Source organism: Lithobates pipiens, unplaced genomic scaffold (genome assembly GCF_037356315.1).
Source record: "Lithobates pipiens isolate NorthernLeopardFrog02 unplaced genomic scaffold, aLitPip1_a1.2 Scaffold_18, whole genome shotgun sequence".
NCBI lineage: Eukaryota > Metazoa > Chordata > Amphibia > Anura > Ranidae > Lithobates > Lithobates pipiens.
This window is the reverse complement of record NW_027507758.1, coordinates 483,203,992-483,480,593: the sequence shown is the minus strand read 5'-3', so window position 1 is coordinate 483,480,593 and position 276,602 is coordinate 483,203,992. Positions and strand designations below refer to the sequence as shown.

General features: G+C 43.0%; 2 protein-coding genes and 1 long non-coding RNA gene across 8 annotated transcripts; 1 reads left to right on the top strand and 2 right to left on the bottom strand.

The window, feature by feature from the left end:
* Positions 1–6,470: 6,470 nt before the first annotated feature.
* On the top strand, positions 6,471–13,584 carry LOC143988693 (uncharacterized). Its single transcript, XR_013276897.1, has 2 exons — positions 6,471–7,388; positions 11,243–13,584. It is a non-coding gene; the product is annotated as an uncharacterized LOC143988693 (long non-coding RNA).
* A 22,025-nt stretch (positions 13,585–35,609) lies between these two features.
* Positions 35,610–187,405, bottom strand: DGKD (diacylglycerol kinase delta). Of its 5 annotated transcripts, none has more exons than XM_077488441.1 (30): positions 187,207–187,405; positions 138,484–138,594; positions 124,195–124,275; positions 99,614–99,718; positions 98,989–99,121; positions 89,988–90,094; positions 89,741–89,866; positions 79,186–79,288; positions 78,928–79,090; positions 76,830–76,938; positions 74,295–74,434; positions 70,859–70,940; positions 70,608–70,702; positions 68,252–68,351; positions 66,285–66,540; positions 65,096–65,236; positions 58,796–58,894; positions 58,612–58,705; positions 55,571–55,681; positions 53,849–53,945; positions 52,822–52,929; positions 52,622–52,735; positions 51,413–51,547; positions 50,996–51,162; positions 49,656–49,761; positions 46,868–46,960; positions 46,501–46,620; positions 41,008–41,122; positions 39,726–39,856; positions 35,610–36,878 (listed from the first exon to the last, which is right to left on the bottom strand). In XM_077488441.1, exons 1-30 carry the CDS (start codon positions 187,330–187,332, stop codon positions 36,792–36,794), a joined length of 3,555 nt encoding a protein of 1,184 aa, XP_077344567.1. In that variant the 5' UTR covers positions 187,333–187,405; the 3' UTR covers positions 35,610–36,791. The 5 variants fall into 5 exon arrangements, with proteins under 5 accessions (XP_077344567.1, XP_077344568.1, XP_077344569.1 ...); XM_077488442.1 differs by having other exon boundaries at positions 53,849–53,942; XM_077488443.1 differs by lacking the exon at positions 39,726–39,856 and having other exon boundaries at positions 187,207–187,404.
* Positions 187,406–213,883: 26,478 nt separating this feature from the next.
* On the bottom strand, positions 213,884–260,216 carry D2HGDH (D-2-hydroxyglutarate dehydrogenase). 2 transcript variants are annotated; one of them, XM_077488440.1, is made up of 10 exons: positions 260,154–260,216; positions 245,707–246,005; positions 243,476–243,533; positions 240,578–240,717; positions 236,660–236,853; positions 236,404–236,572; positions 234,853–234,996; positions 234,628–234,770; positions 231,999–232,164; positions 213,884–214,529 (listed from the first exon to the last, which is right to left on the bottom strand). In XM_077488440.1, exons 2-10 carry the CDS (start codon positions 245,996–245,998, stop codon positions 214,267–214,269), a joined length of 1,569 nt encoding a protein of 522 aa, XP_077344566.1. In that variant the 5' UTR covers positions 245,999–246,005; positions 260,154–260,216; the 3' UTR covers positions 213,884–214,266. The 2 variants fall into 2 exon arrangements, with proteins under 2 accessions (XP_077344566.1, XP_077344565.1); XM_077488439.1 differs by having other exon boundaries at positions 260,176–260,215.
* Positions 260,217–276,602: the final 16,386 nt, after the last annotated feature.

Genomic DNA, 276,602 nt, shown 5'->3' with positions numbered 1-276,602 from the left:
AGCGGAATCCTGCCATATTCAGTTTCTGTCCTCCTGTGTTTTTGGGAAAGGTTATAAACTGATCTTGCAGCTTTAAGACTGCAGATATAACCTCCGAGAGAGCACGGCTGAAAGTGCTTTGGGTTATACCGCCAGCCTCGGCTACAGTGCTTTGTAAGGAACCACTGGTGAAATAATGGAGGGCACAAAGCAATTTCACCATACCGGGAACCGCATTACTTCTCTTTGTAGTAGAGATTAAGTCTTTCTTTATGAGTTCATAGAGGGACATTATAAAATCTGAACTAAGACGGTAGCGTTCTTGAATATCGCGCTCATCAATCTCAGAGAGATTTATTCTGGCTGGAAAGATTCTTCTTCTCCTCCGTCTTCTTAAAAACTGTCTTCTATTATTAATGTTATTTTTAACTGCTCTTTTCTGACGTGGTGGTGACTCATAATGATTATCATCTTCTTTTTCTTCTTCTTCTTCTTCTTCTTCTTCTAACTGTTCACGCTGTGCCCTCAGTCTTCTAAGTATCAAGTATGGCACCTCCCAGAACATGATCCACTACGTAGCAGATACTGCAGAAAAAAAAAAAAAACACAAACACATTTATAATGAAAAAAATATGCATAGTCTACTTCATAAAAAAATTTTTAAATCACTCTGGGGGAAATAAATGCAAACACTGCCACCTTTTGAAGCAGGGTCAGTCTTCTGTAAACATTTTAAAGAAAAAAAAAATATTACTATAACATGAAAATAGTTGTTGAACACCCCCCCCCCCCCCCCCCCCGGGCACCAAGTGCATGTAGCACTTGGTTTCGTTCTGATCCATGACCCTGTTGTGCAATAAAAGTACATCATCATTTCAATTTGTGTGGACTGTAAGCTCCAGCCGAGGCTGAAGTCAAATTTTTGGCCATTTCCATAGAGGAGTTACAGAACATAACTAACTATTACTCACTAGACCCTGTTCTAGGGTGTTGGTAATCGTCAGTACTGTCTTGTTAATAATTCCTGTGACTTACAGTTGTAAGCAATGTTTAGGTCCCCATCACTATATATATCACATACACACAGAACGGGGGGGGGGGGGGGGGGTAACAGGTCACACAGCAAAGAGGGGTACAACTTTAAGCAGAGCTCCACCCCTATCCGCCTCCACATTTGGCACGTTTGCGGGGGGAGAAGGTACCTGGTTTTGGAGTGGCTCCCACTCCCAGTTAAGTTAGCCATGGCAAACTCAGACGAAATTTCACCCCCCTTCCTTCCCCCCGCAGCCAGCCCATTCGCAGATTGCAGCGTGCATGTTCAGTAAGGGACCGGCTGTGAAGCCGCAAGGCTTCACTGACCGTTTCACTTAGGCCTAATGTACACAGAGGTTTAGGAGCAGTTGTGCATTTTTTTCAACTGCTCCTGAACTCTCTTCTGTCATGTTATCAGTACATGTACACAAGGTCGTTTATAGCCGTTTCTAGGCAGTTGAGTTTAGAGGCCTTTTTTGGAAAGCAAAGATGAGTTCAGAAGCTGAGTTTAGAGGCATTTCAAGTGACAAACGCTTCTAAATGGAGTAACATGCATTTAGCCACATTTAGTTTTTCATTTTTGCCCATTTAAAAAAAAAAATTAAAATTTCTAAAACGCTTCTAAACGTAAATGCAGCAAAACGGACGTTTTAAACGTGGGTTACTATCTGTCAAGTTAAATCGTTCAGGAGAGGTTGTAAAAACGTCCCGTGTACATTAGGCCATGGAGATGGTGGTGAAGCACCCAATACCCGACTGAAAAACCGTCTCGGGTGAGGACACCACTGGATTTCTGGACAGGTAAGTGTCCTAATATCAAAAGTCAGCAGCTACAGTATTTGTAGCTGCTGACTGAATTTTTCTGGAGGAGCCTGCAGCTCCTCTTTAAGCCTAGTGTACACTATAAGTTCAACCCAGCAGGGCTGAAGGGGAAAAAAACTGACAGCTCTGAAGGAGCCAATGTTCTAACAATCCGTTAGCACAATGGTCATCAACCCTGTCCTCAGGGCCCACTAACATGCCAGGTTTTGTGTATTACCTTGGGGAGATGCAGACTAGAATACTGCAATCACTGAGCAGCAAATGATATCACCTGTGATGTATTTCAGTTATCTTGCAAACCTGGCCTGTTAGTGGGTCCTGAGGACAGAGTTGATGACCACTGCTTTAGCACATCGATCTCCTCTGCTGTGCTATTGTGTTCTCACAGGAGGATGACCGGAGGATGAGAACACAAAACAATTGTAAAACATACAATATTACCAAAGTGGTGCAAAATACTGTAGTGAGGAGAGGTAGACAGTAGAGCTGCACAATTAATCATCAAGAATCATTATCGCAATCCTGACTAAAGTGTTTCACATTTCTTTCTATGCAAAGAATTCTCTCTGCTCTTCTGAAGCCACAGCTACCAAAAAAAAGGAAGAGAAAAATTGGGCAGTCTGCCAAGAATCAAAACATTCTTTATCAGTTGAACTTAAGTATAAACATTGTAACAATTTGTCAACAAATAGACTTTGTGTGTAAGTGAAAAAAGTTTAACCACTTAAGCACTAAACCTTTTTCTGACATTTGTTGGTTTCAAGTTAAAATATTTTTATATTTTTGCTAAAAAATTACTTAGAACCCCCAAACATATATCATTTTTTTTAATAGACACCCTAGAGAATAAAATGGTGGTTGTTGCAATATTTTATGTCACACTGTATTTGCGCAGCGATCTTTCAAATGCATTTTTTAAATTACTTTAATGAATTAAAAAAAACTAAAAAAACTAACCAGTAATGTTAGCTCATTTTTTTTTGTATAATGTGAAAGATTTTCTGTTGCGGGAATCGTGAAAGAATCGTGATCTTTTTATTCTAAGCAAAAAAATTGTGATTCTCATTTTGGCCAGAATCGTGCAGCTCTAGTAGACAGTGACAATCAGCACTGCATCAGAGAGATGATAGGGGGGGGGGGGGATGTGCATGGATGGCTAGCAAGGTGTGACAATGCAGGAGGGAGAGGATAAGAAAATTTAAGATGATCCCAGTGGGATTGTCTCAGATATTCATCATATACCAAAACACTTAAAGCAATATTAAACTGTTTTTTGTTTTTTTGTTTTTATTAACCTCCCTGGCGGTACCATTATTTCGGATTTTAGGTGCTAAAAGCGGTACCATTATTTTGCATGAAAATTTGGCGTTTTATATTGTAGTCCTGTAATTCTTAGGAATAACTCTCTTAAATCTGTCCAAACCAGAGTCTAGCAGACATCCCGGGTATGATAAAGTTTGAAAAATTAAATCATAAATTATAATATAAGAAATAATTATAAATAATTGTACCAAATAATAATATAACAATAATAAAAATTATTCAATAATGTAATCACATCAAAAACACTGAAATTTGCTCGGTTGCAGAATTGTCACTGTCATTACTTTTCAGTATTTGATGACGAATCTCCCCACAAATCGCTATCGCTCAATTCTGCGAGTGATTCTAATTTATTATCGCTGTTTTCTAGCTGCTCTAAAATCATTTTTGATGTACAGTGACAGTTTTGGTTGCTATGGACAATCTCCAGTTTCCAGGTATAAAGAACAGCTTTTATTATATAAAACTACATGCAGGACACTGGGCAGACCACTAGGGACAACGGGGATGTGAAATATTTACATACAGCAATGTAATCTGTAAGATTACATTATACTGTATGTATACTGTTTATTTCACTTTTTGAATTTGGCGCCGATCTCCGTGCCCGTGCGCCGCAACGCTCGCAGGGCACGGAGATCGCCGATGTGATAGATCGAGCGAGACACGGCTCGCTCGTACAGCGGGGAGACGACGCTGGATCCGAGGGAGAAGGTGAGTATTCCTCCTCCTGGATCCAGCGATGCAGTCCCGAGTCTGACTCGGGGATACCGCTTTTGGTATAAAAAATCCACCCCGAGTCAGACTCGGGAATACCGTCAGGGGGGTTAATAGAGCCTCTGGGCGATTTATGCCATAGTATGCTATTATGCACCACATATTAGCACATTATGGCCAACTTACCTGTCAAGCCCTCCAGAGCTGCGCTGTCTCCACTCCTGCTGGTCACAGGCGCTTCCATCTTTGCTCTGTCTCTTTTCTGGGTTCACTGTCCAGCTACTTGAATGGCTTGGCCATAATAATGTCACTCCTGCGCATGTGGACAGGAGTCACTTCATAACGGCACAGTGTGGATGTCATAAATGTGGTCTGAGCTGCGCATGCACAACTCAGATGACATTACAATTGACAGGTCAGAGACCCGCTTGGGTCTCTTTGATTATAAAAACACCACCTGTCAGCATTTTTTTCTCTTTTCAACTTTAATATCGCTTTAAAGTTATTGCAACAAAAGTGATTCTGCTAAATTTTAAAGGGTGGAGAATGTTCATTTTGTATTGTATTTTTACAACAGGAAAAAAACAAAAAAAAAAAACATCAGAATTTTTTATCTGGTAAAATGTAAATGACTTACCACCTATATATATATGCTGATAAGATTTTCTGTGTTAAAAAGTGTGTGTTGCACCACATCCGAGAAAGCGTCACTTAAGGAGGCGGGGATTCGCAGTGAATATTTTCATCCACAGATACAAATTCAGCGATGGTCAACGCTCTAAAGAAACAGAAACACTGCCAGGAGTAACATTCTGATGTACATGATCATTATTACACACACAAAAAAAAAAAAAAAAAAAACTCTCTCTCCTAAAAACAGCAGGCACAACAAAATAAATGTATACATAAATCCTTAAACTACACCTGTGCCCAGGCTATGGACAATAAAGAAGAACTTTCAGTGTTAAAAAAAATGTAATATGGGTCCATATATATTGAAAACAAAAAATGTGTAGCACCACTATAAATAGTATACAGTGCAAAAATCAATCTGCAAATAAATGGGTGTAAAAAAATAAAATAAAAAATCAATAAAAGGAAAAAAGAAGAAATACATTTCTGCCTGAAGCCTGATATGTGGGCATTACTAATGTTGAGCTTAGATGCCACCGCCCCCTGTTCAGTTAGCACACCTGTCGGGAGCACTGTCCGTTTCCCCCCTTTCAGTCTTGTCAAGCAGGCTCAGCTGGATCCACTACCCAGTGATCCAGCTTCACTGGTTGCTAAGACGCAGGTAGCTGTCCAGCACAGCATTACTGGTTGCTATGGTGCAGGTGGCCAGCAATATCAACCTTTACAACCAACATAAAAAAAACTTTCATACTCCAAATTATGGCCAGTGCAATCTTTGGACAAATCCAGGTTGCCATTGCTCATGATTTGGTATTTGAAAAGTAACATGAAAGTAGTTGGTAGTTTTTTTCAATCATTGTTTCAGACATTTTGCTGGTTAAAAAGCCCAAACTCCCCCCTTAAACAATACACAGTATTGCTCTACTGGAGGTTACACAGATCTGAAGACTCCCTTTCCATTCCCATGAGATAGCACCAGGTTACCTAGTGGTCACATGGTCCACAATACCTGAAGTTATTTTCTTCACTCTCGTTAGCCAAAGAAGAAATAGGTGGGGAAGTAAAAGAAAGGTGATTGAGTATATGCCAAAGTTCTATAGATTTTTAGGGAACTAAAAATGTCATATTAAAAAAAAGGAGCTAAACTCACTGATTTAACGGTTTCCCAAAACAGTAACATTCAAGGTATGCTGTGAATAATTGTCCCAGTTGCTTGTGCTCTCAACTGAACTGTCAAACTATTAAAAGAGAAGTATGAATTTAAGTATGAACTTAAACTCCAAACATTTCTACTCACCTAGGTGTTGCAGCATCAAACCAATGCTGCATCTATCCCCCGCCGACTCTGCAGTGAGAAATGAATGACCAAACACTGCTGATCGCTCAGTTCTCACTTCTAGGTCACAAGAATATAGTGCTGCGCTCCCAAGATAAAGTAAAGCAATGAGAGAGTGAAAAAACTAAAAACCTTATCCCACAAAATTAATATATGTGACCTTGTGACACGTTGTCTAATCAGATACACTAGGGACTAGCCCAAAAATAAAATGTTCATAATATATATATATATATATAAAAACAAGTCAGATATATATCAACATATTGGTGAAGTGCCCAAACAACAAATGTTATGCGTGACGTAACCCACTATAAAGGGCACTAACCCCAAACTAAAGTGCTCAAGTGTATATATCTAAAAATCACATAAATCAAATGTATATAAATGTATACATAAAACAGTTAATCCATGAACAGCAAAGTGTCATGTGTGATGAGATGTAAAAAGGTGGTCAAACACGTTTAAAGTGCTAAGTGCATATGATGAACAAAAACAAAAACAACAAAATAGTCGAGCCGCTCGAGTGTAGGCGTCACTTCCGGTCTCCATATCGGATATTGTATACGGAGGGCGGAAGTGACGCCTACACTCGAGCGGCTCGCTCGTAGTCTGCTGTACTGTATGACTCACCCTTGCTGTTTGTGAGTAGTTTTAACCGTTAAATAAATCTGTGGTTTTAAAATTTACTACACTATGGTTGCCTTCATATCGATCTCTTGAGCATCATTTGAATCCATCTATGGAGCAGTTATATGGACGGTGATAACAGTATGGGTATTTGAAGTCCCCCTCCTGATTCCCTGTGTGTCTCTGAAAGGGCTACATATACGCTGTATACCTTACAGCGGTGAGGTAATTACCTGGTGTGCCTAGCAAACACGTGGAATCACTGAAGTGGAGAAAGAGAGTTTTTTTGCACTTTGCAAGCACCAAGTCACTTTATTATTGCATCTGATATTTTCACTGCAATATTCACCTTGTTGGGACTATTTTGTTGTTTTTGTTCATTATAAGGGAATACTTATTAAGGTTGCCAAAAGATATACGGTACTAGGTTAAAGGTCTAAGATAATATGCTTAGGCGTGCATTTCACTAAGTTCAGAATTAAGATGCAAGATGTTGACATATTAGGATGCATCTGTCTGCGGTAAGAGGTACAAAGCTAAGATAGGACTGGTTACGCAAGAATATGGTCAGTCAGCAGATGTTGAAATGACGAAATAACTATCAGAAGACTGTATTTCACCTTTGACTTAGATAATGTCATGAGTTTAAGAAAAATGTCGATGTATGTATGAATTACCTGATTGGTTAAACCACAGGGCTGTCCTTCTGTTCAAACTAAATAAAATTGTTGTGTGTGCTTCAATAGGCACATTCATTATTCACGTACAATAGTGTGTATGTGTAATGTTTTGTCCACCGGTGAAAGGGACCTCCGCCCTTCAATCCTAGCCTAGGCTACCAGGGGTTACTTACAGAAGACGAGCAACCTAACAGTTTTGGTACCAGCAAAGTGGGGTTCGTCTCGTCTTGCGACAGGTAAGTCACTTTACTCTTTTTTACCTGATTGGTGAATGGTGTAAACACTTACTCTGTCCGGGCGGCCGCTACGAACTTAGTTTAAAATTAAAAGAAGTAACTGTGCCTTCGCGATGGACTAGGCTGGTCACTCGGGAGGTGAAAAGGGCTCGCAAGGAATTTATAGGTTTAGGGGAGTCCGACTAGGTTGGTCTGACTTAAAACTATTGGTGATAGTATTTTTAACACGGGAAGTAGTAGATTACGCCCGTGACAAAGGGATTGGTGGAGTGGACGCCCATTTGAAAAAATTTTTTTTTAAAAAAAAAAGTGCACTATAAATTGATAAATGTATTGCAATACGGTTATTTCATGTCTTAAAGTATATTAAGAATATGTCTGTTTCTCTCTAGGTACACGTGTAAGTATATAGAGTATAAGTTTTAATATAGAGTATAAGGAAAATAATTGTTGTTGTTTAAATGAGTGCAGAATATGAGGAGCCCTCTTGTAGTGACATAGCATCCGCCTGCCCCCATTGCACGTTAGGTCTACTCTTCCTAAGAATAGATGACAAGTGGATTTGACTGACCACCAGACCAGGGGGGTTCTCTTGCAGACTTGGTGTAAGAGGGGTATATCCCGCCACCAGGAAAAATTTACCCTTCATCGTATATTAAGGGTAAATCTTCATAGTTTTATATAAGTCCATCTGCCCCAAAAAAGATCAGGGATCCTACTCCCAGACCAGAGACCGGATTGTTGGACAAACCGGGTGTTATCACCTGTGTCCTGCCACTAGACACACACTGCCCAGACTACTAGATGGGGAATACTGCAGCAACCCAAGCTATGGCCACCCCATCACCCTATGAATTTGTCAGTAATATGATCCCTGGCCCCCAGGTAGAACCATTTTGGACACAAGTCCGAGAAAGGTGTCAGCAATTGGGGATACATGACCCAGGGCCATATGGTCCTTGTACTGAGGAAGACTGGCAAGAAGTCAGTAAAATTTGTCAGGTACATAAGCATTCTTATCCTCCCTGCAAAGGGGCTGACCCACAATACATGAAGGATTGTTTCTGTGCATGGAACAAATGCCTTGGAAAATATAGGCAATTGTGGACAGCAAGGACATTGGAAATCCCAGTGCCCTTATAGGACTGGACAGATTAGAGCAAGAGGCAGAGGCAGGGGATTTAACCCCCAGACCCGCCCACAGTATCCCCGTTATCTGCCATACCAGAACCCTCGTCAACCACTACCCCAATATCCTACACAGCCACAAATAATGCACCGAGGGAAACTCTGTTGGTATTAATGGGACACCTGTCACCCATCCCATCACTCCACCACTGACTGTAGCCACTCCAGAAGGACAGAAATTATGTACCCAAACTTTTGCCGTCTTGTCCTCATGCCCTGTGCCCCTTATGGGACGGGACCTCTTGGCACAACTGTGTATTACCATTAAGTTTAATAAAGAAGGTTCCCTTACCGCTAGTTCACCATTATGTGACTTACATGGCCCTAAGCGACATGCACACAGAGGGTTCCCAAAAAGACATGCACACAGGAGTTTCTTTCTAATGATACCTTCCTCCCTTGACCATCACACAATTTGGGCAGAAAACAAAGGTAGTGTGGGCTTTATTAATTGCACACCATATGCACCCCAAATGCGGTCAGATGCAGGGATACAATATCAAAAACAGTATCCCCTACCCCCAGAGAAAGTCCAAGGCATCTCCCCTCAAATTAATGATTACATATCAAAAGGTATCCTGAGACCAATCATCAGTCCCTGGAACACACCCATTTACCCTGTAAAGAAGGCCAGTGGCGAGTGGAGACTCGTCCAAGACCTCAGAGCAGTAAACAAACAAGTGATTCCCCTCCCACCCCTAGTCTCAGACATCACTTTTATTTTCTCATGCATACCGGCAGACTCTCTATGCTACACAGTAATTGATTTAGCGAATGCTTTCTTTAGCATTCCCATTGCAGAGGAAGCCCAACCTATGTTTGCTTTCTCCTGGGCCGGGGGCCAACTAACCTGGCAAGGGTATGTAGACAGTCCAGCCGCCTTCTCTATGGTACTCAACGAGACTGTCAAGTCTTGGACATCTGAGCGAGGGTCGGTACTGATACAGTATGTGGACGACTTGCTCCTGTGCAGTCGAACTGCTGAAGATTGTGCGGTCGATTCAACATCACTGTTACAACACCTAGCTCACGCCGGGCATCTAGCCTCAAGGAAGAAAATACAATGGTGCCAGCCACAGGTAGAATACCTAGGGTGCATTCTAAAGGAAGGGACAAGGCTAGTGTCCCCCAAACGTGCCGCAGCCCTTCGAGCTCTCAGTCCCCCAAAAGACAAAGCCGCCCTACTCTCGTTCTTGGGTGCAATGGTATATTGCCGCCAATGGATTCCTGACTGTTCTCATTATGATAGTATCCTAAGAGAGGCTACTGGCTCGACAGCCCCTAAATTAATAGATTGGACTGAAGACAGACTACAAGCTTTTCAAGCTCTATTAAACAGTCTGTCAAATGCTCCCGCCCTGGGATTGGTAGACTATGGTAAAGCTTTTCAACTATACTGTGTAGTCTCGGGGACCTCTTTTGCCGCGGTTTTGACACAACAGCATGGAACAGGCTACCGCCCTGTCTCCTACCTATCTAAAAAAAACTCCCCATCCAAGTACAGGGAATGCCATCCTGTCTCCAAAATCTTGCTGCCTGTGCAATGGCTGTACAAGATGCAAACAAATTAGTGCTAGGTCACCCATTGACTCTCTATACCACTCATTCAGTCACGCATCTTATTCAGAACATGAATACCCAACATATGACCTCGCAAAGACTTAGTGGTTATGAGATAACACTGATGAACACTGATAACCTCACACTCAAATATGTGCCTGCCAGCAACCCCGCTGTGCGCCTTTTGCATTCCATGTTGCGTTTACCACATGACCCAGACATTATACATGACTGTTCGGAAAAGGTTGCTGCTATTACCAGTCCCAGACCTGATCTCACTGACACCCCTATCTCAGGTGCAGAGGATGTTTTCGTTGACGGTAGCTGCTCACGTCCCTCTGACTCCACCTTTTTAACCGGTTATGCAGTTGTTCAACTACCAGACATCGTACTGGAGGCAAAATCATTACCTCCTTCTTCAGCCCAGGTAGCAGAGTTAGAAGCCCTCACTAGGGCCTGCATTCTATTCACCGGTAAAGAGGTGAACGTCTACACAGACAGTAGATATGCTTTTGGAGTGGTGCATGATTTTGGTGTGATATGGGCCAATAGAGGTTTTAAAACCGCAGACAACAAAATAATTGGCAACTCCACACAGATTAGTGCTCTCCTCCAAGCCATTCTTTTTCCAAAAAAGGTAGCCATAATTAAAGTAAAGGCACACTCCTCTGACAGCAGTCGTGTTTCAAAAGGGAATGCTTTTGCTGACAGAGAAGCTAAAAGAGCTGCTGCCTTTTCCCCTAACCCACCTGCCCCCACAACAATGTTTTTCAAGGAACACTTCGCAGCACCTAACTTTAAAACTGTTATAGCACAGATGCAATCAATGGCCACAGAAGATGATGTCCATTTTTGGACAAAGGAAGGATTGACCAAAGACCCTGAAGGTCTTTGGTCAAAAGAGGGGAAGATCCACATGCAAGAACAAAATTATCACCCTTTGAGGTCCTCATGGGAATCCCCGCAAACATAGAATTACCCTCATTAGACCAAGACACTGATATTGACATTTATTCCCAACAGGAAATGTACGTGAAAAACCTGGTAAGTATGCTCCACGAAATAAACGAACAAGTTTCTGTCACCTTTTTTCCCTCTTCCCACAGAACCAACGCATCCCTTCATCCCTGGGGATAAAGTGCTGATCAAACAATTAGCACAAAGAAAGAGTATCGGACCGGCTTTCTCAGGACCATGGAAGGTGGAAAAGGTATCCAGGACCGCAGTGTTAACAGACCTAGGAAACACCTGGATCCACGCCAGCCGTCTTAAAAAGTGTCCCCAGCTTCCCTCGACTCCAGAGCCCCTGGCAGTGACAGAGAGCAGCAACTCCCAAGAACAAGATCTACAAGAAGTTCAGAGAGGCATAGAACAAATTTCCCTGGAAGATCCCACACCCCCTCAAAAGGACAAAACAGAGCCAACAACTGCCGGGATGAGAAACGAAGAAGAAGAACAGAACTCTTAGATAACAAATAATCAGAACTTTAAAAAAAGATGCTTTCTCCATCAGTGTCAGGGAAGGCTGTATGCCTTTGGGGTAGTCTGGTACTATTTGTATTCCTGCCCACATGGTTGATAGCTAACTGTATATATCATCCAGAAGATTTAGGTCTATTAAAAGGGATATGTGGACCACCTAAGATGAATAATACCCCCGGCCAAAGACATAGTAGAAGTATTGTACCCGTTAATGAGTCACCTAAGGGACTGACTAACAAGATGTTACTACTAAAATTCAAATATAGCTATGCTCAAAAATCTGGTTTTGAGAAATGCTGGATTTGCAGCAAGCTACATCCCAGTACAGCTAGAATCCCTCTCATGGCAGTCCCCTTGAATTTTACCCCCCTCCTTAATGGAACACCCCCTATCGTCCTAACGAATGTTACTAGGACCCGTCCAAATAAAACCCTCACTTTCCAAATTATAGGTAGAAGCCACTTCCCAGACTGGTGTTTCCGACTGGGAAACACCACAGATGGAGCCGAGGTTTGCAAACAAGCAAAACTTAACATTTCAATGACATCATTTAACAGTCCTTCTTTCTTCCATACTTCAGATCCCACCCTAAATGCCACCTTTTTAGACTTTCTTAGCTCCAGTACCAAGACTACAATACACCAATTAATGTCAATTCTGGTGCTCTCTGGCCTTTCTGATACTCTTAGGAACGTGTTCCATAAACGACCCCTAGCTCTAGGAAATACCATATATATATGCTGCGGCAAACTCTGTCACCCCTGGATCCCAACCAAACCCCAGGGGTGGTGTTACCTTGCAGCCCTGGTTCCTATCATGGGGGTATTAGGGGATAACAAGGGAAGTCACCTCCTTGAAGCCAGCATGCATCCTAGATATCCCCTTAGACACCGTAATAAACGAGAATTGTTTTTAGAAAAAGATATGGCCTGGGCATGGTTCCCTTCCTGGACAGGGTGGGGAATTGACCTAATGAAAAGATTAAATAATTACACTGGCATAATTGATGAGATTCTGGAGGAAAATTCTGATGACATAACCAAACTAAATCTAGAAACTAGGGCAATTAGGAAGCAACTAGAACTACATGAGTTGGCTATAGAAAGTATGAGTGCAGCCCTTACTGGCCTCTGTGAGACTACTGAGGATTATGAGTGCTGTACCTGGATTCATAATACCAGCATCGAAGTCCCAGACTACTATGACGTTATTGCCCAACACAGGGAAGAGGTAAATAAACTACAGAAAGAGGCAAGGAACATAGGAAAAAACTGGGATCCCTTCTCGAGCAGTTTTAGTTTTGGGGGATTAATATCTTGGCTCCGAAATGCTGCCATGACAATTGTCACTGTGATTCTCTTCATTCTATTTTTATATGCCTGTTATAAGATAATCAAATGTTTATGTAAAAAGGGAAACACGGTCGCTCCGAAGGATCTGAAACTCACTTCCATTGTTAAGGATCCAACGGTATGGTATAGAAACCAAGAGCATAAGGGTTCGGAGTATGAAGCCTGTGCTATTAAATTAGAAAAGGAATGATCATTATGTAAATCACAGAATGATCAAAGGAAGGATTATAAGGGAATACTTATTAAGGTTGCCAAAAGATATATGGTACTAGGTTAAAGGTCTAAGATAATATGCTTAGGCGTGCATTTCACTAAGTTCAGAATTAAGATGCAAGATGTTGACATATTAGGATGCATCTGTCTGCGGTAAGAGGTACAAAGCTAAGATAGGACTGGTTACGCAAGAATATGGTCAGTCAGCAGATGTTGAAATGACGAAATAACTATCAGAAGACTGTATTTCACCTTTGACTTAGATAATGTCATGAGTTTAAGAAAAATGTCGATGTATGTATGAATTACCTGATTGGTTAAACCACAGGGCTGTCCTTCTGTTCAAACTAAATAAAATTGTTGTGTGTGCTTCAATAGGCACATTCATTATTCACGTACAATAGTGTGTATGTGTAATGTTTTGTCCACCGGTGAAAGGGACCTCCGCCCTTCAATCCTAGCCTAGGCTACCAGGGGTTACTTACAGAAGACGAGCAACCTAACATTCATCATATGCACTTAGCACTTTAACGTGTTTGACCACCTTTTTACATGTCATCACGCATGACACTTTGCTGTTCATGGATTAACTGTTTTATGTATACATTTATATACATTTGATTTATGTGATTTTAGATATATACACTTGAGCACTTTGGGGTTAGTGCCCTTTATAGTGGGTTACGTCACACATAACATTTGTTGTTTGGGCACTTCACCAATATGTTGATATATATCTGACTTGTTTTTAGATATACAGTGCCTTGCAAAAGTATTCGGCCCCCTTGAACTTTTCAACCTTTTGCCACATTTCAGGCTTCAAACATAAAGATATAAAATTTTTATTTTTTGTGAAGAATCACCAACAAGTGGGACACAATTGTGAAGTGGAACGAAATCTATTGGATTTTTGAGACTTTTTTAACTAATAAAAAAATGAAAAGTGGGGCGTGCAAAATTATTCGGCCCCCTTGCGTTAATACTTTGTAGAGCCACCTTTTGCTGCGATTACAGCTGCAAGTCGCTTGGGGTATGTCTCTATCAGTTTTGCACATCGAGAGACTGAAATTCTTGCCCATTCTTCCTTGCAAAACAGCCTGAGCTCAGTGAGGTTGGATGGAGAGCGTTTGTGAACAGCAGTTTTCAGCTCTTTCCACAGATTCTCGATTGGATTCAGGTCTGGACTTTGACTTGGCTATTCTAACACCTGGATACGTTTATTTGTGAACCATTCCTTTGTAGATTTTGCTGTATGTTTGGGATCATTGTCTTGTTGGAAGATAAATCTCCGTACCAGTTTCAGGTCTTTTGCAGACTCCAACAGGTTTTCATCCAGAATGTTCCTGTATTTGGCTGCATCCATCTTCCCCTCAATTTTAACCATCTTCCCTGTCCCTGCTGAAGAAAAGCAGGCCCAAACCATTGGATCCTGACAGAACAACCCTGCAACCTGAATGTCCTGGCCTTTAGGGCTAAGTACGCTACACAAATCTCTAGAATGTTGATGGGTAAGGTCCTCTCGGTTTTGGACCATCTCCCTTAGACAGTCGTCTCTTCCAGAACTGCTCCTCAACCCAAAAGGCGAATAGAAGGACCCTTCTTTGCCCTGACTACCTGAACCAGCTCCTTTATGGCACTGATTTTTACCTGGGGTAGAAACACACTGTTCTGGGTTGTATCTATGACCAGACCCAAGTACTCTAGTCTTCTTACTGGTTTTAAAGAAAACTTCTCTAAGTTGAGGACCCAACCTAGGTACTCCAGGTAGTTGACTGTGGTGACCAAGCTTTGGATTGATTCAATGCGAAAAGATCAAATTTTTAGGAACCAGTTTAGATCTTTAAGTTCTAGAATGGGTCTGAAATCTCAATTTGGCTTTGGCAATAAAAACCTAATCCCTGCTCTTGCATGGGAACTACCACAATTGCTTTTTGCGACAAAAGTCGCTCCAACACTTGAAAGAAAGACTTCTTTTTCTCTGGGTCTTTGGGAACATTTGATCTGAGGAAACGAGGAGATGGGAATTCTTGTAACTCTAGTTTGTAACCTAGAGTTATTGTGGAGACCACCCATCTGTCCTGAAAATCCTCCTGCCAGACCCTTGAGAACTGTAGCAGTCTTCCCCCCCACTTGAACGAGTGGGGGCGCCCCTTCATAAAGAGGCTTTAGTGTTCTGTCTTGTAGATTTCCTCCCCCAGGACTTCTTTTGTCCCTGGGGCTGACTCTAAGTTTTACCTCTTGAGCCTGACACTGGAGGCCGTCACAACTGCCTGGAGAAAGAACCCGTTTAAATGAGGGACATTTACTCCTTTTCTTAACTGGCAAAAGGGTACTTTTCCCACTTGAGATCTTTTGGATATAATTGTCCAAATCCTCCCCAAAAAGCCTTGCACCACGGAAGAGAAAACCAGCCAGAGCTTTTTACATGTCATTTTGGCTGACCAATTTTTCAACGATAAGATTCTACACATATGCACCAACCCAAGCGTAAGGCAAGAGCCTTAGGGATAAAATCTCTGATTTCATCAACTGAAAAACACAAAGCCACTGGTAGGTTGGCTAACTCCCAAGCCTGCTGTTCAGGGAGAACCTTGAGCACCTACTTCAAGTGGTCTCTCAAGGATTGACATACCCCAATTACCACCACTGCAGGTTGAGCTACTGAACCCACCAAGGAAAAACATTTTTTTTAATAGGAATTCCAATTTTTTATCGATTGGATACCTAAGCTTTTAAATGTTGTCAACAGAACAAGTCAGGCTTTTATTCTCAGAGGATATAGCAGCGTCAATTGCCGGTATACCCCACATCTTTGTGAATTTTTCCTCCATAGGATAAAGCAGGGATATGCAATTAGTTGCAGAACTACAAGTCCCATGAGCCATAGCAAGACTCTGACAGCCACAAGCATGACACCCAGAGGGAGAAGCATGATGGGACTTGTAGTTTTGTAACAGCTGGAGGTCCACCAATTGCATATCCCTGGGATAAAGTGTTGAAAACTTTTTATAAGGGAAAAAAATGTTTATCTGGGTGATCCCACTCATAATAAATAAGCTTTTCCAGCAAGACATTAACAGGAAAAGCATGTGCAGTTTGAGGAGGCTTCAGTGAACCCAAACAAGACGTGGGTTTTTCAACCGACTTAGTTTTATGTAACTTAAATGTGGAGTGGATTATTTCAGCAAGAGTTTGCACCAGCAATTTCTCATCCTGTGAAGCTGAAGAGGGTCCTTCCCCACTTGATTCCTCAGAAGAGGAGTCATTAGTCTCATCCCGGTCCTCTGAGGGGGATTTGTCTCTCCTTTCCCAGAGTTCCTCTGTTTGAGGGTCCTGGGTGGTAGAAGGAGACCTAAGTTTTCTTCCACTTTGTGAAGATGCGATTAAGGCCATTAATCTTTTCTCTAATCCACTTATGGTTAAAGGGAAAAACCTGAGTAATATATACAGGGGCTGAAATGTCAGAAGCAGTTGCAGCCCCTGACCCCGACGGCTCACTCTGACCAGCCTCCCCAGGTCCTTCAAGGGGGAGATGGTGCTGCAGAGGAGGGTCCCTTTGAGCCCATTTCCTGGGGTATTTGTACCTCCCCTTCTGCCCATAGTACCAAGCACAAAATGTAGAGGTACTACCAGAAATGCACCCACTGCTGAGCAATGTAGTCCAGCAACTGGCACCGCTATGAAGGCTCAGTCTGGTGCCAAGTAAATGTTGCCTGGGAATGCTTGTGTCACCCAAACTCACATGCCCCCATCTGCTTTGTGTCCCTCCTTGAGCTGTGTGCGCCTGCAAAAGAGTGCACTTTATAGCTTTGTATAGCCCGCGTTGTGGGCGTTAAACCACACCGATGTCACGCTAAAGCTCCGCCACCCTCCTCCGACCACCCCTTCTGCCCCCCCTTTAAAAAAAAGACTGCTTTTCTCGTGCAAGCCAAGTGCTCCAATCCTGATCGCACATGCAGGGGAGGCAGGGACGGAGGAGAAAGGAGGGCCAGTAGATGGAGAGCCGCCGTAATGGCGGAGGGAGGTGGTGTAGCATCCGCCGACTGCCCTATGGCTTTTAGCTTGAAGGAAGCTGTGGGCGGTTATTCCCGAAAACAAACCCCCCCCCCCCCCCCCCTTCCCGGAGCATGGGCTTGGAGGAGTGTGCAGCTTGTGACACAGACAAGACTGACAAGCATGGAAAGGTACGTGCTCTTGACAGCCCTCTGCGACTTTAGGCATAGCATACATCTACTTAAAGGAGAAAACCCACAAAAATTAGAAAAATTCCTTAGGAATCTCCCTTACCTTACCCAGCTGCAGGGTTCTGTGGTAACAGACCCAATCTTCACCTCTCACTGTGAGTTCAGTTTAGAAACCCTTCAAGGAATGGGGCCCCCTTTTTATCGGGTGATCCGCAGCTCTGGGCCTGTAAAGCACCCCGCCAGGAATATGGCTGAAAAAAAATAAATACTGGATCCCAGGGTCCAGCTCTCTAAAAAGAGAAGTGTTACAGGTAAAACCTTGTTTCTTCGGACACGAGGACCGGGTACCATTCAATTTGGTCTGGAAAAGACACTTTGAATGGATCCAGTTGCATGGCTTGCGAAAAAAACCGAGGTACTCCCAGTAAGGGGAGGGGTTATATAGGGGGCTAAACTTCCTCTCTAGGGTGTGCCGGTGTCCATCACCTAATGGTGCTATATAACCCATCGGTAAATACTGTGGCTCTGTGTACCGTGATGTATGAAAAAGAAAAAGGATTTCCTTGCAGCACTGAGGTGCAGGGATCTTAAGACAGAAAGGAGTACAGTCCAATCCAGCAAGTGTACATGGAAACAGATACCGGGATCAGTTGCAAAAAGACATACAGGGAAACTAGGTAAATGGCTTGTCTTGTAATCACCAGGTGAAAAATAAAAGAAAGCAAGCCTAAAAATGAAAACGAATGCAGCCATCACATCTAAAGACTGGTAAGCTGCATTATGTTTGCGATTGGGTTTGACTTTGGTCAAAGCTGTGCAGTTTACTTTTATCTACAGGCTCTCTTTATCTGTGTTGGCAGTTTTTTGGTAACGGTGAACTAACCCGTTTAGGTGGTTGGAGACGAATCAGAACTTTTGACCGGAATTCTCCCATAACATGAAATCTAAATTCTGAGGAGCCAGATGAAGGGGCTCCTGCAGGTTTATAAATGTTGCAGTTCTTGCGTGGCACCACTAACTAATACTAATAAAGACGTTCACAAAAATTGGGTGCATTGGCAATATGTTTCTTTCATCACTTGTGATTGCTACTGCACCCTATGGCGGTGTTGCATCAGAATTGGCAACCCGTCAGATTACAGTGAATGGGGGGGGGGGAAACCTCACCAGTGCTAATCCCTGCTTAGATGCGGGTGGGGTTAGCAGATCCAGTCTATATTGCTGTGGTACACCAGACTGGTAAAGGGTCACTGTTCCATCAGAATTGGCAAAGGAAGTAACATTCCGTCAGCTGTGCATGCATCCACCGCTACCAGGTTTGCTAATCTGACAGAACACCTGTAGTCAGGAGATGGCAACGGACATCTTACTACACCTAGCTACATCTTGAATTTCACGGTAATTTTATCAAAAAAGTGAGCGTATATAAATACAGTATGTAGAGATCTGTGATGCTGTTTGGATGTTAATTTTAAAAGCCTAGCTGCTTGCCACCCGCGCACTGTCAAATGACAGCAGGGCAGTGCAGCTCATATGACAGCGGCCCAGAACAGCCGATCTCGTGTACCTGCGGGGGCATGGATGTGCCATGTTGCTAGGACATGGCGCGACCCCAATCTGTGTAAAGAGCGGCTTCTGCAGCTCTTTAACCATGTGATTGGCTGTGTCCAATCACCGCCGGCCACATGTTAACATGGAGATGCCGGTAATCGCCTCTCCTCTCCTCACACTGACAGAGTGTGAGGAGAGGAGAGTCGATCAGCGGCATCTCCTCACAGGGGTACATCTAGGGATGTAATCAAGGCACTGATCATCAGTGCCTAGATTACAATACAGAAATAAAGTTTAAAATACAGTGCCCACCAGTGGCAGCGATCAGTGCCCACCACTGCCATAAATCAGTGGCCATTAGCCATGCCAGTCAGTGCTGGCAATCAGTGCCACCTATCAGTACTGCCCATCACTGCTGTCCATCAATGCCCATCAGTGCCACCCATCAGTGGCCATCTGTACTGCCTATCTATGCCCCCCAGTGCTGCCTATCAGTGCCCGCCACTGTCACCTATTAGTGCCACCTATCAGTGCCCATAAGTGCTGCATATTAGTGCCTCCTCATCAGTGCCACCTTATCAATACCCATCAGTGCTGCCTCATCAGTGCACATAAACGAAGGCGAAAAATTACTTAGTTACAAAATTTACTGACAGAAAAAAGTAAAAAAAAAGCTTTTTTTTTTCCAAAATTTTATTTTTTATTTTATTTTTTGTAAAAAATAAAAAACCCAGCAGTGATTAAATACCACCAAAAGAAAGCTCTATTTGTGCGAATAAAATTATAAAAAAAAAAAAAACTTGTTTGGGTACAGTGTAGCATGACCGCGCAAAGTGTGACAACGCTGAAAGCTGAAAAATGGCCTGTGTGGGAATGGGGTGTAAGTCCGTGGTAGGCAAGTGGCTAAAGGTTTAGCACGGAGCGGTGCGGGGTGTACCAACATGGCCTCCGGCAACTTCCTACTGCTGGCATCCAGCTTCTTTCAAAATGTAACATCAAAAAAGCATCACAGATGTCAATATACTATATTTATTTATACATGTTCACTTTATTGCCAAAATTACTGTGAAATTCAAGCCGGGTGTAGTAAGATGTCCGCTGCCATCTTCTGACCACACAGATTAGCAAACCTGGTAGCGGTGGAACGCATGCGCAGATGACTGCCTTTGCCAATTCTGATGGAACTGTAGCCCTTTACCAGTCTGGTGTACCACAGCAATATAGGCTGGATCCGATAACCCCACCGGCATGTAAACAGGGATTAGCACTGGGGAGGTTCCCCCCCCCCCCCCCCATTCACTGTAGAAGACCCCAATCTTGGAAGGAAATCAATAAACCAATGAAGAAGCTCATAATAAGCAGCAATTGTGTGCATGGTGAACGGGAACCTATGAGCAGCTTGGAGCTAGTAGCACACCTAGCAGTCCTAGTGCAGGATACACAATAATCCAGGCTGTATGGAAGAGCTTGTAGCCTGGACCCCTTCCATACACAGCAGGCTCAGTGAAGGAAAGCTCTGATCGCAGTGCATTCTGGGACTCGTAGTCCTCCAGTCAGGGGAAGCTCGTACAAATGCCCCCGGTGTATAGGGACAAATGGGGAGTCTTTGATAATGAGCGGTATATAGACTATCCAGTGTGTCTACACAGTACAATCAACTCACCATTATCACACTCCTGTCCGAACCTTTATTCTGTCCCACACAGCAAGTCTCACTTATCCCGTGCACCGATATATACAGCACTTCCGGGGAAACAGGAACCTCGCTAAAGAGTTCCGCCTCACTGGAAGCTGCACAATGTGTTCTGGAGGACCTGCAGTTATTGTAATTTGTGATTTTTATAAAGGAATGAGATTGACCAGTGCTGACTCTTTTTTCTTGTTGGCTGTATTTTTTAAGATTCTTTTTTAAAAGCCTTAAAATAGGGCTGTGTAGCATAAGTGCATACATACCAACAAATATATACCAAAACGACAATGGTTCCATTTATTTTTAACTGTCATAGATAAAACAGTGCTAGTCAGTCAATTAGGGGAATATTTAGTAAGTAGTTAATGTGACTTTCACTAAACATTCACCTGTGATGAATCAATCGCAGTCATTTAAAAACACATGCACCAAGAACAAAGATTCACCTGCAATGAATGTTTGCTAAATGTCAGCGTCACTGCTTTCTAGATTATCCTAGTTATTTTATCAACTGGAACACAAAGGAGAAGGATTTACTAAAACTGGTGCAGCTGTGCATAGTAACCAATCGTTTCCTCAATAAACATTTTTTACTTGTAAAGTATTAGAGAAAATACAGGGAAAATTTGTGCAGCCTGGACATATGCTTGTGACATTCATTCACCGAATGTTTTAGAAATAGGTAGTTTCACACGGGCCGTTTTATCAGGTCTGCCTGATGGGTTTTTCAGGCGAACCTGATCAGACCATCTTTGGAGCAGCAGATGTCAGTAGACATGTACCTGGCCCGCTGACACCCGCAGGCATCCGATCCTGTTCGCCAAACACAGTGGGTTGAATCAGATGACAGCCGGATGGAAACCTTGGCATCCCACCCTACACTGCAGCGTACATGAGCATCATGGGAAATGTAGTTCCAAAACATTTGGGATGCCAAGATTCGCCAACACTGATATAGGTGGTCCGTTTCTATATGAAAGTCCCATGTCCACTCTGCATAGTGGAGTGGACACAGACCTGTCATCCGGCTGCTCAGCGAGAAGATCCCCTCCTGTGCAAGCAGATGCAGGCTACAGACAGTGCCCATGTGAAACTAGCCTATAGGAATATTTACTGAAACTGGTGCAGACAGAATCTGATGCAGCTGTGCATAGTAACCAATCAGCTTCCAAACGTTAGCTTGTTCAACAAGCTTTGACAATATACTGTTTGGTTACTATGCACCAGATTCTGTGTGCACCAATTTCAGTAAATCTCCCCCATGGGGTATTTATAAAACATTCGGTGGGTGAATATCACAAAAATATGTCCAGGTTGCACACATTTTCCATGTATTTTTTCTAATACTTTACAAGTAAAAAATGTTTATTGGAGGAAAAGATTAGTCAGCTACAAGTGATGCACCATATTATTGTCTGATTCATCAGATAGACCATCTTAACCACCTCAATACAGGGCACTTACACCCACTTCCTGCCCAGGCCATTTTTCAGCACTAATATTTTGAATAACAATTGCAGTTATGCTACACTGTAACCATGTGAATTCTTTATCATTTTCTTCACACAAATAAAGCTTTATTTTGGTGGTATTTAATCACGCCTGGGTTTATTTTTTTCCAAAAAACAAAACAAAAACATGCATTTTGAAAAATTTAATAAATAAAAAAGACCATACATTTTGAAAAAAAAGGTTTTCTTATTTACAAAATTCACTGACAGAAACTAAGTAATTTTTCTCCTTCACTGATGGGCACAGATGAGGCAGCACTGATGGACACTGATTAGATGGCACGATTATGCCACACTTGTGGGCACTGATAGGTGGCACTGGTGGCCATTGATGGGCAGCAGTGATAACCAGCACTGACTGGCATCACTAATGGCCACTGATTGCTGGCAGTGGTGGGCACACAGTTCTGGCACTGGTGGCACCTAATTGTAATCAGGGCACTGATGATCAGTGCCCTGATTACATCCCTAGCTGTCCTCTGTGAGGAGATGACGCTGATCGGCTCTCCTCTCACACTCTGTCAGTGTGAGGCCAGGAGCGCCGATTACCGGCATCTCTGTATTTACATGTGACCGCTGCGATTGGACACAGCCAATCACATGGTTAAAGAGCCGCCGCCCTTTACACAGATCGGGGGTCACGCCGTGTCCTAGCAAACCAGCGCAGCCGCGATCAGCGCGCAAGAGCGGTCGTTCTGGAGGCCATCTTATGAAGTCCACCCAGAAAGAGTCGCGCTGCCCAGCCTTCAAGGTTAAAGTGGATGTAAACCCACTCTCATCCTTTCTAAACTACTGCCATAGTGGTTATCTAGAAGGATATGCATGCCTCCTGCATGTAGCCTTACCTGTCAAATGTCTCCCCTCTGTCTGTTATGAGACCCAAAAAACTGCAGATTCTGGGCAGGTCTGTTGTCTGGCGCTCGCTGGATGGAGTCGTGATGTCAGAAGACTCTACACTCCCCTTGTCAACATGCATTTTCTCCTGTTTATTTCTTACACTGAACTTCTGCTGGTATTGTGGATGATGCCCCATGATCACTAACATCAGTGGCATAGTGTGGGTTGTCGGCACCTAACTTGCGGACATTTAGCACTCCCCGAGTCCCTTCAAATACTATAGTACTGACCTACCTGATTCCTATACTGACCCCTACCTTAACCTACTTGATTTCAACACCATACTACACTACACTGACCTCCCCCCCCCGGCCAGTAACACGACTTTCATGAGAGAGTCTCACTCACCTTCTTGTCTGGCTGGCCTGCATCAGTCCGGAGGATAGGAGAAGATAGTGGCGGCTCACATTGCTTCTCTCCCCCGTGCTCTGGTTGCCATGTTCAGTGTCCGGCGCAGTGCACTGTGATTTGGCGTATGTGGGGGGGGGGGGGGGGGTCTTGTGCAGAGGTGGGACTTCAGGAGCGATCGCAGACAGGTCAGCCCTACGCCTCACATGACCCCCATACATCCAATCACAGGGCGCTGGACACTGAACCCCCCCCCCCCCCACGCTACGCCACTAACACCCAGAAGAAAGGAGTAGGGATGAGAAGTACACAGAATGTCTATCTCACACTCATGCATGAGATATGTAAATCATCTGTCACTCACAGCAAGGGGGAAGAACTTGTCCCCTATTTCTCTGTCTGTCCATTTTTATCTTACTGAAAAAGATAAGAGTATTGCTCAGAGCTGGATTAACTCTTTGTGGCAAGACTGGGTACAGATGACATGAAATCCTATACTGTACAAGATACAAGCCTTAATTGAAAAAAATATTACATCCACTTTAGCTCTTATACAAAGCCTTTGTGGAAAGAGCAATACCCAAAAGTTCAAAGTAAAATCGAAACATATGATAAGGTAAAAAACTAGAGGAAGGCAGGCATGTTAAATGCTGAAGCAGCAGTCCACATGGGAGAACATATGCCGATATCAGGACATTCCCAGGTTTGTGAGAAGAAGGCCCCTTTCACAGGGGGCAGACTACAGCTGTGATCCGCTTGCTCAGCAGGGGATCGGCCTGCTGATCCCTGCTGAGCAGGTGGATGACAGGTCTGTGTCCGCTCCACTTATGCAGAGCAGACACTGACAAAGCCTGCCCTCTTCTATGAGCAGCCAGATGTAAACGGACTGCCTGAATAAAGGGTGGAAAAGAGCCACCTACAAAGTGAAGGAGGAAAGAGTGCAGAAGGTAGTCGCCGAAAAAAGAACGTTGAAATATTTGTTAAAGTGGTTGTAAATATCAACCAAAAATCCAGAAAAAACCCCCCCACAAAACAAATGTTATTTTACTCACTGTACTGCAACTCAATTTATAAGTATTTGATCACTAAGCAAAATGTCTTAGTACTTGGTGGAGAAAACCTTGTCGGCAAACACAGAGGTAAGACGTTTTCTTGTAGTTGGCGAGCAGGTTTGCACACATCTCAGGAGGGATTTTGGTCCACTTTTCTTTACAGATCTTCTCTAAATCCTTAAGGTTTCTTGGCTGCTGCTTGGCAACTTAAAGTTTCAGCTCCCTTCATAAATTTTCTATAGGATTAAGGTCTAGAGACTGGTAGGCCACTCCATGACCTTAATGTGCTTCTTCTTGAGCCACTCAATTGTTGCCCTGGCGGTATGTTTTGGGTAATTATCATGCTGGAAGACCCATCCATGACCCATCTTCAGTTTTCTGGCTGAGGGAAGAAGGCTCTCATCCAATATTTTACAATACATGGCCCCATCCATTGGATCCTCAATGCGGCATTGACCTGTACCTTTAGCAGAGAAACAGCCCCAAAGCATAATATTTCCACCTCATGCTTGACTGTAGGGATGGCGTTCTTAGGGTCATAGTCAGCATTTTTCTTCCTCCAAACACAGCAAGTCCCCCTCCTCAAGAAGGCACAGCTACAGTCATGCCCATTAACATCTAAATGATTCAGAGAAGGATTAGGAGAAAGTGCTGTGGTCAGATGAGACCAAAATTGAGCTCTTTGGCATTAACTCGAGTCGCCGTGTTTGGAGGAAGAAAAATGCTGACTATGACCCCAAGAAGACCCTCCTTACAGTCAAGAATGGAGGTGGAAACATTATTCTTTTGGCCTGTTTCTTTGCTAAAGGTACAGGCCAACTTTGCTAGGTGACATCTCAAAATTTGTTTGAAAAAAACAAAAAAAACAGTGCGATCTTCTGAGCTGATCACTGTGCTGATCTCAGCCCCAATGCAGCACACACCAGCCGCTGCATTATAATGCAGGGTCTGGTGTGAGCGAGCCCTAATGCACACCGACTATCGTTGTGTAATAAAATTCAACACCTCCCTCCCACCCTGTCTAAACCAACCTGATGGTCTTTTTTCTCCTTACCTTTAATCAAGTGCTCTCATGACACCCTAGGACAGTGATGGCTAACCTTGAGGCCAGATGCTTTGGAACTACATTTCCCATGATGCTCCTGCACTCTGCAGTGTAGTTGAGCATCACAGGAGATGTAGTTCCAAAACATCTGGGATGCCAAGGTTCGCCATCGCTGCCCTAGGATCACAGATCCCCTAAGAATATGTAAATATCTAAACTTTCATTCTCAATCCAGCCAGCAGGTGGAGCTCTAGTCTTTTCACAGGTGACACTTTATGTCAGGGATGTCAAACTCAATTTCATTGCGGGCCACATCAGCATTAAGGTTGCCCTCAAAGCATTAGATGTCCAGAGTACCCCAATCCCCTTTGCATCAGATGTCAAGTGTCCACCATCCCTTACATGTGCACCCCCCCCCCCCCCTCCTTACCTTTTGCTGCAGTTGGGAAGAAGCTGGCAGCAAAGCTGGGAAGCAGAAAGTGAAGGGTCTGAAGGAGGACCAGAGGAGGCCTGAGGTCAGCTGCCTGAGTTTGTTGAACGCTGAGGCCAGGGCAAGTGGACAAGAGGGGTGCCAACACTGCACAGAGAAGCACAGGGTCTGGTAGAGTGTTCTGTCCTCCTCCCTGCTGCTGAGACAAGGTGGAGGCGGAGTTGAGATTCAGCCTGTGGGCCTTGTGTTTGATCACATGTGCTTTATGTTATACCTGTGCTGAATGACACCTGTTAACACAACTTAAGTCACCAAAACAGCAACACATCCCTTATAAGATTGCTTAGGTTCCATTTACACAGGAGTTCATGTGCAGATAATTTGCAGTGTTCAGTAGCAGCTAAACGCAGCCTCTGGGTACAGCAACAGTTTCTGCTATGGCTGCATACAAACCAGCTTTTTATTTGTGAACAGCCAAAACTCTGCAACGCTGACCCTGGGCGCAGAGTGTCCAGAATCAGGAATCAGGATTTGCATGTAACAGAGTTCAAATCGGACAGCTGACACCTGCAGGTGTGTGCAACAGTGTTTACAACCACTGGTAAAAATATACCAATTCCTCCTGGCGGCCAAACACAAACTCTCGTGTGAATGTTGCCTATGGCTCAAGTTTCACTCAGACTAAAGAAGCCTTAAGCCCCATACACCCTATCAGTTTCTCTGCTGAGTTTTTCCTTCAGATTTACCAAAACCATATAATATGAGGTCAAACTTTAGGATTTTCAATTTGTATGCAATCAGGCAGGTCCTTGCACTACATGATTTTGGTAAACGTGAAGGAAAAAATCAGCAGAAAATCTGATAGTGTGTATGGGGCATTAAGGTTAGGAAAGCGGTTTTAGCTCTAATATACAAATTAACTGCCACCAATTAACTTGTGTGTGTATGAACTGCCACCTGTTTTTCCACACAATCTGCTTCAATATAATTAAAATATAATGACTTTTCAATTGCATAATAATGTCACTTGTTTGGAAGGTATACAAATAGCATGTATATATGCGGCTGCAGGATGGGGAATGACTCCACTGCCTACGACTGGCTGTTGGCTTTGACAGCTTCTCCGTGGGATAGCCTCTGCTGTGGCCCACGACCTTCTGCTCTGGGATGGCGGGACGGCAAGCCCAGATTGCAGGTTCCTGACCTGCCATCCTAGAGCATCGGCGTTCTGAATGGAGATAGAGCCACATAAGCCGATGCTTCCTGTATAGTGCCAGCTCCTATCACATGCGGAGTGATACCGACTGGAAAAGCAACAGCCGACAGTACCTGTACCAAGGGAGATTCCTGAATAGAAGATTATTATTAACCACTTCAGCCCTGGAAGGGTTTACCTCCTTCTTGACCAGGCCGTTTTTTTGCAATGCACCGTTACTCCGCTTTAACGGACAATTGCACAGTCGTGCAACGATGTACGCTAGCAAAATTTAAGTTCTTTTTTTCCCACAAATAGAGCTTTCTTTTGGTGGTATTTGATCACCTCTGCGTTTATTTTTTGCGCTATAAACAAAAAAAAAAGTATTTTGAAAAAAAAAAGCAATATTTTTTACTTTTTGCTATAGTAAATATCCCAAAAGATATATAAAAAAAAAAACGAATTTCTTCCTCAGTTTAGGCCGATATGTATTCTTCTACATATTTTTGGTAAAAAATAAAACTAAAAAGAAGAAAAATTGCAATAAGTATTGGTGTCGATCTACGAATTTTATCAGGATTGCAACGGGCAGACACTATTTTGGTACCATTGACATTTATACAGTGATCAGTGCTATAAAAATGCACTGATTACTGTGTAAATGTCACTGGCAGAAAAGGGGTTAAAACTAGAGGCTGATCAAGGGGTTCATTTTGTTACTTAGGGAGTGATTCTAACTGTGGGGGGATGGGACTGCCTGGGGGAGGAGACTGATTGATGTTCTTAAGCAATAGGAACAATAGATCACTCTCCTCACCCCTGACAGAACTGAGATCTGTTTACATTGACAGATCTCCGTTATCTCCTTCTCAGGCCGGCCACACATACAAGCTCCTACGTCTTGTCGCAGGCATGCTCCCTATACTCTTTAAAGCGCCCGCCGTACAGCTAGGGCATTTTGCGCAGGAGTGCCATTATGCCCGCCAATCGACGACAAGCAGTTAAAGGTCAGTTTATATTATAAAAACACAGTGTATATATGGGCATATCTGCTCTGCAGTGGTTGCTTACTGGGCTGCTTTCAAACTGAGCCGGAGGTGCACCACAGTTTACAGTTATCTGCCATAGAAGTCGGTTATTACTTGCAGGATATAATAGAATATAAAATGCAGAAAACCCACAAGAAAGCCACAGGTGCACTACGCTGCACCCGCAGTGTGGGTAAACAGTAGCGTATCAGTGTGAAAGCAGCCATAGGCCCCTCTTACATGATCGGTCCGATAGGGTCCACCTGTCCGGTCTCAATCGGACTCTCCATTCACCTCTATGGTGCGGCAGATGTAAACAAACTTGTGTCCATTTACACTTGTCTACTTGCAATCCAACCTCCTAAAAAAAAACATCTGTCTGGGCGGATCAGATCGGAGGGCCCTTAGAGTAGAGGGGGCAGTGTCCGTGTCCGCATTGCATATGCAGAGTCACTTGTGGCCTGTGACCGGTTAACAATTCTTGTTTAAAAAAATTAAAATAAATAACAAACATGTCATATTTACCTCCTCTGTTGCAGTGGTTTTACTCAGAGCAGCCTGGCTCCTGCTCTTCTTGGGTCCCTCTTTGCTGATCCTGGCCCCTCCCTCCTGTCGAGTGCCCCACATCAAGCAGCTTGCAATGGGGGCACACACGCCGAGTCACAGCGCCGTATGTCCATTCAGACACGGAGCCCCTCTCTTCTCTGATTGGCTAACCGACTTTTGATTGACAGCAGCGGGGGCCAATAGCACGTTGCTGTGTCTCAGCCAATCAGGAGGAGAGTTCCGAGGGACTCGTGGACATCACTGGACTGGCATGGGGCTCAGGTAAGTATTAGGGGGCTGCTGCACACAGAAAGCATTTCTTTCTTATTGCAGTGGAGTCATTTTACAATGTAATGTTCTTGTTTTTTACTGCATCACTGCTATCTTTATTGATTTTATTACTCTTTTACAATTCTCTTTTTTTTGTAAAATGATCTAATGAAAAAAATAAAATAAAAAATTATATATAAAATACATGTAAACCCTAAACGATTGACTTTTAATTTTCTCAAGCCCTGTGTATTAAAGTGTAATTTTTTAAAAATACTTTTCATCTTTTATTATCCTTTGTTGCATTTCAGTGCTACTGATCTCCCAAAGCTTCTTCACAGCCACTTTGTATCTACAAGCATATAATCCCATTGATGGCTGCAAGGCAGTGGTCAAGGTGGGTTTTTTCGTGGTCACAGTAGGAGATGATGCCTGCGTAATGTGTGTTGAACTGATTACATCTGGTCTCCAAGGGAACCCCTGTGAGAGGGTTACAGTGCATGATCACCACTGGGAGACAGAGCATTGTTACCCTATATCCAGCAGAGCTTGAACAAGAACCTTTATGGCAGAATTATCAGGTATTTTTTAAAGAAAGCTGCACATATAAAAGTATTGCAAATAACTGTAAAATACATTAACACGACACAACAAATTTTAGTGATTGATTTTTTTTTTAATACACATTTTTAAACAACTGCACATATTATAAAAGTGCTATAAATTCTGGTTTGTCAGGCGATGAGGCAGGCTACGAAGCTACACTTACCTGAGCAGCTCCATTGTAAGGATCAAGCCCAACAAAGTTCCTCTGATGACCTTCACGGTTTGGGTTCCTGCTGCCTGAACATGTTCTATTTTACAGTGACATTACTGACTTATCTGTATATTTAATATCTTAGACTAGAGTACAGGACACAGGCATTCATACATCATGGGTTATAGGTGTGTACCTTCAGGTGACTGGACTGGCAAAGCTTTAGAGAACATGCCCCCTCAGCACCTCCTCCATAACCCTACCCCACTTCTTGATTTCTCAGTTTTGTAGCAAGCAATGTAGAGGAATCCACGGAATGGAAGGGAGGGTGGTCTAAGTCTTGTAATGTAATCCAAGATATAGGATTGACAGGCAAGTCAAAATTCCTCATATTTTAATCGTACAGCACAGGACAGAACAGGCAGCGTATTACACAATGGCACGTCCCCAAGCAATGAATAGAAAGGATGCACATCAATGAGACAAACTGAACAGTGCCAACAGGCCCAACAACAAGGGTCCCAACCTCAGAGAGCCATTGTAAGAACCTTACAGCCAAAAGCAGAATCAGCAGAAGGGTGGACATCCACCTGGTAAAACCAAGTATGAACAGAAGACCAGGTGGAAGCTACAGAGGCTCGGTGCTTAAATGCTCAGGAAAGCCCACTGATCTGGTGAGAATGGGCGCACATAAAAGTGTAGGCTAAGATTTCTCTTTGATAACGTAAGCTCTCCCAAATAGATTTTGCATCCATCGTGCAATGATTTACGTTGAAGCAGGGTGTCTCTTGCAAGGTCCCAAGCAGTAGCCTCAAGGTATATCCTATTGGCTCCGACTACATCAAGGCAATGTAGAAATATTTCCTTCAGGATGCTTAGGAGTAGGATATAAGGATGAGAGGACAATGTCCTCATTAACCGCTTCAGCCCCGGAAGATTTTACCCCCTTCCTGACCAGAGCACTTTTTGCAATTCGGCACTGTGTAGCTTTAACTGACAATTGCGCAGTCGTGTGACATTGCACCCAAACAAAAACGAATTTTTGCGCTATAAAACGAAAAGAGCGACAATTTTGAAAAAAGCTATATTTTTAACTTTTTGCTATAATAAATACTCCCCAAAAAAAAAAATTATATTATATATATATATATATATATATATATATATATAACTATTTTTTTCCTTAGTTTAGGCCGATATGTAAAAATGGTAAAAATATCAATTAAAAAAAAAAATCGCAATAAGCCCATATTGATTGGTCTGCGCAAAAGTTATAGCGTCTACAAAATAGGGGATAGTTTTATGGCATTTTTATTATTAGTTTTTTTTCTACTAGTGCCGGCAGCAATCTGTGATTTTTATCAGGACTGCGACATTATGGCGGACATGTTGGCCAATTTTGACACATTTTTGGGACCACTGGCATTTTTACAGCAATCAGTGCTATGAATACATTGATTACTGTAAAAATGTCACTGGCAGGGAACAGGTTAACATTAGGGGGGGATCAAAGGGTTAATTGTGCTCCCTTGTGTGTGTTCTAACTGAAGGGGGGAGTAGACTGTGTAGGGGAAGAAATAGATCGCTGTTCATACTCTGTATGAACAGACGATCTGTCAACTTCTCCCCTTAGAGAACTGGAAACGGTTTGTTTACACACACAGATCCCGGGTTCTCCGTGTGCCCCAAGGGATCTCAAGAGACCGGCGGTGATCGCGACCGCCGGCCACTCTCATCGGCTCCGTGGGCGCGCCCCTAGTGACCACAGGGCAAAGCGGCGTTACATAATGTCGTTTTGCCCAGCCGTGCCATTCTGCCGCAGTGCAACTGCGGCGGCTGGTCGGCAAGTGGTTAAGGTGAAGCTCTAAGATCACATTCAGGAGAAAGGATGGTCTTATGCATAAGACAACTTTGCCATTGTTTAGTATGAGTTGAGATCCCAAGGAATGCTACAAGGGGGCACAATATGAGATACACCTTGAAAAAAAGGTTCTAAGAAGAATGAAGCTAAGGTCCTTTTATAAAAAAAAAAAAAATGAATAAAGCCAAAATATGACCTTTAAGAAAACGCAAAGTAGTTCTAAAGGCTCAACTTTTTTTTACCTTAATGCAATCTCTGCATTAAGGTAAAAAATGTCCCATTATTTGTATTGGTTCTGGCAACAAACAGAGGTAGTTTGTTGCTGAATCTGGAATTAAGGATGTCCACATCCAAAATCTCCCATTTATGGCATATCAAATAAATGGCATTTGGATGAAAAGCCCATTCCTCCTGATTAAGTCGATGGCAGCTAAGATAATCAGTTTTCCAATTAACTTCTGTGTGTAAATGAGGTCAGTTTAACCACTTAAAGACCAAACCTTTTTCTGACACCTGTTGTTTAGAAGCTAAATTCAGTAATTTTTGCTAGAAAATTACTTAGAATCCCCAAACACACACACACACACACACACACACACATATATATATATATATATATATTTAGCAGAGACCCTAGAGAACAAAATGGCTGAAAAATGGCTGCAGTTGCAATAGTTTATGTCACACTGTATTTGCAAAGTGCTCTTTCAAATGCATTTTTTTGGGAAAAAATACTCTACAATGAGAATTGTAATCTTTATTCTAAGCAAAAAAAAAATTGCGATTCTCATTTTAGCAGAATCATGCAGCACTAATCACCTTCATGGCATTGTTCAACTGCACCCTAATATGTCGTCTTTCAGGAAGAGGGTCCAGTAGCAGGGCCAACCTGATTGGCCTGAGCTCCAAGTTGTTGGTGGGTAGCTTGGCTTCCCTCAATTACTATGATCCTTAGACTGTTAGGGATTGGAACACTCCTCCTCAGTGTGAGAGACTTGTGTCAGTTGTGCTAACATTTTAGTGCAGTGATAGGGAAGGGAGGACTTCCCCGCTATTAAGCAGCCCAAACATTACATTTTTTTTGGCTGTTTAACTAGCAGGTTGAATGAAGAAGGAAAAAAATGGCATATCCCCATGCTGTGCTATTGTGTTCTGATGGTAGGGAGCCCTCTCCACTGTTAAGATACAATGATCAGTTCTGCAGGCTATAGCTAGTGGCACTGATCAGGAAAAACCTGATAGGCTGATTGTACAGAATTTGACAGAATTTGATCGGTAGACTTCTGTACAACCAGGGTGCCCATACATGGATCGAAATATGTCCGGTCCCTGCTGAACCAGACAAATTTAGATCCATGCTTTAGGGCTGGGGTGGTGATCCACCAAGATAGGGAATTCCTTGTTCAGCTGGATAGAAGCATGGGTAGAGAGAGAGAGAAGGAGCTGGCTTTTTTCCTGTTAACCAGATTTTTTCTGGGAGTTCTTGAATGGAATTGGGTGAATGGTACTGCTTTAAAGGAGGATGATATAGGAGTCCTTCAGAAGAAGATTGTCTAGATTACCTGTGACATTGATGCCCTGAGTTCTGAGCAGGGCAAGCAGAGATGCTAAGCCCATTGTGAAAACTCTGGGAGCATAGGATAGGTCAAAGGGCAGTGCAATAAACTAAAAGTGGTTGTCTGCCAAAATGAAGCTTGGATAGAGCTGATGACATAGGTAAATGGGAACATGTAGCTAGGCATCTTGAATGTCCATAGAGCAATGTATTCCCCTGGTCTCAGAGGGGTAATTACTAATTACCTTGCAGATTCCATGAGAAATTTTGGCATGTGAAGAAATTTGTTTAAGGATTTAAATCCAGAATAGGACGAATTCTCTCATTCAGCTTTAGTACCATGAACAGATTTGAGTAGAATCCTTTGAACCTGTCTTGTGGCAGTACTGGCATAAGACTCCCGGGAACAAAATGTGGACCAGGGCATTCTGCAGATCTAACTAGGCAAATTTTGGTTGATTTGAAAGAGGTGGTAGAGTTTCTGGATGGAGGTGGCTCTATTAAACTCATGTAAAAGCAATAAACCCTTGTGCAGCTATAAACACCAATTAACAATCTCTGTATACAAAAGCCAACACCTTCTAACAGTCTTCCATGTGTCACGGACATTAAAAACATATAAAAGGTGCATTGCTGTATTTCAGTAAATGTTTAAACCCTCTTGAGTATAGATATGGCAAACAAAAAAATTCAACCAATCATATGAGTTCCAGTGCAACAGTCCTTTGTACTTCCTCCTTCGTGTTTCTTGCCCAGTGATATGTATCCACTAAAATGTATCTGTGATCCTTTGCTCAATGTGCTCACTCCTTCACTTCATCCACCACCTGTTTTAACAGTAATGGTCCAAGATGCAGGGCGGCCCTGTCTTACCTGTCCTACAAGCTAGACTGTAAATAAAGTCCAAGCTTCACCCATTAATGTGGACATACCCTCGAAAGGGTCTTGAGACTGGACCACAGCCTTGGACCTGTATAGCACCCTGTCGCACACTCATTGCATTGCACTAAGTGCCATGGTGAGCCTCCATCCAGTGCCCACAGCAACAATACAGGCCATCCCCACAGCATGAGCTCAAGATATGGCTCTCAAGCTTTTACCAAGGTTGCTCCTATCCAGATACACTAGTTTTATGCTGGCATAGAAGACAGTGAAAGCTTAATCAAAGAAACAAAAGAAAACGTAATAAGCTAGTTAAGCAAAGTGTGATTTTCTTTGTGAAGGAGAAAAGTCTTCATCTTCAGACTCTACCACAAAATAAAGGACTCACAGAGTGGGGTAGGCTTATAGGAGAGATTCCCAAGGGGCATGTCCACTAAAGCTTTGCCAGTGTCCAATCACCTGAAAGTACATGCCTATAACCCATGGTGGAAGAATATTCTGCCTGTGTCATGTACTGTATGATTAAGAAGCTCTTTTTTTTTTATAAATCTGTTTTATTGATTTTTATGCATAAATAACATACATACTTCAAGTGGGCTACCCACGCAAATGAGGGGTTAACCATAACAAAAAAACAATTGGATCACATAGCAGTCCACATCATATCAACACATACTCTTATTTCTTTCCTCATGATGAAAAGTAGGAGTGGTAGAACAAAGGGGAACTATAGCGGGCGTGTCAGTGTAGCGGGAGTGAGTGTCAGGGGCTCATATCCACTACCGTGGGCGGAACTTTCAGCCAGCCCCCCACCGCCCGAATATTTCTTTCGATGGCTGTTTTTATATGTATCTTGATCTAGGAGAAGGTTGGAATTGACAAGGCTTTTCTAAAAAGTGATGGAGGGAGGGGTCACTTTCTTCCCATGCATCGTAATTGATTTCCTGCCATAGTAAAGAAAGAGGCCCAAGAGTGTTCTTTCAGCAACAGCAGGGGCCGTGGGTTCCACTAGTCCCAGCAGACACAGCTTTGGATCCAGAGTAAGGTGGGATAAGGCCACTTTGCTGATAAAATCCACCTCCTCCACCCATAACTGATCCAGAAGACATGGAAGAAGTCTCCATCCGACAGATGACAGTGCCAACACGTGGGGGATTATGGCTATGTTCAACTTGCAAAGCCTGTAGGGGGTAAAGTATGCCCTATGGTGGATTTTGAATTGAACCAGCTTGTCCCTGGCAAAGGCCAACTACTTAAATGGCAGGTCCTCTTGATGTCAGACCAGTCTTCATCGTCAATGTCTGGTATATCCCTCTGCCATTTACTCCAAAGGACAGGGAGACCAACAGAGTGTTAAAAGATAAAGATACTCATTTACTAGGATTTTAAATTCCATCAAATGGCCATAATACAGTATTTTCCCGATTCCTCTACTCTGTTTGAAGAATTGCACCCACAGAGAAAATAGCCTAATAACATTAGTTTTTGCCCACTTTTGCATAAAATGGATGTACACAGCACAAATACCTTTGCAGTTTTTCTTCTTAGATATACATCCTTTTTGTTTTGTTTTTTGCTTTTTTATTAGCTTAATACAAAAAAAAATCAATACGCCAGACAGCCATCATTATTAAGACATATTTTACTGTTAGAATAGAAGCCATATTTTACAACACTGCTATTTACAGGCATTAACATCACTTTGAAAAAGGCACGGGGACTGCAGTAAGGCACGGGACAATAAATACACCAGGGGAGGGATGGTCAGCCTTTACCTGAGGATTTCAGAGTTGTTTCATCTGTCCCTCATGGATAAAGGTAAGTAAAAGGAAGGGACCTGCCCGGGATTAACAAGTTAACCGTGGCTGAAGAAAAAGAGCAATGGATGTAGACTCCTCCAACCACAATCCAAACACAGTTTCAGGAAACAGTCCTTCATTATATTTTTTCTGGACAAAGCCGACACTGCCACTGCCATCTACGGGCAGCAAACAACAGAGCAGAGGTTGTTTCCTGCTATATAAATGTACCTATAGAAATGTAAACAATCTTTTGATCATAGACCAGCTGTTGCAATATTCTCACCTCACAGCTGGAATTTACAAAAGTCCAAAGCAACCACTGATAACATTATTTGTACACCACATCCGGAATGCCATTTGCACACCATACAATTTACACACAGAGCCTGAGAAAACAGCATTCATATTAACACAAGCTACAAAAACTCCACAGTCATCTTACAAGTTCAATAAAATGGTGAGGATACAGTTACAGGCCAAAATCACTTACCTACATCTTAAAGTGTATAGGCAAAGGACAGAGTGTGAGCATTTGCTTGGAGAAATGTTGATGGTTTTTACTCTGCTAAAGTCCCACCAGCAGCACAGTGTCTGTCCCAAGCCACACGAGGTAGCATATACATGAGAAAAACATTACTTCAGTCACCGTTGGCTTTTTGTGGTATTTATAAAAAAAAAAACCTGTCTTCTATAGCATTCAGCACATGTCTTATGTAGGCAAAAGCTCACTAAAGCCCTTGAACCATTTATACCCTGGATACAACCTTACGGTGGTTAGCTACAGTATCCCCAGGGCATAACTGTGATTGCCTGCTGTCTAAGGGCACATTTGATAGGATGCCAACTATAACAAAGGCCTCTATATTACTGCTTGCCATGATGCACTGCTGAGATTAGCTGATCTTACAAAGCGCTATGCTGCAGTAAAACCTAGAAATGGCATGTGCTGTAATGAAGCACCACTGGTCACCCAGACTGGGCCACACATGATGTGAAGACAGATCCTAATCCGCACTGACAGGAGGGGGGCTCAGCTCCCGGATGCCGTGGAGGATTCTCTTCATGTGGCCCACTTTTGTCACACCCAACTCCTGCAGATCAAAAAAAAAAAAAAGCCATTGCCTATACTTTGTAATCAGAATCTTTGATAAGAGGCCATACTGCAGACAGTCATGTTATGAGAATCAACACATAAGCAAGCCAGTTGTTTCAACTGTTGTAAGTAATCGCCAATACTTAAACATTAATGCTTTTTAAATATTCAAAATATTTCATGTTCTAATCAAGTATGTGGCTTGATATGTTTTAAAATGTGTTTAAATGAAAGAGCATCTAAATCCAAAACCTTAGGTGTGGTGGCTACATTACTTTTGCTTTGAGGGCGTTTTAAAACTACATTGTATCTATGGAATGAGTGAGGGTTGTCTGGACTTCAAACATTGTTTATTCCGAATACACTTCCCCAGTGCAAAGTGAATTTTCCCTTTTTGCCTAACCTAACCACATCCTCCTAACTCTACAGATGCAGTTGTGCTTCTTCCTTTTACATCCAGAGCCACAAGTCTCCACTGTCCTAGCCACACCTGCACATTACAGCCCATAGACTTCTATGGGACTAGCTCGAAAAATCTCCAGCCTAGGAACACAGCCCCCCAAAAAAAAAAAAAAATCTATGGGCTGCTAAAGAACAGTGAAGAAAAGGCAAAAAGACTTGTACCTCAGATGTAAAAAAAAATAAACAGCAGAATCACAGCTGTCAGATCAGGGTAAGTATGCATGTGGAGTGGAGAGGGAGTTAATCTAGGGAAAAGAGGCAAAAAAGATAAATTCACTTTGCTTTATCAGGATATGTCTTCCCTTCCTAGCGGATACCCATGTTAGGAGGGAAGGGGCCCTCTAGACTACGCGGAATTAAAAATTGTGCACTGCTGAAGTGGACTGGTAGAAGACTCAAGCTGTTACAGAAATTCAAATGCATTTTGACCTGCCTAAGACATCTTTAAAACAAAATGTAAAATAGGCTGGCTTTATGACCCTGGGCTGAATAGGGGAGGCAATTATGTGTTAAGATTAAAGGGTAACTCCACTTTCACGGGGAAGAAAAATAGCAAAAAGATAAATGAAATAATAATAATATAGCAGATACAATTGCGACACAAATCATTTTGTAATTGAATGTTATTAAAAATGACCTTTCCTTTTCAATCTGCAGGTCTCTGTAAAATGCAATGCAATGTGGCTACCTGGAGGTGTTCTGTACACAGATGGTGTACAGAATGTCCCCCAGATATGTCATTTCCTGCTTGTTTGATTGGTTCACCGATTTTCCCAGCAGTCTGCACTAAGATACAATTTTACACTAAGATTTTTGGCATCATCTGCATTGAAAATGTAATTTTTGGTGAGATACTCTCAAAGGGAAATCACATCTATAAAGGGATGCAGACCCAGCAGCTTTTCTCATTAGAGCCCACAGGTGCAGCAGCTGATTGATAATTATAGATACTCCCATTAGATTTACTCTAAACATGGACACAGACAAATAAACAGCTATATCCTCCGGATAACAAAAGGTAGGAATCCCCAGAGGGGGATGTTTTTTTTTTCTCAACAAAAGTGGTGTTACTCTTTAATGTTTTCAAATTTTATAAAGAGGGACAACATGAAAAGAACCACAGCTTATGTGCACTACCTTCATACCGAATATGTGTATTTAGGGTACCTTTACCTATTACCGTATATACATTTAAAGGTTATGTGTATATTTTGTATATAAAAACACAATATGTAAAAGGATTTCTTAAATAGTCAAATACAATATATTGCCCATGAAATGTTTCATATTTACTATTTGCACTTAATCGGTGCAGTTCATGCTCCTTTTCCATGCCTACTATTCTAGCCTTAGCTGTAGTCATGAAAAAAATGCAGTTTGTATACAGCTGACTGAGTCAAATAACTCATTCACTACTATTTCCCAAACCCTGCCTGCTCTACTCAGAGATTCAATAAGGCAGTGACAGTCATACAGAAAGCAGCTATTGCCATGTCCTGGGTGCACCTTCTATTTATTGTTTATTGGTAAAAAAAAAATGATGCTTTTAATAAAAACATAAAATCCGTTTTAAAAAAAATGTAAACATTGCACAAACACACAGCATAAGCAAACAAGCTAAAGCTGACAACAAGCCATTACAGTTTCTGATTAAGCAAGGTAAGCATTGTTTGGTATGAAACAAATGCAATAATTGAGGAGAAATTTCAAGCTGAACACATGCAGCACGTGTTTGGTAGTATGGGGTGTATCAAAGGAGGATGCACTATATGCAGAGAATTGGAGAAAGAGATGTTGGAAGCACAGAATATATTATGGCAGGATGCAGTACAAATATTTGGGGAAAGAAGTGTTGGAAGTACAAGGTATGTTATGTTATGGCGGAATACAGTATATACAGAGATTTTGGAAAGGAGGCGTTGGAAGTACAGGGTATGCTATGACTTGATCCAGTATTTGCAGATAATTGGTATGCATGGAGGGGTTGTGATACTAGTAGTTCAGGGTACTTCCTTTCACCAAGTTCCTGTTGCTAAACCTAAATTTGAACAATGTTTAGTTAATAGAACATGTGTAACTAGTAATGGATTCTTTTTTTTACTTAATCCAGAACTGGGTTAAACAATTATATTTTTATATCTGCCTGGAGTATAACCGTAGGTCACATTATGACTGGCTATAGAGTAAAAAAATCATGTGAAAATGTTGGTAATATTGGCCAGGACTCTAGACAGATTTGACATGCAATGATTGGTCAAAGAGAAGAGAAAGTGCACTAGCAAGACATAACAATAAATTATTGGATACAAAACAAAGGGTGATCAGTGAGCAAAAATACAGAGTGTATAAGATAAGTAGGAGCAGACACATCTGTGAGAGATACCTTGAGGTCTCGGCGCTCTAGGTGGAGAAGCTCACAGCCTCGGATGTCATGGCGAGTAAAGACCTCCTTGTACTCAGACAGACTAAGACGCTCCAACCAAAGAGAAACCTCTTCCGTCCCCCAAAGATGAGCTGTCAGAGAAAGACCCTCATAAGAAACCACACCCCAAAGCACAGAGGCACCACTTCCCAAGGTAAAGATCACCAGCAGTACAAAGCAAAGACACCAATTAGGTAAGAGGAAGGACAGACAGCATATACCAATTTATTACTATAGGCATAAAGTTGTTTTTTTCTGTAAGTATCAGAACAGTAACACCCTATGAATATCTGCATAGTTTTCAGCTACAGGCAATTAAAATTAAAGGCCCCGGGTGATGTGTAAACTGTTCTACTCTATAGGGAGGACAAACAGATAAATAATAATACTGAGTAATATTCAGATGGAACAACATAGGCAGCAGATCTGGATTCCTACAACAAATACAATAAACTAGTAAAAAAAAAAAACTAAAAAGACTGTCAAATTTGACTGTTTATGAGCCCCTAATATAGGAGTCTTACCTGTCAGTCTTTACGAGATTTGTAAAAATTATTGATCCGTTACGTTTTTCTTGAACCTTGTTCTCCAAAGACAGCAGGAAAGTTTACAATTCTAATTATAGCTCCTCTCCTTTGATGAGATTCAAATCCCAAATTTGCAACACTGCTGAGGATCTATGAAGAAGAGGTCTAAGGCTGCCCATATTGGAACAGACGTCTCTTACCAAAGGGTCAATCAGGGGATGCCCGACGGCTTGGGAAATGCCCACGAACATATAATTTGCTCCTAATTCAATTCTAAATGATCTAATTGAGCACCAATCTTCTGTTTAAAGGCAATTTAAAGATAACCCATACCTCCCCCTAATTGTTTACTGTTAAATGTGTAACAACGGCAACTGAAATCTTGTTGTTTGCATGCAACGCTACATCTTACCTTAGTTATCTAGCTAGTAACTCATTTATGCTTTTATTTTTTGTGTCCGCCTTATGATATTAAATTCAATTTGACTGTGTAGGTGTACAATGTGGATGTGATGTCATGTACCAGCCTTTTATACAAGTACAATGCTAGTTTAAAACGCTTGAACATGTACACATATATTTCTTCAATACAGACAGCATGAATGCCGTAGACACACAAAGTGCAGACTCTTGATTTAAGGCACATGGCACAGTCTGTCTGCCTATGCCTGCTTGTAAACCCTCCTCTACCTGCATAGCAAAATGGCATCATTTACCAGGCGGCCCTGTGCTGCTCCGGGTCTCTTTGTTCTTGGTATTCTTCTCCTTCTTGAACTTGTTGACCAGTTTAAACCGACTGCTACGTCTAAACTTGGAGAAATCCAGGCCACCCTGTGCACAAACAACAGCACTTCTGTAAAGACAAGGATCACTGTTGTACCCACATAAAAAGCTAAGCAGATACAGCATGCTAGGAGCCAAGATATATATTTTTTGTGCTCACGTACTGAAAGTAATATCTAATGATGTCAAAGGATACATTCCTAACTGTATATAAAAAAACTCTATACATGCCGCTATAAGGCCACAAAACACATCATAAAAGTAAAAAAGTTCTATATTAAAGCCATGCATACAACTTTAACCACTTGCCGCCTGCCCACAGTACTTTTACTGGGAGTGTACAGCACCTACAAGCTCAGCGACATACAGGTATGTTGCTGAGCACAGGTGCACTAGCGTGCCCCCTGGGCCATACAAAAACGCAATCTCGTTACCACAGTGACCATGATCATGGAGTTCGGCAGGGGTATCTTGTGATCACTATGCCCAATCCTAGCGATCACAATGTAAACAAAATGGTCATAAATGGCTTCCATTCATGACTGCTTGCTTACTGTTGTGATGCTATGATTGGCCCACAGCCATCACATGGTACTTGGCACCCTGTACCTTGTGATTAGCTGTAGCTAATCACAGATCTCAATAGGAAGCAAGCTGTCACGTATGAAAGCTATTCATGACAGCTAAACTATTGCTTATAACAGTGATTATTACTGTTAAAAGCAATAACAGGGTAAAAACAAAAATCCCTGATCACGGTCACACAAAATCATATGATAGCGCTGTATTGCAATGGTGACAGTATGTGTAGAAAAAAAAAAAGTGTGACAACTATTTTTTTTATTTCTTCATTTTCCAAAAACTGTGACAAAAATTACAACTTCAAAAAACTTGCCATGCCTCTTAGACCCAATACATACTATTAGATTTTCTGCAGACTTTTGTCTTCAGATTTGCTAAAAACCAAGTAGTGCAAGGACCTGCCTGACTGCATACAATTTGAAGCTCTTAGAGTGATTATAAAGAATCTTTTTTATTTTTTTTAAAATAACAAACATTCATACTTCCATCCACTGTGCAGCTCGTTTTGCACAGAGTGGGCCCGAACATCCTCTTCTAGGGTCCCCCGGCGGCTCTCGCGGCTCCTCTCCTCTTATCAGGTAACCCCCTAGGAGAAGCGATATCCAATCAAGAGCCAGAACCTCGTGGAGAAGGGACAGCGGCGTCCCTGCCGAGGAGATGAAGGGGCTCAGGTAAGTAAAACAGGGGGCTGGGGGGCCGGTGATTGCCAGGTGTTTTTTCACCTTAATGCATAGGATGCATTAAGGTGAAAAAACATGAGGGTTTAAAACCCCTTTAAGGTTTGGCCTTATATGGTTTTAGTAAATCTGAAGACAAAAATCTTCAGAAAATCTAACAGTGTGTACGGGGCCTTAGTAAATACCTTGGTCTGTCTACTTTCCAAAATGTGTAGTGCCCTGGCATTTTAGGGCCTCAAGAAATGAGATGGGCCATCAGTACATCAGGATTGGTCAATTTTTAAATACCAGTATATATACACCATAGTTTGTATACTCCGTGTATAACACAGACCAAATTATATACACCGATTTGGGTTATAGTTGCCAAATAAATGTAGCAGATTACATTCTGGAATGAATTTATTAACAAAGATTATAATTTTTTTTTTAAATTTTCATCATTTTTTAATTTATATAGAAAAAAAAAACAAAAAAAAAACGACTGATTATTAAAGTGGTTGTAAAGGCAGAAGGTCTCTTATCTTTATACATTCTATGCATTAAGATAAAAAACCTTCTGTGTGCCTCAGCCTCCCTAATACTTACCTGAGCCCATCTCAATCTAGTGATATTGCACGAAAGACTCAGCTGTACGGGATTCTCCCTCCTGATTGGCTGAGACAGCGGTGAAACACTATTGGCTCCTGCTGTTGTCAAACTCCGTGAGCCAATGAGGAGAGAGAGGGGGCAGAGTCGGGCCATGGCTCTGTGTCTGAATGGACACAAGGAGCTGTGACTTGGGTGCCTCCATAGCAAGCTGCTTGCTGTGGGGGACCCGGGGGGGGGGGGGGGGGGGGGGGGTCAGGAGCGCTGAAGAGGGACCATAGAAGAGGAGGACCTGCTCTGTGCAAAACCACTGCACAGAGCAGGTAAGTATAACCCCCCCCTAGACTGAGCAGGTGAAGGCGGGGGACGCTTCCTCCTGGGTCTTTGCCCACACGCTACTTCCACCCGGGATACTAATGACTTAAGGACCGCCATCAACACAACCATGGGAAGCTGGGGTTTCCGAGGTACCTGCCACCTCCAAGAGGGGATCAGTGGGTGAGATGTGATCCTGAGGCTCCATAAGGAAGAAGACTGTAGTACAAAGGAACTTTGGCACCACTAAGGGACAGCCCAATGGTCAGGGTACCTATCAGCAGAGAGGGAAATACACAAGGACCTCCAAAGCCTCATCCTACCAAAAACGGAGGAGCGCCACAATTCGGACCCAGCAACACCAATGTCGGTGTCCATGTCATATACCCCGGGACAGGAAGAGAAGAGTAGGGGAGGAAGAGGAGGAGGAAGGAGGAGGAGGAAGGAGGAGGAGGAAGGAGGAGGAGGAGGAAGGAGGAGGAGCTCCGGCATCTCCACGAGATTCTGGCCGTCACTAGTGTCTCACTAGACTAAGAATGAATAATGGCCACCATGACATCATCAAAAACATGGCCGCCAGCTGGAGACCAGCGGAAAATGGCCGCGGTGACTTAATCTGCTATACAAAAATGGCCGTCGGCCGTTTGACATCCTGAAGCATGCTGTCGGGATCCTCTATGTGCCTTGCACATTGCTGCCTCCTCTGCAAGAGGACCCCCTTCCAAAAAGGTATTGTACCACCAGGCAGGGTGAACATTTAAGGGGACACCGCTGTGCCCTCTGCACTGGGTCCCCCAAACTGCACACTACCGCGCACAGCAGGGCATGCACCTAGGGGTCTCCCGATGCACCCTCTGCACTGGAACCCCCCCCCCCCCCCATACTGCCAGGGCAGGACACACACCACCCAGAAGGGAAATGGCAGGGGAAACACAAAGGGGTCTCTATCCTGGGACTCCCACCAATCTGTGGGGGGAGGGGGAAGCCCAGTTTAACTAAGGGACTTTTGGATGGGAGGAGGAATCCTGCAGGCAGGTCTGACCATCTCTGGAGGATACCCACATTCACCCAAACCGCACAAAGGGGGAAAGGGGGAACTGTACTTACAGATCCATGGTGCAGGTGAACCTCCAAAGTGGGGGGTTGTCGGCCAAGGGACCGCTGAGACTTGGACCAGAGCCTGTTCATTCGCCACCCTACAAGACATTTAACTTGCGGGCCAGCCTCTTTCCGACCTAGCTCGTAGCTGCGGTCTGCACACGCTCGCTGGCTAGACTGGGGAGACCACTGGATCTAGATTATCCAGCCCGTCGCCCAGCCCGGCAATTAACTGCAGATCTCCCAGGACAAAATGCACGGAGAAAAAAAAAAAAAAAGACACAAAAAGTAAAATTTGCTAGGACCAAAAGATCCCAGCAAGGAGCTAGGTCCTTACTACTGACTAGACAGAAAAAACTGAATACCTAGAGCACGGAGGGGTTATATACTGACTGAAGACAGCCCATGGGTGTAGCCAGGTGTTTTTTGTTCTGCCTAGTCCTGCTCCTGTAGAGGCGATATAACCCAATGTTCAAGCTTAAGGAGGCACTGTGTCCGTCAATGAACGAAAGAGAAATAAGACTTACCGTGATTTTCGGGGAGGGCTGCAATATAAGCCCTGCCCCGAAAATAAGCCCTAGTGTCAAGTGGTTGTAGAATTCACTCTATTACAGTATTATATATCACTATATAATCATAATATATCAGTATTATATCAGTATTGTGCTGTCCCCCCTCTACATTGTAAAGTTCTGCAAAAACTGTTGGCGCTATATAAATCGTGTATAATAATAATATCATGTAGGCTGTGTATGTTTCTGTAACCTAATTGAGTCAAATAACTTCGGTACAGCGCCGCTTGGTGCTAGGCTGATCTCCTTCTGCTCTCCTCCTCTTCTCCCAGCTGTCAGCTGGGGATCTTGCCCCCACCCCCTGCAGTGCTCAGGGTGGGGATTAGAGCTCCATCAGGTCACGGAAGCAGAAGGTACTTGGCACTACATTTTACATTATATAATACTGTAATAGAGTGGATTCTACAACCACTTTCACGCGGTTCCACTGGGGATTCCCGAAAGGCAGGGAGAGAGAGAGGGGGCGAGAATACAGCACATTACATGGCAAGATCTACCTCAAAAATAAGCCCTACTGTGTCTTTTGTTGCCAAAATATAAGACCTGGGCTTATTTTCAGGGAAACAGAGTTTTTTCCCCTTCTACTCCTGGGCTCCTATTATCTATTCCTAGAACTGCACACTGCCCTCATCTTGAAAACTTTTATCTACTGTCTGCCAGGCTCTGTGCTGCCCCAGTGGTCACTCTTCTTTAATTGATATCCAGTTTGAAACTGCTTGTTGCAAATCTTTATCCATTCTGATTGCAATGTGAATTCATGTGATGAGTCATTGTGCAAAAAGTCTACTACAAGGACTCAAGCCGCAATTTTTTATTTATTTTTTTAAAGTCAACAGCTACAAACACTGTAACACTGTCCTTTTAATAAGGACACTTACTTGTCCAGCGAGCCCGCAAAATCCGTCCATCAGATCAGGTGTTGGCGACGCCATCTTAACGAAAGAAAACAGGCAGTGGAGCCTTGTGGCTTCACTGCCCGTCTCCTATTGCGCATGGGTAAGTAGCGCGGCGTCTTGTGAATGGCCCCGTGTTTTTTTTATGGGACACATACATGTCCCACAAGACAACGGGGCAGCTTGCCGAAGAGGAGGAAGAGCCGCGGAATAGGAAGAAGTAGATTAGGAAGACCGCCTAGCAACAGGGGTTTTTGGTAAGTTAAAAAAAAAAAAATTTCAAATTTTTTGGTGATTGTTAATGTACATTTTTTTTTAGGGTGGCCCTCGACTTTAACGTTACATTAAAAATGAGAATTGAAAATACGTAGAGAACTGGAGTTTTAACTAATAGGAACCAATCCAATTTCACCATCGCTATCGACCATGCTGGGGCACGGAACGGTTTGGAAGAGGTTTTAGAACCCCTGTCAGTTTATTTTTAATTTTTTGCTATCTGTGGCCCATTCAGGGCATTCCTGCACTTCCTATCCTTGCAAAAACATTTTCACCTGAAGAGGAAGTGAAATCTTTCTAACAGGTACATAATGACAATAAAAAATACTTTGGTTAGAGGTACACTTACTCTCTCTCCTCAGCATTGACCTTCATAGGGAAATGGGGCTGTAATATGGGATAGAACAGATATCATCAAATCTCACCTCATCTTCTGTTGGCTCAGAACTCTGAGATAGCCATGGGATATCTGTGAGTTTTCGCAGCTCTTGCTCTGTGTTACTGAGCGATGTAGTCAGCTGTTCCTTCTGAGGGGGATCCAAGAGCTAAAGAGCAAGATCATGAGATCAAGTCAAGATTTTTTTTTTAACTTCTTCTTTACATGTAAATTTCTACCCATCCATAATTATGTCTATGTTCACGAAAAACATTGCATTAAAATTTTTTTTGCATAAAATTTGAATCTAGTAGAAACATTTGTGAAGCAACTAAAACTGAAAAAATGTAAATAGAATAAACATACCATCACTTTAAAAACAAACTTCAGTATGGTGAGACAAAATCATTACTCACCAATGCCATTTTTCCCTTAAGTAGCAGTTCTGTCTCATTCAATAAAGCTCGGACATTTGTTACCATTTCCATAACATGATTGCAGCTTAGGCCCTGTGACAACACAATTATTGTTAAACATTGCTACATAATTACCTACAATAGAACATACAGTATGCAGTTCTGGATTAGCTAACAGGAGACAATGTGATTTATAATGCTTGTAACAGACATGAAGCGTGTACCTGGCATCTGCTAATACTGGGTGCCAATAGTGCAGACCAACAAGTAAGGTTCTATACCATGATAGATTCAAGGGTGGCAGCCAGGATTGGAAGTCACAAAACTGTATGTATACATATATCAAAAAAAGATAGAAATACACACCTGACCACCTTTACATAAAAAATATAAGGTTGTTAACCAATTAAGCTTCACACTTTTATATATCCACCCCTCCCTGTGGACCAAGGCAATTGTTAGATTTCTGCTATGGGCCTGTTGAATCATTGATAACTTTGTCATTACTTAAAATAACAAAGGAAAAAACTTTTATTTTATTTTTTTAATTATTTTTTTAGAACTAACAAAGCCTTTAATGCGGTCTTGCAAAAAATACTTAAAAAGAGGAGCTCCAGGCTCCTGCAGAAAATAAAAACAGTCAGCAGCTACAGATACTGTAGCTGCTGACTTTAATATTGGGACACGTACACACAATTAGACTATCTGGCGGACTTAGTCCAGCGGACTTTCCGAACGAGTGGACTTGCCCACACACTAACTGACTTTTCCAGCGGACTAGGTCCACCGGACAATCCGTCAGACTCTCCGCGGAGGTCCGCCGGACTTTCCAAATGAACAGACTTGCCCACACACGTAAAGTCCGTTCATTTTGAACGTGACTTCAGGTACGATGGGACTAGCGAAGTCAGTCAATGTCGCCACCTCCATCTGCAAGATTGACACCTTGCAAGCCCTGTATGGGTTTTAAGAGTAACCCCTACACCGAAAAAACGGCATGGGGGCCCCCCCAAAGTCCATACCAGATCCTTATCCGAGCATGCAGCCCCGGCCGATCAGGAAAGGGGGTGGGGACGAGCGAGCGCCCCCCCTCCTGAACCGTACCAGGCCGCGTGCCCTCAACATGGAGGGATGGGTGCCTGGCGGAAGGGGGGGCCCCCCCACCCCAAAGCACCTTGTCTCCATGTTGATGAGGACAAGGGCCTCTTCCCGACAACCCTGGCCGTTGGTTATCAGGGTCTGTGGCGGGGGCTTATCGGAATCCGGGAGCCCCCTTTAATAAGGGGGCCCCCAGATCCCGGCCCCTCACCCCATGTGAATAAGTATGGGGTACATCGTACCCCTACCCATTCACCTGGGGGAAAAAAGTGTAAATAAAAAAACAAACATACAACACAGGTTTTTTTCAAGTAGTTTATTAAGCAGCTTCTGACTTCAGGGGTCTTTTCGCCGTGCTCCTCCGCTATCTTCTGCTCTTTTGCTAGCGGAGGAGCCCGGCTTTCTCCTTCGTCGTTGTCGCCGTCCGGGGGTCTCCTTCCGACTTCGGGGGTCTTTCCGGCTTCTTCTCCCGCTCTTCGGTTCTTCTGCCGGGCTCCTCTGCTATCTTCTTCCAGCTCTTTTACTAGCGTTGGCCCAGTCTTCTCTTTTGTCGCCGCCGCCTTCTTCTTCCAATGTTGACATGACACTCTCTCCCGCTGTAATGCCCGGGACACGTTGCGCGGCGACTTATATATGCATAAGGGACGGGGTCACCAGGTGATGTCACATGGTGACCCCGCTTCTTATGATGTCACAGTCCCAGCATCCCAGCTCGCTCGCCCTTTCCTGATTGGCTGGGCTGCGTGCTCAGATAAGGGTCTGGTATGGACTTCGGGGGGACCCCCACACAGTTTTTTCGGGATAGGGGTTACCCTTAAAATCCATACCAGGCGACGGGGCTCGCAAGGTGTCAATCTCGCCAATGGAGGCGACGACATTGACTTCCTTCGCCAGTCACGTCGTACCTGAAGTCACATTCAAAATGAACGGACTTTACTCCGTGTGTGGGCAAGTGCGTTCATTTGGAAAGTCCGGCAGGCTAGCACACAGACGAGCGGATTGTCCGCCAGACAGCCAAGTCCGGCAGACAATTTTGAGTGAAGTCTTCTTTCAAAGTCCACCGGACTTTTAGGAAGAAAAAGTCAGCCGAAGGCCACACGCGGTCGAAGTGTCCGGCAGACTCTGGTCCGCTGGACTAAGTCTGCCGGATAGTCCGATCGTGTGTACGCGGCATTACCTGTCCCGGAATCCAGAGGTGACTTCATCCAAGCCGTTTTTTTTCAATCGGCTATCGGGTGCTAGTGCCACTATATCCACTAAGGGAAACCACCAGTGAAGCCTTGAAGCTTCACAGCCAGTTCCCTACTGCGCATGCGTGAAGCTCACTGCTCTCTTTGATTGAGCCGGCTGCAGGGGAAGGAGGAGGGGGGCTGAACTTCCAGCTGAGTTTACCATGGCAAACTCATCCAGAAGTGGGAGTGGGTACCTATCGAAACCAGGTACCTACTCCCCCCCAAAGGGTGCCAAATGTGGAAGTGGGGGGGGGGGACACATGCAGAGCTTCCCCTTTTGGGTGGAGCGCTGCTTTAAACGCATAACACAGACATCAATGTAATAAAAAAAAAATATAGTTTTACCCTCCATAGTAATGGGCTTAGGGGGACCTCCCCTGCATGATCATTATAAAGCATATTCAATATAACAGACATTACATCTGAGGACTATGTAAGACTAAGATAACAGACATTACCTCTGAGTTCTTGTTGTAGACATTCTCCATTGACTTTGAGCTTGCATTGACAGCATGAGCCAGCTCCTGCTCTATACTCTGATGAGAGACTGCTATTTCTTTAATGCTGCAAACACAATTTACAATTTTGTTTATTCCATTGCCTCTAGTTGCTCTAAGGCTGTATATATGTAATAAAAGAAAAAGCATCAGTTCTTTTAAAATTTTTAACAATAAACACATTAATATTAAAGTCCAACTCCAGGTGAAAAAGTTTTCCCATGAAGTGGGGCTGTGCCTGCACTGAACGGGTCAACTGCTTGTTTTGTCTGGGGGTGAGCAGAAAGCTTATATTTATCCGATCCTTCATTCCACCAGAAAATGTTGCTCCCCTACAATCCAGTGGTGTAGTGTTCCTAGCCTATGGAGCCTGCTCTGGGTTTGATGACATCAAGAACAGTCCACAATTCAAGACCGCTGGAACGTGGGGGGTGCCAGTCTTGTGTTGGGAGGATCAAAAGATTACGTTAGTAAATATGCTTTTTCCTCTCCCTTAGAAAAGAAAATAGGCAATTAAGCGAAGCAGCACGGGCACAGCCCCACTGCATGGAAAAACTTTTTTTGCCCGATGATGGGATTTAAAATTAACTCTGCAATTTAAGGTCTGTATTTCTATTTTAATGTTCACAATATGCATGCATATATGCAGTACATTAAAGTGGTAGTAAACTCAAAATTTTTATTTTAACCTACAGGTAAGCTTATACTAAAGGTCACCTGTAGGTTAAACAAGCAGCGTTTAGGAGATATTCTAGGGAGCAGCAGACGGTGGCATCATCGACACATGGGTTCTGAAGAAATGCCATACTAGTGCCGTTTTCTCAGAGCCCTGTGCTGTAAATAGTGACTTCCACACACATGCATGAGAGTAACATCTTGTGGCTCGGCCATTGAGTGAAGATGGAAGCGGTGACAGGGTGCCGCTGGAAGGCTTTGTTTCAAGGTAAGTCTTCCATAATGTGCTAATATGTAATGTTTACTAGCACATTATGCTTTTACATTGCAGGGTTTCTTTTTGTAAACTTTATTACTGCTTTCACTGTGTAAATGAATACACTGCATAGACTTGTTAAAGTAATTCTGATAAACTAAACTGCCCCCTGAGTATCATCATAAAGGTACCAGATAATACCCAACACCCTGACAGCAACTCCCCCCCCTCCAAAAAAAAATAAAACAAAAACCAAACATAGGCTCTGGTGTACTAATAAATAAAAACAACCTCTGTACTGGAATTAATACTTCTAGGATGCCACAAATTACACAAAGACAATGTTCATAAGGTTCTAGCAAAATCTCACCAGTGAATGAGGGCACCAGCAGCTTGACCAAACCGAGACACCTGTGCTGCCTCCTCATCAGAGAGCACTTCTGGGTGTAAAGATGTAGCAGTGAGAGTGGAGGTGGTTTGCCTTGACAAATCACATTTCTGCTTATCTTCCCAAGATTTTAAGGTGCTTTCAAAGGCCTGAAAAAGATATAAAATTACATGACTGCCACTATAGGTCGTAGCTGAGGGTGCTGCAGGCTCCTGCAGATATTTGCAGGCATCCCTAGGAGTTTGGAACTATTGTAGTCCAGGATCACTTGAATACAAAAGCATATCTGTGAAAGGTGATGGTTATTATCGACTGCATCAAAATCCCATTCAAAACATGAGGTCTCTATGTTTTCAGGTGTATGAATACCCTTTACATATTCAGGAAACCATAAATTACCCTGTCTCGCGTGAGGGTCTGTGTCCTGTTCTTGTGCACTATACGGATATAACCTGGTGGTTGAATCCAAGCCTCTCCATCAACTTGCACAGGGACCCCTTCCTCACCGAGCACAGTGATTTTCACCATTCGGCACTACAGAAGAATAAGATTTGAAAGTTAAAATTTAATACAAGGCTTTATTGAATTTCCAACAAGTCAAATCAAGATATTTTAAAAGGGAGTCGAAAAGTAATTTTGACTTTTAAATTTTGATTTGTGCTGGTATTGTTCTAGCGCAGCAAATCAGCCAGTATAATCTTTCCCCTTTACCTTTGTCCACAGGCCTTTGAGAGCTGTACTGGTGTCAAAAAAAACTTCCATAGAGTCAGAATTCCTTCTATTGTCTGATAATGACACCTGTTGACACATGGCCGTCTATGTATGAAGTTATATTAATAAAAAGCCTCCCTGGTGTTCCTTCTGCAGAAGTCCTCCGTAATTTTCCATTTCAAACTCATATTAGACCTACATTTTTCAGTATTTTCTTTTTTTAATTTCTGACGCTGCTTATAATATATTCATTAGGTGTATTTATATGCTATCTGATCACTTCATATTTTTTGTACTGAATAACATTTCTTTTTTTTTTTATATGCAAGGTTAAAAATATATTGTATACTGTATCTGCATAACTGTATTATTGTTATTGTAGTAGCAGTAGGGTGCAGTTGTGCTGTCCTCTTAACTACTTAGATAATTTAGCTGCCTACAGTGTTGTTTTTAATGAGTGGGCCCACCAACAGATTTACATCATGAAAAGGAGCAGTAAAACACAACCACTGTGTAGTCATAAAATAAAAAAAAAACATGTTGCTATATCTGCATCAAAACAGGGAAATTAAGTGCATTTTTGTCAATACTAATTTTTATACTAGTTTATGAAAATATTTTTTGGTATTAATACAGTTGACATAAAAACCTTATTTTTAAATAAATATCTGCTACAGAGTGCTTTGATGCTCCAGTATGCATAGTACACAATGGCCTGATTGGCGAGGACCAGCTCTTCTTCAGCACATTCAGCTGTGTTTGTAAAAACAGACACTGCAAACTCATCAATACAGCAGCAAATCTGCTGAGATCATGGACTACCACACTATCCACATACTGGCTACAAATGGTAAATAAGAAGCATATATCCATGTAGCAATGTCAGTTAAGCGTTACCTGAGCAATCCGGTGATGCTGTAGCTTAATGACCCTGGACACTGCCATCTGCATACTGCCAAATACAGCAACCACCTCCAAGATCTTATCGTCAAAGGAAGGTGCTGCAAATGTCTGCAGAAAGAAGGGAATAGAGTATTTATAACAGTCACACAATAAAGATGCACTCCAGATGATCAATAACATTACAAGAAACTTACATCATCTTCTTTGTTGCCTCCCCAGAAGTTTGTGCCTCCAGCGTAACTGGGAATGTTCAGTACAGCAATTCCTTGCAGGCTTGGTAGGGGAATGGGCACTCCATCACACTGCGGGGGATATGGGGGTAAGTGGAAGTAGACACGCACATCCACTGAGAAAGAAAGAGACAGACATCTAAAAGAAGAGAGACAGACACAACCAGTGTTAGGGACAGACACAGAGACACACGAGATGAAGAAACACAGTTTACAGGGACTCCAGACAGACAGAAGATGGTGAGAAGCAGTGATGTGAGTTGAGTGAGTGTATGTGAAATGGAAGTGGAAGCCGAGTCATGTAAGTGGCCTGTCACTAAATCTAAGTCATGTCGATGTATAGTGGATGTACAATGTTACATCCATAAGAGTTGGCACACTGTGAAAAATCTACAGAATGCATGCATCCATGTTTTATTGACAATAGAAAACATCAGAAGTTTAACCTGAAAATTTTTTCCATCTTAAGAAAAAGAATATATAAGGCAAGTTGGAAATTTATGGCATTAACATTACTCAAAAAAGTTGGGACAGCGACCACAGTATTCTTTTAACAACTCTGTAAACGTTTGGGAACTGAGGAGACCAGTTTTGGGAGAGGAAATGTTGTCCCAATATTGCCTGATATAGGATTCTAACTGCTCAACAGTGCTGGGTTGTCTTTGTTGGATTTTGCATTTCAAGATGCACCAAATAGTTTCAAATAGTGAAAGGTCTGGACTGCAGGCAGGCCAGTTAAGCACCCAGACTCTTCTACTACGAAGACATGCTGTTGACCTATACGCAGTATGCACATACTATATGTAATATCAAAGCTATACTTCATAGATCAGCACATAATTTAGACTTTAAACAATGTGTGCTTTCCAAGATTAGTTCACGTCAAGCCACAAATACAGCAAAAGGAAAAGAATGGAGGACACAGGAAAGGACATACAAAAGAGACAGATACAGGAGGAAACAGATAGGTAATGAAGACTGCAGTTCTCACCTCTAGAAGTACTTTCTGTTCCAAGTTCTTGTACGTTCTCTGTAGCAGCTCTTTGGTCCCCAGTACACCGTACCACATCATGTTCTTTGTGCGACTTCTTCCATCAAAGATAAGTAGATCAGATAAACTAGCATACAGGTGCAGCTCATAAAATTAGAATATCATCAAAAAGTTAATTTAAACTCATATTTTATATAGGTGCGTTAAACACAGAGTGAAATATTTCAAGCATTTCTTTTTTTAATTTTGATGATTATGGCTTACATCTAGTGAAAACCCCAAATGCGGTATCTCAGAAAATTATAATATTACATAAGACCAATAGAAAAAAGGTTTCTAATGCAGAAATTTAACTTAATGAAAAGTATGTCTGTCTATGTACGGTATAATATGCAATATACCAACACTTAGTTTGGGCTCCTTTTGCATGAATTACTGCATCGATGCGGTGTGGCATGGAGGCGATCAGCCTGTGGCACTGATGGGGTGTTATGGAAAACCAGGTTGCTTTGAAAGCAGCATCCAGCTCGTCTGCATTGTTGGGTCTGGTGTTTCATCTTCCTCTTACTCAACAATACCCCACAGATTCCCTATGGTGTTTAGGTCAGGCGAGTTTGCTAGCCAATCAAGCACAGTGATACCATGATCATTAAACCAGGTATGGGTACTTTTGGCAGTGTGGGCAAGTGCCAAGCCTTACTGGAAAATTAAATCAGCATCTCCATAAAGCTGATCAGCAGAGGGAAGCATAAAGTGCTCTATAAATTCCTGGTAGAGCGCTGCGCTGACTTTGGACTTGATAAAACACAATGGACCAACACCAGCAGATGACATGGCTCCCCAAATCAGCACAGACTGTGGAAAATGGAATTTGGAAATCAAGGTCCCAGAGTCTGGAGGAAGAGTGGAGAGGCACAGAATCCAAGTTGCATGGGGTCCAATGTAAGGTTTCCACAGTCAATGATGATTGGGGAGCCATGTCACCTGCTGGTGGTGGTCCACTGTGTCTTATCAAGTCCAAAGTCAGTGTAGCCCTGTACCAGGAAATTCTAGAGCACTTCATGCTTTCCTCTGCTGACCAGCTTTAAATAGATGCTTATTTAATTTTCCAGCTGGACTTGGCACCTGCCCACACTGCCAAAAGTACCAATACCTAGCTTAATGATCATGGTATCACTGTGCTTGATTGGCCAGCAAACTTGTCTGACCTAAACACCATAGAGAATCTGTGGGGTATTGTCAAGAGCAAGATGAGACACCAGACCCAACAATGCAGATGAGCTGAAGACCGCTATCCAAAGAAACCTGGGCTTCCATAATAACTCAGCAGTGCCACAGGATGATCACCTCCATGCCTCATTGATGCAGTAATTCATACAAAAGGAGCCCAGACCAAGTACTATACTGTACACTGACATACTTTTCAGTAAGCCAATATTTCTGTATTAAAAATCTTTTTTTATTGGTCTTATATAAAATATTAAAACTTTCTGAGATACTGAATTTTGGGTTTCACTAGCTGTAAGCCATAATCATCAAAATAAAAAAACATGCTTGAAATATATTAGTCTGTGTGTAACGCATCTATATATAATATATGAGTTTCACTTTTTGAATTGAATTACTGAAATAAATTAACTTTTTGATGATATTCACATTTTTCGAGATGCACCCGTATATGACGATAATTATCTCACTGCTGTCAGCTTTACTTTAAATTACCTGCATTTCTTGGGGTGCTCATCCCTTTTGTTGTTAAAATCCAAAGAAATTTTTGCATCCAGTCCAATCCCAAAGTAATTGTTCATTACACATCTTTCTGTGTAACAATTCCTGACAAAGAAAAAAACAAAATGTAATTTTCAGCAGGTGTTTGTTCTAGTAAACATAGTCGAAAATACGTTTTAATTTGGCTTTTAGTTTTTCTGTATGCATGCTGGATCGTTTTTTTTCCATGGTACAATTTTTGTGTTCCAATAATTTTTATTAAAGTTATCTTTTTTCCATCAATAACAAGGGTTCACTTCTATACATATTTAGATCACTTTCATAGTACAGTCGTGAATCTCAGATCCATGCGAACAATGCCATAGGTATTCATATTATAACACACATCAACAAACAGGTAAATTATATATCAACCAACCTTTACCTGCCAGGACTATTCAATAAATATCAAACAATATTAACAAAAGCCTTTGTGGTTTACCATAAAAAATTGTCGTGAGTTGGAGATCTGTAAGCTAGATCTGAGTTGTAGGAGTCATGTAATAGTGAGCGCTTGCTGTTTTAGACGCTCCCTAAAGTCCACTTTCACCCATTCGAAATCCAAACTATGGGAGCAAAGTGGCTCCATGGTACAATTTTAAAAATATAAATTTATACTGTTTATATTAATTATTATAAGACAATTTGAAAAAGACAAGACAAGGTGTAAAGGTTTTCAAAGTAAATGTAAATGTCACCCCTAATTTTCAGGAATTCTCAGGTCATTGGCATCCCAATAAAGGCACAAGGTTCTTAACACATTCAGATTTTGCACGCCCCATCCATTTCATTCCTTCACTGGAGTCAGCAATCCTACCCATGTGCATGTTCTGTGTCAAATGGTGGCACAGCTTACAAAAGGGTTAATGACCTGGCTTCTGGGTCTGACCACTGCATCTAGGCAGGAGGTCATAAACAGATCTTGGGGTGTGGGTATGCTTTTCAAAAAATGTATTTATTTTTGTATTACAATTTATTCTGAGATACTCGTGTCCCTTTAGTTCTTTTGTGGAATTGTTCAACAAAATCTTTGTACTCCTGCATTTTTTGGCTTAAAATGTTTATATAGTGGGATCTATTGATTGTCATGAGGCCTTGTGAAGTCTCAGATAAACTGCAGAGAATCAAACTTCCCTGAATCTCTAACAATGATGATTATACTTGGTCATGATTCTAGATACCAGCTCAGCCAGAGTCTAGCATCTTTCCCACCCAAGCCAACTGTCTTATGGCGGCAGGATAACCAGCTGTGCAAACACTACAACTCTGTTAGACTGTGTGTGCAAGTTTCTATGGCTGATGGCTTTCTCCTCTGAGGCAGTTCCCTCCAACCAAGTCACTCCAAAAAGCAATCCTCCTTTAGTAAGAAAATTAGTTTTTCTCTCTAAACAGCAAGGTCCCCCTGTCTCCCCAGACCATGCACACCCCTTCTTTGGTGCTTCTGCTCCCCTATGGTGTCTATGGGTCTCAGCATCCTGAGAGATACTGTATTTTCAAATAAGGCTCTTTGGAGGCGTTACCCTTGCTAGTCAGCATTCTGTATATCTAAGCCAGGGGTCCGCACAGCGGTGTAGTGAGTAGCACTCTCACCTAGCAGTAAAAAAGGTCACTGGTTCAAATCCCAACCATGACACTACCTGCCTGGAGTTTGCATGTTCTTCCTGTGCCTGCGTGGGTTTCCTTCGGGTACTCCAGTTTCCTCCCACATTCCAAAGAAATGCTGGTAGGTTAATTGGTTTCTGTCCAAAAAAATGGCCCTAGTATATGAATGTGAGCTGGGGACCTTGGATTGATGCGGTTCTTGAGGGTAGGGACTGATTTGAGTGTGCGATGTATGATGTGGAGCACTGTGTAAATTGACGGCGCTATATGGGTACCTTAAATAAAATAATATAAATAGATGAGCATCTTAATGAGGCACAATGTACAGGGATAGGGACAATTGTAGACACTCACTCAGGATGGACTGGCGTCTTTATTCAACCTTACTTACTATGTAACCCGCGGCCCGCCACCGCTAATTGTCCGGCCCATCAGTGCCCGTGATTAATTCACGGGCAACCGGCCCGCAGACATGTTCGTCACTGTCCTCTTCATTGGACAGCAGCGAGCGTCTGGTATTACAGGACTGGTTGGGGGAGGGAACCACTGAAGTGAACTTTTTACATTAAATAGCAGTTGATTGGTTGCTGGGCGATCCTGGCAACCAATTACTAGCCCATTGATGTAAAAGGTTAACTTCAGCCCCCATTCAGCCCTGTGATACCAGCCACTCTCTGCTGTGCTCTACACCTGTGTAAGGTAGGAGAGTTTTACCTGCACAGTCTGTTTTTGTATCCAAGGGGCAGAGGAAAGAGGACCCTATGGGGGCAGAGGACAGAGGACGCTATGGGTGCTCACCCTGTGCCAAGTCCAGATGACCATCTGGCGTTGAGCACCATCAAGAGACAGATGTCGGTTCTTGTGATTTTATTCAGGGTCCCTTGGTTTCAAATTCTTGAATCCATGCTTTTGTGCTTAATGTTTACTAAGATGGCTCCTATCATCAGGCCACCTATGGATCCATGTCAACATGCTACTACCTGTCTCCAGGTGCCCACCACCCTCAATCTCCTCCAGGACTTATCCGCCTTTTAAACAAATCAAAATGGAATTGTTTTATTTTTATAGACTTTACCAAAAAAAAATCCCCCTTTCTGACCACTAGAGGGTGAGATTTACACAAGAAGCAGCAAATCTACAGATTTCCCACAATATCGCTACAAGCTGCTCATATTTGTCACTGCTACCTGCCACATTTGTAACCAGTTCTTCTCTATAGCTTGGTATCAGTATCTGGGAAAATGCAGCTACATACAGAAAAAAAAAGAACTGCATTTTAAATGGGTCTGGTGTAGGGTGCACAATGTTGAATACTGTAGCAGACGTCATAAGTTATGAGCCTGGAGAGATAAGTGGTGCCAGTATTTTACTATAGTCTCATCAGCACCACTTACAAGTCTGGCTCCGAGGTATATGGGTCAGCGCTAAGAAGAAGACGGCTAATGATGGCGTTTCCAGGTAAAGATCCAGACATTCCAGCTCTCATGTCTAAAAGAAATGAAATGCAGTTGTTCAGTTTTTAGTGCATGTATATAGCCATCTCAGGACATTCAAGACATTTATTGGTGAATATCTCACTTTGGTGCATGTGCTCCCGATCTGTATTAGCACCAGGGAGGGATGTAGAGGCTCCCGCACTGAGGCTGCTTTTACTGTTCGCTCTTTCTGCTTTGCCAGCTATGAAGAAGAAAAAATAGTAATTTTTAGATGTTTAAAGTGGACCTAAACTCAAAAAAGTAAACATTTGATATGTTAAAAGAAGCATCTAGAAATGTTAATTGTAAAAGTTTAAAGATTTGTATAATCTGGAGAGGAACCAAAATAAAATATGGTTTTAAAAAAAAGTTAATTGTGTTTAAGCAATACCCTGAAAAGATACATTTTCTCTTGTATTTCTCCTTCTTCGTAGTGAGAGGCATGCCTAGGCAAGCCTGTCCTTACACCTTCTTGTCTATCTGATGTCTAAGACCTCAGGCACTATTGCCTCTGACTGCTAGTTGTAGGAGATTTGGCTTGACATTTGGTCATATCACTACTATGCTGCTCACTGTTTTTCTTGGAGATGGCTCTGACAATTTGACATGAGGAAACAAAGCCATGCCTACAAAGATAGCCACCTCCACACATTGCAGAACAAGGCACGCTAAGTAGGTATTAGAAAAAGATCAGCTGCAGGAGGATTCCAGGGAATACTAGTGAAGAGCCTTTGGTCCACTGCCTAATATTTTTTTGGACACAATATCCAGAATTAATTTCTTCTTTAAAAAGAAGTGCAGGCAGTGAAGGTAGTGTCGCGGTCCCCTTTGGACTGGTCCTGTCGGCACATTTTCGGCCTGGACTCATCGCCCGGGTTGCCTTCTGGGAAACAGCAACACCTCAGTGCATTTATGATATATATTGGTCTCACTTGCAGTTCTCTAATTGTGCATTTGTCATGCTGTGTTCTATGTTTTCACCGTACTATATAATTTGCACTCCCTGTATATGTTCTTTTGTACAAATTTCTTTTTAATGTGCATGTTCTCTCTTTGTTCTTTCCCTGTGTACTTATTATGTATGCAGAAATAAAAAAAAAAAAAAATTATATAATATATATATTATATATATATAATATATATATATATATATATATATAGTGCAGGCTCGTTTATATGGAATCAAACATGTTGGGGTTGCTCCAGAGCTTAGTAAATGAGGTAAAAATTTCACTTTGCAAAGAATACCCAATTACAGCATTTTTACTTGCACATGATTGAATGATGGAAGTTAGCAGAGCTTTTGCTCATTTACTATGCTCTGGAGCAATTGCTCTTGCAGCATGCAACTGTGCTTTGCAAAGAGCACAGTCCATTTGCCTAAAACCCATTATTTCACAAAAAAAAAAAAACACACATGAAAATCTTGCATTTATTCTTTTTTTGTGGCAAATAGGATCTTTGGTGCAAATTTAACAAATATTTTCATATAGCCACTGAGAGTCAAGAGGGAAATTAATCAAAGCATGTAAACCAAAGAAAACCTAGATTCTTCTATGTGGAGTTTCACACAAAAATTGAACCTCTGCTTTTCAGAACCCTCCCCCACTCCGTTGTCACATTTTGCATTTTTCAGGGGGGGGAGGTGCAGGTACCTGTCTAAGACAGGTATTTGCACCCACTTCCGGGCATTGATTCCCACGGGAGTCTATGCCTCTTCCTGTCCCGCCGCGCTGTCTGCTGGGACACACACGGGTCCCAGAGACATCAGGGACCATTTGGATTGCTCTGCGTGACTCGCACATGTGAAGTAGGGAACCGGGAAGTGAATCCGCAAGGAAGTAAAGCCAGCGGCAGCATCCGAGGCCTGAGGAGCGGTTCGGCCTCGGGTGCCGATATCGCTGGACCCAGGGACAGGTGAGTATCCTTATTTTAAATGTCAGCAGCTGCAGTATTTGTAGCTGCCAACTTTTTTTTTTTTTTTTTTTTTGCGAGACTCCCACTTTAATTATTTCACAAAATGAATCCTTTCCTGTCCCCTCACGGTGCCTTTTAAGTGAGGATCTTAAAGTCAGAAGGTGGTTCATTCCAATTGGCTGTCATCCTGGTTACATGACTGGTTGCCTTGTCCTGCTGGCTTCCAATCATAAACAAAGACTTGGTCATATGCATTACATGGTCAGCAGGAGGTTAACCACTTTCAGACTGGACCATTTTGCTGGCTTAAGACCAGACCACTTTTTGCGATTCGTTTTAACTGACAATTGCGCGGTTGTGAGACGTGGCTCCCAAACAAAATTGACGCCCTTTTTTTCCCCACAAGTAGAGCTTGCTTTTGGTGGTATTTGAGCAACCCTGCAGTTTTTATTTTTTGCGCTATAAACAAAAATAGTGCGAAAATTTTGAAAAAAATATATTTTTTACTTTTTGCTATAATAAATATCCCCCAAAAATACATTTATATATATATATATATATATATATATATATATATATAAAATTTCCTCAGTTTAGGCCGATAAGTATTCTACATATTTTTGGTAAAGAAAAAAAAAAAAAAAAAAAATCGCAATAAGAGATTACTGATTGGTTTGTGCAAAATTTATAGCGTTTACAAAATAGGGGATAGTTTTATGGCAGTTTTATTATTTTTTTTTTACTAGTAATGGCGGCGATCAGCGATTTTTATTGTGACTGCGACATTATGGAGGACACATCGAACATTTTTGACACATTTTTGGGACCATTGTCATTTATACAGCAATCAGTGCTATACAAATGCACTTATTCCTGTGTAAATTACGCTGGCAGTGAAGGGGTTAACCAGGGGGTGGCAGTGTAGGGGTTAAGTGTGTCCTAGGGGTGTGTTACTAACTGTGGGGGGCTGGGATGTGTGTTAGTGAACACTGATCTCTGCTCCAATCACATGGGCAGAGATCAGTGTCACTTGTTGCTAGGCAGAACGGGGAGATGCTGTTTACATCGGCATCTCCCCATTCAGCCTCCCAGTGAGACGATCACGGATACGCCCGCAGCGATTGAGTCCGTGGGACCCTCGACCGGACTCATGGGGGTCCCGACCGGCATGCACGCGATTGCAGGACGGCAAATACAAATGGATGTGCCTGCATGCCAATTTGCCTGCCCGTGCCATTCTGCCGACGTACATTGTCGTGCGCCGGTCAGGAAGTGGTTAATGAAACACAAAAATACACCACTTCATCCAATAGATTCCATTGAATAAGCATTGTGAATTATAACATACATTTTTTTTAAATCATGATTAAAATGTTTGATCTTGTTTGCACGTCAAACAGAATACCTGACCTAGTCATATGCAAACTTAAAGAGGAACTTCACTTTCGCAATCAACATTGGTTATTTTGAACCCTTTTGCTGCTAGCATTAGTAAATAGATATACTTATCATATTTACTTGCTTTAAACTTTTTTTTTTTCTTTTTTTAAATTTCTTTAGTTACCTCCTGGTTTCCATGATGTCATACATCCCAGGAGCCTTCAGGAGGGGAGGAGGGTTTTTTCCAGCTAAGCATACCCTCTTGCATGCCTGAGCTAAGGACAGATAGATTCCAGGAAGTAAATGCTACATGATTCATTTGCCCTTACTCAAGATGGCCATAGCCGGAAATGCTAGGGGGTGTTTTTCAAAGCAATTTCTCAGCAAAATAAAGCATGGAGATATGGATGGATGGGCGAGTTGCTTTGAATATTAAAAAATATTTAAATAGCATTTTTGGTTTGTAGTGCTCAGATACAGATCCACTTTAAGTACACCTGATGTAAATTGTGGACTTTTTAAACGTATTTGAAAAGGCAAACCTTGGATCCATTTGCAAACAGTGCCTACAGATATGTGATATACTTGAATGAGAACACATAACATTGCCCTTTAAAACACATCAAAAAAAATATCTACAACATTTTAAAATCTGCCATTACCAAATATGGAGCTGTGCATAATCTGTTTGAAACATATGTTTTTGTCTTATGACCCTCATCGCTTATCTCAACTGTATAAACTGCTAACAGCCCCCCTCCCCCTCCAGCAGGCCATGATCCAGGATATATATTCAAGTGGGAGGAAGACCTACCTACAAGCTATCTTGTTTGCACACAAGTCCTGCAATGCTTACAAACATTTAAGAAGCAGGGCTACAAGATTTTATGCCGTTGGTATCTAGCCTCTGCTGGAGATGTGTCCGGGAAGAAGGTTCTTACCTGCTTATCCAGACCCATTCAAAAATCTGTTCTTTTTGGAACCAGGTGCAGCAGCGAGTACTCAAGCTTACATTCATGAATTTAGGCAATAACCCTAACAGGTATTTGCTTCATCCTAATAGCGTCCTGTCTTCGCAGTATAAATCCTCCCTGATAGTGCACCTGTTCAATGCAACCCAGAGGCCTGTGTCCCAGCTCTTTGGAAACAGCCCATTTCTCTGTGGCTGTCCAAAATCAATGGCATTAAATGCATGGACTTGTCTTACAACCTCTTTCTACCAGAGGGAGGAAAGATTTGGTGACACATGGTATCCAAGGTCGTTCTTTTCCTGCGCTGATGCCAACCAGGAATCAATGTGTTCTTCAGATCTGGGACACCCTTTGGGCGATCCTGACTTTTGTCCAGATCTGTTACAGAGCAGCCTAAACTTCCTACCTTTGGTATCCTTTGTAATCCTTAGTTTGCCCGGCGCATCCTACCCTTTACCCTCTTTACTTTACTAACAAACTTCCATCCTCCTCCCTTTTTGTTCTCTTTTTTTTGCTTTCCACTTTCTTTATCCATAATCTTCTATATACACCTTCTTTAAAAAAAATAAATAAATAAATAAAAAAAACTTGTTTATGGTCAAAGGACATTGGGTATGGATGCCCCGTAGGCAGCCAGCATTAGAATCTTGTTTTGTTTTCAGAGGTTCACCTCCATCTTTATATATTTTGTAAATCATTCCTAATTGAGGTATTGATATGTTTATCAGTGGTCTTGGACTTCCTGTACCTTTTATGCTTGGGTGTATTTGCAGACTATTATCCGATTCCTCAGCTGTGTCTGAGTTGCCTTGATCAAATTACTGTGGCTGTAAACTGGGATTACACACCGGTGTCTTTTGCTAAATAAAGATTTAAAAAATATATACAGCCATGGGCAAAAATATTGGCACCCCTGCATTTCTGTCAGATAATGCACCATTTGCCCAAAAAATTGTTGCAATTATGAATGTTTAGGCATTCTTATGTTTATTTATTTTGTTTGTATCGGTATGACACAAAAAAAAGAAGCCAAATCTGACACATTCCACGCAAAACTCCAAAAATTATTGCCCCTCTCAATTTAATATTTGGTAGCACACCGCTTGGGGGAAAAAAAAATTAAATCAATCGCTTCCTTTAACCATCAATGATTTTCTTACACCTCTCTACTGAAATTTTGGACCACTCTTTGTTCGCTAACTCCTCCAGGTCGCTCAGATTGGAAGGGTTCCTTTTCCCAACTGCTGTTTTAAGATTTCTCCACAGGTGTTCTATGTGATTTAGATCTGGACCCATTGCTGGCCAGTTCAGTACTCTCCAGGGCTTTGTCTTAAACCAGTGATGGTGAACCTTGGCACTCCAGATGTTTTGGAACTGCATTTCCCATGATGCTCACCTACACTGCAGAGTGCATGAGCATCATGGGAAATGTAGTTCCAAAACATCTGGGGTGCCAAGGTTCGCCATCACTGTCTTAAACCATTTCTGGGTGCTTTCTGATGTGTGCTTTGGGTCATTGTCCTGCTGCAAGACCCATGATCTCTGATGGAAACCCAACTTTGACACTGGGTCCTACATTGCACCCCAGAACTGTTTGGTAGCAATTCCATAAATTTACACGAATTTGCATTGTTATTAATTGAGATTTTGAAAATGAATTAACCATGTAAATTGTATAGGTAATTTGTTCAAGTATACCACTGTTATCTGTATACACTATTGGAATCCAGATCTAATGTTTGCCTGTGCAAATACGTAAAAAAAAAAAGTCAACAACTTCGATGTACTTACTTTTTCACATGACTGTGTGAAGTACTGGTCCATTATAGCTCACTTTCATTTAGGTTTCCTTGCACACGTTACAGATATATGAACACAAGTTCCAGATTTGTATTTGTATAGTGCTCGTGTTTACATGCATATACATGTGTAAATATTCTTCTCACTTCAAGAATGACAAATATTAAAATAAAAAAATATATTCATGTGGGAGTTTTGATATATGCACACTCGCACGAAAACACTGACCAGTAATGCAGTTTTTCAGATTTCTTACTGATCTTAACAGGGTGTTAATTTATGTGTCAGATCCGATTTATACCTTGAATAGAACTCTAATCCTAATAGGAAATTACCTCTGCCTGATGCTCTTATTCTGGGAAGAGCATTGCCACTATGTACATTCATTGTGCTTGCTGCACTTCGATCTTTACCATCCTCTGCAGGAAAGGACAGGTGGAAATCTTCAGTACTTTGAGCATTCTGTTCATCAACAGCTGTAATGAAAGGAACTGATGATCTATTTGCAATATTTTCTCTTAAAAGTGATACTAAAGGTAACGTTTGTGATTTAAAAAATAAATTAAAAAAAAGGCAAATTTGCCTGCTCTGTGTATAGGTTTTGGACAGAGCAGCCCCTGAACCTTCTCTTCTCAGGTTCCCCACTAGCATGCCTGACTCCTCTACCCCGCTGAGTACCCCTATAGCCCCACTCCCTCCTCACTGGCTACGATTGTCAGCAGCAGGAGCCAACAGTTGCCGCTACTGTGTCTGAGCCAATAAGAAGAGAAAGCTGAGAGAGCCTCTGCCTGTACCTTGCTGGATCAAGTTTGGGCTCAGGTAAATATAAACGGGGGCTGGGGGGTGGAGCTGCACATAACAAACTACTACTGGAATTAATTTAAAAAGAATGCAGGACATATTTTTAACGTATTAAATATAAACTTTAACCACTTCCTGCCCACGCTATAGCCGGAGACAGCTACAGTGCAGGCTTCCTTTGCCGAGCAGGAGTACATGGACATCTTACAGTGACCGTGTGGTGTGCTCTGTGATTGCCGAGTTCTTTGGACTAAGATGATCACAGATCTGGGTAAAGGGCCAATCACAGTGGCCCTTTACCATATAATCAGCTGTCAGCTAAATGTTATAATGCAAAATGTTATACCAAACTATGAAAAATGTTTGTTTTTGATTTTTTTTTTCACATTTTTTTCCATTTGTTTAGCCAAAAAAAAAACCCAGTGGTGATTAAATACCATCAAATAAAAGCTCTATGTGTGTAAAAAAAAAATAATGAAAATTTCAGTGTAGTATAATCACGCAATTGTCATTCAAAGTGTGACAGTGCTGAAAGCTGAAAATTGGCGTGAGCAGGAAGGGGGCACAAGTGGCCAGTAGGCAGGCGGTTAAGAGACTGCATTTTTGTGGAATACGATGGCCCATATGTGAAAACCAAAATGCACCATTGTAGTAGAACCATGACAAAAATAAACCTGTCCCTTAACAACATGGAGAATTCATGAGGATTACTGTATTACCTACCTTTCTCTGCCTGCTCAATTATTTGTCGAATGGCTTTCTTCAGACTGTTGGCTCTAAGCATGAGCTGTTCACGAGGCCGAAAAGTCTGTGATCGCATTGGAGAAAGAGAAATAGCTGGAGGGCATGTAGCATTTTCTGAAGAGTCCTCTGTCTCCTCATTTATTGTAGGTGGAGGTTGGGACAAGACTGACGTTGCCTGAGACTCCTCATTTAAAGTTTTCAAGAGGGAGTCCAGTTTCTCTCGAAGAACAGTGCACTAAGAAAAATGAAAGCCATTTTTAAGATTATGATTTAAAGTGTATTTTCACCTTTGCAGTCAAATTTAAGAACCCCCAATAAATAAATGTATGTGCTAACCTAAGAATTCATTTTAGAAATATTTCTTACCTTTCGAGTTGTTTTTTATAGCTGGCCTTTGGGCAAATTGCAAGGAATGCTAAAAAATTTTAAACTGAAAATGGAGGAACAAAGTGAAGACCGAGTTTCTTTGTTAAAATTGCCATACCGTGGCCGGGACAATGTGCATTTACCTGAGCAGCACCATGTCAGTTTGTAGGTGGGCAGTAAAAACACAGATCAACCGCCTGTCTTTACAACCTCTTGGCTGCCTGTGTGAAAGGAGCCTAAGAAAACCTTGGCTGGGGAAAAAAAAAAAAAAAACACCCAACAAGAGTTCTAAACTTTCCTCACTTTATCTAAAACTTAAAGACTAAGTTCACCCTTGGAACATGTCACATCTTTACCCCATATGGTTTTCACTTTCCCTGCTGTCATAATTTGAAAATAGCACAGCCCTGCTGGGCTCTGCCTACATGGCCTCGTCATTCATTCACTGCGAATGTATGCCTACAAGTATAGTCAGCCATTGTGGCTGACGGCTTGTAGTTCTCAAGGAGCCGAGAGTGCGCTAGTGAGCAATTCCGTTATCCATTGATCTTCCTGCTATTGGGTAACTGCCTGCCCGTACAAGCAGACAGCTATGCTGAGAGTCTGCAGGAGGCCTGAGGCTGCAACTGCAATCTGCTGATCATGGGAAAAATGCTGTGCAGGTTCCATTATCTATTCATTTTTACCTGCAAAAACTGTGCATTTTTTATTTATTTTTTTAAGATGAACTTCTCCTTAAAAAAAAAAAATAGGCTGGATAGCACAGAAATTGCCTTCTCAGTGAGCTGCTGTCCCTCCTTTACTATCCAATCATAGTCACTGAACTCCCATCATGCACACAGACTGCATGTGTGCGATTCCCAGTGTGAACCAGCTCTTATGTAAATCTGTTTAGAAGCTTAGCCCATATCATTTACAAATCAATTGAAATTTCAGCGACATAGACCTTTAATTGACTGCGATTCATTTTTTTTCCCCTAACAAAAATGTTAAGGAAAGGTGATTTTGTAGCATCTACAGAATCACAAATGTAGCGAAGGCCTAAGACTTAAGATTCTCATTTTTCTGTACTAAGACAATGGCACTCACAAGTGCACTCAGAAAACAACTGTTGTCTATGTTCCCTGTTTACATTAAAACACAGGCGGCAGGGTGAATAGTACTGCTGTGTGGAAATCTGCAGCATCTCTGCAGCTCTGTCTGTCCCTGTGTTCACTTTGTTACATTTCAAATTTGAATGAAAAAAAGTATGCCTTGTGTTGTAAAAACCATAAGGCACCACCTTCACTGACACCAGGCAAGTGTGGCTGAGCCCTAAAACAATGTTGATTGAGATATGCAATTGTATTTTTTCTATCCCAATCTAAACTCACTTATATTTTGCAATCATATCTTATTCAGTTTTCAAAAAATGCCTGTATTTATTCATACCAAAAGGAAAAACAGGCTAAAGTTACCAAGTGTTACATTCAGTTTAAAAAGTGCATTAAATACAGCTAAAGAACTGCCTGTATTCAAGTCATAATTGCAATAAAATGGAATACCCTCGTTCTTTTAACCGAGCCAGGAACATAAAATACCTTTCCTGCCATTGTTTCAGATTCTTCACCACTCTCCGTCATCTTCTCATAGGCCTTTCCAACGCGGGCAACAAAATCTTTTACAGTTTCACATAGGACCCTAAGAAAATATGAAAAGAAACATCAGACTATCCCCATATTGGATACAATTGGTATTTAGATGGTTTATTTCTATATATACACACACAATTTCCCCCACCATATAGATCTACACCAAGCGGCCTCTTATCTATTAGGTACACCTGTTTGAGAGCACAAATAGCTAAACCTGCTGGTCAAGTAGTTCAGTTATATGACCAAATATTTTAATTTAGAACATACCCGAGTTAAACCACTAAACCATGGATTGTTTGGTGCCAGGTACGGTGCCTGCAACATCTGAGGAACAGCTTACCTCCCATCCTACAGACTTGAAAACTTAGTTGTGACATAATACGTATTTCTTAGGGATGACATGTAAAGTGGTTCTAAAGGCTGAAGGGTGTTTATTAATGCATTCTATGAATTAGCATAAAAAATAAATAAAATAACTTTCTGTGGGCAGCAGCCCCCCTAATATTTACCGGAGCCCCAGCTTGATTCAGCAACTTTGGACAAGAAACTCGGCCGTCCGAGACAGATTAGTGGAGATACAGCAAGGGGCACTATTGGCTCCTCCCACCGCTGTCAAAGTCAATAGGCCAATGAGGAGAGGGGGCGGGGCCCAGCTGTGGCTCCGTGTCTGAATGGACACACAGAGCAGGGGCTTGACTCTGGGGCCCGCACAGCAAGCTGCTTGCTGTGGGGGTACTCAACATGAGGGAGGGGCCAGGAGCACCAGCGAGGGACCCTAGAAAAAGAGGATGTGGGCTGCTCTGTGAAAAACCACTGCAAAAGCACATATAACATGTATAAGTATAACATGTTTGTTATGTTTGTGGGAGGGTGTGCATGATGTTTACTGTGTGTAGATAGATTTATATTATAGTTGTCACATTGGGGGAGAGTTACTAAAACTCAGAATCTGGTGCAACTGTGCATGGTAATCAATCAGCTTCTACCTTCAGCTTGTTCCGATTGGGTAAATAACCCCCATTGTGTCTCACACTACATCGGATTTATGTTAAGATGTAAATCTCCACAATCCTTTGCACTTGCAAGTCAATACAATCTTTAGTATCACCAGTTAGGGCACCATTACTTCTCCTTATGTACCTATATATATCATGGCAATACACCTTTCATTTGAGGAGCAGCGTATGTATGTACAATGGAACTGCACCTGGACTTTTACCAAGGAGGGGTACATTCTGCATATTGTTAGAACAAATCAGTGTTTAAAGGCCTTACTTCTCCCTATGGATCACATGAGTGCAGTTCTTTCTGCACTCCTGTGACCCGTGTTCAGCCAACAGCCACCTAAAGTCTGTTGTCACTCAGCCGGTCCAGAATGGGGAAAGCCCCGACAAGCCTGGTTCAGTAGCTGGCTCAGCCTCTCTGCTGCACCGCTGAGAGCCAGCCACTCCCTCCCCTCCCTAGCCCAGTGCTCCAGTGAGCAATGGAGGAGCAGAGAGTCGGTGACTGACAGTCCCGGCTCCCTACTCAGAGTGGAGGGGGAGAACTGAGCGATCAGCGATGTTTGATCGCTCATTTCTCACTGCAGAGGTGGCAGGGACAGTTGCAAAAAACCCATACTTCTCTTTTAAGTTAAGTGACAGAACATTCTTAAACATCTGTGGGTGCACATGATTGGTAGAATTATTTATAAATAAATAATAATAATGTGACAATATTGGATTTTTTTTGTAGCACAGGAAAAACAGAATGGAGAAGGAAGAAAAATGGCAACTGTTCTTCGGGCTACCCTTGTTTTGCAAATTGCGACGTGTGGCACTGAATGGGTGAATGCCCCTTTTTAGAGTTTAGAACTTCTCAACAAAGCAGCGTTTGGCCAATATACAAATGTTCTTTGGGCTACCCTTGTTTTTGAAAACTAAGTGTGGCGGGGTGAGTGACCCTTTTTAATGCTATACAGAACTAGTTAATGAAGCAGTGATTTGTCACTGTACAAAACCCCTATACAGCTGCCTACTTTATGTTAATGACTGAAACAACATTTCACTACAGTATCACTACAATTTTGCAAGAAAAGAATGAAGTAACGAAAACAGCTTTTCTATTATGGCTGCAATCAATGTATTCTTCCCAACTGCATCTGCTGCAGCCATAGCATGAACCGCCCATATCTGACAGGCTGCAGCAGCGGCTGAGACTGCATTCTCCTTCTGCTGTTGTTGAAAGTGTCTATATCATTTTTAGAATGACAATTCCATGACAAGTAACAGTTACCATGCCAATTGTCATGACTGGCACTTACTTAGCTGATGAGATAACCACAGAGTGTTGGTCTGAGCTGAGTATCTGAGATAAGTGAGCGGCTACAGAGTTTTCATAACCCAGAATCTGCCGCACCTGGAAGGAAGAAAGAGGTTTTAGAGCTGGGACCACAAAATATATATTTGTAGATGTCTCGTTTGGCTTGCCAAGGACCTTGGTACTTCCCTACAAAAGGTGACTTACATGCAAGTTATGGAACAAGCACATGTATTCATTATTATGTGTACTAACCTCACAACCCTCACTGGGTTCTGTTGTACAGGGATCTGAAACCTGAGCTGGCAGTTTGGTCTCATACACCATGATACTCCACCTGCCAAGGATGAATCAACATATTTTTTAAAATTCTACTATAAACCTAAAATACCAAAATGGATTGATCATTGCATAGAAAAATAAACTGAATTATGTCCATCAGATGTTTTCTTTCATAAGCAGATATGGTAAAGTGAGAAGACAGTCAGTCTTCCTTTGCACTAAGCTTTTCAAGCTTCCAGGACAAAAAAGTGTAAACTGTTAAAAAGTAGAAGTCTGGGCTAGTACTAACCATGCTTAAATTGGCTACGACCCACCTAACTCCTATACTAACTACCCTCTAAAAGCAAGACTCTTATACTTAACTAGTCTCAGGCCGCGTACACACGCGCGGACTGTTCGCCCAACTTTGTCCGTCAAACAGTTTCGGCAAACAGTCCGCTCAAACTTAGCATGGACGGACATGGCCACACACGACGGACGAACAGTTTGCTGAAACCGTGCGCGATGACGTGAACGGCACGTACGACGGGACGAAAAATACGACGTCCTATACACTGCATTATAGCTTTCGGCGTGAAAATCCTTTCTGAGCATGCGCGCAACTTTGTTTGACGAACAAGCCTACACACGAGCGGACTGTTCGCTGAAACAAGGTTTCAGCGGACAGTTTTTCGGAAATTTCGAAAAACCTTGTCCGTCAAACTGTCCGCTGAAACTGTCCGCTGAAAGCCCACACACGAGCGGACTGTCCGCCCAAACACTGTTCAGCGGACAAAGTTGGGCGAACAGTCCGCCCGTGTGTACGCGGCCTCAGAGTTCTCCAGTCCAATCAAGTGACCTCCCCAGTGGCTGGTCTCCAGGGAATAGGTGAGAACGCCAACAGGTGTAATGCCTGGGCAGTGACCTCACCCATAGGCTTACTATGGGGTATTTGTTGTCAGCTGTTCCTCCTCTCCCCTGAAGCTGGGAGGCAGTCACATGACTGGACCAGAGCATCCTGAGAATAGGCAAGTATAAGCATCTTTCTTCTACAGGGTAATTAGTATAGGTGTTAAAAGGGGAGTGGGAGCAGTATTCAAGTTTAGTTAGCTCTAGCTCAGACTTCTCCTTTATATTATACAATGTGGTTTGTGTGCTCTGCACTGATGATACCATTTTATGCAGTTTGGAATAATGACTCTGTAAAGTTACTCCGGTGGTTTTGAATGTACAATTGACCAAGGCACATAAAAAGGCATGCAAGGCTCCACCCACTATCCTACAGTGAACAAACCCCCTCACTTTATTCATATTAAACGTAAACAAAGCACCCCACTACACCACTAGAATCCTCTCCTCATCAAAATCAATGCTGTGTGGTTGAGAATTTGACTTGGATCGAGACTGCAGTGTTATATTCTTTTAATTGTTTTTTTTATAGTTTTAGACCTCTTGCACATGGTACTGAGCACTAGAATTTCTAGGCGTAATTTCAGGCATTTGTGTTGCGCATATTTGTGCATATATGCATTCATAGTTACAATTAATTTCTTAGGCAAAATCTATTGAATATTCATTATGCATGTTCAAATGCAAGTACAAATACAAATATATTAGTGTAGGGGGACAGATATTTTGTTAACTAGGTGGGCAGTCTCCTCTGGGAATGTCTATGTACTGAGCAGTGATAATTTATCATTGCTTAATAAAAACGGATATCTTGGTGTTTCAGTGAATTTCTGGTGCTGTAATTTCTCTATGTCTCCTGAGATTCCAGTATCAGGGGGTGCTCTCCTCTCTTCAAAGCCTTTGTAGATCGCTTCTCCTTTTGGAGGATTGAAGCTATCTACACCGCTTCATAAACTGGCACCCAGAGAACCATCTCCTCTGTGAATGCCTGGAGAATGAAGAAGTGAAATGTGTTCACCGCTTCATAAACGGACACCTTCATTTCAAAATTAACCCTGGTGTGCAAGAGGCCTTACTATGAAGTAAAAGAAAGAAAGGAAAGGTTCCCCTTGGGGTTTTCAGGCAGCGACAAGAAGCAGAAATAAATTTGTAAAAATATATTTATTTTATTAGTTCAAAGGCTTAATCGCCGTCATAAATTTAAAATACGGACTCTGGTATATGTTATTACAGCATATCGATGGGTAAAGGATATATGCAACATTTGGTACAAAGATAGTTACAGGAACAGTTTACAAATACATCAATATTTCAAAAGCTACAAATATCACCCATGCTACCCCAATGCATTTCGACCTCCAGGGTCTTCTTCAGGGGGGGACAAAACAGTTTTTTACTAAATTGCTTTTGTATAAACATATAATATTTGGGCAACTAAGCATTACTTTTCTTCCACTTTCTATTTCTTATTTATATTCATATATGCACCTATATAATAGTACAATATTGTAACACAACATTTTATCTATTCACTTAGAATATCTTGACGTGGAACACTTAATTTATATTTTATTATATTTCATTATTTTTAGGTGTGGCCACCTAGGGTGTGCCAAGAACCTCCTCTTCTGTTCCTCTGGTTCCCCTGGATAAACTCCAGATACTGTAAATTCTTGCAAGTCAGCGATCGATGCCCCTGTGAAGTTATTTTCCTCTTCCCCCCCCCTTCTTTCCCCTAGTTTGGTGGGTGGATGAAGTGGGTTAGAACAGCAGGGCAGCGGTACCAGGATGACCCTTCGAGAGAAGGCACTAATTTCCTTTTCAGATTTTAATAAAAGTCTCTGGTTGAACAGTAACGGTTTGGTGGAACTGGTAAATATTACTGAAATAAGGTATAATAATTAGCTAATTTGTAGGCTAAAAAACTTTTTTATTGAAAGTCTTTTTTCTTTTGACTATTTGCAGAATATACGATATAATCACCCCTTTCTGCTTGGGTTTTGTCCCCCCCCTGAAGAAGACCCTGGAGGTCGAAATGCATTGGGGTAGCATGGGTGCTATTTGTAGCTTTTGAAATATTGATGTATTTGTAAACTGTTCCTGTAACTATCTTTGTACCAAATGTTGCATATATCCTTTACCCATCGATATGCTGTAATAACATATACCAGAGTCCGTATTTTAAATTTATGACGGCGATTAAGCCTTTGAACTAATAAAATAAATATATTTTTACAAATTTATTTCTGCTTCTTGTCGCTGCCTGAAAACCCCAAGGGGAACCTGTCCTTTCATTCTTTTTAGAATATTTAGGGGTGTGCAGCCAGCTCGTTATTTTATTTCCATGCACTTTCTCTTTTTTCTTACATTTACTATGAAGTAATTTCCCAACACTTTACTCTCTTAGTAACATTATGTTGTGTGTGCGTGTGTTATTGTCCAACAGACTGTAAGCTTTGTATTTGTCTCAATAATAATACTTAATAAAAAACAAAAAAAACAAACTATAGAACAAATTTACCTGTCCAGCATTTTAGTGCCAGCTCTCTCAAACTTCTCTAGTATTTGGGGTAACTGGGTGTCATCATCACATGCAGAGCCCCAGCCCAGCACTCTTGCCAAGTCATTCCCTGTTCCTAGGGGCAAAACCCCAAGCTGGCACTAAACAAAAAATAAATTTAAAAAACTAACCATCATGGATAATGACAGATGTCAGAAACATGAAGCAAAATAAACCAAAGACAACTGTAATATCTTTAAATTTGCATGTACATATATAAAAGTGTTTTCATCCACATAAAATGCAACTCACCTGGAGATACTTACAATAATCTATTTTAAAAAGCGGCTGTTCAGCACTACTTTTATTAAATAGTATTCCTGGTACAGAGCTAAATACACTGTGTTAAAAAAAACACATATGCAGCATCTCTCTGCTAGACATGTACAGTCCATCACGTTTTCTCTCTTTAAAGACCCTTCAAGTACAGGAAAATAACTGCTGATCTGGTAGAAATGTACTCAGATCCGAAATCCTGTTGCATACTGACAATACACAGCATTTTTGTGGACTGAGTGGTGTCAGCCCTGCCCAGCTTTCTTTTGTTAAAACACTTGCCAACCACAATACAAATACATTATATATATATATATATATATATATATATATATAAATATATATATATATATATATATATAATACACACACACACACACGTTACGGTTCATTTCCATGGCCTTGGAGGGCCGGAGCGACGTCATGACGTCACTTGCGGCCCAGGGTTTGTCTTTTTTTTTTTAAACAAAAGCTCACAAAAACAGGACCAGTTATCTTTACCTCTATTACAAGGGATGTTTACATTCCCCATACAGGCATAAGCGAATACATACGCAAGTCACGTATGCATATGTAAACAGTGTTATTTTATGCTGAGAAGTGGCTGACCACATAAATCTGCAACAGTTGTAATGAATTACTACATCTTTACATATTCAGCAACACTCTCCAGTCACAAGAAAATGTGTAGGAAGTTATAAAAGCCAACGTTTACATTTAAAATTTGTTGCACATTATTTGGATACTAACAAAGAATTATTTTAGGAAAATACTGAAGAGAGACAGCCACCGCAATGCATTGCATAGGACATGCCACAATGTCAAGCTTGACATTAAAGCCCAATACACACTAACAGTTTATTTGTTCAACCTGAAAAAAAAACTGACATCTCCGGTCAGAGCCGATGTACTAACGATCCATTGTTAGTACAGCAATCCCCCCCAGCTGTTGTGTTCTTACTATGGGACAACCCCCCCCCCCCCCCACACACACACACACAGAACACTCCAATTAGCACTCTCAGACAATCGGGAGCCAGTCAGCTGCTGGGTTTTCCAGCATGCTTGCTGAACAGAAGCTGGCTTCTTCTGGACCGGCTGACATACACGGGCCCAACTTAGGACCGCCCCTCTAATGCCTTTCACCTGACAGGGCTTAGTTCTAGAGATCTTGTTATCTCTTCAGCCAAGTCCTGAAGGATGAAACACGTTGGGGGGGGTCATCTTAAGACAAGGACTGTCATTGTCAAGACAACTTGTTTAGCTTATGTAATCAAGGCTTCAAATGGTGGTGGAGAAGAGCAGCTTGGGGCGGAGAATTTTCATTTTTAAGAATGCAATAGTGATTTTAGGAAATTATCGACTGCATAATTTGAACAGAAGTTTTGTTTTTCTGAATATATATGGGCCAAGTTTAAAGCCCCATTCGGACATGCATTTCATTAACACACTAACACAGCAAATGGCAATAGACCCCCAATGCAGAGCACCACAATGTACGTACCCTGTTGCATTAGGAAAAAGGATTCAAGTTGGATTTTAGCTGTATGAAATGAATGGGCAAATGCATATTAAAAAGCATCAACCCAAGTGTAAAAGGCCCTAACTGCTTACATCCGCCAAGATTTTTATTTTAACATTTAATGACGTTGTACACAGATAATAATTCCTAAATTCTAGAAAGCACCTTTAAAATGATTGCTCGTTACTTATCTGCTGGAGACAGAGAAGAGTGTCATGGGAAGCTTTGATTGATTACTGCTAATACTGTGTGAGCTGGAAGAGATTGGAGAATACTTGATTCAGAGCTGCATTTATAGAGTGAAATGTAACCCAGAATCCTCCTGTCTGCTGTTAGCCACTGTTAAAGAACAATAAGCTGCACAAAGACAATTCCAAACGAATGTGAAACATCTTGCATAGCCATGAGACTGTTCCATTCAAAGGACACCTGTCATTAAAGAAATATGTGACCTCTTTTCAAATGGCAGTTGTCTTATCATTGATTACTGAAACATGAATAACTTTGACTAAGTCAAAATTCCTTATCTGCACTGAGCCAAAGTATTAAAGCTATAGGGCAACTGATATTTTTAGAAAGGTGGCCAGCAATGGAAGCCCATGCTTTTATGATAGCTCATCTTTAAGGTTTAAATATTACATAAAGAAAGTTTATCAAGGTTTCTGAAATTCATTAACAGTCATTCACACCATTATTACCTGCTTGTGAAGATTTAGAGCATCTATTTCTGAGAGAACCCAGCCTACACTTCCATCTCCGCCACAAACTAATATTCTGAAAGTGTCGAATTTATGAAACAGACGTAAGCTAAAGGAATAATACAAGTTATTAGTTTATATCATGATAGCCTCTTCTTACTACATGTTAAATAAAAACATATGTAATTAATTATGCATAAAGAATTCCATAAAATCGGACTACTATGATTTGTGTACAAGGCAGTGTTGCTACAGCAATACAATTGATTGCTGCAGGGGATAGAAAGAATTGGTGCATGAATGTTTTTTTTTTCCAAATATCTGCTTTGCCATTGGCAAAACATGTGCTGGAAATATTCCCTATTCAGATGAAGCGGGAAATCTTCTGAAATTCTCACTGTGCAGAATAAGCAGGTAGGCAGCTGATGCAAGGAGAACATAATTTTCTAAAGAGAAAACTCCAACAAAAGAGCTAAAAAGTAAAATTCTCCAACTTAGTGATGGTATACATAAAAGATATAGCGAGCCTCAAATATAGCCCCTGACATCACTAAGGGACTGCACATTATATTCAATAAACTTAAAGCTAGAGAAAATGGTCAGAGATTAGGGACATGCTGTGCAGGAGACAGTCAAACACTGGAGACATGCTGAAGTGGTCAGAGACTAGGGGAATACTAACAGAAGTTGTCAAAGACTGGTGGAATGTTAACAGAAGTGGTCAGACTGTGAGGAATGCTAACAGAAGTGGTCAGAGACTGGGGGAATGCTAACAGAAGTGGTCAGACTGGGGGAATGCTAACAGAAGTGGTCAGAGACTGGGGGAATGCTAACAGAAGTGGTCAGAGACTGTGGGAATGCTAACAGAAGTGGTCAGAGACTGGGGGAATGCTAACAGAAGTGGTCAGAGACTGGGGGAATGCTAACAGAAGTGGTCAGAGACTGGGGGAATGCTAACAGAAGTGGTCAGAGACTCTGGAAATGCTAACAGAAGTGGTCAGAGACTGGGGGAATGCTAACAGAAGTGGTCAGAGACTGGGGGAATGCTAACAGAAGTGGTCAGAGACTGGGGGAATGCTAACAGAAGTGGTCAGAGACTCTGGAAATGCTAACAGAAGCGGTCAGAGATGGAAGGAAATGCTAACAGAAGTGGTCAGAGACTGGGGGAATGCTAACAGAAGCGGTCAGAGATGGAGGGAAATGCTAACAGAAGTGGTCAGAGATAGAGGGAAATGCTAACAGCATTCCTTACAGTCTCTGACTACTTCTGTTAGCATTCCCCCAGTCTCTGATCACTTCCGTTAGCATTCCTTACAGTCTCTGACTACTTCTGTTAGCATTCCTTACAGTAGTGATCAGAGACTGGGGGAATGCTAACAGAAGTAGTCAGAGACGGGGGAAATGCTAACAGAAGTAGTCAGAGACTGGGGTGATGTTAATAGTGTCAGAGACTGGGGGAATGACAATTGGCAGGGGATATGTTATAAGCGGCTGCTAGAGATTATTGCCATTATAGCCCTGCACTCATCTGTGTTCTCTATATAGCCCCATTAAAATGGTTGTGCTCACATCTGATGTTGTTCACTAAAAAATCCATGATCAAAGATCACAGAACAAAAAAAAAAGAAAAAAAAGAAAAGGCAATGGACTATACAGAAACTGGAAGAAACTGACAAACATGAAATAACTCAAAGAAAAACTAAAAATGATTTTATTGTCAGACAACGTTGAGAAAAACATTTAGCTAACACAGACCAGTGTGATGAATATTTTTTCCTGCTCTTGCTTAATATGCCACTTCTTGTAATGCAGGTATAGTGGAATGTAGCAGCAGTTCTAACATTTCAAGCTCCTCGTTGGCACCTGATCCACTACAGAATAAGAGTAAGTGTTGTCTAGCTTTTGCTACTTCATAGGGCACATGACACAAAGTCATGAGAAAAGTCTGTGCTGTACTAAGCCACAAGCTGAGCAGAAGGTCTAAGTAACTTAGGAAAACACAGACAACCAGCTGCCAAGGCCCAATACTAGCAAGGTTGTGCATAGGGCATCTTGATTTATTGCTTACCATTCTGCATAACCAAAAGAAAAATCTTACCCAAGATGGGGTCCACCATTCATGAGATCGAAAACTTGAGCTGGGTTCAACAGCTGCTTGAAGCGTCTCAAGAACTTTACACCTTGGTTGTCTCCACTCTTTGAATTGACAAACACAAGCAAAGGGCTGGTGCAGGAAGGGGGACAAGTGGCTTTCCAAAACCCTGTTAAAGGCAAAACAGAGGAAAATCACTGATCCACCGTATGTTGTACAAAATTTTCCTCACTTCCTGTGGTTACACAAGGTCCCATCACTCACCATCGGAGTCTATGCTGTTGAGGGCCGTTGGGGGGATTACAGACACTTTACACTGGCCAAGTGGGCATTTTTTAGGTAGAAACTCTTTGCAGGAAGTATGTACCTTCAAAAAAAAAAAAAAAAAAAAGGAAAATTACACGTAGGAAAGTAAAAGAAAAAACATGAAAGTATTTTTAAAAAAATTACAATGTTGTGAATAAAAAAACAGAACCAACCCTGGAACGTGCCCAAAAAGTCTGAACGTCAACTTGCATAATTAGTAAGGTTGAATAAAGACACCAGTCCATCCAGTTCAACCTGAGTGAGTGTCTACAATTGTCCCTATCCCTGTACATTGCACGCTCACATTGGTCCCTACCCTCAAGGAGCCCACAATCCAAGGTCCCCATTCATATACTAGGGCCAATTTTTTTGGACAGAAGCCAATTAACCTACCTGCATGTCTTTGGAGTGTGGGAGGAAACTGGAGTACCCAGAGGAAACCCACGCAGGCACAGGGAGAACATGCAAACTCCAGGCGGGTAGTGTCGTGGTTGGGATACGAACTAGCGACCCTTTTTACTGCTAGGCAAGAGTGCTAACCACTACACCACTGTGCAGCCCTTAAATAACTTACATAATTATATATTATTATTATTATAATACAGGATTTATATAGTGTCAACAATTTATGCAGTGCTTTACAATATAAAAAGGAGACAGTTACAAAACAATAAAATACAAGAGGATTAAGAGGGCACTGCTCAGAAGAGCTTACAATCTAATAGGTTTATTTTCATGTAACGGTCGATGTTTAAATCTAACGGCTTCAAAATTCCCTTTTGTATTGCCCTATCTATGCTACAATAATGGGGAAGATGTATCTTCTTTTTTTTACCAAACAGACATACTGAATTGTAGTGGAGGTAGTGGAGAGCTGTCTTGTGGATTGAAAGTTTCTATTTCCCATCAATCTGTATTTTATCTCTACATGGTTCCTTTTCTGTTATCTGCAATAGACACCTCACAGAAACTCCCTAGTGGAGATTAGGGGCAAAAACTTTACAAACTGACCTTTTGCATACAGAATACCACGGAAATCTATTTTGTAATGTGCACATTACATGGTAAAGTAGGCATATCTGTATGATAAATGCCTAGTGTGTGAGAAAACAATGTTTGATTAGTAAAATGTAGTGAGTCATGGTAATGGAAATACCACATGCAATATGCCTTTGTGGACTGGTGCTTTCATATGATGGGGTTTCTGTAACCTGAAGTGAGACAATTTAGCAGATTTTTCTTGTAGGCTTCTCATGTTAAGTTATCAGGCCAGTGTCTAAACATTTCAGAGTTCCATTACATGATGGGTTCTAATCATCAACTCAAAAAAACAACTGCTCTGTGTAGCAATAGTGCACTTCTCTAATAAATAAGAAAGCACATCACAAGAAGGGCCTGTGTCTATAGCTAAAAACAATTAAAAATAAAAATAAACTGCCTCCACTTACAAAATTAGGAGAGGTCTATTAAGACTAAAGATGCACACTATACATTTTTTGTGTTCTGACAGCAACCCCCCCCCCCTCCCACCAGGATACCCTGATCAACATCCTGATCATATGCCGATCGGATGTTGGTTTTTCCATGGGACTGGTTTCGGTCGCGCAGGGAAATGTACACACAGGCCGAAAGCTGTCCGATTCCGGACAATTTTCAACCCATGTGTACCCGGCATTAAAGAGGTGTTCCAGCCTGGGAGGGAATTAAAAGTCAACAGCTACAAATAATGTAGCTGCTGACTTTTCATATATGGACACTCGCCTGTCCAGTGAGCCTGCGATGTTGGCACCCCAGCCGATTTTCGGACCATTCCCCAATTTGCATGCACGAAGCAGGCTGCGCTAATTGGCCCAGCAGTGGAGGAAGGGGGGGGGGGCAAAAAACAGATACCTCTTCCCCCCTCAAAAGGTGGCAAATGTGGCACCGGAGGAGGGAGGAAGCAAATGAGTAGGAGTTCCATTTTTGGGTGCAATATACACAAAGATTTCTCTTGCTCAGCCCAGCAGGCTGAATGAGAAAAATCCACAGATTCCCTCATCCATACTAAAAAGAGTTGACGGACCAATCTTCCATTGGCAGCTATTTTATTCTGACCGCTGGCATCCACAGCTGTCAGAACACCCAAACAGTATGTTGAACAGGGTGGTGTTGGCAGGGCCACCAATGACTCAAATTGTGGCCAATTCACAGGAATCAGCTGAAATCTTGGCTATATATAGAGGGTTATTTACTAAAGGAAAATCCACTTTGCACTGAAAGTACATTTGGAAGTAAAGTCGCTGTAGATCCGAGGGGGACATGCAAGGAAAATAAAAAACAGAATTTTAGCTTTCACATGATTGGATGATAAAATCAGCAGAGCTTCCACTCATTTCAAATCTACCCCTTAGATTTAGAGCGTCTCTACTTTCAAGTGCACTTGCAGTGCAAAGTGGATTTGCCTTTCGTAAATAACCCCCATAGCTAGCGTTATTCCCCTTCCTTGTATTTACACCAACTTCTAGCACAATGACCAAACTTTAAGGCTGCATTCGCAGCTAAGCGTTTCAAAGTAACGTGTTTTTACCACGTTTTTTATTCTTTTTTACCACAATTTTGTACAGGTCACCAATGTAAAAAAGCAGACTTACGCCTGTAATCTGCCCCAAAGAAGCTCATCTTCTTTTTTGAGCATAAGGAGTTTTTCAGGCATTTTGTTTCAGGTGACAAAACCCTCAAATGTGAACAGGTGCCATTGAAATGAATGGGATTTTGCTTGTTGGGCATTTTTCAGGGGCGTTTTGTGAGCTGAAAATGCTCAGGTGTCAAGATTTTTGCCACCCTGTAATATTATAAAAAAACACCTCAGGATGCAGAAATATAATACATTATTTGTATGTATAATTGTGTATATAAATGTATAAATATATGTATTATTTGTACGTTATATATGTGTATGTGGTTTTTCTGGCTTTTGCTCTGTAAAGTCCACTCACTCCAAAACTGAATGTTAAAAGCTATGCACTTCTGAAAGATATTAGTCAAGCTGTTGAATATACTGAGAATTTTCATACAAATTTTTGTACATAAATCTACTAGCTTATAGTCGCTTATAGTCCATTTAAGATTAATACGGAAAACCCCCAAAATGTTATCTGCAGACCTGGTGACAGACAACACAGTAACCCTAGCTTTTGTTTTCATCACCCTAGACACTGTACACATTCCCTTATTTCACAATGGTATCCTTTATACAGGGATTGCATTAACAGTTTTCTTAGTTCCTCTCTTGCGGACGATCTGTCACACGATGTATTACCGACAGTTAAACTTTAAAAGCTGGAGAACAAGAAGAGCTGTCAATTACTTAATATCCTGTTATGGCAATCTCACGTTTTGCAAACAACGATGTTTGCATAAATCAAAAAATTACTCGACACACAAGCCTAAGCATTTCCATGCCACCCATCCACATGGCCTAAGATACTGCCGAGTCAGAACTGCAGTGTTTAGAGAAGAGAACTCCACACAATGCGTACAGTATGTCAAAGTCAAATCACTGATGTCTGATTCAGTGTACTTTTACTTCAAAGGAGTTGAAGTTGAAAGCTGTAGGTTGTAGCATATGGCTTCATACTGTAGATTAGGACATTGTCCATTGGGCAGTACTGTTCTGATGTTTAAGAGCTTTCACACTATGTACGGTGATTGGGGCTTTTTTTTCTAGACTGGATAAACACCAGTCACCTCAACGGCGCACAGAAATTCATAGTTTTACACCACGGGGTTAGTGTGACGTGCGGTGCAGTGTGGTGAAATACAACCATGCTGCACCTTTCTGCGGCGCACTGATGACACTACATGTCATCTTGCTGCTGTGTTAGCATGATTGAAGTATCTCTTTGCGTACATCAAATTAAGTTAAAAAAAAAAAAAAAAAAAAAGTACTAGGAGCTGAAACGCACATCACACTGTCCCCGCACCACAGATAATTGAGGCGAAAAAGTTACAGCTGTATGCCAAAACACAGCATTTAGCATGTGAGCAATGTGAATGAAACCTTAGGCGCAAGGAGCTCCCAGTGATGTGCCCCCTGAGGGTGGCATTCCAGGGGTCCCAGAAAAATTACACTTTGTAAGTGTAATTTATTATGTTTTTTTCAATGGCACTAGGACACATTACTTGCTTTTCTTGAACACGCCTCATGTGTAAGCCTTTTGTCTAGCATACAGGAAAAATGTATTATGGCCGGAAGGCCTGCCTCATCTTTTCAATTGGCACTTTTTTATTTTGCACTAGCTATTCACAGGTACTTACACTGCATGTGTTTTTTTTTTTTTGTGTGTTTGCACAGAGACGGAACGTGTAGGTTAAACGCCAATCACAGCATAGTGCTAAATAGCTTTTAAACATCAGAACAGTACTGCCCAATGGATAAATGTAAAGTTTATAGTACTAATCTACAGTATGAAGCCATATGTTACAACCTACAGCTTTCGACTTCAACTCTTTTGAAGTAAAAGTACACTGAATCAGACATCAGTGATTTGACTGATCAATGATTTTGCCCTAAAGTCAGGGGGACGTTCTGTGGCCCGAGTTATTCACCTCTCCTCAGTCAGAGGGATCTCTCTTTGGGAGAGCCCCTCACCAAGTACTTGGTGGACCAGCTTTGGCTAATCCCTAAGAAGTGTGTCCACCTAACTTCAGCCTAGGAGGACCATGGAGTGCTTAACTCCTGTGAGGAGCTTTGCACCCCAGGGGGGAGGGGGGGGTTCAGGATTAGAGACCCTTCCACTTTGAAGATTTGCCATTTTTTTTACTCTCTGTGCACTTCTTTTTATTTACAAGGGTCTGACAAACACTACACCGCATAGCTCCATAGAATAAAAAATGTAAATGAATCCTTAGTGTTACTAAATGTTGGATTTGCTAACTGGATTCTCTCCACTTTTTTGAGTACAATTTATGCACGGGTCTGAGCAATTAACAGAAGCAAGGGGATAGGCTGCAGTGCAACATCAGTAATGTGCACACAAGCACAGAGCAATAGCAACAGAACAGGTAATATTACTTTACTTTGGTGAAGTGCTTGTGTACAGTTACTATTGGTCTCCATAGAGATCAATGACCTCTTTATATACCTGTCAATACAAAGAAAGAAAGCCATTAGAAGGCCTGGAGTTATGCAATTTGCAGGTTGATGAGGCCCTTGCTGTCTAATCTGTGTTTAAATCAGTTATTACTACTATGGAGACAAATGATTACACTTTACTTTTAATTTCTAGCAAAGTCAGATATGGTTACATTATACAATGCGTTAATTAATGACAGGTGCTAGTGTTCACATTTTGCGTGTATAACATGCACTACCATTTAACACGTCACACAGGGGGCCCATTTGGAAAAAAACATTCAGATAAATGGTGCAGTCAGTTTTTTGAACGTCTGTGTCTGAGCCATGAGTCCTGATAAAACGCTGTACATTAAGCTGCAAGGACCTCTCCCTTTGGGTGCTTGCATGTACAAGGTCACTTGGTGGCAAGACAGGAAAAAGGTATTATTTGGAGTTGGCAATTGGTGCCACTATTAAAATGCGGCAGTGACACAGGAAGGAAACCAGCCCACATCTGTATATGTGATAAACTCTATTACTCCATCAGGTTTAAGAAAGTTTATCTGTGACACAATTACCAGCTCAGAACATTCTGTATTTGTTCTCTAAACAAAAAAAATGGTCAACTGTTCCAAACACTAAAGTGGATTAACCATTTTTTTGCGATACAGTATTGCGTTATTTTAACTGAGGATTGCGTGGTCATGCAACTCTGAACTCAATTTTTTTTTTACCCACAAATAGTTTTTTTTTGGTGGTATTTGATCACCTCTGCGGTTTTTATCTTTTGAGCTATATACAAAAACAGACTGACAGTTTAAAAATAAAAAAAATTATATATATATATATATATATATATATATATATATATATAAAACTTTGTGCTATAAAACATATCCAATAAAAAAAAAAAAAAAGTCAAATTTCTTAATCGATCTAGGTCAATGTATTCTGCTACATATTTTTGGTAAAAAAAAAAAGCCCAATAAGCGTATATTGATTTGTTTACGCAAAAGTTATAGTGTCTACGAACGCTAAGATTTTTTTTTTAAAAGTAAAAGAGGAGATACTGTCTCAGAGAATAGCTGCAGGAACTCAACCATGCCCACCACACAAACATACCTGTGAAATGGCATCAAATTGTAGCTCTTCCCTCTGCATACAACCCCCTCCTTCCACTGCCCCCTCTCCCCCCTCCTTAAAAGCTCCACCATCTGTCATATGTCTTACCTTTGTTGCAATATTAAGCTGAAACACCTATCCAGCTGTAGTACCTCCCAGCATTCTATACTATACTATACTACAGTAACTTGCATGGGAGATCATGCAGTAGGAGCATCAACAACTGGTCACCAGGGAAAAAATGGAGACCACAGAGGGTGCAGCCTACCACGCACCCTCTTCTGCTCATGACTGCACTGAAACCTAGGCACCTGTTCTGTGTCTCCCTTGTCCCTGACTGGAACTCGCAGTGGGATCTGCGCAAGAGATTTGACCAGTGGGAGCTACTGGGAGATAAGCCATCACTTGTAAACGCAGAAGCTGGACTTCAGCGTTACCAAGTGATAGTGGTGAGCAGGGAGCAGGGAGCAGAAGAAGAATGGAGTTCCACCTAGTTCCTGCTGAAAAAAAGCCCTGAGTATACATAAATACCTTCAAGTGGTATTCATCTTCAGCAACTTCCCAAAATGTTATGCCTGTCCTACCGTTATGTACTATACTGTACATTCATACACAATGGAGGATATACAAAAAGTATACCTGCTCCACCTCCATTGTCCCCTGTTCTAAAGGAAAGCACAGGTCCTGGGAAAGGATTCCCTGATCCAAGCTGCTGAGTAAATATGGATGATCTCACACATGGCCCAAAGTTCCAAAAAAAAAAAAAAAACCTTTACTGAGCCATACAAATGTATACTGCTAAAAAGCCGGTGTCTGCATACAATGGTTACTATAAACTGGTAATATGTCTGACCAGGTTAGCTGCAAAAGGGACTGAAGATTTGCCTCCAGTCCCTTAGAACAGGGGGCTACAAGGGTAATAGGCAATACAATTAGAACACATTTTGGGGGGGGGGGGGGGGAGTAGGAGAAAAAAAAAAGGGCATAGACTTATATAGACTCAGAAGAGCCCAAATGTTCTTACACAAAACAAATCTACTGGTTAATGCCAGTGGCTGCAGATTTCCAGTACAGGCTTTGATTATAAAATTACATAAAAATTTAAAAGTCATGTAATAGGCCACAATCAATTGATACATTTAGCTGATTAAAGCAACATTTGCATCTTAATTTATTTGAATTTGAGGCCCCTGATGTTTAATAGCAGTACAAACCACATATTTGTAGTAGTACAATAATGGTGAGTTTGTTACTTTACACACTGAATTATTCAGTGGTTCTCAGCACTTTATGCAAATGTAAAAAAAATTATATTATATTATATTATATTATATATATATATATATATATATATATATATATATATATATATATATATATATATATATATATATAAATTTTTATATACACAGAGCGGGACAATGTTTTCAAGCCTGGAAAACCACATACTCCAGAGCACAAGTTTAAAAATGTACGTTTACCCTTCCCCAACCACTTTTGATTATTATTTTTTTTTAATCTTTTTATTTATTTATTTTAAACCTCCCGGGATTCTGATCTATGTGAAAATGGAATTTCAATGCACCACGACACTTTATAAGGAGGACATCCGTCTCTTCTTGCAGCCAGCTCCCTGATGTTGCTCCAAGGCTGTTCACAGTGCAGGCCAGCTGCAAGAACCAGGTAAAGGCAGTCGCCCCTCAGATGACGTATGAGGGGAAGATGGCCACACAAGACTAGGTAATCAGCAGAGAAACTGTAGGTTTAGACACAACACTGGATTCGCTAGGGGTGCATGTTTGTAGAGGACAACCCAGCAAAAATGAAAGAGGAAATATATTGCATATATGAGCATATTCATAACCTTGTGTATGTCTCAAACACTGCAATAGGGAATAATAGAAATCCAGGGTGCATTTGCCAAGTAAGGCCAATAATCCCTATGGTAGCACATGGCAAATGGGCAGGATTATGTTAAACTAAAGGCAGAAGATTTTTTTACCTTAAAGCATTCCTTGCATTAAAGTGGATGCAAACCCACTCTCATCCTTTCTAAACTACTGCCATAGTGGTTATCTATAAGGATATACATGCCTCCTGCATGTATCCTTACCCGTCTCAAATGTCTCCCCCCTGCCCGTTATGAAACCCGAAAAACTGTAGATTCTGTGGGTGGGTCTGTTGTCTGGAGAACGGCGGGTGGAGTCGTGATTTCAGTAGACTCCCTGCCCACCTCTACACTCCCCTTGTCAACATGCATTTTCTCCTGTGTATTTCTTACACTGAACTTCTGCTATGATCACTAACATCCAGTAAAAACCCAGAAAAGTCACATGACTTCAGCATGCCTAATCATGCTGAGGTGTGGAGAAGCCAATCCTGGGAGAGCTGGAGAAGAGAGGAGGAGGGGATCTGAAGTACACAGAATGCCTCTCTCAGGCTCCTGCATGAGATAAAAAAAATCACCTGTCAGTCAAAGCAAGGGGGAGAAATGGACTCCTATTTCTCTGTGTGTCAGTTTTTATCTCACTGAAAAAAGATAAGAGGACTGCTCAGAGCTGGATTAACTTTTCATGACAAGACTGGGCACAGATGACATGAAATCCTAAAACAGTACAAGGTGCAAGCCTTAATTAAAAACATTCACTTTAAGGTAAAAACATGTTCCAGTGGAAGTATTGCTCCCTCTAAACTTTAAACTCACCAGTCCTATATCAATACAGTGCTGTGCCCATCTGCAGCAGCCATGGTCTCTCGCTCCTCACAGGACAGAGAGGCAGCAATGGGAGCCATTGGCTCCTGCTGCTGTCAATCAATCCTGTGAGCAGAGAGCAGGGGGTGAGGGTGAGCCATGCTCTGTGTCATGCAGGTGTGTCCCCATAGGAAGCAGCTTCCTATGGTGCTGCACTGAGAATGGGAAGAACATGGAGCGCCGATGGGAACCCCGGAAGAGGAGGTTTGAGGCCGCTCTGTGTAACACCATTGCATAGAGCAGGCAAGTATAACACATTTATTCTTTAAAAAAATAAATAAAAAAAATAAGCCTTTACACACACTTTGTAAAGGGCAAAAAAAAAAAAAGAGGAAGGGGGCATTCCTGGCCCTCCAGGCTTAGGAGCAAACAACCCTGAGGGGATAAGTAAGTTATGCTAGATCCAAATAGGGAAAACAAGTAGTACATGCTTATTAATAGAGAATTTAGAAGGAATATTTGACTGTCACAAAATCATATTTCATTCAATACAGCCTCAGGGAATTTTATAATGAATCAGCAAAAATATTTATGAAGAGCACGGGGCTGTCCAGAACTGTGACCACTCCCTTTTAATTGAAAACATAGTAACTAGTATTTAGAATGCTAAATAAAGAACAGCAATATAAAAAGGCGGCCACATTTTAAAGCCCCACGGATGAGCCAGAACACAGCTTGCTCATCCCAATCAAAGAAAATTCTTACATGGCCAAGTACAGCCATTCCTTACCAGAGTTCCTTGTGTTCCTCCAGAAGTTTCCAGAGGTTCCTTGAAAGGTGGGAAACTGAGCTCTAATCTGATAGAGCCTGCATAGTTCAAAGGGTCAGCATGCCTTGGTGGAGTCAGTAGCATGCTGCTGGTTTTTAGCAGTCTATAAGCATGGCATTCTTATCACTGACCACTAATATAAGAAGGCACTTATCCAATGACCACTGACATAAGGGACTGTCTTTTGCTTCTTTTCTGGACAGTATTATTACTTTTCATTTTAAAGTGTTTGAAAAAAAAAAAAAAAAAATTCCATATTCCCGATATATTCCTGCTGCACCATGAAAAAAGTATCCTGTTCTCTTTATATTGCTTCCTGTGCGAAATCTCTGGTGTTCCTGCCAGTCCCTCTGCGTTCCTATTAAAAACGGACCACACTAAGCATGAAAGCACAGCATGGTCAGTTCTCTAGCTATGCTGAGAACTCAGCCTGCTCTCCTCCAATGATCAGACTTATCATTACACACACTACCTGCACACAGCCTTTCACTGGAAAGATCAGTGTGCTGCTGCTGCTTCTTCCCCTCCAGCTCTATGAGCTCTTTAGCTGAGAACAGAGGAAATGTGATCACTTTTAAAAAAGGGGAAAAAAGTATTCATAAAGTTTTTTTAAATAGCTATACAAAGATGTTTTGCCTTTCATTTCTATTTTTGGATTGTTTTACAAAGTGAGGGTTTTCAATAACTAACTTTATAATTATTACTGATAATTTTGTGATTATAACTGAAAACATTTTTTATTGTTTGAGAAAGGATGGTTTAGTTGGTGTCTTACCGCTGCTTTGCACCACAGACACTGCCAGTCTTGTAGGCGCAGCACACTGCCACAAGTCTTCTCGCATACCGTACACTTGGCACTGACAGGCAGGTTCCCCTCCAACCACTGGTGTGGCATTGATACCTGTAGAGGCCAAACACAGTAAAAATCTTTCTTTAGCACAGGCTTTATTAAACCGTGTAAACTTCAATGTGCCATGAGAAAAGTAAGTCAGACACACTGCCTCTTGTTAAGGCATACTAACCCCATCCTCATCCTCTATGATGTCTTTCCCAATTGAGGCCAAAGTAGTCCATTTGCAGTTGTTTGTAGCTCTCACGGCACACCGCTTGTGAGACTTAAACTTGCACACTGCATACAAAGTAAAAAAAAAAAAAAGGAAAATCAGATGTCACAAAGTCAGGTTTTATTACAAAATCTGAGTAATATAAAAATCCACAAAATGACACCATCAGACTTGATAAGCACACCGTTTATAAGAAGATATATGACCTATCATAGTCCTTTGACAGTCACTGCTTTAAACCGGGTATAAGATCTCCAAGGACTGCAATTCATATGTGGCAATAACATTGTAAGGCCCCTTTCACACGGACGATCCGTTCAGGTCCGCCTGTCAGTTTTTCAGGCGGACCTGAACGGATGCTCCATAGGGGTCTATGGAGCGTCGGATGTCAGCGGTGACATGTCCGCTGACATCCGACCCACTCCGATCCGAAAAAGTGTGACGGAGGATCGGATCGGATCGGGTGACAGTGGACACTGCGGTCCGTCGTCATCCGATCTCCCATAGGGGAGATCGGCGCTGTGACAGGTCTGTCCCTGCGCAGTGTGCAGAGACAGACCCGCCATCTTCTGCTCAGCGGAGATCGCTCCGGCGATCCCCGCTGAGCAAGCGGACATCCACGGGGCGGATCAGCACTGATCCGCCCCGTGTGAAAGGGGCTTAAACGGTGCAAATGATGCCTTAAATTTACTACATCATTACATCCTCAGACCTGACATGGAATGACTTTCTTTTGGTCAGTACTAAATATATCAAGAGAGATTTTCCTGATAACTAATCAAATAACCTCAGACAGCATTTATCTAGCCACTGGAATTAGCCCAATCCAAGCTGCATAATTTTATCTGCACATTTTACTAAGCAATATAAAGCGGAGTTCCACCAGAATTTTTCATTTTCTTTGGTAATCCGTTATGTTTAACCACATTAAATACTTTAATGTGTGTGATTAACAAAATCGCCGCTCAATTCTCATATTTTTTAGTTGCTCACATTTGTTTTCTGTTACGCAGAGTGCTTCCATCTTCACTGTGGGCATGTGAAGCCCACTTGGAGTCTGTTCCGGGATCAGGTGTTGCTGGCTACCAAGCATGGACCTCCCGATCTCACGCGTGTAGGGCGTAGCGCAGGAAGAGGCCTGTTGTCTCCTGGGATTGATGACACACATCTCCCAGGAGACATTGCAAAGCCAGAAATGACATGCACGGCCATGGCCGTGAGGTGGGGGGGTGGGGGGGGAGTTAAAATGGAATAAAGAATGAATAGAGTAAGTGATCAAAAAAAATAAAAAATCTAATTTGTAATTACTGCACACATTACTGCTGTATGGTGAGGACTGCAAAATGTGGGTGGAACTCAGTTTTAGCCCTGGTTCCCACTTGTGCGTTTTGACATGTCAAATCAGCGGCAATTGCCGGCAGTGGCACCGTCCTAATTCAGTGCTTAGCTGCATTTGCGGTGCCGCACCGAATTCAAAAAGTAGTTACTGTACTACTTTTTGCAATTTCAAGGTGCAATTTCCATTGACATCTGTGCAGACACCCGCACAGATGTCTGCGAAACCGCGGCTGAAATCAGGACTGACATGCGGGAGTGAAATCTTCATTCTCGCAGCTCAGTATGAAAAGCAATGTATTTGTTATCTCATAGCAGAGTCTTCAAACATGTAATAAACTGTTACCGTGTTGTCAGCCATGGCAAAGTTCTGTAAACCACATATACAGCCTGTTTTTTTCCCATAAACTACATTATAAAAAATGAAAAGGTTGATTGATGCACAACTTTACTAAACCCGTTTGTTGTGAATCTACATTTTTGGTTGTGCCTGGAAGCTTTAAAACTAAGCATACTATTTCTATAGCTTCAGATCAGATCAAATGTTAATAATATAAATCAACAGTAATTGTTCTGTATATGTGTGATCTGGAAAACGCAAAAAAAAATAAAAAAAAAAAATTAATTTTTTAGCTGGCTGGCAGAATTCTTTGCTAGAAAAACAGGGTCACTTTCATTGACGGAACAGCACTTTGTTCATAGCAGCTGCCTCCAAAGGGAACAAATTCCTGGACAGAGATCATATATTTCTGGTGCTACTGGCAGAGTGCAAAATCTGGTGCAGTTGTGTATAGTAGCCAATCAGCTTCTAACTACAGTTTATTCAATTAAGCTTTGAAAATAAAACCTGGAAGCTGATTGGTTTCTATGCAGAGCTGCACCAGATTGTGCACTCTCCAGTTTTAGTAAATCAACCCCATAGCCACTATATGGAAACAAAATACAAAGGGGGCCTATACTACTCCTTAATCCTCATCAAAGTCACCGACTTCAAGTGCGCAGTTCTTTATGATAAATAAATCTCAATTTAGCTCTGATAATTAAAGCAAACACACGTGTAAACAATAAAATTGCTCTTAAAAAAGAAGTGAAAACAAAAAAATTGATACCCAGCCTCCAAACATTATATACGTTATATATACAACGTTTTATAATCAAAAATCCATGTAAACACACCTTTATAAAAGATATGCATGTAGTCCAATGGTGTATCGTCCTAAAATTTCCATTACCATACAAAAGTCCTTTCAAACGTGACAAGATCGCAATCAAAAATCCATGTAAACTATGGCAGATTTACCAGTCTCTGCTAAACTACTGATCCAGCAATACAGCTACACAGTTGTCCTTTTGTTTTTTTTGCTTCTTCTGAGCTTTTGTCAGTATATTTTTTTTAATGTTGCTCAATAAAGTTATTTAAATAGTAGCACACTATGGTGATTATTTACGAAAGGCAAATCCACTTTGCCCTGCAAGTGCACTTGGAAGTGAATTCACTCTAAATCTAAGGGGTAGATCAGAAATGAGTGGAAGCTCTGCTGATTTTATCATCCAATCATGTGCAAGCTAAAATGCTGTTTTTTATTTTCCTTGCATGTGCCCCTCAGATCTACAGCGACTTCACTTCCAAGTGCACTTTCAGTGCAAAGTGGATTTCCCTTTAGTAAATAACCCCCTCTGTGCGCTTCTTTTTGGCTTTCATATGCTCATCCTAAGATTAAGATTAAAGTTGGCCATAGATGGAGTGATTTTCTTTCCTGCAACCATGGAAAGAAAAATCGCTCAATTTCCCCATCAATACAGTGAGGGTAGATGGGAGAATCCCTTTGCAGACGCTATTGGGGGTTAATTACAAAAGGCAAAGCCACTTTGCACTACGAGTGCAAACTACAAGTACAAACTACAAGTGCCAAGTGCACTTGAAATGCAATTGGAAGTGCAGTCGCTGTAAATCTGAAGCAGGGGCGGATCAAGGGGGGAAGGGCAACAGGGCAATTGCCCCCCCCCCCCCGAAAATATCACACTGACATGATTGTCACACCACCTGGTCACAGTCATTTGCAGGCTGCAGCACTGCACTGCCCGAGTCTCTCTCTCACTCTCATCAGTGGCAGAGAGAGAGACTCTAGTGTTTAAATCTGAAGCACTGGGACCAGGAGGTGCCTGGAGGTGGGTGGAGCTGCGCCGCTAGCATGGCAACCCTGCACTCATTGCTAGCGCCTGGGCTGGCTGGAGTCTAGCAACGAGTGACATCATGGAGTCAGTCACGGAGCCACCATGATAAGTGACACTCCAATAGAAGCATGTAACGCTGGACCCATAACACCATGCAGCGCAAAGCAGCGAGTAATTTCCGGGTCCCCTCCGCCCTCTGAGCAGTGTGTGAGGGGAGGGGCGGGTGCGAAGGGCATGGGATGGAGTTTGCACACCGCACGTTGGAAGGAGTGCATGTCTGTGAACAAAAGAGGAGAGTGGTCGTGCTGTCAGGGCTTGGTGGGGGAAAAAATGGGGCTGTGACTGAACTCTGTCTTTAAACTGCTATATAGAAGGGTATAAGCACCATTCAAGTGAAAATATGAAATGTGTGCTGATTTCCACAACTGAGGCAGTTTTCAGGTATTTACTGACTCCCCAGTGTGAAAGGTGACCTGGCAAGTGACAATCTGCAAAGTGTGGCAGGTGATGTGGCAAGTGACAATCCGCAAAGTGTGGCAGGTGACGTGGCAAGTGACAATCCGCAAGGTGTGGCAGGTGACGTGGCAAGTGACAATCCGCAAGGTGTGGCAGGTGACGTGGCAAGTGACAATCCGCAAGGTGTGGCAGGTGACGTGGCAAGTGACAATCTGCAAGGTGTGGCAAGTGACAATCCGCAAGGTGTGGCAGGTGACGTGGCAAGTGACAATCCGCAAGGTGTGGCAGGTGACGCGGCAAGTGACAATCCGCAAGGTGTGGCAGGTGATGTGGCAAGTGACAATCCGCAAGGTGTGGCAGGTGATGTGGCAAGTAACAATCTGCAAGGTGTGGTAGGTGATGTGGCAAGCGACAATTCACAATGTGTGGCAAGTGACAATCCGTAAGGTGTGACAATCCGCAATGTGTGGCAGGCAACGTGACAAGTGACAATCCGCATCTGGTGGCAGGCGACGGTGGCAAGTGACTCACTGATTCTGCATTATGGTGAGTTGAACCATTTAAATTTTATATAGCAATGTAATAATAGAAATAATGCACTTCAATCATCCTGACACCATATCAACCATGGTGCCATGATGATTGAAGCGCCAACGCCAGCCCTTTTCCCGATAAATTGCCCGCAAAAAAAAAATATTTTCTGGCAGTCCCCCTTGGGTCTACAGCGACTTTACTTCCAAGTGCACTTTCAGTGCAATTTCAAGTGGCTTTGTCTTTAGTAAATAACCCCCATCGAGTTCTCCCGGCAGGGAGATGGGGGAGCCGCCCCTGCCCGCAGAACACAGAGATTACTTCTAGCAGCTATAACAATAGAACACAATGGCTCCGTGGTAGGGATTCCCCCATCAACACTGTGTTGATGGGGGAATCAAGCGATTTTCTTTCCATGATTGCAGGAAATAAAATGGCTCCATATATAACCGGCTTTACATTTGTTCCATATTTAGGCTAGTACTCGTCCACCTGTGTAGTTGTATTGCTGGATCAGTAGTTTAGCAGAGACCAGTAAATCTGCCAGCCGCTGGCCACTCAGCTCCTCAACTCTCCCAGCTTCAGTACAACAGAGATACACTAGTTCGATTGCCTTGTAGTGGATCTCCGCTTGTGCTGAAGCTGGGAGAGGTGAGAAGCTGAGTGGCTGACGCCTGGCTGATTTACCAGTCTTTGCTAAATAAACTACAGATCCAGCAATACAGCCACACAGTTCACATGGATTTTTAATTGTGACTTTGTCACGTTTGGAGGACTTTTGTATCGTGGTGGAAATTTTAGGACGATAATCCAATCTGACACATTACGCGCAAATCTTTATGAAGGAGTGTTTGCATGGATTTTTGATTATAAAACTTTATCAGGTTTGGTGGCCTTTTGTATCGCAATTTTTTTTCAATTTTTTAGGAGAAATTTTATTATTTATACAAGTGTTTGCTTTAATTATCAGTGCCAAAGAAATTGAAATACATTTGTCATAAAAGGACTGTGAACTTGAAGTCAGTGACTTTGATGGGACTTGACTTCCTGCTCTGTGGATTATGGAGTAGTATAGGCCCCCTTTGTGTTTTGCTTCCATATAGTGGCTATGGGGTCAATTTACTAAAACTGGAGAGTGCAAAATTTGGTGCAGCTCTGCATAGTAACCAATCAACTTCCAGTTTTTTTTTTTGGGCAAAGATGAATTGAACAAACTTAAGTTAGAAGCTGCACTAGATTTTGCTCTTTCCAGTTTTAGTAAATAAGCCCCATATCTCTTTATGACAGCTCTAAAGAGGTGAGCTTCTCTTACCACTGATAAGCAGCTGAGATCCTCTCTGCAGTGACTGCCATTGGATATACTAATACTGGTGGTATTTTAGCACGCATGTTAATGAATACCAATATTAAAAATAAAGAAACATAAATAATGTACATTACAATGAAGGGTCAAAAACATACATCATGTACATTACAATGAAGGGTCCTATTAGTTATCTGGGGACAACCCAACATTTGGAGTTTTGTTTTTTTATTTCACTTTCAATGATAATGGTAAACAGGACAAATAGAGAGGGTACATTTCCCTAATGGGGGCGCAGACAGCAACCCAGTACCCATGTGTTTTTGGATGTCAGGAACAAACTGCAGCATCCAGGAGGTAACCCACACAAACCACATGGAGGTATGGCCCTGGTCTGCAGGAACCTAATGCTGTAAAGCCGGATATACATGGCTCATTTTTCTCCTTGAGCCAGTGTGCTGAATGTAAAAAATTGAATGGATTCCCCCATTCACACATTCAAGATGGATGCAAGAGTCCTCCCCGCTGTGTCATTGCTTTCTGACAGTGGAGGAGTCAGCTGGACTCCTCCACTGTGAGAAGACACTAATCAGTGCTGATCAAACTAAAGTTTTCCAGCAAGCCCATTCCTGAGCAGTCGATCGGTAGATTGACTCCTCTCAAACAGGACTGGCCATAGACTGATCTAAATTTGTCCGGTCCGCACAAAAGCAGCCGAATTTCGATCCTTCTCTGGCCAGCTTAAGACGTCAACAATGACCACTGAGCCGCTGTTGTGTTATGCAATACTATTGGTCTAAAACTAAAAAGCAGACTTCTTTCAGAAATTTGGATGTATTTTTGTTATTTTACTTTAAAACAGGGATGTCCAACCTGCAGCCCAAGACAGCCATGATCGCCACCCAACACAAAATTGTAAACTTACCTAAAAATGTTGATTTCTGGGGGATTTTTTTGTAGAAATGCATTTACGCTTAGCAAACACATGCACCCGAAGAGAAATTTAACAATTTTTACTGGACTTTTAGAAGTTTTATCTTCCCAAAGAAAAATCTCCCTCTCGTCACATTCTCACTTTATCCATGTCATCAGTTTTCAGCAGCATCTATATTTGTGGGCAACTATGTTCAAGGATGCAGCATATCAAGGGCAAAATTATAACCAAAATATCTGAGTACCTCAAGAATTCATTGAGAATTGCTACTACATCCATCATACCAGATATTGACGTGTTAGTTATGAAAAACATTGTCAGAAACCGCACTCGTTTTATGCTGTCCTCTTTTACCTTTATCCACTCATAGACCTCCTCACCAAACATATAGTGTGGCAGGGTGGCCGCTCTGCGCCGGATCACACTTCCGGGTCAGGGGAGCTCATGCGCGCCGCCGGTGACCCACTCACACTGTGATAAGACACAGCAGGGGCTGATCTGCGGGTACCGCGGACTCGATGTCTGCCAGCTCCCACCGATCATTAGGCAGAGAGCCAGAATGGCGATCTGCTTATGTAAACAAAGCAGATCGCCCGCGAAGCAGGAATATGGATCAATGCTTTCCCCTAGTAAAAGCACCTCCCACACAGTGCACAAACACTGGTTAGGCACACAGTTAACCGTTTGATCACCCATTTAACCCCTTCCCAGCCAATGTCAGTGCATATTTTTAGCACTGATCACTGTATTCGTGTCACTGGTGCCCAGAAAGTGTCAGTGTCCCGACTGTTGCTGATTGCTAGTAAAAATAAAAATAGATAAATAAATAAAAATAAAATATCCCACAGTATGTAGATGCTATAACTTTTGCGCAAACCAATCAATCAATATACGCTTACTGCGATTTTCTTTAAACAGAAATATGTAGCAGAAATTGGCCTAAATTGATGAAACATTTGATTTTTTTTTTCATTTTGTTGGTTTGTTTGATATGTTTTTAGCAGAAAGTAAAAAATATTCTTTTTTTTTGTTGGCTTTGTTTATAGCGGGGAAAAAAAAAACGCAGTGGTGATCAAACGTCAAAAAAAGAAAACTATTTGTGGGGGAAAAAATACAAAAGTTTTATTTGGGTACAGCGTCGCATGACCACGCAATAGTCAGTTAAAGTAACGCAGTGCTGTATCGCAAAAAATTGCCTTTTCATAAAGAGGGTAAATCTTCCGAAGGGGCCAGTGGTAAAATAAAAAATATTTAACAAAAAATTAAATTTTATTACCCATAGGTACATTATCTATATCAGTGATTGTTAGCTTGTAATCTACCCGACTTTTTCTGCTCATCAGCAGTCCATATTGTTCATGTACTTTATGTGTGGTCCAAGACAAATCATCTTCTCCCAATGTGGCCCAGGAAGGTCAAAAGGTTGGACAGCCCTGCTTTAAAATGTTTTTATCTTCCTCCAATATATTACTTCAAGATAAGAGCCACCACAAACATAACCAGTCTACAGCAGGTATACAGCAATGTAAGCTGCCTCAGTGTTGTCAGGGTACTCTGTCCAAATACATTATCATAATAACAAAGTAAACATTTCATCTTCAGTAAAGGTAAGGGGGCTTTAGTAAATAGTATGGAATCCCTGCCCTGCCCTGTGGCAATAGATGACTCATTAAAGAAACTAACAGATACAGTACAAATTATATATTAATGCTAGCTATAATTAACTGAACGGTGCTTAACAGTCCATGTAACCGTTTTATGGTACATTTTTAATACCTGTATGTCATCTTAATGCTCAAGGGAAGTCAAACTGCACTTCAGGTTTGACATATCGTAATGTCTTAATATTATGAATGTAAGATCCTGGGAAAGCTCAAACAGCGAGACCACAATCTGGAAATGCAGCATAGTGGCTTGGAGATTAGTACACTTGGCTTACAGCAGGTGGAATAACCACCATGGATATTATCTGCACTGCCTAATCATTTGTTTCCTTTGGTTGCTCTATTTTTCTCTCCACTAGTTTGTTAATCAGCTTTTGATATCTTGAATATATATATATATATATATATATATATATATATATACACATATACACACACACACATAGAAATACACACAAAAAACAAATATACAAGTTTTAGGTTTAACGATCTCCAAACAGAAACCAGCTAAAGGTTGCACAGCACTACATATGGGATTTCCGTAGGTCTCCTTCCACATACCTTCACAGGAGAGTCCATGGGAGGTGACCCCGGAGAGAGCTTCACGGCACACATTGCAGTAGGTGGGTCGAGCATGGGAGCAGGCATACCAGTTGTGCATTCCGGAGAAGTGGTCCACACTGTACTGGGCAGACTGGAAACATGAGAAAAAAAGAAAAACATAAAGCCGTAGCTCGTGCAGGTAAAGAAGTGTGTACACGCAGGCACAGCAGGTCTAAATACTGCCTTAAGCAGTGCTGCCTATCAGGGATTGTTATGCAAATGACAGGAGAAGTGACACTACCCTAAACTTAGGAGGTAAAACTATTTCCTGATTGTTTCTCTGCACAAGAGAAAAAAAAAAAAAAGTTGAAAGTGCAGAACAAAACTTGCAAATGCTTTTCGTAACTTCCAGTGATAACAAATCTGACAGGTAAGTCGGCAAGTTTTGTCCCACATTCTATATATAGAAAGCAGCATGTAAGACTTCCTCGGACAGAGAAATACTGCTCTGTCATTTTACCCCTCCCTACAATAATGAATACAAAGGGCACATGTCCCTCCCAGGTTGATCCCAATATCACCTAAAATCTTCTTCCTAGCAGCAAAACACCACATAGTTCGCACTGGATATACAGGTTACTACCTCAAAGAGCTCTCGGTTTTGAGCAGACTTGAGCGCCGCCATCCATTCCTCCATGTCCTTTCTATTTTCCGCACTAAGGATCAGTTTCCGGAAGGGAGTAAACACCTGTAAAGAGTAGAGGTGGGGGGATTTAGTATATTTAAGAGAAAAAAAAAACTGATTAAGGTCAGCTAAGAACCAACAAACCCAACGGAGGGAGAAGGTAGAAGGTGTGAGCAATTTCTTCGGAAGGAGCTGTTTGCTAAAGGTTTGGAACCCTAGAGCACATGGTGGCTCTGGAAAGACAAACAAGGGCTTGCCCATAAACTTTCAAAGTGAGAAAGACGGCACAAGCTCATGTTTAGAACTAGAAATTCAACAACTAGATTCACAGGGCACCCTGTTTCAACCTAAAATACAATTAAAAAAGAAAGTGCATGCACAGTCTGACCGACCCGAGACCTTTAGGCCCCTTTTACATGCGAGGTCCAATCAGGTCCAGCAGTCCCCTTTTTCAGCCGGACCCGATCGGACCCTTTATTCTATAACATTGCACTGACCACCAATGCAGCTGGGAATGTAGGGGTGTCAATGTAAAAGGCACTACCATTTCCCATCAATAGGGAGTGGGGGTTAAACAGCACTACTACCGAGGCCCAGTTTGGGGTGAGGGGGGGATAGGTTACCAGCACTGCCACTAATGTTGTGGATTATTTATACATTCCCTGACATCAATACTGAGGGTTATTGTTGCAATTTTAAAATTCGTGCCTGCTGTACTTTATGCACATTCCTGCATGTTCAGCAGCCCAATGAAGTTAATGGGCTGCCGAAAATGTGCTGTACGGGATCGCACTTGGATGCGTCAAGATGGGCTGAATCAGCCCTAAAGCGGAACTAAACCCTCCTATCCTTCATAGCCAAAAAAGCTGTCATCTTAATCTAGCCATACAGTAATACAATTTTCACTTTAAGAATGTGTGTTTCAATTTTCTAATCATTAGTGGGATCAAATTTATTTCTAACAGTGTTTTCATTTGGAAAAGTCCATTAATTCCAAAATCGATTTTTACAAGCAAATTAATATTTAAAACACTTTAACAACATTCATTGAGTCATCAAATGTACTGAGAATTTTCATACAAATATTCGCACAAACAGTTGGTCATAACTCTTATACCGAGTACACACGGTCTGAATTTCGGGCAGCAAAAGACCGATAAGAGCTTTTTGTCAGAAAATGAGACCGTGTGAATGCTCCCTCAGAATTTTGTTAGCCGAATTTCCGCCAGCAAAAGATTGAGAGCAGGTTCTCAATTTTTCCGACGGAAAAAGTTTCTATCGGAAATTCCGATTGTGTGTATGCAATTCCGACGTGCAAAAACTCACGCATGCTCAGATTCAACTACGAGACGGAAGCCATTGGCTACTGGCTATTGAACTTCCTTTTTCTAGTCCCTTCGTACGTGTTGTATGTCACCGCTTTCTTGATGGTTGGAATTTGGTATGACTGTGTGTATGCAAGACAGCTTGAGCAAAATCCAGTCGGAATTCCATCAGGAAAAAGATCAGAGTTTTTTCCAACCAAAATTCCGATCATGTGTACGCGGCATTAGTGTATGGCCAGCTTTAGCCTCTGTTTGATCTGCAGTTGCCATTGTGCTGCACATGTGATCAGTTATGATACAAGTTATGATACAAGCCATTCGATGGCTTGGTAGTTATAGCTCTAGGTATGCTTTAGGCTGCAATTACACCTGAGCCTTTCAAAGTCCCGTTTTTGCCATGTTTTTTTTACCGCAATTTTGTTCAGGTCAACAACGCAAAATGTAGAAAATGCTTGTAATCTGCCCCAAAGAAGATGATGATGTGAACAGGTGCCGCTGAAATAAATGGGATTTTGCTTGTTGGGCATTTTTCAGGCGTTTTACGAGCTGAAAACGCTCAGGTGTGAATGCAGCCTTGTAACTTTTTTGGAAAACTGCTAAGTCAGTGGATTTAGTTATGCTTTCAAGGCAGTCTTGAGTCTCAACCCTCTAACTGCCACTCTTGTTGGGACAGCTTGGTCTGTGAAAGGAAGTTGGGAAACAATAACAGACTTACTGGCTGAATCAAGAGGTGAAAAGGATAAAAATAGAAAAATAAGTGCAGCCACCACATCTATAAAAACAACAGAAAGAGGGCGCCTGGGTCAGTGTGATAGTAAAAGCAAGTAACAATTTATTCAGATACACTTACATAAAGGTATCTTGCAAGCTTCACACAGTGTGTATGTGGATCACCAATCAAGCAGTCAGCTGTCACGAGGGATGAGAAGACCACTATGGCGATAGGCTCAGACCTGCCATATGGAGGTGTATAACCAGTAGCGTCTCCAGCTCTCACACCTGCTCTCACAGAGCTAGCAAGAGACCAAATCATTAAGAGGGCAGGCCGCAACGCATTTAAAGCGCTGCCTCCTTCTTCAGGCAAACCGGCCACCCTCTAAAGGAGAAACTTTATACAGTCAGGACAGAATAAAACAAAAAACACCCAATCAGTACAGAGACTGGGCTTGGCTAGTTGTCCAGTCAACAGGGCTAAACTGGCCACCTTTTTTAGCTGTAATCAAGTCTCCAACATATATAGCTCTCATAGCATGGCACAAGTGTACCTATAGCACAGTGGGCAATGAGCTAAAAAGTATATTAAATAGAATAAAGGAAAATGGGCACAATTATAAATAATCCTTAAAAATGATAAAAAACATCATCTGATCTGATTGAATGGCTGCATAGTAACACATCTATGATAGTGTTTAAAGAGGAAGTAAAGGCTAAAAAAAAAAAAAAAAAAAAAAAAAAAAAAACACACCCTGCAAGGCAAAGGCATAATGAGCTAGTACGCATAGCATACTAGCTCATTATGAATAACTTACCTGAGAACGAGCCCCCGAGGTCCTCAGTCTTCCTGTCCGCCGCTGCCATGGATCCCGGAGCGACTTCTGGGTCTCACTGCTGCAGCGCTGTGATTCGCTGGAGCAGTGATGACGTCACTCCCGCGCATGCACACGGGAGCCGACACTTGCGGCATATCGCGATCTGCGGCCTGCATGCGCCGTAGACAGCGGTGCCCGTTTTCGGGCAAATATCTCCTAAACCGTATAGGTTTAGGAGATATTTCTTGGACCTACAGGTAAGCCTTAATCTAGGCTTACCTGTAGGTCAAAGTTGGTTGTAAGGGTTTACAACCACTTTAATAAGAAATCGTAAAAAAAAATCAAATAACAACAATATAAAAGTTGACATCAAATAAAACAACCTATGATCACTACATAATTACACGACAAAATAAAAATTATAAATTACACACCAGGTAATAATTCCCATCAGCATATCTAAAGGGCAATGGACACAGACTATGAGGAGGGGTGGTTAAAAAAAAACAAAAAACACACACCTTTTGCAATCTGACGGGTATGTTTCAGTGTAAAAAAAATTAGATGTAAAATGCGCCACTTCATCCAACACCACCAGAAGAGTTTTAAAGATAATTCACGTAAAAGCTATCATATATATCAAGCAATTCTACATTTGCTCAACAGAATTTGTTATATATTGTTTGACTTGCCCCTATGAGAGACTTATTGAAAAGGGATCAAATGAACATAGCACCCCTAGGCACTTCCTTCATGTCCATAATAAATCCACTGAAGGGTTAAAAGTCTGGGTGTTGGAATCTATCCTTCCTTGTGACTCCCAGGCTGAAAGGTTCCAGAGGTTACGCCGTAGGGAAACCTACTGGATCTTTACCTTGAATTTTCTGGCGCCTGGGGGTTTGAACAAGGAGATAGAAGTCAACACAATTCTATGATACTTATACTCGCAACTAACAGTATATCTCCTCTTCTTGCTTCCCCCTTTTTTTACTGACCCCTCCTCATAGTCTGTGTGTATATATTCATTGCCCTTTAGATATGCCAATAGGAATTATTACCTGGTGTGTATCTCAATAAATTTATCATTTGTATTTTTTAGTGTAATTAATTATGTAGTGATCATAATAGGTTATTTTAATTGAAGTTAACTTTTATATAGTTACTATTTGATTTTTTTTTACCATTTATTAAGAGGGGGGCGGTGCCTCAGAAATCACGTTGCGGCCCACCCTCTTCCTGATTTGGTCTTTTGCAAGCTCTGAAAACGCTGGAGACGCTGCTGGTTATACATCTCCTTATAGCAGGTCTGAGCTAATCCCCACAGCGGTCTTCTCATCTCTTGCGATGGCTGACTGCTTGATTGGTGATCCACATCCACCCTGTGTGCAGCTTGCAAGATATTTTTATTTAAGTGTATCTGAATAAAGTGTTACTTGCTTTTACTATCACACTGACCCAGGTGCCCTCTTTCTGCTGTCTTTGTGTCTGAGGAAACTCCCATTTCCTGCTGAGGAGCTACCGATGACTGTGTGCGGAATCCCCATCCACCTGTGGATCCATCCGTCCTGTGGACTTCTCCTTGATATCCCTTACTACTAAGGGACTGTATGAACAAATTCTTATTAATTCATTTTGGGTATATCTTGTCGTACCCCCCCTCTCGGTTATTGATCCTTTATGATAAACCTTATAGCTGCCAGTGAGCGCTGACTCACACACACTACCTGACAGTTGTGTGTAATATATTGCCACCACATCTATGAATTACTAAGCTACAATATAATAAAGGTTTGTTTTTGTGTTTAATACCAATTTAATATTTATTCCAAGTTCATTAAAAATTCCAAGTAATTCTGACACCCAGGTCCTTGTTCAGGAACTTCCCGCTATAAAGTAATAAAGCTCTTTTTCTGTCTTCTGTTCCGCATTGTCACCCAGTCAAATTTGCTTTTGGTGGACACTACAAGCTGACATTACAATGTTCATTGTGCAGGCACGTTCTGTTGTTTCCATTAAAGCGGAACTAAACCCTCCTACCCTTTACAGCCAAGGAAGCTGCCATCTTGGCCTCTGATCTGCAATTGTCATAGTGCTGCACATGTGATCAGTTATGATTTAGTCATTTGATGGCTTGACAGTTTGGTTGAGAGCAGAAGCAACTGTGACAGTTATCATTCCACCATTTGAGTGAGTGCATATTGACAGGAAATAGCAACAAAGAGGCTGGAGGACATCAGATGCATCAAGATGCAAAAAAAATAAATAAATAAAAGATTAAAAAAACAAACAGTATTTTCAAAAATGAAAAAAGATGGCAATTATTTACTACACACAGGGCTTTAGCAAACGGTCATCCAATTTGAGTTTACATCTACAAACCAATTCTTCTACACAAAGCACAAAAGACAAATTTACAGAGGAATCAGTGAATGTAAAGAAACACTGTGGAATTGTAAATACTTGAAAAGAGAGACAGCTTCTTTTATTAAAAGAGAACAAACACTACTTCTCTAAACACAGAGCAGAGTGCAGAGCTAAAAATAAAAGGAAAACCACACAGTATTTACAAGAAGCATTTCCTAATCCTTGAATGACACCATGGGAACATTGTGAGTTATAAGAAACTGTATCCCCGCAGCTGTCATTTTAGAGAAAAAAAGTTTTAGAAAAATACATAATAGTCTGAATTGTTCTACTCTTTTGTAACTCCGTAAAGGCATGATTACGTGCACTTATGTATGCAACAACAAAGCAAAAGGGCCATAAAGGCTTATTCTTTCTATAAGATTTAAGGCTAGGTTCACCTTTTCCAGAAAATAGCCTATGTAGTCAAAAGGGACCTGGTAGATATTAAAAAAAAAACTATGCGAGTGTGTAAATTATTGTCATACCTGTAGGCCATTTGGACTTCCCAGGAGCTTGGCCAAAATACTCCCAGTTAGCAATCCCCATGTCCTGCCTTGTTGCCAGGACATGAAAACCATTGGTCACTCACTTCCAGCATTACAAGAATGATCAAAAAGGCAGAACATGGGGAATGCTAAATGGGAGTTTTTCTAAAAGGCTTCCAGGGGGGCCCAAATTGCCTACAGTTAGGACAACAAAATCGATAGTAATTTTACAGGGGCCCCTTGACTGCATAGGCTATTCTTTGAAAAAAATGGAACTTAGCCTTTAATATACACCTGTCCATAACCTGAGGGTTTTGCACTGCAAGGTGGGCACTAAGATTTCCAAATCCTGTGCTACTGTCATTTGTAAAGTGTACCACTTCATGACTGTTTACTGACCCACCAGGCAATTTCACGTGGTCCTCGCACATCTCCTGCAGCTGTGGCACCCCCTGCATCCCTGCCCCCACCTTGTCCCAGCAGTCGGCAGCAGAGAGGACGAAAGAACTCCTCCACCAGATCCTGCCCCTCTTCCTACAGCTGTAGAGAGGCTCGTCTCTGTTCCCTTCCCTGTCTCAGCAATTGGCAACAGAGAGGATGACAGAACTCCTATAGATCCTGCTCCTCTTCCTGCAGTTGCAGAGAGGCTGGTCTGTGCCCCCTTGTCTCAGAAGTTGGCAGCAGAGAAGATGACAGAACTCCTCCACCAGATCCTGCCCCTTTTCCTGCAGCTGCAGAGAAGCTCGTCTCTGCCCCCTTCCTCGTCTCAACAGTTGGCAACAAAGAGGATGACAGATCTCCTCTTATAGATCCTGCACCCGCAGAGAGGCTAGTTTCTGCCCCCTTGTCTCAGCAGTTGGCAGCAGAGAAGACAACAAAACGCCTCCACCAGATCCTGCCCCTCTTCCTGCAGCTGCAGAGAGGCTTGGCTCTGCACCCTTCCTTGTCTCAGCAGTTGACAGCAGAGGATGACAGAACTTTTCCCTTTAGATCCTTCACCTCTCGGTGCATCCACAGCACCCCCTTGTCTCTGCCTCCCATGGTCTCAGCATTCAACAGACTTCGACAGCTGCCTCCAGCCCTCCTCTGCTCATTCTTCGGGGGGCACAGTGATAGAAGGGTGGGTGGGGGGCTCTGGACATCCAGTCTTACAGATACAACTTGATGCTGAGGTCCACAGTGAAATGGAGTTGCCTGCTATAGTGGGATGAGTGTGAGAAATAAAAGCTTAGTTCCTGATACACTACAAGTATTCTCTGTGCTGTACAGTTTGCATTATTTTGTCAAGCCTAAGAAGGACCAGATACAGATACATTTTGAGAATGTCAGGTCCTAAACTCATTTCTCCCCATTTCTAAGCAATGAGAATGTTGTTTTAATGAGAAATTGTTGAACTTGCTAAATATAACTGATTTTCAAATAGACCAGAGCTGTTCTATAATAAAATGAACATGCTTGACACAAATTTTTTCTCAAAAATGCAAACAGAATTAGACGGTTTCTGCTTTCTCTCTCTCTTTTTTTTTTTTTTTAATATAACCACCTCCTAGACTGTTCCTTCCAATGGGCCACTGGACTAGGACAAGATTAGCACAAAAAAAGTTTACAAACGTGCCAAGTTCCTTACACCTTGGTAAAGGAACCATGCAAATTCCAGAAACTAAAGTTTGTTTATGAACTTCCTTAATATTTACATAGGACAAATGTAAATGAATATGAAAAACATTTGCATTTCTAAAGCGCCTAAATACTTTTCAAATTGCAAAATAAAACATAACTTGGGGTAAACTGACCCCTGAGAAACAGGATGAAAATAAGGACTGAGAAATCTGGGGAGGTAGGAGGTAGGTACTAGCAGTATTATGGACCTCATGGTTTAATGTTTCTAAACGAAAACTACATTTGATTCCCTCTAACAAGCAATTGGCTTGTCTATCTTTTTCCATGTAGACAATGGATCACCATGTCTGTTGAAAGGAAGCAGGAAAAGATAGTGATCATTTGACATCAATGTGAAATACACTTTAGGTACACCTTGCTAGTACTGGGTTGGACACCTTTTGCCTTCAGAACTGCCTTAATTCTTGGTGGCATAGATTCAAAAAGCTGTTGAAAACAATCCTCAGAGATTTGGGTCCGTATTGACATAATCGCATCACGCAGTTGCTGCAGATTTGTCGGCTGCACATCCATGATGTGAATCTCCCGTTCCACCACAATGAAAAGGTGCTCTATTAGATTGAGATCTGGTGACTATGGATGCCATTGGAGTACAGTAACCTCATTGTAATGTTCCAGAAACCAGTGGTGAGATGATTTGAGCTTGGTTACATGGTGCATTTTCCTGCTGGAAATGGCCATCAGAAGATGGGGACACTGTAGTCATAAAAGGATGGACACGGTCAGCAACAATACTCAGGTAGGCCACAGCGTTTAACCACTAGATATCCGCGCTATAGCCAAATGACGGCTACAGCACGGACCTCCTTTGCCGGGACTACGTCTATTGACGTCGTCCCGTGCACGAGCGGCCTGCGTGCCCCCTGAGGGGCGCATGCGGCGCGCTCTGTGATTGGCGAGTCTATGAGACTCGCCTGATCACTGATCCGAGCAAGGGGTCGATCCCGACCCCTTACCACGTGATCAGCTGTCAGCCAATGACAGCTGATCATGTGATACAACAGAGCTGGTAATTGGCTATTTTTCCTCCTCGCGCTGATAGCGCGAGGAGAAAAAAAAAAGAGCCGATCACCAGCGGCCGTGATCGGGACATTAGTCCCGATCACGGCCAGCTTACCAGTGCCCACCTGCCCCCTGCCATTGCCACCTCATGAATAAATAAGTGCCCCCTGTCAGTGCCACCCAGCAGTGCCACACATCAGTGCCCACAATCTGCCTCAACAACGGTGCTGCACCCCAGTGCCACATATCCGTGCCCATCAGTGTCATCTACCAGTGCCACCTATCAGTGCCCATCAGTCCCATCTATCAGTGGTACCTATCAGTGCCCCTTAGTGCCACCCATCCGTGCCATTTCCTATGCATCTATTTTATTTGTAAATTGGTATTTTTGTTCCAATAAAGATACAGTTTAAAGTAAAAACATAAATAAATACAGTGCCTTGCAAAAGTATTCACCCCCCCCCGGCATTTTTCGTGTTTTGTTGCCTCACAACCTGGATTAACATTGATTGTTTGAGGATTTGCATCATTTAAAGGGGTTGTAAAGGTTTGTGTTTTTTCACCTTAATGCATCCCATGCATTAAGGTGAAAAAACACCTGCCAATGACGGGCGTTTTACTTACCTAAGACTGTTCACCTGCTCGACTTGTCCCCGGCGTCCTCTTCTCTACCGAGTCTTGGCGTTGATTGGATAGATTGATAGCAATGCAGCCATTGGCTCCTGCTGCTGTCAATCAAATCCAATGATGCGCTCACCGGGGGGTGGGACCAAAACATACACTCGGTCTATGGATGCAGAGTGTATGAGACAGGAGCACGCCCACAAGGTAACCCCCTCGGGAGACAGCAAGGGGGTTAGCTATTGTGGGTAAAAAACAAACTGCACAGGGGAGGCAAGTATAACATGTTTGTTATTAAAAAAAAAAAACAAACCCATACAACCCCTTTAATTTACAGAACATGCCCACAACTTACAGATTTTTTTATTTTTTTTATTGTGAAGCAAGCAACAAATAGGACAAAATAACATAAAAAGTGTACATAACTATTCACACCCCTAAAGTCAATACTTTGTAGAGCCACCTTTTGCGGCCATCACTCCAAGTCGCTTCGGAAGTCTCTATGAGCTTGCCACATCTTACCACTGGGATTTTTGCCCACTGCCCCTTGCAAAACTTCTCCAGCTCCTTCAAGTTGGATGGTTTGTGCTTGTGAACAGTAATCTTTAAGTCTGACCACAGATTTTCTATTGGATTGACATCTGGGCTTTGACTAGGCCATTCCAACACATTTACATTTTTCCCCTTAAACCACTCAAGTGTTGCTTTAGCAGTGTGTTTGGGGTCATTGTCCTGCTGGAAGGTGAACCTCTGTCCTAGCCTTAAATCACACACAGAGTGGTACAGGTTTTGCTCAAGAATATTCCTGCATTTAGCACCGTCCATCTTTGCCTCAACTCTGACCAGTTTCCCAGTCCCGACTGCTGAAAAACATCCCCACAGCATGATGCTGCTACCATCATGTTTCACTGTGGGGATGGTGTTCTTTGGGTGATGTGATATGTTGGGTTTGCGCCAGAGTTTTCTTTGATGGCCAAAAAGTTCAATTTTAGTCTCTGCAGCTCCTCCAGGGTTACCTTAGGTCTCTGTGCTGCCTCTCTGATTAATGCCCTCCTTGCCCTGGTCTGTGAGTTTTGGTGTGTGACCGTCTCTTAGCAGGTTTGCCATGTTCTTTGCATTTGGTTATGATAGATTTGATGGTGCTCCTAGGGATCATCACAGAATTGGATATTTTTTATAATCCAACCCTGATTTGTACTTATCAACAACGTTGTCCCTTACTTGTTTGGAGAGTTCCTTGGTCTTCGTGGCAGTGTTTGGTTAGTGGTGCCTCTTGTTTAGGTGTTGCAGCCTCTGGGGTCTTTCAAAAACGTGTATATGTAATGACAGATCACGTGACACTTAGATTGCACACAGGTGGATACCATTTCTCTAATTATGTGACTTCTGAAGGTAATCGGTTGCACCAGAGCTTTTTATGGGCATCATAACAAAGGGGATGAATACATACGCACATGCCAATTATCAGTTTTTTATTTCTGAAAAATAGTTTTATGTATATATTTTTCTAATTTCACTTAACCAACTTAGACTATTGTGTTCTTATCCATCACATATAAATTCAGATTAAAAAAAACATTTAACCAAAGGCTGTAACTTAACAAAATAGGTAAAAAGCCAAAGGGGGTGAATATTTTTGCAAGGCACTGCATGTCTGATTACAGTTAGTATGTCCCCATGCAAACTGTAAAGTTGGACCTTGGCAGCAAATGCAATCTCCCACTTGACAAAAAAAAAATATTAAGTAGTCTGCACAGCGAGGTACTAATTGATTATTTCTTTGCCAAATTGGTCACGTCTTCTTGGATCTGTCCAGCTCTGGGCTACTTCAAATACATATGTCCTCCCATCTTGAAACACAGCAATACAGGCAATTGAGTGAAATTTACCACTAAAGGTATGTGCTTTTTCTGTTACATGTTCTAAAAATAATAGTTTGGTTGCATCCTGAACAGTGGTGGCTTGAGAAAATATAAATCAAATGTCTAGCAGGCAAAAATGTCTGAGACATCTTTCCACAGCTCCTGAACAGCAAGAAATGTTAACCACAATGAAGAAATGGAAGCACTGCAAAGCAATACAGAATAAAGAAATCGCAATAGCTTTCTATGTATATAAAATGAAAGAGGGCACAGTACAATTGTGCCTATTTGGTTAGCCTAAAAAAAAGGATCTGCAGAACCTATCTTTATTTTATTTTTTTTAAACAGGATCCCTGTAGTAAGGTCATATAATAGAAATAGAGGCAAAACTATATTTTTGGATAGCATAAGGGAGGGTCATAACTCCTATATATTATTTTATTTTTTGCCATCTGTGTCCCATTGGGGAGATTTTCCGTCACTTCCTGTCCCATAGCCAAAACAGGACGTGAGAGGAAATCCCTGCAAAATTAAGGGAATCCCTTGGGAACCACCAGGTCACCAGAGCTATTGGAAGATTTCTCCTCTATTACTTTTTTGGGGGACAACCCAAAATTTGGGATTTTCGTCTACTTTTACTTTTAATGATAACGGTAAACAGGACAAATAGACAGAATGAATCTCCCTAACAGGGGGGCACAGAAATAAATAAAAACCTGACAGGGGTTTGTTCTAATGCCTCTCCTTTCTATCCAAAACAAAAAAAATAAAGTTTGGCCTTTACTCGCACTTTACAAATCACTTTGATTTGTATTCAGTGATGCAGGTCTTTGTGCTATATAACTGTTTGTGGACCTAAAAGAGATCATACCATATAATCAGATCGTAAAATGTTTAGTCAGCTTAGAGAGACTCTGCCACTTTGCCGAATCAGGGCAATTTGACACATTCTCCATAAAGCTAACCACCCCAAGCCAGTTGTATCCACCTTTACACATTGCTCCATTGGAGCCAGAAGTCACATCCTGTGTACGTTCTGTGTTGCATGGTGTAGGAGCTTTCTCTAGAGATGACAACACTCTCCTCCTGCCTGCAAATTAAGCTGGGGAACTATATCGTGGAAAGATGCTCTATGCGCCTCCATACCTGGAAGTACTCTGGGTATTATACAAGGGCAGAGGAATGGAATGACAGGGGAGGGTGTCAAAGATCACAAAGTACTTTCAAAAGACTCATTTATGTTGCCCTGAAAGGGAAATCATTGAAGAAATGTGGAGCTGGTTACAGGATACAATGTATTTCTAACAGATCTTTGTAGTGCTGGGAATAGATTTCATTTCTAACATTTAAGACTGAGGAGGGCACATGAACAGTAAATTCAGGAGCCTGTCATTGCACCCTAGTTTTCAAAAGCAGTTTGATGTCATACAAGCTTCAGTCTCACCAAGTCAAAGGAGTACACTTTCCGGTGCTTTCAAAGAAAAATGGTTTGCAAATATTGCCAGTTCAGGATGCACCTGATATGTTTGTGAGGTGTCTTTACCATACTTTGACACTAAAGTAAGGCACAGAATGACAAATGCAACATCAAATCCTAGGGTGCAGTGCTCCATAGAAGTCAGTTCTAAATTCAAACACTGCATTCCAGTTCTTTAAAAGTTCTTCACATCAAGTCACAAGTAAAACACAAATGTATGTATATATGAACACCTAAAGAACCTGAATGCTGAAAGTTGTGCTCAGAAAAAGGCAGGCACATGGCAAAGGACTAGTCACCAGAACTATTGGTGATTTTCCTGCTGCTCACCTTTCCCTAATTACGAATGTACCATGACTTGTTCTGTACTCTGTGTGGAGGTGACCATCAAGGTACGGGTTTGTGCTTTTGCTTCTTTCGGTTAAGGCTTCATTTACACTGGACGTTTTTACAAACTCTCCTGAACAATTTTGCTTAACAGATAGTAACCCACATTTAAAATGTTCATTTTGCCCCGTTTACATGCTGCATTTGCATTTAGAAGCATTTTTAAAATGGCCAAAAATGAAAAAAGCCTGTAAACGAAATGCAGCTAAACACGAGTTACCGCATTTAGAATCACTTAGAAGCGTTTGGTGCTTGAAATGCCTGTAAACTCAGCTTCTGAACACATTTTTTTGCATTCCAAAAATATGCCTCTAAACTCAACTGCCTAGAAACAACTATAAAACTATAAACGACCGTGTGTACATGGACCGATAAGATAACAGAGGAGAGCTCATACACACGGTCAGATTTTCCAACGCAAAATGTGCGATCTGATCATATTGTCAGAAAATCCCACCATGTGTGGGCTCCATCTGACTTTTTCCGTCAAATTTTCTGATGCACACAGTTTGAGAGCAGGATCTAAAATTTTCAAAATTCAAAAACAAAACAAAATCCAATCGCATAAATTCCAATTGTGTGTAGACAATTCCAACAGACAAAGTACCACGCATGCGCAGAATAAACAAAGAGATGAAAGCTATTAGCTACTGGCCCGTTTATAGTACCGACGTGCATAGTTACATAGTTAGTCAGGTTGAAAAAAGACACAAGTCCATCCAGTTCAACCTTAAAAACAAATAAATAAAAAATAATCGTACAATCCAAATACCCAATTTTATGCCCACAATTGATCCAGAGGAAGGCGAAAAAAAACCCCAGCAGAGCATGCTCCAATTTGCTACAGCAGGGGAAAAAAATTCCTTCCTGAAGGATCACCTCCCAAGAGGTGATCGGATTTTCCCTGGATCAACTTTACCTATGTTAGTACCTAGTTATATTATGTACCATCAGGAAAGTATCCAGGCCTTTCTTAAAGCAATCTACTGAGCTGGTATTCCACATTTTCACAGCTCTAACTGTGAAGAAACCTTTCCGTTCTTGAATATGAAATCTCTTTTCCTCTAGACGTAAAGAGTGCCCCCGTGTCCTCTGGGTTGATCATACAGAGAACAACTCAACACCAAGTTCACTATATGGACCCCTAATATATTTGAACATGTTGATCATATCCCCCCCTTATTCTCCTCTTCTCAAGAGTGAATAAATTTAGTTCCTCTAATCTCTCCTCATAGCCGAGTTCCTCCATGCCTCTTATTAGTTTGGTTGCCCTTATCTGCACTTTCTCCAGTTCCCCGATATCCTTTTTGAGAACTGGTGCCCAAAACTGAACTGCATATTCCAGATGAGGTCTTACTAATGATTTGAACAGGGGCAAAATTATATCTCGCTCTCTGGAGTCCATACCTATCTTAATACAAGAAAGGACTTTGCTCGCTTTGGAAACAGCAGCTTGGCATTGCATGTTTTTATTGAGCTTATGGTCTACCAAAACCCCCAGATCCTTCTCCACTATACATGTTTAACGTCACCTCGTTCAGAACGATCGTATTTTCCGACAACTTTGTGTGACCGTGTGTATGCAACACAAGTTTCAGCCAAAATCCGTTGGAAAAAATCAGACGGATTTTGTGGTCTTGACTGTCCGACCGTGTGTATGGGGCATTAGAGTCTCCAGCAAGGAGAACAATGAGCAGCCCAGTAGTGACATCACCAAATCCCACTCCAAATCTGGCAAGACTAGCAATCAGAGACAACAGCACCTTAAGATTACACTGCCAATATACAGCAAAAACAAAGAACAGAGGGCGCATTACCTTTGTAATAAATGTATTGTGTAAAAAAAATAGACGTGAACTCACAAACTGCATTGGCATTAAGGCATATCAAAGTCCATATGTACTTGAAGCAGCCTGGTCACCTAGACAAGTCCCAAATGCGATTAGACAGTCCAAATGGCTGATGCTTTTCGAGGGGATCCCCCTTCAAAACCAGTCAGATGTTTGGACTGTCTTCTCATATGAACTTTGATATGCTTCTTTGGAGATGTGGTTTGCGAGTACACATCTGTCTTTCTGTACACAAAGTTATTACAAAGGTAATGCGCTAGGTTGGTGCGTCCTCTGTTCCTTGTTTTTGCCGTATGTCCTTTAGGTTTCCCTGGCCTGCAAGGGGCAGCAAAACTGCTGCAAATTGGATTTTCTGAAGAGTACAGATTGTCTTTGGCCATTACACTTCTCTTGAGCGCAGGAGATTGTATATTGACAGTGCAAACACGACAAAACCAATCATAAGGCAATCCCCTCAAATACCAGGAAGCAAACTTCAGGAGGAAATCTAGACAGAATTAACATTTCTAAATGACTTATACTGTAGCAAATCTTCAGAATCTGAGTGGAGTTCCACTTGAAAATGGCAGAGAAGGTGTGTTTTTTTCTGATAAAAGGAAATGCTGGAGGTAGACAATATTTTTCCATAGTTTCGGTCCCTGGACTGTGTAAAAGCCGTTTTAGGCCGCACACTGCGGATCTGCCTGCTCAGCGGAAGACCTCTCCTCTGATCCCCACTGAGCAAGCAGAAGACAGGACCGGGTCCGTTCCACTGATGCAGTGCGAACACAGACACAGCTCGCTTTGCTCTTTGGGTGGTCAGATATAAATGTACTACCTGTCCGTTTACATCTGACTGTCATCTGATCCCCTATCTATCTGTTTTAGGTGGATCGGATGTTGACTGGTTTAAACGGACACATGTCCGTTGACATTCGCCGCTCCATAGAAGGCACTGGATGGTCCAATCAGGTATGCCTAAAAAAAAATAAAAAAAAAAACTGGACTAGTGGACCACAATCGGTCCACCTGTATGAAAATTTTAGAAAAAGAGCAAAAAAGGTTCCAACTGGCCTTTAGGGATTTCAATAGCTTGTCATGTCAAAATAATATTCTACCTTTTAGTCTAAAATGGTGGCGCTGATTTACTAAAACCAGAGTACAAAATCTGGTGCAGCTCTGCATAGAAACCAATCAGCTTCCAGGTATTTTTTTGGGAAAAGCTTAATTGAACAAGCTGAAATTAGACGCTGCTTGGCTACCATGCACAGCTGCACCAGATTTTGCACCCTCCAGTTTTAGTAAATCAACCCCGGTGTTCTTTACAACTAACTACTGGTTCCTAACTTGGCATAACACATTAATTTGTTAAACTTTGCTCTTAGAATAAAGTTCTAATTACAATACTGATGAAACATACAACAAAGCATGACAACTACCAAAGAAATAAATAAAAAAATCTGCCAAGAAATGTGTGTTCCCAGTTATATGACAGTAACAATAAATCTCATTCATTATAAAGATCATTATCAGTTAAGTGTAATTAAGGACCAGGGGTCACAGCTCTGCACTTTTATAGTCACAGGCATTCAGAGAATGTCTGTTCTGTTCTTCATGTAAGTGTTGTGCTATTAACCCACTTCCTGACCTATCAAGCATTGCTCTATCGGCTATATATGCCAATTCTTGTAGAAGGTGTGGACTGAAAAGCAAACCACGGTAATAAAACCACTCCTTCGTTGAGAAGACTCTTCTGCCATGGTTCAGCCGACAAAAACCACAAGAGCTAAATATAAACTACTACTTAACTTTTGTTTTAGAACGTTAGCACAAGGGGAAACCGCGTTAAATAAATCTATACAATAACCTCAAAAAGTATTCTAAAGAAAACTGTGGTAGGTTTTCACAAAAATACTTTGAACAATCAAGAAACATGCACATGAGCATCTGTATTAAAAAAATTACAAGTTACACCCACATATATATATGTATCAAAGAAAAAAGAAAGTTTCAAGAGTTCACCATCTGTCAAACATTTCTTCTGTACATGAAAAGCAATCTCACTTTTTCAGCACAAAGTTATTTAAAGGAGAAGCTCAAAATAAACCTACATACTCACCTCTATGCTGCAGCTGTCCCACACTGCCTGTAAGACTGAGAACTGAGCAATCACATGACCACCGATCGCTCAGCTCTTGGTCTGCTCTCTGCTCGAGTGCTCACTGGAGCTCCAGGCTGAAGAGGGGTCAGGTGAAGCTGGCTTTGGCACTCAGCCGCTTGCCAAGAGCGGGGACCAGCTATCCAGCGGGATCCTTCCAGAGCCTGAAGCAGCTATGCTATGTCAGCTGACTCAAGCCAGCTACAGACAGAGTGATTTTCTTTCCTATCAGTGTTGATCCTTTCCTGTCAGTGTTGGGGGTACTTTCCACCATGGAGCCATTGTGTTCTCACGCTGGGGGAAGCCACCTAGGCTGAGAGAACACAGTGATTATTACAAAACCAGCCGCTAGCAATAATCGCATGGAAAGTCAGACAGGCTGGTTGTACCAGAGTTGATCTATCAATCAACTTGGGTACATGCAGTTTTCCCATACATGGTTCAAATCTTGGCGGTTCCTGCTGAACTGGCCGAGATTTAAACTGTCTATGGGCAGCTCAAGTTGACTCAGGTCTCAGGAGAGCAAAAGCAACTGCACTCCTTTGGCCAACAAGAGAAGTATGGCCAAAACAAGCTGTGGTTAGGCTGCTCTTTTAAGGTGGCACTAAACCTATTAGTATATTGCATACCATGAATACTGTTCATGTGTCCCTTCTAATAGCAGTACTGCCGGGCATCTCCTATAAATGAAATTCAAACTTTTCTAAGCCACCACTTCCTTTAAGATGGTGGCTACATGCGCTCTACATGATCCCACTGTAATTGTGGACATAACCACCCTCCAGGGCTCGCTCCTGACATTGGTAGTAGCCAACAACTCCAGCCACGGCATGTAAAAGCACAGAAGTACATCCATTTATGTAATTGTCACCCACTTATTATCGGCAGCTTTATTTTGTAGGTGGGACAAGGTTGAATAAAGGAAAATGGTGGTGCATGTGAAGCAGTGATGGATAGTACATTGATTTCTGGGGATTGTAGTTTAATCAGAGTGGTTCATGCTCTTGGGGGACATATTAAAAGAACGTTTATGTGTACTAGGGCTGTAACGGATGATTATTTTCATAATCGATTTGTTAGCCGATTGTTTCGGTTACCTTAAAAAAAAAAAAAAAAAAAAAAAAAAGTGGGTCAAATTGACGTTCATTTTCAACCACAGTGATGGGAAAATTTGGAAATAGAAAACTTCTCGGTCAAAGGAATTCTCAGACAGTGTATGTGGTTTTCATTCAGAAATTACATTAAATTTTAAAAACAAAATGTTAAAAACAAGTGAAAATTTCAAACAAAATTCTTTCATTCAGTGAATGTACAAAGATCTTTTGTCTGAATATTCTCATCTGAAAATTGATCTGTGTGGCCAGCATAAGGCTCCGTACACACCTATGCAGTTTGCTTTTGAACTGTTTCTGCAGTGCTTTTTGCAGTGCGTTTTGATTTTTGCGCATTTGATTTTACTGCACATTTTTTTGGGCAGATTAAAAAACACAAATTGCTGCAAAAACGCATTATATGCTTTTCTGCAACTTCTCCATTGAAGTATATTGAACCAATAAAGCACCAGGTCTAAGACGTTTAGTAACATAATGGGGTTAAAAAAACTAAAATGAGCCCTTTTATAGTACAAAAAAAAAGCAGATAATCACTACCGTAAGGGGTTCATTTTTTACTGTAGAATATTTACAGTAGTGATTATTTGCTCTTTTTGTACTATAAAGGGCTCATGTTCGTTTTTTTTTTTTTAACACCATTATGTTACTGGCTGATTAATCGATTATGAAAATAGTAATCGATTCATTTCATAATGGATTAGTTGTCGATTAATCGCTTAGTTGTTTCAGCCCTAATGTGTACTGTATGTAAGCTGGATTAAATGTGTGTTTGGACAAAGAGCGTTTAGTGACACTTCAATAACACAAGCCTTCAGGTATGCCAGTGGGGGCCTTGTAAGATGTATTTTCAGAACAGAAGGCGTTTCTTTATTATTTTAAGTATTTTAAAATAGCCTTGTCATATTACACAGCACTTTACAGAGCATATAGATCTAGTCACACCAGTTCTGTCATACGGAGAAGGAAGCATTACATATAAATGCCATCAATGTGGCCATCACACCAAAAATGTGTCAATATTGGTGCAATGCAACATAATCCATAGCATATTTTTCAATGCAGACTGCTATGCATCTTTGACGGTAAACATTAATTACATTTTTTTTTTAAATCTAGTTATTAAAATGCAGCTAACTTGCCATTTCTATGCTATAAATTGCCATTCCTATGTCCCCTTTAGGCTTAAAATGATTGTAAACCTCTGCAATAAAAAATTAACAAAGCAAATCCTTCTATAATGTACTTGCTTCAGTCCGAAGCACCAGTGTGATTTCGGTCTGCAGTCTGGTTCCTCTGCTACCTGCATGAGTCATTTCTGACAGGCTATGTGATTCTAAGATATGATGGGGGATGGGGAGGAAAGCTCCAACACAAAGCAGGTGACTGCCTCATTGTGTGCATGTTTCTCTTTGAGTCTGTGTAGAGGGGAATGTATCCCTTCCCTCCACTCAGGTCTCAGATTACACTCAGCTGTCCTCTCTAAACTGCAGAGTGTGTGACATCAGCTCACCACCTCCTGCCTCCGGAAGCTCAGAAAAGCGGTGTCAATTCTGCACTGTAAACAGATGCAGAGAAGAGATAGCTGCAGATAAACAGGTACAACTTATACAGGAGGATTGGTTTCATCTCTGTGTATCACATAGGGCTAGTAACTTCACTGGGTACATGTAAGGGTTTAGCAGCACTTTAAATTATACCTAAAAATACCAAATTCCGCAAAATGCTACATTTCCCATTTCTGTACATCTAAACATACTATTAAATGTATTTTCTATGTTCTGACCAAAAAGGTCTCTGTGTTTTGCCTGTAGACTGATTGTAGTGCCCCCTTGCTTGTTGGCTAGAGTGAAGAGATCTCTTTTGGAAGTCATGGCTCTTCGATCCTTCAGCCTTGGAGAATTATTCCCAACAAGAAGAGCGGGCCACACTCTTGTAATGGCCAAGAAAGTTGGGTAGAGCTGGGAATAAATACAGTTCTACATTAGGGTCCCTGACAAATACAAGAAGCGGGTGGCCAACTCAACTGTTGACAAAATATGAAGATTTGACTGACAACTCATTTATCCTGCAAGAAAATTCCATATGACACAGTTGCATGCTAAATACATATAAAACAGAACCAGTGAAAATAAAACGTATTTCAATATTTTTTTCTGAGCACCCAGACACTTCCCAATACACCTGCTGCTGAAGTTATCCATTTTATCTAATATTTTGGAGTCCTTGCAGATGGCAGGAAAAAAAAAAGCATGTGTCACCACCACCATCTTGGTAGAGGCAGGGCTTTTGCTTCCTCACGTCAGAACATCCAGCAAGGTAAACTATAATTAGCAGTGTGATCACTAAATCTCACCCTTTATCTCCTTAGCTTAACTAAAGTTGGAGGCAGAAGTGCCTTAGATCTGACACTGCAAATATATAGCTGTGAGGCTGAAACTAAAGGAGTGCCTAGGCACCCTCACTTCAGGAAATGGGCTCCTATTTTTTGGGAGCAATTCCAGGCAAAAAGTACATTTTTACAGGTTACTGCTTAGGCATAATTAACAGTCTAAAAACCTTCCTCACAACATAGCAAATCTTTACTTTCTCAGCTCAGTTACACATTGGGGCCTTCTTTACAAGAGCAGCTGAGGCTGATATTACAGCTGCAGTTTTATTGCTCCTGATCACAAGGTAATATGGCTGGCAGCCATGTTATTACACATTGCCATGGTTGTGTCGTGGCAAAAATGATACAACTTGCTACATTTGCCAGGCAGAACCGTCGCCAGAAAGAACCCATTCGTATGCATGGACTGCACCTCCACAGATATGCAACTGTGTGTAATTGTAAGCAGTTGAGGCCGGAGCTGAGACTGGCCGGAGCTGTGACTGGCCGGAGCCGAGAAGACGTCACCCCAGGTATCATGGTGGCATCGGAGGACGACGACGCATGCATACTAGCTCATACAAGCTCATTAAGCCTTTGCCTTGCAGGGTCTATTTTTATTTTCAGTAAGGCTTTACTTCCTCTTTAATGGGTTAAATAGACATATAGCCTCCAAGCTGCTTGTCAAATCATTCTGAATACAACTCACCATGAATTGCTTTTGAGAGGAGGCAGTAAAACACCTGCACATATAAAACGAGGCCTTAAGCATTATGGTTTCTAGTCCTAAAGTTTAAACTATTTAACATCAGTCAGGAGTTTTACTGCTTCTCCTAGGCCAGCAATGCCACCTGCATCCATTTTAACCAAGTGGTGGGCTCCCTTTTTGATATGGCGGCCAAGGTGAATATAAATCAATGATTTAAAAAAAACTGTTTTTTTGATTTTTAGCAAATTTTAATAAAATGCGTTTGGAGTAAAAACATGTCTAAAGATAGTTTTCTATTTAAGATACATTAATAATTTAATTTATTCAGCATGAAATGGAGCATAGTTGTATAGCACGAGGCTGTATATTCTGCAATGTTTACATTTTTGGTAAACTTATTCAATGAAGCCAAGCTCTACAAGCTGAGATAACAAGCACTGCATTGATGCATTCACACAGTTTCACAGTAACCATGAGATAAAATAAAGTTCAGGAATATTGCTTTATCCCATTGTTTTGCAAATCTATGTACACTATAAACTGTATAATTGAATCAGTTCCGACAGCGTTGTTTTACTAACCTGACAGCTTATTATTCCAAATAGGAAACCTTCATTTTGTTTGCAAATATTAAAGATTCCAACTACCAGCAAGAATAAGTCCTTACATTTAAAAAGCACCTGTTATTTCAGATTCATCATGGCAGCGCCTGTTAGCGGGCATCCACTCACTTGCTGCCGCCATGTCCCTTGCCTTGGTTGTGTCACTGCCGCATCACCAGCCGTCCCATTAAAATGAATGCGAATGTTCGGGAGTCAACAGCGGGTCAGAGGAGGACCCGCTGCAGGACAGAGATGACAGTTCCTCTTTAAAAATTATGATTTAAATCAAGTTGATTTAAATAAAATCCACCCCAATGGCGGTGCATGGCATCCATAATTGATCTTCCATGGTCTGGCTCATTTCAGAACAGTTATTTGCTGCATTATACAAAAGGCATTATTATCTTTCACAAAGGTTTTTAATGTTATTTTTTTACAAACAAAAAAAAAAAAAAACAAGACGTAAACTGCAAGACAGTGAGTGCCCGTTCACACTACCGCGACTTGTCAGGCGACTTAGCCGCCTGACAAGTCGCGTTCCATTCTGTACTATGGAACCGTTCTAATAGGAGCGACTCAAGTCGCTCCGACTTAGAAAAAGGTTCCTGTACTATTTTTGGGGCGACTTCAGGCGACTTGCATTGACTTCTATACAGAAGTCATTTTGCAAGTCGCCGCTGAAGTCGTGTGCAGGTCGCGTCTGTGAGTCGCGCTGCAAGTCGCGTCGCCCCTGTGTGAACGGGCACTGAAAGCCCTCTGGGCCATTTTGCTCTTATACATATATTTTATATTTATATATAAACACACACAGTATATATACAAACATATACAAACACAGCCAAACCAAGTGCAATCTTTATTCCACATTGTAGTCAGTGGAAAGCAAGAATTGCCCTACACTTTATAAAACCCATCTTTAAATAGTTCACAGATAAACTCAAAACCAAAGCCTTAAATGTATAAAAGGGACCTCCCTATTCAGAGACGGGGGAGAGACAAGTTGCAGAAAACCACAACAGTGCATTTCCTTTCAGTTTTTAAATTAGCTGTCTGTGATGTGAACACTCCTTAACCTTAGTGCTACTGGTATACTGAAAAACAAAACTGGCTACACACTAGTAAAATTTTGTTCAAAATGTTTTTAATTTAAGAGCATTTATTTGATTTTTCTAATTGTTAGTGGGGTCAAATCGATGTTCGTATTCAACCACAGTGAGGAGAACATTTGAAAGAGCAGGATGGAAAACTTTTCTCTAACAAAAGAATTTCTAAGCCCTTGTACACACGGTCGGAGATTCCGACAACCAAATCCATCAGATTTTGTCCGACGGATCGACAAGATCTTGTCCAACGGATCTTGTCCGAAACTGTTGCATACACAAGGTCGGACAAAGTTGTCGGAAAATCCGATCTTTTAGAACGTGATAACGTAATTTCGTTACGATGGGACTACGTTCAGGCTAGTAGCCAATAGCTTTGATGTAGGAATTTGATCTGAGCATGCGTGGCACTTTGTCTGATCGGAATTCTCTACACATGATCGGAGTATGTCCTATCGGAGCATTTTGGCGGAAAATATTTCCGGCAAGTTGGAAAACTTGGTCCAACTGATATTCCGACGGAAACAGTCCGATGCAGACCACACACAGTCGGAATATCCGACAAAACGCTCCGATCGGACACATTCCGTCGGAATCTCCGACCGTGTGTACAAGGGCTAACACTGAATTTGGTTTTCATTTGGAAATTGGCAAGCTTGATAAATTACATCCAATCTAAAATAGTGTTAAAAAGGAAAGAAAATTTTTAAGTACTTTCAAACAACATTCGTCCAGTTTACTGTACAAGAATTTTTACACAAAATTGTCGCATTTTGAATAAAAATTGCGTGGTCATGCTACACCCAAAATTAAATTTTATAATTTTTTTTCCCCACAAATAGAGCTTTATTTTGGTGGTATTTAATCACCTCTGCGGTTTTTATTTTTTGTGCTATAAACAAAAGCAGAGTGACAAGTTTGAAAAAAAAAAAAAGACACAATATTTTTTACTTTTTGCTATAATATCCCAATTTAAAAAAAAAAAATAAAATGTTTTTCCTCAGTTTAGGGCAACATGTATTCTCCTACATGTTTTTGTTAAAAAAAAAAAAAAAAAAAAATCGCAATTAGCGTATTGATTGGTTTTGGCAAAAGTTATAGCATCTACAAAATAGGTTATTGATTTATGGCATTTTTATCACTATTTTTATTTTTTTACTAGTAATGACGGGGATATTTTTATCGTGACTGTGACATTGCGGCGGATACATCGAACACTGCAGACACTATTTTGGGACTATTCACATTTATACAGCGATCAGTGCTATAAAAATGCACATATTACTGTATAAATGTCATTGGCAGGGAAGGGGGCCATTGAGGGGTGAACTCTGTTACCTAGGGCGTGATTCCAACTGTAGGGGGAGGGGACTCACAAGGGGAGGAGACCAGTGTTCCTCTGTACTGGGAACACGATTGGTTTCCTCTCCCCTGACAGGATGTGGATCTGTGCGTTTACACACACAGGTCCACACAGGCTCTGTTTCCAGCAATCGTGGGTGCTGGGCATGTGCACTGGCTCCCGAGTGACGTGGCAGGCGCGCGCACCCCCTAGACGGCCAGGAAGCCCAGGACGACATAGGACGCCCACCCAGGATGAGAGATCCCCCTGCAGACGTCATTTGACAATAGCCAGGATGTGAAGTGATTAACATTCAAACTTTGTTGGAAAATCTACTAGTGTATGGCCAGCTTTACACTTAAACAGTGATGCTCCTGTAGCTGCCCCCAATATCACACTAACAGTGGTCCGAATATTCAAATTTGAATGCAGTTACTGGGAGCAAACACCAGGGGGATAGAACTGGAGGTTAGTGAGAAGCAATTGTGCAACTTATTTACAGAGGTAGAAGACATGTGGTGTTCTATAGTAAGCTGGATACATACTGTGAAACTGTTGTTTAGGTTCTTGGTGCTTGACTCAGCAACACTGGCGTCTGTAATGTCAACCTCTTCAAATATGATAGACTGCAAAAAAAAAAAAAGAAGGCAAGACAAGAGTTATAGTTATTATTATTCAGGATTTATATAGCGCCAACAGTTTGCGCAGCGCTTTACAAAATTAGGGCAGACAAACCAACACAGGAGGGATCAGAGGGCCCTGCTCGTTAGTAGGGCTGCAACTGATTATTTTCATAATCGATTCGTTGGCCGATTATTGTTTCGATTAATCGAATAATCGGTTAATAACCTAAAAAAAAAAAAAAAGTTTGCTGCAATTTGCATTTTTACATATTTTTTTGCCCAATTTGTTGTTGGGCAGATTAAAAAGCACAAATTGCCGCAAAAACGCATTATTACCTGCTTCTCTGCAGCTTTTCCATTGAAGTATATTGAACCAAAAAAAACAAAATAGCACAGTTTTGCATTAAAAAAAAAAAGTCCTCGTCTTTTCCAAATACGCAGCAGCTGAAAAAATCATGGATGTGAACGTGTCCCATAGGAAACCATGTAAATGAACTATAGTGTGTTTCTGCAAAAAGCACCAAAAAACACAGAGGTGTGACCTAGGCCTGAGATGTTTAGTAACATAATGGAGTTAAAAAAACTAAAATTAGTACACAAAGAGCAAATAATCGCTACTGTAAGGGGTTAATTTTTTATTATGGGACAGTGAAAGTAATATTTACAGTAGCGATTTGCTCTTTTTGTACTATAGTTTTTTGTTAACCCCATTATGTTAGTGGCCGATTATTCGATTATGAAAATAGTAATCGATTCATTTCATAATCGATTAGTTGTTTCAGCCCTACTCGTTAAAGCTTACAATCTAGAAGGGAGGGTCAAGTTGAAACAAAAAAAGGTAATAACTATGGGGGATGAGCTGATGGAGAAAATGAAAATACAGTTGTTAGGTGTGGGTAGGATAGGCTTCTCTGAAGAGAAGGGTTTTCAGGGATCGTCTAAAAACTAATAAAGTAGGAGATAGGCGGACAGATTGGGGTAGGGCATTCCATAGGATTGGAGAGGCTCTGGAAAAGTCCTGGAGGCGAGTATGGGAGGAGGTGATGAGGGAGCTAGAGAGCAGGAGGTCTTGAGAAGAACGAAGAGAACGAGTAGGTTGGAATTTAGAGACTAAGCTAGTGATGTAGCTGGGGGCAGAGTTGTGGATGGCTTTGTACGTCGTTGTTAGTATTTTGAATTTAATTCTTTGGCTGAGCGGAAGCCAGTGGAGAGATTGACAGAGAGGAGTAGCAGACACAGAGCGATTGGTAAGGTGGATGAGTCTGGCAGCAGCATTCATGGTAGATTGAAGAGGTGATAGACTATGTAGAGGTAAGCCAATGAGAAGGGAGTTGCAGTAGTCGAGGCGGGAGATGACTAGAGAGTGAATTAAGATATTTGTTGTGTCATTGGTTAGAAAGGGGCGTATTTTGGAGATGTTGCGGAGGTTGAGGCGGCAGGATTTGGACAGTTATTGGATGTGTTGCTTGAAGGAGAGTTCAGAGTCCAGGACTACACCTAGAACCTTGGCGTGTGAGGATGGGCTTATGGTTGTGCCATTGATTTTGACAGTGAGATCAGGGGAAGGGGGATATGGGGGAGGAAAAATTATAAGTTCGGTTTTGGATAGATTGAGTTTGAGGAAGTGTTGCTACATCCAGACTGATATATCTGATAGTAAATTAGTGATACGTGAGAAGACAGAGGGAGTGAGCTGAGGGGTAGAGAAATAGATCTGGGTGTCGTCAGCATAGAGGTGGTATTGGAAGCCATGGGAGGCTATCAGTTGACCCAGGGAGGAGGTGTACATTAAAAATAGGAGCAGTCCAAGAACAGAACCTTGGGGGATCCCAACAGAGAAAGGAAGAGGAGAGGAGGAAGTAAAGTTGTAAGAAACGCTAAAGGTGCGGTTGGATAAGTAGGAAGAGAACCATCAAAGAATATAGTTACGGAGACCAAAAGTGTGGAGTTTTTTTGAGGAGGAGGGGGTGGTCAAAGGCAGCAGAGAGGTCCAGGACAGGAGGAGCAGTACAGAATAATGTCGATTGGTTTTGGTCGTTAGTAGATTGTTTGTTAGTTTTAGGAGAGCAGTTTCTGTGGAGTATTGAGGACTAAATCCAGACTGAAGGGGATCAAGAAGGCTATTATCAGCGAGGTGGACACTTAGTCGGTTGTAGACCAGATGTTCGAGGAGTTTGGATAAGAAGGGGAGCAAGGAGATGGGGCATAGGTTGTTAGGATTGGAAGGGTCCAATGTGGGTTTTTTAAGTATGTGAAGAAACAAACCTTACAGGATGGCCTAAACTAGGAAACAAGACTTTAAAGGTGCATTTGTAATAGTTTAACAGAAAGGGTCATTAAAAAGACCACTGACAAGTTGATATACTGTACACTGAAAAAGTGTTGCTAAACCCAGTGATATGAAAATAGTTCTTTTATGAAACTGTGAAATTCAAAATACAAAACTGATAAGACCCCCCATATGCTGGTCGTGGTTGTCACCCAGGGTGTGTGTGTGTGTGTGTGTGTGTGTGTGAGTGAGTGAGTGAGTGAGTGAGTGAGTGAGTGAGTGAGTGAGTGAGTGAGTGAGAGAGAGAGAGTGTGTGTGTGTGTGTGTGTGTGTGTGTGATGGGAGAGAATGACACCTTCCATTAACTGTGCATACCAAAGTTAATTCTTTGAATGACAGGATCATTAGTCATGACAGCTCACATTTACATTCAGATATGCTAGTGTATGGTGACATATGGTAAAGATCAGAGCTGTGCAGAGTCTTTCCTCATTTTGAACCTTAGTATACATTGCGGTAAACTGAGCTCCGATTAATCTACAATGACACTAAATAACAATTAAAGTATACTAAAATGATATACATTAGCCACTTTAGAAAGTCTTAAAGCTGAACAACAGGTATGGTTTGTATTGTACAGTACACTGGTCCAGCTTGAATGCTATACCTGAAAGACAGCTAGGAAAGCAGAATTGCTGTAGTAGTCATCGGTAATACAGTTATTGCTGTGAGCTTCCGGGTCTCATGCCAAGCGACAGAGAGAAAATGTCATTCTCCACCATACACATCAGAGAACACTTTGCACTCATTGGGAAAAATCCAAGGCATTCTATGAATAGGAGTTGTACTGACCAAGCGATCCGCTGTGCTTACTATATAGCAGGGCAGACGCTCAGCACCAGGCCACAGGTTATGTATACTTACATTAGTTTAAGCTGGACCAATGTACCTATGAAATATAAACCATACCTAGAGTTCAGCTTTAAAGAGGAAGTAAACCCCGATGGGTTTACTTCCTCTTTGTCTCCCTGCAAAGGTAAAGCATAATGGGCTACTATGCATCGCATAGTAGGCCATTATGTGTCACTTACCTGACACAGGAGCCTGCGATGTCACCGCTGTCCCCAGTAGCACGAAGCGTCCACCTTCTTCCGGGTATCGCTGCTCCGGCCACTCACAGCGCTGGAGCAGCGACGACATCACCCCCACACATACGCACAGGAGCCGCACTAACGGCATATCGCCGTTAACAGCGGCATGCTCAGTGTGCGCCTGCGCAGCGCTGTCTTTTTTGCAAATATCTCCTAAACCGTGTAAGTTTAGGAGATATTTCTTGGACCTACAGGTAAGCCTTAATCTAGGTTTACCTGCAGGTCAAAGTGGTTTGTAAGGGCTTACAACCACTTTAAGCACCCTTTAGTGTATGTTAATTGCTATTGAAGCTGGATGAGTCTGGAGGTTATCACTTTATTACAAGTAATAACAGCAAAGGACTTATCATGCTTGAAGTATTCAAGTTGCAGGACTGATAAGATAATGTAACCTCGAAGCAATAACAGAGTTGAGTATTTTCTTATGATCACTTGTGTTTTTGAGAACATTAATTTGTTAATTATTGCAGATAAAGGAAATGCGTCAAACACAGGAGCCTCATTTATTCCCCCCACCCCATAAATGTTGCCTGCACGTTTCCAAAATAAGCAAGAAAGCACGCGGACACCTGAGAATGAAGATTTGGGCACTGGAAGTAAGGTAAGCCTTTTTATGTCTTTTTCTCCTGTTTTTTGGATGTATTTACACTATGGGTGGAAGTTTACTACACTTTGACCAAAGCGGTGTTTTAAAAGGGTCAATTTACCCAAAACATGTCAACTTTTTATTTTGTATTATTGAGTATGTAACAGGAAGTTGGAACCTGCTAAAAAGTGTGTGGGCAGATGCTAAATTCCCAGATGGCCAGAAGAGAGTCAAGAACGATGGCAGGGAGAACTCAATGTTGGACTATCCAAGGTATAAAGAAGCTAGGGGTTAGACTGGTTCACCATTCTTCACTAAATACATTTCTCATTTTACAGTAAGATTTTAAATACAGAACAGAGTTAACGCAACCACTCTAAAAAAAATACAGCATTTTCATGTATTTTTTTTAACATTTACAGGTACACAGTCTGGAATGACAATGATGTTGCAGTTCTGGATTCTTGGACGTTATACCCGTATTAAAGGGGAGAAAAAAAAAACTTTGCGTGTAAAATAAGCACATGCCCTTTCCCAGAAGTTCTGCATTACAAGAATTGCAGCATTTTAGCCCGCAGGTGAAGGTTGTTCAGTGAATTGGGTAGGGATGAGCCGAACACCCTCCTCTTCGGGTTCGCAGCAGAACATGCGAACAGGCAAAAAATTCAGCAGAACACACAAACACTGTTAACCACTTGACCACTGGGCACTTAAACCCCCTTCCTAACTAGACCAATTTTCAGCTTACGGCGCTTTCACACTTTGAATGACAATTACTCAGTCATGCAACACTGTACCCATATGAAATGTTTTTTTCTTTTTTGCCCACAAATGGAGCTTTCTTTTGGTGGTGTTTAACCACCTCTGGGGTTTTTTTTTTCACTATAAAAGAAAAAAAGATTGAAAATTCTGTAAAAAAAAAATGCATTTTTCTTAATTTCTGTTATAAAATTTAGCAAATTAGTAATTTTTCTTCATAAATTTTGGCCAAAATTTATACTGCTATATATCTTTGGTACAAATTGGTGTATATTATTTGATTTTTGTGAAAGTTATAGAGTCCACAAGCTATGGTGCCAACCTCTGAAAATTGATCACACCTGAAGTACTAACGGCTATCTAATTTCTTGAGGCCAGGTTCACACTGGTGCGACAAAATGCTCCAACATTGGGAGCTCATGTCGCATGTCGTGTGAAAATCAATGTTTCCCTTTGGGAGCCATCTTAACTGGTCCAATACAAGTTGGCCGACTTTGAAAATGCTCCCTGCACTACTTTGGTCCGACTTTGATCCTACTTCAGCCCATTGAATATCACTGAAGTCGGATCATGCAAATTTGGCATGCGACTTGTGCTCTGATGATCTTGAGTGGGAACTACACGCCAAATTTTAAAGAAATAACCAGCATGGGTTCCCCCTTCAAGAGCATACCAGGCCCTTCGGTCTGATATGGATTTTAAGGGGAACGCCCTACGCCGAAAAAACCCTGGCCCCCCGCACTATGTGAATGAGTATTGGGTACAGCGTGGCAAGTGTGGGAAGTGTAAAAATAAAACACACTAGACAGGTTTTTAAAGCAGGGGTTGACAAATTTGCTTGGAATCTAGGAGCCAGCTAAAAAAGTTAGGAGCCAGGTCCGTGACGGCGATTCGGACCCGTGTCCCTGGCCTGACATGGAGACGAGTGAGGGGAAGATAGCCCCCAGCCCCTCACCTGTCTCCAAGTCATTGCCCATAGCTCTTAGAGGGACATTTTATTTTTTTATTTTTTTCAAATGACAAATTTTTTTTAAATTGCATTTTAGTGTAAATATGAGATGCGAGGTCTCTCTGATCCCAGATCTCATATATAAGAGGACCTGTCATGCTTTTTTCTATTACAAGGGATTTTTTCATTCCTTGTAATAGGAATAAAAGTGACACACTTTTTTTTTTTTTTTAAAGAACATTGAAAAAAATAAAAATAAAAGTTAAAATAAGAAAAAAAAAATTATTTTAAACAGGCCCTGTCCCGCCAAGCTTGCGTGCAGAAGCGAACGCATATATGAAAGCGGTGTTCAAACCACACATGTGAGGACTGCGATCGGTAGAGTGAGAGCAATCATTCTAGCCCCAGACCTCCTCTGTAACTTAAAACGTGCAACCTGTAGAATTTTTTAAACGTCGCCTATGGAGATTTTTAAGGGTAAAAGTTTGTCGCCATTCCATGAGCGGGTGCAATTTTGAAGTATGTCATGTTGGGTATCGATTTACTCGACGTAACATTATGTTTCACAATATAAAAAAAAATTGGGCTAACTTTACTGTTGTCTTATTTTTTTTGTTATTAAATACATTTTCCCCAAAAAAGTGCGCTTGTAAGTCCGCTGTGCAAATACAGTGTGACAGACAGTATTGCAACGACCACCATTTTATTCTCTAGAGTGTTAGAATAATATATATATATATATATATATATATATATATATATATATATATATATATATATATATATATATATATATATATATATATATATAATGTTTAGGGGGTTCTGAGTAAAGGGAAGGAGATGGAGCTTCCCCTGCCTGCCAGCCTATTAGCATTGCTGGTTGTAATTCCAACGGCCACCACAAGAGGGCGCCAGATTCCAGAAGGAACCATAGGATCGTAGAAGGCCTCAAAGCCGGGGGCCTCAATTCCCGGCCGCCGGCGGCGCGGCCCGACGCGATCACGCCGGGGGGGTCCGCGGTGACAGGATACCCCCAGCTGTGATGACCCAGGCGCCAGCCCGCTATTTCTAGTCGCAAATGCGACCTGGCGCCCGGGTTTTGTCGAGCCCTGTTTTAAAGTAATTTATTATTAGGTAGCTCTGGGGGTCTCTTCCGACTTCTCCGTGATCTCGGGTGTCTTCTGTCAGGCTCCTCCACTATCTTCTGCTCTTTTGCCACTCTTTTGCTAGCATTGGCCCGATCTTCTCCGTCGTCTTCTTCCCTCTTCTCTTCTCCGATGTTGACACAAGGCTCTCTCCCAGTGTAATGCCGTGTGCACAAAGACTTATATAAGCATGGGGCGTGGTCATCAGGTGATGTCATCTGTGACACCGCCCCTTATGTCACCGCCCATCATGCCCCAGGCGGTGACATCATAAAGGGCAGGGTCACCAGATGGCATCACCCGGTGACCACGCCCCATGCCTAAATAAGTCATTGCGCACCATGCACACGGCATTACATTGGGAGAGAACGTTGTGTCAACATTGGAAGAAGAGCGGAGGGAAGAAGACAACGGAGAAGACCAGGCTAACGCTTGCAAAAGAGCAGCCAAAAGAGCAGAAGGAGCCTGGCAGAAGACACCAGAGAGCGGGAGACGAACCGGGGACCGGGAGAAGAGGGCAGGGAGAGCGGAGAAGTCGGAAGAGACCCCCCCCCAATTCAGAAGAGACCCCGGAGCTGCCTAATAAATTACTTTAAAAACCAGTCTAGTGTGTTTTTTTTTTTTTACACTTTTTCCCCCCAGGTGAATGGGTAGGGGTACGATACCCCATACTCATTCACATAGGGTGGGGGGTTGGGATCTGGGGGCCCCCTTATTAAAAGGGGGCTCCCGGATTCCAATAAGCCCCCCCACCCGCAGACCCCGACGGTTGTCGGGAAGAGGCCCTTGTCCACATCAAAATGGGGACAAGATGTTTTTGGGTGGGGGGCCACAGAGATTCATACCACAGTGCCTGGTATTGGCGGGGATCCAAGTTGGATCCCCATTCATTGAAGTCGGACATTTCTCTGACTTTAAGTTGCAGGGCAAAGTCGGATGCAAAGTAGGACGAGTGTCATGTCACACCAGTGTGAACCTGGCCTATGACCCTAACATGCCAAGAAAGTACAAAAAAAACCCAAATGACCCCTTTTTGGAAAGCAGACATTCCAAGGTATTAAGTAAGAGACATCATGAGTTTTTTGAAGTTGAAATTTTTTCCTACAATTCTTTGCAAAATCAAGTTGTTTTTTTTTCACAAAATTGTCATATTAGCAAGTTATTTCTCACACACAGCATATACATACCACAAATTACACCCCAAAATACATTCTGCTATTACTCCCGAGTATGGCGATACTACACGTGTGAGACTTTTACACAGCGTGGCCACATACAGAGGCCCAACGTGCAGGGAGCACCTTCAGGCGTTCTGGAGCATAAATCCAATTTCCTGACTACCTATTACACTTTTGAAAGTCCTGGGGCACCAGGACAATGGAAACGCCCCAAAAATTACCCCATTATGGAAAGAAAACGCCCCGACGTATAATCTATGAGGCATAATGAATCTTTTGAACATGTCATTTTTTTCTAAAAGTTTTTGGAAAATGTGGAAAGAAAATGAAAACGCTTTTTTTTTTTTTTTTTACACAAAGTTCTCCATTCATACAATATTTCTAACACATAGCAAAAATGACACCCCAAAATAGGTTTGCATACTTCTCCCGAGTATGGCGATACTACATGTGGGAGACTTCCACATACAGAGGCTGGGAACGGCTAGGCACTGACGAGTACTGTTGCGTATGGCTAGGTACGGCTGGGTATTGGCAATTACGGCTGGGGATGGATGGGATGGATGGTGGAGGGCTGGCAGGATGCAGAGTGTGGTGGAGGGCTGGCAGGATGCAGAGTGTGGTGGAGGGCTGGCAGGATGCAGAGTGTGGTGGAGGGATGGCAGGATGCAGAGTGTGGTGGAGGGATGGCAGGATGCAGAGTGTGGTGGAGGGATGGCAGGATGCAGAGTGTGGTGGAGGGATGGCAGGATGCAGAGTGTGGTGGAGGGATGACAGGATGCAGAGTGTGGTGGAGGGATGGCAGGATGCAGAGTGTGGTGGAGGGATGGCAGGATGCAGAGTGTGGTGGAGGGATGGCAGGATGCAGAGTGTGGTGGAGGGATGGCAGGATGCAGAGTGTGGTGGAGGGATGGCAGGATGCACAGTGTGGTGGAGGGATGGCAGGATGCACAGTGTGGTGGAGGGATGGCAGGATGCACAGTATGGTGGAGGGATGGCAGGATGCACAGTATGGTGGAGGGATGGCAGGATGCACAGTATGGTGGAGGGATGGCAGGATGCACAGTATGGTGGAGGGATGGCAGGATGCACAGTATGGTGGAGGGATGGCAGGATGCACAGTATGGTGGAGGGATGGCAGGATGCACAGTATGGTGGAGGGATGGCAGGATGCACAGTATGGTGGAGGGATGGCAGGATGCACAGTATGGTGGAGGGATGGCAGGATGCACAGTATGGTGGAGGGATGGCAGGATGCACAGTATGGTGGAGGGATGGCAGGATGCACAGTATGGTGGAGGGATGGCAGGATGCACAGTATGGTGGAGGGATGGCAGGATGCACAGTATGGTGGAGGGATGGCAGGATGCACAGTATGGTGGAGGGATGGCAGGATGCACAGTATGGTGGAGGGATGGCAGGATGCACAGTATGGTGGAGGGATGGCAGGATGCACAGTATGGTGGAGGGATGGCAGGATGCACAGTATGGTGGAGGGATGGCAGGATGCACAGAATGGTGGAGGGATGGCGGGATGCACAGTATGGTGGAGGGATGGCAGGATGCACAGTATGGTGGAGGGATGGCAGGATGCACAGTATGGTGGAGGGATGGCAGGATGCACAGTATGGTGGAGGGATGGCAGAATGCACAGTATGGTGGAGGGATGGCAGAATGCACAGTATGGTGGAGGGATGGCAGAATGCACAGTATGGTGGAGGGATGGCAGAATGCACAGTATGGTGGAGGGATGGCAGAATGCACAGAATGGTGGAGGGATGGCAGAATGCACAGAATGGTGGAGGGATGGCAGAATGCACAGAATGGTGGAGGGATGGCAGAATGCACAGAATGGTGGAGGGATGGCAGAATGCACAGAATGGTGGAGGGATGGCAGAATGCACAGAATGGTGGAGGGATGGCAGAATGCACAGAATGGTGGAGGGATGGCAGAATGCACAGAATGGTGGAGGGATGGCAGAATGCACAGAATGGTGGAGGGATGGCAGAATGCACAGAATGGAGGAGGGATGGCAGGATGCACAGAATGGAGGAGGGATGGCAGGATGCACAGAATGGAGGAGGGATGGCAGGATGCACAGTATGGTGGAGGGATGGCAGGATGCACAGTATGGTGGAGGGATGGCAGGATGCACAGTATGGTGGAGGGATGGCAGAGGCTGCAGTTGTCAGTGTCACTGAGCAGCGCTGTGGGTACTACACATCCAGCCCACAGCACTGCTGCATCCGATCTCTCCCCTCTCCGCTCACACTGGACGGAGAGGGGGGAGAGGAATCAGATATCATGCCAGTGATAGCTCATTTGACGGAGCGATCACGTGGTAAACGGCTGCTCCCGTGTGCGCGCGGGAGCGCAATTCTGGGAGGACATCAATGTATGCCCTCCCAGAGTTATCCCCAAACACATTTTATGACAATAACTTGGATATAAGCCTTTAAAATTAGCACTTTTGATTTTTCATGTTATGTCCCATAGACTTTAACGGTGTTCCGGCTTTCGCTGCCGCGAACACCGCATATTGTTTGCTGTTCGTCTCAAACTTCGGGCTCATCCCTAATAGTGAGTTTTACCCATCATAACTTTTTTTTTTTTTTTTTTTTTTTTTACACAGTAACTTTGCTAACAATCAACTCATTCAGTGTCACAAAAATGGAGAAACACATACACTATTTTAGATCTTTGCAGAAGTGGCCTCTGAACAAGGAAAAAGACTCAAAATATTTCAGCACAGTACTGGTTAGTTATTTCCACAAATGGTCTTTAGCCATTTTTAGGTATATTTATTATATTTCCTCAAGTGCTAAAATAGGGTCAATTATTACAAACCTGCTTACGGTCATGAAATGTCTTTGCACCAAATTAAAGGTGAAATATACTGTACTTGGTTCCTACTGGCAACCACTTGAATTTTGAGATAATTTTGTTTTCTCCAGTTTTACCACAGCCTGTATTTCTCCATTGCACAAACACACAAGATGTTTATAACAGAGGCCCATTCATTTTGGAGGGTAGATATTACTACAGACTTGACAGCACATGCCACACTGTGGCTGTATTTTAGGACTCATTCATAACACGTAGGCTACAGTATTGCTTCCCAGGCTGTTCTCTGTATAATGGTGCAGAGAGCATTCAATGATTGGACAATGACATTGGGTCATAATTGGCTCCAGGATCCCCCCCCCCCCCCCATTAATGAATTAAATGGGGCTTTGCGCGTTTTAAAATCCTAAATTGGGAGTAAACTTCCATGGTTTATTTTTACCTATAGGTAAGCCTATAATAAGGTACAGTAAATATCTCCTAAACATGCACTGTTTAGGAGATATTTACTTTAGATGCAGCCGATGTCACCAGGGCATTTGCTCAGGAGGAACGGCATACCTGTGACATTCCTTCAGAGTCCTGTGCCATAAACAGCAGCTCCTGCGCGCATGCGTGGAGTGACATCATCGTGGCACAGGACAAAGCCGAAGTCCCTGAACCTGGAAGAAAAACCAGGTGAAGATGGATTCTAGCACATTAGGACAGTGCCTTGCAGGTTTAAAAAAAGCCAACAGTTTACTATTGCATTTAAAGCAAGTGAAGAGCTAAGCACATTTATAAAAACACATTTTTGTGCTCTATAAAAGTGCCAGTGTATTCTTTTCTAAAGCAACTACAATAAGGCCGTTCTGCTGCTTTATAAATACACCTTTAATTATTCCCAGTAAATTAAAAATCAAATCTAACAGAACAGCAACAGGTACAAGAAAAGGGAAGGTGGGACTTTAAATGAGGCTACTGATTTGTGGGGGTGACATAATTAGAAAGTATATTTAATTGGCATATGGAGTCTGACAATACATAACAATAATGCACATAGTAGAAAATACACACACATACATGGTATTGACCTCATGAATACATTACATATACATGTCAAAGGGATGGCATATAAAACTGACAAGAGATTTAATGGGGTAAAATGAATTATTGCAGATTCATATGTATACACGTCATCTAAATGACACTATGCAGTATAAACAATGGTAAAAAACATATGATCATTTGGTTGTAGATAATGAATCCTATCAATAGGCATAAGAATGCATCCTAATAACCCTAACGCAGACTGTGTGCTTCATTTAAAGTCCCAAACTCCCCCCTATTATTCTAACAGAACAGCAACAACCAGTGAATTGCTTAAAGCAGAGTTCCACCCAAAAATTGAACTTCCGCCTTTCGGAATCCCCCCCCCCCCCCGTGTCATATTTGGCATCTTTTTTGGGGGGGGGGGGGACAGATACCCGTCTAATCCAGGTATTTGCTCCCACTTCCAGGCATAGATAGCCAAAGTATCCGCGCAATGTCCCTAGTCCACCCCCACACTGTCTTCTGGGAGACACACAGGTCCCAGAAGACAGCAGGGACCAGTGGGATCGCGCGTGCGCAGTAGGAAACCAGGCTGTGAAGCCGCAAGGCTTCACTTCCAGATTTCCTTACCAAAAGTGGCAGTGCCTCCACCCGAGAGCTGAGGGGCAGATCGGCTTTGGGTGCGGACATCACGGGCAACCTGGGCAGGCAAGCGTCCATATTTTAAAAGTCAGCAGCTACAGTATTTGGATAAAGGATAAGGATAAGTTCACTTTTTAAAAGATCATTTATTTTTGGAGCCGGTAAAGCACTGCACCAGTGATCAGCAGCTCGCTGATGCCATGCAGGTCTCCTTCAGATCACAGCATATTTGCGTGCCATACATCCCCCACAAGCAGGCAGGTATAATCTGACAGGAAGAATCAATGAACTACCAAAACGCCATTGTAGCTCATGGCTTGTAGTTCATTCACACACAGAGCTGTGTATTTATTTATTTTTAATGCCCCTCCCCCGCAGGTTAATGCCATAATGTTCAAGTATACCAGTAGATTATGACTACCTATTAAACAATGCCCTCCAGCGTTGTGCTGTCAGTGGTCAGGAGCTACCATCCTCTCCCGGTCTTCTTTTAGGGTTTACACTGCTTGGCTGCAATAACATCACTCCAATCTATGTACACTGGAGACAATTTGCGGCCAAGAGTGTGTGCCGTTAATGTGCTCCGAGCTGTATATCTCAGATTATATTACTGCTGATAGGCTAGGAGAGGCATTTACTACATGAGAGACCACTTTAATTAATTTGAATATACAGAAATCTATGAATAGAAACAAACACTGAGGAAATATGAGCTACGCCACAATAATATGCAAGTCATGGTGATACTGACATAAGCTCAACTAGGTGTTTATGTATTAAAGAGGAAGTAAACTTCCATCTTTTGCTTTTACCTATAGGTAAGCGTAAGCCTATAATAAGGCTTACCCATAGGCAGTGTAAATTTCTCCTAAACATGCACCGTTCAGGAAATATTTACATTACATTCAGTCAGTGACATCACTGGTTCATGCGCTCTGGCACTCATGCCGTTCCTTCAGAGCCCTGTGCCGTGAATGCCAGCTCCCATGCACGGGAGTGACATCATCATGGCTCCGGCCAGTCACAGAGCCGGAGTCCGCGAAGCAATATGGGTGAAGATGAGAGCCCTTGCAACGCGGGGGGGGGGTGCTTTTTTTTAAGGCAAGTTTAACCTAATGTGCTAGTATGTTATGCTGTCGACTGACATCACTTAGCCTGTCCAGACTCTGAAGAGATCCCGACTTTCATGCAGAGATTCACCCAAATACCTAGACCAGCAGCTGGCTCAGCCTTTCAGTGCACCACTAAGAGCCTGAGCTATCCGCTTCCACCCCCTCCACAGCCCGGCACTCCAGTGAGCCCTGGAGGGGCAGAGCACAGAGCGGTGACTATCAGTCAGAGCAGATCCAAGAACTGAGCGATCAGTAGTCTTTGATTGCTCAGTACGCGGTATAGAGGCAGTGGGAAACTGACCGATGTGGTATCAACTTAGAAAAGTTTGTTGTTTTTTTTTTTTCATACCCTGTACTCCTTTTACCACTAAAGATGAGCTCCGGCTTTTGAATCAGAGTATGAACCAACTTGAGCAATTCCACCATCACTAAATCACTGTACTTGGGCAATCATAAGCGGCTGAGGCATTCCTCATTCTGCAGCCACACACATAAATGCACATTACTGATTTGTACAGCCACACACTTTCCCCTTCTGACCTTCGCAGTCTTGGCGTAATAGAGCGTCCTGCCTCGCAGTTTGAAGTAGCGCCTCCTCCATCGCTGAAAGGAGCTTGTCTGCTTGTGTAGATGTCCCTCTTTTATTATAGCCTTTAAAAAAAGTCAGAGATGAATTAAAGTAAGAACATTGTTCAAAGAGATGAAACATACTGTATCAAAGTTGCTTGAGTCTCCTTATACGTCTTAAAAGAACACAATATAAACAAATGACTGCGACAGTAAAACTCAACGGGGCACCACCCCCCTCCTTTGAAATGAGAAATAGGACGAGACGGGGTGTCCCCTTTCACCACTTCTTTTTGGGTTGTCTCTAAACCCTCTCCTTGCAATGATCCAAAGCAACTCAGATATAAGGGGCATTAAGACAGGGGAGGAAGAACATAAACTGGCCTTAGCTGTTCACATGTTATGTTTTAGACCCCATGCATACTAGGTGATTGGCCCCAGTGCATAGGGCTCTGGCATTTAGCTGCAGGCAGAGGGCAGCCTGTCAAACTCTATGAGAGGTCAATTGCTGCTGAGGCTGAGCACCAAGTGGTACTCCTGTTTAGGGCAGTATGTGCCCAGAGATAAATGGCCATAAAAACACAAGAAGTCTGCTTTCTTTTTTCCGTGGGTGCATACTGCACTAAATGTTCAGACTGCTAGGTGCACTGTTCAGCAGCAGGTTTCATCCTCTCAGAGTTTATCAGGCTTCAAGCAGCAGGGCTGTACGGGGTACCTGTGGCCTCCTCCCACAGCTAAACACCAGAGCCTCATGCTTGTCATAAATGTCCGTCCCCCCCCCCCCCCCCACCTGTCAATGGTAATGTACACTAAATCACACATGCGCAGCTCAAAAAACATTTATGGCACCTGCCCTTTGCCAGGATAAAGTGATTCCTCTGCACATATGCAGGACTGACATCATCCTGGCCTAGCCATTCAAATGGCTGAGCAAACCCGGAAGAAAATGGGAATCCTGAGATTTGAGATCGCAGCGCTGGAGAGTATCCTTTGACAGGTAATATAGCCTATCGAGGAGTCCATTTTTTTCGTTTAACCAGTGGGTTGAACAAAAGACACCTGACCCGATTCCCCTGTCCACACATTTGATGTGGATAAGGGAATCCTCCCCGCTTAGCTTTTGTATTCTGACTGGGGAGAGATTTCCTCACCAATACACCCACCAGCATTGCAGGCTATAGTCTGCAGCACCCATCGAGTCAGGAAAAGCCAACAGGGTGGTTGTACAGAAATCGATCAGTAGACTTCTGTACAACCACCCTGCCCATACATGAATCAAAATTTGTCCAGTCCCTGCTAAACCGGACAAATTTCGATCCATGTACGGCTGCCTTAAATCTGTCATAATATGCTAGAAAGCCGTGCCTACCACCACATCATGACATAAATCTGCAGGGGCCCGTTAAGAAAAATAAAAGTTTAATTCCACTTTTAACCCCCTTCACACTGAGGGCAGGTTTGAAATCGTGCGAGTTCAACTCAACTTGCACTCTTTCAAACCAGCATTTTAGTCACAAATTCGGGGGTGATTTGAACGACATCTGTGCGGGCTCATGTACAGATGTCTTTTGAAATCGCCCCCAAAGTCGCCAAAAGTCGTGCAGAAACTACTTTCGGGAATCAATGCAGTGCAGCAAAGTCAGCACCGATTCAGATGATGCCATTGCCGGTGTTCTATCAAATAGTGCCCGGGACGAACGGCACATGCGCCGTAGGGAGCAGCACAACAGCTGATTTTACAAGCAGCCGTTGTGACAGCGAGATGGAGCCTGCGCACAATAGCTGACAGAAGAAATTTTTGTGTCAGATTGTGCCCCTTGCTGCCGAGGCGTGTTCATGTCAGTGAGGGGCAGATTTTTACACAATGGGGCTGATTATTAAATGATGGGCAGTACTGCTAAACACATATTTTTCTGATAGAAAAACCCACCCTTCAGTTGGCTAAACACTTCCCGCAAGCGTCCAGGAAGAATAGCAGAAAAATATGCGTTCTGCAGCACTGGCCATCATTGAATAACCCGCCCCCCATCTTGTATAATCCGCCCCTCACCAACATGAGCATGTCTCACCAGCGCAGGGCACAATCTGACACAAAAATGTCTTCCATCGGCTATTGCGCGTAGGCGCCGTCTCGCCATCACAACAGCTGATCGTAAAATCAGCTGTTGTGCTGCACATGCCCCGTTTGTCCCGGGTACTTCTTGATAGCGGGCACTATCCCATAGAACACCGGCAATAGGCTCAGATTTGGCATGCAATTTGGACATGTCAAAATGCCAAATCGGCCCAATATGAACGTGGGCTAAATATGTTTTTCTTCATATGCACATTTTACCATGCATGCTTTTGCAAATTTTTCTTATTGTATTTAATATTGGGATTACCAGAATAACTAGTAAAGAGCAGATTAGCTATTGCAATCACTTTGCCCATCTGCTTATTTAGAGTTGAGATAAATTATAAGCCTCCAAAAGGAATGTAGTAGGTCAGCTAACCCATAAACTTGCATTGTGAAAAGGTAAAGCACAACCCCCACATAGCATTGCAGGAAGCAAAGCAAACTATACACAGAAACAAGGTTTTTAAAACAAACACACAAAACATCCGATAAGATTATTTACAATAAAGTATATGCAAATGCTAATGATCCCCAATCATTCATTGAACCATAAATCATGGTAGTAAGATATCAAGATACTATATAAAAGCTTTGTTCTTAATAGAATATTGCTAAATAATTTATATTGTGAGTTTTTAAAGTTAAAAGTGCATTTAGTCCAACTACCAGCACTGGCAATGGAGGAGACTGGTTATGAAGATTGGCAGCGTCTATGGGCATTGCAGCACTTCTGCATCATGGAAATGGCAGTAGGTAGCAGGGCTGGGCAGGGGGCTTGTCCCCACGGCCGGGCAGGGGGCGTGTGCCTACTGCCTGATGTCAGCATTAGCAGGGGCATAAGTTCTCTGTATCCATCCCTGTGTCAGGCAGAGAAGGGCTGGGAAAAGAGTGCAGCAGCAAAGCCGACTACAGGCACCATGTGTTGGCATGGCAGAACAGCAAACTGACCACACCAGCACAGATCTGTCTCAGTTCCTGGTGTGGTCAGAATGCTACAGGGAAGAATAGGGATTGGTAGGATTGAGGTAGATATTTCTGACGAAAAAGAAAAACAAAAAAGTTACAAAAAAATAAATAAAAAATACATGGACACACAGACCTACTGTAGATGAAATGGTACATCTTGAGGTAACTTTCACTTATATTTTCCTCTTTAGGATTGAGCAGGGAATGGTAAACAACTCTGGTAGGGGATTATTTTCTGCTATTTGTATTCCACTACGGAGATTTCCCCACACTTCCTGTCAACACAACAGGAAACCTCTGCATAGGGAGGGAAATGCCCTCATTGAGAGTTCCCACCAAACAAGAGTCCCCATTGAAAGATTTCCCCTCTATTGCCATTTCAGTGACAATGCAAAATTTTGGTATTTCCCCTCACTTTTAGCCCAAGACAGAGGAGATTATTTACGAAAGGCAAATCCACTTTGCACCACAAGTGCACTTGGAAGTAAAGTCGCTGTAGATCTGAGGGGGACATGCAAGGAAAATAAAAAACAAAATTTTTCCTTTCACATGATTGGATGATAAAATCAACAGAGCATCCCCTCAGATCTACAGCAATCTGCAGTGACTGTTAGAGCTGCACAATTAATCGTCAAGACGTTATAGCAGTCTTGATTAAAGTGTTTCACAATTCTTTCTATGCAAAGAATTCTCTCTGCTCTTCTGAAGCCACAGCCACCAAAAGAAAGGCAGAGAAAAACTGGGCAGTCTGCCAACAATCACAACATTCTTTATCAGTTGAACTTAAGTGTAAACATTGTAACAATCTGTCAATGGAATAGACTTTGTGTGTAAGTGAAAAAAGTTTAACCACTTAAACACTAAGGCCCCTTTCACACGGGATGGATCCAACACGGACCATCTGTTTTTTTTGCTCGAAAATTACTTAGAACCCCCAAAACGTTATATATCTTTTTATAGACACCTTCTCTAGACACCCTAGAGAACACCCTATATCTTCTCTAGACACCCTAGAGAATAAAATGGTGCTTGTTGCAATATTTTATGTCACACTGTATTTGCGCAGCGGTCTTTCAAATGCAATTTTTTTTTTTTAATTACTTTAATGAATAAAAAAAAATAAAAAAAAAGCTAACCAGTAAAGTTAGCCCATTTTTTTGTATAAATGTGAAAGATTTTACGTCGCGAGAATCGTGAACTTTTTATTCTAAGCAAAAAAAACAAAACGTGATTATCATTTTGGCCAGAATCGTGCAGCTCTAGTGACTGCACTTCCAAATGCACTTGAAGAGCAGAGTGGATTTGCCTTTAGGAAATCAACCCCATAGTGTGAATACGTGAATATCCTCAACAGCAAAAAGAAAGAGTTCAAGAAAAACCTGTTCAGGTTTTAGCTCTCTCCTACACTCCCCAAACTTAAAGTTTGTGCTTGAAAGTAGAAATAAAAGGAAAACCTCTCTTTTCATCTTGGATAGAGAAAAGGAAAGTTATAACCCCAGTCTGTTTTTCTTTTTTGCCATCTGTGTTCTATTGTGGAGATTTCCTCTCACTTCCTGTCCCATAGCCAAAACAGGAAGCAAGAAGAAATGCCTCCAAAGTGCGGGAATCCCTGGTTGTCATCAAGATCACCAGAACTGGTGCCCCCATTGGAAGATTTCCTCTCTATTCCTGTACTGGGGACAATCCATTACATTCACTTTAACAATAATGATAAACAGGACAAATAAAGAGGGTGAATCTCTGCAATAGGGAACCAGCAAGAAAAACTGACATATGTTCTAATGCCCCCCCATTCCATTCAAAAAGAGAAAAAGTTTTGCCTTTAGTTATAATTTGAAGTGAAATGAAACTCCATTTTGAACTTGTACCTATAATAAGACTTACCTGTAGGTATCAAACTTAAAGAGGAAGTAAACTTCTCTGCATTGTTTGTACCCATAGGAAGGCCTTTAATAGGGCTTACCTATAGGGACTGTAAATATCTCCTAAACTTGCACCGTTTAGGAGATATTTACTGTATACGCCACCAATGAGGTCATCGGCGCATTTGTTCAAAAGAAACAGCCATCAGTGCCGTTTTTTCAGAGCCATGTGCCATGACCTGCGTCTCTCGTGCGAATGTGTGGGAGTGATTTCACGTAGCTTAGGCAAGTCACAGAGCTGGAGTCCATGGACCCGGAAGTAAAAAGGGTTGCTGATTCAAATCCCAACCACGACACCACCTGCCTGGAGTTTGCATGTTCTCCCTGTGCCTGCGTGGGTTTACTCCGGGTACTCCAGTTTCCTCCCACACTCCAAAGATGCTGGTAGGTAGAGCTGCACAATTAATCGTTAAAAAATTGTGATCTCGATTCACCCCCTCTGACGATCTCTCCAATTCTTTCATACTAACAAGTGGAGAAACAATCTGCTCACTCAGCTGTCAAAAGAAAACATCTGGGCAATCTGCCAAGTTTTTTTTTTTAACTTTGTAAGGAAGCTTCCTTCTTAGATCAAAGGGATAGAACTTCTGTGTAAATAAATAGTCTGAGCAGACTGACAAGTTTTCAACAAAGTGTGAATGCAGGAAGTTTAACCAATTAAAGTCTAAATCTTTTTCTGACACTTGTTTAAGTTAAAATCAATATTTTTTGCTAGAAAATTACTTGGAACCCCCAAACATTATATATATTTTAGCAGAGACCCTATTCAAATGAATACAGAGCCTGCTCGGATTGGAGTAACAACCTCTGCCAATCCGAGCAGGATTGGCTTTGAGAGTCAGAGAGGCGCGGGCTGATGATGATACAGCCTCTGCCAATCCAAGCAGGCTTTGTATTCATTAACAGAATACATCGCTCGCCGTGATTGGTTCCAGCAAAAGCAGGAAGAAGGATATGGCGCCAGCTCCTGCTCCAGCAAGAAGGACGAAATATCAAGCGTCGGAAGCCTTGGAAGGGGGGTCGTCTTATACGGTAAGTACAATTAAAAAATGCTTAAACAACAGTAAGATTAGGGGGTCATCTTATACACCGGTATATATATATATATATATATATAATATATAATATATAAAGAACAATCCAATATACCCAATTGTATACCCACAGTTGATCCAGAGGAAGGCAAAAAAAAAAACAGCAGCGCATGCTCTAATTTGGCCAGAACCACTTCTGCAGGGAGTCTATTCCACATTTTCACAGCTCTTGCTGTGAAGAAACCTTTCCGTATTTGGAGATGAAATCTCTTTTACTCTAGATGTAATTTTTTTCCCCCCGTGTCCACTGGGTAGACCGTAAAGAGAATAACTCAACACCAAGTTCACTATATGGACCCCTTATATATTTGTACATGTTAATCAGATTCCCCTTATTCTCCTCTTATCGAGAGAGAATAAATTCAGTCCCTCTAATCTTTCCTCATAGCTGAGCTCCTCCATGCCTCTTATCAGTTTGGTTGCCCTTCTCTGCACTTTCTCCAGTTCCCCGATATCCTTTTTGAGAACTGGTGCCCAAAACTGAACTGCATATTCCAGATGAGGTCTTATTAATGATTTGAACAAGGGAAAAATGATATCTCTCTCTCTGGAGTCCATACCTCATAATACAAGAAAGGACTTTGCTCGCTTTGGAAACCGCAGCTTGGCATTGGCTTCTGTCTACATTGGCACTAGTATATGAATGTGAGTTAGGGACCTTAGATTGTAAGCTCCTTGATGGTAGGGACCGATGTGAATGTACAATGTATATGTAAAGTGTTGCGTAATTTGACGGCGCTATACAAGTACCTTAAATAATAATAAGGAGGAAGACATGTGAAGATAAATGGGGCCTCCAGCAGTGACAACGAGGGCTTCATTTGCAGGCAAGTTTCACATAATGTGCTAGTATGAGATGCATACTAGCACATTATGCCTTTATTTCAGGAAAAAAAGACAGCGTTTACTCCCTCTTTAAAAAGTTTAGGAGATATTCACACAACAAGCAGCCAGTGACGTAACCGCTGCATACGCTCTAAAGGGACAGGATGCCATGCCGCTCACATGAGCGGGACTGGCGCCATTTCGGCCCTGGTCATTCATACGGCGGGAGCCTGCAAACCCAGAAGGAAGACCAGGTGAAGATGGCAGCGCTGGGGAGCCGTGACACTGATGCGCTGGAGGGCTCCGCGTACAGGTAAGTCTGTCATAATGTGCTAGTATTTGGTGCATACTAGTACATTAGGACTACAAGCTGCAGGGGGCCCACTGTTTTTAATTTTTTCTGGCAGTTTAGTACCACTTTAAAGCTGAACTCCAGGCAAAACATATATTGCCTTAGTAAGAAAGCCATTTGTGTTCTTACTTGAATCTCTGTGCATTTCTTTCAGATCTGTGCAGTGATCCAGCATAAAACAACCCCTGCACTTCATCTATGTGCCAGAGTTTCCAGTAATATAGACTGGTGACTGATCTTGTACTCACCCCCCTACTGTAGTATTTATCTGCAGGTAGTCTGTAGTGGATGAGGCCTACTCGGCTAACAGGGATGACATCATTACTACATGTACAAGGTAATATCTGAGTTTGCAAAGGCATTTAGTGCACACAAAGTAGATTTATACGACTAATAAACCAATACACTTGCTCCCCAAAAAGTCACGGAAGCTGGTGAAGTAGGAAATAGGGCAAGGCCACAGCTTTATTGAACTTTGCAAATGTAACAACTTTCCAAATGTACCAAACAATGCCAGTTACTGTATACTGTGAGCACCCATAAAACAAAAACTCACATAGCCATTAAACTGACCCCAGAATTTAACTTGAGGGCATAGCCCATAAAGCAACATCAACTGCTGTGCAAGGTCGAAACCGCTAATAAAGTAGTGACAAAACATCACAACGGGTGGGAGGGTGGGCAACTCTAGTGATAGCTGAATCTCCTCAGCAGTTGAACGTACCCCACTGTAGCCTTTCGCTAGAGTTCAGGCTCTACCCAAACACTTCAGGTCTTTGTAGCCAATCCAAAGGGAGCTACTTAACTTCCCGTTTAGATTCACGCACACAGTGGTGCCATGCTTCCAGCATTCAAGGTTACCTTTCCCCAACGGAGGTTCAAGGGGCGATTCAAATATATGTATATATCTGCATATAGTAAACTTGAAGCTGATCTATCTTACATGTTTATATGAGGCTTAAAGTGGAACTTTAGTCAGAAAATTAGGTCCTTATAGGTACTTCAGTCTGGCATTTTTGCAAGTATAGCTATGCAAAATATTAAAAATAAGTGCCTTTGCTGTTTAGAATCCAGTAATACACTGTCTCGCCCTGCTCTGCACAAACTCAGTTGCTCTCCATTTTTGGCATTGTGCCAAAAATAAGAGCCACCAGGGGATGATCAGACAGTTTAAATAATTACTGCTGTTCAGGGGCTCTGGGTTTCAGCAAAATGGCATCCCTCCGCAGGATGAAACAGGAGCCATGCTGGAGGCAATTTACAACACACACTCATTTAGTAGCATACTTGTTAATGTGGAATGTATTTTCCTTGCTTAAGAACATTATTTTTTATCAAGTCATTATTGGTAAAGTTTCACTTTAAGCAGTTCTGGTATGACAGCATGGAAAAGTAGGGTGCTCCTATAGAGTCAGAAAAGTACCTGTAGTTCAAAAGAAAGTAGTTCATTCCGTCTGAATGGGCGTTTAACAAGCCTCAATGCATGAAGATAAAAAAGTACCCAAAATTACTTTTAGAGCTAGTTTACACATTCAGCAAGGACTGACGTTCCTCTGAAAAGTGAGCCACATTATGTCAATATGTCATCCTTTCACTGCTTCTTTTAACCCTGTAATGGCTCCATTACCGTGCCACATCTCTGAGCAGCAAATAGCTTTAATGGATAAATAGAGAGTTAAAATGGTGTCCTCTTCATCCTCCTCATCAAAGCCATATACCTCCGCAAAGGCCAGCTGTGGCTTGGCTTTAGGTCAGAGCCTTTCAAATAGGATGATCTTCTGATCTGTAGACTTATGACTTTGATGAAGAGGGGAGGGATGCCAGCTATAATTATCCTTTGAAAAAATGACATGCCACATGTGGCCTGTCAGGCGGTAAGGAGTGAATAAAGCAGAACTTCCACTTTTGGGTGGAACTCTGCTTTAAGGGGGTAAAACCTTCCAGGGCTAAAATGGATAAACTCAGTTACTCTTAAAGCGGGAGTCCACCGGGACTCCGCGTTTTTTTTTTTTTTTTTTTAAAAGCCAGCAGCTACAAATACTGCAGCTGCTGACTTTTAAATAGTGACACTTACCTGTCCAGCGCGCCCGCGATGTCGGCACCCGAAGCCGATCGCTCGCTCGGCTGCCGGGTCCCGCCGCCATCTTGGGTATGGGAATCAGGAAATGGAGCCTTTCGGCTTCATTTCCCGGTTCCCTACTGCGCATGCGCGAGCCGCGCGGCGCAATCCGGACGGTCCCCGCTGCCTCTGGGAGCTGTGTGTTTCCCAGCAGGCAGCGGGGCACTTGCTGAAGGGGGCGGGCGCTTGCAGAACGGGGGCGTAACCTACGCTCGTTCCGCAGAGCGCTAGCCCGGAAGTGGGTGCAGTTACCTGGATTATCCAGGTAACTGCACCCCCCTCCCCCCTGAAAGGTGCCGATTGTGGCGCCGGAGGGGGGGGGGATTCCGATGAGCGGAGGTCCATTTTAGGGTGGACCTCCGCTTTAAGGCCTGAAACCAGATTTGATAACAATGATTAAGGGCGCTCTGTAAGAAGCATTATTCTAAACCACCGATTTGTAAAATAATTTCTGAACCACTAATTTGCAATGGCTGTGACAAAAATACTTACAACAATATGGTGATCACCAGAGTAAAAATATGTACATAGAAAATGGCAATAATTAAACTGGAAAAATAGTGAACATCAGTGAACCACTGTACGTAATAATAGTAATGAACAATGTAAAGTCCCAATAACGTGTCTCTACAAAGAATAAGTTCTGCCGAATTCTAACGATCCGGAGCGTGAAAAACAAATGATAATTGTGATATAGTATCAAGTCGGGAAAAGGCTTGCGACTCCCTCCACCATATACGTAGAACTACACCAGTAGTGAAGATACAAGTCCAAACTGCTTACCAGATCCGTTTGACCACTTTAGTTAAAAAGTAAGTCAAACAACGCTTGTACAGGAAAATGCCTGCTCATATGGATGCCGATGCAAATGATAGTAGATGGTGTATCCCTCTTCACAGACTCAAGCGGCAAATGTGAAAAAATACAAAAAGATCCATAGCATAATACTGACTTTAACCACTTGCCGACCGCCGCACGACGATGTACGTCCTATTTTTGAAGAGGGATATCTCGGTAACGGCAGCAGCTGCTGCCACAACCGAGATATCCATCTCTTCAGGCGGCGGTCGGCTGTACGATAACGGTGGTCTCCGCGGCGGATTTGCCACGAGATCACCGCTATCGGCGGCGGGAGAGGTGCCACCCCCCCTCCCGCCGCCCTCCTGCACCTTCCGCCGCTTACCGGAGCCGTCAGGAGCGGCGGAGGCGATCGGGTCCTTTCATCTGCTGGGCATAGAGACAAGTGAGGCTAAGATGGCCCCCACTTGTCTCTATACCATAGGAGGGCGGAAGCGACGTCAAAACGTCACTTTCGCCCATACCTCTTAAAGGTATATTTTTTTTTAAATGTCAGATTTTCTTTTTTTTTTTTTTTTGCATTTTAGCCCAAATATGAGATCTGAGGACTTTTTGACCCCAGATCTCATATTTAAGAGGACCTGTCATGCTTTTTTCTATTACAAGGGATGTTTACATTCCTTGTAATAGGAATAAAAGTGATCCATTTTTTTTTTTTTTAAAAACAGTGTAAAAATAAATAAAATCAATTAAAATAAATAAGAAAAAAAAATAAAAATGTTTAAAAAACACCCCGTCACGACGAGCTTGCGCACAGAAGCGAGCGCATACGTGAGTAGCGCCCGCATATGAAAATGGTGGTCAAACCACACATGTGAGGTATCGCCGCGATCGGTAGAGCGAGAGCAATAATTCTAGCCCTAGAGCTCCTCTGTAATGCAAAAAATGCAACCTGTAGAATTTTTTAAATGTCGCTTATGGAGATTTTTGAGGCTAAAAGTTTGACGCCATTCCACGAGCGGGCGCAATTTTGAAGCGTGACATGTTGGGTATCAATTTACTCGGTGTACCATTATCTTTCACAATATAAAAAAAAAATTGGGCTAATTTTACTGTTGTCTTATTTTTTTATTCAAAAAAGTGAATTTTTTTCCAAAAAAAGTGCGCTTGTAAGACCGCTGCGCAAATACGGTGTGAAAAAAAGGATTTCAATGACCGCCATTTTATTCTCTAGGGTGTTAGAAAAAAAAACAATATAAAATGTTTGGGGGTTCTAAGTAATTTTCTAGCAAAAAAAACTGTTTTAAACATGTAAACACCAAGTCTGAAAAAGAGGCCTGGTCCTTAAGTGGTTAATAATAAAAAATAGGTAAAAAACAGACAGCCAAAGGGCTCCTTACATGGTTTTGTGTCTGACCTGGCACTGGGACTGTTCGCTCTGACCGAAAGAATCACTCTCCAACCCAAGGAAACAATCCTTCCGCATTCGAAATTTGGCGTGCGTTCCAGGCCTGCAGACCGGCAAACCAGAGGGCCGGAAATGGCGTTCGAATAGCGTGACCAAGTGCCGCTCTGATGTACGTTTCGTTGTTAACGTCTTCAGGAAGCTCACTGGGTCACTGGTAATTGTCGCTTATATCGGATCGCTTATCGAATTGTAGCGAATAAAAAAGCAGGTCATTTTTAAAACGCTAGTCCCTCCGAGTCCTTCTTATCTTAAGGACAGCAGAGATTTGATAATCTCCTTGCAAGGACGGGTGGCCACTGATGACACCCTTTCGATTACAATAGATATTGAATCCCTTTATACTAAACATCCGGCACCATGATGCACTAAAATGGGCATTAAATAAAGAATCTAACCTTAAAAAGTTGCAGATCAATTTTTTACTAAAAGGGTTAAAGTTAGCTATGACTTATTACATCTTTTAGGCAAATAACGATTTTTATAACCAGATAGGGGGGGTGGCCATGGGGGCACGGTATGCTCCGAGTATAGCTAATATTGTACTCAATAAATGGGAATCTGAGAGCATTTTTCTTGATATGAATAGGTCTTTGGTGTTCTATAAAAGATAGATCGATGACGGGATCCTGTTTTGGCAGGGTGATCAGGCCAGTTTTGTATCTTTCTTGGGCACAATGAATATAAACAAATATGGTTTAAAATTTTCAGCAGAATTAAGTAGGAAAGAGGTTAATTACTTGGACCTTACCATCACTAAACAAGGTAGGGGGTTCCTAACTAAAACCTTTTTTAAGGCCACTGACAGGAATGGCTACGTGCCCACGCACGGTTGCCATCACCCTCAGTGGATTGGAGCAGTCCCCAAAGGACAATACATGAGACTCAGGCGAAACTGTACAAATGAGGTTGATTTTGTCACACAAGCGGGAATTCTCACAGAGCGATTCCTAGAAAAAGGGTATAGACCAGAGACCCTAAGTAGAGATCTTGATAAAGTGTCAAATATGGAGAGACAATCCCTATTGACCCCCAAGCCTAAATCTACATTTAAGGGTGAATTAGCTTTTGTGACAGGATTCAATAGACAATACAAGCAATTAGAGACTATTTTCAAAAAATATTGGCCCATTTTACAAAAAGACAAAGACCCTGCATCTACCATTCCAAACAGGCCTAGGTTCATCTATAGGAGGGCCCCTGGCCTTAGAAACCGGCTAGCTTGAAATGTACCAGACCCACCAAAGAAATTGGTGACTTTCTTGGATAGTTCTGGTTTTCACTTCTGTACCAGGTGTCGTGCATGTAAAGTTACTAGGGGTCCTGAGATACCTAAAAAAAATGCTTAATTTTACATCACGTGTAACGGGAGAAGAATTTAAGACAGGGCTCGACAAAACCCGGGCGCCAGGTCACATTTGCGACTAGAATTAGTGACCTGGCGCCTGGGGCAGCACAGCTGGGGGTATCCTGTCTCCGTGGACCCCCCCGGCGTGATCGTGTCAGGCCGCGCCGCCGGTAATTGAGCCCCCGGCTTTGAGGCCTTCTGTGATCCTATGGTTCCTTCTGGAATCTGGCGCCCTCTTGTGGTGGCCATCGGAATTACAACCAGCAATGCTAATAGAGCTTGCCTTCCCTTTACTTAGAACCCCAAAATATATAGGTCTGGGGCTAGAATTATTGCTCTTACTCTACCGATCGCAGCAATACCTCACATGTGTGGTTTGAACACCGCTTTCATATATGCGTTCGCTTCTGCACGCAAGCTCCTTATTTTAACTTTTATTTTTATTTTTTTCACTGTTCTTTTAAAAAAATATATATATATAATAAAGTGTGTCACTTTTATTCCTATTACAAGGAATGTAAAAATCCCTTGTAATAGAAAAAAGCATGACAGGTCCTCTTATATATGAGATCTGGGGTCAGAGAGACCGGACATCTCATATTTACACTAAAATGCAATTTAAAAAAAAATTGTCATTTGAAAAAAATAAAACAAATAAAATGTCCCTCTAAGAGCTATGGGCAATGACTTGGAGACAGGTGGGGGCTGGGGGCTATCTTCCCCTCACTCGTCTCCATATCAGGCCAGGGACAGGTCCAGATCACTGTCACGGACCTGGCTCCTAACTTTTTTAGCTGGCTCCTAGATTCCAAGCAAATTTGTCAACCCCTGATTTAAGATTAAACCTCTCATTACTTGCAATTCAGATCACGTTACTTACGTATTGGAATGCCCATGTTCATTGCAATATGTAGGCCGTACTACAAGACAATTAAAGATTAGAATAAATGAGCATCTTGCAAATATAAAGAAAGGTTTTCCCAACCACAGTGTCTCAAGACACTTTAAACAGCACCATAATAGCGATCCTTCCTTGTGTAGGTTCTATGGGATTGATAAAATCACAAGACACTGGAGAGGAACGCATATGAAAAGAGAAATTTCAAAAAATGAAACCAGATGGATTTATAAATTACAAATTTTACAGCCATTGGGAATGAACATTGAACTTGATCTAAATTGTTTCTTATCCAATGACTAATTGATTTAAAACAGTTTTGGGAACTTTCCTCCATGTCCCCCTGTCCATATAGGTACACCAGACTAGGGTTACCCCGTTCTTTTTTCTTTGATAGTTTTAAATTCTTATCATACGTTTTTTATTTAGGTGTCAATCGTGGTTTGATTACCTCTGGTTGCTATTGCACAGGTTGTCCTGCCCCTTTGGAGCATTTATGTGCTCCCTTATGGGACAGGTGCATGTGTATTTTTGTCTCTATGCGTTTTATTTTATGGTTGGTAACGTGCTTGTGTACATGTCTTCTCCCTATGGTTTGGGGGTTTTTTTTTTTATATGTATAGTCGCACATATATACTTTTTTATATATATTTTTTTATAAAGTGTTTTGTAAAAAACATTTTTTTATCGTTATATTTTCTTATATTGATTTTGTTTATGTTGGAATCATGTGAAAGATTAGTAACTCACTTGCCATCCGTTTATGATCAGTTTTTTATATTTTTACCTTTGAATGTAAAATGTATTGTGGGCACCTTGTCCCATTAATTATACATTGTGGATATGAATGTGAATAATTGCATTTGTTCGTTGTGGTCACCTGGGTGGCACTGGGGCTGCACATGACCTTTTTTTCCATTCATTACAATTTTTTTAGTGATTCGATCTTATTGACATCCGTATCCGTCACAATTCGATAAGGATTTGATATGGTTTACCATTGACTTCGTTATTCGAGTGGGATTCAGTATGAATGCCAATCGGTATTGTTCGTTGCTTTGCCTTATTGGCTGCGCACGACCTGTATTGTTCATCCGCCAATATCTGTTAGTGTTTTGATATAATTGACAATCATGTCCGTCACAATTCGGTGTTATCTGTTGATTCGATATGATTGCCAATTATTATTGCTAGTTGTGTTTTGCCTTGTTTGTACTGAGGCTGCACACGACCTGCTTTTTTATTCGCTACAATTCGATAAGTGATCCGATATAAGCGACAATTACCAGTGACCCAGTGAGCTTCCTGAAGACGTTAACAACGAAACGTACGTCAGAGCGGCACTTGGTCACGCTATTCGAACGCCATTTCCGGCCCTCTGGTTTGTCGGTCTGCAGGCCTGGAACGCACGCCAAATTTCGAATGCGGAAGGATTGTTTCCTTGGGTTGGAGAGTGATTCTTTCGGTCAGAGCGAGCAGTCCCAGTGCCAGGTCAGGCACAAAACCATGTAAGGAGCCCTTTGGCTGTCTGTTTACCTATTTTTTATTATTAAAGTCAGTATTATGCTATGGATCTTTTTGTATTTTTTCACATTTGCCGCTTGAGTCTGTGAAGAGGGATACACCATCTACTATCATTTGCATCGGCATCCATATGAGCAGGCATTTTTCTGTACAAGCATTGTTTGACTTACTTTTTAACTAAAGTGGTCAAACGGATCTGGTAAGCAGTTTGGACTTGTATCTTCACTACTGGTGTAGTTCTACGTATATGGTGGAGGGAGTCGCAAGCCTTTTCCCCGACTTGATACTATATCACAATTATCATTTGTTTTTCACACTCCGGATCGTTAGAATTCGGCAGAACTTATTCTTTGTAGAGACACGTTATTGGGACTTTACATTGTTCATTATTATTACGTACAGTGGTTCACTGATGTTCACTATTTTTCCAGTTTAATTATTGTCATTTTCTATGTACATATTTTTACTCTGGTGATCACCATATTGTTGTAAGTATTTTTGTCACAGCCATTGCAACTTAGTGGTTCAGAAACTATTTTACAAATCGGTGGTTTAGAATAATGCTTCTTACAGAGCGCCCTTAATCATTGTTATCACTCTACAGGTGTTTTCTTTCACTTTTCTAGGGAGCTGCTCTTTGTGTATTTTTCTCATTAGTGTTTTTGTTCACATGGCGCGGAATTTGAACAGTTGAATTTCAACTGCTTTGTTCCCTGAAACCAGATTTACTTTTACTTAAAGTGTTACTAAACCCAAGACCCTGCATTCACTATACCTGGTCCCCAATAGTACACAGAACATGGAAATGCAATTATTTTAGTAAATATAAACTGCTAAATACCTTTTCTCATCAGCAGTATATAGCTGTCTTGTGACTTCTATCAGTGTGCGGCTAAGCACTGGCTAAAGCTTGTAGGAGGAGTTTTCATTCTCCTCTGACTGTCCTATAAGGCTGCATGACCCCTGACCCTCTGTCTGGACAGTGCCGATTGGCCCTGTGTTGATCACATGCACCACCCCAAGAAAAAAAAATATATATAGCAATACACATGAAGCTGAGCATGTGCAGCTTGGTCCCCTAGCCTCTGTCTTATCAGGAGATGGATTGGGGACTGTGAAAAAAAGGAGAAGGACAGAGAACAGCTTTTTTTTTTATGCAATGCAGAGGATTAACCCCTTAGGTACCACAGTGAGTACAACAAGCATGTTTTACAGCATATACAGACTGATGTTACTGTTGTGGGTTCAGTAACACTTTAAAATAGTATGTTTGGACCAAGGTGGTCTTAAAGGACTATTTACATTACCCCCATCAGTATACAGTGGCTTCCCATTTGGTGCTGAAAAAGAATCACAGGAAGCCTACAGTGCTGACAGTGAGACCCCTTTCACACTGCAGGCGTTTTTCTGGCCCTACAGCGCTAAAAATAGCGCCTGCATAGCGCCTGAAAAAAGCGTCTCCATTCACTCCAGTGTGAAAATCTGAGGGCTTTCACACTGGAGCTGACAGGGCGTCAAAAAAAGTGCTGCTAGCAGCTTCTTTGGAGCGGTGAACTCACCGCTACTCCCCATTGAAATCAATGGGGCAGCCCTGCGATACTGATGGCGTTGTGTGGGCAGATTTAACCCCTTTTCGGCCACTAGCAGGGGGTTAAAACTGCCCTAGCGGCCGAATAGTGCAACTAAAACGACGGTAAAGTGACGCTAAAAATAACTTTACCGCTGGCGCCCGGGGCTGCTCTGTGTGAAAGGGGTCTGACTGCAGCAATTAGTGAAAGAAATTTGATTGGACACAGGTACTGTGGTTCATCAGCTTCATTTTCAATCAGACGTCGCTTAGATTGTACCAAGAGGAATAGTAAAGGACACTCACCATGCAGTCATTTGTAAGCAAAGTGTGTACATATAATGGCCAACAACAGCGGGCATAGCGTACACATATATTTACAAATGATCATTTAAGAAAGGAAATAAAAAAAGGACATAATAATATTATTTACATTATGTACATAGTTACCCATTAAAGACCAACTTCAGTCAATGACTTTACTTTTTAGTTTATGTGGAAAAGACCTTCTGCGAGGTTTTAAATATTGTCCGTGTCCCCACAGAAAGATTCCAGTCCTGTTCTGTCACCAGTCACCTGAACAGGACATTGTGACAGGAAATATCTTACGAGAGGATATAGACGGCAATAAAACCCTCACAGAGGTCCCAATCCTTCCTTATGGAGGGAGTGCCTGAGAGTGGATTCCGTGAGAAGATAAAAAAAAAAAACAGGGGTGTATTATGAGGGGGGGGAAAAATGTTTGGGTGCAATGCATTTCCTGCTTTCCACACATCATTGAAGCCTCATGGTTCCCTCTTCCCTCCTCCTAAATACAACTAACCACCATTATAGGTCAGCAAACAGAAACTCAGTATTGCATTTCCAGGCGAAATAATGTGGTCACTGGCCAACTCTATTTTCTATGTATTAAAAAGATTCCACTACAGATTATAAGGTACAGGCACATGCGCCCCCTTCTGGATACTCCTAATTAACACATGTAAAAAAAATGGCATTTCAGTATTTTGAATGTATGTGTATATGTGTTTTGCTTAAGACCCCTTTCACACTGAGGCGCTTTTCAGGCGCTTTCACGCAAAAAAAAAAAAAAAGCGCCTGAAAAGCTCACGAAAACCTATTTTCATTAAAATCAACAAATGCTTTCACACTGGGGCAGTGCGCTGGCAGGGTGGTGAAAAAAAAACGCCCCTCTCCATTGAAATGAATGGAAAGCGCTTCAAAAGCGCTCAGTGTTTTACTGGCAGTTTACAAGCGCCTCAGTGTGAAAGGGGCCTTAAAGCAGTTCATTCTGTTTGAATGAGCATTTACCAAAGCCTCAATGCATGAAGCTAAAAAGGATCCAAATTATTTTTAGGGCTTGTTTATGCATTCAGCAAGGACTGGCGCTCCTCTGAAAAGTGATCCATGTCAATATGTCATCTTTTCACTGCTTCTTTTAACCCCATAAATGCTGCATTACCGTGCCACAACCACATGCAATGAACATGGCTGCAGGGAGGTTTCAGCACAGCCCCATTCACTTGAATGAGTCATGTTCAGTGGACAAAATGTCTGTCGGTTTAATTTATACCGGGTGCTGCCTTTGCAGCTTATAGGGGTTACAAACCCTTGTGTTTTTTCACCTTCATGCATCATGACACTGACCGGCCCCCCAGCCCCCCCACCCCCCCGTTTTACTCACCTGAGCCTGTTTGTTCCCTTGGCAAGACACCCTCTCCCTCTCTGCCCGTTGTCTTGGCTCTTGATTGGATATATTAATAGCAGTGCAGCCATTGGCTCCTGCTGCTATCAATAAAATACAATGACGTGGGCGCCGGGGCCGAGTCTTGCATTCTGTGTGCGTGTACAAAGAAGCAGCACTCGGGCGCGTGCCCACACGGGTGTCCACCTTAGGAGAGCCCCACCAAACTCGTGTTTTTGAGAGGAGCTAGTGCCCCAAAGAGCTCAAAGAAGCTCAAAAACGTGCAAAAAAAAAGTTTGTTATAGCTTTATGTTTTGTTTATACAGTTGTTAAGAAAATACTGTCTAGGAGGGTTTGTGAAAAAAATAAAAAAAAGCTTATGCTCAAAAAAGCTCAAAGTGAGCTTGAAGAAGCTCAATAAAAATGCGCTCAAGAACCAAAAAAGCACAAGCTTCTTCAAGCTGAAATAAAAGCTCAAATAACTGTAAAAGCAGCCTTGCATGAGTCTTTAACGTAGAACTCCATAAGACCCCTTTCACACTGGGTCGTTTTACAGGCGCTACAGCGCTAAAGCGCCCTGAAAGAGCCGCCCCTGTGTCTCCCGGTGCACTGGAAGGACGCTAAAAAAAAAAAAAAGTCCTGCAAGAAGCATCTTTGGAGCAGTGAAGGAGCGCTCTAGGGTTGCAACAATTAATCGATATTATCGATAATAAAAATCGTTGTCAATTACTTTCTTTATCGATTAGTTTGTCCGCTCCTGTCCGTCCATTGAAAAAAAAATCCTTCCCTCCTGTGTAATCCTTCCTGTGTCCTTGGCGCCGCGGTCTGTGACCAGGCACGTCCTCGCCCGCTGCTGCCTCAATGGAACAGAGAGGCGAGGGCGAGAAGCTGTTAGGAGACTAGAAGCTGTGAGGAGCCGAGCTGCATATTGTAAAAAAGTTCAGTGCCCCAAATAAGTATTCCTGGGGAGGGGGGGGGGGGAATCATTGGTTCTCCCAGGAGGGAGGGGGGAGAATAGCCATACTGCCCCATTGGTGTTCCTGTGGGGGGGGGGGATAGGTCCTCCCGGGAGGAACAGCGCCCCGCCACTGGTGTCCCCGGGGAGGAACAGCGCCCCGCCACTGGTGTCCCCGGGAGGAACAGCCCCCTGCCACTGGTGTCCCCGGGAGGAACAGCCCCCTGCCACTGGTGTCCCCGGGAGGAACAGCGGACCGCCACTGGTGTCCCCGGGAAGGAATAACGGACCGCCATTGGTGTCCCCGGGAAGGAATAATGCCCCATCATTGGTGTTCCCGGGAGGAATAACGCCCCATTATTGGTGTCCCCGGGAGGAATAACGCCCCATCATTGGTGTCCCCGGGAGGAATAACGCCCCATCATTGGTGTTCCTGGGAGGAATAGCAGTGCATATAAATATTGAAGAATCATTTTTATAAAACTGTAATACATACATAATATTATTGCACTCGGTCTCCGATTTATTTTTATTAATTTTTTTTATTTTTTTTTTAACTTCTAGCTGCAAAAAAAATGGCAGAGGGTGCTGCTGACACAATGACCTCACACCTCAAAAGGGTGTGCGACCCAAATCTTCTAAGGCATGGGAGCATTTTAAATTTAAATGCTGCAAAGAAGGTGGTCACCTGCAAACTTTGTAAAATTGAAATTTGCATGACACGGAAGCACAACAACAATGAACAAGCACATGAAGCGGAAACATGTGGGGTTCACAGTGGAAGGCGAAACAGGACGGCAAGTTAAACCCGAAATGATATATAGAGTTACACAGAAATAGCTTTTCCTGCATACTAATCAATCATACATATCTTTTTCATTGCAGAAACAAACAGCGCACCATGACAGAGTTTGTGCAGCAAAATTGTCCGTGCACTCCCCAACAATCAGCAGTTATAACAGATTGTCATGAAACTGCTATTCACCGACATGTGGCCACTGTCCATGGTTGAATACCGAGGATTTAAAAGCATGATCAGTGAACCCATTTTATCAAACTAGTGGACAGAAAGTACCAGGAGGCATTTCAGAATGTGAAGGATGCCATCAGCGCTAACGAGAGCAGAATTGCCATTACTGCAGACATATGGACAAGTATAGTGACTGAGGCTTTCCTTGGCATTACATTCCACTACATAGAGGATTGGAAGATTTCTATCTGCCTCACTACCATGCCTCTGGAAGACAGACATACAGCAGCAAATATTGCAGAATGGTTGGAGGAGGTCACTGAAAAATGTGAAATTCCGGCTCAGAAAATAATTGCCATTGTGCATGACAATGGAGCAAATATTGTGGCTGCTGCGAATATCCTGGCGGACAAGCATGGCTGGGCCAGTATCCGCTGCACTGGCCACTCCTTGCGGCTGGTGATCAGTGCTGCATTAAAGAATTTTGGAATTGAGAGAGCCATTAGTGCTGCAAGAGGACTAGATGAACATTTAAAAATAAGTGAGCTAGCCAGCAGCAATTCAAGGAGAAACAAAAGCAAACTGGTACATCTGAGCACAAGTTTCTTCAAGATGTAAGCACAAGATGGAATAGCACTTACTATATGGTTGAACGACTCGCTGAACAAAGGTGGCCGAAAAACTGAAACTCTGTCTGACCCATCAGTTACACAAAGTGGCAAACATTATCTGGACTTAAAACCAGACCAGAGGAGTATTCTTGAAGAACTTTCCACTGCTCTTAAGCCCTTTGAATGCTGCACTGTATTCATGAGTGGCCAAGAATATGCCACCTTATCCGTGCCGGCACTGGTAAAGGGGCTGTTGCAGTCCAATGAAGGTGCTTCTTCTGAAACATCTCCGCTAAAGAGCTTCCAAGCTACTGCAACAGACCAACGTCAAAGCAGATGGAAGGGGATCCTTGAACACGTCCCAAACACCGTAATCCTTTTAGATTTAGATGACAACATTTTTTATCACCAGAACAGATCATAAACGTGCAGGCAAAAGTACAGACAGAGGCACTTGCTTTCAGAAGGGAGATGCTAGAGAAGAAGAAAATGACCACCACGTCACCTGTAACTAGAGATGCTGAGCCTTCAACATCTACAGCATCTCATTCTCTACTTGACATACTCCTTTAGTAGAAGAGGGACAACTTGAGGTGGATATTCACACACCAGTCCGAAATGAAGTTCAGGCCTATTTTGCTGAGAAGCCACCTCCAAAGGAGGGAAACCCTTTGAATTGGTGGAAGGGTAACCAAGATAAATATCCTACTTTGGCAAAACTTACGAAATCCTTCTTGTGCATCCCAGGCACCTCTACTCCATCGGAGCGCCTCTTTTCTGCTGCAGGCAACATCATTTGTAAAAAGAGAGCCAGCCTTAGCCCCGAGCATGTTAACGTGTTAACTATTTTACATTCAAAATCAAAGTTTCTTGAACAGTTATAGTTCACCTCTTTTCAGAATGTTTTTGCACTGCTGCAAAGTTGTGTAACGTTTAACGTTTTTTTATTCTGCAGTTTGAGTTTAACACTCAGTTTTTTCATTATTACTTGTAAATAAAATGAAAAAAATGGCACATTACATTTTTTTTTTTTTATGATTTTATCCGATTAATAAAAAAAATAATCGGCTGATTAATCGATTATGAAAATAATCGTTAGTTGCAGTTCTACACCGCTCCTTCACCGCATCTGCCCATTAAAATCAATGGGGCAGCGCGGCTATAATGCCAGAATAGCGCTGCTGCAGCAGGTTTAAAACCACTGCAAAGCGCTTTCTCGGCCACTAGTGGGGGAGGGGGTAAAAGTGCCCCACTAGTGGCCGAATAACACCGCAAAATTGGCAGTAAATGGCCGCTAAAAATAGCGCCGTTTTACAGCCGACGCCGCCCCCTGCCCAGAGTGAAAGGGGCCTTATGGAGCTTGAAGCTCCAAAACACAGCGTACCATGGTTTTCAGTTGTGTCTGTTCACACCAGAGCGTAGTGTCCTTTGAAGATTGAAAAAGGACATGAGCTTCTTATGTGCCACAAGCCCCAAACATTTTTGGTCTCAATAGATTGAAATTTCTTTAAATTTCAACTTTCAAAAAAATTTCCTGTGCGCCATTAACCACTTTCCGATCATCCGCCATCATTATACTGCAGCAGGTCGGCACGATCCCGTGGCTGTATGTCGACTCCTTTAAGCGCACGCTGCACTGGGGGGGTGCCAATGCCGATGATAAAATTATATAAATATTCCTGTGCTACCGTGTAAGTATATAAAATAAGTAAAGAACTGCTGCAGGCACCGAATAAGGGTCAGCCCATACCCTTATACAGAAATGTTAAAAAGATGGGGGTGGTGCTGCGCTGTTCAAACACAAAAAACAAAATAGCCAAAATATTCGAACAAGGGACAATGTTTTGCTAAAGGTAGTAGTACAAATATAAATGAATACATAAAAAAAAATATATATATATATAAAAACTCTTCACAATACAATATAAAGTGACTGATACCAAAGTACAAGGTGCAAAAAATTGATAGACAAATTCTGAACAATAAAATAATCTAAGAACAAAAAATGTGCAAATTCATATGAATTGTGCAAACAAACAAGTCTCTTTGCAAGAAACTGTGCAGCTTGTGCCCGTCCCAAAGCACCCACCCCTCCCCTCATGTTGAGGGCATGCAGACTGGTACGGTTCGGGGGGGGCTGTGTGCGCGGATAAGGGTCTGGTATGGACTTTGGGGGGAACCCCAACGCTGTCTTTTTGGCGTGGGGGTTCCCCTGAAAATCCATACCAGACAGAAGGGCCTGGTATGCTCTTGGAGACAGAACCCATGCCTTTTTTTTTTATTTGAATTTGGCATGGAGTTCAAAGTCTGATCCTGGTTCATTGAAGTCGGACTTAAAGTGGTACGACTGTCATGTGGTACCAGTGTGAACCCAGCCTGACAAAATTCTTTTTACTGTTGCTGTAATCACCATTTCAGATGTCACAAGTCAGATTGGTTAGGACAAGGATCATATTTTGATCCGATTTCAATTATATTCAATGGGCTGAAGTAGGACCAAAGTAGTGCAGGGAGCATTTTCAAAGTCAGACCGACTTGTGTCGGACCAGTAAAGACGGCAGTCATAGGGAAACATTGATTTTTCACACGTCATGCGACATGAGCTCCCAATGTTGGAGCATTTGTCGTACCAGTGTGAACCCAGGCTGAATCAGCTGGTGATCAGCTGGAAATTGTACAATCCCCGACTGGACACCTTTCTGATTGGAGGTGCGTCAGGACTTAGTGATGTGATCACTTTAAATAAAGCCTCGGCACCATATTTTCTTATTTAGGCTGACGTTGGTTAACCTATTGGCAGTTGTTCTATCACCCCGTCCAGGAACGTGTTCGATGGGCATACGTTGAGTGACATCGTAGGCTCCTTCTGGGACACATTATTATCCTTAGTAAAGCTACCGCGTGTTTTTACCCTATTTAAATGAGAAAAAAAAAAACTAAATTTCCTACCTCAGTAATGAACCCAGCTGTGACCATAAAGACAAATTCTTAAAGGATTTTAAAAGACTGGAATCAGAAAGCTTCTTCTAAATCCTGGCTGACTGCGACAACAATCCGTATGTGACAACAGCTGCTGACTGCCTGTCCCTGACAACACTTTCCTGACAATCCTCATTCACTGTCTGTTCCTGACAACTCCCACTCGCTGTCTTCCCTTGCCAACATCCTCTGAATACTTGTCAAGCCCCCATCCACCTAGCAGTAAGCTTCTGTCCCAGCTCTCTGCAGGCTCCTGATGTCCCCGCTTGTCTTACGAGGATTTTCTATCCCCCCCCCCCCCCCACCAATCCCGTCTGAGCCCGTCATGTCCTCTCCACCCCCGCCTAGCTCTGTATTCCATCTTAATATGACACTAAACATTCTCAAATAAGAATTGCACATCCATCACTACATTTCCCAGGGACATATTTTAAACTACGGTAATCAAATAAACAAATCGCATTGCTGCTGCCTACGTTCTCCTTGCATGTTCCTTCCTTTATTTAGATTAGCATTCTGACTACTTGAGACATTGTTCACAAATATAAATACCTAGCACTGTGCATGTATGAGAGAAGGCACATGCATTTCAAATAACTGGCAACATTTGTCTTGACTAAATATCCCTCTAGCTTTCAGGTCCCCGGCACTACTCAGAACACTTTGCATTTTCTCAAGTGCAAAGAATTATTTGATTGGGCCAGGTGGAGAGGCAGGGGTTGCGATATCAAGATGCCAAGCGAGCGACCAAGGAGCACATGCTGACTGAGCGACCCTAAGCCTCCGTACCCATCGGTGCGATTTCACATGTCAAAATCGCAGCCTATTGCAAGAGCGCTGCCCCAATCCGTGCGACGCCGACTTTGTGGCACCACACTGATTTCCAAAAGTAGTTCCGGCACTACTTTTGGCGACTTCATTGAGCAATTTTCTATAGACATCTGTGCATGAACCTGCACAGATGTCTTTTTTTTAAATTGCCCCCCAAATTCGTAATGAAATGCGGGTTTGAAATCGTGCGAGTTCAACTGAACACGACTTCAAACCTGCCCTCAGTGTGAAAGGACCCTCTGTGTTCACCATGCAGCAGGCCGCCTGCTCGACACAGGACCTAAAAGCTAGCAAACACTGAAGTAGTGGTGTCTACTAGAGCAAAAAACAGCTTCCAAGACGATCCCACAGTTATGAAACATACATACTGCAAAAGAACACACAGAAGGCGCAAACGCCTAGTGCATTTCCCAAAGTTTAGTAAACAAAACAAAGCCACATAGCCAATGAAATACTTAAAGAACAGAAGCAACATGCATGATCGCAATCTCTGATGGTCAACCAGTGTGGCATAAGTGACCAGACTATAGGTGATGTCGGCAGATGTAGGGTTGTCCCGATACCACTTTAAGACCAAGTACAAGTGCCAATACTTTTCTTTTAATGTCATGTGACCGTTTTCACTTTTCAGAGGACAATACAGATTAGGTGGTACTGATATGCAGCACTGATGAGCACTGACTGATGGCTGGAACTGACAAATGGTTGGCAATGATAGATGGCACAAGTGGCTGGCACTGATAAATGGGACTGACAGGTGGCTGGCACTGATAAATGGGACTGACAGGTGGCTGGCACTGATAAATGGGACTGACAGGTGGCTGGCACTGATAAATGGGACTGACAGGTGGCTGGCACTGATAAATGGGACTGACAGGTGGCTGGCACTGATAAATGGGACTGACAGGTGGCTGGCACTGATAAATGGGACTGACAGGTGGCTGGCACTGATAGGTGGCATTGATAGGTGTCTGGCACTGATAGGCGGCACTTACAGGCATTGGGCACTGATAGGTGGTATTTATGGGCACCGATGGGCAGGCACTGAAATGCCATGAAAGGAAAGGCTGCCTGTGACACCCATCTTGGTACTCCTTGCACTCGCCGCATAAAAGCAACAGTGGTCATCTTGTTACACCCAGCCCGAACTATATGGGCTGGGTGTAACAAGATGTCTGCTGCTGGCTTACTGCAGCCGATTGCAGGGTGTACCAAGATGAGCGTCGGGATGTCCAAACGCTGACGTCGACACCAGCGTCACTTCCATTGTTCCGCCCGCTGACTTGCGGTTGCGCCGGGTCGCCTAATGTGAAGAAACACTGCCTCTCCCAGGTATCGGATCAGGCATCGGGAGCATTTGTTCAAGTACTCGCACAAATGCTCAGTATTGGTCCCGATACTAGTATCGGGACAGCCCTACTCAGATGCATCCCCAAAACGTGTAAATTTGCCGACATCACCTATAATCTGGTCATTTGTTGCCACCTGGGTTGACCATCAGAGATTGTGGTCATGAAGGTTGCTTTTGTCGTTTTCTGAATATTTTATCGGCTTTATGTCTTTTTTTAATAAACCTTGGGTAATGCACTAGGGGTTTGTGCCTCCTGTATGTTCTTTTGCAGTATATGGTTGGATTCCCCTTTCTGAGGACTGCACCACTGAAACATTGTTCCAAAAGGGAACATGGACCACATACATTGCGCTGGTCTGGTGACTATCCCTTTGAGCACTGGAGTGTTGGCTGTTTTTTTTTTTTTGCATGAAACACACATACTTACACTAGTGGTCCAAGCTAGATTGGAATAGGTAATATAACTAAAAATTGCTATACCTAAACTTCAGCTTAAAGTGGTTCTAAAAAAAGTACAAGTTTTTTTTATTTTTACCATTAACCTCTTGGTGCTGACAGTATGCAAGTGTGCAGCCTCTGAGTGGGTGGGCCTTAACGCTGAGCAGCTGCATATTTGCGTACCAGAATGTAAATACAGTGTGCCGAGCGCACATACCTACCCTGAGCGCTCCCGGCAGTTACCAGCAGTTATGAAAAGCTCCCGATTGTTTCTTGTGATCGAGAGCTTTCCGATCATGTGACTGCCAATCACAGCGGTCACATGACCACAAACCGTCCCCCGGCATCTAAAACCCATTAAAGGGCCGGGAAGGGCTAGCACCATGGGGATAAAAAGAGGTTGTAACCTAAAAATAAAAAATAAAATAAAAAAAAATCCTGTTCCTTTAAAGCATGTTAAACCGCATAGTGCTTCCGCTGTGTCATTTGTCCCTTTGTATGCTGTAAAAAACCTGGTTGATCCTGCCTGTTCCTGTGTCCCCCTTAGTGTTGACCATGGTAATTATGGCTGCCGATTCATGATATTGTGCTCAGTTTACATGCCTCCATCATCCCATTGCTCTCCTTCTCCCTCTCTCTTCATAGTGTGTGAGTTGATAAAAAAAAAAAAAAAAAAAAAAAAAAACACACAACATACAACAATCCCTCCCCTCAAAGTTACTGTTCCCAATTGCTGCCAGCCCCTCTATAATGATATACTATACAGGATCTGTGTTTTGAAAATTCAGCAGCTAAATACCTTTTTCACATTGCCGTTGTGTGGTCAAGTGACCGCCCGACTGACATCAGAGGGAAATCTCAGCCCCTCCCACTGTAGTCCTTAGATCGAGGGAGGCGAACGGAGGGCGGTCATGTGACGAAAAGGTATTTAGCTGCCAATTTTCAAAAAAGGGTCTTTAAGGTCAAAACCTTCTGCATGCAGCTACTTCTGCTGCTGTCAATCACAGCCAGTGAGGAGAGAGCAGGGGCAAGGCCCGAGTTACGCTCCGCATGCCCCATGTGTTGCAGTCTCTGCATGCACTAAATTGTTCATTTTATTCCTCCCATACACTACAGTAAATGCCAAAGATGCGGCGCTAAAATGTACAGTTAAAGCCAATAGTCACATGGTCTCCACCCCAGCCATTCATAAACCCTCCTGTATTCTTTTCACTGCATACAAGGTGTTCTGTGAATGGAGGAGGTGTGGATGAATGTCACAATCTCTTCATGTTTTTTCAGGCGCTAACATGGTACAATATTCCAGCACACCACACTACTATGTGTTTTCAGAGTCCCAAGCCTCAGATTTTCCAAAGGGCCTCTTTCACACTTTTGCAACCTGAAATTCACATGACTTTGATGCAACTTGAAGTCGCATCAAAATCGGACCAAAATAAATAAATAAAACACAACAACATACAACAGTCCCTCCCCTCAAAGTTACTGACCACACTTTGAAGTCTTACAGATATAAACAGTACTCATTGGAAATCATGGGGTAGGACTTGTCATGACTTTGTAGTCCCAAGTCGCAGGACAAGTCACACAATTGTGGAAGAGGCCTTAGACATATGCTGCCGTTTTTCTAGAGATAAGTAGCTGACAGGAACATCTGCACTTGTCTATGTGGTCGTAATTGCGCAATAGGCTGAGAAAAGGTGAAGTATTACAAAACAGAAAGAAACTACAAAACAACAACAGTAGAAATAAAAGCAAAGATTACTAAGCAGCTGTCTGGTGACAAAAGAAATAAAAAAAATAAAATAAATGAGAACGTAAAAATGCACTACATTCTAAAGCACTGAGTAAATTGATGGCGCTATACAAGTACATGTAATAAATAGATAAAAATAAAATTCTACTACATTTCAAGGCTAGGTTCACCTTTTAATCCATGTAATAAGTTAGGGCCCTTTCATACAGACTCCAGTCTCCTCTATGGAGTGGTGGATGTCAGAGGACACATGTCCGTTGACACCCAGCGCCATGCGATCCTGCCCGCAAAAAAAACAGACAGATGGTGGTCCTATTTTCTGGCGGATCGAATTGGATTGGATGGAAATGGACAGGCGGTCCGCTTCCATCCGATTTCCCCATAGGAGGATGGTGGGGCTGTGTCTACTCTGCAATGCGGAGCAGACAAAGACCTGTCATCTGCCTCCACGGCAGAGATCAGCTGACAGGTACCCACTCCCACTTCGATCACCTAGGCGATCCGAGTGGTAGTTCTCCATTCCCCCCTCCCTCCCTGCAGTCTTATGGAAAAGGTGAAAGATTGCAGAAGACTGCAGGACCATTCACAATGTGCAGTGTGGCTCAAGCATGCTTAGTGTGCACCTGGTTGTTAAGCCGCAGGCCATCACAGCCGGGTGTCTAGTTGAGATGCTGGCACCAGGGACAGAGGACCAAGGAAAGAAACAGCTCAGGTAAACACACTGCTGGATCCTGGGACAGGTGAATGTCTGTTTTTTAAATGTCGGGGGCTAGTTTTTTGTTTTTTTCTAAGTGGTTAAAAGTGACTTTTAACCACTTGCCGACCAGCCACCACAGCTTTACTGCAGCAGAATGGCGCGGCTAGGTGAACGTCGTTTCGCTCTGTGGCCACTAGGGGCATGCGCACGCACCCCCTGCTCGTCTACGGAGCAGATGTGAGTGCCCGGCAGTCACGATCACCACCGGGCTCCCGCGATCGCTCGGGGCACAGGGAGAACTGGGATCTGTGTGTGTAAACACAGTTTCTGGTTCTCTGAGGGGAGAAGAGACTAATCATCTGTTCATACAGAGTATGAACAGCGATCTGTCATCTCCCCTACACCGTCCCCTCCCCGCTTCAGTTAGAACACACACTAGGAAACACAATTAACCCCTTGGTCGCTCCCTAGTGTTAACCCCTTCCCTGCCAGTGACATTTTTTACAGTAATCAGTGCATTTTTATAGCACTGATCGCTGTATAAATGCCAATGGTCCCAAAAATGTGTCGAAATGGTCCAACGTGTCCGCCATAATGTCGCAGTCCTGATTAAAAATTGCAGATCGCCGCCATTACTAGTAAAAAAAAATTAATAATAAAAATGCCATAAAACTAACCCTTTTTGTAGACGTTATACCTTTTGCACAAACCAATCAATATACGTTTATTGCATTTTTTTTTTTAACAAAAATATGTAGAAGAAGAATACATATAGGCCTAAACTGAGGAAAAAAAGTTTATATATTTTTTTTTCTGGGGGATATTATAGCAAAAAGTAAAAACCGCAGGGGTGCTCAAATACCACCAAAAGAAAGCTTTATTTGTGTGTGTGGGGGGGGACGTCAATTTTTTGACCGTGCAATTGTGTCAGTTAAAGCAACGCAGTGGCGAACCGCAAAAAGTGCTCTGGTCAGGAAGGGGGTAAAATCATCCAGGGCTGAATCAGTTAATAAAACACAAAAATGACTGGAGCTCCTCTTTAAGCTAGCCATATACAGCTTAAATTTGAGCCATGGGTGACCCTGTTGGCATTCCCGGGCTTGACTAAAGTCAGTTAAAAGTCAACTAAGCCAAGTAGAGAAGTGTTGGCCAAACAATTCGTGAATCCCATCAGATGCTGTCACTGTTTGGGTATTCAGGCAATCGAGGCTGTCTGACTATAATAGCCTGCAGAGCAGATTCCTCCATCTGTGCTGTTTAGCACAGATAGAGGAAATCAACCGATTTGTTTCTTTTAGCTGTTGAGGCTGAAGAAGAGCAATCTAAGCCTGTATGGTTAGCTCTACTGGGGAGTTCTTTAACCATATAAAGGCAGAAAATCACAGCCTTGGAGCTCTTATACCGGGTATGAACTGTGAAAGTTCTTGAGCTTAGTGTGCACTGCAGTAGCAAGAAAATGATACATTACAATAAATGACTTGTTACAATTTTTTGGCATGCTAAATAATCTAGTCACTACTAATCAATTATATCAATTTAACATCCTGCAGGATTACGACAGCATTGACGTCACTCTTGTATTATATGATTTGCACGGCTTCCATCTGAAAGGCATCACAGCTTGTCTATGCTATTTGTCCTACTACTGCATACCACTCAGTTCTGGGTTATTTCTTACTGTCACATTCACTTAGGCTTTAGGACCAGAGCACTCTCAGGCAGCACGACTCACAGTCAGGGGCCCTTCAGGTGATGAGAAACTACAAATATCAGCAAGTCATGCCAGTCACAGACAGTGGGGCATTTCATGGCTTGTAAATACAGGCTACAGGTTACAAACAAGATAGGCTCTGTGGGTTTGCTCTTAAAGAGGAGTTCCGCTCACCCCTTTAAAAAATCAGCAGCTACACATACTGTAGCTGCTGACTTTTAACATTAGGACACTTACCTGTCCTGGAATCCAGCGACGTGGGCACCGCAGCTGGTCGGGTACTGCCACCACCATTGCTTCACAGCCGGGTCTCTACAGCGCATGTGCAAAATGGGCTGTGCTCTCTCACTGGCCCAGCAGAAGAGGAGGGTGGCGAAGCTGCTGACCTAATTCGCCGCAGCCCGGTCTCCCGGAAGTGGGGACAGGGTACCTTTAAAAAAACAGCTCACTTTCTGTCCCTACGACAATTGGATTTTGAAAATTTTGGGTTGTTGTGGAAAAGTATTGGGGACGCCGCTTCAGTGGAGACCCCTTTTTCCCCATGATAACACTTACAGGAGAGAATTTCCCTTCCTAGGGGTAGATTTCCTCTCACTTCCTGTTGTCTCCCTTCGTTTGTAAGAAGGAGTCGTTTGTAATGTCGGATGTTTGTAACCCGGGGACTGCCTGTACTAGTAAATATAAATGCTAACTTAGGCATGTCATAGATTATTTGATTTCCTTTCTTGCAACCACACGTCGCAGGAAACCTAATCGTTTGATTTGTCAGTCAGTGTTGATGGGGGAATCCCTCCCGTGGAACTACTGTGTTCTCCCGTTCCTGCTTGGAGAACACAATGATTATTGTCACTGGCTATAGCTGCTGGCTAATAATCACAAGCTAAAAATCCGCAATGCTGATTGCACCCAAGTCAATTGATGGATCGAATTGGGAACAATCAGCCTGCTCATAGATGGGTCAAATCTTGGTCAGTTCCCGATAAAACCAGCCAGATTCAATCCATTTATGGCCGGCTTAAACTACTTTTACTTTGCGGAGGCACTGGGTATCCCAAATAACTGACTTTTTAAATATAAATCTTGTTTCACCTTTATTTCATACTTTGTTGCACCTAGCAGTGTTGAGCTTCTGCAGCCTACATGCATATACTGCAGTGATGGCTCAAAGGCATTTCTCAGGGGGTGGCTTCCTGAGGGTGGCAACTAACATGTATTGAAATGGCCAGTTGTAAACTCCATCACTATGTGATAGAACAACAGCACAAAGGCACATAACAGGATCTGATGGAACAAATATTTAATCGCACGATCACAAGGTATGATTGTAATTAAAACGGCATATTTAAAAATACTGAAAATTACATTTAAATTTAATTAACACGTTAATGTTGATATAAGAACATAGTGATTAGGTTTTATGGTCTCATGCACATGAGCACAGAGGGCCTACCAGCGAAGGTAGGTATTTATGTGGCCAGGGGCCTCCCGGAAGTGACAGGTGTTTGCCTACAGTAGCCTGTAAAAATCAATGACAAGTTGCGGTTTCACACGTGTCACTGCACATCCAAGTGTTTGCATTTGTACAGAGACAGATGAGCATCCCTGAACGCAGGCAGTTTGTATCCAGGGACTCTCATTCATCCCTGTACGCATGCAAATGCTTGCATGTTTGGTGATACACCTTCTTCATGCTGTACAGAATTCTGCACCCATGTAAATGAGGCCTAAAGCTGGCGTCACATCACATCTGTGCATTGCTGTAACACATGTTTGATGCATCCATTTATAAGCCTTCCTATGTGCACCTGCATAAGCTGTGCACTGATGTAGTTTCACGGTGACATTTGTTGCCCTGTACACACAGCCTATATTAGAGTGAGGCTGGGTTCACACTAGCTGCAGCTCACAGCAGGGGCAAATCAGGTCCAAATTTTTGCCTGAATTCAGACCTGAAACGAAGCCAAAGACGCACAGGACCCTTTTCCAGTGGGAACTGTGGCCACCCCAAAGCTGTGTAAACCAACGCCATTGAAAGCCGATCACAGTCTCCTGTCATGCAAATTGGATGTGGGGAAACCAGCGTCCAAATTCGCTTAAGTGTAAGCCCAGCCTAAATCTTCACATCCCGGTATCAGATGTTTCTGTTTGTGTTCAAACAGGAGGCATGCAGCATGCTATTGTACTGGTTAATGCATGACCTCTGTCTGCAGTCTGAGAATTGACACCTCCTGCGAAGAAATTATACATCCCACAATTCCTGGGTCTCTCTGTCTAGCACTGGTGTGGATGCAGTAATTAAATCTGACAGCCACAAAGAGGCAGAGTATGCACAAAAAGTTCACCATGCAAGCTGCAACACATTAGCACCGCATTTGTGATGCAACACAGTGAAAATTGCGAGGGGTGGGATTGAGGGCTGCGTGTCCCTAAAAACAAAAAGCCTTTCTGGCAAACCGGGACCGTTCCAGGGCAGCTAATTTTCCCAGGAACCGGGGAAATGGGAGGCAGTCCTCAGTCCCCCTTTACAACACAGTCCTCCCTTTATATCAGTGTCCACAGTACCCCTTTGCATCACAGATCCCCCTTTAAAGCAGCCCCTACAGTCTAATCCCCCCCCTCCTCTCTAACATCACAATTCCCTAATCTCTGCCTCCCCTGCACAGGACTCCTACCTTTGGTAGGGCAGAGGCTGTAATCAGTCCATGTCCCCTCTCCCACGGTAGTGTGTGGCTGGCACTCTCCATTCTTATCTGCAGTCCCTCCCACCCCCCTGCCCTGCTAACAGCATGACAAAGCCGACTGGGCAGGTGGAGGAGCTGGGAGAAGACAAATGGCCCTGGCCACGCAGCAGGAGGTGAGCAGTGACCATGGTCTGTGATAACCCTGTTTGGACTGCGGTCACCGCTCGCCTTCTGCTGTGCGGGCTAGTCAACAGGCCACGGACTGGCACCAGGCCCCTGCTTTCGAGAATAATGACAAGCTAGGTGAATGAATACATGGACACAGGGTAATGATATCAGGCATATGACTTGTGAGCTCATCATTACAAGGCAAACAAATGACACAGGAAATATAACTACACCAATACCTAGTTAAATATTACAAAAATATTTGAATGTGTACAATGCCTTCAATGCATCATATGGGCATATTTAAGCATACGCCTGTGCTCACCTGCAAGGGGATGCATAGGTGTTCTGCGCATTCCGATGCAGGCAGTCCCATTCATGTCAATTGAGATGCAGCAGCTGCACGGATAGACACTGCTCCCAATCTGACAGCCGTATTGGTGCGAGTCCTCAAACACTGACAGCGTGCGCTCAGGGACCAGCATGGATGTCAAACAATGAACAGCGGCTGTGTCCATGCAGGCGCTGCGTCCCAATTGGCATGAATAGAACTACTTGCATGGAGACCTTATGTGAATGAGGGCTAAATGGCCCCTGAATGCACACTGAAAGTATACCAAAACACATGAGCATTGCAGAGTACTACAACCCACAGATGAGCATCATCCTAGATTGTAAGCTCTAACGAGCAGGGCCCTCTGATCCCTCCTGTATTGATTTGTACTGTAAGTGTACTGTCTGCCCTCATATTGTAAAGCTCTGCGCAAACTGTTGGCACTATATAAATCCTGAATAATAATCATCCAAAAAAAAAAAAACACACACACACATGATATGTCCGCTGATCTACGGTATGCATTGTGGTGAGCTACAAGTCCATTAAAAATTGGCTGCTGTAATGCAAAACATAGGAAATTAAGCACATTAATGTACAGTATGTGTGCTAAGGCGCTGCAACACACAAAAGCAGTATGATTGGGACCCAACAATGGAAGCCTATAAGATAACGCCACTATTTTTCAAAATAGAAGAAAAAAAAATTTTAATAATTATTTTTGCAATAGTTTATATTATTATTTTTATTATACAGGTTTTATATAGCGCTAACAATTTGCTCAGTGCTTTACATGCTAAGAACAATAGCCTTCTTTTGATCACATTTTTAGGTCTACCCTGAACATATTTACTTACACAAGAAAAAAAGCCAGTACACTGCCTGCCTCATGGCTTTCTCATTTTCTCTGAAACATTACTGGCAAGTGACCAAAGGATGTGGCTTGGAGTATTTTCATAATTGTGCTTTATTTCCGAATATTAACTATTTTTTTGTCTTACAATTCTTAAAAGGATCTATACATGTATTTTAGCTGGCAATAACAGCTTGGTTCAATCAGGTGTCCAGAGCCGATTTAAAAAAAATAAAAAATTAATACTAAAACAGAATAATAATTTGTGAGAAAAAAAAAAAAGCTTCAGACAGTTAATAACTCCACTCCAATGCAATATTGCTTGTGAACTGTACATTTTGATGCAAAAATTATCACCAGAAAAATTTGGTAAAAATAAAATCAATAAAATCATGTGGTTTCATAATCGATTAGTTGATCAGCCAATTAGTTGGCCTGCATACAAAATGCGTTATACGTTTACATATCATAAAATACTGTGAAGCACACATACACCTCAGTACACCATCCATACATGTCAGTGCTGCAAGTGCAGAGCAATGCCTCATGGGACATATAGTCCTGGGCAGGAGGAGGAAGCAATTTAAAGTGATTCTAAAAAGGCAGAAGATTTTTTTTTACCTTTCTATAGGGGAACTCTATACTATACTTTGTGGCTTGCTATTGGGGTGCTCTGGAGGTAGGAGGAGCCAGATGCACTGGCAGGGACCTCAGAAGAAGAGAATTAGGGCGGCTCTGTGCAAAACCATTACACAGAGCGGGTAAGTGTATAAAAAAAATCCAATGTTTACAAACACTTTAATGTGAAGGGAAGATCAGCAACTGAACCCAGAGAAGCTCGAGACCAATAGACTGGAGGTAATATAAGGCATTACAATAACATTTAAAGTAAATGCTTACCAGTACAGTATTGTGCGTAAGGCCCCTTTCACACTAACGTCCCGTTCAGGCCCGCCTGTCAGTTTTTCAGGCGGACCTGAACGGGTGCTCCATAGAGCTCTATGGAGCGTCGGATGTCAGCGGTGACATGTCCGCTGACATCCGACCCGCTCCGATCCGAAAAAGCGTGACGGAGGAAAAAGCTATTTTTCCATCCGTCTGCGGATCGGATCGGATGACGACGGGCACTGCGGTCCGTCGTCATCCGATCTCCCATAGGGGAGAGCGGCGCTGTGACAGGTCCGTCCCTGCACAGTGTGCGGAGGCAGACCTGTCATCTCCCTGCTCAGCGGGGATCGGCGGAGTGATCCCCGCTGAGCAAACGGACATCCACGGGGCGGATCAGAACTGATCCGCCCCGTGTGAAAGGACCCTTATATTTAAAATGATAATATCCATGCAAAAAAGTCTCAGCTTTTAATACTACTTTAAAATAAAGATTTATTACCCCCGCCCTACAGACTTCATGTAGCTTCATGTCTGACTCCCAGTTAAAATTCCCATATATTATATACTGCTTCTGGGTATATTATAATATATATAGTATCTCACAAAAGTGAGTACACCCCTCACATTTTTGTAAATATTTTATTATATCTTTTCATGTGACAACACTGAAGAAATGACACTTTGCTACACTGTAAAGTAGTGAGTGTACAGCTTGTATAACAGTGTACATTTGCTGTCCCTTCAAAATAACTCAACACAGCCATTAATGTCTAAACCACTGGCAACAAAAGTGAGTACACCCCTAAGTGAAAATGTCCAAATTGGGCCCAAAGTGTCAATATTTTGTGTGGCCGCCATTATTTTCCAGCGCTGCCTTAACCCTCTTGGGAATGGAGTTCACCAGAGCTTCACAGGTTGCCACTGGAGTCCTCTTCCACTCCTCCATGATGACATCAGTGAGCTGGTGGATGTTAAAGACCTTGTGCTCCTCCACCTTCCGTTTGAGGATGCCCCACAGATGCTCAATAGGGTTTAGGTCTGGAGACATGCTTGGCTAGTCCATCACCTTTACCCTCAGCTTCTTTAGCAAGTTAATGTGTTTGAGGTGTGTTTGGGGTAATTATGTTGGAATTCTGCCCTGCGCCCAGTCTCTGAAGGGAGGGGATCATGCTCTGTTTCAGTATGTTACAGTACATGTCGGCATTCATGGTTCCCTTAATGAACTGTAGCTCCCCAGTGCCGGCAGCACTTATGCAGCTCCAGACCATGACACTGCCACCACCATGCTTGACTGTAGACAAGACACATTTGTCTTTGTACGCCTCACCTGGTTGCACTTAACACCATCTGAACCAAATAAGTTTATCTTGGTCTCATCAGACCACAGGACATGGTTCCAGTAACCCACGTCCTTAGTCTGCTTGTCTTCAGCAAAGTGTTTGCGGGCTTTCTTGTGAATCATCTTTAGAAGAGGCTTCCTTCTGGGACAACAGCCATGCAGATCAATTTGATGCAGTGTACAGCGTATGGTCTGAGCACTGACAGGCTGACCCCCCACCCCTTCAACCTCTGCAGCAATGCTGGCAGCACTCATACGTCTATTTCCCAAAGACAACCTCTGGATATGACGCTGAGCATTAGCACTAAACCTCTTTGGTAGACCATGGTGAGTCCTGTTCTGAGTGGAACCTGTCCTGTTAAACAGCTGTATGGTCTTGGCAATCTTCTTATAGCCTATGCCTTCTTTATGTAGAGCAAAACAAATTTTTTCACATTCTCAGAGAGTTCTTTGCCATGAGGTTCCATATTGACCTTCCAGTGACCAGTATGAGAGAGTGAGAGCGAGAACACCACATTTAACACACCTGCGACCTTGTAACACTAACGAGTCACATGACACCGGGGAGGGAAATAGCTAATTGGGCTCAATTTGGACATTTTCACTTAGGGGTTACTAACTTTTGTTGCCAGTGGTTTAGACATTGATGGATGTGTGTTGAGTTTTTTTTTTTGAGGGGACAGCAAATGAAAATAAATGAATTTACAAAAATGTGAGGGGTGTATTCACTTTTGTGAGATAATGTGTGTGTGTATATATTTTATCTCATTTTAAAAAGGTGATAAATGGGCTGCTGTGCCGGCGTAAATGGGATAGGTGTGGCCTAACTGCTACTCTGTCTGGACAGCTCTGTCTACTAAAGTAAGTTGGAGTAAACAGAAAAATAACTGTTAAATCAGTGGGTTTGGTTCCGCTGTAAGTGTACCTCTAGGCAGAATGAAGGCCATCAGTAAGTTCAGAGCATGCATTCACCGGAAACGTCTGACGACAACAATGAAGCCACTGGTAAATTAACAGATAATAAAAAGCACAAGAAAGGCAAATGAATAGTTATTTTTGTCACACTTTGGTTGTTTCTTAACCACTTCCCACCTAGGCCAATTCTAGCACTACGCTCCTACATGTAAAAACCATAATTTTTTTTTCTAGAAAATTACTCAGAACCCCCAAACATTATATATTTTTTTAGCAGAAACCCTTGAGAATAAAATGGTGGTCATTGCAACTTTTTAAGTCACACGGTATTTGCGCAGCGATTTTCCAAAGCTTTTTTTTGGAAATAAGAAAAGATTATTATTTATTTTTTTCATTCATGTAACAGTAAGTTTAGGTCAATGTTTTGGTATATGAAAGATGATGTTATGCCGAGTAAATAGATACCCAACATGTCACGTTTTAAAATTGCGCACACTCGTGGAATGGTGCCAAACTTTGGTGTTTAAAAATCTCAATAGGCGACGCTTTAAACATTTTTACAGGTTACCCGTTTAGAGTTACAGAGGAGGTCTTGGGCTAGAATTGTTGCTCTAATGCAAGTGACGATACCTCACATGTGCGATTTGAACACCGTTTACATATGTGGGCATGACTTACGTATGTGTTCACTTCTGTATGCGAGCACGTGGGACAGGGACGCTTTTCATTTTTATTTTTTTTTTACACTTTCTCTTTACATTTTTTTTTTTTTTATTTTAATTTTTTTATCACTTTTATTCCTATTACAAGGAATGTACACATCCCTTGAAATAGGAATAATGCGTGACGGGTCCACTTTATTGAGAGCTCTTAGGGCTACAAGACCCCAGATTTCTCCTTCAGGCTGGAAAGGCCAAAATCAAAAAAATAAACTGTCTCGGCCTTTCCAGCCAAGTCCCCGGCATTGTTTACATTCCCTGGCCTGGATGTGACATCATAACATTGCGCCCGAGCCTCCGAGGGTCATAGAGAAGACTGGGGACCATCTGGTCAACAGAAATCTCTATGGCCAACTTCCGGGGGTGACCGATTCATTCTCCGGCTCGCCAATCTCACGGGCGAGACAGGAGAAGCACCGGAGGATGTGACGTCGTTGTCGCGCCCCCCCCCCCCCCCCCCCGTAAGAAGATCAAGTGGCTGAACTGCCACTATGATTGCTCTTACAGTCAACAGAATCGCCGGCGGATAAAAATTATATCTGTAGCTGCAGGCATCAGATATCACCACTGAAAGTCCAGAAAGTCCATGACGTCATATGACATACTTCAGGCGTGAAGTGGTTAAAATAACTCACAGAAAAGATACAAAACATTACCTATTACTATTGTGGGCGGTACAGTGGTGTAGTGGTTAGCACTCTCACCTAGCAGTAAGAAGGGTCGCTGGTTCCCAACCACGACGCTACCTGCCTGGAGTTTGCGTGTTCTCCCTGTTCCTGCGTGGGTTTCCTCCGTGTACTCTGGTTTCCTCCCACACTCCTAAAGACATGCAGGTAGGTCAATTGGCTTCTGTCAAAAATTGGCCCTGGTATATGAATGGAGACTTTGGATTGTGGGCGCCTTGAGGTTAGGGACCGATGTGATTGTGCAATGTACAGGGATAGGGACAATTGTAGACACTCACTCAGGATGGACCGGTGTCTTTATTCAACCTTACTAACTATTCCATTGCTGGAGCATACCATTTTCTATGCATGACGAATGGTTAGGTTGATATGGATTTTGCCCTTTTCCTTTAAACCTTTAGCTCCCGTTAACATTGGAGTGACTTGTCATGCAATTTGACAGGTCAAATCATGACAAGACGCAGTCCATTGTTGGCAATGGCAGTGTTAAAATCAGTGCGATGCAAACTTTGCATTGCCGCACTGATTTGAAAAAGCAGTTCCTTCACTACTTTTGGCGATTTCAGGTACGACTTGCTTAGACACCTGGGCATTAAGCTGCACAGATGTCAAAGTCGCACTGACATGCAGCTTTGAAATCATGCAATTTCAAAGCCGCACTCAATGTAAAAAAAGGCCTTAGGCTAGGTCTACACAATACCAGTTTCCCAGTAGTTGCGTATGTGCAGGGACCTTTTTCCTGGAGGTGTTGAATGGGCTATGATGTCCTTTGTATGCCAGGTCAATACACAGTGGTGAATGAGAAATGTTGGAAAGATATTTCACTCTGTTGGATGGAGAGATCATTGCTGGGAAGGAAGCACCTGGGCATTATTTGTGACATAGACGAGTTTGTTTCTTTATCCTAAAGCAGGGGTCTCCAAACTTTTCACCTTGAGGGCCACATAATATATTTTACACATACTCACGGCCCGAAAAAAAAAATCATTTATAAATAAATCTGCAGCAGTGAAATAGAATACAATTTGCCTGGCTGCATGGTGCACTTGTGTCCTCTGTCCATACCTAAATGCCATGGCCTCATGCCTTACAGCTGTCTTCCCATCAGAGAGTCTCCCTGCACATTTGTGTCCCCATTAGCTTTCCTCTGCAAATTGACGTCCCCATCATAGCCACCCCACGAGCTTTTGTCCCCATCACCCTATCTCCACAAATTTGTGTCCCCATCAGAATCTCCCCGCTCATTTGTGACCCCATCAGAGCGCCCCCTCCCCACACACATTTGGTTCACCCTCAGAGCCATCATCCTCCCCCACAACTGTGTCACCATCACAGCTATCGACACCCCCACCCCTCCCCCACAGCTGTGTGCCCATCACCCTTCACAACTGTGGCCCCATCACAGCCACCATCCCCCCTTCATAACTCCGCCCCCATCACAGCCACCAGCCCCCTTCACAACTGTGTCCCCATCCCCCTTCATAACTCTGTCCCCACCACAGCCACCAGCCCCCTTCACAACTGTGTCACCATCACAGCCACCATCCCCCTTCATAACTCTGTCCCCATCACAGCCACCAGCCCCCTCCCCCTTAACTGTTCCCCCAACAGAACCATCACCCCTCGACACATGATGGTATCCACATCAGAAGCAATCCCTTCCCATCCGCACATTTGTTTCCTACCCAACACAGTCTCTCTGCTGTACAGTGAGCAGACCTTCTGCACCTCCTAGCTCACGCCCTGCTGTATGAAAATATACAGCTTAAGGACACCAATGGTAACAGCGAGGCGGGAGCAAGGAGGTGCAGCCTATTCTAGCAAGTAACACATTGTGGAGGCACCGGAGTGGTTGTGGGACCTGCGCTACATATTGCCGGAGTATGCATTGCAGGTTTCATAACCCGATAGAGACACTGTCCCTTCAGTGAGTGTGAGGACTCCAGCTGCAGGCCAGTAAAAATGTCCTAGTGGGCCGAATGTGGCCCACGGGCCGTAGTTTAGAGACCCCTGTCCTAAAGGATACCGATGTAATGTTAGGTTCCAGGAACAACCTAGTTCCATGACTAACAATAGGTAGAGGTGCATGGTATACCCTGGGCATGGTCTCTGAAATCCAGACACAGGGATGGAATTTTATGGGTTTGTCACTGTTTCGGGTTTATACATGTTGTTGGACTTTTATATAGGAAGGTCTCCCATTTATCTATACAAGTCGAGGGACGAAGTGGCAGTAAGGTCTCTTCGTACAAGTTAGAGGCTTTGCTGCCAATTCAGAGTCCTGACGTAACGTTGACGTGCCAAAATTAGAAAAGGCCATATTGAGAAAGCAAACCTAATCCCGGCCCGTATCTACAGTAAAGAGTTATAGGAGGTTGGGAGCGGGATGCATAATTTGATGGGTCACATATATTATGGTAATGGGTTGATTTATGTTATGGTATAATGTGACATATGCATATTTTAGGTTAGTAATATTGGTAAGGCCCTCCTCGAGACTCTGTATCTGAAAGCTGGTTAATATGTTGCTCGGAGTGTGTGCTGGTGAACGGTGAGTGAATGGACACCCCTTGCCTGTATTGCACCCTGTCATAAAGATACCGGAAAGAAGACACAGAATGGTGACATGGAAGCTGTCACTGAAGAATGATGGTGGTGTGTCAATGGCAAATCAGCACATGTTGGGAAGCACAACACATTAAGGACTGTTCCATGGGAGCCGTTTTTGAAGCAAATGTCGGGAAGCGCAACGCGTTAAGACAGTTATGGACTGTTCCATATAGGAGCCTTGTCTGAAGGAGGATTATATGCGCCCTTTAGGCACAAAGCGGAATAATTTGGAAGGCAACATGTTTTATTTCATAATACAAGATGTGTTTACATTTCCTATGTTCTTGGGAAATAAGACGTTGTTTTACTAAGCAGTGTGTTTATTTTCATAGCTAACCTTATATCATTGTACTATTAACAGTAACATTATCAGAGTTAAAATATATTAGCTAACTACAGGAATAGACAAGTTAATTGTCTATTCCTATAGTTATGTCTAATTATTGAATAAATAGAGGGAATCCATATCCACCCAGGCAATATTAAGGCCCCTTTCACACTGACGTCCCGTTCAGGCCCGCCTGTCAGTTTTTCAGGCGGACCTGAACGGGTGCTCCATAGAGCTCTATGGAGCGTCGGATGTCAGCGGTGACATGTCCGCTGACATCCGACCCACTCCGATCCGAAAAAGTGTAACGGAGGAAAAAGCTATTTTTCCATCCGTCTGCGGATCGGGTGACGACGGGCACTGCGGTCCGTCGTCTTCCGATCTCCCATAAGGGAGAGCGGCGGTGTGACAGGTCCGTCCCTGCGCAGTATGCAGAGACGGACCTGTCATCTCCCTGCTCAGCGGGGATCGGCGGAGTGATCCCCGCTGAGCAAACGGATATCCACGGGGCGGATCAGAACTGATCCGCCCCGTGTGAAAGGACCCTTAGTCAATATTTATTTCAAAGTTTATTTCAGCATGTATACAGCCCTGTTTGACTATATGACAGCTGGCTTCTGTCAAAGGGGCATGACCAAAAAAGGCTGCCAACCATCTCCCGATCAGCGCTGACCGTAGTGTTCAGGCGACTTGAGGTATCTGTTTTTTTTTTTCGTTCAGCCTGCTGGGTTAAATAGAAAAAAAAACTAGCAGTGTATACTAGGCATTAGGCCACATTCATATTTGAAGTTTCCTGAATGTGTGACAAAGTGCGCAGGTAACGAGCTTTTGCACTGCATTTTGTAAATGCACTGCAAATGCGAATAGCACTTGTGGTGTCATTAATGGTACATGGCACCCCAAAGGCAATTAGCAGACCTGAGTTTTGTCATGTGGCATAGCCGCATACCTTGAAAGGTTCTAAAGCCTCTATGATGCGTTTGTCACGCATATGGCAGCCCATTCAAGTGAGTGGGATACCCTATGTGTAGAAAACAAGCAAAAAAAATAAAAAAGGGGGAGCAGGAACGTGAAGTATAAAAGGGAGCCTAAAGCCGTACACACGATCGGATTTTCTGCAAAGCATCAGACTTTTGTCCGAAGGGCGTGTGCCGTGAACTTGTCTTGCATACAAACTGTACACAATTGTCGGCCAACAAACACGAAAGTAGTAAGTACTATGAGGAATTTCAGCTCTGGAGCACCACCCTTTCGGCACCTGCTGATAAAGTCATATTGGGTGAGCATTGATTCTGAGCATGCGTGTTTGTACTTTGGACTTTTGTGTGACGGACTTGTGTACACACGACAGGAAAATCCGGCAACAGACATTTGTCGCGGAAAATGTATAATCCTGCCATCCAACATTTGCCGGCCGAAAGTATGACAACAATTGTCTGATGGAGCGTACAAACGGTCGGATTTTCGGCCAACAGTCTGCCATCACACAATTTCCAGCAGAAAATCCGATTGTGTGTACGAGGCTTTAGGCCTCTTGCACACTGCTGCTTGAAAAAGCTCAGTACAGCTTTTTTTTTTACTGAGCTAAAATACAGCCCATTATATGTAATATGCCTAGGCACACAGGTGCTTAAACAAGCGCCATACATTCTTCAGTAAAAAATAAATATTGGCTTTTTTTGGTCAGTGATATACGCCTCATGCACGCAATTACGTATTGTCCCATTTACATATTGTGCAGAATGAGAACACGAGAATACGTTTTCACACGCTAAATTGCGCAAACGCATATATACGCGAAAATGCACATAAGTACGCGCAGATAAGTAGATGCTCAAACAGGAGTATCATGTACAAGAGGCCTTAGGGGTGGTATATAGAAATGGTTGGGCAGATATGTGTTCACTGGCTCCTAGCTCCAGCACTGCAGTGGCAGCTACCTGCAATTCTAGGTTGGCTCCATACTCACCCCTCTCCAAAATCCTGACATTTGTCACTTCACTCCAGCGGCAACCACACACCCCCTTTCAGCAGAAGCACTGCTGCATCCAAACCCTGGAGTTCACAGTGAACACAGCTGTCCCCGCTGATTCAAATCGGGACACTTTGCAAGTATGTAGAACCAATCCCCCCTGCAGAGCTGCCGGAGGGAGAAAGGTGTCCGGGCCCCCCTTTTGAAGTGACAGGGCTTGGGCCCGGTACAGGAGGTATGGCTGTACTGCCCCATCAGCGGCCCTGGCCATGATCATTGCACAAATGTCATTTCTTTGTCCCTGTGCCACAGACTAACTGGAAATTACCTGAAAATTCCTATTCCAGCCTATCATAATGATGTCTCAGGGTAACTACCACAGCTTTGATCATCGATGACGTCTGTCAAAACTGCAGCCATTGGTCAGAACACATAACGAACAAATAGAACATGCAGTGTCCTGGTCCCCGTTTTGTTTTTCTTTACTACTAAATCGGAAAATCAGACTAAATACAATCTAATAAGAAATGATTTACAATTTTATTTTTATTTTTTAATATATAATCTGTTTCAATCTTAACAACCTGCCTGCAAGCGACCAACATCTTGTTGCCAACATTTTAAAATAGTTTCCATGGTGTCAGACTCACACCATTTTTCTTTAGAATACAGGTTTTATTTTATTTATTTAACGTGAAATCTACAACTACCACTGACAGTCAATTTATATTGCCTTGCGCCTATTTTTTGCCCCAGGGGGGTCAAGCATTTGCTCATACAGCGTTAAATCTGGGTGTATTTCAGCACTCAGGTGTCACAGGTGGTGTGTACAGAGGGTTGCCAGCACCTTGGCAAAATCAATGACAGCAGCTGTAAGAACATCTGAGGGGTACTCATGGGTACAGGGACGTATTTCCTGACTGCAGGAAGCTCTAAGGCCTCATTCGCATGGCTGATTAAGGCTATACACCACAATAAGCAATGTATTTCTGCACTGGGTGTGTGATCAGCTCTCCCAAGACCCCTTTCACACTGGGGCCGCCCGTGCGTTAGCGGTAAAGCAGCGCTCGTCTTAACTGCGCTTTTCAGTTGCTAGTGGGGCGCTTTTAACCCCTAAGAAGGGGTTAAAAACTTCTGTGTTGCTTTTCAGGCTCTTCGGAAGCACTGCACATTCATTAAAATGGGCAGGTCGTTTTGGAAGAGCTTTATACAGCGCTCCCAAACCACCCCAAAAGAGCGGCTTGCAGGACTTTTCCTAACGTCCCGCAAGCACATCGCCCCAATGTGACAATGAATGGGAGGCAGTTTTCAGGTGATATTTCTAGCGCTAAAATGCCTGAAAACTGCCTCAGTGTGAAAGAGGTCTGAACACCTTTCCTCCTGGCAGCAGCCTTTTGGCACAAAGAATGCCTCACGCATGTAACACTTCTAGGTGCATCAAGCGCTGGGCATTCATTATTTTATTTGGCCAGAATAATAATTTATTCTGACAATTGAAACATATTAATGCTCAAGTGCTTGATGCTGCTGCTCCTGGATGCTCTGACATTGGGTTTTCTTTCTGCCTCTACGTGCATGAACACAGGCTAACATGGAGGGGTGCTTAGGGGCATAAAAAAGAACCCGCCAGATGCCCTTAAAAGCAGCGTTTTTAACGCTCAGTGTGCATGTGGCGTAAGCCATTACATGCAGTTAGGGACCAATGAGTGGTCCTGGATGCAGACACTTTGGACCAATGGTCATCATACATTTTACAACCCGACATGAATCCTTATACAATCAACTTCATATCTACTAAAACCATGCAATATAAAGCCTTTCTAAACTATCCAATAAAGCAGGCCCCTTGTACTATCTACTTGCTGCTAGAACAAAAGGAGATTAAATTGTAAGGTGTGTGGTGAGCTCTACCGAGACAAGCTGCCTCCATAGGCCACTGAATGCTGCAAATGTGTTATGTTTGTTTTATCAAAACGCTTGATTCCGTGTAACTTTTTCATTCTATGGAAAATCCTAAAAACACTAAAAGTCAGGATTAAAAAAAAAAAAAAAAAAAAAAACCTATCTTCTGTGGGCCCCATTCTGCTAATCTGGGGTATCTACATGTATCCCCTTATACCTGTCCCCCACCATTCCTTCTCCGTTAATATGGAACCTGTACTTTATTGTATTCATTCATTTTTTAATCATTCCTCATTTCTATACTTGCTTCTAAATCCCAGAGCACACTGACAGCTCTCAATAAATGTACCTGCAATGCAGAAAAAAAATTGCAGCACATTTAGTTTATACTGCAGAGCGGACATTCCAAGGAAAAAAAAACTTCAACACCAAGTATGACTCTGAAAATCATGGCTAATGGACAGCTCGGCCAATGATGAGCCGGAAAAATGGACAGCTCGGCCAATGATGAGCCGGAAAAATGGACAGCTCGGCCAATGATGAGCCGGAAAAATGGACAGCTCGGCCAATGATGAGCCGGAAAAATGGACAGCTCGGCCAAAGATGAGCCGGAAAAATGGACAGCTCGGCCAATGATGAGCCGGAAAAATGGACAGCTCGGCCAAAGATGAGCCGGAAAAATGGACAGCTCGGCCAAAGATGAGCCGGAAAAATGGACAGCTCGGCCAATGATGAGCCGAAAAATAGACAGCTCGGCCAATGATGAGCCGGAAAAATGGACAGCTCGGCCAATGATGAGCCGAAAAATAGACAGCTCAGCCAATGATGAGCCGAAAAATGGACAGCTCGGCCAATTGACAGCTCTGCCAATGATGAGCCGGAAAATGGACAGCTCCGCCAATGATCATCCTGGCCAATTGACAGCTTCGCCAATGATCAGCCGGAAAATGGACAGCTCCGCCAATTGACAGCTTCGCCAATGATCAGCCGGAAAATGGACAGCTCCACCAATGATCAGCTCCACCAATAATCAGCTCCACCAATAATCAGCTCCACCAATAATCAGCTCCACCAATAATCAGCTCCACCAATAATCAGCTCCACCAATAATCAGCTCCACCAATAATCAGCTCCACCAATAATCAGCTCCACCAATAATCAGCTCCACCAATAATCAGCTCCTCCAATGATCAGCCCAGCCTTTGGTCAACAGCAACAATGATCAGCTTGGCCAACGATCAGCCATGTCAGTGGTCAGCCCGGCCAATGGCCAGCAGTGCCAATGATCAGCCTGGCCAATGGACTGCTTCAACAGTGATCAGCCGAGCCAGTGGTCAGATTCACTAATGATCAGCTCCTCAAATAGTCAGTCTGGCCAATGGTCAGCAGCACCAATCATCTGCCCGTACAGTGGTCAGCAGCGCCAATCATCTGCCCGTACAATGGTCAACAGCGCCAATCATCTGCCTGTACAATGGTCAACAGCGCCAATAATCTGCCCGTACAATGGTCAACAGCGCCAATAATCTGCCCGTACAATGGTCAACAGCGCCAATAATCTGCCCGTACAATGGTCAACAGCGCCAATAATCTGCCCGTACAATGGTCAACAGCGCCAATAATCTGCCCGTACAATGGTCAACAGCGCCAATAATCTGCCCGTACAATGGTCAACAGCGCCAATAATCTGCCCGTACAATGGTCAGCAGTGCCAATAATCTGCCCGTACAATGGTCAGCAGTGCCAATAATCTGCCCGTACAATGGTCAGCAGTGCCAATAATCTGCCCGTACAATGGTCAGCAGTGCCAATAATCTGCCCGTACAATGGTCAACAGCGCCAATCATCTGCCCGTACAATGGTCAACAGCGCCAATCATCTGCCCGTACAATGGTCAACAGTGCCAATCATCTGCCCGTACAATGGTCAACAGCGCCAATCATCTGCCCGTACAATGGTCAGCCACATGAACAATTAGCTCAGCCCACAGCGATCTCCAGTGCCGATCAGGTTGCCCAGTGGAGAGTGCAGTGACAGGTGTGGACTGGCTGTCCTGTGTCCCCCGGTGACCTCTGTAGACCTGTCCCCGGTGTCCATCTGTGAGTGATCTCCCTCCCCGCCCCGTATCTCTCCCATGGCCTCTCTCCTCTGCCTCCGATGTGGACAGTGTGCTGTAGAACTGTAAGTGCCAGCATGCCGGGCGGTAACGGGGAATGCTGAGCCTTGTAGTCCCCCAGCAGTGAGAGGGCCGAAGGTTGCCCATGTCCCCTGCCACTAGCTGCACCCACCCCCCTTTCTTGTCCCAGCCTCCCCCTCCTCACCTTTCTTTTGATCTGTCCAGACGTAGACACTTTCCGGCTCAGCTTCTGCGGCTCGGGCTCCGGCTCGCTGTCAGATGAGTCCTCGGCCGGGGCCCCGGGATCCGCCGCAGCCAGGGAGGCCGCCATCACTAGCCGCAAGCCGGGGACATGGAGACACACAGGGCCAGCTGCAGGGGACCCCGATCATCCGGGGGAACAGCGACATCTGCTGGCAGCCGGGGACGGGCACAGCGCCAGCTGCTGGTGAATGGGTGCAGAGCCTGGGGAAAGAATGAAAGCTCCCACAATGCCCCGCTCTGCTGGGAACAAGCCGTGCACCGGAAGTCCTATGGTGTCTGGACATCCAACTTCCGCCCAGATTGAAGGCTAAAGCTTGTGTTCTGCCTCTGGAGTCCCTGTTTTCCCAACTTTTGTCACTGTACACACTAGTCTAATATTTAACCCTTTTGTTCCCGGACCAACACCCCATTTTTCTCACACATGCTAAAATGCAAAACTAAAATATTTTTGAAAGTAGAGGGCCCGCTGAAAAGAAATATATATATTTTTTTAAGTTGGTCTATGTTCATGAAATGTTTAACATATCTATGTTTTCTTGGTAAAAATTAATTATAGGAAAAGTCTGTATTTGTAAAAATGAACATCTATACTCCCGTCCGTGTCCCGGAGCAGTCACTGCTGTGCACTCTGCCCCTCCAAAACTCACTGGAGAGGTGGGAAGTCACAGCTGGCTTTGGCCAACTATCAGTCAGGCAGCTGGGTGGATCCAGACAATATGGTCAGGAGCCTTCCAGAGCCTGGAGTGGCATTACCCTTCTGTCAGCTGATTCCGAGTCACAGGAGAACAAAAGTAGATGCACTCATGTGACCCAGAAGAGCTGTTTGGCCAAAAAAGCTTTTCGCCAGACTTCTCTTTTAAAGGTTTTTTTTTTCACCTTTGTCAAAGATAAAGCTGCAGATAAAAACAAACTACAGCTTTGACTAAAGTTAAAGTGGTTGTACACCCTGTACACCCCTATATTAAGGCTTACCTGTAGATGCTTGAGATATCTCCTAAACCTCCACGGTTTAGGAGATATTTACAAAAAAGCTGAGCGCCGATGACTACAGTGCATGCGCACTTAAGAAAGGTCACATTGTGCAGTTTCTAAAAGGATTCATGCCGTGATGTCACACGACTCCGGCCAGTCACAGAGCCGGAGTTTGCGGCCCCGGAAAGGAAGAGGGGTGAAGATGGACCCTCGCTGCTAGTGGGGACAGCAGTGACACCGCAGGCTTCGGTTTCAGGTAAGTGACACATAATGGGCTACTATGCAATGCACAGTAGCCCATTATGCTTTACTTTGCAGGGAAATAAAGAGGAAGTAATACTCACCAGGGTTTACTTCCTCTTTAAATTGTGCCCTTGCTATAGGTGTAGGCCGAGGTACCTCCTGAAGCCTGGCTGAAATCCCCCCAGAGGTGTCATCAGGGCAGACATCGGAACTTTTGGGGCCCCTTACACAGCTTTAGGCCTGGCCCCCTGGAGCTGACCCCCAACATTCTCCAGGGCCCACCCACTGGTCGTCCCACTGACCATCCCATGAGTTCTTCGGTGCACCCACTTTTAATTTAGCACTCTTACACCTTAATATATGAAAAGTGGATTAAAAGTCATCAGTGCTTTCAATATTTAACAGTAAGGACCCTTTTACACTGGGGCAGTGGGTGCGTCGCCGGTAAAGCGGCAATATTTTTAGCGGTGCTTTACTGTCAAATTTGCGGCGCTATTCGGCCACTAGTGGGGCGCTTTTACCTCCCCGCTAGTGGCCGAGAAAGGGTTAAATCCACTGCAAAGCGCTGCTGCTTGCATTGTGGATACTGGAGAGATGGATGGTGCTCGGCGTGGGTGGTGATGCGTGCGTTGTGGAGACTGGAGGGATGGATGGTGGGTGGTGATGCGTGCGTTGTGGAGACTGGAGGGATGGATGGTGCTCAGCGTGGGTGGGGATGCATGCGTTGTGGAGACTGGAGGGATGGAGTAGATGCTGGGTGCAGATGAAGATGATTGAGTTGCATTGTGAAAATGGATGAGGATGACTGTGGATGGGGATGAGAGTTACATAGTGAAGAGGCGGGCAGTGGGCTCTCCAAAATGTAACTCATTTGCACCCACAGTCACAATGCAAATCAATTATAGGCAGCTAGTCAGCCTAAAGCCCCATACACATCAGATTTTCTGCTGAGTTTTTCCTTCAGATTTACCAAAACCATATAATATGAAGTCAAACCTTAAGAGTTTCAATTTGTATGCAATCAGGCAGGCCCTTGCACTACATGGTTTTGGTAAATCTGAAGAGAAAAACCAGCCGAAAATCTGAGGGGCTTAAGACCCCTTTCACACTGCGGGGTTTTTTCAGGTGCTACAGCGCTAACAAAAATAGCGCCTGAAAAAAGTGGCTCCATTCACTCCAGTATGAAAGCCCAAGGGCTTTCACACTGGAGCTGTGCTCTGGCAGGACGTTACAAAAAGTCCTGCCAGCAGCTTGTTTGGAGTGGTGAACTCACTGCTCCTCCACCGTTGCTCCCCATTGAAATCAATTGGGCAGCCCTGTGATACTGCCGGAAAAAAAACGCCGCTCCGGCGACATTTTGCGGGCAGATTTAGCCCCTTTTCACCCGCTAGCGGGGGGTAAAAACCGCCCCGCTAGCGGCCTAATGGTGGCGCTAAAATGACGGTAAAGCGGCGCTAAAAATAGCGATGCCTTATCGCTGATGACGGTGGTAGCACAATGTGAAAGGGGTCTTAGCCCTTGTACACACGGTCGTACATTCTGCCAACTAAATCCGTTGGATTTTGTCCGACGGATTTTGTCTGAAACTGTTGCATACACACAGTCGGACCAAGTTGTCGGAATTTGCGGTTGCCAAGAACACGGTGACGTAAGCCGTGTACGGCGGGACTAGAAAAGGGAAGTTCAGCACCATGTCCGGCACCCTTTGGGCTCCTTCTGCTGATCTCGTGTTAGTAGAAGTTTGGTGAGAGACGATTTGCGCTTTTCAGATTTGTGATTCAGAACGCTACTGCTCTTTGGTTTGTGCTTGTCTTTGCGTATCTGATAATCAGTGCGTGCAGTCAGTAAGTATTTGTTGATCATTGTGGACTATATCTTGGTATAGTATGCTTTGAAAGGCATTTTTTATAGTCTGCTTGCTTCTGCTATTCAGGTCGTTCTTTCAGGCCTTGCTGTTTATCGGTGCTTTCTGGTGTCCGTTCTGATGAGCCGACCGTTTTCAAACCATATTTAGTTTACGGACTCGTCGTAGAGTTTGTGCTGTGCAGGGGCTTCGTGTTGGGGTTCTTACTTTGACACAAGCCCGGTCCATGAACAGGGAGGGGAGGCGTTTGTGGACCAAGAATTGGTTGCGCCAGCGTGACCAGTTCTCGCACATGCCTTTGCTCCGTGAGATCCGGGAGAATAATCCTGATGATTTCAGGAATTATCTCCGGATGACGGACCCCATTTTTCACCGTCTGCTGGCTTTGCTGACCCCTTATATCACCAGGCAGGATACCTGCATGCGGCAAGCCATCACTCCGGAGCAGAGGCTCATCGCCACGTTGCGCTACTTGGCGACAGGGAGAAGCCTTCAGGACCTCAAGTTCTCTACAGGCATCTCCCCCCAGGCTCTGGGGATCATTATTCCAGAGACCTGTTCTGCCATCATTTAAGTCCTGCAGAAGGACTATATGAAGGTAAGTTTTATCCTTTAACATCACATTCTATGTATTTAATGCTTGCTAATGTCTTGCATTTCTTTCCTCATTCCCTAATTACCATCATTGCAATATGCTCTAATTAATATGCTCTGCCCCTTTGTCCTCATGCATATTTGCCTCACTAACTTCCCCACCATGCTCTTCTTGGCCCATCAAACTATAGTCTAGTCACTTACCAATTGTCAGCTCCATAGTATTGCTTTCCCCTAAACACCCCCTAAAATGTCTACAAATGTGATGTTTGTGCTTCAATTCATGCAGAGTGACATTTTTCTTTTTTTGGGGTTGTGCCAAACTCATTAAGAACCCCCCTCCCCCCAACTGCTAGCTCAGCTGATAGCAATCCTCTATCTGCTGACTTTACCAAACCCAATACACACTCTACCTACCTTTTTGATGCTCACATTTATGGACGAATTCACCAAAGCATGTAGTGCAAGGGCCTGCCTCAATACTTTCAAATGCATTTTTTTTAACCTATTAATTATCTGGATATGTAATAGCATAATGTCAAAAAGTGCTTCCATTTTGGTTTCTTTTTGGTTATTATGACACTTCTTACCTGTCCGGTGGGCTGCCAATAGTGTAACTAAGGAGGGGCTTCCCAAAGTAGCACACATTATTTAGCCATTCAGTTCTCAATCAAGTGGATAGGGTTACCTGTCCTAAACATCCCCCCCTCATTTTTTAGCAAGGGCCCATCAGATGGGGGGTGGGGGGGGGGTGATGACTCTCATAAGGGGACCTTAGACTTTAGGCTTTAAATACTCTGTTCCCAAAATGTTATACTAATTTTGACCAAAAATGTTGGTGTCTAATCTGCTTGCAATGTTGATTTGTCAAATTACTCATTTTTGTTCTTGTTTCACTCCACAGTGTCCTTCAACGCCACAGGAATAGCAGACTGTGGCCTCCCACTTTGCCAGTCGTTGGGACTTTCCCAATTGTGGAAGAGCAATAGATGGGAAGCACGTCCGTATCGTCCCACCACCCAACTCAGGGTCGTACTATTATAATTATAAGGGGTTTCATAGTATCGTGATGTTGGTAGTGGTGTCTGCGACATATGACTTTTTGTATGTGGACGTTGGGCAAAATGGACGGATTACGGATGGCGGAGTCTTCGCATGGACGGAGTTCTACTGGCGTCTCCAGAGTGGCAGTCTGGGCTTGCCACCCCCAGAGGAGAATCAGGAAGGACTCCCGTTCGTCTTTGTCGCGGATGAGGCGTTTGCCCTGGCGAACCATCTGATGCGGCCTTTCCCCATGAGGACCCTCACCCCAGAGCAGAGGATTTTTAATTTCCGCCTGCCCAGATCCCGAAGACTGGTGGAGAACACTTTTGGTATACTGGCCAGCCGGTTCCGCCTTTTTCTTATGCCTATTCACATGGCGGAATACAAACTGAATTACATAGTGCTGGCGTGCTGTGTCCTGCACAATTTTATGAAAAAAGTTTCTGTGAACTATGCGGTCTCAGTTGGCCAACAAGAAGCAGACTTGCTGGAAAATGAAGATAACCTCACGGGCCTTGAACATGCTCATCCTGGCTTGCCCCCCCTAAGCGCCCGTCAGGTTAGAACACAATAGATGGACTACTTTGTGGGTAGGGGGGCCATTGATATGCCAGACAATGTCTGAGCGGCATTTTAAGAATACATTTTTATCTGAAACACCTTCATTTACTGCTTGGCTTTAGGTGTCTCCTAGGTATATTTATGTTTTTTTCAAGTTGTGCCTTTTTCACCAACAGTGCAAACCCAAGTTCAGATCGAGATGAGGGGACAGTCTCTTCTTCAGATAATCTTATTATGTTGTGGGTCTGCTACACACACACACACACACACACACACACACACACACACACACACACACACACGTTGTTTTTGTAACTAATGTATGTAGTGCATTACTGACCAAAATCGTGCTCATTTTCTGCACCATGGCAGGAAAATGGCATGATTGTCCAAATTTACACCTCACTGTGGGTGCTTTTTTCTAAAGGCACATCCACTATGCACTACAAGTGCACTGCAAAAGTACACCTGCAACTGCACTTGGAGTGTAAAGTGGAGTTTCCTTTAGTAAATCACACTCCTTCTCAGCACGAACTAAAATTTTACTACAAATACATTTTTGGTGCAATGAAAAAGGAAGCCACACATTGTTGATAATTAAACTTTTTAATCCAAGCACATTCACATGTGCGTTTCGAAAAGGTTTTTACAACAAACCAAGAAAGTGTGTGTATCAAAAACAGAGTTTAATCAAAATTTGGTTTACTTGGTGTTTTTGTATAAACAGGCATGTATCAAACCGTAAAATGCAGAACACAGGAACTTACAAAGTTCAACTTTGAAAAGTGAAGACAATATCAGACATGAGTATGTACAAACTGGGCTGATATTGCCTTCATCACATGGGGTATGACCCCTGAAAAATCCAAATTTGGAAGATGCACACAGTGTGTCAACATGTGCTATCTCCCATCATGGGGGATCAATGTACATGCTTTGGGGCTGCAACCCCTTCATCTTAGCCACTTTCCACAAAACACGTACATTGATCCCCCATGATGGGAGATAGCGCATGTTTACACACTCTGTGCATCTTCCAAATTTGTAATTTCGAGAAATACAAAATGTTTGGTTTAAAATATCAAAAATAAAACCCTATCTAGTTTGGTGTGTTTCACACTCTCCCCAAAACATCAATGATGTTCTTCATTTTATTTTTAACATCATTGATGTTTTGCTGTATATTTTCCAAATCCCGATTGCACCCCATTATCTCCCCAATCAGGATCTGGGCACTTTCACTGGTAAAACGGGAATCTTCTTCCACATCATCTACAAAAAAAAGCACACCATGTAATGAAAATATGGTGACATACATTGATGAGCTTACCGGAAGCTGTGTTCTCCGACAACCACCTGTTGTGGTGACAATTTGCCCAACCTCCACGATCTCTCCTTCCTCCTCCTCCTCCTGCTCCTCTGTTTCTGCTTTTGGAAGTTGCCCTTCTTTGGGAGGGGTGTGGTCCCTGGTGTCCTCATACTTGCCGAGTCTTCTCTCCCCTATGAGAATAGGAAAAAAGAAAGAATTAGCACACAGAGGTCAGAATTAACAATATGAAACATTGTTTGGAAGTGTTGTACAATTGTTTATTTTGGCCGAGCTTCAAGGTCATAACATTATTGGGGACACTGTGTTCAGCTAGAATACGTACCTGCAGAACGATGTTTCCTATGAACGAATGAAACCATGAACTTGAAAGTGGCCATTTTAAACTGCACAACATGAAATCAAAGCACATGGAGCAGGATGCAAGCAATAATAATCATATGAACACACGACAACTACTTACTTTTGTCAAGAACACGCTTGATCCTTATGTACTGCTCATGCTCCCTCAGTTTCAGGTCTGACCAGCGTTTTCTCAGTTGATCCTTGGATCGTCGTACCCCAAAATTCTTATGAAGACTCTTCACAACTTTATTCATGATCTTGGCCTTTCTGAGATTTGAGTTTGGGTAAGGTCCATACTTCCCATCATAGTCGGTCCTGTTCAATATGTCCACCATCTCCAACATCTCTCCAAAATACATATTTGAGGCCTTAAAACTTCTCTTCCTGGATCGGGACGTTTCAGGCTCCGGGCTTTCCTCACCCTCCTCCTCGTTAGTGGAACTATTATTATTGCACACCTGTGTTCTCTCCGCCATGTGCTCTCCCCACTGCGCCGGAAGCGAAGGGGCGGGGAATAGTCTAGAAAGAACGTCAGGGGCGGACGGAGTTTCACGCATGCACATTGTATATAAAACGCAACACTCGTGTGTCGTCCGTTTGATCGGTGAACAGAGGGAGAAGCTGACGCGACGAACGTGCAAACGAAGGTAACATTTTGAACTTGGTACATCACTAGGATACACTGCTTCTAGATTGAGGCCTGCATTAGTGGAGTTTAGACTGACATTAGGGTTTGTCTTGTGTTGTGTCTTGCAGACATTATGGACGGGTTCAACGACCATAGCTTCCTCCCTCTGTTCATCGATAAATACAGAGACATGCCCTTCCTGTGGCAAGCAACACACCCACTATATAGTAATAAACAAAAGAGGCAGGCAGCACTGGAGAAACTGGTTGAGTTTGTAAAGCCGGTGGTCCCCAGGGCAGACGTCAACTATTTAAAAAAGAAAATTGGTAGCCTCAGGAGTACATATATGAGGGAGAGGAGCAAGGTGCTGAAGTCCATGCAATCTGAAGCTTCAGCAGATGACGTTTATGTCCCCACCCTGTGGTATTATGACAGGATGCATTTTCTGGCAGACCAGGCTGAGGTCAGAGAATCCCTCTCTACTCATCCTTCCACGTGTCCTTCTATGCTCCATTCCACACCTGATGAGTCTTCCGACTCCCAACCTGGGCCTTCCACTCAGGAAGAACTGGAGGGGCCCAGCTTGAGCCAGGTATAGTATTGTTGTACATATTTGTGGAGTCAAAAGGAATGATGTTAACTTGATTTTTGCTCACTAATTGCTGAGTTTTGAAAGTGTTTCACATATCAATAGACAGTAGTGGCCAAAACCTTGGGGACAAGAAAGAAAAATGTGGGGCACAGAATGATAGTCTTTTCCATTGGTTAACAATTTGCAACAGTGTTGATGTGAAAATTGTGTGTGTTTGATGAACCAAAAACTCAAACTATGTCCCTTTTTCATACACAGTAGTAACTCAGCCAGGAACAGGAGGGTGTGGAATGCAGCAGCCAGGAGGTGGCAGTGGAAAGTGGCAGCCAGGAGAAGGCGGGGTAAGCGGCAGCCAGGCGGTGGGCAGCCAAAGGAGCCTCACTGAATGCCGAGAAAGGGGGGGGGGGAATGTTGAGGAGTCGGCCCTGAGGCTGATTGGTGAGGCTTCTGCGGCACTGCAAGCAAAACCCACCTACCAAGAGGCCTTTGCCGCCATGGTTGCGTGCAAGCTTGATAAAATGGAGCAGGGGCAACAGATCTTGTGTGAGGAGGTTATTCTCCACACCCTCAACAAGGGTCTGTTGGGCCAAATGACACAAGAAACACACTTGTGTGGTTTGGCCCATGCCCCTGCTCCTCCTCCTCCTTCTGCCACACCTCCAGCTCCACAGCCACAGCCTGGAAGGAAGCGTGGAAGGAAGATCAGAGTGTGATGACCTGGGTTCAGTCTGGTCTGACAGAAGATGCAGCCTGTTGTAGTACCACAGCCTGGGAACATAGATGTCATCTGCTGCTGTTCTGGGTTTCATGGACTTCAGGACTAGACTTCTCTCCCTCAGATATGTACTCCTCAGGCCACCAATTTTTGCGTTTAAATAGTTGATGTGTGCCCTGGGGGCCAAAGGCTTCGCTAATCTCCCCAGTTTCAACATTGCTGCCCTCCTCTTTATTTGTTACTGACACCGAAATAAAGGTATTTTTTGTTTGAAGAAATACTTGCGTATGTGTTTTACTTCCAAAAGGCCAGTTTATTTGTGAGCAGGCAGGTACATTTCCAAAAAACAAAGTGAAATGAATAACAAGGGGTACCAACAATAAACAACCTCCTGTAGATTAACCACTTGCTTAACTGGGCACTTAAACACCCTTCCTGCCCAGACCAATTTTCAGCTTTCGGTGCTCTCACAATTTGAATGACAATTACTCAGTCATGCAACACTGTACCCAAATGAATTTTTTGTCCTTTTTTTCTCACAAATAGAGCTTTCTTTTGGTGGTATTTGATCACCTCTGGGGTTTTTATTTTTTGCGCTATAAGTGAAAAAAGACTGAAAATTTTGAAAATAAACGCATATTTCTTTGTTTCTGTGACAGAATTATGCAAATTATTAATTTTTCTTCATAAATTTTGGCCACAATTTATACTGCTACATATCTTTGGTAAAAATAACCCAAATGAGTGGATATTATTTGGTCTTTGTGAAAGTTAGAGAGTCTACAAGCTATGGTGCGAATCACACAAAATTGATCACATCTGATGTACTGATGGCCTATCTCACTTCTTGTAACCCGAACAAGTCAGGAAAGTACATATACCCCCCAAATGACCCCTTTTTGGAAAGTAGACATTCCAAGGTATTTAGTAAGAGGCATGGTGAGCTTTTTGATGTTGTCATTTTTTTCCCACAATTCTTTGCAAAATTAAGATTTTTCATTTTTTTTATTTTTTTCCACAAAATTGTCATTGTAATAGGTTTTTTCTCTCACATGGCATGTGTATACCACAAATGACACCCCAAAAAAATTCTACTACTCCTCCTGAGTATTACAATACCACATGTGTGGGACTTTTTCACAGCCTGGCCACATAGAGAGGCCCAACATGCAGGGAGCGCCATCACGTGTTCTAGGAGCATAAATTACACATCTAACTTGTTGACTACCTATTACACTTTTGAAGGCCCTGGAGCACCAGGACAATGACACGTGACACTGATGACAGATGGTACTGATATGTGGCAATGATGACACTTATACGTGGCACTGATGACAGATGGCACTAATATGTGGCACTGATGACAGATGGCACGTATACGTGGCACTGATGACACGTGGCACTTATGCGTGGCACTAATATGTGGCACTGAAGACACGTGGCACTGATGACAGATGGCACTAATACGTGGCACTAATACGTGCCACCGATGACAGATGGCACTAATACGTGGCACTAATACGTGCCACCGATGACAGGTGGCACTAATACGTGGCACCGATGACGCGTGACACTGATGACAGATGGCACTGATAAGTGGCATTGATGACACATGACACTGACAACAGATGGCATGTGACACTGACAGGTGGCACTGATACGTGGCACTGACAGATGGCACTAATATGTGGCACTGATGACAGATGGCACTATGTGGCACTGATGACACATGGCACTTATACGTGGCACTGATGACAGATGGCACTGGGGACAAATGGCACTAACAGGTGGCACTGGGGACAGATAGCACTGGGGTGGATGGCACTGGGGCGGGATGGCACTGGGGCGGATGGCACTGGGGGAGGATGGCACTTTTTTTTACTTTATTTTTTTTTTTTTACACTCACGGCCGCTGCAGCCGTTCATCTCTCCCTCCTCACACGCTGTCTGGGAGAGCGGCGCTGAGAGATGATCTCATATGTTTACATATGAGATCATCTCCCATTGGACACGCCGATCGCGCTGTAAACGGCCGCTGTGATTGGCCGTTTACAGCGATCTATGTTTGCCTGTCTCCGGGGGACACGGCAAACACAGAACTTCCCCGATGCGCGCCCGCAGCGGCGCGCATTGCGGAAGTAAATAACAGGACGTCCAGGCACGGCCTCCCGGACGAAAGCGCCTGCTCTACGGCCGTCATTCGGCTATAGGGCGGGCGCGAGGAGGTTAAAAAAGAAAAACAAAATATCAAAAATAGAATAATGTTGTTGTGGTAAGTTTACACACCAAAAAAAAACAAAAAAAGGAGAAATGAGCCAACTGTCTTTAAAGGAGATTTTTAGGGAATCTAAAAAAAAACATCCTAAAAAGAATAAACAAAATCTAAAATTGTGTAGATGTGACGCAAACTAAAATTGTATTGCTGAAATGGTTAAAAAAGAGTAATGAAATACGTTCGGGAGAAGTGTGTGTGACTATGAGCATCAAAATAAGTTCGTTCTTGCAGCATTGTAAAGAACAAGAGAATGCGCTTCATGAAAGAATTTTTAACATTGCAGCGTGACGAATGTGCTATATCGCTTACGAGCAGTAGTTTTACCTGAACGAGCGCTTCCGTGTCAGAATTTGAATGTGAGCGTGCGTGGCACCTTGTCCGTCGGAGTAGGCTACACATGATCGGAGTATGTCCGATCGGACCAGTTTGTCCGAAAATATTTCCAGCAAGTTGGAAAATTGGGTCCGACGGAATCAGTCTGATGTATACCACACACAGTCGGATTATCCGACAAAACGGTCCGATAGGACACATTCCGTCGGAATCTCTGACCGTGTGTACAAGGGCTTAGGGTGTCCCATCCAAGAAGAAGGAGATAAACAGCACATGACGACACAGTCAGCAGGACACATGAAAATATTTGTGACTTACCCTCCATGCTGCACTCTCTGATCTGTTGTTGGAGTCACTGTCGACAAGCTTGCCACTCCCCCTGGCCCCATCTTGCCCAATCACAGTCCAAATCATTGCAAATCATTAGGCTCTGCCTCTGCAGGGATGGAGAAGCACAAAATAGCCAACCGAAAAGCAGGTGGGTGTTTCCTTTATGTTTCCTCTCCTCCTCTTCAGCTGCCAGCTAATGGGGGGGGGGGGGGGGAGTGATGTGCTGGCACGGTAAGGGGGGGGTGCTGGCACGGTGATCTGCACGTTTCCTCTTTCCTCTCCTTCTCCTCCTCAGCTGATAAGCGGGGGCGGAGGCTGCTGGCGCGGTGCTCTACACTTGGGGCTTGGGGGAGCTGGTGCGGCTCTCCTCCTCAGCTGATAAGCGGGGGGGGGGGGGGGGGGGGGGGTGCTGTGCTGGCAATGATTTCTGATCCCTTTTTTCCCTCTGCTAGGATGTTGCTAAGACACTCCCCCTTATGTACACTCTCACGTCCCTTGTTGCAGTAGCTGAGCTCAGCAATGCTGCAATGGAAAAGATAGTGGACCACTCATGTGCAGGGATTTGAGAGCTTTCTCCTGTGATGGACCAACACACACCTAGCTGAAGCAAATAAACTATTTACGACACTAACAGGTGCGCCTGCTGGGCGTGCTGTATTTAGATTAGGCTACATACAATATACAGGCTTGTTTTCCAGACATGAGAGGAGACTTCCCCATCTCATATCCAGAACAAAATAGAGTTGGGTCAACTGGCGCTCAGCCATTTATAGGCAGCTTTGTATTCTATGATTATGACACCATAGCCCCGCCTCGTTCACACAGATAACGCTTTGTAAGGCATTCTCAGAATGGCACCCATGCCATGGCCAATCTCCTGTGCTCAGTAAGCAGCAGTGAAGCCGCTCGGCCTGGGAACCATAAGCAAATGGAGAACACTGGAGTAGAGGTGTCAGTTTACAGGGGCATGGTATATACCTAGTTACATTGTTCCAGCTCAGACCAATGTAAATTTGTATAATATAGCCATGGCAGGAATAATTTTTTAAAGTAAAACAAGACAGTTGTAAAGCGGGTGTTTCGTCAGATTAGGCGACCCGTCAGATTTTGTAACAAAAGTCATGTTTCCGATGCCTCTATCTTGCTACACCCCACACTCATCCACAGTAAGGATACAGTGAGAATGAAGCAAGCGGACATCTTGTTACACCCACCGGAGTCTTGCATTTCACACTTATTTTTAACAGTAAAATTAGCTTATATCATGAAATACAGGATTTAGAAGTCTGTGACACTGTTTTGATGTTGAATTTTAAAAGCAGCGGTGTTCTCCCAGATTAGCAAACCTGTAAGATCAGCAGGCTTGCCGCTGCTTTTCAAATTCAACATCAAAACAGTCAGGCAGATCAGCTAAACTCACATGATTTCAAACCTGCATTTCAGTTTGACTTTAGCAGCGATTTCAGAGAAATCTGTGTGTGTTGCTGCATAGATGTCTATAGAAATCACCCCCTAAATTGCACAAAAGTAATGTAAGAACTACTTTTGGTAATCTAACCGATTCGGATGGTGCTGTTGTTGGCAATAAGCAGTGATTTGACATGTCAAATCGCATGTCAAAATGGCCCGATGTGAACGGGAGCTAAACGTTCCAAATATCACAGTTGTTATCAATATGGAATATTATAGCAAAAATGCTCTTCTAATAACATAACCTTAGAATCAGCAAATAAGGAACTGACACACTGTTACCTAGTACACACACAGACTCATTAAACAATCATAGTGCCTAAAAGAGGCAGTTTCTGAAAGAAAAATACTCACACAAGGAGGAGTGCTCCTAAAGAGCAAAAAGAAAGAGAAGAGAAAAGAATGGAGGAAGCAGGGGGGGAAGATTGAGGATCACAGCGACACTCAAAAGAAAAAGAAAAGGGGGGGGGGGGTTCAAGGTTGATCTTCCTGGAGATTTCAAAGTTCCCAAATGTGGTTGTGGGCTATAAGACAGCGAGCCGCCGTAAGGACATGGCATAGCAGCTTCCTATAGGGCCTAACAAGTTTCAACGTAGATAGACCTAGCAAGAATAATTTCAGAGTCAATGGGATGGGCGTCTCAAAAAGACGATTTAAAAGGCTTTGCACTGAATGCATAAAAGAAACACTCAGCGGACAACTCCAATACACGTGAAGAAGAATATTCTTGTCCCTGTGACAGCCCAAGCAACGATCAGAGCGGGTGGAATAGATGGCATGTAGCAGGTCTAGCATCAGGTACCAAAAATAGAGAATTTTATACGCATTCTCTTTATAGAGAGTGCCGTCCTCCTTTAGTCCAGAGTGAACTTTAATAGACATTGGGGGGATTTACTAAAACTGGTGCACTCACAATCTAGTGCAGTGGTACATGGTAGCCAATCTGCTTCTAACTTCAGCTTGTTCAATTAAGCTTTGGTGATAAAACCTGGAAGTTGATTGGTTTCTATGCAGAGTTGCATCAGGTTTTGCACTCTCTATCTTTAGTAAATAACCCTCATAGTCAGGAACAATCCAACGGCTCCATCTTCTACATTATCTAGATGATGATCTTACTGCAGGCTATAATAAACACTGAACATATTCTATTAGTGGTCTATTAGTTTTCTATCAACAATGCCTGGAAGAAAAGAGTTCCATCAAAAACATAAAAATCTGATTTACTGGCTTCATGAATAACAAAATATTCACCAGCATACTAACAAACATCCACTTTAATTTCCTCAGAATATAGCACTCTTGGATAAAATATCCCCAACCAAATTTAGAATTACGTTGTTTTTTTTGTTTTTTTTGCCCTTTTAAGGTATTGCAGACACTTTAGAACTGTTATTTTACTGACAGTTTTACTGCATAATCCAATTAGAGTTATTACATTGCTGACAGTTCTGTTTAGAATGCTTATGCTACTGATGGTTTCATGTTTATGTTACATTCTGTTTAGAATTACTTTGCTACTGACAGTTTTAACTCAGATCCCTGTATTCTGTTTAGCCTTACTGTATTATGTTACTGTCAGCAGTATTTTATATTCATGGATTCTGTTGAATGATCTATGTTACGGCATTTTTCATTTCTATTTTTGCATTCCGTTTAGAATGCTTATGTTACTTACAGCTGCACTTTATATTTCTGCACTCCATAAGGGCTCTTATATTACTTACAGTTGTACTTCATATTTCTAAATTCCTTTCAGAATTCATTTTACTGATCTCTGTACTTTATGCGCCTGTATTCTAATTAGGATGCTTATGTAGATAACATGTATAGTTTGCATGTCTGCATTCTGTTTAGAATTCTAATGTTGATGATAGTTGCACTTTATAGTCCTGCATCCTGATTAAATCCATTATGTTACTGACTAGGGATGAGCTTCGAGTTCTAGTCAAACTCATGTTCGACTCGAACATTGCCTGTTCAGTGAACAATTTGGGGAGTTTGTGGCAAATTCAAAAAGCCGCGGAACACCCTGAACAAGTCTATGGGAGAAAGCTAAAGTGCTAATTTGAAAGGCTAATATGCAAGTTATTGTCCTAGAAAGTGTTTGGGGACCTGGGTCCTGCCCCAGGGGACATGTATCAATGCAAATAAAAAGTTTTAAAAACTGCCATTTTTTTCGGGAGCAGTGATTTTAATAATGCTTAAAGTGAAACAATAAAAGTGTAATATTCCTTTAAATTTCGTACCCGGGGGGTGTTTATAGTATGCATGTGAAAGGGCGCATGTTTCCCGTGCTTAGAATTGTCCCTGCACAAAATGTCATTTATTCTGGAAAAATAATCATTTAAAATCACTTGCGGCTATAAAGAATTGTCGGCTCCGCTTAATACAGAGAACAGTCATTGATAATAATTTAAAAAAAGCGTGAGGTTCCCCCAAATTCAATTACCAGGCCCTTCAGGTCTGGTATGGATATTAAGGGGAACCCCGCATCAAATTAAAAAAAAAATTACGTGGGGTTCACCCTAAATATCCATACCAGACCCTTCAGGTCTGGTATGGTTTTTAAGGGGAACTCCACGGCAATTTTTAAAAAAAAAATGGTGTGGAGTTTCCCCTAAAAATCCATACCAGACCCTTTATTCGAGCACGCAACCTGGCAGGCCACAGGAAAAGAGGGGGGGATGAGAGAGCGCCCCCCCCCCCTCCTGAACCATTCCAGGCCACATGCCCTCAACATTGAGAGGATGCTTTGGGGGTATGTGACCCCTCAAAGCACCTTGTCCCCATGTTGATGAGGACAAGGGCCTCTTCCCCAAAACCCTGGCCGGTGGTTGTGGGGGTTTGCGGGCAGGGGGGCTTTTTAGAATCTGGAAGCCCCCTTTAACAAGGGGACCCCCAGATCCCGCCCCCCCATTTAAAGTAACGCAGGTTTCCGTTACATCAGAGGGGGCGGGGTCACTCACACGTAATTGGGGAAGCCAGGTTAAACTTATTTTCTTATCATTTTAATGAGTGGCCATGTGTCTTATTAAACTCACTTTTGCAGAAAAGTTGTATCCCTATTGTGGAGTCACCAGTAGGTATTTGTAAATTGAAATCATATCCCCTCTCAAGCGTTTCTTCTCCAGAGAGAATAAGTTCAGTGCTTGTAACCTTTCTTCACCTTTCATTCAGAACTGGAAAGCACACTCCAGATGAGGCCGGACCAGAGTCTTGTAGAGTGGGAGAATTATCACTTTATCTCTTGAGTTAATCCCCTTTTTAACGCATGCCAATATTCTGTTTGCTTTGTTAGCAACAGCTTGGCATTGCATGCCATTGCTGAGCCAGTCATCTACTAGGACCCCTAGGTCCTTTTCCATCCTAGATTCTCCCAGAGGTTCACCCCCTAGTGAGTAGATTGCATTCCTATTTTTTTCACCCAAATTCATTATTTTAAATTTTTCCACATTAAACCTCATTTGCCATGTAGTTGCCCACCCCATTAATTTATTCAGATCTTCTTGCAAGGTTTACACATCCTGCAGAGAAGTTTTTGCTCTGCTTAGCTTAGTATTGTCCGCAAATACGGAGATTGAACTGTTTACCCCATCCTCCAGGTCTTTAATGAACAAATTAAATAGGATTTGTCACAGGACAGAACACTGGGGTTCCACCCATGATCATTCCAACTACTCCCCATTTATCACTTGTAAAAAAGGGGGGTACTAGTGCGCACAACTCAAGCTAATAATCGTGTGCTAATACATCATTTTTTGGGAAGCTGCCAGCATATATCTCTGCTCCATCTAGTGAAATATAATAAAAATAGTATGTGGCACTACCTCACCCAGGAATTGCATTTAAAACATAAATAATAAATTAATAAAATAAAATACTATAACAAATACTGTGGAAAAAAAGTTAAAAGTGCGAAAAAACACATAAAGTGCAAGAAATACAATAAGGTGCAATAAACACCACCCTTAGGCTGGGTTCACACTGCTGCGGCTACGAGAACCGGATTTGATTCGCACCGCACTGCAGTGCAAATCACATCCGATCTCTGTGCGATGCGAATTCAGCCATACAGATAGTATGGCTGAATTCGCATCGCACCCGCCCCAAACTCGCACAGGACCCTTTTTTTGGTCCGCATCAGAATCGGATCGCATGGGTGTTCACACCATGCGATCCGATTCCTGTCCGAGTTTGCAGATCGCACTGCGATATGCAAACTGATCTGGGGGTGCCATTAACGTTTCACTGACACTCCCAGCAGTTCGCATAGGGCAGTGTGAACTGCCGCTGGGAGGCATGCGATGCGGGAACCCGCCACGGATTCGCGGCGTTCCCGCATCGCTGCAATGTGAACCCAGCCTTATAAAGAATACTGATCATTTGCACTTCAGTATTCTTTATAAGGGTGGTGTTTATTGCACCTTATTGTATTTCTTGCACTTTAAGTTTTTTTTCGCACTTTTAACTTTTTTTGCACATATTGCTTATTTTGCACAGTATTTGTTATAGTATTTTATTAATTTATTATTTATGTTTTAAATGCAATTCCTGGGTGAGGTAGCGCCACATACTATTTTTATTATATCCCATTTATCACTACCCTCTGAACTCACCCTTGTAGCCAGTTTTTAATCTATGTACTCACCCCATGGTCAATGCCAATGGGCCTTACTTTGTACAGTAAATGTTTATGGGGAACTGTGTCAAATGCTTTTGCAAAATCCAGATACACCACATCTACAGGCCTTCCTTTATCTAGATGGCAGCTCACCTCCTCATAGAAGGTTAATAGATTGATTGGGCAAGAATGATTCTTCATGAATCCATGCTGATTACTGCCAATTATACAGTTTTCATTACTAAAATGTTGTATATAGTCCCTTATCATCCCCTCCAAGAGCTTGCATACTATTGATATTGGGCTAACTGGTCTGTAATTCCCAGGGATGTATATTGGCCCGTTTTTAAATATTGGTGCTACATTGGCTTTTCTTCAATTAGCTGGTACCATTCAAGTCAGTACACTGTCAGTAAAAATTAGGAATAATGGTCTTGCAATTACTTGACTGAGCTCCTTAAGGACCCTCGGGTGCAAGCCACCTGGTCTCGGTGACTTATTAATGTTAAGTTTTTCAAGTCTATTTCCAATTCTGTCCTCTGTTAGCCATTAGGGTGCTTCCTGTGATGTGTCATGAGGATAAACACTCTCGCTTTGGTTACTGATGCCTCCCGTTTCCCTTGTGAAGACTGAGGAGAAAAATACATTCAATATCTTCACCATGACACCATCCTTTGTAACCAGATACCCTTCCTCATGGGGCCAATATGGTCTGTTCTCCCTCTTTTACCGTTCATATACTTAAAGAATTATTTGGGCTTTTCTCTCCTCCGCTATGCGTCTTTCGTGTTCTATCTTAGCCGCCCTAATTGCACCATACATTTGTTGTTGCATTTTTTGTAAAGTTTGAATGCTGATTATGATCCCTCAGCCTTGTATTTTTTGAAGGCCTTCTCCTTTGCTTTTATATACATTTTTACATTGGAGTTAAGCCACCCAGGACTTTTGTTCGCCCTGTTAAATTGTGATTTATACTGAAGCTAATTGACCTGTGATCGCTGTTTCCTAAATTGCTCCGTATTTCCACATCCGTGATCAGGTCTGTATTGTTGGAAATCAGTAGGTCTAGTAACGTCTTGTTTCTAGTTGGTGTGTCTACCTTCAGACCCAATGAAATTGCAGTTCCTTCTGCCCAGTCTTTGTCTGGATAATTAAAATCCCCCATTATGATGACACTTTTCATCGTTGTCACCAATCCAAATTGTGATAGGAGGTCAGTCTCCCTCAGGTTAGGGGGCCTATAGCATACTCCCAGTATTAAGGATTCCACCTCCTCCCTAGCTCCCTTAGTGATGTCATCTGTCACATTCACTTGTACATTATTCTTGTACATTGAGTCGCATCTCCACACCTGATCGTACCCACTATTTTTTTAACAGAAATGTTTACCCACTAATTTAATGAGTATTGGGGATTATACTCTGTCCATATTAACTAACACCTAGCTTCCTGACACTGATACTCAACAATACACAGGTACTCAACAATACAATACACAGGTACTCGCAGCCCGCATGTACGTACATACAGCCAACATGCACTCGCAGCCCACGTGCACTCACACACACTACTCAGATACAGACAACACTCAGGTACTCACAACACACACGTATTCCCCAACGCTCACAATACTCAGGTACTCCCAACACTCAATACTTAAGTACTCACTATACACAGGTACTCACTATACACACACAGTACTCAGGTACCCCCCAATACTCAACAAAAAAGTTACTCCACAATATATAGAGTCCAAGCTAGGCACACTCAGGCCCCCCGGTCAGCCTGCCTGTTTCTGTTCCCACCGCTCCTGTCTGCCTGTCACTCTACCCCTCCAGTCCATGGTACACTTACCTGCCGCTTCTCCCAGTCAGACCGGTCACTGCATGGCCCCTCTCTTAGTCAAACAACCTCCTCTGTCCTCCATCACCCCCGCTCATTGCCTTTCACAGTCCTCTTGGGCCACATGTAGCCGCTCCCAATCTCAAGGGGGGGGTTTGATCCGGTCCGCACCCACCGCTGCTTCTCCTGGCCTCAGGGTAGGTTTGATCTGGTCCGCAGCACACACCCTCACACACTTCCTTGCTTCCAGACACCACACTGCTCTGTGGATTTGCGCCAAAAATCAAACAGCGTAACAGCACCACCTGTGAAATTTATAGAGTCTACAATCTATGGTATATATATATATATATATATATATATATATATATATATACATTTGAAAATTGATCAATCCTGATGTACGGACTGCCTATCTCATTACTTGAGGCCCTAAGGCTGGGTACACACTATTGCGAATTGGATGCGGGAACCCCGCATCCAATTCGCAATAGCAGGAAATTCTCTATGGAGCCGGTTTACATATCTCCGATGGAGCTCCATGCGTATTTTGGTCCATTTGGGGTCCAAATTCAGCCCAAAAATCGGGCTGAAATCTGACCTGAAACGGTGAACCAGGACGCACAGGACCCCTGCTGTCAGCCACATCGGCATGCAGTGTGAATAGAGCCTGAGACTCAGTTCACACCTATGCAGCTTGCTTTTGGTCGTTTCTGCAGTGCATTTTGCACAAACAATTTTACCTCGATTTGGGCAATTTGTTGTTGGGCAGATTTAAAAAAAGCTAATCGCTGTAAAATCACAGCAACAACATGCTACATGCTCTTCTCCGTGGAGCGCCTTTGGGCTATAAAGGAGCATATACTATACATCTAATTTCTTGACTACCTATAACATTTTTGGAGGCCCTGTAGCATCAGGGCAGTGGAAACACCCACAAAATGACACAATTTTGGAAAGCAAACACTCTGTGGTATTGTCCAATTGTCCAATAGGCATAATGAGTCTTTTAAAAATGTCAGTTTTTTTATGAAAAGTTTTTAGAAAATGCAAAAAGTAAATTAAAACTATATTTTTTTTTACACAAAGTTTTCAGTTCCTCCTCTCTGCCGTCTTGCAGAAGCAGGGGGTGGGGCTGAGGTTTCCTCACTGACATCAGCAGGAGGCAAGGAGAGGAGAGAGGAAACACAGCCGGTCATGTGATCGTAGGGAGTCGCCACGAGATATGGTGAAGAAGGAGTTATTTTTTTGATGAAACACAGAGACAGCGGAGCACTCTATTAGCATACAGAATGAATAGTATATCAATGTGTATGTTATTGTCTGTAGTAGGAGGGGGGGGGGGGGGGGCATAGAGATGATAGACACTGGATAGCAGGGCTGCGGCTGACAGAGGCACGCAAATAGACCACAATGTCAGGGGCTCAGCAGCCATGATTATCATGGTCTGTTTGCATAGGGGAGGGGAGAAACTGGCAGGATCAGCCAGGTTTATTAGGTGTTACAGGGGTCCAAATTATACAGCACAAGCACTGTGCTGTATAAAATGCTTTAACCGGTTCCTGACCAGCGCACGCCGATGTACGTCGGCAGAATGGCACGGGCAGGCAAATGTACGTCCCTTTAAATTTTCCACCCTGCCATCACGAGAGCGCCGCTGCCGGCACGCTCGCGTGCTGGTCAGGATCCCTGTGAATCCAGTCGCGGGTCCCGTGGACTTGATCACCGCGGGGATACCCGCTATCGTCTCACGGGGCGGCTAAACGAGGAAATGCCGTTGTAAACAGCATCTCCCCATTCTGCCTAGCAACTAGTGACGCTGATCTCTGCTCCATGTGATTGGAGCAGAGATCAGTGTTCACTAAATTAAAGCCCAGCCAACAGTTAGTAACACACCCCTAGGAACACTTAACCCCTACACTGCCACCCACTGGTTAACCCCTTCACTGCCAGTGTCATTTACACAGGAATTACTGCATTTATATAGCAGTGATTGCTGTATAAATGACAATGGTCCCAAAAATGTGTCAAAAATGTCCAAAGTGTCTGCCATAATGTCGCAGTCACAATAAAAAAAGCTGATCGCCGCCATTACTAGTAAAAAAAAAAAAATTATTAATAAAAATGCCATAAAACTATCCCCTATTTTGTAAACGCTATAACTTTTGCGCAAACCAATCAATAATTGCTTATTGCGATTTCTTTTACCAAAAATATGTAGAAGAATACGTATCGGCCTAAACTGAGGGAACATTTTTTTTTATATATATTTTTTGGAGATATTTATTATCCCTATAAATTTAAATCGGTCTATGGGGTAGCGCAGACAGGAGCAAGGCGCAGACATCATAGCTCTTTCCTGAGTGGCTCTGTCACGAGTGATGCGCAGTTTCAGCGACGCAGTTATCAATCCTGATCATGTCTTTTCCTCTGCTTTCTTGCAGGTAATTGTCTTATCCATCTGTACACTCTACTCTGCTGAACAGACATTGCTGTAACATATTTGGTAAATGTCTTATCCATCTGTACACTCTACTCTGCTGAACAGACATTGCTGTAACATATTTGGTAAATGTCTTCTACTGTCATATCTTTAAACTTCCATTTTTAATGCTAGCTATATAACAACCACACTACAATAGCAACATTACTGGTGACTGATTCTAAACCCCATTTGGATTCAGTGATCAAGAGAAGTAATTAGCTTTACGACCCTTGCCTGTGTCTGGTATTGGACATCTTCTCTCCCATATTCAGGTGTCTTAAATCAGACCCTATGATGACCAATAGAGAAATGCATGCCTTCTTACTCTCCCTATAAATTTAAATCAGTCTATGGGGTGGCGCAGACAGGGGCAAGGCGCAGACATTATGGCTCTTTCCTGAGCGGCTCTGTCACGAGTGATGCGCAGTTTCAGCAATGCAGTTTAACGAAAGCAGGATAACTAAAGCTGGATGAGGATACAACAAGAACTCTGCTCCACTCTGCAAGACGACAAGCAAACCAGCAGTTCTCATTTATTTCTCATTTATTTTGTATCAAGTTAGATTTCAACTCTATCTAGTAAGATGCTCCTCATTCTCTTCCTTCTCACATCAGTGTCTTCTATCCTCAAATTCTCCTCACTCTATCCCTCCCCTCTACCCTGCAGCATGCACATATCACCCTCACTCCTACCCTCTCCCTACTACTGCACCCATCATCTCCTGCATTTGCTGCATCCATATGCTGGCATGAACTCCAAGGCCACTAGACACATGCGCTCATACTCATCTCACTCCCATCTTGCGTTCCTCATCCTCCTCCTTCTCCTAGTCTCAGGTGACATTTCTCCTAATCCTGGGCCGCCACTCTCAAACTGCAAGCCACATCTTCAATACCCCTCCCCCTCTGGCAACCACCTGGCAACCACCGCAATCCACTTAATTTAGTTTCTATCCCCCTGCTTCCTCAAAGCAGCCGCCCTATCTCATGCGCCCTTTGGAATGCCCGCTCCATCTGTAACAAACTAACATCTGTACATGACCTCTTCATCTCTCATGGCTTTAACATACTCGCCATAACTGAAACCTGGCTTCAAAATTTGGCTTCTCCTGCTGCCCTCTCCCATGGTGGTCTCCATTGGACTCACTCCCCCAGACCCAATGGACAGAAAGGAGGTGGAGTTGGATTCCTTCTATCCCCACAATACACCTTCCAAGTCCTTCCCATCCCTCCCTCTCTTTCCCTCTCTTCTTTCGAGATGCACTGTATTCGTCTGTTTTTTCCTATTTCTCTGAGGATTGCAGCAATTTATCGGCCTCCTGGACCGGTGTTGCGCTTTCTTGATGACTTTGCTGCCTGGCTACCCTACTTTCTCTCCTCTGAAATACCCACCATCATTCTTGGTGACTTTAACATTCCTATCAACGTTAACAACCCAACTACAGCTAAACTTCTTGACTTAACCTCATCTTTTGACCTAACCCAATGGACACATACTTCCACTCACTCTAATGGTAATACCCTTGACCTTGTATTCTCCCATCTCTGCAACCCTGGCAACCTCACAAACACCCCCTTTCCTCTCTCTGATCACAACCTCATTAGTTTCACTGTATCTTTGTCTCAAACCACCCATCCTTCCAAGCAGCAAACTATCACTTGTAGAAACCTTTGCCACCTTAAGCCTTCTCTTCTCTATTCTGCTACTGACCACCTATATGAAATAATCTCTCCCCTGTCCTGTCCTGACCTTGCCATCTCTGTCTACAACAGTTCACTCTCTTCATCACTAGATGCACTTGCTCCTCTAACCACACACAGAATCAGGCCCCGACCATTACAACGCTGGCAAACTGACAACACTAGAGATCTCAAGAGACATTGCCGTGCTCTTGAACGGCTGTGTCGTAAAACCAAATGCCTCCAAGACTTCACCATATATAAATCTGCCCTTCTAAAATACAATTCCTGCCTCCATGCTGCCAAACAAGGCTACTTTGTATCTCTTATTAATACTTTGTCATCCAATCCCCGTCGGCTCTTCTCAACTTTTAACTCTCTGCTTCGTCCCCCACCCCCTCTACCCACTAACTCACTCACTGCCCAAGAGATTGCCAATCACTTCAAAGACAAGATTGATGCAATTCGCGAGGACACCTCCGCTGTGCGTACATCTTCCCCACCCAACATACCTGACCTAATAGCACATTCAACACTCTCCTCTTTTGAATTGGCTACTACTGAAGAGGATGCAAAACTTTTCTCAGATGCTCACCTAACCAATTGTCCCTTGGACCCTGTTCCCTCACAACTATTAAGGCCACCCTCTAATTCTATCCTATGCTCCCTCACTCACATCTTCAATCTCTCCCTCTCAAGAGGCACCTTCCCCTCCCCTCTAAAACATGCGCAGATCACCCCCATACTTAAAAAACCCTCACTGGACCCCACCAACCTGAACAACTTAAGACCTATCTTATTGCTCCCATTCACCTCTAAACTTCTAGAACGCTTAGTCTACAACCGCCTTAGCTCCTACCTCAGTGAAAATAACCTTCTTGACCCATTACAGTCTGGCTTCTGCTCTCAGCACTCCACGGAAATTGCCTTACTAAAACTCACTAACGATCTACTAACTGCTAAAACCAACAGCCAGTACTCCATACTCCTACTACTTGACCTCTCTGCTGCCTTTGATACTGTTGACCACCCGCTCCTCCTCAATAAACTACATTCCCTTGGCCTCCGAGATTCTGCTCTATCCTGGTTCTCTGCCTATCTATCACAGCGCTCCTTCAGTGTCACCTACAACTCTGTATCCTCCTCTCCATTGCCTCTTTCTGTGGGGGTCCCCCAAGGCTCTGTTCTTGGACCCCTTCTCTTCTCTATTTATACCTCCTCCCTTGGTCACTTGATAACCGCCCATGGCTTCCAATACCACTTATACGCCGATGACACCCAAATCTATCTGTCTACTCCTCACCTTACTCCTTCAGTCTCCTCTCGCATTACTAACCTGCCAACTGACATATCAGCATGGATGTCACACCATTTCCTTAAACTAAACCTCTCTAAAACTGAGCTATTAATAATCCCCCCTGCACATGCCCCCCTCCATGACTTTTCCATCAAAATCAACAATGCAACCATCAGGCCCTCCCCTCACGCCAGGGTACTAGATGTAACCCTAGACTCTGGCTTGTCATTTCAGCCCCAAGTCCAATCGTTGTCAAAAGTTTGTAGATTTCACCTCTGTAACATCTCTAAAATTCGCCCCTTTTTAACAAATGAAACTACCAAGCTCCTCATTCACTCCCTTGTTATATCTCGCCTTGACTATTGCAACTCCCTTCTCATTGGCCTGCCTCTCCATAGGCTCTCCTCTTCAGTCTATCATGAATGCTGCTGCCAGACTTATCCACCTTACCAACCGCTCCGTGTCTGCCAACCCTCTCCTCCAATCCCTACCTTGGCTCCCAATCACCCAGCGAATTAAATTCAAAATACTAACCACAACATAAAAAGCCATTCACAACTCTGCCCCAAGCTACATCACCAATCTTGTCTCCAAATATCACCCAAACCGTCCACTCCGTTCTTCTCAAGACCTCCTACTCTCAAGCTCTCTCGTCTCCTCCTCCCACACTCGTCTCCAGGATTTCTCCAGAGCCTCTCCAATCCTCTGGAACTCGCTACCTCCACTGGTCCGGCTATCCCCTACTCTTGCTACCTTCAGGCGATCCCTGAAAACTCATCTATTCAGGGAAGCCTATCACGTCTCAAACTAATCTCCTACCACTTCCATCAGCTCATTCCCGACAGTTATAAACTTCTGTACCACCTGCCCCACCGTTTTAGATTGTAAGCTCTTCTGAGCAGGACCCTCTTAATCCTCTTGTATTTTATTGTATTGTAACTGTATTGTCTCCCTTTTATATTGTAAAGTGCTGGCGCTATATAAATCCTGAATAATAATAATAATAACAAAAAGTAAAAAATAATGTGTTTTTTCCAAAATTGTTGCTCTATTTTTTTCTATAGCGCAAAAAATAAAAACCGCAGCGGTGATCAAATACCACTAAAAGAAATCTCTATTTGTGGGAAAAAAGGACGTCAATTTTGTTTGGGAGCCACGTCGCATGACCGTGCAATTGTCAGTTAAAGCGACGCAGTGCCGAATCGCAAAAAGTGGTCTGGTCTTTGACCAGCAAAATGGTCCGGGGCTGAAGTGGTTAAAGGAACAGAATCTGTGTTTTGTTTTTTTGGGTTAACGTTTTAAAGTAAAAAATCTTCAGCCATTAGAACCACTTTAACCACTAGCTCAACCTCCTCTAAACAAAGCTTGATACACATTTTATGCAATTCATAGAACATAAATGCAAAAAACATCCAATATTTATTTTACACAAAATAGTAATATAATCACATTTTCATTATATGCCTGATATTTTTTCTTTAGCAATTAGCATTAGGTTGGCTTTACACTGCTGTAAAAAATATCAAACTATTTGAAAAGCATTGCTTTGCTGATAATCACACCTTGTAATGGTTTACATGTTGAAAACTATCGTTGCCTCTAGATGTCAATCATTTTCTACAGAAACACACATACTGCATCTAACCATCGGTCCACAACCAGGTGTTTCTTGGTTAAATTTCTGGTGTGCCAACTTCCAGATCCAGGGAAACATTGCCCATTGCGCTAAACAAATTTACATGAATCACATAAACAGCAGATGTAAGGTAACAAAGGACGCCTGTCATCTGTCAGTTGTAGGAATGGTCTTGTAAGGGTTCATGATGCCTTTTGGATCCAGCATGTGTTTAATTTTCTGCATTAACTGCACTGCTTCTCTTGATTTGCTGTAATAAATGTGGTCCCTTTTCTTAAATCCCAAACCATGCTCAGCGCTGATACTGCCATTGTGTCGAGAGGTCCATTCATACACAAAGGGCTCCAATGCAGCCAGTATGGTATCACTGTGTGCCTGTGCTGTGATGTTTAAATGTAAGTTCCCATCACCTAAACATTCAAGCATAACAAAGAATAGAAAGGAAAATGATTGCTGGGAAAACATCTATATATTTTACAACCATAATTTGAGAAAAGTTGGGAAGCTGTGTAAAATCTACATCAAAACAGAATGCAATGATTTACAGATCTCATGAACCCATATTTTATTCACAATAGAAAATAGAAAACATCAAATGTTTAAACTGAAGAAACGTACCATTTTCCTTATCAGTATCTTGATATTGACAATATTCTCTGCCTGCGTTATGGGACTACTGTACAGAATTGTGATCTTAAGAATGACTAATCTCTTGGTTATGGTTGTACAATTTTGATAAACACATTGAAACAAAAAATGTATCATTTTAAGAAAAAAATAAGGTCATTTTGAAATTGGTGGCAACAACACGTCTCAACAAAAATTGGGACAGGACGATACGCGGAGCGATGTACTGACATCATCGCATTCTTTGGTTTCCGGGAATTGCGGTTGCTTATTCTTTGCCAGCCGGCGAGATTGTTATTAAGGCGCTTTAAAGTGGTTGTAAACCCTTACAAACCACTTTGACCTACAGGTAAGCCTAGATTAAGGCTTACCTGTAGGTCCAAGCAATATCTCCTAAACCTATATGGTTTAGGAGATATTTGCCTGAAAACGGGCACTGCTGTCTACGGCGCATGCGCCGTAGACAGCGGCGCGCAGGCGCACTGAGCGCGGCATTTCCAAAAATGGAGCTGCCGCGCGTGTCGACTCCCGTGCGCATGCGCGGGAATGACGTCATCGCGGCTTCGCTGAATGACAGCGGCGGAGCTGCGAGATGCCACCAGCAAGATGGATGCGGCGGACTACAAGGGACAGCGGCGACTTCGCTGGCTCCTGTGTCAGGTAAGTGACACATAATGGGCTACTATGCGATGCATAGTAGTCCATTATGCTTTGCCTTTGCAGGGAATGAAAGAGGAAGTAAACCCATCAGGGTTTACTTCCTCTTTAACCACTGTATTGATGTAAGTGCAACCTTACCTTTTATAACCACTTCCTGCCCGACCTATTGCAAAATGACAGCCACAGCGGGGATCAGATATCCTGTCTGGGCGTCATATGACCAGGGGTGTGCAGCGTGCGATCGGTCCAAAAACTCTAAAGTAAAATCTATGCGATTAATTTGTGGTCCTACAAGATATAGGTACATGGACATTTGGTGATATACTCAATTATCTCATTTTGTAAGAAGTTTACCACAACCTATTCAATCATTAAACAAATTAACTAAAGTATAGGCAATATTTTGATGGAACGGCTTCTCCCCAGAATTGTACATTGCAATTCTATAAAGCTTTGCTGTCTTTTCAAGAGTTTGGATATCAGTGTATTTAACCTGTTGGGAAACGGATCTTCAATCCAGTCTTGATAATATACAAAGAGATAAGATTCTGATTCTTTCTCACGTTACCTCCCTTTCTTCAAGAATAGAGGAAATTAACTATAAAATTGTTTTTTAAGTGGTAATGTACGCCTGTTAACTTGCATTCAATGTTCTTTTTTAATTCTCCTCTATGTTCAATAGAATGTGGAGGCCACGCTACCCACAGTCATATTTGGTGGTCTATAATAGAAAAAGACATGGTCTAGTTTGATAATTGGGTTATTTTATTTCACCTTCACAATCAATATCTAGATATAAAAATTCAGTAACCTTGTATTTGTTAAACATGGCAAAATCCTTAATACCTATGTATTGGAAGCAAAGGTCTATACCAGTGATGGCGAACCTTGTCACCCCAGATGTTTTGGAACTACATTTCCCATGATGCTCTTGTACTCTGCAGTGTAGTTGAGCATCATGGGAAATGTAGTTCCAAAACATCTGGGGTGCCAAGGTTCGCCACCACTGGTCTATACCAAACTTAGCTCAATGGTTACGAAAAATAGATGATATATTTTATAAAGAAGAATTTATGTACAATACTATGGGTATGGCTGACAAACATTTAAAGATATGGGCGTGTTGGTTTGCTTTTAAAACCACTTTGTTATATTATAATACGATATTAGATACCTGATATTATCGTATTCTAATGATATATAGTTGTTAGACGATTTAATAATAGGATTTTTATAACAGCTCAACTGTAAAATCATTTTCTTTTGAAGTACATCACGGGACACAAAGCCATAGTAATTACTTTGTGAGTTATAGTCCACCTTCATAATGCAAATTCAAAAAGGAGGGGCTATGGACTTTTTAGGCACAGTTACCAAAATTAATAAAAAAAATATATAATTTTATTTACATATATAACAATAAATTCATAGACCTCTTAAAAACCTTAAAAATCTTTTTTCATAATCCACCTTCAGGTGCTGGACATGGGCACACCCTAAGCAGGAAGTTGCCACCCTATATAACCCCTTCCATACTGGGAGCATCTCAGTTTTGTAGCAAAGCAATGCACATCTATACCAGAAAGAGGGGAGGGACCTCTGTGTCCTGTGATGTACTTCAAAAGAAAAGGATTTTACAGGTAAGCTGTTATAAAAATCCTATTTTCTTTAATCGTACATCATGGGACACAGAACCATAGTAATTACTATGTGGGATGTCCCAGAGCAATACCAAATGAGGGGAGGGAGACAACAAAAGTAGGGCACCATGATATCAGAGGACGTATACTGACATCCACCTGATAGAATCTGGTAAATGTATGGATTGTATGGAATGTATGGATACCAAGTTGCGGCCTTACAGATTTGAGCCATGGAGGCTTGGTGATGCACTGGCCATGAAGCACTAACAGCCCTAGAGAAGTGCATTTTGATTTGAGAGGGTGGAAACTACCTATTTAAACCATAAGCTAGAACGACTACTTGTCAAATTCATTTAGAACAGTAGATTTCCTTACTGCCTGTCCTCTTTTAGGACCTTCAGTCAATACGAACAAAACATCTGTTTTCCGAATCTGAGCAGTCATCTTTAAGTAGACTGCTCTCACCACATCAAGAGAATATAGTGATTTTTCTTCCATAGTACAGGATTCTGGAACAAATAAAGATAGAACAATATCCTGGTTTGTATAAAAACCTGATAAAAACCTTTGGTAAAAAGTTAGGACGCAATACTACCTTATCCTTGAGAACAATAATAATATGGCTATTTACAAGAAAAAGCAGACAATTCTGATACCCTTCTTGCAGCAGATATAGTTACCAGAAAAATAGTTTCCTTGTCAAAAAAGGACCAAGGGAATATGTCGTATCAGTCCCCAAAAAAGGCTGTTTTGTAATGCCGCAAAAACTAAATTCAAGTCCCAAGGGTTCAGGGATATGACCTAACCGGGGATTAAGCCATGTTACCCCCTAAATAAAGTTACGAACCAAAGAAAGCGAAGCAAGTCGTCATTGAAATAATACCAATAAGGCCAAGACCTAAACATAGAAAGCACTTAAGGCCAACTTTATTTCTCACCCCATCTGCAGAAAGTCAAGGATTCTACCTTTGACCTATTTCCTGGGGTGCAACCCCTGGTTTCACACCAGGATACATATGCTTCCCAGACTCCATAATATATAATTATGGAGGATGGCTCCCTTGCATTAACCAAGATAGAAACCACTGAACCTGACAGCCCACATTTCTTCAGAGTGTGGGTCTCAATAGCCAAACCATTAAATTTTGCGTTTGTAAAGTAGGATGGAATACCGGACCTTACTAAAGAAGGTCTGGCCATGGCGGTAGGGTCCATGGGTCCCCTAATGTCATCTTTACAATCCCTGCATACCAAGACTTCCTGGACCCCGCTAGGGGCCACAAGAATCACCAACTTCCCTTCTTACATGATCCTGCGAAGAAGTTGTGGACACAGGCAGAATAGGAGGGAATGAATAAATCAGTGAGAACCGTTTCCACGGGAATAGCAAGGCATCTGTTCCGCATGCTAGCGGACCCTTTGTTTTTGACACAAAGTTGTCGATTTCCTTGTTGAACCTGGACGTAAACAGATCTATGTCTGGGATCCCCCATCTTTGACATATTGACAGGAAGATATCGGGGTGAAGGAACCATTCTCCCGGGAAAAACTGCTGGCAACTCAAGTAGTCTGCGTGCCAATTTTCTATTCCTAGAATGAAGACCGCCGATAGGCAAAGTACATTGTTTTCTTCCCAAGATAAGATATGATTCACCTTTCTCTGGGCCGCACAACTTCTTGTGCCCCCTTGGTGATTAATATAGGCCATTGCTGTGGCATAGTCGGACTGAATCCTGGCAGGACAATACTGTAAACTGAATGTTTAGGCCTTCTGAACCTGAATTTCTAAAATGATAATGGGCAAGGTCATTTCTGATCTGGGCCACTTCCGTGGTAACTGAAAGAAGGATTTTCCCCTTTCCAGATTTTTGGATATTAATCATGAACTGAGGCTCCGGCGTAACCAGCCTACAGTACCTGGTATTTCCAGGTGGTCCATCCGGAGACTAACCAGGCCTGACCCTGCTTAGCCTCCAAGATCAGACAAGATCGGTCGCTTTCAGTGTGATGTGGCTGTAGGCTTTGGAGTCAGACACAGTGGGAATCTAGAGCTTGAACCCTTTGTTCCAAGCCGATAGGATAATGTTTTGCAGCAGTCTTGAATGAAACTGAGCATAAGGAACAGCCTCGAATTAAGCCACCATCCTCCACAACAACCTCATGCCAAGTTCAATAGAATTTTCTGGGTGTACCTATGATCAGACCCAGGTGTCTTAGCCCTTTTCATGGTTTTAAAGAACATTTCTTCTAGGCTGAGAATCCGACCTAGATATTCCAGGTAGTTGAATGTGGCGACCGTACCTTGGTCTAAGCAGGCTACCTACTGGACTATCAAGATCATCCAGGTAAACCATAATCGTTATACCTTGGGCCCTTAATCTGGCTAGAAGAGGGACCAGAACCTTTGTAAACACTCAAGGTGCAGTAGCTAGACTGGAAAGCAGAGCTACACACTTGAAAAATAAGATTTTCCATCTTGAAAAGTAGATATTACTAGTGAGCGAGAAAAAAAAGGCATATGGAGGTATGCATCTTTGACGTCGATTGACGACAGAAGTTCTCCTCCTGGTAGGATGGAGATAACTGATTGGACTGACTCCATGCAAAAAAAGAGTGGTTATATTCAGGAATTGAATTTAGATTTTTGAGATTCAGAATGTCCATTCGGATTTAACCAAACCCGAATTTCTGCTCTTACATGGGGCCATCATGGTCACTTTTTGCCAAAAGATGGTCCAATGTTTGAGAGAAAGACTTCTTTTTCTCTGGATCCTTAGGAGCATTTGATCTGAGAAAATGAGGAGATGGGAACTCTTGGAACTCCAGTTTGTACCTTTGAAATAGTAAATGTGTCAAATAGGAAATGCCGCTGTCACTAAAACCTCTTCCATGCTCTTCTTTGCTCCTATGACAATTTTGCACCCAGCTCAAATGGATTTTTCTTTTGTTTTTAAAACACACTCCCGTGTTGGAGTAGGCCAACGCCACGTTAAGCCCCGTCCCCACATTGCATCACGCCCCCTCTCCTTTCTCTTTCAAAAATAATTTTCCAGCGCAAGCACGGGCCTCCTATTCAACGAGATCGGCTTTGTGAGTGAGGGAGGGATGGCATGGAGGAGAGGAGGAGGAAGCCTCCACCGAGTAGGGGAATTGAAAGAAAACGGCATTGCCGATCATTTTTACTTCTCCCTTAGACTCATGAAGAGGGGAAGAGTTCAGCCCAGGCGCGGGAGTCTGGAGGAAGCAAAACCCCCCCAAACTTATCGGAGGTCTGCCTGCTAGCCAGGGAAAAAAAGCCTGCTGCTTCTTTGACACAGCGTGATCTCTGAGCAAAGCATGACAAGGTATGTGCTCCATACAGCCCCCAGTGGCGACACTTAGGCATGACAACATTTACATTAAAGGAGACATTTCATAAGAAAAATTAAAAATTCCTTAAAAAACTCCACTTACTTTTCCCGTCGCAGGGTTTTCTGTGGTAAAACCAACAGACCCAATCTTTACCCTTCACGGTAGGTTCCGTTAACAAACCTTTAGGAACCGGGGACCCTCAGGGAACCCACAATCCTGGACCTGTAATAGCACCCCACCAGTAAAACGTTATGGCCTTAATACCAAAAGTACTGGATCCCGGGGTCCAGCTCTCTAAAAAGAGAAGCATTTACAAGCATAACATCTTTTCTTCAGATATGAGGTCTGGGCCCCATTCAATTCGACCTAAAAGACACTTTGAATGGATCTGGCTGCATAGCTAGCCCCAGTAAGGATTGCTCCAGTGGAGCTCAGCACAGTACATGTTTACTCGTGACCAACACCTTAGATACTGACTAAAAAACTGAGATGCATCCGGTATGGGAGGGGTTATATAGGAAGGCAACTTCCTGTGTAGGGAGTGCCAGTGTCCAACACCTGAACATGGATTATAACCCACATAGTAATAGTTTATAGAAATATATTATTTGGATAGATACGGTGCAGTAGAAGTTCAATCTTTTTGTTATTTGTAATCCCAGGTCTGTAATTAGTCGCAGTGCATTGCAATGCCCCCCCCCCCCCCCCTCCCTTTTTTTCCTCCTTCTCTCCCTTCCTCCTTCCTTATTCCTATTCTTTTCCCTTTATCCCCTTGTTTTTGTTGTTTTGAAAAATTGCTCTATAAGCAGAGATATTAACATTTAAATAACATATTTGTTGTTTGTTTAAATTGTTCCATTTTTTTATTTCCCTTTTTGTAAGAGCTAAAATGCCTGATTATATTTTTCTGTTCTTTTTGTATTGGTGTTTGAAATGGCAATAAAAAAGTAATGAAATAAAAGCCTATGATGTAGGCTCTTTACCACATGATCAGCTGTGTCCAATCACAGCTGATCATATGGTAACTAGGAATAGCAGTTTATCGGCTTTCCTCCATTCGCTCTGACAAGGCGCGGGTAGAGGAGAGCCGATTAGCAGCTCTCCTGACAGGGGGGGGGGGGTCTGCGCTGATAATCAGGACATTAATTATCAGTACAGACCCATTAGCAATGCCCACCAGTGATGTCGATCGGTGCCCCAGTGATGCCCGCCAGTGCCCTCATGTGATGCCAATCAGTGCTCATCAGGGATGCCAATCAGTGCCCATCAGTAATGCCTGTCAGTGCCCCCTCATCAGTGCTGCCTATCAGTGCCATCTGTCAGTGCGACCCCTCAGCATTGCCGCCCATCAGTGCCACCTATCAGTGCCCATAAGTGCCACCTATCAGTGCCCATAAGTGCTGAATATTAGTGCCTCCTCATAAGTGCCACCTCATCAGTGCCTGTCAGCGAAGTAGAAAACATACTTATTTGCAAACTTTTATAACAGAAACAAAGAAAAGTGTTTTTGCTTTTTTTCAAAATTTTCAGTCTTTTTTTTATTTGCAGCGTGAAAAATAAAAAAGCCAGTGGTGATCAAATACCACCAAAAGAAAGCTCTATTTCTGGGAAAAAAAGATAAATATTTCATATGGGTACAGTATTGAAGTGGTTAATAAAGTATATCATAAGATTTTACACTGTGTAGAATGTGTGTAAAATGTGATGTGGAGCATTTTTGTATATTTTTGGGATGAAATCATGGAGGCAATATCTGGATGACCTGCACCTGGCTGGGTATGTAGCCACAAGTGCTGCCGACCTTCCGTTATAGAAGATCCCATATACAGTTGTACTCATAAGTTTACATAGCCTGGCAGAATTTATGATTTCTTGGCTATTTTTCAGAGAATATGAATAATACCACAAAAACTTTTCTTTTACTCGTGGTTAGTGTTTGGCTGAAGCTATTTAATATCAATCAACTGTGTTTACTCTTTTTAAATCATAACAGAAACTACCCAAATGACCCTGATTAAAAGTTTACATACCCCAGTTCTTAATACCGTGTAGGTGGATACCCTGTATCCACCTCCGTGTTTCACAGTAGGAATGTTGTACCTTTCATCATAGGCCTTGTGGCCTTCTCTACAAATAAAGCGTTTATGGTTGTGGCCAAAAACATAAATTTTGGTCTCATCACTCTAAATGACTTTGCGCCGGAAGGTTTGAGGCTTGTCTCTGTGCTGTTTGGGGTATTGTAAGTGGGATACTTTGTGGCATTTGCGTAGTAATGGCTTTCTTCTGGCGACTCGACCACGCAGCCATCTTTCTTCAAGTGCTCCCTTATTGTACATCTTGAAACAGCCACACCACATGCTTTCAGGGATTTCTGTATTTCACCTGAAGTTATTTGTGGGGTTTTTTTTGCATCCCAAACAATTTTACTGGCCGTTGTGGCTGAAATTTTAGTTGGTCTAAATGACCGTGGTTTGATTTCAAAAGAATCCCTCATTTTCCTCTTCTTGGTTAGAGTTGGAACACTGCTGATTGGCATTCTCAATTCCTTGGATATCTTTTTATATCCCTTTCCTGTTTTATACAGTTCAACTACCATTTCCCGCAGATCCTTTGACAATTCTTTTGCTTTCCCCAGAACTCAGAATCCAGAAATGTCAGTGCAGCACTGGATGAAAGATGCAAGGGTCTGTCAGGAGTCCAAAAACTCATTGACCTTTTATATATACACACTAATTTCAAACAAACAGATCAAGTTACCTTTAATAGCCATTGAAACCCCTTTGTGTCAACTTGTGTGCATGTTATCAGGCCAAAATCACCAGGGTATATAAAATTTTGATCAGGGTCATTTGGGTAGTTTCTGTTATCAGTATGATTTAAAAAGAGTAAACGCAGTTGATTGATAATAAATGGCTTCAGCCAAACACTAAGCATAAGTGAAAGAAACATTTTGTGCCATCATTCATATTCTCTGAAAAATGTCCAGGAAATCAAATTCTGCCAGGGTATGTAAACTTATGAGCACAACTGTAGCTGGTAAACAGGAATATTTACCATATACAGGTGGTGGTGTTCTAGCCAAGATTTCACATTTTGTTGATGGATGGTGATTACACTCAATTGTTTTGATATTCTTGTCACATATGAGGAGGACTTTATTTCATCCTATTCCTTTTTCATTTTATGATTCACAGTTTTTGTTTTTTTGCTTTTTACTCTCACTGGATTATATCTTTTTACGATATTTTTATTGGACTTTATTTTTGCAATCATTGGTGCATTATATTTTTATGTTGTGATTGAATATTTCTATAGCGCAACTCTTTATGTCTTAAATATGTTATGACTTAGTATATATCCCACAGTAGAGTTACAGCTTGGGATATTGTTTTTTCACTTTTTACAATTGATGGTTTGATTTCATTGTTATTAAGCGCAGTTTTTTCTTTTCCTTTGACAGTTCAGCAACATGATTGGGTATAAAAAGAGGATCTTAGAGGGTAAGAGTGTCGCATAAGTAAAGATGAGCAGAGGTCTAAAAATTGTCAAACAATGCACTGCACGGCCGCACTAATTTTAGAATGTGACAATGGCTGTGGGGCAGAGAAACCCCCTCCCACTGTCAAAGTTGAGGGGGATGATGCATATATATATATATATATATATACACATATATACATATTACACCCTAAATACAAGTGTAACAGGTTATATGTTACTAAGGCTGAACTTATTCTTTAACCACTTGCTTACTGGGCACTTAAACACCCTTCCTTCCTTTGGTGCTCTCACACTTTGAATGACAATTACTCAGTCATGCAACACTGTACCCAAATTAATTTTGTGTCCTTTTTTTCCCACAAATAGAGCTTTCTTTTGGTGGTATTTGATCACCTCTGGGGTTTTTATTTTTTGCGCTATAAATGAAAAAAGACCGAAAATTTTGAAAAAAAACGCATATTTCTTTGTTTCTGTGATAAAATTTTGCAAATTATAATTTTTTTTTCATAAATTTTGGCCACAATTTATACTGCTACATATCTTTGGTAAAAATAACCCAAATTAGTGGATATTATTTGGTCTTTGTGAAAGTTAGAGAGTCTACAAGCTGTGGTGCGAATCGCACAAAATCGATCACATCTGATGTACTGGTGGCCTATCTCATTTCTTGCGACCCGAACAAGTCAGGAAAGTACAAATACCCCCCAAATGACCCCTTTTTGGAAAGTAGACATTCCAAGGTATTTACTAAGATGCATGGTGAGGTTTTTGATGTTGTCATCTTTTTCCCACAATTCTTTGCAAAATGAAGATTTTTTTTTTTTTTTTTCTCACAAAATTTTCAGTGTAATAGGTTATTTCTCTCACATGGCATGTGTATACCACAAATGACACCCCAAAATACGTTCTACTACTCCTCCTGAGTATAACGATACCAAATGTGTGGGACTTTTACACAGCCTGGCCACATACAGAGGCCCAATATTGAAATAGCACCATCAGGTGTTCTAGGAGCATAAATTACACATCTTATTTCTCAACCACCTATTACAGTTTTGAAGGCCCTGGAGCACCAGGACAATGGAAATGCCCACAAAGTGACCCCATGTGGCACTGACGACACGTGGCACTGACAGATGGCACTGGAGGCAGATGTCACTGGAGGCAGTTGGGGCTGACAGATGGGGCTGACAGATGGGGCTGGCAGATGGGGCTGGCAGATGGGGCTGGCAGATGGGGCTGGCAGATGGGGCTGGCAGATGTCGCTGGCAGATGGGGCTGGGGCTGGCACTGGCAGATGGCACTGGCAGATGGTGCTGGCTATTTGCTCTGGCTAATTGCTCTGGCAAATGGGGCTGGCAGATGGCACTGCGGCTGGCAGATGGCACTGGCACTGGCAGGTGGCACTAGCAAGTGGCACTGGCGGCACTGGTGGTGGCAGGTGGCACTGGCAGGTGGCACTGGCGGCACTGGCACTGGGGCTGACGGATGGCACTGACGCTGGCAGGTGGCACTGGCGCTGGCAGGTGGCACTGGCACTGGCGGCACTGACGGCACTGGGGCTGACGGCACTGGGGCTGACGGATGGCACTGGCGCTGGCAGGTGGCACTGGCAGGTGGCACTGGGGCTGACGGCACTGGCGGCACTGGGACTGACGGCACTGGGGCTGACGGACGGCACTGGGGCTGACGGGCGGCACTGGGGCTGACGGGCGGCACTGGGGCTGATGGGTGGCGCTGGCGCTGGCAGGTGGCGCTGGCAGGTGGCACTGGCAGGTGGCACTGGCGCTGGCAGGTGGCACTGGCGGCACTGGCGCTGGCGGCACTGGGGCTGACGGCAGGCACTGGCGCTGGCAGGTGGCACTGGCGGCACTGGCACTACTGGCAGATGGCACTGGGCTGACAGATGGCACTGGGCTATCAGATGGCACTGGGCTGACAGATGGCACTGGCACTGGGGCTGACAGATGGCACTGGCACTGGGGCTGGCACTGGGGCTGACACACAGATCGCTCTCCCTCCTCACACGCTGTCTCTGTGTGAGGAGGGAGAGACACGGCAATGGGAGATGATCTCATATGTTTACATATGAGATCATCTCCCATTGGCAGCTGCGATCGCGCTGTGAACGGCCGTTTTGATTGGCCGTTCACGGCGATCTGTATTTGCCTGTCTCCGGGAGACACGGCGAATACAATACTTCCGTGATGCGCGCCCCCGGCGGCGCGCATTGCGGAAGTAAACACCAGGCCGTCCAGGGACGGCCAGGCGAAGGAACCCGCCCGCTCTAAGGCCGTCATTCGGCTATAGGGTGGGCGGGAGGAGGTTAAATGATATCCTTTAGAGGGTCTGTACAGAGAGATCACCCTGTTGCAGGCCACAGTTGCTGGATGTTGAGTAGTCTCAATTATTTTAGTGACGTTCTTTGTTTTGTTACAGCTGTTTGATGCGTACAGAGAAAAACAACAATCCTGGCATCCAGTGAGCTGATAACTTCTGTGTTCTCTCCCTGTACTGTACTGCACTAATCAGTCCTGCACAGATCACTTTTGTTAATTACAGAGCACATCCCTACTTTGTTATTGAAACAAGGAGAGGGTATTATGTAGGCGTAATATTCTTTCTATTTTAGGGTGGCAACACTGCTCAATATAGTACAGTGCTTGAGCACTGTTACCCTAGGACAGGAATTGTGTTACTGGCCAGGAAACAATCTTGAAAAAGGAACACTAATGCAGGCACCACATCTATGGAGTGGTAGGCTCGGTTCACACTAGTGTGATGCCAGACATCACATGTGATTCGCACCGCATTGCTGTGCAGATCACATGCGATGCAATTTCAGACATACAAATTGTATGGCTGAAATCGCATTCGCACCAAAATGGTGCAGGACCCTTTTTTTGGTCCGCACTGGAATCGGATCGCATGGGTGTTCACACCTATGCGATCCGATTCCTGCTCCATTTCACAGTTTGCACTGCGAACTGCAAACCGATCTGGGGGTGTCGTTAACTGTACATTGACACCCGCAGTGGCTCGCAGATCACAGTTTGAACCACTGTGCAATTTAGGCTCAGTGCGGGAACCCGCACTGGATTCGCAGGGTTCTCACATCGCACCTGGCAGATGGAAGGAGCCACACGATTCCACCACTTATGCAAGACTACATGAGGACCCGAGCCATAAGATAGACCCATATACATTTGGTTGGTTGTTTGTGGATGCGCATATATAAAGACTAAGACATTATTACTGACATAATATGTCTTTGGATGACAAACACCCTCTACCTTTTGAAGTCCCTGCAAATCTGAGATATGTTGCAGTGAAATTTATGTGCTTACTAGGCCATACGTGAACCATTTCGGTCCATGACACTCTGGTCGGTATCCCATGTGTGGCTCTGACGGACCACCTACCGTTGGAGTTATTTCTGCTGTTTAGTGGAATGCTTACATTTGGAATATAAGCTACAGCTTTGGAAGTTTCAAGCCCTTTTAGTCCCTGAAGAAGATCTACAATGCGTGTTTTTGAAACACGTTGGACGCTCTGTCGGTTGACAGCTCTTGGGCCTCCCTTTCAGATGGCTGTATACTTGCCCCCAACTTCATGTGTTTGCTTTTATCGCTTTGAATTTTTGTTATTTATGTTTTATGTCATATATATATTAATACATTTTTAGCTTTTTACGATTACTGGTTGTGGTCCGTTTAAAATCCCAATTTGAGGAAACCCATTATTCATTATAGTGTGAACCTGGGCTGTAAGCTGCACTATTTGACCTATTGTTCTTGGTTTTAAATACACCTTAAGCCAATATAAGAAATTGCAATCACTATAAGAGGAGTGGCCGAAGGAGAAGACCAGCGGAGTGGTTCCTACCAGGTCACATGATGGGCTCTCAGAAAGAACAAGGAGGAGATGTAGATACAATGTCTTCTAAGATAATGAAGGTTTAAATGCAGTGAGAGGGGGTCAGAACTTTCAGAGACACATTCAATTAAACTTTATAGAGGACAGTAAGATCTGAACAAATGCTATAATACTTAAAATCTAAGCCAAGTATTGAGCTTCAAAAGATAAATCGGAGGAACTCTGCCGGTGAAAAATATTATGGTTCTAATTATGGTTCTATTTAGGAATACACAGTTGTGGAGTGCTTTCAGAACAGCACACCACTGACTGAACAGCAATTGCTTGATTGTATTTAACCAGTGCTATTGTTGCTACTAGAAATACAAATGCTTTTTACAGAAAGCTGTTGTCCCGTTTAATTCAGGGTCCAGTCACACCATTTGTGGTAACACACGTTAAAGTAGAATTTAAATAAAAATGGAAAATTTGCTGAGTTTTCATATTCTATCTTTTCTACTGATGTTTTCATCTTATGTTGAGATACTTGTAAACCTCAATAAAAAAGTTTTTTTTAATGTGAAAAATTGAGAATTTGTAAACAGACAGGCTTTTCATTGCAGAAGAGACATACTACGAGGGACTTATAAGTCAAACAGGAACTTTTGAGTTTATATAATAAAAGTGGAAACTGCTCTCCTGCTACATTTATACATTTATCCCAGCATTTAACTAGAACTAGGCATTTGCCTGGAAAGCTTCGGCATAGGTGGGACTAGGCCGCCGATCAGTCATTCCCCTAGGGCACCACAGAGGTGCAGATATGGTAGAATTAGATCCTCTGTAACGCTTGCTCCGTCTCTGCCCCCACCTTCACCGCTGGCTGAGACTCGCCCCTAGCGTCTACCAATCAGTGACGTCATGGACACAACTCCCTGCCCTGTAGAGGGAGCCTGAGGTGGCCCCAGTGGATTTTACTTCCTCCTCCTCCACGCCAACTGCTCTCTATGGTCCACCCACCTCCTCTATGATCTTCTCTGGGCCTCTGCTGCGGAATACTGTGAGGGAAGAAAGGAACTGTGTGAAGCCTGTAAGGTGGGGCCAGGCGCAGCCCAGTTTTATACATTGTGTGCAGAGTCATTGTTTGCAGAGCCAGAGACCCATACCAAGGTGAGGGTTCATGCTGGAACCTGTAGTCCTTCACTTTTGCGGAATGTGACCTCCCAAACTGAAGGACTACAGGTCCCAGTATGAGCCCCTCAGAGCTGAGGATGTGACACCCCCGCCCCCCTCAACTAGTGAAGGACCACTGGTCCCAGGCATGAACCAATGAGATGCAAGGAGTTACAGTCTTAGAACTCAGGGGTTCATTCTGGGACTTGTAGTCCTTCAGTTTTGGATGTGACCTCTCCAAAAAGTGAAGGACTACAACTAGGTCCCAGGATGAACCCCTCAGAGCTGAGGACATGACATCACCCCAACTAGTGAAGGACTACAAGTCCAAGCATGAACTCCTGGTATCTAAGAATGTAACACCTTAGATCTCAGGGCCCAGGGTTCATTTATTCTTGGACCACATAGCCACCACCAGAGACCCCACGCAGTCCACCAGAGACTCCACATAGCCACCACCAATAGCCTATTGGAGCTGCAACTCCAGGCCTCTCCTTATTTTAAGCCCAGCTGCCCAAAAAGAACAGGCCCCGTAGCCCACCATATCACAGCCGTGCCCCCATGCAGACTCCTCAAGCCACCTTGTGCCTATATCTGGTAGTGTCATGTGTGCAGGGGGGAATTTTCCACCTGGTGTGCGGGGAGCCTTGTACTAGGCACTGATGCCTAGTACAAGGGGGAGGCTCTCTGGGGACCCTCATGCAAGGGGGAGGCTCTCTGGGGACCCTGTTGTGTGGAGGGGCTCTCTGGGGACCCAGATGTAAGGGGGAGGTTCTCTGGGGACCCTGATGTGAGGAGGGATCTCTGGGGACCCTGATGTAAGGAGGGCTCTCTGGGGACAGTGATGTAAAGAGGTGCTCCCGGGGGACCCTGATGTAAGGAGGGGCTCTCGGGGGCCCTGATGTAAGGGTCCCCCGAGAGCCCCTCCTTACATCAGGGTCCCCCGAGAGCCTCTCCTTACATCAGGGCCCCCCGAGAGCCCCTCCTTACATCAGGGTCCCCCGAGAGCCTCTCCTTACATCAGGGCCCCCCGAGAGCCCCTCCTTACATCAGGGCCCCCCAAAGGGCCCCTCCTTACATCAGGGCCCCCCAAAGGGCCCCTCCTTACATCAGGGCCCCCGAGAGCCCCTCCTTACATCAGGGTCCCCCGGGAGCGCCTACTGTTGATAGTGGCACCATTGGGGAGAAAATCCACATGAATAATGCCATGTTTGTCTCAGAAATTACTTACCATCACTTTACCTGCAGAAGTAATTGTTTGAAATTTTCTTTGTGGTGGAGAGTCCGCATGCTTCCACAGTTTTGATGCTCGTTTTGATTCCAGAGTTAAACGATGTGCCCAGGTTTCATCACATCTTTGAAATGTTTACACTTGGGTTTTACACCTTTGTTCACATGACTACTAACACTGTTGTCTGCCATCCTTGAACTGGCACGCCACATGTGCACCACCTATCAGTAATAGGACACATTTGCCACTTACTACTCTGTGTAGTGCCACCACGCTAGCATCCCTTTTTATACCTATAAAATTTAAAGTCCTGGTTTGACTTGAACGCCCCTCATATATCTCTTCTGCAATAAAGGATTCTTACCAGTCAGTTCGCAATCTTCTTAATGTACGCTGAGCTTCACATACACAGCCCCGTGAACACTTTTGGCATCTCCCAGGATGAATGAACTGTACTGAATGAGTGTCATCCTGGCACAGCCAATCAAGATAGCCTTAGCTACTGTACCCAGAAGAAGACTGGGAGAAGTTGCCAGCACTGGCGAGGAAGCTAGCATATATAGTATCAAAGAAGGGGAGGTTCCACATTAAAATCGTGGGTCCTCAATGTCTTCACTATAAGGAGGTATAAATAGTGAATTCTATAACGAGCTGCACTCAGTAATCGATGGTGATCACAAACATTGACAAGCAGGTAGTCCCTCCATGAGTTTAGCTTCAGTTTATATAACAAATAACCGGGAATAATACCAGATGTGACTTTCAAGAATTTCATATGATTGCAGAAAGTGAGGAAATACTTATCTTCTGCAGATGCTGCCTGCTTGTATTACTGAACATACTACAAATGAGAGCCTAAAGTTTGCCTTTGTATAAAACACAGGGTATAATACATTTACAGGCACAGAGCAGAAAGTTAAATAATTTGTAATTACAGAGAAATATATTGGCTTTGGTAAATTTTATACTTAGAAAAATATTGTATAAAATGGGAATGCCACTCAAATACAAAAGACATTGTTCTGGAAAGGAATGTAGTACCAACGATCATTGTGATGGTTTTTAAAGAACTGACCTTGAAATTAGGGGGCCCATTTTTTAGTTAAAGCCCAACTCTAGACAAAAATTAAAATGTTCCCATCCCCCACTACTCCTCTGACCCATCAGGGTATTTTTCTGTCTTACTTGGTGAAGAAAGATATACTCACCTAAGTCTGCTGTCCAGGTCCCTCGCCGGTGATGTCTTTTGCTGCTGGGACCGTTGATCCAGATGTTTATCCCTGGTCCCCTACTCTCTCCTCACAATGATCTCACACCTTTCTAGATTGTGAGAGGACCCAACAGGACAGCTAATAGAGAGTGCTCACATCAGACAGACAGTGATGTGGACACCCAAGGGATGTCCCCTAGGAAGAAAACAGAAGAAGAGTGAAGTATCAGGACCCAAAAGTCACAGGATTGTAAAGAAAACAGTATTCGTATAGATATATATTTTTTTACACTCCAGCGATCAGCTAGAGAGTAGTTGGAGGGAGACAAGTTAGTGTTTTTTTTTTTTGCCTGGAGCTGGGCTTTAATTTATAAACAGCTGTAAATCTGCAGGTAACATCATAGAGCTAAGTACTTTTACGCATCTTTGTTATTTGGTGAACTACTTCCTGAAAAAGATAAAATATCCTGCATTACATATAAATATATTTTTACCCCATCATTCCATTGACTCCACAGATCCATTTAGGAACATATTGCCCAAATTAATCAGCTTTCCACTGGCTAAGGAAAGATTACTGCAATAATTTAAAAAATGAATAAATACGGTAACTCTGCTATTCTCTTACCTAAATGGCCATAACCAACCACAGATTCAGCAGAGGATCCTAAACGAGCCTTTGTTTCTTCAACCAGGGTATAGAGTTTCTCTACAGGCATGGATAAGTCATATTTGTAGACATAGCCATCACGTGCCAGAGCCTCTGTGATGCGCTCCCGAAGAGACCAGAGGGACTAAGTGGTTAAATAAAAATAGTAAATTATAAAATAAAGATTTGCTTGAAGGAAAACCCCACAATAAAATCTCATAAAAATACTTGAAAAAATGGAATATTAAAGTATAACTAAAGGCAAACTTTTTTTTTGTTTTGTTTTAGTGTAGAGTGAATAGAACACTTGTCAGTTTTTTGGGGATCTGTGCCCTCAGTTAAGAAGATTCACCATCTCCATTTGTCCTGTTTACCATTATCATTGAAAATGAAAGTAAAAGAAAATCCTACATTTTGGGTCATCCCCAGTAAAGTAATAGAGGGAAAATCTTCCTATGGGGAAAATAGTTCTGGAGACCTGGGAGCCCTAATGAATACGTTTAATTTGCAGGGACTTCCTCTCACTTCCTGTTTGGCTATGGGACAGGAAGTGAAGGGAAAACTCTGCAACAGGTCCCAGATGGCGAAAAAAAAGTGTGACAGGGGTTAAAACCCTCCCTTACTCCATCCAAAATGAAAAAAGTTTTGCCTTTAGTTCTACTTTAACTATTCAGGATCAGATCAATTATACTGTATAGTATGTTGAGAATAGATTTTTAGATTGTAAGCTCTAACGAGCAGGGCCCTCTGATTCCTCTTGTACCAAATTGTAATCTAAATGTAATGTCTGCCCTCATGTTGTAAAGCGCTGAGCAAACTGTTGGCGCTATATAAAACCTGTATAATAATAATAATATCTTTTTTAGGGGTTTTCTATCAGTTATAAAATTATATGAATATCAGCTTATTTTTATAAGCTTTTTATTACAAATTAAAGCAGAGTTTGCATGAAGCTGCAAGCCTTGCAGGATGCCACAAAAATGTTGAGTAATGTCATCCTGGCCTAGTTAAAAGGACTGGTAGATGAGTGTAAGTGGAGTATTTTGTCCCAGATTTTTTACATTATTAAAGTATAAAGCCTAAAGCCCCTTTCATACGGGCTTGTCTGTGTACGGACTCCGCTTTGCTCAGCAAGGATCGCTCCGCTGATCCTTGCTGAGCAGGTGGATGACAGCTCCGCCTCCGCTCACAGTGTGGAGATGGACCTGTCAGAGCCCCACTGTCTTCTATGGAGATAGAATGAAAACAGATTGCATGTCTGTTTTCATCCGATCCCATCCCGATTCTCTAGATGGATGGAAAATAGGGTTTCCATCCATATAGATTTCACAGACCGGATCAGATAGTGGCGGATGTCAGCAGACATGTCACCAATGACATCTGCAACTTCATAGAGGTGCGTGGAGTGTCTGATCATGGCCTGCCTGAAAAACTGACAGGTGGACCTGACCGGAAAGCCCATGTGAAAGGGGCCTAAATCCAGGTTTTCTGTCACTTTTAATAGTTTGGGCCATTTACTAAGTCATACGGCTGTGGTCAGCACTGTATCATACTGTGTGTAGAATCAGACACATACAGAATGCAGCATAGTGCTTCAGCAGCGTCTAGTAAGACTTCCTGTCTGCTGCCGGAACAAAATCAAGTTGGGCTGAGCTCTTCTCAGAAACTCAAAAGGGCGAATGATGTCACAGTCTCCACCTGTACAAATTTTTACTGCAGGGTTGCCCTATCCTCTTCCTGCTGCTGAACTTTTGTTGCTGTAGCGGTTAATAGCTTTGGGTCTCTAGGCTTAGTTGCATTAAAAATGATCCAAAAGATATACACTCCCCCTCTTGCCCTCTCCTCTATTGAGAAAAACTATTTTACTGACTACTACTTTTTAACATAATATGTGAATGCGGCAGAGAATTCTGTGACTAATCAGACTATTCACAGATTGTATTACAGGCAGTGTAGTCGTTGGGATACATTTTCTCAGTGGATGATAGGTCAGGAGGGGGCATACCCCCCTTGGATTATCTTTAGTGTGGCTGAGCCCGGAGACTGAAAACTGTTAATCCCCACAGTGCCAACATTTTAACATCAGGAAGAGGACAGGGCAGCACTGGAGTGATATTTTCTACAAAATCTCTGTGCTAATAAATACAAACCTACCCGCAATGTGTGAAACTGTGTTTTAAATTACAACTCAGAATTAAATAAAATGTAAACGGAAAACTGCCAACATAAATACCCACATACAGATATTAATAATAATCTAAAACTATACATGTAAAGTGCTTTACAAAATTACAAAGGCTTACTTCAAAATTATGTCAAAAACAAATGAAAGAGGCGCCTATTCTGTCATGTCTGAAAGTAATTTTACGAATTTCTTTTAAAATGCAAATATTTAAAGTGGGACTCCAATAAATATAACTCCCCCAAACTCTATTGGCTTTCAGTCAACCTAGAAGACTAGCAGTATCTGGTGGTGGAGAGAAAAGACTACAGAAAGTTCCAGTTTGCAACATAAGATATTTCTATTTTTTACTTTAAATAGGCTATACATTTTTAGCTGGAGTTCCTAAAACAAAGATGAATTTGCAATGATAGTTGAGGGACATACCGCTATTTTACCATGGTCTGTAGCCACTGTGCCAGAAGTCACACACCCCAAATCCAGAGCCTTCTCCAAAAATGCATTAAGTTTCTCTTCATCATGCTTTGCACAAGATCCAGATGTTTCCACCAAAACATAGAATGCATTCTCTGCAGTTAAAGAATACTATCAGCATGATTATCAGATCGGTAATGACTTGCAATCAGTATATAAATTAGTCTTAAGAATTACCTGACAGAGGGTTAGTGAGGTTCAGATGAGTTTCCACAAGCCTCATGCATTCAGAGTCCAAAAATTCACAGGCAGACAGGATTTCCCCAAGTTCATCTCTGCACATGGTGAAGATCTGCAGTACTTTGTTGAAATTCTCACATCCTGCCACATATGAAAAAGAAATCCTAAAACTATTTTGAAAGCCCTGATCATTTTGCATTATTGTAAAGATTAGTCCTTAGATAAGTCAGGTCATGATGAATTGAGGTTAATGCCCCATACACACGATCGGAAATTCTGCCAGCAAAAGTCCGATGTGAGCTTTTGGTCGCAATTTCCGACCGTGAGTATGCTCCATCGGACTTTTGCTGGCGGAATTCCAGCCAGCAAGAGAGTGAGAGCAGGTTCTCAATTTTTTCGGTCAAAAAAAGTTCCGATCGGAAATTCCGATCGTCTGTACCAATTCCGACGCGCAAAATTCCTATGCATGCTCAGAAACAATTCAACGCATGCTCTGAACTTCATTTTCTCGGCTCGTCATAGTGTTCTACGTCACCGTGTTCTTGACAGTTGAAAGTTCAGAGAACTTTTGTGTGACAGTGTGTATGTAAGCCAAGCTTGAGCAGAATTCTGTCGGAAAAACCATCCAAGTTTTTTCCGATGGAAAATCCGTTCGTGTGTACGGGACAAAAAGCTTGCCACAGATAGATAGAAATTCAGCTGGTTCAGCAGGAGTCAGCCGAATTTCATTCCATCAATGGCTATTTCTGCTCAACAAAAGTAGATCTAATGATCAATGTGATCTGTTGAACGGGAATGTTGGAAAACGTATTAATAAGCTGCTGATCAGTGTATCCTGACATCAGAGGATTCCCTACTGCCAAAAAAAACATTGGCACACCAAGGAGGATTCCTCCATCCACCATGGATGGAAGAATCCATTTGTTTTTCTTCTTTTTTTTCTTTTTTTTTCGTTTAGCCAGTGAAAAAATGATTAATCTTTGGCCAGCTTTAGTTTTCTTTTTTACAAAGCTCCAGCAGTAGGCAAATATTACATTTCTAACAAGCTGGACCCAGGAGAGAGCCTCCAAAAGCTGATGTCTGTATCTGCAGATATCAGAGGCTGAACAGCTTTCTGACCTCTGTATCTTGTGTGGATCTCTGCACCTCTGTTCCCAGTTCCTCCCACATATCATATTTATCACCAAGGGCTAACATTCACTATTGTCTATATATTTTAAATGATGTAGAATAGGTGTGCTGTGGATGTAAAGCTAAGTATTTCTGACAAAGAGATCTTACCACTGTGAGATAACCAGCAAATCATTCGTCTAACCGACATTAAGCAAATATTGAAAATCAGTTTTAGATAGTATTAGCTTTTAAATATTTAATTACTTTCTTTCTTCTTGCAGATAAATCATTTTTATCTATAATATAGCAAATTGTGTGAAACAGGAATGAAACTGAATTTCACATTATGTTAAACTACATAATAAAAAATACTTGGTTCCGTATTTTTTAGTTATATATTTTTAATGTTCACAAAAATGCCAGAAAACCCCTTACCCAGAAATGCTACATTGACAGTGCTTGGTTTGCGTGGACACAGTATAGATATTGCAGTTATGATACCAAGAGTTCCTTCAGAACCAATGAACAGCTGCTTCAGATCATAGCCTGTGTTGTCTTTGCGCAGAGAATTCAGGCAGTTTAGAACAGACCCATCGGGAAGTACCTGATAAAGGAAAAAAAAAAGAGTAGAAAACACTACAGAAACCTCTGTATACACAAAGACAGAATGTAATAAAACAAAATATCTCACTGCTTCCAGTCCTAAAACTGTCCCACGTAGAGAACCATATCGGAGAAGCCTCAGGCCTCCAGCATTTGTAGCTAGGTTGCCTCCAATGTGACAGCTTCCTTTTGCACCAAGATCTAATGGCATAATATATCCTTGCTCTCCCAGATATTGGTTCAGAGATTCCAAAATGCAGCCAGCCTGGCAAACCAAGGCCCCTGTAATGAAAATGGGCACAATTAAACAAGAAACAGTCAAAAGAAATATATGCAATGCAATGCTGCACTGCTCTCATTCTGATGCTCTGTTTTTTTTTTTAAGTCATTGACCCAAAACAAGTATGCAGGACTTCTGAACTTTCTGGATGCATGCTTTTTCTGGGTTGATGACTGAGGATAAGCATGTCGGACAGATAACTAGCATTTTCAGAAAATGCCCTTATCATATGTGATCTGTCACAATTCAAGTAAGCACAGGTCACCTTCAGTTGAAACTGCTTTTAAAATAAATAATTCATAGGCAGTTGAAGGTATATGCAAGTGTAACATGATTGGTAATTTTTGTTGGACATGAATATTGGGTTTAAAGCTTTCTGGCAGAAAGGAAAATTATTTTTTTAAAGCCAAAATAGTTACGGTAGGCACACACTTTTCACTGTGATAGTACCACATCTATATAATATGCATTAGGTTTACCAACAACTACGTAGTATTAGGGCCTGCCTAATAAAATAAAATGAAAGGCCTCATGTGCACTGCTGCTGGTAAACGGATGTTTAGGAGCAGTTGGGCTTTTTTTTCAACTTCTCCTGAACCCTCCTCTATGTTATCATAGTTTCATAGTTAGTAAGGTTGAATAAAGACACCAGTCCATTCCAGTTCAACCTGAGTGTCTACAATTGTCCCTATCCCTGTACATTGCACACTCACATCGGTCCATACCCTCAAGTAGCCCAGAATCCAAGGTCCCCATTCATATACTAGGGCCAATTTGTGACAGAAGCCAATTAACCTACCTGCATGTCTTTGGATTGTGGGAGGAAACCGGAGTACCCGCGCAGGCACAGGGAGAACATGCAAACTCCAGCAAGTATTGTCTTGGTTGGGATTTGAACCAGCGACCCTTTTTACTGCTAGGTGAGAGTGCTAACCACTACACCACTGTGCCGCCCCATGTATCTTATCAGTACATGTACACAGGGTCGTTTATAGTAATTTCTAGGCAGTTGAGTTTAGAGGCTTTTTTTGGAAAACAAAACAATGCGTTCAGAAGCAGTGTTTAGAGACATTTCAAGCACCAAACGCGGCTATCTGTGTTTAGGCGCAATTTAGTCTAGAAGCGTTTTTAAAGGGAAACATTTTATTTATTACTTTTGAGCCTGGAAAATGCTAAAAACACACCAAAAACTCAATTATCACTGCCTGCAAGCTTGATATACCATGTGATATTCCCCTCACTGGCCAATTACGCTGTAAATACACAACTTGCATTACTTGATGCTGAAGTTGAGAGTCACCAACAGATGTTCCTCTGGTGGCATGCTTTTCCTCATGTTGGTGTCCATGCGAACTAGACGTGGTCTAACCTTTTCCAAGAAAACATCAAAGGTGGCAATTGACATGCGTGTAAGATTAAAAAAAATTCTCTGGAAATTTTTTTTTTGCTGGACATAGATATTAGAAATTATCCTGTGGACATGAGCCTGAGCCATCAATAGATGTGTCCAGTAGTGACGAACTCTGGTCCTCTCACGCAATTTTCTACATCTTTGGCGCCTCAGCAAAAACAACATCAGGAGCATTTCCTCACACATGCTCATCATGGGATCTATATTAACAAACCAACCAAAAAAATAACAGCTAGCTACAAGCACACTGCTTTCTCAGCTGCTAATCACACTGTCCTCTCACAGAATGGCTGAAATTGTTAATAAACACTTGTTTTTAGTGCTTTCTAATAATTTGGGATGGTCTCCTGAGGTTATCTTTAGTAAACGCTTCTAAAACGCAAACGCGGCTTGTAAACGCTGCTAAACACACATTTTTAAACGTGGATTAATAGCTGTGATGTTCCAGTGTTCATGAGAGGTTGAGAAACGTCATGTGTACATGAAGCCTAAGGCCTCATGCACATGGGATGCTGTTAAACGCGTGTTCAGAGGCAGTTGGACACTTTTTTTCAACTGCCCCTGAACTCATTCAATGTTATCCTATGTGTCCATGTACACAGTCTTGTTTTTTTTCAGTTTTTATGCAGTTGCGTTTAACCTTGTTTTTTCAGAAGCAAAAAAAATGGGTTGAGACGTAAAAGTTTTCTACGTTTCAGATGCAAAACGCTGGTTTCAATCCACAATTTGTGGCAGGTGACGTGGCAGGTGAAGTGGCAAGTGGACAATACACAACTTGTCAAACAGATGGTACAGCGCTCTAACTAAAATAAAATGATTACTAACATATTAAAATTAATAAAAAGTCCAAATATAGCTTTTGAGTCAAAAAGTCCACATGAGGAATCTTCAGTGGTATACAGTCAGTTCATGCATAAAGTGACTTAGTGCCAAGGGGGGACCACCACCAATGGTAAAATTGGCTGCTCACCTCATCGTATGGACCCTTTAAATTACAGAGGGTTGTATGCACTTAAATATCAACGAATGCTTATCAACTCGTCCAATCGCTGTACTCCAATTCGGCAATATCCGACCGATTCACAAACGAAAACACAGCTTTCTCCCATTCAGAGTCAAATGAACTGACACGTTCGTGGAATACCCACACTGGATCCGTATATAGCAGTATTCACAATTCCTCAGACCATGTGGATAGAAAGACAGGCCATAGTGCTTTCCATAGAAAAACTTTTTAATGATGAATATACATAAAAACACACTTACAATAACAAAGCTTCATACGATCGTTAAAATGATCAATGACCGCGGGTGACGTCACGTGACCTTTGTGAATCGGTCGGATATTGCCGGAGAGGAGTAAAGCGATTGGATGAGTTGATAAGCATTTGTTGATATTTAAGTGCATACAACCCTCTGTAATTTAAAGGGTCCATACGATGAGGTGAGCAGCCTATTTTACCATTGGTGGTGGTCCCCCCCTTGGCACTAAGTCACCTTATGCATGAACTGACTGTATACCACTGAAGATTTCTCGTGTGGACTTTTTGACTCAAAAGCTATCTTTGGACTTTTTATTAATTTTTAATATGTTAGTAATCATTTTATTTTAGTTAGAGCGCTGTACCATCTGTTTGATATATTGTATTTTGGGATTTGGTAATTGATCCTTAGTGTTCAGCAGCTTTTCGTAAAGGGGTTGTACTGCGCTGATTTTTTCTGTATTTATAATCCACAACTTGTGGCAGTTGACGTGGCAAGTGACGTGGCAAGTGGACAATCCACAACTTGTGGCAGGTGACGTGGCAAGTGGACAATCCACAACTTGTGGCAGGTGACGTAGCAAGTGACGTGGCAAGTGGACAATCCACAACTTGTGGCAGGTGACGTGGCAAGTCACGTGGCAAGTGGACAATCCACAACTTGTGGCAAGTGACACGCTAAATACAAGTACACAGCTGCTCTCACAGCTGCTGCTACTAACTTTGGCCTCGCAAAATGGCTGAAATAGTTAATAATACTGTTTTTTGAGCTTGGGGAGGGTCTATGATGTTAGCTTAACTAAACGCTTCTAGACGCAAACGCGGTAAAACCCCGCTAAATCGCGGTAAAAATCATGGCAAAATGGGTGTTTCTAAACGCCGGTTTCAGCTTTTAAAAACGTGCCCAGCAGAGTTTGCACCGGCGTCTCGTGTGCATGAGGCCTAAGAGTACAGCAACAAATGTGAGTTCTGACAAACACAGACTTCCACTACTCTGATCCAATTTTTAAGAATGTTCATGTACTAACACAAAAGAGAAATCCAGTCACTTACCTGAAACATTATCAAAGCTAATCACCTGGTTCATCAATGCTGTTGAAACCAGGATTTCATCAAAGACGGGGACACTGCCACCAACTAACCCTGTGTTTCCACCTTGGGGAGTCACAGCCAGGCTCCTCCTATTACAGTACCTGCAGGAACAAGCACAAGATATAACAACCTAAGAGAAGTAGGTCTCATTCACACAGGCGTACGTAAGCGTACAGCCGCATGAGGGCATGCAGCTGTGTGTTCTGTGCATCCATGTGCAGGCCATCTAATGTCCCATGAAGTCCGTTTTCATCTGACTGCCCCATAGAGAACAGCGGGTTGTGTCCTTGTCCACTCTGCAAAGTGAACCTGTCATCTGCCTGGTCAGCAGGGATCAGCGGAGAGATCCCCCGCTGAGCAGGCAGATCCGCTTGGACAGATTCCGCCCCGTGTGAAAGGGGCCTAAGACTATTACAAAAGAAGAAAATAACCAAATGCTATAGAAGGTAGAACTGTAAAGGAGGTAAAGGGCAAATGAATAAATATTGTAGATATGTTTATGTTATCTCTAATCCAAACTTTCAAGCCCTCAAATGGCAGGTGTCACATGTGCAGCACCATGGCAACTATAGATCTAGATTGCAGTCAAAGACAGCGCCATTTTAAACTCAAAGGATATGGGGTTTAGTTAAGCTTTAAGTGTATATGTATTTCAGGAAAAGGTGCACTTTTAGACGTTTCAGTTCTGTTTGATTCAGTAGTAAGCCCCTCTGTTGGCCCATTAGGCTGTGGATGGGCCTTCCATTGAATATATCCACTTGACCTTTAGAAAATGTACACTCCTTCATGACCAGGCCATTTTTTGCTGTATGGCACTGCATATTTAACTGACATGCAATGCTTTGCCACAAATAGAGCTTTCTTTTGGTGGTACTTGATCACCACCCCTGCGTTTTAAATTTTTTGCACTATAAACAACAAAAACCCTGACAATTTTGAAAAAAAAAAAAAAACAATATTCTTTTACTTTCTGCTATAAAACATATCCAATAAAAAATCAAATTTAGGCAAATATGTATTCTGCTACATATTTTTGGTAAAAAAATAAAAATCCTAATACGCGTATATTGATTGGTTTGCGCAAAAGTTATAGTGTCTACAAACTATGGTATATATACTGGAATTTTTATTAAATTTTTTTATACCAGTAATGGCAGCAATAAACGACTTATAGCGGGACTGCGATAAAACCAGTGTTTTTGTGTTTACTGTGTGACGTTTTTGTGTTTACTGTGTGGTGCTTTTACTAAGAGATGTGCTTTTTTCCCCCCTAAAAGAATCTGGCGCATCCCCACTGACAGGCAGAGCTCTGTTCTCTCTTTCTCCTTGCAGATCAGCAGGTGCCAGCGGTCATCCATCGGCTGGTACCAGTTAATCGGCTTGTGTTGCGACTAATTACAGCACAAACAGCGTGCACGTGTGCGGCCCCTACCCAGAAGCACCGGATCACATGCTAGGAAAACGAGAGCCACTTTGCCACCGTAGGCCACAATGCATGATAACTGAGGTTTCTGAAGATTTTCAGCAGAATCTGGGCAAAGCCTGACAGTGAAAATCTCATAATAGTTGAGATACCGTATATACTCGAGTATAGGTCGATCCGAATATAAGCCGAGGCCCCTAATTTACCACAAAAAAACTGGGAAAACGTATTGACTTGTGTATAAGCCGAAGATGAGACATGCAGCAGCTACTGTTACAGCTTAAAAGCGTGGAAAAGAGGGTCAACAATGCCCATCTGCAGCTGCATACCTCCCTGTGTACCTCCCTGTGTACCTCCCTGTGTCCACTGCAGCCTACCTGTGTCCTGTACATGCCTCCGTGTGCCAATCTGCAGCCTCTGTGTCATTCTGCAGCCTCTGTGTCCTTCTGCAGCCTCTGTGTCCTTCTGCAGCTCTGTGTCCTTCTGCAGCTCCGTGTGCCATTGTGTGCCATTTTGCACCGATCAGCATGTATCAGCATGTCATAAAAACATGCCAGGATTCAAAAGCCGCAATTCTCCTCCTCGTCTGTGACAGACGGCGGCCATTCCACTGTTCAAAAGCCGCGCCTCCCTGTCTGTGATAGGCGGAACACTCAATTTCCCAGCAGTCAGTGTTCCGCCTATCACAGACATCCTCTCATCCTCGTCCGTAGTATGAGGATGAGCGGATGTCCGTGATAGGCGGAACACTGACTGCTGGGAAATTGAGTGTTCCGCCTATCACAGACAGGGAGGTGCGGCTTTTGAACAGTGGAATGGCCGCCGTCTGTCTGCAGGACACGCTGATCAGGTAGGCAGGCGGCGGTGACTCGAGTATAAGCCGAGGGGGGCACTTTCAGCCTAAAAAAAGGGGCTGAAAATCTCGGCTTATACTCGAGTATATACGGTATATGTAATAATTATCTTTTATGAAGTCATGTGGGAAGGTTAGAAAATGAAACCTCCCTTAAAAGTGAATTTACCCTTTAAATAGGCAATTTACATATCTTTTAACTTTGTATACTAAATCGTTATTTTACCAATAAATATTTAATACAGGATGCACCCATGTCTAAAAAGACTGACCCGTGATAGTGGCTCCTTTTGTGACTGTATCTCTCTAATTGAAACTCCATATAGCCCATTAGGAACAGAGCAGGGGGAGACTACTTCTCCATCTCATTCACCTGCATGTAAAATTTTAAGTTTCAGCTCGGTAAACAGCATGTTTTTTGTTTTTTTTACAGCAAAGGAGTTAAAGTTAGCATAATAAACGTTATAGAGAGCCTAGCCAGACATGCATAGTAATTATGAAATATTTATATGCAGTATTTTATTTTTTCATGTCAGATACATGATTGAAGTAAACTTTTCAGGCACAAAGCAGAATGACTTACTTCAGAATTTGTGACACTTCTTTTGTACTTCTAGGCTTTAGAAGAACTTTGCCACAACCTGTGTAAAGTAAATAAAAAAAAAAAAACATAGTGAACCAAGTACAGAAAATAGTGAGTATAGAATATACACAGTACATTAAAAAGAATAAAAAAAAGATGCCCACATCTATTACTGTTTTTCAACCTGACTACAATAAAGGGTTACAAAAAAAGATATTACCTGGGCTTTAAGAGAAAAATAGGATTTTTATAACAGCTTACCTGTAAAATCCTTTTCTTGGAGTACATAACGGGACACAGAGCCATAGTAGTTACTATGTGGGTTATAGGCCACTTCAGGTAATGGATACTGGCACACGCTAAGACAGGAAGTCCACTCCCTATATAAGCCTCCCACAACTGGGAGTACCTGAGTTTTTGTAGCAAAGCAATATACGTGTATTAGAAGAGGGAGGGACCTCTGTGTCCCGTGATGTACTTCAAATGAAAAGGATTTTACAGGTAAGCTGTTATAAAAATCCTATTTTCTTTATCGTACATCACAGGGCACAGAGAAATTGTAGTTACTATGTGGGATGTACCATAGCAATGCCAACTGAAGGAAGGGAGACACAACAAAAGTAGGGCACCTTGAGACTAGAAGACCTATACTGCTGTCTGCAGTACATTGTGCCCAAAAGCAATATCCTCATGTGTTTTTACATCCACCTGATAGAATCTGGCAAATGTATGGACTGAAGACCAACTTTCGGCCTTGCAGATTTGAGCCATGGAAGCTTGGTGATGCACTGCTCACGAAGCACTAACAGCCCTAGTGGAGTGCGCTTTGATTTGAGAGGGTGGAATCTTCCTCTTCAAACCATAAGCTTGAACAATTACTTGCCGAACCCACTTAAAAATAGAGTTCAATTCTGCCAGTCCTCTTTTAGGACCTTCAGGCAACACAAACAAAACATCTGTTTTTTGAATCTGAGCAGTCGCCTTCAAGTAGACTTTGACTCTCACCACATCCAGAGAATGTAGCGGCTTCTCCTCCCTAGAACAGGGTTCTGCAAAAAATAAAGTTAGAACAATATCCTGGTTTAGATGAAAACCTGACACTACCTTTGGTGGAAAGTTAGGATGAGGACGCAATACCACCTTATCCTTGTGAATAATTAAATATGGCTCTTTACAAGAAAGAGCAGCCAACTCTGATACCCTTCTTGCAGAAGATATGGCTAACAGAAAAATTAGTTTCCTTGTCAAAAGGACCAAGGGAATATGCTGTATCGGCTCAAAAGGCTGTTTCTGCAATGCAGACAGAACTAAATTCAAGTTCCAAGGGTTCAGGGGTGACCTAACCAGAGGATTAGGTTGCGTTACCCCCTGAATAAAGCTCCAAACCAAAGAATGCGAAGCAAGTGGTCGTTGAAATAATACCGATAAGGCAGAGACCTGGCCTTTGATAGTACTTAAGGCCAGCTATATTTATAACCCCCGCTGCAGAAAGTCAAGGATTCTACCTATGACATAATTCCTTGGGTGCCAACCCCTGGATTCACACCAGGACACATATGCCTTCCAGACTCTATAATATACGATTCTGGAGGCCAGCTTCCTTGCATTAATCAAGGTGGATACCACTGAACCTGATAGCCCACACTTGTTCAGAATGTGTGTCTCAATAGCCAAACCATTAAATTTAGCGTTTGTAAGGTAGGATGGAATACCGGACCTTGTGAGAGAAGGTCTGGACGTAGTGGTAGGGTCCACGGGTCCCCTACCGCCATCCTCTGCATACCAGGATCTTCTGGTCCACAAGAATCACTGACTTCCCTTCCTGCTTGACCCTGTGAAGAAGTCGTGGAAGCAGCAGAATAGGAGGGAATGCATAAATCAGTGAGAACTGATTCCATGGGAACACCAAGGCATCTGTTCCACATGCTAGCGGATCCCTTGTTCTTGACACAAAGTTGTCAATCTTTTTGAACTTGGACGCAAACAGATCTACATCTGGGATCCCCCATCTTTGGCATATTGTCAGGAAGATATCGGGGTGAAGGCACCATTCTCCCGGGAACAACTGTTGGCGACTCAAGTAGTCCCCCTGCCAATTTTCTATTCCTGGAATGAGGGACTGTATAGAGCACTTACCTTGTCACGCTATATTTCGATCACTCTGTATCAGCACTTTGCAAGTATTTTTATTATACATGAATAGAGTTTTATCGAGGAAAATGAAATATTACCTCTCACTGTTTTCAGCCAGTCAATGTTATGTGATCTCAGGTCACCTTCATCCGTGATAACCCGACCAGGAATTAATTTCTGGAAGTGACCGAGATCTTCAGCTGTGACTTCCGAAAATGGCAGACGGGAGACGCTATACCGGTCAATGGTGAGAGGAGGGTCTGCAGGGGAGCTCATAGATCGACAACATGCCAGTAGATTTCTACCTCTCCATCTATGATTTGTCAGGCAGAGAACTTTGGCTGCTGTCTGTGATGTCCTCATATACAACCGGAATCCTGATAGATTCATGTCCAGCCTAATGAGACACATAAAGAAACAAATGATGCTTTGAGTTTTGCTTTGTAATGACCAATGCAACTATATCTATGATGATACTAAAATCGAATACTACCTCTAACCAGTTAGCTCATATATGAAAATATTTCACTTAAAGTGGACCTTCATCCTAAATTAAAATGGTTGTAAACCATAGTAAAAATCACGCAATCCCTGGCTTTCATAATATCAAGTGTCCTGCATATTAGTGGTCATCAACTCTGTCCTCAGGTCCCACTAACAGGCCAGGTTTTATGTATTACCTTGGGGAGATGCAGGCTAGAATACGGCAATCACTGAGCAGCAAATGATATCACCTGTGATGTATTTCAGTTATCTTGCAAACCTGGCCTGTTAGTGGGCCCTGAAGACTGGGTTGATGGCCACTGTTGTATATGTTCCTTTTTTTTAAAAAGCCATTATTTAAGAAGCTGGTCAAACACCTGACCGGCCATCTCTCCTCTCTCCCGGTCTGACAGCTATAGTGGGAGGGGCAGAGAGTCCCCTTTAACATTAATTTTTCTCCTCTTCCTTCCATTTGAATGTTATTTTTATTATTATAACTTAAGAGAGTTTTGTGCTGCAACATAGCACTTTCACCTTTTTTGCCTAGGTGAAAATGATGCTTTTAATCCCACCGATTCCGCATGTGCTCAGATACCTGTATGCTGCAGGGCTTCAGGTTCCAGCAGAGCATTAGAAGACGTCTGCGCACAAGTAAGGTTCCCATACATGTGTGAAGAAGTGGCTGGTATGCAAGTCCCCCACATGAATGCCGGTGTGCTGCAGAGTTCTTTTGACATCCAAAGGCTGGAGAGAGCCCTCTGGCACATTTGCACATGCACCAGAATGTGCGTGTCCAGCAGCGATCACCATACGTAATCGCTGGCTGTACAGAGAGCCGTGAATAGGCTGCACCTAACCACTAGGAGCCACAGCAGGAACTGCCACTACAATTTGCAGCAGCCTTAATTGCCGGTACGAATGTAGCCTAAAGCTGAACTCCAGGTATGATCTGTATTGCATACTGACATTGCTCCAGCGCCTAGCGTTCTCGGAATGTCTGACCAACAAAGTTTGAGAGCTGGATATAAAAATTTTCCGACAACATGATCTGATCGGACTTTGTCTGATCGTTTGTAGAGAATTCTGATTGGACAAAGTGCCACACACGCTCAGATCAAATTCCTAGACCATTTATTCTTGCCCATCGGCACAGGTTAATTTTAATGGTCATCTATCACCATCATTTTCGATAACAAATGGGACAAGACAGGGGTGTCCCCTATCGCCTCTGATATTTATTTTGACCCTAGAACCTCTTCTGAGACTTATTAGGGACAACCCGTATATCTTGGGGCTTAGATTGGATACCATCCTCCACCCAAAAAATAGCAGCATTTGCAGATGATCTGCTATTCTTCTTGACCAGTCCCTTCGTGTCCATTCCGAATCTGCTTGCGGAAATGAAGACGTATGAAAAGCTTTCACTCTTCCGCATTAACTACCAGAAATCTGAAGTGTTGGAGGTCGCCCTGCCACCATCCCTAGCTGCGCTGTTTAAAGTAGACTTCCCCTTTAAATGGGCCTTGTCCCACATACTTCCGCCCAGCAGAATAGAAGAATTCTTCCCTCTCAACTCCCCTCCCTCTTGACGGCTATAAAAATAGTATTTTTATTACAGCTTACCTGTAAAATCCTTTTCTTGGAGTACATCATGGGACACAGAGCCTTAAGTAATTACTTAATGGGTTATAGACTACCTTCAGGTATTGACACTGGTAAACCCTAATTAAGGAAGTTTACTCCCTATATAACCCTTCCTCCTTCCAGGAGCACATCTGTTTTTGTAGCAAAGCAATATACTTAAATCCCAAAAAGAGGGGAGGGACCTCTGTGTCCCATGATGTACTCCAAAAAAAGGATTTTACAGGTAAGCTGTAATAAAAATACTATTTTCTTTATTGTACATCATGGGACACAGAGCCTTAAGTAATTACTTAATGGGATGTCCTAAAGCAATGCCACTTGAGGGGTGGGAGAAACAACCTGCAGGGTACATACAGATTTTAGGATCTATACTGCTACTTGCAGTACACTGCGCCCGAATGCGATATCCTCATACCTCCTTACAACCACCTAACATTTTTGTGAATGTATGCACTGAAGACCAAGTTGTGGCCTTACAGATTTGAGCCATGGAGGCTTGGTGACGCACTTCCCAAGAAGCACCACCGCTCTGGTAGAGTACGCCTTAACTTGAAAACAGGGGAATCTTACCCCTTAGATTATAAATTTGAATTCTACCTTGCCGAATCCACTTAGCAACAGTGGATTTTGATGCTGCCTAACCTTTCTTAGGACCCTCTGGCAGAATAAATAAGACATCAGTCTTTTGGATCTGAGCAGTTGCTTTTAAATAGATTTTCCCTGCTCTTACCACATCAAGACAATGTATTGACTTTTCTTCCCTGGAACATAGTTTTGGGAAAAACGATGGCAGGACAATCTTTTCATTCCGATGAAAGCCTGAAACCACTTTTGGTAAAAAGCCTGGATGAGGGCGTAACACCATTCTTTCCTCATGAATAGTCAAATATGGCCCTTTACAAGAAAGAGCAGCCAATTATGAAACCCTCCTTGCTGAGGATATAGAAACCAAAAATACCAGCTTCCTAATCAGAAAGACTAAGGGATATGCTGTATCGTTCAAATGGCTGTTTTTGTAGTCCCAATAAAGGTGATATAACTGACGGATTAATGCGCATCACTCCTTGCATGAAACTCCGGACTAAGAATGCGTAGCAAGCGGTCTTTTGAAATAAAACAGATAAGGCTGAGGCTTGGCCCTAAATAGCACTCAGGGCCAACTTCATCTCTACGCCCAATTGTAAAAAAGGCAAGAATTACATAGTTACATAGTTAGCCAGGTTGAAAAAAGACACAAGTCCATCCAGTTCAACCTTAAAAACAAATAAATAAAATAAAAAATAATCGTACAATCCAGATACCCAATTTTATGCCCACAATTGATCCAGAGGAAGGCGAAAAAAAAACCCAGCAGAGCATGCTCCAATTTACTACAGCAGGGGAAAAAAATTCCTTCCTGATCCCCCAATAGGCGATCGGATTTTCCCTGGATCAACTTTACCTATGTTAGTACCTAGTTATATTATGTACCATCAGGAAAGTATCCAAGCCTTTCTTAAAGCAATCTACTGAACTGGCCAGAACCACCTCTGGTGGGAGTCTATTCCACATTTTCACTGCTCTAACTGTGAAGAAACCTTTCCGTACTTGAAGCTGAAATCTCTTTTCCTCTAGACGTAAAGAGTGCCCCCGTGTCCTCTGGGTTGACCGTACAGAGAACAACTCAACACCAAGTTCACTATATGGACCCCTAATATATTTGAACATGTTAATCATATCCCCCCTTAATCTCCTCTTCTCAAGAGTGAATAAATTTAGTTCCTCTAATCTCTCCTCATAGCTGAGTTCCTCCATGCCTCTTATCAGTTTGGTTGCCCTTCTCTGCACTTTCTCCAGTTCCCCGATATCCTTTTTGAGAACTGGTGCCCAAAACTGAACGGCATATTCCAGGTGAGGTCTTACTAATGATTTGTACAGGGGCAAAATTATATCTCTTTCTCTGGAGTCCATACCTCTCTTAATACAAGAAAGGACTTTGCTCGCTTTGCAAACAGCAGCTTGGCATTGCATGTTGTTATTGAGCTTATGGTCTACCAAAACCCCCAGATCCTTCTCCACTATGGATTCCCCCAGTTGTACTCCCCCTAGCATGTATGATGCATGCATATTCTTAGGCCCCAAGTGCATAACTTTACATTTATCAACATTAAACCTCATCTGCCACATAGTCGCCCAATTAGACAGTGTATTGAGGTCGGCTTGTAAATTGGAGACATCCTGTAAAGACGTTATTCCACTGCATATCTTGGTGTCATCTGCAAAGACAGAAATATTACTTTTGATGCCAGACCCAATGTCATTTATAAAGATGTTAAAAAGTAAGGGTCCCAACACTGAACCTTGGGGTACACCACTGATAACCTTAGACCATTCAGAGTAAGAGTCATTAACCACGACTCTTTGAATTCTGTCTTCTAGCCAATTTTCTATCCATTTACAAACTGATATTTCCAAACCTGTAGACTTTACCTTACACATGAGCCGTGTGTGCGGAACTGTATCGAATGCTTTTGCAAAATCCAAGTATACCACGTCCACCGCCACCCCTCTGTCCAAGGTTTTACTTACCTCCTCATAAAAAGAAATCAGATTTGTCTGACAACTTCTGTCTTTCATGAATCCATGCTGTCTGTTGCTTAAAGTGTTATTGTTCAGCAAGAACTCGTCGATGTGGTCTTTTATTAAACGCTCCAGTATCTTCCCAGCTATAGAAGTTAAGCTAACAGGTCTATAGTTAGTTGGTAAAGACTTTGATCCCTTTTTAAATATAGGCACCACGTTCGCCCTGCGCCAATCCAGTGGGACTATTCCCGTCATTAATGAGTCCCTAAAAATTAGATACAATGGCTCTGAAATTACAGAGCTCAATTCTTTTAGGATGCGTGGGTGGATGCCATCAGGTCCAGGTGCTTTATCCACCTTTATTCTGTCTAAGTATTTCTGGACCATATCCCTTTTGAGCCATTGTGGATCATTTGGGGCTGTGTCACTACTACCCCCATTATGGACATGAGCTCCCCCATGCTCTTTTGTGTACACAGAGCTGAAGAAAGTGTTTAATAAATTAGCCTTCTCTTTGTCCCCAGTCACCAACTCTAGATTGTTTTGTAAAGGGCCTACATGCTCAGACTTGACCTTTTTACTATTAATATATTTGAAGAATTTTTTGGGGTTTGTCCTACTATCTTTTGCAATCTGTCGTTCGTTTTGAATTTTTGCATCCTTGATTTCCTTTTTACATATACTGTTAATTTCTTTGTAACATTTAAATGACACTAGTGATCCTTCATTTTTATATTTTTTAAAAGCTCTTCTCTTACAGTTTATAGCTTTTTTAACTTTGGCCGTGAGCCACATAGGTTTTGTTTTTAGCCTTTTAAACTTATTGCCCATGGGAATATACTTTGCAGTGAGGTCCCCAACAGTCTTTTTGAAGAATTCCCATTTCTGTTCTGTGCCCATTGAAGTGAATATTCTCTCCCAGTCTAAGTCCTGGAGAGTAGCCCTCATCCTTGGAAAATTAGCTCTCTTGAAGTTAAGTGTTTTTATCTTACCCGTATGTATTTCTTGTTTAGCGCTAACATCAAAGGAAATCATGTTATGATCACTGCTACCCAGGTGTTCCTTTATCTGGACATTAGTAATAAGCTCTGCATGGTTTGAGATTACCAGGTCCAACAGAGCTTCATTCCTAGTTGGGGCCTCAATAAACTGGACCATAAAATTGTCCTGTAATAGGTTTATCATTTTTTGCCCTTTAACTGTCCCAGCAGTGCCATTACTCCAGTCAATTTCTGGGTAGTTAAAATCCCCCATTATTATCACTGTCCCAGCCCTTGCAGCCCTTTCCATCTGTGCAAGGAGCTGAGTCTCCACCTCCTCATTCACATTGGGTGGTCTATAACAAACTCCAACGATTAACTTTGAACTACCCCCATCTAAATGCAGTTCCACCCATAATGCTTCGGACTCATCACACTCTCCATCCACCAGGTCCTCTTTCACACTTGCTTTGAGATCACTTCTCACATAGAGACAGACCCCGCCACCTTTCCTTTTTACCCTGTCTCTCCGAAAGAGTGCATAGCCAGGAATATTAATAGCCCAGTCATGTGAGGATTGAAGCCAAGTTTCAGCAATACCGATTACATCATAGCTCTCCTGATGCACCACAGCTTCCAACTCACCTATTTTGCTTGGCAGACTTCTGGCATTGGTGAATAAACACTTTAATGCATTATTACATTTTGCTCTGGTGTTTTTCATATTATTTTTAGTAGTACAAATTGCACTATAGTTTTCAATGGCTGTTTGCAACATGGGAAATTTCTTGACACCTGCCATATCCCACCCCCCATCTATCCCCATTCCACCCTCCATTAATGTCTGACCCCTAACTGACCTGTCTGCCCAATGTACTTCTGGTTCACCCTCCCCCCAGAAGTACATTCTGCCTATGATATATCTCCAAGGGTGCCAACCCTTGGATTCACACCAGGAAACATTCTTCCAAACTCTACAATATATAGTCCTGGAAAGTGGTTTCATTGCATTGATTAAAGTTAAGATAACTGACCTGGAAAGCCCATGTTTCTTCAGAATGTGGGTTTCAATAGCTAAGCCATTAAATTTAGCGTTCGTAAAGTAGGATGGAATATCGGCCCCTGTGAGAGCAGGTCTGGCCTTAGTGGAAGGGACCACAGATCCTCCACTGCCATCTTTTACGATCTCTGCAAACCATGACCTACTGGGCCATGCTGGTGCTGCCAGAATTACCGGTTTTATTTCCAGCTTGAGTCTGCAAAGAAGTTGAGGCAGCAATTAAATAGGGGGAAATGCATAGACCAGTGAAAGCTGATCCCACAGTATCACCAACGCATCTGTTCTGCATGCAAATGGATCCTTTGTTGTGGACACAAAGTTGACTAAATTTATGTTGCACTGGATGCTAGATGATCTACATCTGGAGTCCCCCATCCTTGACAAACAGCCCGAAACATGTCGGGGTGAATAGACCATTCACCTGGGAATACTCTGCTGGCAGCACAAGTAGTGCGTGTGCCAATTCTCTATTCCCGGAATGAAGACTGCCGATAGGCACGGAATATGTCTTTCTGCCCAAGTTAGAATATGGTTTACCTCTCTGCAGTGAGAGGTTCTTGGTGCCCCTTTTAGCGATTGATATAGGGCACAGCCGTGGCATTGGCGGATTTGATCCTGTCAGGACAATCCCTTAACCTGGAAGTCCAGGATTTTAGAGCCAAATGCACTGCCCAAATCTCTAGGATGTTGATGGGCAAGGCTCTTTCAGTTCTTGAACACTCTCCTGTCGCTACCACTTTCCAGATAAGTGGTCTGAAGGATTTACCCTTTAGGACATTCTTTAGTAACCAATTGAGGCTTTGGGACACCTTTGGGGACAGCCGCATTGGCAAGTCCAAATAGAATACTGCTTTGCAACAGTCTCGAATGGAACTGCTTCGAATTAAGCCACCATCCTTTCTAACAACCTCATGTAAAGGCGAATGGAGGGATCTCCTTTTGACCTGACCATCCGCACCAACTCTTGTATGGATTTTTTTCCTTTGCTTGGCAAGAAGACCCCTTTTCTGGGCTGTATTTATGATCAGACCCAAAAACTCAAGCTTTTTTAGCAATTTTATGGGAGACTTCACTAGGTTGAGAATGCAACCCAGACTTTTCCAGGTAACAGGTTGTAATGCGTACACTTTATTCCAAACACTGAATGGTCTATTAGCAATAGATCGTCTAGGTATGTCAAGACTGTTTAAGCCCTGTGCCCTTGACCTGGCTAGAGGTGGGGCTAGTACTCTTTTGAACACTCGGGGTGCTGTAGCTGGCCCAAAGAGCAAGGCTATAAACTGAAATGCTGCTGTTCTACGTCGAACCGCAGAAACATTTGGTGAGCGGGAAATATATGGACATGCAGATATGCATCCCTGATGCTGATAGGTGCCAGAAGTTTTCCTCCTTGTAGAATAGAATCTACTGACCTGATCGACTCCCTAGAGAGGAGCGGATCTTCAGGAACTGATTCGATTCTTTTAGATCTAGAATGGATCTGTTGAATTTCTGCGTGGATCTGTATATGTACAGGAAACGCATGAAAAAGGCAGTGAAGGTTTTAAGGCACCTAAGAAAAAATAGATCAGCTGACTCTACTAGAGGTAGCTTGAAAGAGGCATGAATCATCTTCTGTAAGAGATTTGTAGCAGCAATTTTTCAGATTGCGAGGCTGAAAAAAAAAGTTTCAACTCTAGTTGTCTCCTCCGCAGAGGAGTACTCGGTTTTCCTTTTTTCCTGATTAACTGAGCGTAACCCTTCATCCTCTACCCACTGTTCCCTTGATAAGGGATCTAAGGTGGGGGAGGGGGGATCTAACACGCTTCCCATCTTTGGAAAAGTCGCAAATTTTCTTTCTAGGCCCTGCAGGGCAAAAAAACCTGCATTTTTAATTATGTATACAGGGGCTGAATGTTTTCTTTAGACACTGGCGAAAAAACTGATGTGCTCCTGGAAGGAGCAGGGGTTATATAGGGAGTAAACTTCCTTAATTAGGGTTTACCAGTGTCAACACCTGAAGGTAGGCTATAACCCATTAAGTAATTACTTAAGGCTCTGTGTCCCATGATGTTAGATAAAGAAAAAAGACCTCCAGAACTGGCAGAATGGGATGTTCTCATGGTTCGGACGATGTAGCATATCAAAAATGAACATCATGCCTCGGCTACTATACCACTTCCAGGCACTCCCTATACGGCTTCCCGCTTCCTTATTCAAAGCAGTTAATAGAACCTTTGTCACGTTTGTCTGTGCCCAAACCCCCCGCTTGGCCCAGACCATCCTTTGACTCCCAAAGCTGAGTGGAGGTATTGCTTTGTCGGATGCTAACCTTTACCTAACAGCATGCCATCTGACTCAGGTTCTGGACTGGTGTCGACATGGAGCCCTGAAGCAGTGGGTACAAATAGAACACACCCTAACAGAGATCCGGTTGGAGTCGCTGCCTTGTTGCCAAAAGCCCCTGCCAAACCGAATAATGAACCACCCTACGGTGGGGGAAACATGGCAAACTGTCCGTAAGGCTTTCCGTGACTTCTCAGTTGCACCGCTTCCATCTCCGCTCACTTTCATTGTTGGAAATCCGGCCTTTGTTCAGGGGACTCAAGGACTCTAGATTCCTGGAGTTGCTAGAGGTCGATTGATCACAGGCAAGACACTTCCTTATCAATGGCCAGTGGAAGAACCAGCAACAAATCACAGATGACCCAGCCCTGGCAGGACTGTCGTTCTGGCAAAAGATACAGCTAGACGAATTAACTGGTTCCCTGCCTTCACCAAAGGCTTTTGGGAGGCAACTAACCTCCTTCGAACTGTTGAGCTTGGAACAAACTCCACTGAGACATGCCATCTCCCAGATCTACCAACTACTAATAGCCCAACCCCCAGACTCTAATCCTCCCTATATAACCAGATGAGAACGTGACCTAGGGGTGCAATTCACAGAGAAACAAATAGATTGGCTCTTTCTTTTTGCTCATAAAACTTCTATCTGCGCCAGACACCAAGATGCGGGATTTAAACTACTATCCCGGTGGCACTATACCCCGGAAAGTCTACACAAGATGTTCCCGCAGAGTACGGACCTTTGTTAGAGATGTGGACTGGCTTGCTCCTTTGTGTCTTCTGGTCCTGTCAAACCATCCGGCCTCTCCCGACAGAAATGCACCGCATAATGAAAAAGTTCACCAACCGAGAGGTGCCAGAGATCCCTGAGTTCTTCCTTCTACACCATCATAAGATCCCCACTAAAGTCTACAGGAAATCTATTATCCCCCTCATGCTTACAGCGGCGAAGAGCTGCATCCCCTTGCTCTGGAAGCAGACACAGCCCCCATCGGTGCCCATATGGTTGAAAAAGATATTGGAGATAAAACCAAGGGAAGACTTGGTGGCCACGGAGAAAGGCTTCAGTGAACAATTTTTAAAAAAATTTGTTTTTTGGCACAAATTTGTATACTCCGAGGAATATAGTGAGCTGCCGATCTAACTTCCCAGTGATACGACGATCTTTTACGCTCTCCGGGTGGGGATGGCGAGACTAGATGGAGGTACATGCATTTTCCCCGACCTACACTACCTCTTGGAAGGGAGAAACTTTTTTTATTTTTCTTCCTATCTCCCCTTCTTCCCTTCTCTGCTTCTCTCCTTAGGCTACTCATTTTCTCTTATTTATTTTGGATCGTATGACCCTGGGATCAAAGTGGTCTCTGATATCTTTTTTACATAAGATACGGTGTTTGCCGTTTAAAAAAAAAATGGACACGTGAGATATAGAACCTCCTTATCCTCCGGCAACTTGGTGATACCGCACAGATGGCAAACTCTTACTGTAAGACTACATTGATTGTATTATCAAATCCCTTTGGGAAGTCTACTGTTACCTCTGTACATATCGTTTGGATTGTACCTGTGTTTCCACATGACTACCCTTCTAAAAATAAAGAATTTACAAAAAAAGAAAGAAAGAAAAATGTCTGCAGCATTGAAGGTCGTAATGAGCACAGTCACCTCCATCATCCGTAAATGGAAGAAGTTTGGAACCACCAGGGCTCTTCCTAGAGTGGGTCACTCAGCCAAACTGAGCAATTGGAGGTGAAGGGCCTCAGGGAGGTGACCAAGAACCTGATGGTCACTCTGACACTGCTCCAGCATTTCTCCATGGAGAGAGGAGAACCTTCTAGAAGAACAACCATATCTGCAGCACTCCACCAATCAGGCCTGTATGGTAGAGTGGCCAGATGGAAGCCACTCCTCGGTAAAAGGCACATGACAGCTCACCTAGAGTCTGCCAAAAGGCACCTGAAGGACTCTCAGACCATGAGAAACAAAATTCTCTGGTCTGATGAATCGAAGATTGAACTCTTTGGCCTGAATGGCATCATGTCTGGAAGAAACCAGGCACCACTCATCACCTGGCCAATACCATCCCTACAGTGAAGCAAGGTGATGGCAGCATCATGCTGTGGGGATGTTTTTCAGCGGCAGGAACTGGAAAACTAGGCAGGATCGAGGGAAAGATGAATACAGCTATGTGCTGAGACATTCTTGATGAAAGCCTGCTCCAGAGCCCCCTGGACCTCAGACTGGGGTGAAGGTTCATCTTCCAACAGGACAACGACCCTAAGAACACAGCCAAGATAACAAAGGAGTGGCGACAGGACAACTTTGTGAATGTCCTTGAGTGGTCCAGCCAGAGCCCAGACTTGAACCTGATTGAAGATCTCTGGAGAGATCTGAAAATGGTTGTGCACTGACACTCCCCATCCAACCTGATGGAGCTTGAGAGGTCCTACAAAGAAGAATGGGAAAAAACTGCCCGAAAATAGGAGCCAAGCTTGTAGCATCATACTCAAAAAGACTTGAGGCTGTAATTGGTGCCAAAGGTGCTTCAACAAAGTATTGAGCACAGGCTGTGAATACTTATGTACATGTGATTATTTTACTTTTAATAAATTTGCAGAGATTTCAAACTCCTTTCACGTTGTTATTATTTTGTTTGTAGAATTTTGAGGAAAATAATACATTTAATCCATTTTTGAAATAAGGCTGTAACAAAACAAAATGTGGAAAAAGTGAAAAGTTATGATTACTTTCCGGATGCACTGTAGGTCACCTGTACAAAAAGACGAATGGGTTTCCCCCCCAGAAGGAACACAAACTGTGCAGAGGGTCTAACCCTTCACTATACAAAAACAACTGTATAATTACCAAATCTATAATATGTAATATAAAAATCTATCTAATCAGTTTGTATCCATTCAGGGTATTCTTCAGGGACAGGGGTTAAGGCTGTAATGGTCATCTCAACTTCATCTTTAAATGAGCCCTTTTGCTCACCAAGTGTTACAATCTGACCGTACAATGTCCTTTAGATCTACCAACAACTATTTAATTCCAGCACCTGTTTGGATACAAACTGATTAGATAGATTTTTATATTACATATTATAGATTTGGTAATTATACAGTTGTTTTTGTATAGTGAAGGGTTAGACCCTCTGCACAGTTTGTGTTCCTTCTGGGGGGGAAACTTATTATACTTCAGCTTACCGATTCTTAAGCCTCGTACACACAATACGATTGTTGGCAGGGGATTGTCTGTTGACAGACTGTTGTCCTAAAATCTTACTGTTAGTACGCCCCTTCTGACAATTGTTGTCCAACTTTCGGCCAACAAATGTTGGATGACAGGCTAGTAAATTTTCGGCGGACAACGGTTTGACATCAGATTTTCGTATGGTCAGTACACAAATCCGTCACACAAAAGTCAAAAGTACAAACACGCATGCTCGGAATCAATGCTCACCAAACACGAAATTAGCAGAAGGTACCCAAAGGGTGGTGCTCAAGGGCTGAAAATCCTCGTAGTATGCCACGTTCATGTTTGTGGCACGACATCTGTGTACCATTAGTATGCAAGACAAGATCTTGGCACACGCCCTTTTGACAAAAATCAAACGCTTGGTTGGCTAACAATCGTACCGTGTGTATGAGGCTTTAGATGTGGTGGCTACTTGAGTTTTCTTTTTTTTGGCTTTTTCTCATTATTTTACAGTTTTTTTTTTTAACAGAACATTGGAAGATTTCCCCTCTATTACTTTTCTGGAGACAACCCAAAAATTGGGATTTTCTTTTACTTTCAATGATAATGGTAAACAGGACAAAGTGATAGGGTGAATCTCATTAATGGGGGCACAGACTAGGGTTGCCACCTCATCCCTTCAAAACCAAACACATATTCATTACACAGGCTCTGTTGCTGATTAAGGCGGTATCTGGTATTTTATCTGCATTAAAGTGGAGCTCCACCCGTTTTTTCGTTTATTAAAAATCAGCAGCTAAAAAAAGCATGGTAACTGTGGGCACCCAATAGCTTATGGCTTCACGGCCGGGAGCGAGTTGTGCTACGCTCTCCTATTGGCCAGCTGATCTTCTGGGACCTGAGTTGTGTCCCAGAAGATTGCTGGCAGGGAGGGGCCGCCTAGAGCAAGAGAAGGAGGCGCCTAGGCAGCCAAAGATAGGAAGTGGGACAGGAAGTCCCACGAAAAAAAAGGTTACACACTCCCCCCCCCAAAAAAAATTACATGCCAAATGTGGCATGTCAGGGGGCGAGGAGTGCTTAAAGGTGAAGTTCCACTTTTGGATGGAACTCAGCTTTAAATTAGCCTCAGAACCTGTGTAATTCATATGTGTTTGGGTTTAAAGGGATGAGGTGGCAACCCTAGCACAGACAGCAATAAAAACTGACAAACCTTCTCCACTCTATCCAAAATGAAAGAAAAGAGTGCTGAGACAAACCATTTACCACTTACAGGGGTAATTACAATGATCAGTTATTTATGTAAAAACCTAAAAAAGGAAAAAAAAAACCTGCTGTAACTGCTTAAGCCCCATTCACGCTTGTGCAACCTGAAAGTCGCACAACTTGAGGCAATGCCTGTGTATTCTTGAGGTCTATGGACCTCAAGTCGCATCAAAGTCGGACCAAAGTAGTGCAGGGACTACTTTGAAGTCGCACAGATATGAACGGTACCCATTGGAAATCATAGGTTACAACTTGTCATGCGACTTTGCAGTCTCAAGTCGCACAAGTGTGAATGGGGCCTAAAAAAAGTGTTAGCTGGAGTTCAGCTTCAGTTTGTTAGTGTATCCAATCTGCTAGTACATCTAACACTTCCCTCTCCTGAGACAGACAATGCTGCTGTCCAAAGGTGCCCCATGTGCTCCTTCATCCAGAGTGTAGGCATTAAAATACAGGAGATGTGGCCAGATCACCAGATGAAAACAGAGGACAAAATAAAGAAATTGAAGGCAGCCACCACATCTAATGATTAGTAAGCTGCAATATATTACATTTTGGTTTCAATGCCACTTTTGTAAAGCTAATGTGTTTCTTTTTCCTGAATGGACAAAGCACAGATTTCTTCCCTAACAAGCTACTCCAAGAAATCTGCCCCGATCGCAGGCAATTGGTTTTATATATGATCTGGTTGCTATAGGATTTTTATATATGATCTAGCTGCTATAGGATGCCAATGCTGTCATTATAACCAAAGCACATGCACTGGCCTTCACATATACATGTCAGTCATAGCAGTGTGGGCTTGGAGCAAGCTAGGAGTATGGAGCTGCAGCAGGTGAGGAGTTATGATGAATGCACCTCACAGGACAGCTATGAAAGGCATGTACTTTGTGCCGTTTACAGACTGGAAAGCCAGCAACCATTCTCCCATTTATTATATCGTCATCTCTATTTCCTGTAACATATTTATTAAGTACTCAGCACTGCAGTCTATGGAAACTCCAATATAATAAAATAAGAACCGCACACATACACAGTACAAGCACACACATAACCTGGCTGAGCTTTCTGTCTCCGCAGCTACTTCCGGGGGCGGGGACGGGGCGGAGACAGAGAGCTATGACATAAGGCATCCCTGACATCCCTTCAACTGTGCAGGCTCCTTCCTTGGCTTGGTGCAAGACCCAAACTTCCATACAAGTCCTCCCTCAAAACATTCACACTAGTGAACACTAACTATAACCCTGGATTGTGCGAACACGAAGGAAAAAAATGTAGTTAGTAGAATAAAAATGTGCAAACATAGGGAGGAATGAATAAAGTTTGGCACACCAATAAGGATAAAATGTTTTGAAACAAATATATCTTTATTGTTTATAACAAAGAACCAATAGAGGGATACCCTCCCATTGCAATTTTTATATGCATGTTTATTACACATTTTTATGCATTAAACAAATAAAAGTGAAAACCCATTATGTTGCACAATAGTGGTGCACTGTCTCTCCATACATGTGCACCTCCTCCCCCTCCTGCAGTGCAATCCTCACTACCTTTCCATACACATCCACCTCTCCTCCCCCTTCTGCACTCTGTACATTACACACTCATGAACCATCCATCCTGTACATTACACAATCTTCAACCCTCCATCCTGTACATTACACACTCCTGAACCCTCCGTCCTGTACATTACACACTCCTGAACCCTTCATCCTGTACATTACACACTCCTGAACCCTCCGTCCTGTACATTACACACTCCTGAACCCCCCATCCAGTACATTACACAATCCTAAACCCTGCATCCTGTACATTACATATGCCTAAACCCTCCATCCTGTGCATTACACACTCCTAAACCCTGCATCCTGTACATTACATATGCCTGAACCCTCCATCCTGTACATTACACACTCTTGCATAGCTCCCAACTGTCCCTGGTTTTCGAGAGACTGTCCCTCATGTCCATCTGTCCCTCTTTCCCCCTCATTTGTCCATCATTTTGGTCTGATCCATATAGTTGTATACAAAATACACTTTTTATCTTTAACCACTTGCCGCCCGCCCTATAGGCAATTGACGGTGGCAAAGTGGTTGCATAATCCTCATCGGACGTCATATGACGTGATCAGGATTATGAGCCGCTGCGCACCCCCGGGGGCGCGCATCGCGGTGATCGTTGTTGCGGGGTGTCAGTCTGACACCCGGCAACTACGATCTCGGTAAAGAGTCTCCGACGGAGACTCTTTAACACGTGATCAGCCATGTCCAATCACGGCTGATCACAGTGTAAATAGGAAGAGCCGGTGATCGGCTTTTCCTCACTCGTGTCTGTCAGACGCGAGTAGAGGAGAGCCGATCGGCTGCTCCTCTGACAGGGGGGGTCTGTGCTGATCGATTATCAGCACAGCCCCCCCGAGGATGCCCACACTGGACCACCAGGGACGCCACCAGACCACCAGGGATGCCCAGCAAAAGGTAATCCTCCCTAGACCACCAGGGATGCCAGTCAGTGCCACAATGGATGCCAATCAGTGCCCATAATGGATGCCAATCAGTGCCCACAATGGGCATCACTGGTTGGCATGCATTATTGTTTGGCACTGATTGGCATCCATTAGTACAGTATAACATAATACAATGCCGCCTATGAGTGCCCACCTGTGCCGCCTATCAGTGCCCACCTGTGCCGCCTATCAGTGCCCATCCATGCCACCTATCAGTGCCCACTCATGCCCATCTGTGACGCCTATCCATGCCCATCTGTGCCGCCCACCCATGTCAATCTGTGCCAGCTATCAGTGCCAATTTGGGCCACCTATCAGTGCCCATCCGTGTCGCCCATCAGTGCCACCCATCAGTGCCGCCTATGAGTGCCACCTATCAGTGCCACATATCAGTGTCCATCAATGCCACCTCATCAGTGCCACTTCATTGGTGCCACATCATTGGTGCCCATCAGTGCCGCCTTATCAGTGCCCATCAGTGTAGCCCCATCAGTGCCCATCAGTGAAGGAGAAAACATACTTATTTACAAAGTTTTGAAACTGAAACAAAAAAAACATATTTTTTCAAAATTTTCCGTATTTTTTTATTTGTAGCGCAAAAAATAAAAACCGTAGAGGTGATCAAATACCACCAAAAGAAAGCTCTAGTTGTGGGAATAAAATGATAAAAATTTCATTTGGGTACAGTGTAGCATGACCGTGCAATTGTCATTCAAAGTGCGACAGCGCTGAAAGCTCAAAATTGGTCTGGGCAGGAAGGTGTTTAAGTGCCCGGTATTGAAGTGGTTAAAAAAGTGTTTCCCAGTGCTAAACCTTTCATCCAATTTCAAAATTGCTGTATTTGTACATTTTAAAAGCCAATATAAAGGAATAGTATGGTAAAAAAGTCCTTGTGGATTTAATTAACTTTTTTTGGTTAATTCTTTTTTAAGGGGGTGTGGCAGGGGGCGTGTCCTATGCCTACATACGTTTGTTAGTAGGTGTCCCTCATTCCCATCTCAAAATGTTGGGAGATATGCTCCTGAACCCTCCATCCTGTACATTACACACTCCTGAACCCTCCATTCTGTACATTACATACGCCTGAACTCTCCATCCTGTACATCACATATGCTTGAACCCTCCAATCCTGTACATTACACATTCCTGAACCCTGTATCCTGTACATCACGCAGCCTGAACCCTGCACATTACATACGCCTGATCCTTGCATCAAGTACATACACACTCCTGCACCCTGTACATTGCACATGCCTGACCCCTGCATCAAGTACATTACACATTCCTGAAACCTACATCCAGTACATTACACACTCCTGAACCCTGCACCCTGTACATTACACACCTTGAACCCTACACATTACACACACCTGACCCATGCTTCCAGTACATACACATTCCTGCACCCTGTACATTACACACGCCTGACCCTTGCACCCAATACATTACATACGCCTGAACACTGCACATTCCACACGCCTGACTGCTCCAATACATTACACACTCCTGAACCCTGTACATTACACACTCCTGAACCCTGTACACTACACATGCCTGAACCCTGCATCCAGTACATTACACACTCCTGAACCCTGCATCCAGTACATTACACATTCCTGAACCCTGCATCCAGTACATTACACATTCCTGAACCCTGCATCCAGTGCATTACACACTCCTGAGCCCTGCATCCATTACATTACACACTCCTGAACCCTGCATTCTGTATATTACACACTCCTGAACCCTGCATCCTGTACCTTACACACTCCTGAACATTGCACCCTGCACATTACACACTCCTGGTACTATGTACACTCCATGATGCGAATCTCCCGTTTCACCACATCTCATAGGTGCTCTATTGGATTGAAATCTGGTGACTGTGAAGGCCACTGGTGTACAGTGACCTCATTGTCATGTTCAAGAAACCAGTGGTGAGATGATTTGAGCTTTGTGACATGGCGCATTATCCTGCTAGAAGTTGCCATCAGAAGATGGTTACACTGTAGTCATAAAGGGATGGACATGGTCAGCAACAATACTCAGGTAGGCCACAGCATTTAATTGATGCTCAATTGGTACTAAGGGGCCTAAAGTGTGGCAAGAAAATTTCTCCCACACCATTACACCACCATCAGCCTGAACCGTTGATACAAGCCAGGATGGAGCCATGCTTCTATGTTGTTTACACCAAATTCTGACCCTACTATCTGAATGTTGCAGCTGAAAATCTTCTATTGTCCAATTTTCCCAGAAGATCAGCAGTTTTTGAAATAATCAGACCAGCCCATCTGGCACCAACAACCATGCCACACGTTCAAAGTCACTTAAATCCCCTTTCTTTCCCATTCTGATGCTCAGTTTGAACTTCAGAAAGTGGTCTTCACCATGTCTAGATACCCAAATGCATTGAGTTACTGCCATGTGATTGGCTGATTAGTACTTTGTGTTATCAAGCAATTAAACAGGTGTACTCAATAAAGAGGTCAATGAAAGTACATGAGACTGGTAGGACAAACGCTTCGACATTGGGAGCTCATGTCGCATGACGTGTGAAAATCAATGTTTCCCTATAGGAGCCGTCTTAACTGTTCCGATTTGAAAATGCTCCCTGCACTACTCTGGTCCAACTTTGATCCTGTGAAATGTATTACTAAAGGGCTGATAGGAGTATAACAAACAACCTAAAAACTATAAATAATGTGACTAATTATATTAATTAAAAACAGCTGCAGCTATGTAAAATGTGTTCTGGTACCACATATATAATTGAATAACAAAAAAATAATAGTGCGTGAAATTTCAAATATAAGCTTCTAAATAAACTCCAGTGAGTATGTGACAAAACGTGATTTTAAAGAGGAGTTCTTCTAAAAAAAATTAAAGTCAACAGCTACAAATACGGCAGCTGCTGACTTTTAACCACTTGACCACTGGGCACTTAAAGAGGAAGTAAACCCTGATGAGTTTACTTCCTCTTTCATTCCCTGCAAAGGCAAAGCATAATGGACTACTATGCATCCCATAGTAGTCCATTATGTGTCACTTACCTGACACAGGAGCCAGCGAAGTCACCGCTGTCCCCTGTAGTTCCGAGCGTCAGTCCCGCGCATGCGCACGGGAGCTGAGACGCGCAGCATTGCGCGGCATCTTCATCATCGACGATGCCCCGCTCAGTGTGCCTGCGCGCCGCTGTCTACGGCGCATGCGCCGTAGATAGCGGTGCCCGTCTTCGGGCAAATATCTCCTAAACCATATAGGTTTGGGAGATATTTCTTGGACCTACAGGTAAGCTTTAATCTAGGCTTACCTGTAGGTCAAAGTGGTTTGTAAGGGTTTACAACCACTTTAAACACCCTTAATAACCAGACCAATTTTCAGCTTTCAGTGCTCTCACATTTTGAATGACAATTACTCAGTCATGCAACACTGTACCCATATGAAATTTTTGCCCTTTTTTCACACAAATAGAGCTTTCTTTTGGTGGTATTTAATCACCGCTGAGTTTTTTATTTTTTGTGCTATAAAAGAAAAAAGACAGAAAATTCTGTAAAAAAATTAATTTTTCTTAGTTTTTGTTATAAAATTTAGCAGATTAGTAATTTTTCTTCATAAATTTTGGCCAAAATTTATACCACTACATATCTTTGGTAAAAATAAGTACAAATTGGTGGATATTATTTCGTCTTTGTGAAAGTTATAGAGTCCACAAGCTATGGTGCCAATATCTGAAAATTGATCACACCTGAAGTACTGGCGGCCTATTTCAATTCTTGAGACCCTAACATGCCAAAAAAGTAAAAATACCCCCCAAATGACCCCTTTTTGGAAAGAAGACATTCCAAGGTATTTAGTAAGAGGCATGATGAGGTTTTTGAAGTTGTCATTTTTTCCCACAATTCTTTGAAAATCAAGATTTTTTTTCCTTTTTTTTTCCCCAAAATTGTCATATTATCAGTTTATTTCTCACACACAGCATATGCATACCACAAATTACACCCCAAAACACATTCTGCTATTACTCCCGAGTATGGCAATACCACATACAGAGGCCCAACATGCAGGAAGCACCATCAGGCGTTCTGGAACACCCAGGACAATTCTGACATTTCTCTCCTACATGTAAAAATCATCATTTATTTGCTATAAAATTACATAGAAACCCCAAAACATTATATACGTTTTTTTAGCAAAGACCCTAGAGAATACAATGGTGGTCGTTGCAACTTTTTATCACTCATGGTATTTGCGCAGCATTTTTTCGAACGCTTTTTTTTTGGGAAAAAAAAAACATGTTTTGTGCTTAAAAAAACAAAACAGTACAGTTAGCCCAATTTTTGCATAATGTGAAAGATGAAGTTATGCTGAGTAAATAGATACCTAACATGTCACTCTTCAAAATTGCACATGCCCATGGAATGGCGCCAAACATCGCTACTTAAAAATCCCCATAGGTGACGCTTTAAATTTTTTTTACTGGTTACATGTTTTGAGTTACAGAGGAGGTCTAGGGCTAGAATCATTGCTCTTGCTCTAACGTTCGCAGTGATACCTCACATGTGTGGTTTGAACACCGTTTTCATATGTGGGTGGGACTTACGTATGCGTTGGTTTCTGCATGCGAGCACATGGGGACAGGGGCGCTTTAAAAAAAAAATAAAAAATTTTATTATTCATTTTACTTAATTTATTTTAGTTTGACATTTTTTTCCCCCAAAATTTTTTTTTTGATCACTTTTATTCCTATTACAAGGAATGTAAACATGCCTTGTATTAGGAATATGGCATGACAGGTCCTCTTTACAGTGAGATGTGGGGTCAATAAGACCCCACATCTCACCTGTAGGCTGGGAAGCCTGAAAAAAAAAAAAATAAGATTCTGGCTTTGATCGTATTGGCGAGTCGGTAGAAGCATCGGAGGGCGGGGGGATGTCTATGGCTGGGTATTGCAGGGTATCACAGAGTATGGCTGAGTATTGCAGAGTATTGCAGAGTATCTCCAAGTATGGCTGGGTATCTCTGAGTATGGCTGGGTATGGCAATTTATGGCAGAGTATTGGCAGGGTATTGCAGAGTATTGGCGGGTATTGCAGAGTATTGGCGGGTATTGCAGAGTATTAGCGGGCATTGCAGAGTATTGGCGGGCATTGCAGAGTATTGGGAGGTATTGCAGGGTATTGGCTGATATTGCAGAGTATTGGCAGGTATTGCAGAGTATTGCAGAGTATTGGCGGGTATTGCAGAGTATTGGGGGGTATTGCAGAGTATTAGCTGGTATTGCAGAGTATTGCAGAGTATTGGGGGGTATTGCAAAGTATTGGCTGGTATTGCAGAGTATTGGCGGGTATTGCAGAGTTTTGGGAGGTTTTGCAGAGTATTGGCTGGTATTGCAGAGTATTGGGGGGTATTGCAGAGTATTGGGGGGCATTGCAGAGTATTGGCTGGTATTGCAGAGTATTGGCAGGGAATTGAAGGGTTAAATTCAGTGAGCAGCGATGTGGGCACTGCAGATGCAGCCCACAGCGCTGCTGACACCGATCTCTTCCCCCTCTGCTGTACCAATCGGTACAGAGAGGGGAGGGAGGAACCGGCGTCATAACATGACGCCGGTTTGTTTACAAGTGATCACTTCGTCATTTGACGGAGCGATCACGTGGTAAATGGCCGCGATGAGATCCTGTGGACCCGGTGGTCACGGATGCACTCGAGTGCGCGCCCCAGGGGGCGCGCGAGAGAGGAATTCTGGGAGGACGTCATATGACGGCCTCCCAGAGTTAAGAAACCGCCCTGTAGCCGTCATTTTTGAGTGGAACTCCCCTTTAAAAGTTATATGCAAAAAGTCCACATGCACAATAATATAAATAAATACAACTCTTGATTGCTGAAGAAACGTGAATAAACTCAGTCCATGCTCTGTGACAGTTTCTGCAAAGAATAAGTGCTGACAGGTAATCACCACCACCTCCGTATGCAATGCCTGCTCACTAGGGATGGGAAAACGGTTCGGCCTGAGCATAAGTTGCAGTGTTCGCTGCAAATTCGACAGCTGTGGAACACCGTTAAAGTCTACGGGACACGAACATGAAAAACCAAAAGTGCTAATTTTAAAGGCTTACAGTATCTCACAAAACTGAGTACACCCCTCAAGTTTTTGTAAATATTTTATTATATCTTTTCATGTGACAACACCAAAAGAAATTACACTTTGCTACAATGTAAAGTAGTGAGTGTACAGCTTGTATAACAGTGTACATTTGCTGTCCCTTCAAAATAACTCAACACACAGCCATTAATGTCTAAACCACTGGCAACAAAAGTGAGTACACCCCTAAGTGAAAATGTCCAAATTGGGCCCAAAGTGTCAATATTTTGTGTGGCCGCCATTATTTTCCAGCACTGCCTCAACTCTCTTGGGCATGGAGTTCAGCAGAGCTTCACAGGTTGCCACTGGAGTCCTCTTCCACTCCTCACTCCTCATCATGGAGCTGGTGGTTAGAAACCTTGGGCTCCTCAACCCCCCATTTGAGGATGCCCCACAGATGCTTAATAGGATTTAGGTCTGGAGACCTGCTTGGCCAGTCCATCACCTTTACCCTCAGCTTCTTTAGCAAGGCAAATGTCCTCTTGGAGATGTGTTTGAGGTCATTACCATGTTGGAATACTGCCCTGTGGCCTAGTCTCCGAAGGGAGGGGATCATGCTCTGCTTCAGTAGGTCACAGTACATGTTGGCATTCATGGTTCCCTCAATGAACTGTAGCTCCCCAGTACCAGCAGCACTCATGCAGCCCCAGACCATGACAATCTCACCACCATGCTTGATTGTAGGCAAGACACACTTGTCTTTGTACTCCTCACCTGATTGCCGCCACACATGCTTGACACCATCTGAACCAAATAAGTTTATCTTGGTCTCATCAGACCACAGGGCATGGTTCCAGTAATCCATGTCCTTAGTCTGCTTGTCTTCAGCAAGCTGTTTCCGAGCTTTCTTGTGAATCATCTTTAGAAGAGGCTTCCTTCAGGAACGACAGCCATGCAGACCAATTTGATACATTGTGCGACATATGGTCCTAGCACTGACAGGCTGACCCCCCTCCCCTTCAGCCTCTGCAGCAATGCTGGCAACACTCATACATCTATTTCCCAAAGACAACCTCTGGATATGAAGCTGAGCACATGCACTCAACTTCTTTGGTCGACGATGGCGAGTCCTGTTCTGAGTGGAACCTGTCCTGTTAAACTGCTGTATGGTCTTGGCCACTGTGCTGCAGCTCAATTTCAGGGTCTTGGCAATCTTCTTATAGCCTAGGCCTTCTTTATGTAGAGAAACAATTATTTTTTTCAGATCCTCAGAGAGTTCTTTGCCATGAGGCGCCATGGACCAGTGAGAGTGAGAGTGATAACACCAAATTTAACACACCTGCTCCCCATTCACACATGGGACCTCGTAACACGAACAAGTCACATGACATCGGGGAGGGAAAATGGCTAATAAAGTATAATTCCTGACTGTTCCCAACATTACAGCCTCACTGCGCCAACATTGCAGCCTCACCGTGCCCCCATTGCATCCTCACTGTGCCCTCATTGCAGCCTAACCGTACCCCCATTGCAGCCTCACTGTGCCCAACATTGCAGCCTCACTGTGCCCAACATTGCAGCCTCACCGTGCCAACATTGCAGCCTCACCGTGCCAACATTGCAGCCTCACTGTGCCCCCATTGCAGCCTCACTGTGCCCCCATTACAGCCTCACTGTGCCCAACATTGCAGCCTCACTGTGCTCCCATTGCAGCCTCACCGTGCCAACATTGCAGCCTCACTGTGCCAACATTGCAGCCTCACGTGGCTCCATTGCAGCCTCACCGTGCCCCCATTGCAACCTCACCGTTCCCTTTGCAGACTCACTATGCCCAATTGCAGACTCACTGTGCCCCTTGCAGCCTCATTGTGCCCCTTGCAGCCTCACAGTGGCCCCATTGCAGCCTCACCTTACCCAAAATGACAGCCTCACCATGCCCAATATTGCAGCCTCACGTGGCTCCATTGCAGCCTCACTGTGCCCCCATTGCAACCTCACCGTTCCCTTTGCAGACTCACTATGCCCCATTGCAGACTCACTGTGCCCCTTGCAGCCTCATTGTGCCTCTTGCAGCCTCACTGTGCCCCCATTGCAGCCTCACTGTTCCCCTTGCAGCCTCACCGTGGCCCCATTGCAGCCTCACCTTGCCCAAAATGACAGCCTCACCATGCCCAATATTGCAGCCTCAGCATGCCAACATTGCAGCCTCACCATGCCCCCATTGCAGCCTCACTGTGCCCCATTGCAGCCTCACTGTACCAACATTGCAGCCTCACTGTGCCCCTTGCAGACTCACTGTGCCCCTTGCAGACTCACTGTGCCCCATTGTGGCATCACTGTGCCCCTTGCAGCCTCACAGTGCCAACATTGCAGCCTCACCGTACCCCAATTGCATCCTCACTGTGCCCCCATTGCAGCTTCACCATGCCCAACATTGCAGCCTCACCTTGCCCCCACTGCAGCCTCACCGTGCCCCCATTGCAGCCTAACTATGCCCCCATTGCAGCCTCACCGTGCCCATTGCAGCCTCACTGTACCCCCATTGCAGCCTCACTGTGCCCTTGCAGCCTCACTGTGCCAACATTGCAGCCTCACTGTGCCCCCATTGCAGCCTCACTGTGCCCAACAATGCAGCCTCACCGTGCCCAACATTGCAGCCTCACCATGCTCAAAATTGCAACCTCTCTGTGCCAACATTGCAGACTCGCTGTGCCCTTTGCAGACTCACTATGCCCCCATTGCAGACTCACTGTGCCCATTGCAGCCTCACTGTGCACCTTGCAGCCTCACTGTGTCCCTTGCAGACTCACTGTGCCCCTTGCAGACTCACTGTGCTCCCATTTCAGCCTCACTGTGCCCCTTGCAGCCTCACTGTGCCAACATTGCAGCCTCACCGTGCCCCCATTGCAGCCTCACTGTGCCCCCATTGCAGCCTCACCTTGCCCAACATTGCAGCCTCACTGTGCCCAACATTGCAGCTTCACCATGCCAACATTGCAGCCTCACCATGCACTTATTGCAGCCTCACTGTGCCCAACATTGCAGCTCATCACAGCCTCACTGTGCCCCTTGTAGCCTCACTGTGCCAACATTTCAGCCTCACTGTGCCCCTTGTAGACTCACTGTGCCCCTTGCAGCCTCACCATGCCCCCATTGCAGCCTCACTGTACCCAACATTGCAGCCTCACCGAGCCCAACATTGCAGCCTCTCTGTGCCAACATTGTAGCCTCACCATGCCCCCATTGCAGCCTCACCGTGATCATTGCAGCCTCACTGTGCCCCTTGCAGACTCACTGTGCCCCATTGCAGACTCACTGTGCCTCTTGCAGTCTCACTGTGCCCCTTACAGACACACTGTGCCTCTTGCTGCCTCACCGTGCCAACATTGCAGCCTCACCATGCCCAACATTGCAGCCTCAGCATGACCAACATTGCAGACTCACCATGTCCAACATTGCAGCCTCTCAGTGCCAACATTGCAACCTCACTGTGCCCCTTGCAGCCTCTCTGTGCCCCTTGCAGCCTCTCTGTGCCCCTTGCAGACTCACTGTGCCCCCATTGCAGCCTCATTTTGCCCCATTGCAGACTCACTGTGCCCCTTGCAGACTCACTGTGCCCCTTACAGCCTCACTGTGCCCCTTGTAGACTCACTGTGCCCCTTGCAGACTCATACACAGCCCCACCTCCTCTTAACCCCGCGCCTGTGATAGACCAGACACATCCCAGCATTGGACCCACATTCTGTCTATCACGGCCGTGGAGTTATCCCAGCATTGGACCCACATTCTGTCAATCACAGAACGCATCCCAGAATTAGACCCACATTCTGTCTATCACCGGTGTGGGGTTAGGAGGCAGGGCTGTGTGTGACGGCGAACGGAGCAGAGGCAATTCCAATGTCTTTGCTCTAGATTCAACCGGTCCTGATGGGGCCCCATGTGCATCTGGGACCCTGGGCTGTGCCCAGGTGTGCCAGCTCAAAAGAAAGACGGCCCTGACCCCAGTCCTTTACCAGGCCCTTTTGGACTGGTATGAAAATTAAGGGGAACTCCGAATCAAAACCTTTTTAAAAAAATTGTGGGGGGGGGGGTCCCCCCAAAATCAATACCAGGCCCTTCAGGTCTGATATGGAAATCAAGGGGAACCCTGCACCAAAATAAAAAAAATGGCGTGGGGTCCCCCCAAAATCCATACCAGACCCTTATCTCAGCACGCAACCTGGCAGGCCGCAGGAAGAGAGAGAGAGAGCCTGAACTGTACCAGACCACATGCCCTCAACATGGGGAGGGTGCTTTGGAGGAGCCCACCAAAGCACCTTGTCCCCATGTTGATGGGGACAAGGGCCTCATCCCACGGTTGTGGGGGTAGGCGGGTGGGAGGCTTATCGGAATCTGGAAGCCCCCTTTAACAAGGGGACCCCCAGATCCAGGCCTCCCCCTATGTGAATTGATAACGGGTACATTGTACCCCTACCAGTTCACAAAAAAAGTATTAAAAATAGTTAAAAAGACAGAAGACACTTAGGGACAAGGCTTATACATGTGAAACAGTCAAAAATATGAATAATAAAAATTAATATAGATGTCACTGTATGATTAACAAGACTCATATCTGAAAACAAGACTTATAATAAAGAATAGATCCACTTAAAGAGTCAGAAACATGCTTCCAGACCACCCATCCACCCCTAATGGGCACAAACTGTGGATGGGTGGGGGCACAACTGTATAAACCAGGAATATTAATGCCAAAATTATATTATATATTGTAAAAAACATAAAGGGGTCTAGGTATTCAAATCATAAATTACAAATGCCAATTATATTAGATCAAAAAGATAAGAGTTAAGAAAAATATCAGAGAAAAAATAAAAAAAGACAGTGCTTGTCAATCTCAAAATATGGAACTATAGTAAGTATAAAGATTCCCTTATCCATATAGATAAAAATAGGAAGAAGACGAAGAGGGGAAGGGGAAAGGGAAACGCTTATAGGTAATAATAAACAAAATGAAGGAATTATTGCGGCAACAACAATGAATAATCAAAGTCGTGGGGTAAATGATGTTCAACCCAAGGTTTCCAAATTTTGTTGAATTTACCGATATTATCATCTTCTATTGTGTAATTTTGGCAAATAGAAGGGCGTTCAACATCCTATGTTTGGCTTCAGCCACAATTAACGTGGGAGATTTCCATGCCTTTGCTATAGTTTGTTTGGCTGCGGTTGTAAGATTAATGAGAAGTTGAAATTGAGTATGGGTGAGAAAAATCGGTTTAAGATTTAGAAGGGTCACAGATAGGTCTGGGAGTATAGAGATTTCCAAGGCTTTAGAAGCCAAATCAAATATCTTTCCCCCCGGGTCCTGGCCCCCTGCCCTATGTGAATGAGTATGGGGTACAATGTACCCCTACCCATTCACCTGTGAAAAAAAAGTAAAAAAAAAACACAACACACAAGGGTTAAAATAGTTTATTGCACAGCTCCGGGGGTCTTCTTCCGTCTTCGGGGGTCTTCTCGCAGTACTCCTCCGCTATCTTCTGCTCTTTTGCTAGCTCTTTCACTAGCGGAGGAGCCCGGCTTTCTTCTTCGCCGCCGCCCTCTTCTTCCGACTTCGGGGGTCTTGTCCCCCTCTTCGGTTCTTCTTGCCGGGCCACCGCGCCTTCTTGCTGGGCCACTATTTTAACCCTTGTGTGTTGTGTTCTTTTTTAAACTTTTTTCACAGGTGAATGGGTAGGGGTACATTGTACCCCATACTCATTCACATAGGGTGAGGGGCCGGGATCCGGGGGCCCCCTTATTAAAGGGGGCTCACGGATTCCGATAAGCCCCCCGCCCGTAGACCCCGACAACCAACGGCCAGGGTTGTCGGGAAGAGGTCCTTGTCCTCATCAACATGGGGACAAGGTGCTTTGGGGTGGGGGGGCGCGTGGCCCCCCTTCCCCAAGGCACCCCCCATGTTGAGGGCATGCGGCCTGGTACGGCTCAGGGGGGGGGGGGGCGCTCGCTCGTCCCCACCCCCTTTCCTGGCCGGCCGGGTAGCGTGCTCAGATAAGGGTCTGATATGCACCTAGGGGGGACCCCCACGCCGATTCCCCTTTAAGTCCATACTAGGTGAAGGGGCCAGCGACGCCTCCTTCGCTGGCCCCGGCTACCTGGAGCCGCGCTCAAAATGAGTGGACTTTTCTCCGGGTGGGAAAAGTCCATTAATTTCAAAAGTATGGCGGACTGGCACACACATGGCCGTACTGTCTGCCGAAATGCGAGTCCGGCGGACAGATTGGTGTGCAAAACTACTTTCTTAGTCCACCGGACTTTTGGGTAAAAATAGTCCGCCAGAGCCTACACACGGGCGGATTGTCCGGCAGACTTGAGTCCACCGGACTTTTCCACCGGATTGTTTGATCGTGTGTATGCGGCATAAGTGTAAGGAATGTATTAAAATTGGTGGAGGATGTCAATTTATTCAGCCGGGTCAAGTTTATAGTTGAACATGTTGCAAAAGACTTTGGGAATTTCCAAGCAGGGTAGAAGGCTGGATTCTTGAGGGAAGAAAGGAGGGGGTTATATGGAGATTGGAGAGTATGAGAAATTTTAAATTTATCCCAAATAGCCAAGGAATGTTTAGTAATTGGATTGGAAAGTTATCTTTGGGTTGAAGACACAGCAGATTAGCCACGGAAATGGGGTCACAATCAATGGATTCAACAGCTACCCACAAAAGGATTTCCCTAGTAGCATGATACTTAGGAAGCTGTGATAATTGAGCCTCATAATAGTAGGAAGCAAAGTTTGGCATGCCCAGCCCCCCTTTATTTTTAGAGAAGATAGAGTGTTGCGAGAGGTATACAGGGTTTGGTAGGTGCCCATATAAATGACATAACCCTTATTTGTAGTAGTCTTAAGAAATATGACGGTAACGAAATGGGAAGTACTCTAAAAAAGTACAGACATTTCGGTAATATCGTCATCTTTATAGCATTAATTCGCCCTAACCACGTCAAGGGGAGAAAAGACTATTGTTTCATTAGTCCGGTGGTTTGTTTCAATAAAGGAAGGTAGTTAGCTGCAAAAAGATCCCTCAAGGAAATTGTAAGTTGGACTCCTAAATATAAAAGTTGGTGAGCTACCCAGTTAAAAGGTAAAGAGGATTTAGCGTGCGTTGTGTAATAAAGAAACATTAAGTGCATTTGATTTTGTAGGATTAACAAACAATCCGTAAATATGAGCAAATTTATCTAATTTATCTAGTTAATTTGGGGCAGACACGTGTGGATGAGTTAGGAAAATGAAAACATCATAGACAGATCTTATGATGCAATCCCCCCAACTCAATACCTTTAATATCAGGATTAATTCTGATTAATAATGCCAGAGGTTTTATAAGAAGGGCAAAAATCAATGGGGAGAGAGGACAGCCATGCCTCATACCTCTCCTAATGTCTATCATTGTTGATTTGTAGCCAGCATATTTAACATATGCCTGCGGATTATCATATAGAGAGGAGATCCAGGTCAAAAGTTGATTCCCAAAACCCCATTTACGTAAAATATATTGCATGTATGTCCAAGTGACAGAGTCAAATGCCTTTCTGATATCTAAAGAAAGAAGGCAGGTTGGGATATGTCTATTTTTGGCAGCATGAATGAGTAAAAGGGTCCATCGAATATTATCTCCCGCTTGTCATGTGGGCATGAATCCTATTTGATCACGATGGATTAAGCGGCCTATAACAGAATTGAGACGTTAATATTTTAGCTAAAAGTTTAATGTCCAGGTTCAATAGAGATATATGAAGGAAATTGTTTTAAGAAGTGGAATCTGATTTGGGTTTAGGGAGCATAGTTATTATGGAAGTCAACGTTTCCATTCTAAACGTGTGTCCGTTAAGTATAGAATTGAAGGCACTAGTTAATATAGGTGCCAATGTGGGAGCGAACTGTTTATAACAAGATTCTGAGAACCCATCCGGGCCTGGTCGTTTGTGTGGCTTCAAAGCTTTTATGGCATTTAAAACTTCCAATTCTGTAATGGGACTCTCAAGATGTGCAATCTGTTCACTGTCTATAGAGGGAGGTAGGGGAATAAAGTTTAGCCAAATTAGAATGGAACACCTCAAGTATTGTAACAGAGATACTAGTATATGCATCTTGTGATGTCGTTAACCTAATTGGTGTCTGAGTATACTTTGTCGCATTTAAACTACTTGCCATAAAGGTATCAGGTTTATTAGCTTTAAGATATTGGGTATGCTGACGTCTACGTATTAGTCTCTCCGCTGAGTCTGTTAAAAAAAGATCTAAGTCAAGACAAGCTTTATCTAGTTTTGCATTGTTGGTGGCTGTCGGGGGAAGATTGGAAAGCAAAATGACATGCGTTAAAGTTAGTGTCTAGCTTAGAAAATAAGACTTTACGTGTTCTTTTAATAGCTGCAGCCTGTTGTATTAATTTTCCCCTAATTACAGTTTTGTGAGCTTCCCATACAGTAAGATCAGAAACAGCTGCTGTGTCATTAACCAAAAAATATTCTGTGAGTGCCTTTTCAATCTCTAAACGATGAGAAGGATGGGTCAACATAGTATCATTGATATGCCAAGTCGTGTCCTGTGACTTGGGTATTAGGGAGGCTGTGGTGGTATAGTCTGCACAATGATCTGTCCAAGGGGAGGGAATGATTTTAGAGGAGAGTATCTCTGGGATCATACTAGATAGGACAAAAATGTGGTCTATGTGTGAAAAGGAATTATGTGGATAAGAGTAATGTGTGAAGCGTCTACTATTTGGGTAAAGTTTTACGCCATGTATCAACTAATTTATGTGTGGTAAGTAAATGTTGGAATGTGAATTTATTGAAGTTAGTGTGTGAGACTGAAGGAGACTTGTCAA

Excerpts from the sequence above, each read along its gene's own strand:
- D2HGDH (XM_077488440.1), bottom strand. The coding sequence starts at position 245,998 with ATGAATCTATCAGGATTCCGGTTGTATATGAGGACATCACAGACAGCA. Across the intron at positions 243,534-245,706 it reads CTGGCTGAAAACAGTGAGAG|GTTGTGGCAAAGTTCTTCTA; the intron begins GTAATATTTCAT and ends TACTTTACACAG. Across the intron at positions 236,854-240,577 it reads TAGCTTTGATAATGTTTCAG|GGGCCTTGGTTTGCCAGGCT; the intron begins GTAAGTGACTGG and ends TTTTCATTACAG.
- DGKD (XM_077488441.1), bottom strand. The coding sequence starts at position 187,332 with ATGGCGGCCTCCCTGGCTGCGGCGGATCCCGGGGCCCCGGCCGAGGAC. Across the intron at positions 79,091-79,185 it reads CAACAGCATAGACTCCGATG|GGTTTTGGAAAGCCACTTGT; the intron begins GTGAGTGATGGG and ends TGCCTTTAACAG. Across the intron at positions 76,939-78,927 it reads AATGGTGGACCCCATCTTGG|CTTACGTCTGTTTCATAAAT; the intron begins GTAAGATTTTTC and ends TTATTCCTTTAG.